A 248,163-nucleotide genomic window follows, 5' to 3' on the forward strand; every position below is an offset into this window, starting at 1 on the left:
TGGAATCATTAAATTCATACAACCATTAAAAATGATGAAGTAGATCTGTAAATGTGTGCATAGCATAAATATATACTCAAAATTTGCTTAAGTCTTCTCAAACTTTAGCATGCATCAGAACAACCTGCAGGGCTCTGCATAGTAATGGAGTGGGAGAAAATCTGAGTTCTGATGGAAAGTAGGAGAGAGGAAAAAAGAGGTAGGGAAAAAACAGCTAGAGAGAAATGGCCAAAGGGACTTTGGAAATGACTAAAATATTCAATTTTAAGTTAAGTTTTTAATTTTTTAAGTTAAAATTTAATTTTCAGTTTTGCTCTCCTGTGCTGCATTTGTCTCTAAACATTTTGATATTTGCTTTGGTCAACAGTATTTTGGGAAGCAGAGGGATCAGATGTGTCCAGTATGGGGTGATGTGGTGCGGGAAAGGTACAGCACTTGCAGGAGGTGGGAACCAGGGCAAGGCTCGAGAATTCAGCCAAAGCAGGACTTCAGAATCAGAAGTAACTAGGAGAAATGGAAGTCCAAGAGTCCCTGGGGAGAAGGAGGGATGAAACGGTGCTCAGAGTCATTTTTAATTAAATATTATGAAACGGTGTGCCCATAATGCTGGAGGACTTCGTGATACTATCAGCTGGGGAGTGATATTGAGCATAGACAACAAGGTCAGGTGTGACACTTTTATGTTTCAAATAATGGGGGCAGGGTCATGACTGTAGCAGAGGGTTGAGACAGAATATAATTAAGAGAATATGCTTACTCTTAGAATAGACTCCCCCCCCCCAAAAAAAAACTGTGGTAAGTTTAAGTTGTAAAATAGATTAAGTAGAAAATAACTCCCTCAATACCAGCAAGGATTTCCTACTCAGTAAATGTCTAATTCCATACAGTAAGGAACGTTAACCTTAGGTTGCAATCTGTACCTTAATGCCACATGGCATCAGTGTCTAAACAGAACAGCAGTAATGTAAGAAGTACCTATGGTAACAGTGTTCTTTCTTTGTGATAATAAATTAACACGGGCTCCAAAGTCAACAACCATTTAACATTTTGAAAAGTATTGCTTCGTGATGTATAAAATTTACTTTTCCACCAGCAATACAATGACTTAGCCTTGTGTGGAAGAAAGAGTGTAAGGAGTACCCCGCCAATGCCTCCTGCAGGGCTAGGTACTTGCACATGTGCTCCCATGGCCCCCCGTGCTTAATTCAGTCACAGCATTTATTATATATATATATATATTTTTTTTTTTTAATAAGGACCTTTTTTTTTTTAATTTTTAAAATTTATTTATTTATTTATGGCTGTGTTGGGTCTTCGTTTCTGTGCCAGGGCTTTCTCTAGTTGTGGCAAGTGGGGGCCACTCTTCATTGTGGTGCGCGGGCCTCACACCATCGCGGTCTCTCTTGTTGCGGAGCACAGGCTCCAGACGCGCAGGCTCAGTAGTTGTGGCTCACGGGCCTAGTTGCTCCGTGGCATGTGGGATCTTCCCAGACCAGGGCTCGAACCCGTGTCCCCTGCATTGGCAGGCAGATTTTCAACCACTGTGCCACCAGGGAAGCCCCATTTATTATATTTTAATGCCTGATTGTTTGTCTATTCTCTCCAGTGGACCATGAGTAGCTTAGTCACAGCTCAGGGACTGTGTCTCTCATTAGGCCCTAGCACGTTATACATGCTCCTTAAAGGAATTGTTTTTGTAATAAGTGCATCAAGGGTTACATGTGTCTTATAGCAGCCAAAGAAAACAACACTAGTTCACAAAGTCCTTCTCTATAAAATGACAGAATAAAACTGCACCCTTGACAAAATCTCCACATGTTGACGGCATCATTTTTCTCAGATACTTGATATGTTGAAGTGATTTAGAACTTCCTGGAGTTTTCCCCCAAATCCACCCACTGTTGATTCAAGCATTTGATTAAAGCATTTCTTTAACAGAGGACAGAATCTGAAATCCTAGAGATCAGAATCTCCATTAAGCATTGGAAAATTCCAAGCATATCAGAGATGATGGGATGATGAGATGGTGATTCTTTGGGGATCTGCAGTTTCCTCTTCAATAATAAGTCACCGTAAGTGAAAGGAGCCAGCACAAAAGGTCACATATTATGTGATCCCATTTATTTAAAATATCCAGAATAGATAAATCTGTAGAGACAGAAACAGTTTAGCGGTCGCCAGGGGCTGTGGCAAAAGGCGAATAACTGCTTATGGGTATGGGCCTCCTTTGGGGGTGATAAAATGGTTTGTAACTAGATAGAAGTGATTCTTGCACAGAATTGTGACTGCATTAAATGCCACTGAATTGCACACTTTAAAATAGTTAATTTTATATTATGTGAATTTCACTTCATTAAAAAAAATACGAGTCACTGATAACCTTGAGCTAGGTCAAGATTTATATCAAATTTCATTCTCTGAAGTCACAAAGAACATGGTGTTATCTAGCTGCAGAAACTTAATGAGGGTCTACTTAAGTATCTTATTTATACTGGGTCTATAGTTCCAAAAAATCTCTTTGCCAATGGTCTTTAAAAATGATGATTCTAATAACAATAGCAGCTAACATTTATTGTGTGCTTTCTATGTTCTAGGTACTCTTCTAACCTCTCTGAAGACGTTACCGCATCTAATTCTCACAGTAACCCTATGAGATGCGTACTGTGATTATCCCAATTTTACACTTACCTAAATTTGGCCACCAGAGCAGTAAGTGGCAAAGCTGGACTCAAAACTCTGACCTGTCCCATTCAAAGCCTATGCCTGTTGTTAATGTCTCTGGTTACGCAATTGATACAGCCCACAGTGGTACATGCAACTGATCTAAAGAGACCTTGTGTGATAATCAAGCTCTCTATATGTTTTTCTAATAGCAAAAATATACCTGTCTAGTTTTCAAGTGAATGAATGCAAAAATGGGGTCTAGTTGGTGAGCAACTCCCTTGAAAGTAGAGATGATGAACAGATTTGACCCAATTAAAGGGGACAACGCCAGAATGGGCCTTGTAAGTTCCCAGTCTCTTGGGAAATACCTTGAGAATTCTGCTGATGCCTTTTTCAATCAGACTTTCTAATGGCACAGATGCTCTGCACCCGGGTCCCTGTGCTCCTTCCCAGAAGTCTTCATCTCTAGAAAGGACAGGTGATACACTCTCCACACAGATGTCCTCGGCAAGATCAGCTGTGTGAACGCTGTAATGTTGAAGAAGTCCTGGCTTATTCAGTAATTCTGGCAAAAAAACACCTCATGAGAAAACATTGTGGGCAAAGTCTATAGATTTTTTTTTTTTTTTAAATCTTTATTTATTTATTTATTTATTTATTTAGGGCTGTGCTGGGTCTTCGGTTCGTGCGAGGGCTTTCTCTAGTTGCGGCAAGCGGGGGCCACTCTTTCATCGCGGTGCGGGGACCGCTCTTCATCGCGGTGCACGGGCCTTTCACTATCGCGGCCCCTCCCGTTGCGGGGCACAGGCTCCAGACGCGCAGGCTCAGCAGTTGTGGCTCACGGGCCCAGCCACTCCGCGGCATGTGGGATCTTCCCAGACCAGGGCTCGAACCCGTGTCCCCTGCATTAGCAGGCAGATTCTCAACCACTGCGCCACCAGGGAAGCCCTATAGATTCTTAAAATGTTGTGGCTGAGAAAAATCTTCCATTTTTGGATGCTTGGCTATTTATTAATTCTGTTAAATACTCTGATGTACCCTGAGGCATATATCCTCAACCTTCTAAATATGATGCAATCCTTGGACTTCAGTGTTCTGTAAATAATCTAGATCAACTGATGTCAGGTGATGTGACCCTATGGCATAAGTTCTGGGCTTCCATCCAGCAGCATTTGAATAGTATGTGCTTTCAAGGTGGCCTTTCCACATCCAGAATCCACGCTCCACAACTTTAAATCTGTGACTCACCGCATCCTCTAAAAGTAGTTAATATGCCTGAAAATGATCTGCAGATATTATGGAACATGCATTTCTTGTGTTGAGCTACTTCTGTTGGCAGAGTTTCTGCTTTATTTAAGGATAGTATTTAAAGGAACACAGTGTCTCACTAGTTGAGGCCCTTTGGAAATGTCAAATATTAATTGCTCAAGGGGCACTATTGGAGGATTTGGTGGTGAACATCATAAGCCTTAACATCTCAGTTAATACTCCCCTACATGTAGCATTGAGACAGAGAACAAGGGTTTGCAAGATGGAGTGCAGTGCACTTGTAGGAGGTGAATTCCATTTTTGAAATTCAAATCTCTAACTATGGACTAACAGTGGTGGTAAGAAAAGTGTCTTAGTCAACATCACAGTAGATATCACCCCTCAATGTGCTCCAGGCTTGCTACACAACTACCTACTTGGCATCTCTACTTGGATGTCTTAGGCAATCTCAAACTTAATATGTGCAAAACTGAACACTTCGTTTACTATCTTCCTCCCAGACTTTTCCAATCTTAGTAAATGGCTCCATTATTCACCCATGGTTCAGGCTGCAAAGCTAGAGGTGAGCTTGAATCTTCCCTTTCCCTCACAACCCACATCCAAATCCTTCAGATCCTCTTATTTCTATCTACAAAATATATCTCACACCCAAGAGCCCTCATCCTCTTACACTGGCTACTGTAATAACCTTCCAACGTGCTCCCCTGCTTCCACCCCTGCTCACCAATGTCCATTATTTAACCAGAGGCCAGAGTGATCTTTCTAAACAAGTCAGATCTTCTCACTATCCTACTCAAATTCTTCCAGTGATTTCTCATCACATTTACAATCCAGTCAAAGCTATTTATTATAGCCCAGCAGGCTCTGCAAACCTCTGTGACAGTGCTTCTTTCCTCCGGGGTCCATTCTAATCTAACTGGTTTTCTTGCCCTTCTTCAAGCTCACCAAGCTCATTTCCATCTCAGGGCCATTGCACTTGCTGTTCTTTCTGTGTAGAATATTCTTCCCCAGATGTTTCCATGGCTCATTCCCTTAGTCCTTTCAGGGCTTTGCTTAAATCTCACTTTTTCAGTGAGGCCTTCCCTGACCATGCTATCTAAAATAGCCCTTCTACATTTTCAATTCCTTTACCAAACTTTAATTTTATTTATAGCATGTATCACTTCTGACTTATTTAAATATATGTTGAATGCATGAATGAATGGTGTAGCACTCTTACCAAGAGTGCTAGGGAGTGAATTTTACCACCTAACATTGTCCAACTTTCTACAATATATAACGGCTAGGAATGTTTTCCTCTGAATATAGTGCGTACATTTCTCTCAGAACACACTTTCCTCTGGCAGTAAAAAGAATACCTTAATCCTTTCAAAACTATACCTTAATGCTTTTGAAACTGAGTCCAAACTAACCATACTAACATAAAATTTCAAGAACATAAAGGCACAAAAACACCAACCTAGATATCAGAAGGAATAAGAATTAATAGCACTGAGTCACAGATTCCCACTGCATGCAAACATCTTTCCCCTGCAGCAGTGGAATTGCAAGATGTTACACGAGACATACTTCAAAGGATGCCACAGGGTCACGGGTGGAGTAGGCAAAGAGTCAGGACTGAGTTACACCTTTGAAAGTGCTACAATGATATCAACTGCTAACCCACAGGCCCTGACTTCAGTGAGCCTAGGGATACTGGGTGCTTTGGACTTAACGTGTCTCACTCAGTTCATTTCTGGGTCTAGCAACGTAGTAATGAGTCACACTCCAGAGCCAGGGCTGGCAGCTGTTTTCGGGCTGCATGCTTCCGAGTAGAGCATTTACAGGGTGAGAAAATAGGCAGAGAAGAAAGAACTAAAGGATGGAGAGCAGGGAAAGGGAGGGGCAGAATGGGAAGGAAGAGTAGGAGAGGAAGAGAGACTTGGTGAGCTGGGGTGGAGACGGGGGAAGGGTGGGTGGGTGTGGGATTCCATCAGACTCCCCTCTACCCCCTGCTCCTCCCACTGCCACCCCATTCAGGCTTGAGTTCTGAGGAAGCATCTCACTATAAGGAAAGTGTGGTCTCCTTAGATTCCTTTGCTTGCTGCATTCAAATTCAAGTTCTGCCACTTTCTAACTCTACTGGATCTCGTGTAAGCTACTTTATTTACTTATTTATTTTTTAAATATCTGTGTAGTGGCTTTTATATTATTTTATTTTTTGGCCCTGCGGCATGCGGGGTCTTAGTTCCCCGAGCAGGGATCGAACCCATGCCCCCTGCAGTGGAAGCACAGAGTCCTAACCACTGGACCGCCAGGGAAGTCCCAAATGTAAGCTAATTTAGATATATGTCTCAGTTTCCCCTCCTGAAAAAAAAAAAAAAGACAATAATTCCTCCCTCAAGGATCGTTGTGACAATTAAATGAGGTGCTTTCTGGAAGGGGCTCAGCACTGTTTCTGGCACAATCAATTTAAGCTATTGTTATTATTACTACTCAGCAAGGGGTCACTATGAACAGCCTTTACAGATCTTTATTCTTGACTGCCAGGGACTGCGGTGCCTATTGTTTCTCTTTCGGAGACCTTCACCAGTTCAAAGCCTATGAAATGCAGCTGGTTAGGGTTCTGCACAGCTGGGAATCTAGAGACCCCAAGGTCTCTAGATGAAAGAGAGTTGAAAGGCTGGTGAAAGGCTGGCCTGTTACAAGTCAATGTGAAGAAACAGGGCAGCCAGCCAGAAGCAACAAGCACAGGATTGCTACAGTTGTCTTCCTTAAGAGTTCTGCCATCTCAGGTTGTGGAAGGACTGGAGAAGGAAGCTGGGGTTTTATAAGTAGGTGAGACAACAAAAAAACATCTTGCCTGTGTAGTTTCTTGTTGACTCTGGTGTTGAGTCTCTGGGGATGAAATCACCACAGGGAAGTATTTCCTGTATCTCCAACACAATTTTAGAATTTTATATTGTTACCTTTTTTCCTCTCAGCCTTTATCGAATACCACCTTCTACCCACAGGCCAAGCTAATACAGGGCCTAGATGGTCTGGCAAGGGAGTATTGATTTGATATAATTGTCAACATGGAGATTCCAGCTTTGTTTAAAGGAATAGAAATGATATTGGAGATCTTGTGGAGAAACCCTGTTGTGTTCTAGGGTCAGTGACAGGTGTCTGGACCTCCTGGGTCATGCCTCAGGCTGAGTGAAGCATACTGTGGGATCAGTCATGGGCCTCATCTCTCAGATTACCCCAGTCTGTTTCTGGTTCCTCCCAAGCTCCCAGATCTCATTTATACAGGCCCCAGGGGAGGGGGGGGTGGCACAGTTATTTCTTCCTACCTCATTTCTAGAGAGTGGGCCAACACTCCATTGTACAATAGTCCTGAGAGCCTCTAGGTTACGTGAATTAAAACTATGTCATATAGATGTCTATGCACGTAGATGCACGGAGACTAGAGAAAAAATCCTTCTTCTGTTAAAAAGGTGAGGTGCTGAGTGATCTTTTTCTTTTTCATTTTGCTCTTATTGCTACGCTATTATTTATGTAAAAACATTTAAAACTCAAGAAAAGGAAAAACAAACAAATTCTCTCATCCATAACATGTATTTCTTTTGATGGTATGTGGAGTGGGACTTTTTTCAGAGGCTTTATCTCTGCCAGCTTTAGTTATTTAACTAGCACTTCTTATTTTCCCTTCCAAGATTGGTGATACATGTCTTACTCAGTCAAGTTGGTGGAAGCCTTATGAAAACTTGGTAACATACCAAGGTGAACAAGAGTTATGTATTCACAGGTTGAGCTTCATAAATTCCTGTCTCCAAAAATCAAGCCCTGCTGATAAGGTGAGCTCCTGCTCGTTCAGAAAGGACATTCCAGAAAGAACCTAGGTTTGGGGAGCGGAGGATATGAGTCACTGACTTGAAAAACCTACATAGCTTGTTAACAAAGGTTTTTAAAGTCAGGGGAAAAAACTCCACATTGAGTTGAAGGAGATTTTTCAATTTCAGATTACACAGCACTTCCAAATGAAGGGGAAATGTCAGAGATTTATTGTTTTCACTATCATAAGAGAACATCCTCTAAAAAGATTGAGATTTGGAATAGTTCATAAAAATAATCTGAAGGACATCATAATAAACCTGGGAGGTTATTTCCTGTTTTTAGCTGGCTTGGCTTGAAGACCTCACCACCATAAAAATGAATGTCATGTCTAATTTTTATTTGGCTCTCCGAGTCCCTTTATGCAATAAATACATTCCTTTTCAACTCGCTCTTACCTAAACTATTCATAAGGCAGTTTATAGGTGCTGATCTTTCGTGTGGTTGATCTTACCATCCACAAATTATTTTTGGAGGCTATCATCTTCTGTTTCTATTTTACTCACGTGCAACCTGTATTTTTGCAAGAGCTAGGCGGGGTGGAGTGGGGGGCTGCCATTGAAACCTACCATTTAATTACCTCTCTTCCTTCTTTTGGTGAATGTCTGAGTCAGCTACAAAAGTAAGTTCATTCATTCATTCAACAAACATTGCTGAGTAACACTGTTTTCAAGGAGTGTACACTCAGAAAGGAAATAATTACATAAAAAAATTATACACAGTACACAGACAATTTAAGGCAGGATGTGGCACAACCAGCTAGAGGAATTTTGAGGAGGATCTTTTTCATCCAGGAAATGGAGGAAATGATTGTCAAGATGGGAAGGGCATACAGAGTAGGAAGAACCACATGAGCAAAGTCAGGGAGGTAGGAAAGCACAGAATACATTTGGAGTGGGCAATGAGCCATTACTGAAGTTTTTAGGCTGGGTAAGGTGCATGCTCAGAGGATGCATTTGGAACAGCAACAGTAAATATATACTGAGGGCTTCTACGTTTTTAAGCACTGGGACTACCCAGCAGTGGACAAACCAAACAAACAAAATCCCTGACCTCATGGAGCTTATATTCTAGTAGAAAATGATAATCAATAAACAAACAAAACAAATAAAATATGTAACATTTTAGGTAGTGATAAGTACTATGGAAAAAGCTAGAAGGGGAAAGGGATTGTGTGCACGCCTGATATGGTAAAGAGGGTGATCAGGGAAGGCCTCAGTCAAAGGTTTTAGCCTTCCAGCTAAGGCCTGAAGTGAGAGCTTGATCCCTGTGGGATAACTGCGACAAGAGTGGCAGCAGTGAAAACAAAGGCTCCCAGGTGGGAATACGTTTGGAATGTTAGGGGAACTGCAAGGGGCCCGTGTGCCTGGGGCTGGGTGAGTGAGGGTGAAGAGGAGGAAATGAGGCCAGAGGTGGGGCCTGATCATGGGGCCTCAGTCACCACTTTAAGGACTTTGACTTTGAGATGGGAAGGTCCATTGGAGGGTTTAAAGAGTCGAGTGTCATGATCTGACTTAAGATCTTATAGCCACTCTGGGTGACTGGAAGATTATTTGCTCGAGAGTCTAACTTCATTGGTTTAAGGAAGGGCCTGAGCATCTTGGTTTTAAAAGTGTCCCAGATTGAGAACCACTCCTCTAGAGCTTGCAATATGTTCTCTCATTCATTCTCTTAACTTGAGTCTCTCAACAACTCTGTGCAATGTGTACATGAGGAAACTGAGGCTCAGATAGGCTTACATGACTTTCAAGGACACATGGCCTGGAAGGGGTATAGCTAAGATTTAAACCCAAGCTGTTGACTCTTAGTCTAGCAGCGATCTTTCCATCACACACTGATATTGTCAATGGGACCTTTTTTTCCTATCAGTTTGCCACTAATATTTAGGAATTTCAGTGGATTTATCTTATATGCTAAAAACATGCAGGTATTACCTCTAGTAATTTTTGGTTAATACTATCTTTATGCAGCTATGATTCCATGGTCTGTCACCTTAACTACCCTCTTGCCATTAGATCATGTTACTCTCCTGCAAAAAAGTGAGATATACACTCAACTTCAGCTATGTTCTAGCCTTGTTATTTGGCCAAAATGTCAGATTCCCATTGGTGCAGCCACTATGGAAAACAGTATAAGGTTTCCTCAAAAACTTAAAAATAGAACTACCATACGATCCAGCAATCCCACTTCTGGGTATTTATTCAAAGGAAACAAAATCACTATCATGAAAAGATAGCTATACCCTCGTTTGTTGCAGCATTATTTACAATAGACAAGATGTGGAAACAACCTAAGTGTTAATTGACAGATGAATGAATAAAGATGTGATATACATATATAGGAATATTATTCATTAAAAAAAGGTAATTCTGTCATTTGTGACAACACGGGTGGACCTTGAGGGCATTATGCTAAGTGAAATAAGTCAGTCAGATAAAGACAAATACAGTATGATCTCACTTATAAGTGGAATCTGCAAAAACGCCAAACTCATAGATACAGAGAACAGATTGGTGGTTGCCAGAGAAGGGAAGAGGAGGGTAGACAAAATGGGTGAAGGTGGTCAAAAGGTACAAACTTCCAGTTATATGATAAGTCCTTGGGATGTAATATACAGCATGTGACTATAGTCAACAATGCTGTGCTGTATATTTGAAAGTTGCTAAGAAAATAGATTTTAAAAGTTCTCATCACAAGAAAAAAAATTATAACTCTGTGGTGATGGATGTTAACTAGACTTATCATGGTAATCATTTTGTACGATATATCAATAAATATATCAATCATTATGTTGTACACTTTTTTTTTTTTTTTTTGGCTGCATTGGGTCTTCATTGCGGTGCGCGGGCTTCTCATTACAGTGGCTTCTCCTCTTGTGGCACGCGGGCCCTAGAGCGTGCAGGCTTCAGTAGTTGCAGCACTGGGGCTCAGTAGTTGTGGCTTTCGGGCTCTAGAGTGCAGGCTCAGTAGTTGTGGTGCACGGGTTTAGTTGCTCTGTGCCATGTGGGGTCTTCCCGGACCATGGATCAAACCCGTGTCCCCTGCATTGGCAGGCAGATTCTTAACCACTGCACCACCAGGGAAGTCCCTGTATACCTTAAACTAATACTATGTTATAATAACATTCATGTCTACATGAAATTATCTTCTTTTTTAAAAAAAAAAATATATGCTTATTGTCTGTCGCCCAGACTAAATGGTAAATTCCATGAGAGCAGGAACTTTGTCTTGTTCACTGTTGTATCCTTACTACCTAGACTAGTGCCTGGCACAGAACAGGTGCTCAAAAAATATTTGTTAAATAAATGAACATGTAAAATAACATTCATGCTGTTTGTTTTGACTGGGTCCCCAAAGGACAGTAGATAGATGCCAAATACCTGTACATCTAAAGTCAGATGTTGGTCCACCATGTAAGATATGCCAAGAAATGGTGGCTCAGTATTATTCATCACTCATCTCCAGCCCATAGAGGGGGAGTGAGTGGGGGGACTGATGACTCATGAAGAGTACTGCTTTGAAGGTACTTGAAACCTACCCACACCTCCCACAGGGAAAAAAAGAGATGCTTCCCCTTACTTCAAGCTATGTGAGAGGAGCTTTCAGGGAAACACTTGGAGAACTTGATATATGTTGTCTGGAGTCTGGGGGAATACAGGGAACTGGGATCTGATACTTTCCTGAGAAAACCAAAGGCAATTAGAGACAGAGAGAGCATGCTGCAAATCAGCTGCACGTTCACCAACTGTGGATACGTGTGAGTCTTTCCCAGGAGAAAGTGTACTTATGTCAGCAACTTACTTTGTTATGCACCAAAAATAAGATGGATTCATGGGATGCTAGAGAGGTGGATGGATGGATGGATGGATGTGTGATAAATCAAGTGTAGCAAAATGTTCCCAGGGTTGGTGATAGAAGCTATTTTAAAAGGGAGTCCAGCAAGAAGGCTGCTTGGCTGAGCACCCAGGGGATCCAGCGGAGGGTTTGAAACCTCAGAAACCCAAGGGCTGAAAGCTAGGATCATTAGTGACTGTCCGGAACTGACCATGCATGGCATACATCTGAGACATCTGAGAAGCTCTGTTACCTTCCCCTTCACAACCCAAACCTGGAGGAATCTAAAAGCTTGACCAGCGAGTAGTTAAGGAGGAGGAGGTGGAGATGTAAAGATAGAAAACAAAATAAAAGTAGTCTGTGCCACTACCCCCACTGCAGGTTTCCAGCCTGAAGCAGGACTGAGCTTGGGGAAATGAAAAGCTTTAACCGGGAATGAAGTTTGTTTGACCTTCATGAGATTTCATCCAGGGCAGAAAAAGAAGCAGCCCTCAGAGAATTTGAAAAGACAGTGAAGTAAAAAAATAAAAGAATTTTGTGCTCACACATTACTGAATCCTGCTCATGTAATAAAACGCACAAGCCTAACAAAACCCAACCCTGGATGAAAGAATACTGATTTAATTAATATCATATCACATGTTCACTTATTCAACAAATATTTATTGAGCACCTGCTATGTGCCAGGCATTGATTTAGGTAGTGAGGATACAACAGTGAATAAGACAATCATTTGATATAAGTAGAGAAGATTTATTTGTTTATTTAATTTCTTTTAAAAAATTGAAGTACAGTTGATTTATAATATTGTATTAGTTTCAGGTATACAACATAGTAATTCAATACTTTATAGATTATATTCCATTTAAAGCTATTATGAAATTATGGCTACATTTCCCTGTGCTGTACAATATATCCTTGTTGCTTATTTATTTATTTATTTTTATTTGTGTATGTATATACGTATTTATTTATTTTTGGCTGCGTTGGGTCTTCATTGCTGCAAGCGGGCTTTCTCTAGTTGCGGCGAGCGGGGGCTACTCTTCTTTGGGGTCCATGGGCTTCTCATTGTGGTGTCTTCTCTTGTTGTGGAGCACGGGCTCTAGGCACGTGGGCTTCAGTACTTGTGGCATGTGGGCTCAGTAGTTGTGGCTCGTGGGCTCTAGAGCACAGGCTAAGTAGTTGTGGTGCACGGGCTTAGTTGCTCAGCGGCATGTGGGAACTTCCCAGACCAGGGCTCGAACCCATGTCCCCTGCATTGGCAGGTGGATTCTTAACCACTGTGCCACCAAGGAAGATCCTATTTATTTTATATGTATAGTTTGTGTCTCTTAATCCTATACCCCTATCTTGCCCCTCCCCCCTTCCCTCTCCCCACTGGTAAACACTACTTTGTTCTCATACCCATGAGTCTGTTTCTGTTTTGTTATACATTCATTTGCTTTATTTTTTAGATTCCACATATAAGTGATAACATAAGAGTATTTGTCTTCTTCCTCTGTCTGACTTACTTCACTAGGCATAATACTCTCTAAGTCCATCCGTGTTGTTGCAAATGGCAGAATTTCATTCTTTTTAATGGCTGAGTAATATTCCATTGTATATATGTACCACATCTTCTTTATCCATTCATCTGTTGATGGGTACTTGGGTTGCTTCCAAGTCTTGGCTATTGTAAATAACGCTGCTATGAACATTGGGGTGCGTGTGTCTTTTTGAATTAGTGTTTTTGTTTTTTTTGGATATATACCCAGCAGTGGCATTGTTGGATCATATGGTAGTTCTATCTTTAGTTTTTTGAGGAAAAGCCATACTGTTTTCATAGTGGCTGCACCGATTTGTATTCCCACTAACAGTTTACAGGGTTCCCTTTTCTCCACATCCTCGCCAGCATGTGTTATTTGTAGGCTTTTTGATGATAGTCATTCTGACAAGTGTGAAGTGATATCTCATTGTGGTTTTGATTTACATTTCTCTAATAATTAATGACGTTGATCATCTTTTCATGTGTCTGCTACCCATCTGTATATCTTCTTTGAAAAAAATGTCTATTCAGGTTCTCTGCCCATTTTAAAAATCAGGTTGTTTGTTTTTTTTATATATAGTTATATGAGCTGTTTATATATGTTGGATATTAACCCCTTATTGACTATATCATTTGCAAATATTTTCTCCCATTTAGTAGGCTGTCTTTTCATTTTGTTGATTGTTTCCTTTACTGTACAAAAGCTTGTAAGTTTAATTAGGTTGCAATTGTTTGTTTTTGCTTTTATTTCTTTTGCTTTAGGAGACAGATCAAAAAAAATATTGCTATGATTTATGTCAGAGTGTTCTGCTTATGTCCTCTTCTAGGAGTTTTATGGTTTCAGTTCTTATATTTAGGTCCATTTTGAGTTTATTTCTGTATATGGTATGAGGAAATGTTCTAATCTCATTCTTTAATATTTAGTTTTCCAGTTTCCCCAGCAAAACTTATTGAACAGATTGTCTTTTCTCCATTGTATATTCTTGCCTCCTTTGTCATAGATTAATTGACCATAACTGTATGGGTTTATTTCTGGGCTCTCTATTCTGTTCCATTGATCTATATGTGTGTGTTTGTGCCAGTACCATGCTGTTTTGCTTACTGTAGCTTTGTACTATAGTCTGAAGTCAGGAGCATGACATCTCCAGCTTTGTTCTTTTTTTTTTCTCGTTTTTCCCATGCTGTGTGGCTTGTGAGACCTTAGTTCACCAACCAGGGACTGAACCCGGGCCCTCGGCAGTGAAAGTGCAGAGTCCTAACCATGGGACTGCCAGGGAATTCCCTCCAGCTTTGTTATTTTTTTTTAATTTTTAAAAATTTTTTTCATCTTTATTGGAGTATAATTGCCTTACAGTGTTGTGTTAGTTTCTGCTGTACAACAAAGTGAATCAGCTATATGTATACATATATCCCCATATCTGCTCCCTCTTGAGCCTCCCTCCCACCCTCCCTATCCCATCCCTCTAGGTGGTCACAAATCATTGGGCTGATCTCCCTGTGCTATGCAGCAGCTTCCCACTAGCCATCCATTTTACATTTGGTAGTTTATATATGTCAATGCTACTCTCTCACTTCGTCCCAGCTTCCCCTTCCCCCTGTGTCCTCAAGTCCATTCTCTATGTCTGCATCTTTATTCCTGCCCTGCCACTAGGTTCATCAGTACCTTTTTTCTAGATTCCACATATATGCGTTAGCATATGGTATTTGTTTTTCTCTTTCTGACTTACTTCACTCTGTATGACAGACCCTAGGTCCATCTACCTCATTACAAATAACTCACTTTTGTTCCCTTTTATGGCTGAGTAATATTCCATTGTATATATGTGCCACATCTTCTTTATCCATTCATCTGTCGATGGACATTTAGGTTGCTTCCATGTCCTCCAGCTTTGTTCTTTATCCTCAAGATTGCTTTGGCAATTCAGGGCCTTTTGTGGTTCTGCATACATTTTAGGATTATTTGTTCTAGTTCTGTGAAAAAAGTCATGGGTATTTTGATAGGGATTGCATTAAATCTTTATATTGCTTTGGGTAGTATGGACAATTTAAAAATATTAATTCTTCCAATCCAAGAACATGGGATATCTTTCCACTTCTTTGTATAATTCTCAAATTCCTTCATTAATGATTTATAGTTTTCAGAGTATAGGTCTTTCATGTTCTTGGTTAAGTTTATTCCTAGGTACTTCATTCTTTCTGATGTGAATGTAAATGGGATTGTTTCCTTAACTTCTCTTCCTGATTGTTCAGTATTCGTGTATAGAAAAGCAACAGATTTCTGTATATTAATCTTGTATCCTGCACCTTTACTAAATTCATTTATTACTTCTAATAGTCTTTTGGTAGAGACTTTAGGGTTTTCTATATATAATATCATGTCAACTGTAAATAGTCACAGTTTTTCTTCTTTCCTTCCAATTTGGATGCCTTCTATTTCTTTTTCTTGTCTGATGTGGCTGATGTGGCTAGGAAAGTAGAGAAGTTTTAAAAGTCATTGAGTGTAATGGCAACCTTCTATATCTTGATAGAGATTTGGGTTACATAGGTACATGCATTTGTGAAAACTAGAGTTCAGTATTTATTTATAGTTTCTTTTCATGCAAAATTTACACATAATAACATGCACAAGTCTAAAATGCTTGCTGAGTTTTGACAAGTGCATGATCATCACAGCTCTGCCTCCCTGCACTGTCAGCAGATAACCTGCCTGCCATTTCAGTGAGAAAACAGAAGCCATTTGACAGGAATTCCCTCAACTTATAAATGTAGCTGTATCTATCCTTTCTTCCCTTCCTTTTGTCATTGTAAACAACATATCCCTACTCCCATCTGAGGTCAATTTCTTCCCCTGGCTTTTGCGTCCTATCCCTCCCAATCTTCTCAGAGGCCTTGCTCTACTGAATTATCCCTCTCCTCCAGAACTCTCATTTCAAGGAGAAAGCTTATTTAACTATTAATGCTGGATTCTCTCTGTTACCTCAGAGTCCTCACACATGCCATTTCCTTTCCTTGGAACAACTTTCCTACTTCTTCCCCCTCACTTATCATAACCCCTACTCACCCTTCAGGTGTTTGCTTAGATGCTATTTACTTAGATATGACTTCCCTGACCTTCCATCCCACACTATGGTAGAACCTATTGAGCTTCCTGTTTCATGACACTCAGCTCACCTGTATTTACTTGTTCTATGTATGTCTTGCCCACAAGAAAAACATGGTCTCTGCCCTCAGTGTCTTATTAACTGCTGTACTTCCAGTACTTAGCATAGCACCTGGCACATTAAATATTCGTTGCTGAATGAAAGAATTAATTAAAATTCAATCACATCATCTGTAAATGTAATGTTTTAAAATGTCTTCTTTTTCTTCATAGGTTTAAATTTTTATTCTAATAGCTATTGCAATCTTTCCCAGGATTGTGTTAAGTTAGAAGGGCATTGTGACATTTTTGTTCTTATAATTTCTTATAATTCTGTTCTTAAAATTTAAATGAATGTCTTGTACATAGAAGATTCTCAGCAAGAACTATTTCATAGTCATAAAAATCCTACAGTGTGGAAAGATCCTTAGAGATCCTATATTTCAATTTCCTCACAGGAATACCCTGGTGGTCCAGTGGTTAGGACTCCGCACTTCCACTGCTGGGGACACGGGTTCTATCCCTGGTCCGGGAACTAAGATCCCACATGCAAGCAGCACAGCCAAAAAAAAAAAAAAAGAAGGGCTTCCCTGGTGGCGCAGTGGTTGAGGGTCCGCCTGCCAATGCAGGGGACACGGGTTCGAGCCCTGGTCTGGGAGGAGCCCACATGCCGCGGAGCAACTAGGCCCGTGAGCCACAACTACTGAGCCTGCGCGTCTGGAGCCTGTGCTCCGCAACAAGAGAGGCCGCGATAGTGAGAGGCCCGCGCACCGTGATGAAGAGTGGCCCCCGCTCGCCACAACTAGAGAAAGCCCTCACACAGAAACGAAGACCCAACACAGCCAAAAATAAATAAATATAAATTTAAAAAATAAATAAATAAATAAAATTTAAAAAAAAAAAAAAAAAGAAAAAATTTCCTCAGGTCATTCTATAAGGAAGAAAATCAAAGTACTATGGTATTTTTATTACTGCATTATTATTATCTTTTTACTCAGATGGGGGTATCTTATGGCTAGAGACCATAGGGGGACATCCTGAAAATTCAGAGTTCTTTTTATCTTTCAGTTGTGAAGGAGTATGATAATCTGTTAGTTTATAATTTGTATTTGTTTGTTTATTTTTGGCTGCGTGGCATGCGGGATCTTATATGTATATACATACACACACATACACACACGCACACATACATGTAAAATTTGAGGAGGCAGCAGAGTTAATAAACCTAAATAAATGAGAGAGCTCTACATACAAATATAAATGTTTCTCCTTAGAAATGGTTTCTGCTGCCAGCCTTGATGTAAGTCTTATTAACCTACTATAGTTCCTTTCATCAGGTCAAAATATAGTATCAACTTAAGTACAGTTAGGAGCTCCACAGACCACCTCTTCTTGGAGTCCTAGTCAAATAAAACTAGACTACCAAGTCAGCCTAACTGAAAAGGCAATGCAAGTTTTTACTGATGTCTCTTGAAGCATAACAAAGCAAACTTCTTAAAATTCTTTCCCAGCTGTGAATCTCCACACCACTTTCCCACACAGGAGCCACCTCTACTCTCTTCCCTCACTTAAGTGTGATTTAGCTTATATAGCTTTTTATTTTTCTTCCTCACCCTGGAACTGACCAGCAAACAAGAACTTTTAGGGTTTGTGTTGGAGGGTGTGTTCGAGGAGATGCCCGGAGGCAATCCGCTATGCTTACCAAGTGTCCAATTTCATGGCAGTCTCTTTGCTCAAGGAACAGTCAATAGGCACACTGGAAAAAGCAACATACCAGAGTTGGGTATGTTACCTGTTGGGTGGTGGGATACAGACTCTGGGTAAAATGAGGGGTTCTGAGATAGGGCAGATCAGCCTGAAGGTGAGCCTAGAGGTGGACCTGGATCTTGACAGTGAATTACCAAATCAGTATTTGTGGAGCCTCCTGTCTCCATTTCTCAGTGGTGGCCGTTCTGGGGTGTTTTCCTTTACAGTCAAGACTCCCTTTAGCCGGATAACATAAGAAAGGATCATATGTACAGGCAGCTAAAAGCTCTTCCAGTATCACTAAGAGGTAGTTTGAGATAAGTAAGTGGCCTCTGATGTCCCTGAAGACTAAAAACCGGGTGTCCTGAGTCCCAAGTGGTCCCACGGTCCTCTAGTTTAGCAGTCCAGAGGGGCAGTTAAGTCCCGCGTAAAGTGCAGAGTGGTTCAGGGCACTTGCTCCTGAGAATCTCCACCTGGTCTTAGCATCCAGATCAGCCAGCTCGTGCTCGGTTACTGCCAGCTCAGGCCGCCTGCGGTCACTCCGCCCACTGCCCCTCTCAGTCTCCTCCCCCTTCTTTCCCTTTTGCGCACCGCCATTTCCGCCTACGGCTCTCTCCTATTTGGGCCCTCCTCGGCTTCCGTCCCAGATGATCCCTCCCCGAAGCTGCCGCCGCCTCCTCCTCCTGGAGCTAGAGCCACCTCCTCGGCCAGTGGCGTAGCCGGACTCTGTGTCGGGGCCAGCTAGATAGGGGCGGAGGTCCGGAGCCCGGTCTCGACCTGAGCGGGGGGCCATGGAGAAAGCGGCCCGAGGCGCTCTCGACACCGACTAACGCGGGCCTGTTGCGGCTGCAGGCGCCATGGACCGAGCCCCCGCAGACCAGGTACGCGGGCTTGGGCCGGGCCGGCCGGGCCGGGAGCTGGGGGTCGCTGCTTCCTCCCGGGCGGGCCCTGGTCTCCGAGCGTGGGCCCGGACGGCCGGAGCCTTCGGGTTTTTGCTGGCGCAGACCTCCTTCCCCCGGGAGCCTGGCGGCGCCCCACTCTCCTGCATTGTTCCAGCTGCTGTCTCGAGCTTGGGGGCTTTTCCAGCCCCGTTCCCCCCGGGCTGGGGACTCGCTTTTGCCCTTCCTCCCTGGCTTGGTGAAAGGGGCCAGAAGACTCCCAAGTTGTCCGTGCTCTCCCGAGAGAGGGTTTATAACTTCCAGAGAATACCACCTCCCCCCCCCCTTCCCTTCCCTTCGGTTCTGGAATGTGTTTTCAAGGTGGAAAGGCTTTTGAGGGCTTCTCACTTAGAAAAACTGTCAGAGAATGTGTGGTAACTACAGACGAAGGCGGGGGGCGGGTTATGGGCTTTTTAAGATCTACGTTTCCTTGAGCGAAGCATTGTTTTTGCAGTGGTTTTAGGGAGGTCTTCCCTTTCAGATATGAAATACTACGGTTTCCCTTTGCCCTTCTAGCTAACTATTTCGCAAAAATAAGTGTCTTTTAAAAGTCGATATTATATTTTAAAGGTGTAGGACCGAAGCGCGAATTCATTTCCGAGCCCGTTTTCATATTCACAAAGCAGTCCCATTAGTGTTTTCAGTTGCATCAAATTATTGATTATCCAAGCCAGTAGGTGCTGGGAGGCTGGGATGGTGATAGTGTTAAAAAAAATAATCTAAAAATAATAGTTTTCTTCCCCCACAGAAGTTTCGGTATTTTCCATCCTGAGACCTGTATGAAACGATTTAATTTGATGAAATCTAAGTTTACTCACTCTCCATTCCCCTCTTCAGTTGAAGGCCTTGCCCAGTGATGAACTAGGCAAATAGATGAAGGAAAAAGAGAGACTACGGATTTGCCTAATTACTTTACAAATGGATGATTAACACCTGAATAATGAGACAAGATTTCCCGAATTCCTGTATCTGTATATATGTAGCTAGTGAGAGCCAGTTCTGATTTTAAATCGTGCTCTTTTAGCAGGCAAAGAGCAGCCTCCTGGTTGTGTGTGTGTGTGTGTATGTGTGTATATATATATATATATATATATATATATATATATATATTTTTACAAAATCTTTATTTAAAAAAAGCTTTATGTGAATATGCCTCTGAAAACACAAATGAGTTTTATGAAACAATATGTGTATTTACCGAAGCAAATTGATTGGGGCCTCTTGGCAAATACATACAGGCTTTCCTGTGACCCAGGGTATTTTATATACACCCTATATCCAATTTAATGAAAAACAATTTTTCAAGGTATCTATCAAAAATGTATGAGATTTCAAAGCCTGACAAGTGAATAGGAAATTTTCTTGAATGATTTTTTTGTATGTGTGTCACTAATGAAAGGGTTACACATTTTGGTCGTTCTCTGTGATGACAGAACTGTAACTAGTAATGCTGCCATATGTATACTTATGGTTCCCTTCATCCCAGAGGAAATGTAATTAACTATTTAGATGGTAACCCTTAGCATAGTTACTTGTGTGTGATTATCTTAACAGCAAGTGCTATGAGCAAATTATTTAGAGAGCCTCTTCATCTTTCATCCTGTATCTTTCCAAAATCCACAACCAGTTAAAATCTTGTAGAAATTTAAGGTTCAGAAAAAAATCATAAATGTAGGTTTTCCGTTGAAGAATTTTTCTTTTTTTTTTTCCCCCCTCCAATACCTCTTGCCTCTTCCCTTAGCCTAACCTTAAATGAGAGAATAATTTGAATCAATCCCCCTTTCCCCCTACACATGCTCACAGGAAGCTGAGACCCCAGGAAGTGATGCCTAGTTCGTGCTGTAGGCAGTTAATTCAGGGGTCCATGGATGACCTGGAAGGAGTCTCCTTCGTTTTAATTAGCACTTTTCTGGGGCAAGACTCCATTATTTTCATCATATGCTCGTATTCATCATTGAAAAAAGGCACAGAACCATTAATTTCATGATAGATTAGGGGCTAGAACTGAGATTTGTCCACTTTGTGGAGTTCTTGATTGTTTTCACTATACCATTGAGTAATGCAATGGCTTTTCCAAGTTATTTGGAATGTACTTTTATATTTTTAATAACAAAGTGAATTTAATAGGTAAAAGTCATTAAAAACAGATGCCGTATGTGCTGAATTCCCATTTTTTCTCACTAAACATTTATTTTTTTCATTTTAAACCAGTGTTGGTTTATATTCAGAATTTCTGGGAATGTCTACAGCATTAAAACTTATAATATTGTAGTGGTTAGCAATTCATAGAAGTTTGATTTTTAAAAAAATAATACTAATACACACTTTCTGCATTTTGTCTTAATCTAAGCGAAATCCTTGGAGTATTGCACAAGTGTAACTTAAAAAAAAAACTCAGCATGTTTTGCCTGAAGGCATTCATGTTGCTGTTGTTGAATTACCTCTTTTTTAAAAAAAATACAAAATCTTTGTATAAAAGGATAAATTGTGTGTGCGTTGATCGAGATTATAAAAAGTAAGTTGCTGGGAATACATGCTAGCTGATAGTCTTAATTGTAGTAATGACTATTTTAAAGAATGTTATAACCAGAAGAGAGTCTCAGGAGTATTCTCTTTTAGCAAGACTATATTAAATCAAAACAAGTAGCTTAATTTTAATTGCCGGAGTTAGTTCTAAGAACTACTTGGTATTGTGCCTTTTTTTTTGTTGTTGTTGTTAAGGGAAAAAAAGCTGGTATAAAGGGATGTGAAGCATAAATCATGGAGTTCATTTTGTTTATAAAGTCTTAGTGTTTCTATTTTTAGTAAATTTAGGACAGTGTTTTGAGATTTTTTTTTTAATAAACAATAACCTTAGAAGTGACAGAACACTTGAGGTTTACTATCTCTTTTGTATTATCAAATAATTTAAACATTGGCTTGATATTTAGTACATTAACGTTAGATAAGTTCTTTTAAAATAATTTACAAAATTATTGATCACTGATGTCTTTAATTCTTAGAAAAGCAAATGTGTAATAAATGCATATGGCTTCATGCAAAGTGCTGTTTACCAATAAAGATATAAAATTATTCGGTTTATAATTCTTTTCTTTAAATTATTTATAAACTTCAAATAATATCAGCACTGCAAACTAAATATATTCTAAATAAGTTACTCTAAAATGTTTGTTATTCAGCAGTATTTACAGTTAGCTTTTATAGATCTAAGTAAATGATTGTCTTAACAGATTTTAAAAATAATACTTTTGTAATAATAAAGAAGGTAAATAATGCTCATTTAGTGAAAATACCATTTGGAAATTTTATAAGGCATTTTTCCCCTGAGCTTTTAAATCAAAGAGGAAATATAAAGTAGAATTTTAGATTTTTGAAAAAGTAATAAAATATTACATATGACAATGTATGGGATGTGGCTGAAGCTTACTCTGAGGCAAATGCATAGTCACGAATGTTTTCATTATTCAGCATTTTAAAAGGAAATTAAAAATTAAGCATCCAAGGCAAGAAGTTTGGGGGAAAACCCCTCAAAGAAAGAGAGAAAAAAAATGTAAAAGCAGGAATTAATTAATTAGATATTCCAAAAACTAGTATTAAATTTAGAAAGTTGGATGTTAGAAAAGTACCACCAGACTTTAACAGGATTAAATGTGGTCTATTTTAAGAAAAGGAGGAAAATGTATGGATAGGAAAGCAAATGGTCAGAGTCTAAGGTAAACGCTTTTATTTTTTTTTTTTCTTCAATATTTTCTGAAGTCTTGGCAGAACTCATATGTATATGTGATTTGTTTTGGCAAGTGGTTTACTTTCAGTATAAAACATTCCAACCAGAAAACAATAAAGCCAGCAGGTATCTCTGAAGCATTTTTTCCTTCAGAAGACATTTTATCTTTGGCCATGATATGTAAAACATCTTAATGTTTGATATATCATATTTACCTTAACATAGGAAGAATGTGGAGGGTTTCCATGGTCATATTTTTTCTCTAGGTGTGTAGTACATACTGACATTTCACTGTGGGAGCGTGCCTTATTATGTTCTACTTCAGTTTTGATTTCAAGTGAGTGTCTTTTTTCTGTTGCTTAATTTGGGAAAATTATTTGCACTCTTCTGAATGTTCTCTCTCAGAGGAGTTTAGTATGCATTTTCTGTTGACGTGTGCTTCGTAGTAATGTTTGCCCATTTTCCCTAAACCAGCCTCGTGTGGTGCTCTCTTCAAAACATGAACTCAATGCATGTTTGTTGAATTATATATGTAGGCTCTCAGTGATCTGAATGCATTTGTTTAATAAACTTTTAAATAAGGTTTTTATAGTTTTTGTTCTGATAAATTCTTGGGTTTTCTAGATTATTCACATCAAAGAAGTTTTATTGATGTTTGTTTTACTATATGCAGAATTTTAAATGAATGTGAAACAGCTTAAGTTTTGTTTTTTTTTTCAAATACAGGTTTCTGGGATTATGATTTTTCATTAATTTGGAAAATTCTGAAATAATTTCTGAAAGATAAAGATAATTTTATTGTGTGGTTTTTTTTTTAACAAAGAGTAGTACAGGAATAGATTTTGTTCTGTGTTTAGACTTCTTTCATATTTATATTTTATTTAAGGAGACAAAAATTTGCTATAAAATTTTTGATTTCTAAAAAGCAGATCATGGCAAAAGTAGAGAGACTAAACAGAAATTCAAACTGAGGCATATCATTGTATGAAGTAAATAGTCTAATTTTTTCATAACATTTTGTTGTCCACTATGTTAAGACATTTTTTCCTTTGATCTCTATGCTAATATAATTGAAATATTGCCAGAATTTGTTGCTTGCTTAACATATTGTCTCTATGGTCTTTATTATATGGAATTTAAAAAATAGTTTGGGATCTTTACATTACTTTTCAGGCCTGAGAACAACTGAGGCTGCATTTTGATGTATGACACTGAAGGCCCCAAAGTCACAATAAACAACTTATAAAACCATATGGAGTTGTAACTATAGGAGAAAGTTTGCCAGTCTGTTCCTACTAGTGACATCTTCTGTTTCTGCAGCTGTTGACTACAGCAGCTTCTCTTTTTTGCTAAAAACAAAGGCTCGTTTCAGTGTTTGTGAGTTTTATTGTTGAATGCCAATATCTAGAATTGCACTTAGAATAGAAACCAATACAGACTTTAATTTTTAAGGACATATACTGTGTATATATGCAGATATTAGTTATAAATTATGCATGACACTTTTTGAATAGTGGGTTGCCTAAATTCATAAAACATATAGAGTACAAATGAGACTAGGCATAAAAAATTTGTGTCACTGTCTCCCCTCCCCCCACACCACCTGGCTTGCGGGATCTTTGTTCCCTGACCAGGGATGGAACCTGTGCCCCCTGCAGTGGAAGTGGAGTCCTAACCATTGGACCGCCAGGGAATTCCCTGCACCTTTTGACTTGAGCAAGAATTTGAATTTGTTGTTACCAAAGTAATTTATGAGTTGGTATTACTTGGGGGGATCAGGAAAAGTTATTTTTAAATTATTTCTTTATATTAGTATTATTCCTTTTTTTCATATTGGGCTGAGAATTTAATATAACCGCATACCTCGCATTAAAAAAAAATCCTGGTGTCTTCTAGTCCAGATTTATAAAACTGTTCAGGTTCTCATACGTTCAAAGGTTGATATTTTTATACCTTATGTAAATCAGTTTTGAATCATGTTGACTATCACAGTGACAATCACTGACTTACACTGTTAACATTTGTTTTTGCCTCTTGTGTTGAAATTCAAGAAACCAACTCCAGTTCACAGATATTTGTGAGTTCAATGACGTTATCAGCTTCAGATTTGGTTAGTAGTACAGAAGTAGACTTCAAAGTTAAATCAGGTGGGGAGGAAGGATATTGAATTGATACTGCTATATAGTTCAGATTTCTTCCCCAGACACGTGTTGCTGAATATTTACAGTGGACTCTTTGGAGAACAGTTTTTCTGAAAAAGGCTCTATATTTAGCATATCAAGTCTTTTCTTTAGGTTTTCTTGGATTTGCTACTGATTACTTTTGTGAGAAACATGCATGAAATTTATTCTGAGAAATATGCCTTGATGGGAGTTTCTACTGAATGCCACCCTAGTGGGGAAAAAGTTCTGGTTAGGGCTGTTGCTTTCAGGTAGTTGATTTGAGTTGTTGAAAAATTGGATTGCATTCCACTTACTGGTTTCGCTAAGAAGTGTTTAATATCTTTTTAGATTGTAATGTTTGTGGTTTTTAACATTCTGCTTTTACAGAATGTGCCTATAGATTATTTCTTTGTATAATTAAATTTTAAAAATTTGTTGTTAAATATAACAAATATAGAAAGAAAACTGCATAAGACCAGTGTACAGCTAAATGAATTATTGGATGAATACCTTGTATCACCCAAGTTAGGATATAGAACTTTGCCAGGTACCCCAGAAACTGTCCAGGTGCCTCTTCCCAATCACAGCTCCCTCTTTCCTAAGAGTAATTCCTATCCTGATTTTCATGGCTCTTATTTACTTTTCTTTATAGTTTTGTCACCAACTTGTGCATCCTTAGTATGGTAGTTTATTATGTCTGTTAAACCTCTATAGATTTATAAGAAAAGATACAAAATAAACTAAAATGGAGTACATAGACTGGATTACTTTAGTTTACTCGGCTTGTCTACTGGGAAGCTGAAGTACTCATTTTTTCCCCAGTTTAACTGTGAAGCAAAAGTTTTTCTCCCTTATTTTTTTTTTTTCATTTATTGTAGACATTTTCCTTCCTTTTAATTTAAAAATACTAATCTAATTTCCTGAAATGGACAGAAATAGACTATTTTTTAGACTATTCAAACAAATATAAAGTAATTATCCTTCAGAACTCTGTTCAGTGACTTTTTTTTTCCCCTAACAAAATTAGTTAAAAACACATTGTTTTGTCTGAAGAGCTAGTTTTTTTTTTTTTACTACCAGCTTTATTTTTGGACTGTGAGGTACAACTTCCTTGTATTCTTGATTGTTTTAACAGCTTTGGTTACGTAAGAAATGACTTCATTGAAATCTAGTAACCTTTGATAACTTTTCTCCTATTTGATGGCTTTGTCTAAATAACGTAATCATATTTAATTATTTTAATTTGACCTTGCTATTCCTTTGAATGTCTTGTGAATACTAAGAAGAGACCTAATTACTGTTTGTAAAGACTGTCTCTTTTATCGTTAAGTTGTGAATTTGTATTATTTAAATTTTTGTTTGTTTGTTAGTAATGTGTTTCACTTTCTCTTTGAAGAATGTCAAGCTGTCAGCTGAAGTAGAACCATTTATTCCCCAGAAGAAGAATCCTGATACATTTATGATCCCTATGGCACTCCCAAATGATAACGGCAGTGTTTCTGGTGTGGAACCAACTCCAATTCCCAGCTACCTGATTACTTGTTATCCATTTGTTCAGGAAAACCAGTCCAATAGGTAATTTGTTTACTATTACTTTCTTTTGGTGGGGGAAGAAAGGGGTAGGGAAATATAGAAGTTGACAAAGGATACTTCTTAATTTTTTCTTTTGTAACTTTTAAACATCAGCCATTTCTCTGTCTTCTAAGAGGAGTAAATAAAACCAAATGATGTAGAAATTTAAAAATTGTTAACATGGGTTATTGTTATTTTCTCATTCTTTCTAAGAGAAAATGGAGTTCTTTGTATGTATCTCCTATAATAAGTAATTGAAATTTGTCTGAAATAAATTGACTCAAAGGGAGGAATGAATTATTCAGAAAGAGGTGAACAAAAATCCTTTTTTGAGGATAGGCATCTAATCATAATTGCCAAGATGGTCTGGCATAAGAAGAATATATCAAGGGGTAGCCCTTAACTTTGAAGCTTTTGTGTCTAGTTAGCATATATGTGTTTAGACTCTGATTGTAGTTTAAATTTAGCTTCTGTGCTGTAGTCACAGGGTGATTTAGCAAAATGCTTACAGTTCAGATAATGTGTGACCTAGTGTTTAGGGTGTACCTTGTGATAGTCATGATAGCCTTTCTAACCCTGCTTAGAATGTCTGAATGATTAGCATTTCGTTGGTGTAGTTCATTTTATTGCTGTATAAAAGTACTTTCAGCCTCTTTCAAGTTATATCACACACACAAAACATTGTACTTCTCCAGCACTCTGGGATAAATGGATGTGGCGACTAGACTCTAGCCTTTGCCCAGCCACCCCTGAGGGCTAAGGCAATCAATATTTCTACACGTCTATAACCATTGTGGCACACTAGTGTGCCCAGGCACATTCTTTGAGAAATTCTGGATGTATGAGATAACAGATCACTAAATTACTGTCTCAGATATTAAATATTCAAGTTAATAGTCTAAAACTCTTAATAGTTCTGGGCATTAGGCAAACAGTAGAAGCTAAAGGAGTCTTCTCAATTGAGTCAAGTTAACATTATATTAAAAATCTTGGACCTATATTGGATTATGTTTGAAGTGATTTGTAAACTAGATTAAAAATACTATTCTGTATTTGGCAAAGTGGCCAAGTGTACAGTATGATAAATTTAATTTTTCTTACCTTACCAAATAATCTTTGAGAATTCATGAGTAAGCCAGCCGTCAGATTATATTTTTAGAATTATGGCAGGGAATGTTTTTCTCTTTTGCTTTGTCATGGAATAGTGAGGAAAAGCTCTGTACTCCAGCCCCCTATGCCCCCTCATTTGTCAGCAGCAACTGTCTGCAAGGAGAACTGCTGAGACAGGAAGAACTGGTGCTTTATAGGAGGGGATTGCACTAGGAGAACTCTAATGCTGGAGATAAGATGGTAGTGAACAAGCTTGCCTTTTTCTTCTCTTCTTTCCCTTGGACCTGGTGCCTGCTTCCATTGCCAAGGAGGGGAGCCAGGGAAAGAGCCGGACTTGGCCAGGTGGTTGGGGGAGTATGGTAGAGGAGTAGGAGGCTGTGGACCTGAGCTAAAGAATGGGAGGTGGAAGAATCTTAACACCCGTTGTAAAGATCACCTTACACAATGATCACCTTACCCTGCTTTTTGCAGAAGACTGTCACAGTTGTTACCATTGGATGGGAACTTTGGACTGCCTTTAGTGGCAGATTCAGCAACTTAGGTGTTTTAACTTTTAGGCAGAAATACCTTGAGGAGGTTGAGGGGAGAGTTACAAATAAGAAAGGTCCGTACCAAAATTTTTAAATTTTGGAATGCAGTAAGCTATCAGGTTGAATTCCTTTATACTGTCAATTAAATTGTTATTACATGTACATAAAAATCTCTCATTATAGCAAGGAAATTTATAAAACTAATTTTATCTCTTTTTCAGAATTATTATGAGGCTACTGTTTTTTCTTTTATTAAAATACGTTGAGATTTTGCTTTAGCATTACTTTTAGACATACATGTCAATAGATTTGTTCTTTTTTGATTTGGTTTTACAGACAGTTTCCATTATATAACAATGATATACGATGGCAACAGCCTAATCCGAACCCTGCTGGACCATACCTTGCTTACCCCATTATATCTGCTCAGCCACCTGTTTCTACAGAGTATACATATTATCAGCTGATGCCAGCACCATGTGCCCAAGTTATGGGTTTCTATCATCCTTTTCCTGCACCTTACTCCAACACTTTTCAGGCTGCAAATACTGTCAATACTATAACCGCAGAATGCACTGAGCGTCCAAATCAGCTTGGACAGGTCTTCCCGTTATCTGGTCATCGAAACAGAAACAGTAATAGAGGACCAGTGGTACCAAAAGTAAGTGACTGAATTTGATTGGCTTTTGTGTTTGATATTTCTCTTGTTAGTAATAGTATAAGTAATTTGCTACTTGTATTGAGTAGCCTTTAATCCTGAATTTACCTTTTAAAAAACAGTCAACAGTGTAGCATTTGTAAAATAATTTTTTTCCATTACTTTTGTTCCTCATTCTTAAATGGTGATATGATTTACAGTCATCTTCCAGTTCCTTCGGAGAGTTTACATAAGCATAATGCACAGATATTTCCAAAGTATTTTAATTTAGTGATAAAAATTGCATAGTGACACCAATTTTAATAAGTGATTAGTTTGGATCCTTTGCTAGCAGTGTTGAGTGGCTAATGCACATCAAGACATTTCAATCTTCAGAAATAAGCAGGAGATATTATGGAAAAGAACATTTGTTTCTTCAACTTCATTGTTTCTATTCTGTCAGTTTTTAGTAGGAATAGCACTTTGTTATCCAAGGGATGCTTTATTATATGAATACAAGGTCTCCTAGGGCTAAAGAAAATTAAAGATAAATGTGTGAAACGACCTTTTGTCAGCACCAGCCTTTGACTAAATAAAAAAAAAAAAGACACAAAGGCCTTGAAATCACAGGAGGATTAAGGTTAATTCTAGGTGACTGTTTCTTAACTAAAAGGTTACTTTTCTATTGAGGCCATAATATCAAAGCAAATAAGAAGAAAAACCATGTTTCTTTTCAGCACTTTTGAGCTAATAGAAGGCAGAGGGATTAGATGCATTTTATGACTGTTATTGTCAAGGAGTTGATGCTTTCCTAAATTCCATTAGCCTAGCCTCTTCGGTGGAAAGTCTTTGCTATCTTCTGGCATACTTTTTACAGATTAAAATACAGACAAGCAGCAGAAGTTGCTTTGAAAAGCATTTTAGTCTTTGTTCATGGAAACATTCTGGATCAAGGGAAATCCTTTTGGGACTTCTGAGAATGAAAAGAAGACAATAGTATATAACTTTCAGAGTTTGAAGTAACATGATTTCTCAGAGTGCATTTCCAGCACTTGAATCTAAGAAGTTAAATTTGGAGCTCTATTGTATAAATTGCTATTAAGTGATGAATACCCATATTTTTAAAAATGAAGGAAAGGATCAACTTTTTAGTATTTTCTTTTTAAACTCTAAAGCAGAAATTTCTTTTGTAATTCATTGCTAAAATTTCACTTTTGGATAAGTTACCATCCTTTTTATTACCCTTTTAAATAAAAATTTGCAACCCCTAATTTGACATGATTATACTCTTATTGTTTATTAGGTATTGATTGAGAAAACTAAAAATTCAAATGACAATTAAAATGAATTTATATTTTATTATAGTAGTATTAATGGTTATTTGAAAATAGTATATAAATGTGTGTATAATACATTTTTTACCCTATTATCATTGGCTGCAGATAATTTCATGAAATCCTAACACAGTAACCCTGTTTCCTCATGGGTTGGGAGTCACTAATTTGTAGCCTACATTTAAGTATCTATTATAAAGGATGTGTATTTTATAATGTTTAGTACATTGAATAAGATCTTAATTTTTTTTTTTTTTTTACTTCAATCAGCAACAGCTTTTACAACAGCACATAAAAAGCAAAAGGCCACTGGTGAAAAATGTAGCTACTCAGAAAGAGACAAATGCAGCAGGTCCTGATAACCGATCAAAAATTGTGCTACTGGTAGACGCTTCACAGCAGACTGGTAAGGCAAGATTTCTTACATATATACATTATAGGTTTTTTAAAAAATTTATTTTTTTGAGGGAATTCCCTGGCCTTGCAGTGGTTAGGGTTGCACGCTTCCACTGCAGGGGCCACGGGTTTGATCCCTGGTTGGGGATCCCGCATGCTACATGGCAAGGCCAAAAAAAAAAAATTTATTTTATTGAAGTATAGTTGATTTACAATGTTGTGTTAATTTCTGCTGTACAGCAAAGTGATTCAGTTATATATACATATACATCCTTTTTTGTTTTCTTTTCCATTATGGTTTATCACAGGATACTGAATATAGTTTCCTGTGCTGTACAGTAGGACCTTGTTGTTTATCCATTGTATATATAATAGCTTGCATCTGCTAATCCCAAACTCCCAATCCATCCCTCCTGCATCCCTCTTTCCCCTTGGCAACCACAAGTCTGTTCTCTATGTCTGTATACATCACTGATTTTCATCTGTTGTCATGCATTGACTTTATAATTGTGGACTCTACCACTTTTTTTTTTTGTATTTCGGCCATGCTGCAAAGCAAGCAGGATGGTTCCCCCACCAGGGATTGAACCCGGGCCTCCACAGTGAAAGCTCCAAATCCTAACCAGTAGGCCACCGGGGAACTCCATGGACTCTACCACTTTTTAGGATTCTAGTGACACATTTCTACATGCTTTGAACCCTGGAACTGCTTTAAAAATTTATCCTAACGTCTTTGGTTTGCTCATTAAGTGTCCACAAAGACAGCCTTCTGAAGCACAAGAATTAGAAAGTGAGAAGATGAAGATATAATTTGAGTAGAAGATTATACCTTCTATCAGTATTCTTATTCTTTAGTTTGTTTTTAAGTTATCAGGATTAATTGGTATCAACTGTAGGTAGAATGAAAATTTTAAAGGAATTTGTAACAAATTTTTACTCTTGAACACAAGCTCGTATTTAAGAGTTTAGTAACATGGCTAGATATAAAATAATATGCAAAAGTTAATTGCATTTCAGTGTGCTGCCAACAAACAAAATTTAAGATATTATTTACAGTAGCAACAAAAATACAGTTTCTGGCATAAACCTGACAAAAGATAATAAGACATTGATGCAGAAAACTGTAACTTTATTTTAGGACATTTAAAAAAATAAATAGCATGCTCATTCAGGACAATTTGATGTTGCAAATGGCATTTTCCCCGAAGTTAGTCTATAGATTCAATGCAGTTCTATTCAAAATTCCTATGGTGGGCTTCCCTGCTGGTGCAGTGGTTAGGAATCCACCTGCCAATGCAGGGGACATGGGTTCGAGCCCTGGTCTGGGAAGTTCCCACATGCCGCGGAGCAGCTAAGCCCGTGTGCCACAACTACTGATCCTGCGCTCTAGAGCCCGCGAGCCGCAACTTCTGAGCCCTCGCGCCGCAACTACTGAAGCCCGCGTGCCTAGAGCCCATGCTCCGCAATGAGAGAAGCCACCGCTGTGAGAAGCCTGTGCGCTACAACGAAGAGTAGCCCCTGCTCACCACAACTAGAGAAAGCCTGCACACAGCAACAAAGACCCAACACAGCCAAAAATAAAATAAATAAATTTATTAAAAAAAAAAATTCCAATGGGGATGTTTTTGGAACTTGACAAACTAATTCTAAAATAAAGGAGCACTGGCCAAGACATCCCTGGAAAATAACTTTTCCTCTAGATATCAAGACCTATTAAGCCATTTTATTTTTTATAGGCTTATACAAAAATATAGTATATAAAATTCAGTATGTGAAAATCAAACAGAACAGAGAGCCCAGAAACAGACTCATACGTGTGGAAACACATATAAGGAAAATGACAAAGATAGCATCACAGACCCCTAACATATACATCATGCAAATCTATTCCAGATGGATTAAGGGCTTAAATGGGAAAACCACATGTAGTAGAAAATATAGGCAGATATCTTTATGATTGCACGGAGAGAACTATTCCTAAAATTAAGAATTTCTGTTTATCAAGCGTGAGTGAAAGAACAAGGCACAAATCTTGGAAAAGATTTTTACCATGCATGTAACTGACAAAGGATTAGTGTGAGGACATATAAAGAATTCATAGGAATCAATAAGAAAATGATCCCACCTTGTGCTCAGGGCCCCTGGAATGCAGTGCTGCCAAGGGGCTGAAACAGTTTGGCAGAACTATAGGAATATTTGGACCCAGTTGTCCTACTCAGGTGAATGTATCCAAATGGAATCTCCCCCTAGAAAGAAAAGGAACTGTTTGATTAAAGGTGTGTACACTGCAGCAGCAGCAAAAAAAAAAAAAACACTGAAAACTTCTCAATGTCCAGTAACGGGCAACAAGTCAAAAGAAGTCTCCAGGACATCCACTCAGTGGAATAATATGGGGCCTTCATATATTATAATTAATGAAGAACATATACATAATATTAAACAGTGCAACTCAAAAATTGTATTGATTCTGTATAAAAATTATATATGGAAAAAATTGTGTATATGGAAAAAGGAATATTTGTGATAGGTTAGGAGATTGTAAGAGGTTTTTTAATGTCTTGTAATTACAATTTGTGAAATACAAAAATGAGAAACAGGCAACTTAGTAGAAAAATAGGCAGAAGTCAAACAATCCAAAAGTAAATTTAACAAGTATTTTACAGAAAGGAAAACGTGAGTGGCTAAAACCATGAGAAAAGATTCTCACTCTCGTTATTAAGCAGAAAAATGCAAATTAAAACCCACAATGAGCCATCTTTTTATACCCAACTATTGGCAAAAATTATAGCCTAGAGAACAGTGTCAAGTATTTGGTGAATATGTGCATCAGTGGGGATATTTATATCCTGCTGTTAGAGTGTAAACTGTTCTAAGCACCTTTGAAAATGATTTGGCATTACCAAGCAAAGTTGAATATTATGTGTATCTCCTAAGGCCTAGCAGTAATTATCTCAGAGAAGCTTCACGTGCACACATACACATTTATATGTCTATATAAGAATGTTTACAGCAGTATTGTTGTTAATAGCAAAACCCCCAAACAACCCAGGTGTCCCATCAGTGGTACAAAGGATAAATGCATTTTGGTATATTCATACACAGACATTCTAGATTCCAGTGACCTTAATGAATTACAGCCACATGCATCAGAATCTCAAAACCAATCACTGTTTAAGGGAGGGGGTAGCAGCAGGGGGAAGCAAGTCACAGAAGAATATGGACAGTATGATTTCATTTTAATAAAGCTAAAACTGCAAAAGTACATGATATATGTTTTTGGAATACAAAAATCCTTGGTAAATCTAGTTTAAAAAGTGAAGGAATGGTAAACACCATTCAGAATAGTGGTGACCTCTGAGGGAGAAAGAGAATGCAGTGGTGGAGGAGGCATGCAGTGGACTTCAAAGGATTGGTGATGTTCTCTTTCTAAAATGGGTAATGGTGGTTTGTTTTAATTATTCTGTGATATTAATTATAGAAATATTTTAGTTATACAAATATTCTCTTTTCATACTAAATACATTTTATAAACCAACTTCTCAGGAACAGCTTACCTTTTGATGCTCTTTTCAAAAGTTTTCACCTGTTTTCTCTGTTTACAAAGTTAGGTATCTTTGTTTTCTTACAATTTTAATGGTAACAAGAATTGATCAACTTGTCCTCAAAAAGAGTTGTCACACTTTCCTTGCCTTACAGATTTCCCATCAGACATCGCTAACAAATCTCTCTCAGAGAGCTCTGCCACGATGGTCTGGAAGGCCAAAGGCAGGAGGAGAAGAGCATCCCACCCTACTGCTGAATCCTCTAGTGAGCAGGGGGCTAGTGAAGCTGACATTGACAGTGATAGTGGCTACTGCAGTCCCAAACACAGCAACAACCAACCTGCAGCTGGGGCTCTGAGAAATCCTGATTCTAGCACCATCAGTGTATGTGGCATTACTTTGATTTCCTCATCAGTCATCTGTGTCAGTATTATCTTTGTGTCCTCTGCTAAAGCTGAAGTATCTATTTTCATGAACAATTCCTATAATAATAGGATGGTTAAAAATGTATTTTGTATGTTTTATTATTAATATAAGAATACTCATTTATGGAGAAGTATTTTTTCTAAGATTATAATAAGCATGCTTCACACTAGATGGAATTATGAAATGTTTTGCAAGGTATATGGTGTTTACTCTTAAGCGGAAAATAATTGTCTTTTTTGTTTCTATTTTTAGCATGTGGAATCATCTATATGTGCAGGTACTTACTTTCTGCATAGTGTTTTTGCTATACTTTCTTCTTTGTCCATGTCACAGCTTTGTTTTTAAGCATGAAGCTTGCTGATGCTGCAAAAAAATTGGAAATCTTCCAAGGAAATTCAAGTTAATTTGAAAGTATACTTTTGTTGATGGAATTGAGAAAATTCCAGCTAGAGGTATTCTGTAAGATGACAACTTGTATTACTAAGAACTGGAATACCACTTAAAGTTTATGGAAAATTTTTCAGTATTACATTTATAGTGACTGAGTTTCAGTACGTGAAGTTAGGGGGCCCTTAAGGTTTTGACATCTTTATATTTTAAAATCTCATTTATTACAGGTGGTGTAAATTGGTCCAATGTAACTTGCCAGGCAACTCAGAAAAAACCTTGGATGGAAAAAAATCAGACATTTTCTAGAGGTGGAAGGCAGGCTGAACAAAGAAATAATTCACAGGTAATTTGGATTAGGTTGGAGAAATTTGAGTAGTGTGAGATATGGTATAGTGGTTTTGAAGGGCAGTGTCCTTAATTTTTGGCGATACATATTGTGTTGTTTAAAATAACATGATATCTGTAACTTTTAAATGGCTTAGCCAATAAAATTATTATTTAAATAATGAAACAAAATGGCAAGATGTTGAATGTAGGTGGGATGTATATTGTACCATTTTCTACTTTTCTATATTTAAGAAATATATTTGTATATTTTATAATTTTAAAAAAGAATACTCTCCAGTCCTGCTTCATCTTCTGTGACTGTTTCTTATCCATATAAAAAAATTTAAAGCATTTTAATACCTTAAATATTGATTCTTTGAACTTCAGGACTGCAGCCTTGTCCACGTGTCTTTAGTTGACTATAAACACCACAAGCCATGCTCGGTGCTTGTTGCGGTACCATAGTGATGGCTGCCTCTGCCATAATGGGGCCAGACGGGGCAGCTTCCTGGTCTTGGAGAGCAAGATCTAGCTGCGGTACAGCAGAGCAAGTTATATACTGCCACGAACTTCCAATAATTGTCTTCCTGCGTTGGTTGGTTGTGAAATCAGGGAGGTGTTGATTGGTCAGTGTTTTTCCTTTTTAATTTTTAGATATAGTTCCTGGATTCCTTAAATCTAGTTAAGGAATTAAAGTTACCATATGGATAGATCTGGATGAACTGAAGTAAGAGTAAGTTACTAATGGATTGAATAAACCAAATACTTGCCAGTGTGCCTTTGCTTCCCTGAAATGAAGTACTTCAGACGTACCCTAATGTTAATTAGGCTGTAGGGAAAACAAGTAGAATAATGCCCTCTTCCCTATGGTTATTGCAAAAATGAGTCATTGTTGTTTGTGGCAGGCTTGTGAGGCAGTCTAGCTTTATTTGATTAAAAACAAAAGAGCTAAAACAAGAACTGTTCGTATAGATTAGATAAACAAAATCTACGGAATGTTTGGTTAAGGACTGAAATTTTATGTTGAAATTGTAACTGCTAGACCTGCCAAGTTTGCAGTCTCATTACTGGTACTTTTGATATCAGTAGCCCACTAGAGAGGAAATAATACTGATACAGAAAAACATTTTATCTCTGCCTCAAAACTGATGTGGAATGGTGAAAAACACAAAACTTTCAATTTTAGAAACGCATAAACGTTTGTTTATTTTGTCTCCCTTCATTCCAAAGAACTGGAGCCAGATGTTGAACAATGTGTGTGTTTTCTTTTCTACTTCTGAGGCTTTGTTATACTTTTCTTAAGTGTGTAGCTTGATTTTTGATATGCAGAATCTTTTTTTTCTTTTAAGTCAAAATATTTTTCCCCTTTGCAATTTCTGATTGTTTTTAGGCTTAAAAAGTCTTTTAGAAATCTAGTAAATATTCACTTGTATTTTCTGCTTCTTTTTTACAGGGTAATGTTTTCAAAACTTTTTTATCTGAGGTTTTTTTTTTGATGCATGGTACAACATAATGAGGTCGATTTTCACAGTAGTTAACCAGTTGTCGTAACATTGTAATCCATTATTTTTTCTGATTTGTGCTGCCCTTTTAGTCATTTGCTAATTTCTTATGTCTTGGGTCCTGTTTCTGGGCTTTTTTGTTCCATTTATCAGATTTTTGCACCTGTACCATGCTGTTTTAACTACTGTACAATGCAGTGATATTTAATGTTTTTACCAGTGTTTTAACATTTGAAACAGCATATTTTTTCTATACTGTGATGTAGCCTTAATTGTAAATGAAGGACAGAATGTAAAAACTTAAGTTTTTAAAAATGGCTTTATTTTGTGAATAGGTTGAAAAATAAAATATATGAAAAAGGTTATACAATGAACAATCTCATTTTTACCCTGTCTCCACTTGTCTTCTTATCTTCCCTATATCTGTGTATTTTCCCAGAGTTTTTTTTTTTTTAACAACTCCTAATGTTGTATGGATATATCCTTGTTAATTTCTGAAGTCCTGTCATTGGACACTTGAATTATTTGTAAACTATTGCTGTTAATAGACGTGCTGCAGTACTAATTAGACATCTGTGTGTATAGCAGTAGACTAAATTCCTAGGTTAGGTATTGCTGAGTGAAAAGATAAAGTCATTTCTGTTATTCGGTAAATAACACCAGATTGTACCATTTTACATTCTCAACGATAATGTGGAGAGTGCTTATTTCCAAGTAGCCTCGGTAATCATGTGTTTTCAAGATTTTGGATTTGTGCCAGTGAGGGAGAAATAGTGTATTAAAGTAGTTGAGTATCTTTCCATATGTTTAAGGGCCGTTTGTACTTTTCTGTGAACTTGTCATATTCTTTGACCATTTTTTGTATCTTGATCTATTTCTCTGTTTTTGTACATTAAAAAATTTTTTTTAATTTAGAAATTTTTATTTTTATTTTTCTTGGGCCGTGTGCCTTGCGGGAGCCTCATTCCCCGACCAGGGGTTGAACACAAGCCCCCTGCAGTGGAAGTGCGGAGTCCTAACCACTGGGCCACCAGAGAATTCCCTGTTTTTGTACATTTTTAAATCAATTTGATCAAGCTCTTAGCAAATTTTTTTAATTTCTGGGAGCCGGTAGTCTGTAATATGAGTTGCAAATATTTTGCTAGATTTTCATTTTTATTTTTGACTTTGCTTATTATTATTGCCATATACAAGTTTGTTTTAAATAGCATTAAGAAGTTTATTTTTATAAAGGAATTTGCCTGTTTTCCTCCAATGTGTTTATGCTTTTGTGTTTTTTTACATTTAAATCTTTATTCCGTTTAGAGTTTGTCTTGGTGGATGTTGCGAGATATGGGTCCTATTTTGTATTTTTCAAGTGGCTACCTAAATCTCCCAGCACCATCTATTGACAAGTCCATTACTTCACCTATTTGAGATAACCACCTTTATCACATGTTAAATTTCCATATATATTGAAATTTGTTTCTAGATTTTCTGTTTTGTTCCATTGGTTTTTAAACTAATCTATCAACTTAAGGAGAATGGATTGCCTTATGATATGGCATCTTTCTAGAAAAAAAAAGTCTTCCTATTTTTTCTTTTTTCTTTAATTTTTTGGCCGTGCCATGCGGCCTGCAGGATCTTAGTTCCCTGACCAGGGATTGAACCCAGGCCCCTTGCATTGGAAGCGAGGAGTCTTAACCACTGGACCGCCAGGGAAGTCCCCTGCCTTCTTATTTTTGAGTTACCTTTTTGTGTTCTTCAGAAGTATTGTATAATTTTCTGAAAATAAATTTGTACATATCCCTCATTTGTCAATTCCTAGTATTTTTCTTTTTTGTTATGTAAGTGGAATATAAACACCTGAATCTTTAGATACTGATTTTGTGCTAGTCATTTAAGAATCTTAGTATGTAGTTGTAGCTATAGTTTCTGCTTTGTTCTGTATGCCCACTTTCTAGCAACAAAACTCTTTTTTTCTTAGAAGAATTTTTTTTAAAAAAGGGGGGGTTATTAGTTCATTCCAGGAGGTAATTGAAATACTTGCATATTTGGTCCTCATGAACTTTGTTGGGACCATTAGTTTGGGGGTTTTAACTTAATCCTGGAACTTTATGTCTCCAAGTACAAGAATCAAGTTGCATTTATTTTTTTAAAAAATTGTTTTTATGTTTGTAACAACATTAATGCATATATACTAAGTCTGGTTTACAACAGGGCTTACATTTTGATATAATTGTAATGCTGTTTGGAGGGCAGGTTTACATTTATTTGTTTGTGATAGTGACTGTACAAAGAAATGAAGAGTTGTACTTAAGAATTATTCTCTTGCTTCTGTTCATCCCAATATGGGGTTTTGATTATTAGTTTTCATTTCAGTGTTAATAATTTATGTGAATTCAGTTGTTTCTTTAGTACCTAGACATTGTAAATTGCACTTGTTTTAGCATCCTTGTGTGAGCTGCTTTTCATGAGCCAATTTAAAAAATATTTTATTATGAAAATTTTTAAACAGACCTTAACGTGGAAGTAATTTTATAGAGACCATTCATATAGCTACTAGCTTGATGCTATCAAAGATTTTACAGAAATTTGCTTCATCACATATGTATTCCTCTGTCTATCTCTCTATCCATGTTCATGAGTTTATTTTAAAATGAGGTAAATATTTAAAACCAAGGAACTGTTGGGTACCTGGCAAATTATCAAGTTTCCTAACAGATGCTTATAGGTTATAGGAAGTAGCCCCATTGTGCATATTCTAAGGAAGATTACATTTACTATATGACTATCCTCTGGCGTATAGTTCTGCCATACAGCCTACTTCCCAAGAGAGTATTAAAATTGTTTCTTTAAAAAAAAAAAAAATCTGTTTCTTATCAGCAAGTCTTTTTAGACCAGTTGCTTAGCATGGGAATTGCTAGGTGCTTCTAGGTCTTTGTGTGCATATTTTTGATTTAATAATCCAAAGCCTATACAACAGCACCTTCAGTCCAGGTCTGCTTCAAGTTCTGTACATTGTTAGAATTCTTGGGTAACTGGTAAAGAAGATCATACTTTTCACATCTTCTCAAGGTGTCCTGGTTCAGAGGCATTTCATCTAAGTTGCATTAGGTACTTAAGAGAGGGAACTTGATTGTCTTAAGATTCTTAAAGTGCTTAATGTGTTTTTTTCTTGCTTTTATGACAGTTGAACATTTTGCAAATGGGTCAATAGGATAATAATAATTTATGTGACTGACAGTTTTATTCTTTTAAATCTGTTTTCTTATAAACAAGATTTAAAATTTTTAATATTTCCTAGGAACTAAAAAACAATAAAACTACAGATATTAAAAGACCTACGATAGTTTTATAGAAAGGTAATACTCAGTTTCTCCCAATGGTAATAACATCTTGCAAAACTGTAGTGCAGTATCACAACCCTGATACTGACATCAATATAGTCGATTCAGAACAGATCCATTACTGCAAGGATCCCTCATGTTGCCCTTTTATAGCCAAACTCCCTTCCCTTCCCCACCAGCCTCTCCTTAACCCCTAGAATCCACTAATCTGTTCCCCCTTTTTATGGTTTTGTCATTTCAAGAATGTTGTATAAATGAACTCATACAGTCTTTTTAGGATTGGCTTTTTTCACTTGCATCGTTGTTTGGAGATTCATACAGATTATTGGGTATATCAGTAGTTTGTTCCTTTTCGTGACTGACTGCTGTTTTATAGGATGCATATACCACAGTGAGTTTACTCTCCCAATGAAGGACATCTGGGTTGTTTCCAGTTTTTGGAATTACAAATAAAGTTGATATAAGCGTTCATGCACAAGCGAAAAAAGTAACATGCACTAATTATCACATTTTTGTATTTTTATTATAATGACCTTATTTGTCAAAAGTTGTAACCTTTTGTAATAAGTTATGCACTTTATGAAAATTCATTGTGCTGTATACTTTGGGGTACATTTTTGTATGTTATACTTCAATAAAACATTTTACTTAAAAGTAATATATTCTCCCCTCTCTGGGGTTTATTTAGGTTGGATTCAGATGCCGAGGACATAGTACTTCCTCAGAAAGAAGACAGAATTTGCAAAAGAGACAAGATAATAAGCAGTTAAACCCCAGTCAGTGTCATAGAGGCGACCCAAATTCCGAGTCTTTATATTTTGAGGTATTTTTTCAAACTGTGTATTGTTATAGCAAATGTTGCCATTAAGAAATTAATTTTTCTTACATTATGATAAGTACTTTTTATGTCTTAACATGTGACTGCAAGTAGATTGTAAGTTACTTAGATGTATTTGTCTTGTCATTTTTGTCTTGGTTATATATAGTTAGTCTAACATTAACTTTATTAATGTTTATTTTTATAAGTTTTTGTCATGAGTATTCATTTTGAGGTAACATATGGAGGTAGAACTTAATTTTATGTGGACTTCACCTAGTTTGAAACTTTCTCCCTAACTTTCATTTTCTTCGTTGAATCTATTTGTTAAGTTTTTCAAATTTGAATAGTTCAATCTAGTTAATTTGTGCTGCTAGCCAGGGGAGTCTTGAAGAAGGAAGATAAAAGGCTATTTTACTTTTTCTAATAGGCAGACAGTTTATATTCTAATTGCAATGTTTCTATTATTTATTCATCTAACTGGTGCTCATTGGAGGGCTGTTGTATGTTTAAAGTTAGGTGCTCTGCATGATACATTAAGGTGAATAAGCACACTACCCGTAGGGAGGTTGCTGTGTCATAGAGGAACGTAGACATGTACACACCTGATACTTCTCGGGTGTGGTTGAAGTTGAAAGGAGAAATAAGTACCTCTGGGTTTGAGGCAGGATAGGGATAACATTTAGAATAGGTTTTAAAGAATGAGTAGAATTTGATTGTGTCAAGATGGTGAACAACATCCCAGGTAACTCATTTTTGTTATGACGTTTCTATAAAATGAGTTAATAGATGGAGTTTAAATATGCTTGAGGCCAGAGGCTTCAGATGAATAATATGTTAGATAAGCTTAGTAATTGACCTAAAGGACTTGAGGGTACAGCTCAAGTAGTGTATCAAGAACAGTACATGTGGCAGATTTTTTATTTGCACTTAATCATATGATTGGTTCCATACTTATATTTAGTTAAAAATAATAGATGTAAATTTCGGTGTAAAGGAGGATATTGGTTAAGAAATTACTTTGAATAGGGAATTTATTTTTATTTTTTAACTTTTAATTTTATTGACTGGTGTATGTAGTAATGGGACAGGGAATATATTAATGAAATTCATATTAAGCCATTTGTTTAAAATCTTTTCAAAATTATGTGAAATGTGATAAAATCCTTTTTGAATTTCTTTTTATTTACTTACCCACCTTAGGATAGAATTATTAATAAAAATGGAATAGTAGATGCAGAAATCCAAAGGATGGACACGTGTGGATGTATCCCCATCCTTGAATAATTAAATTAGCTATGTTTTAGCATGTGAGAAATGAGATTTCCTTTTTAAGACTGACTTTAAATAGTTTAATATTGAGTTAAAAAATTACTTCCCTATCATTTCATTACTCTTAAGCATTATAAATGTTGTTGTTAAGAGTTTATTGCTTTGAGCTCTGTTTTTACTTAAAATGTGGAACTATTTCAGGATGAAGATGGATTTCGAGAACTAAATGAGAATGGAAGTGCTAAAGATGAGAATATTCAACAGAAACTTTCTTCAAAAGTAGTAAGTGACTCTTTTAAAAAAGATAAGCAAAATATATGAACATCTTTGGAGCTATGGCAATGTTGAAAAGAAATATTACAGCTAAGTATAAAGACTTGTAGGGCAGCATGGTATAGAAGAAGCACTGTATTTAGTACTGATCTTCAGTATTTCTTTTCAGCATAGCCAGAACAGAGACACTGTCCTTTGAAATCCATAGTTCCATTACAGACAAGGAAATACCATTAATTAAATGACATCATAAAACATATAGTCCATGCTAAAATTTCCCCAGTTGTTGCAAAACTTTACCTTGGAGTTATTTTGTTTTCAGTCCAGGATCCAGACAATTATCACCTATTGCATTTTGCTGTTTTGTCTCTATTATTTTCCAGTCTCCCAGTCTAGAATGATCCCACCATCTCACTCTGTTCTTTATGTAATTGAATCTTTTGAAGAGTCTAGTCCAGTTATACTGTAGAACATCTCACATTCTAGATTGTCTTTCCTTACGATTAGACTTTTATGGAATCACTAACAAATGTTTTTCTCTGGTTATCACAGTTGGATGATTTACCTGAGAACTCACCAATCAATATAGTTCAGACACCAATTCCCATTACAACCTCAGTTCCTAAACGTGCAAAAAGTCAAAAGAAGAAAGCTTTAGCAGCAGCCCTTGCCACAGCTCAAGAATATTCAGAAATAAGTATGGAGCAGAAAAAACTACAGGTATGTATTCATTTTTATGAACAAATATGATAGTTTATTTGGTAGGTTTTGGGGGATGGATGGAAGAGTGACAAATATAATTATCTTAAATTGTCACATTTTCATACTAAAATGAAAAATAAATGTTTTCATGTTTACTTTGCAGGAAGCTTTATCAAAGGCAGCTGGGAAAAAGAATAAAACACCTGTACAACTAGATTTGGGGGACATGTTAGCAGCTCTGGAAAAACAACAACAAGCCATGAAAGCGCGGCAAATTACTAATACCAGACCTCTGTCATATACAGGTGATATCATTAATCCTAGCAATTTGCTATTTGGCTTTGGTAATGTATTTTGGAAATTGTTAATCTAAATTATATATACCTACAAAAGTCCAGAGTCTGATTACTCAGCAGCTTCTCTCCTGCCACCCTAGTAGCCCTCATCAAACTACAGTGTAGTAGCCTCCTAACTATTACCTACCTTTTATTCCCCCTAACCCCCAGTCTATCTTAAAAGGAGCACTCTTTTTCAAATATAAGTTCAAAATCCTCTAGTAGCTCGTCATCTCACTTGGAGCAAAGCCAGGGTCCTAAGTCATATCTTAGCTGATCCTGTTACCTTTTTGCCCTCATCAGCATTCTCCCCTGGCACTCACTGCTCTAGCCACGTTAGAACAGCCCCCTTGCTGTTCCACAGACACATCCAACATGCTCCAAGCTCAGTGTCCTTGTGCTTGCTCTTTCTTTTACCTGGAACTCTTTTCCCTCAGGCATCAGTATAGTTTGTTCCATCAGGTCCTCCAGGTCTCTGTTCAAATGTCGGTTGGTATATGTTATGAACCAACCAAATTTTTCTCTTCTTCAAAGGTATCAATAAGAATCACAAGTAATTTGGCTCTATAACTGTTAAATTATCCAATTTAAAACCAAATGGGAAACACAGGCATTTTAATCAAATTTTGTGTGTATGTGTGAGAGAGAGAGAGAGAAAGGGAGACAGGGAGGGACAGAGAGGGAGAGAAGTGGGGGGAGGGAGGGAGAGAGAAAATGAGCTGGCTTTCTGCTGAAACAGTAGTTTATATTTTAACAAACCTCGTCAGAGTTAGAGCTCAGCACCTTTGACATGCTCCCTCATTTCTTTTCATAGTCTTTGTTTTTAGAGGATGAGGAATAAGATAAAGGAAAGGGAAAGGCACCAACAAAAAGCACTGATGTTGAGAGGAAGAATGGAATTTTCTCTTTCCTCTGCTCCTATGTAAAGGGTCTACTGTTTTTAAACAAAAATATAAGTAACAGTTTATAATTTTAATCATGTGTGCAAAATGTTTAAACCTATAGCTAGTTACCATCCGGTATGAACGTTAGCTTTGATTAACTGTTAGTAAAAATAATATTGAGTGCATACTAAGCTTTAGAGTTGCATGCTGTTGAGATGAGGAAAGTGGCAGTAACATCTCACTAAGAGTAAAGGACTCTAGGGAGTGGAACTGAGAGTTAGCAGTGTTCCAGAGGCAGTGTGGTCTAGTGGCTGCATGCAGGGGCTTTGGAGTTGCGCTGCGTCTTGAATCCTGTTCTTCCATGTTTTTCCTTGGCGAGTTATTTAATCTTCCTGTGCTTCAGTTTCCTTACATTAAAATGGAGATAATACAGTACCTGCTTCTGGATTGTTTTGAGGATTGAATGAGATGATACATGTAAAATGCTTAGAAGAGCGTCTGGGTTATAATCACTCATTAAAGGTTAGCCAGTTATTTTGGGAAAGAGATTGTTAGCCTGTGATAACTTCAAGTGGCTTATTATTACAACTTTGATTTGTTTAGCACATTAATGTATACAGATGTAAGTATCTACGTGCAAAGTGTGGTGTCAAGAACTGTGGAATTACAGATATGATTAAGATATACCTGTGGTCAAGGAGTTTATAATCTAGTCTGAGAGAAAGACGTGCCCACATAACTAATAAAAAGCAGTGCCTTAGGAAAGATACCAGCAAAGTTTTATGAACTTATAGAAGAAAGAGTGATTTATGTCAACAGGGATGTATGTTACAAATGCCTTCATATATGATAGCATTTGGACTGGGCTTTAAAGGGGGAGTAAGATTCTTGACAGATAGAAGTGAGATTAACCTCTAATCTATCACCAATGTTTAAATTGGGAAGTGTTGATTACAAGGAAATCAGCTTTCTTGGGAAGTCCAAAAGAGGGACGGGACTATGGCAGAGATGTAAAAGGATTTTAAGGAATTAATAGGGTTTTTTAATTGATGGAATGTGGAAACAGGTCAAAGATGACTCCAAACTCTCTGACTTGGAGGACTGTGGTGGGGGTTAGGTATATGATGATACCAAACAGGTTAAGGATCACGGAAGAAGAATTTTCTCGGGAAGAACAGACTCTGGCCCTGTTGTATTTGAAATGCTAGTTAGGGAGATCCTGGTGGTTCCTATTTAACGCAGAGTTAGGTATGTGCAGTTCAGGTTAGAAGTCAGTGAATTTCAAATAGAGATGATTGTTGTAGCTGTGGAAATATATAAGATTGTCAGGGGAAAGAAAAATTAGGAGAAAAGATGTTCAGGGATAAAGCCTTGTAGAATGCTCAGAGTTAAAAGACAGAAGGAAGAAGAACCAGAAAAACAGGTTTGAGAAAGAGTGAGAAAAATAGAACATAATGTCACAAAAGGTGAGGATAGAATTTTGAGGAAGAGGATGTGGTCTTTGGTAACAAATGCTGAAAAAAACTAGAATAGAGCAAAGAATCAGAGTTAGATTGGGCAGTTGCCAGGGTTTATGTGATCTTGGCAATAGCAGTTTCAAGAGAGAGGGTAGGGCAGAGGCCAGATTTTAATGATTTGGGGGTAATGAGGAAGGGAGGGGGTGATGGTTTCTTAGAAGCCAGTCAACGGAGAGGTTTTGTTAGTTTGCCTGTGTTTTCTTCCTTCTATATGGAGGAGATTTTGAACTTCTTTTGGGGAGTTAGGGAAAAGAGTCAGGGGTCAAGTCAAGGAGCAACTTGAAAGATGCAAGGGGAAAGTAATAGAGCAAAATCCTTGAGGAATTAATCCTGAGATGGGATTATGAGAAGAGGTGGTTGGTAAGCCTTCGGTGGGAGTAAGGATGCCTGCTGCCTCCTCTCAGGTGGCTTAGAAGTTTATATTGGAAAGCATCTTCTCAAGGAAGTAGCAAGAAAGCTTTTCTGCTAGAGTGAGAGAATTGAGATTAGAGGCTAGGTCTGCTGAAGGATGGGTGGTATCCACGGGAGAATGAGGGTAACGATCAATCAGGCATAAAAGAATTGCTGAATAGTACTGAGAGTGCAGCTGAGAGGGGAATATCATTCTTTAATGACAGGCTGAAATGAGGAGAGGAGTGATAGACTACTTATCTTATGTAAGGGTCAGTTTTAGGTTCATTAGGAATAAGGAGAGGTGCAGAGTTTTGAAATTCCAGAGGTAGAATGGTTCTTTGGAGCTGTATCTGAGGGACACTGCACGGCCATATACTGCTCCTGCTATATGACGTCTGTTTTCCACAAGAAGAGGATGTTGTTGTTCTTAATAGGTTTATTATTAGAAATGTTGAAAATATGTGGAGTTGGCCATAGTAGTAAAACTAATGTTCTTGTTTGTTTTTAGTGGTCACTGCAGCTTCTTTTCACACTAAAGACTCTACTAACAGAAAACCCTTAACCAAAGGTCAGCCCTGTTTGACATCCTTTAATTCTTTGGACATTACTTCCTCTAAAGCAAAAAAAGGAAAAGAAAAGGAAATTGCAAAACTAAAACGGCCCACAGCACTTAAAAAGGTAAACCAAAACCTGGGGATATTTATTTTACGGTATAAAAAAGGGTTTAAATCGTTTTGCAAAAGTAGTTGTGGCGTTTTGGCCAACAGATTATTGTGAAAAGTTCTTAGACATGCCTCTTTATGATGACTAGTTAATTTAAGGTTGGGGATCTCAGCATCATGACTATCTTTCTGTGTTGACCAAGGCCCTGGGGAATCAGTTCTATCAGTTTAAAAAAAAACGTTAAACATTTAGGTATCCAAAAACTTTAGACCCTAGGTAGCAGAAGCCTGGGATTCTAGTGCTAACTTCAGTACTTATTGTGTAGTTTTAGCAAACCTTTCTTATCCTCATCTTCTTTATCTATAAGTTGGGTATAATATCTGCTCTGTTTAACTCAGTATTGTTATTAGGAGGAGCGAATGAGATGATCTATGACCAAATAAATCTAACGTAACTATGTGACCTGGTTTCCAAAGGTTTTATTTTATCCATTTTGGGGGAAACCCTAGTTTGTCTACTAGGATTTAAAGACTGAAGCAGATGTGGTTTGATAGCTGTAGTATTATATTGCCGTCCTTTATTTTGGATATAGTACTTCCTTCAACTACAGTGCCTAAAATTACATTTACCTTTTTGCCAGTCAGTTTCTACATAGCCAACCAAAATCCTTACGTCCATTTTTTAAGTGAACACTACTATTCCTATGTAATAGTGACCATTTTAATCATTCAGTACCTACTTAAAGAGTAATTAGTAATTAAAGACTGGTAATGACTTTTAGGTTATTTTGAAAGAAAGAGAGGAAAAGAAGGGCCGTTTAACTGTGGACCACAATCTTTTGGGATCTGAGGAACCAATAGAAATGCACTTAGATTTTATTGATGATTTGCCGCAGGAGATTGTTTCCCAAGAAGGTAAGATCACCTCTTTCCCCCTTCTTCTCATAAAATGGTCCGAAGTATTTTAATTAGTAGGTAACAACACATCACTAGTTATTCTCCTAAATATGCTCCATATTTTATCTAAATTTTTTGATTTTTGAGAGTGGTTTCTTTTGAAGATGCTTCTGTAGGGAGATATTTAAAGGGCAGGGAGGCAGGTGTTACATAGTAGGTCTATGGCATTTTTGAAGCTTAACTCCTGAATTTGTTGTAAACCCTCATAATTATGATCTTACCAATGCATCCTCTGTAACTGTCACAGTTCCTTTCATCTTGCCTTCTTTTATATCTAGAACACAATTGACTTTCTTTGCAGGACTACAGTTGACCCTTGAACAAGGCAGGTTTGAACTGCACAGGTCCACTTGTACACAGATATGTTTCAATAGTAAATACTGCAGTGCTACTCAGCCATGGTTGGTTGAATCCACAGATGGTGGAGGAACCGCAATACAGAGGGCGGACTATAAATTATATGAGGTTTAAATCCCCATGTTGTACGAGGGTCACCTGTATATTTTATTGAATTGCTTTTGTTGATTTTCTTCCTTGCTTTTGTGGAATAATTGCAAAGCTTGTTGTAGTGCAGAGGCCAGTTGGTCAGTAAGATTCAGTCCCATACAGTGGGTGCCAGCACATGATTCCAGCTGGGACCTCAGCAAAACTGCAGATGCCTTCTAAAATTTATACTACTGTGGAAGAAAGATTTTAAGAGGAACCTGACTAGGTCCCTATTTCTACTGGTATTTATTCTTCAACTTTTGGCAAAACATTTAAATCTGATTTACACATAGATTTAGTAGCGGTGTTCCCTTGTGTTTAGAAAAATAAGTTTACTTCTTCTAAGATTTGTTCCAATATGTTTGGTTAGCGTTCCCCTTTACTCTTAATTAAGTATCATTGCCTTTGTATTTAGGTGTATCTGTTTATGCATTCCTTCAACAAGTGTGTGTTGAACATCCATCATATGTACTTTAGTAAGTGGGGTTCGGATGGGAAGGTCAGGAAATGTCATAAAGATACATAGTGGACTGGCCCTGTTACAAAAAGCTTACAATCCAGTAGAGAGATAAGATATATGTGTAACTTTGCAAATTAATGGACTGGACAAATGCTAACTCCTTTCCTGAGTTTTAGAGCTGTTCAGAAAAGAAGCAGTGACTAAAGGTGGCAGTTGAGTCAAGAGGTGGCATCTGCAAACGTGGCTGCCTGAGCACAGGAGCAAAGACCAAATGAAAGAGAAGCTGGGGTGGTGCCAGGAGAATTGGGAGTGGTGTGGAGAGAATGAGTGAGGTAGAATTCATCGTTGCCAGCAGCAATGGGAATTTTTAGACAGTTAAAAAATTTATTTCTAAGAAATAGGTGGAAAAATAGAGAGGAAGGAGATGGGTAATATGATCTGGAAAGAGTGCAGAAGCGGATACGTCTTTTGTTCTTCAATTTAGATCCCCTGGGAATACATGTTTTAGATAACTTGGCCTTCTTGCAACTCTTCTGTGGAGACTTGTAGGCTATGCTTGATGTTTTTCAGAGTATATTTTAAGACATAATAGGAAAATTTGACTTTTGTAGTATGTGAGAAATGTTTGTGATACGAACAATGCCCAGCTTGGTAGCTTCTGGAGAATTTGGAAGTGATAACAAAAGATAACTGCCATTCTAAATTATGTTGATCAGTATAGAGCTTTTCAGCATTCAAAATTTCTAAATTATTTTCCCTCACCCCACGTCTCCACAGATGCTGGACTGAGCATGCCCAGTGATGCATCCCTCTCTCCAGCAAGTCAGAACTCTCCGTACTGTATGACACCTGTGTCACAAGGCTCTCCGGCTAGTTCTGGGATAGGCAGTCCAATGGCATCTTCGACAATAACCAAAATCCACAGCAAAAGATTTAGAGAGTAAGTTTTAGTCTCATTATTGAGGTTGAATAGTTTAAGTATCTTGACTGTAGTTCTGAATATAATATTGTCATTTTTTTCTTGGTGGGTTGAACAGACAGAATACCAAAGATCTTTAAGTTCTTTCAGATTTTGTTTAACAACGGGTTTTATTATATGGAAAGTATTTGCCTTCCGTCAGCTGTCAGTGTTCATGTAAAAGTGATTTGACAGTAAATACATTCTTTTTATATCAGCTAGTGTTTATACCCATGAAATTTGGCCTCTTACAGCTTATGTATTATATAAAATGTCATACTGTGACATTTTTCCTCTCCAAATGCTTTTGCTTTTTTGTTTATATTATGGGCCCTTCAAAAAAAACCTCTCTAACCAATTAATAACAAGTTTCTAAGATCCTACTACATGTAGTGAACCTGTTACATAAACCTATTTGTTTTTAAGCATATATTTCTAAGTTTGAAAATGCCCATCTGTGAATAACCTTGAACTGACAGTTATTGCTGTGAAGGATTTTAGAATGTAAACATTTGTGTAGATGAATTAATTTTACCTTTGAAATTAAGTTTACCTATGAAAGAATCCCAGGGTGAAAGTAAAATATGTGTGAATCCAAACCACATTGGTTTGTTCTGTTCCTTTACATTATTGTTTTTGAGCAAATACTTATCGCCTAGGTTTGGGAAGTTAATTAAATATCACAGATGTGTGACAAAGGAAATACTTGGAGAATAAAATCTTAAATATGTGTGAAATAAACAGCTTGGAAGGAAAAGCAGAGTGAAGAAAATTGCATTTTTGATGTTTTATTCTTCAATTGCATTCTTTAATTTTGTATACTGTATGATAACCTTTCCTCAGTCTGTCCAGTTGTATCTTCTGTTCTGAAGTAATGTCATACTTGCATTTATTTAAACACTTTTCACATAAACATTAAAAAAATTTCCAAAGCAGAACATTTTTTTTCACTAAAGAAAGGCAGGCCTAGATTTTCCCACCATATAATGTATCAGTAATTTAGAAGTGGTAATTTGCTGGCCCGGCATTCCTAGATCAGAAATTTTACCAATTATCCTTGTTAAGTACCTGCTTATGGTAGAGATAGATTATAGATGAAAGCTAGCAAAGTGGAATATATAAGGAGTTTACTTAAACTAGAATGACTTTCTTATCCTTGAAATTAAGTACTATAGTGGCCTCACACTACTTGCTTTCTGTGTTTTGCGTTATAGCCACATATGATCTCACAAAGAGCCTCATTCAGTTGCTTAGCCTGATACAAAGCCATGTGACTTTTACCTCAAGACCTCTTTGGTTTTGGCTTCAATTTAATTACTGAATTCATCCTCTGTAACCATAGATTTTCAGAGGTAGAGGGACCATTGAGGCTGTCATCCATAACTCTTTATTTTTATGGTTGAGGAAGACAGTGCCGGAGACTGTGATTTTTCCAAGCGTGGAGGATGAATGGTTGGCATTAGGGCATTCAGTTAGCTTTTATGAAATTAATTTGTTTCTTATTAGAAGCATCTTTAGTATTCATTGGAATGAAATAACTTTATACATTAGCTCCTTACCAAAAACATTATACCTGTTTATCTAATAGCAGGCTGGCTAACATTTGATGTATATCCTTAGGAATTTAATAACTGGGTGTTTGATTAGTACTTCCCCGAGGTTAATCTATCCGTTACATAAAAGCCGATCTGTTGTAATTCAGGAAAACTCTTCTGCTTTTCTAATTGAAGGATTTAGGAGATTTTTAAAGACTTGATTTTTTAATGAAAACCTGTTACTGGATGTATTTTTTTCCTAAAATAATTTTATAATTACCTACTTTTGGTTTCCTTTACAGATACTGTAATCAGGTTCTTTGTAAAGAGATTGATGAATGTGTGACTCTTCTTCTTCAAGAGCTTGTCAGCTTCCAGGAACGCATCTACCAAAAGGATCCTGTAAGAGCAAAAGCGAGGAGACGGCTGGTCATGGGTCTAAGAGAGGTTACGAAACATATGAAGTTAAACAAGATCAAATGTGTTATAATTTCTCCAAATTGTGAAAAAATCCAGTCCAAAGGTATGAACATTTTACTTTTGAAGTGTTTTGATATTTATGTGGTATAATTGTAGAATATGCAGTGAATTTTAAAGTGGAAGCCGTGTGTCTTCTTTAGCAGAGTTTAGGTATAAAACATAATATTGAACATGAGGAAAGAAAATGAAATGTTTCAGCACCTGAGGCAGAGTAATAAAATTGAGATCAGATTGTAAAGAAAATCCCCATTTATGAACACTAGTGAAGGATTTAGTTGGGGCCAACCAAGTGTCCCCTGTGTTGTGATCAGAGTGGGAACTACTAAGCGGGCATTTCTTTACCTCTGCAAATATATTCTACTTTATTTATTTTTTTTAACATCTTTATTGGAGTATAATTGCTTTACAATGATGTGTTACTTTCTGCTTTATAACAAAGTGAATCAGTTATACATATACGTATATCCCCATATCTCTTCCCTCTTGTGTCTCCCTCCCACCCCTCTAGGTGGTCACAAAGCACCGAGCTGATCTCCCTGTGCTATGTGGCTGCTTCCCACTAGCTATCTATTTTACATTTGGTAGTGTACATATGTCCATGCCACTCTCTCACTTCGTCCCAGCTTACCCTTCCCCATCCCTGTGTCCTCAAGTCCATTCTCTATGTCTGGGTCTTTATTCCTCTCTTGCGCCTATGTTCTTCATAACCATTTTTTGTTTTTTTCGTTTTTTTTACATTCTATATATATATGTGTTAGCATATGGTATTTGTTTTTCTCTTTCTGACTTACTTTACTCTGTGTGCCAGACTCTAGGTCCATCCACATCACTACAAATAACTCAATTTCGTTTCTTTTTATGGCTGAGTAATATTCTATTGTATATATGTGCCACATTGTCTTTATCCATTCATCTGTCAGCGGACACTTAGGTTGCTTACATGTCCTGGCTGTTGTAAATAGAGCTTCAATGAACACTGTGGTACATGACTCTTTTTGAGTTATGGTTTTCTCTGGGTATAAAATATGCTCAATAGTGGGATTGCTGGATCATATGGTAATTCTATTTTTACTTTTTTAAGGAATCTCCATACTGTTCTCCATAGTGGCTGTATCAATTTACATTCCCACCAACAGTGCAAGAGGGTTCCCTTTTCTCCACACCCTCTCCAGCATTTATTGTTTGTAGATTTTTTGATGATGGCCATACTGACTGGTATGAGGTGATACCTCATTGTAGTTTTGATTTGCATTTCTCTAATGATTAGTGATGTTGAGCATCCTTTCATGTTTGTTGGCAATCTGTATGTCTTTGGAGAAATGTCTATTTAGGTCTTTTGCCCATTTTTGGATTGGGTTGTTTGTTTTTTTGATATTGAGCTGCATGAGCTGCTTGTAAATTTTGGAGATTAATCCTTTGTCAGTTGCGTCATTTGCAAATATTATCTCCCATTCTGAGGGTTGTGTTTTCGTCTTGTTTGTGGTTTCCTTTGCTGTGCAAAAGCTTTTAAGTTTCAGTAGGTCCCATTTGTTTATTTTTGTTTTTATTTCCATTACTCTAGATGGTGGGTCAAAAAGGATCTTGCTGTGATTTATATCATAGAGTCTTCTGCCTATGTTTTCCTCCAAGAGTTTTATAGCGTCTGGCCTTAAATTTAGGTCTTTTATCCATTTTGAGTTTATTTTTGTGTATGGTGTTAGGGAGTGTTCTAATTTCATACTTTTACATGTAGCTAGCTGTCCAGTTTTCCCAGCACCACTTATTGAAGAGGCTGTCTTTTCTCCATTGTATATTCTTGCCTCCTTTATCAAAGATAAGGTGACCATATGTGCATGGGTTTATCACTGGGCTTTCTATCCTGTTCCACTGATCTATATTTCTGTTGTTGTGCCAGTACCATACTGTCTTGGTTACTGTAGCTTTGTAGTATAGTCTGACTTCCGGGAGCCTGATTCCTGCAGCTCCGTTTTCCTTTCTCAAGATTGCTTTGGCTATTCGGGGTCTTTTGTGTTTCCATACAAATTGTGAAATTTTTTGTTCTAGTTCTGTGAAAAATGCCATTGGTAGTTTGATAGGGATTGCACTGAATCCGTAGGTTGCTTTCGGTAGTATAGTCATTTTCACAATGTTGATTCTTCCAATCCAAGAACATGGTATATCTCTCCATCTGTTTATATCATCTTTAATTTCTTTCATCAGTATCTTATAGTTTTCTGCATACAGGTCTTTTGTCTCCTTAGGTAGGTTTATTCCTAGGTGTTTTATTCTTTTTGTTGCAATGGTAAATGGGAGTGTTTCCTCAATTTCTCTCTCAGATTTTTTATCATTAGTGTATAGGAATGCAAGAGATTTCTGTGCATTACTTTTGTATCCTGCTACTTTACCAAGTTCATTGATTAGCTGTAGTAGTTTTCTGGTAGCATCTTTAGGATTCTGTATGTATAGTATCATGTCATTTGTGAACAGTGACAGCTTTACTTCTTCTTTTCCGATGTGGATTCCTTTTATTTCTTTTTCTTCTCTGATTGCTGTGGCTAAAACTTCCAAAACTCTGTTGAATAATAATGGTGAGAGTGGGCAACCTTGTCTTGTTCCTGATCTTAGAAGAAATGGTTTCAGTTTTTCACCATTGAGAATGATGTTGGCTGTGGGTTTGTCATATATGGCCTTTATTATGTTGAGGTAAGTTCCCTCTGTGCCTACTTTCTGGAGAGTTTTTATCATAAATGGGTGTTGAATTTTGTTGAAAGCTTTTTCTGCATCTATTGAGATGATCATATGGTTTTTCTCCTTCAATTAATATGGTGTATCACATTAATCGATTTGCATATATTGAAGAATCCTTGCATTCCTGGGATAAACCCCACATGATCGTGGTGTATGATCCTTTTAATGTGCTGTTGGATTCTGTTTGCTAGTATTTTGTTGAGGATTTTTGCATCTGTGTTCATCGGTGATATTGGCCTGTAATTTTCTTTCTTTGTGACACCTTTGTCTGGTTTTGGTGTCAGATTGATGGTGGCCTCGTAGAATGAGTTTGGGAGTGTTCCTCCCTCTGCTATATTTTGGAAGAGTTCTAGAAGCATAGCTGTTAGCTCTTCTCTAAATGTTTGATAGAATTCACCTGTGAAGCCATCTGGTCCTGGGCTTTTGTTTGTTGGAAGATTTTTAATCACAGTTTCAATTTCAGTGCTTGTGATTGGTCTGTATATATTTTCTATTTCTTCCTGGTCAGTCTCAGAAGGTTGTGCTTTTCTAAGAATTTGTCCATTTCTTCCAGATTGTCCATTTTATTGGCATATAGTTGCTTGTAGTAATCTCTCATAATCCGTTGTATTTCTGCAGTGTCAGTTGTTACTTCTCCTTCTTCATTTCTAATTCTATTGATCTGAGTCTTTTCTCTTTTTTTTTTTGATGAATCTGGCTAATGGTTTATCAATTTTGTTTATCTTCCCAAAGAACCACCTCTTAGTTTTATTGATATTTTCTATTCTTTCCTTCATTTCTTTTTCATTTATTTCTGATCTGATCTTTATGATTTCTTTCCTTCTGCTAACTTTGGGAGTTTTCTGTTCTTCTTTCTCTAATTGCTTTCGGTGTAAGGTTAGGTTGTTTATTTGAGATGTTTCTTGTTTCTTGAGGTAAGATTGTATTGCTATAAACTTCCCTCTTAGAACTGCTTTTGCTGCATCCTGTAGGTTTTGGGTCGTCATGTTTTCATTGTCATTTGTTTCTAGGTGTTTTTTGATTTCCTCTTTGATTTCTTCAGTGATCTCTTGTTTATTAAGTAGTGTATTGTTTAACCTCCATGTGTTTGTATTTTTTTACAGATTTTTTCCTGTAGTTGATATCTAGTCTCATAGCGTTGTGGTTGGAAAAGATACTTGATATGATTTCAATTTTCTTAAATTTATCAGGGCTTGATTTGTGGCCCAAGATATGATCTATTCTGGAGAATGTTCCATGAGCACTTGAGAAGAAAGTGTATTCTCTTGTTTTTGGAGGGAATGTCGTATAAATATCAATTAAGTCTGTCTTGTTTAATGTATCATTTAAAGCTTGTGTTTCCTTATTTCATTTTGGATGGTCTGTCAGTTGGTGAAAGTGGGCTGTTAAAGTCCCCTACTGTGATTGTGTTACTGTCGATTTCCCCTTTTATGGCTGTTAGCATTTGCCTTATGTATTGAGGTGCCCCTGTGTTGGGTGCATAAATATCTACAATTGTTACATCTTCTTCTTGGATCGATCCCTTGATCATTATGTAGTGTCCTTCTTTGTCTCTTGTAATAGTCTTTATTTCGAAGTCTATTTTGTCTGATATGATATGTCTGTTTTGTCTGATATGAGAAAAAGAAAGCTACTCCAGCTTTCTTTCGATTTCCATTTGCATGGAATATCTTTTTTCCATCTCCTCACTTTCAGTCTGTATGTGTTCCTAGGTCTGAAGTGGGTCTCTTGTAGACAGCATGTATACGGGTCTTGGTTTTTGTATCCATTCAGCCAGTCTGTGTCTTTTGGTTGGAGCATTTGGTTGGAGCATTTAATCCATTTACATTTAAGTAAATGATTGGAGCATTTAATCCATTTACGTTTAAGGTAGTTATCGATATGTATGTTCCTATTACCATTTTCTTAATTGTTTTGGGTTTGTTATTGTAGGTGTTTTCCTTTCCTTGTGTTTCCTGCCTAGAGAAGTTCCTTTAGCATTTGTTGTAAAGCTGGTTTGGTGGTGCTTTACCAAAGCAAAGAATTTGGTGAATTCTCTTAGCTTTTGCTTGTCTGTAAAGGTTTTAATTTCTCTGTCATATCTGAATGAGATCTGTCCCCAGTGGCTAAGGTTGGTTCAGTGGGTTGTGTAGGCTTCCTGGTGGAGGGGACTGGTGCCTGTGTTCTGGTGGATGAGGCTGGATCTTGTCTTTCTGGTGGGCGGGACCAAGTCCGGTGGTGTGTTTTGGGGTGTCTGTGACCTTATTATGATTTTAGGCAGCCTCTCTGCTAATGGGTGGTGTTGTGTTCCTGTTTTGCTAGTTTTTTGGCATAGGGTGTCCAGCACTGTAGCTTGCTGGTCATTGACTGGAGCTGGGTCGTAGCGTTGAGATGGAGATCTCTGGGAGAGCTTTTGCCGTGTGATATTACATGGAGCCAGGAGGTCTGTGGTGGACCAATGTCCTGAACTTGGCTCTCCCACCTCAGAGGCACAGGCCTGACACCTGGCTGGAGCACCAAGACCCTGTCGACCACACAGCTCAGAAGAAAAGGGAGAAAAAAAAGAAAGAAAGAAAATAAAATAAAGTTATTAAAATAAGAAGTAAGTGTTAAAAATAAGAAAAATTAAAAAGTAATAAAAAGAAGAAAAGAGACAAGAGACCAACCAAACGAAAAAACAAATCCACCAATGATAACAAGCGTTAGAAACTATACTGAAAAAAAAAAAAAGGACAGACAAAACTCTAGGACAAATGGTAAAAGCAAAGCTATACAGACTAAATCACACGAAGAAGCATATACATACACACAAAAAGAGAAAAATGAAAAATATATATATATTGTTGTTCCCAAAGTCTACTACCAAAATTTTGGGATGATTCGTTGTCTATTCAGATATTCCAGAGATGCAGGGTACATCAAGTTGATTGTGGAGATTTAATCCTCTGCTCCTGAGGCTGTTGGGAGAAATTTCCCTTTCTCTTCTTTGTTCATACAGCTCCCGGGGTTCAGCTTTGGATTTGGCCCCACCTCTGTGTGTAGGTCACCTGAGGACGTCTGTTCCTGCCCAGACAGGACAGGGTTAAAGTAGCAGCTGATTCGGGGGCTCTGCCTCACTGAGGCCCGGCATAGGGAGGGGTACGGAATGCAGGGCGAGCCTGTGCTGGCAGAGGCCGGCGTGTCGTTGCAACAGCCTGAGGTGTGCCGTGTGTTCTCCTGGGGAAGTTGTCCCTGGATCGCAGGACCCTGGCAGTGGTGGGCTGCCCAAGCTCCCAGGAGGGGAGGTTTGGATAGTGACCAGTGCTTGCACACAGGCTTCTTGGTGGCTGCAGTAGCAGCCTTAGCGTCTCATGCCCGTCTCTGGGGTCTGTGCTGATAGCTGTGGCTCGCGCCCGTCTCTGGAGCTCCTTTAAGTGGTGCCCTTAATCCCCTCTCCTCACACACCCCGAAATAATGGTCTCTTGACTCTTAGGCAGTTTCACACTTTTTCCTGGACTCCCTCCCGGCTAGCTGTGGCGCACTAGCCCCCTTCAGGCCGTGTTCATGCAGCCAACCCCAGTCCTCTCCCTGGGATCTGATCTCTGAAGCCCGAGCCTCAGCTCCCAGCCCCCGCCCGCCCTGGCGGGTGAGCAGACAAGCCTCTCAGACTGGTGAGAGCTGGTTGGCACCGATCCTATGGGTGGGAATCTCTCTGCTTTGCCCTCCGCACCCCTGTTGCTGCGCTCTCCTCCGTGGCTGCGAAATTTCTCCCCCACCACCCCCCGTCTCCGCCAGTGAAGGGGCTTCCTAGTGTGTGGAAATTTCTCCTCCTTCACAGCTCCCTCCCAGTGGTGCAGGTCCCGTCCCTATTCTTTGTCTCTGTTTTTTCTTTTTTCTTTTGCGCTACCCAGGTTTGTGGGGAGTTTCTTGCCTTTTGGGAAGTCAGACGTCTTCTGCCAGCGTTCAGTGGGTGTTCTGTAGGAGTTGTTCCCCATATAGGTGTATTTCTGATGTATCTGTGGGGAGGAAGGTGATCTCCACTTCTCACTCCTCTGCCATCTTGAAGGTCTCCTCCGGTGCACCCTCCCCCCAGCTCTTCAGGCAGGCCTAGAGCAGGGGCACTGGCCCTGCAAAGGAGCAACTAAAAAACCCAGCCGTGGCGACCCGGCAGCTGGCTCCCGGAGGTGCTACCGCGTAGCCTGATGGCTCTTTTCTGGCCTATTCTACTTTAAAATTTTTGCATTATCCTCCTCTGATGGCTCTTTTCTCTTAAAAAAATTAGGAAAAAGATACAGTTCTCCTTCTTGGTCTTTGACTGTGGACAGGAGTCAAGTGTAGGCCAAAACATATGTCTCATTATAGACCCTAGGTTATGTAGGCCCACACAAACGTAGTACCGTGTTTTGATTCTGAAGCCAAGGTCATTACGAGTGGTCTTTTAAAGATCCAGTTAATAATTTCCACTGTCGATAAAAAGGATAGGTTCTGCTAACCAACTTCTTTTGAACGTGTTCCTTAATGATCGTGCTACTTTTGAATAAGCTGAATGCCTTCCCTGCTTCTCTAGATAAATGAGAGATAAATATCCTCTTTTATGAAGAGGATATGGGTTTATGTGATCATGGTCTGTGGCATTCTTAATAATAAATGGCCCTACTTTCTAATCATCCTAGAAAGTTTACAAATCAATTATTCTAAAAATAAAGAAATTATTTTGGTAAACATTTCTATCTTCTAATTGATGTATGGTTGACAGTTCCAAACCATAATTATTTTGAATGAGCCTGAGAACATTTGGGCTGTGTGACTTTATGATATCAATCAAAATTTTTTAAAAAAATGTTTCTATTTTAGGAAGAAATATTCACAATCTAATTTTGAAGGTCTACTTTCCATTGTCCACTTATAGCTAATTATTTGCCACTACACTTAAAACAATTTCAAAATCAATTTCCAGTACTGAACACTTGGGCACTGAATTGGTCGTTAGAGGGGTATATTTTAAATATATTAAACAACATAATTAATGCTCCTCAAAGAAACACTTTCAAATAATTTTCCTTTTACTATTGGGGCATTCTGATCTTGCCAGAGAGACAAAAATAATTACTTCCATTGTATGAAAGAGAGAAGTTGAAAGACTCTCTCAAACTATGTAGTAATTAATAACAGTACCTAAACATCTCCTATAAATCCCAAATTCCAGATCAGTTCTTACATAATGGTTATGATATATGCATTTTTACCGTAGTTCATTGAGTTTTTCCAATTGGGAAATCAAACTCTCCTGTCTCATTTAATATAAGCCAACATGATTGTAGAAACAATATGACAGCAGTGACTAATGTCAGAAATGAAAATGGGTTCTCTAGACAGTTATCCTACCCTATTTCAGAAAAAAAAAATGTAATTTGTAATTTTTGTATCCTAAAATTACTGTTCAGGATAGAACATGGTGATTGTATGATGCAGCGATATTTTATATTCCACTAAGAAAGAAAAATTCTATCAATGCAAAGATTCCATTGATTGTAAAATGCTACCCTAGTTCAGAGTTGTTATTAGTATGTGGAAAAAATTTTGCATCTTAAAATCAGTTAAATACAATATTAAAAAAAGAAAAAAGATACCGGTCTCTGCCCCTGTTTATGGTGGAGATGTGTCTCTGAGAAACCAGCAGTAACAGAGGCTTTTGTACTATGTTGTGCACCGTTATTTGTCCTTTTTCATGGAGGAGCCACTTCAGGTGACTGGAGTAGACAGAGGCATCAAGTAGCAGTAGCAGGCAGAGGGGAAAAATACCAGTAAAAACAGTAATGTATAATCGGTCTTATTCCTTGTGATAGGTTGCTTACTTGAGCTGAGAGATTAGATAAAGGAATCAGCCACTATTAACAATTTTAATTAATTTTAAAAAACAAAAAATGTTTATTATATTGAAATTTGACTCCTGCTGTGCCAGTCCCTGTGGAGAAACAAAAATAACTGGCATGAAAGGAATATAGTATTTAACTGGGAGAAAGAAAATACATACATAATATCCAAATATAGTACAAATTCAGATAGGAAAATGTGGTGAACAGCCTAAGTGCCACAAGCATTCATGGACTCCTTTGCTGCTGTGTTTTATGCTGTCGGGTACTAAAATAGCTCCATTTAGGAAATAACTAAAAACTTCTATACATGTTGATTTCTCAGGTGGCCTGGATGAGGCTCTCTACAATGTTATAGCCATGGCACGGGAACAAGAAATTCCTTTTGTGTTTGCCCTTGGAAGAAAAGCTCTAGGACGCTGTGTGAACAAGCTGGTTCCTGTTAGTGTGGTAGGAATCTTCAACTACTTTGGTGCTGAGGTAAGACTTAGAAGACGCAGTCCCTCACTGCCCACCCCCCCCATAGTACATCTTCTTTGGACACGTGCCATTGTTATGTTTGAGCATTTGGAGAAGTGATATGATGACTCTCCAGGAATGAGTGGAAAATTCTTTAGTATTACGTTTCCTTTTTTAGTGTTGAAAACATTTGCGTAAGTCAGTCCTATAACGTTGTGAAAAGATTTTAGCTCGTATTTCTGCTACAGTGATTTTTTTTTTTCTGGGTTCAGATATGTAGTACTTGACAATATGTGTAACTGCTGGGTAAAGGTATCCAATATTGTACAAAGTAAAACAAATTTCTTTAGTCTATATGTTGGGTATATTTTATGCTGCTAGGAGTCAAGAGAGAAAAGAATCCTTTATTTGGAGAGGATTTTCCTTTGAAAATGAATTCCTAAACCAGTTGAGAGAATAATTCTACACCCATGATATTTGTCTTCCTCTCATAGTCGGCTAATACAAACTTTGCCCATAGGAGCTGATATATGATAAAGTAAATGTTATTTATTTAGAGTAATGCTTATTAACTGATAACATTTTAAGATTGGTGGGGTTTTTTTGAGCGTGTGGGGTTCTTTTTAGAACATCATTTGACTTTATTGTGGTTTTTACATTGAAATGTTTTCAGTTATACTTGTTTTAAATTGTATGTATACAATCTGTGCATACAATAAGACTGTTTTTTATGAAGTTGATTCTAAAGTATTTTGTGACACAACTGATGGACCGTTTTCCCTCTTCTCAGCCATACTATTTGTGTATATTTAAGTGTCTATCTTTCCTGTGCAGTCACCATATTTGAATACCCCCATCCCCCTATCCATTCAGTTTCTCTCCCACTACCCATTAAATTATCTGTCTACACACCTACTCTCTACAATCATGTAATTAATATTTGTCCTGCCATTAACAGCCCATGCTTTTCTCAGTTATAGATATCACACTGGTTTGTCATAGTTAATGTGTTTCTTCATATAAGTGTGAATTCCTCAAGGGTAGGACCCTTGTCTTTTTTTTTTTTTTGAAATCTTTATTGGAGTATAATTAATTTACAATGGTGTGTTAGTTTCTGTTTTATAACAAAGGGAATCAGTTTTTATCTCCTCCCTCTTGCGTCTCCCTCCCACCCTCCCTATCCCACCCCTCTAGGTGGTCACAAAGCACTGAGCTGATATCCCTGTGCTATGCGGCTGCTTCCCTCTAGCTATCTATTTTACATTTGGTAGAATATATAAGTACATGCCACTCTCTCACTTCGTCCCAGCTTACCCTTCCCCCTCCCCATGTCCTCAAGTCCATTCTCTACGTCTGCGTCTTTATTCCTGTCCTGCCCCTAGGTTCTTCATAAAATTTTTTGTTTTTTAGATTCCATATATATGTGTTAGCATACTGTATTTATATTTCTCTTTCTGACTTACTTTACCCTGTATGACAGACTCTAGGTCCATCCACCTCACTACAAATAACTCAGTTTCATTTCTTTTTATGGCTGAGTAATATTCCATTGTATATATGTGCCACATCTTCTTTATCCATTCATCTATTGATGGACACTTAGGTTGCTTCCATGTCCTGGCTATTGTAAATAGAGCTGCAGTGAACATTGTGGTACATGACTCTTTTTGAATTATGGTTTTCTCAGGGTATATGCCCAGTAGTGGGATTGCTGGGTCGTATGGTAGTTCTGTTTTTAGTTTTTTAAGGAACCTCCATACTGTCTCCATAGTGGCTGTATCCATTTACATTCCCACCAACAGTGCAGGAGGGTTCCCTTTTCTCCACACCCTCTCCAGCATTTATTGTTTGTAGATTTTTTGGTGATGGCCATTCTGACTGGTGTGAGGTGATACCTCATTGTAGTTTAGATTTGCATTTCTCTAATGATTAGTGATGTTGAGCATCCTTTCATGTTTGTTGGCAATCTGTATGTCTTTGGAGAAATGTCTATTTAGGTCTTCCGTCCATTTTTGGATTGGGTTTTTTTTTGATATTGAGCTGCATGAGCTGCTTGTAAATTTTGGAGATTAATCCTTTGTCAGTTGCTTCATTTGCAAATATTATCTCCCATTCTGAGGGTTGTGTTTTCATCTTGTTTATGGTGTCCTTTGCTGTGCAAAAGCTTTTAAGTTTCAGTAGGTCCCATTTGTTTATTTTTGTTTTTACTTCCATTACTCTAGACGGTGGGTCAAAAAGGATCTTGCTGTGATTTATATCATAGAGTGTTCTGCCTATGTTTTCCTCCAAGAGTTTTATAGTGTCTGGCCTTAAATTTAGGTCTTTTATCCATTTTGAGTTTATTTTTGTGTATGGTGTTAGGGAGTGTTCTAATTTCATACTTTCACATATAGCTAGCTGTCCAGTTTTCCCAGCACCACTTATTGAAGAGGCTGTCTTTTCTCCATTGTATATTCTTGCCTTTTTTATCAAAGATAACGTGACCATATGTGCATGGGTTTATCACTGGGCTTTCTATCCTGTACCACTGATCTATATTTCTGTTTTTGTGCCAGTACCATACTGTCTTGGTTACTGTAGCTTTGTAGTATAGTCTGACGTCCGGGAGCCTGATTCCTGCAGCTCCGTTTTTCTTTCTCAAGATTGCTTTGGCTATTCGGGGTCTTTTGTGTTTCCATACAAATTGTGAAATTTTTTGTTCTAGTTCTGTGAAAAATGCCATTGGTAGTTTGATAGGGATTGCACTGAATCCGTAGGTTGCTTTCGGTAGTATAGTCATTTTCACAATGTTGATTCTTCCAATCCAAGAACATGGTATATCTCTCCATCTGTTTGTGTCATCTTTAATTTCTTTCATCAGTATCTTATAGTTTTCTGCATAGAGGTCTTTTGTCTCCTTAGGTAGGTTTATTCCTAGGTGTTTTATTCTTTTTGTTGCAATAGTAAATGGGAGTGTTTCCTTAATTTCTCTTTCAGATTTTTCATCATTAGTATATAGGAATGCAAGAGATTTCTGTGCATTAATTTTGTATCCTGCTGCTTTACCAAATTCATTGATTAGCTGTAGTAGTTTTCTGGTAGCATCTTTAGGATTCTCTATGTATAGTATCATGTCATCTGCAGACAGTGACAGTTTTACTTCTTCTTTTCCAATTTGGATACCTTTTATTTCTTTTTCTTCTCTGATTGTTGTGGCTAAAACTTCCAAAACTATGTTGAATAATAGTGGTGAGAGTGGACAACCTTGTCTTGTTCTTGATCTTAGTGGAAATGGTTTCAGTTTTTCACCATTGAGAGTGATGTTGGCTGTGGGTTTGTCACATGTGGCCTTTATTATGTTGAGGTGAGTTCCCTTTATGCTTACTCTCTGGAGGGTTTTTATCACAAATGGGTGTTGATTTTTGTCGAAAGCTTTCTCTGCATCTATTGAGATGATCATATGGTTTTTCTCCTTCAATTTGTTAATATCGTTTATCACATTGATTGATTTGCATATATTGAAGAATCCTTGCATTCCTGGGATAAACCCCACATGATCGTGGTGTATGGTCCTTTTAATGTGCTGTTGGATTCTGTTTGCTAGTGTTTTGTTGAGGATTTTTGTATCTGTGTTCATCGGTGATATTGGCCTGTAGTTTTCTTACTTTGTGACATCTTTGTCTGGTTTTGGTATCAGGTTGGTGGTGGCCTCGTATAATGAGTTTGGGAGTGTTCCTCCCTCTGCTATACTTTGGAAGAGTTTGAGAAGGATAGGTGTTAGCTTTCTGTAAATGTTTGATAGAATTCACCTGTGAAGCCATCTGGTCCTGGGCTTTTGTTTGTTGGAAGATTTTTAATCACAGTTTCAATTTCAGTGCTTGTGATTGATCTGTATATATTTTCTATTTCTTCCTGGTCAGTCTCAGAAGGTTGTGCTTTTCTAAGAATTTGTCCATTTCTTCCAGATTGTCCATTTTATTGGCATATGTTTGCTTGCAGTAATCTTTCAAGATCCTTTGTATTTCTGCAGTATCAGTTGTTACTTCTCTTTTTTCATTTCTAATTCTATTGATTTGTCTTCTCCCTTTTTTTCTTGATGAGTGTGGCTAATGGTTTATCAATTTTGTTTATCTTCTCAAAGAACCAGCTTTTAGTTTTATTGATCTTTGCTATTGTTTCCTTCTTTTTTTTTTTCATTTATTTCTGATCTGATCTTTATGATTTCTTTCCTTTTGCTATCTTTGGGGGTTTTTTTGTTCTTCTTTCTCTAATTGCTTTAGGTGTAAGGTTAAGTTGTTTATTTGAGATGTTTCTTGTTTCTTGAGGTAGAATTGTATTTCTGTAAACTTCCCTCTTAGAACTGCTTTTGCTGCATCCCATAGGTTTTGGGTTGTCCTGTTTTCATTGTCATTTGTTTCTAAGTATTTTTTGATTTCCTCTTTGATTTCCCTTGTCTTTATATCCCTGAAAACCTTTTACATTACTCGAGGATGAGCAGGTAATAAATGTTTGTTTAATTATTTGTATGGTAGATGTATATCTGCCTGTTAGTGTTAAACTACATGTGAGAATTTGGGTGGTAAGTAGCTCTGTGGTAAAGACACATAATAACAATGTACTCTTTTGTTCACTATTAGAGTTTATGGAATAGGAATGGGATCAGGGTCAGGAAAAGGGGACATGTTTGTTTTTAATTGTATTGATTTCTTACTGAACTATATTTATTAGGTTATGTATATGATATTATATTATAAAATGTTTGGCAGTTTTGTTTGTACATTGCTTTTCTTGCCTTCTCCATTTTGAGGTAGTAAGTTATTGTTTAAACCAAAACACATTCATAAAATGGACGTAAAGGAAGTACTGATATACTGCCAAGTGTGTCTACTCATAGTAATGTGGTAGTGCACCTACCCTATATTTACCATGTAATCATGCTAACCTTTGAATTAAGCTTTCTGTCCTTACCCTGATATTCAAGGCTTTTATTCCCTAATAGCTTCTCTCTTCAATTTTATTTTCTCTTCTTCTTGCATATTGTTTTATTCCCAACAGTTTCTGTGTTTTATTTATATTGTAAAACCAATGTTAATCCCAAAATTGCATATCCATAAGCCTATTTTCTTTTTGTTGGCTTCACTTAAGTGCATGGTTTATTAAACATTGCAAACAAATATTTATGAAGTCTCTTACATGTAACTCATGGGGGCTTTTTTTAACAGAATCCATCCTCCTTTTTAAAAATAAGTAAACCCTGAATATATTTTTGATACCACTAGCACCCACCCCTTTTCAAAAATCAATACAGTTAGCAGCAGTGTTTATTGTACCTGTATTGTACTTTAAACAGTTTAAACTGCAGCTGGGTAAAGCACACTACTTATGTTTTTCCTGCTTAAGTTTAGTTTTTAGAGATACATTATTCCATAGTAATATGACACGTTTGCCATGCATTCATGTTTTTATGGTTTATATTTAAATGACAGTGCCTTGTTAAGAAAAAAAAATTGTGCTATACTTTTTCTCCCTTGTCTGAAAACATAATTTTATATATATAATTAAACATATTCTTACAGGTGGCCAGGTCGTATTTACCATCTGAAATTTTTTACTTAATGTGTGGGTATGTTGCATTCTGATACTAAATCAAGACATTAAACAGGAGTAGAATGTTGAATTGTGTTGAATTGTGGTGTAAGAATCACTAAAAGTCATTCTTTGGTTGTCTTTCGGGTGACTGTGAAAACTTCAGTTTTCTTTAGACATCGTTAGACGTCATAGTTATTGAAGTACAGCTTTAATGCCTAAAGAATTTTGCCATTTATTAACACAAATGTGCTCTGTCATTTACAGTTTCACTGGGATTATTAATTCCATTCATGTTCATTCTGTTTTGCTGATGGAAGAACTTCTGGTTAACTCCACATTCTATTTCCAGGTTCTTTATTCTATTTTTATAATTAGCCTTTCATCATTTTCAAGGCCGCAGCTAGCCATACCATCACTTACTTCTTTTTGGTCTTCTTGTAAAGAGTTCTTTTAACAAGCAAACATGATAGGGAACTTTTCATTCCTGTGGAGACTGCCATCTGCTTCTGCATCCTTTGATATCACCCTGCATACACTCATTCCCTTATATTCGAACCCATATAAGATTCTTCACTGCTCCCCAAACAAGCCTTGAACTTTATTAAGTCTGTACCTTGGCTTATGGTTTTGCATGCTTGGCTAAGAATGTACTATCTCCACTCCTCAAAACTATACCAGATTTTCAAGGCCTACATCAGGTGTCATATTCCTTTATGAATTCTTCACTGATGCCCAGCAGTTAGATGTTTCCTCCCAAAGCTAAACCACTTTGTACCTCTCAAGGCATTTAAGGTATTGTCCGCTGAATCATCATTGTCTCCTGTCCTCTCCTTTCAGCCATATGGAAGGTTCCTTGAGAGCAGAGGGATGGTTCCAGTAGTCTTTGTACCCACTATAGTGCCACATGCTAAAGGGTGCAGTTGTTGAATTGATAAACTGTGTAAGAAGTTTAATATAGCATATTTAGTGGCTAGTACTGAATCAAGAAGTTGCCTCAGACTTGTGAGAATTAAATGAACAATATATGTAAGTTACAAGAGTATTTTATAAGGTTCTGTGGTTTGCATACCATTTGGATTTTGTGCTGATAGAAAGTGTATCCAATCCTGAAGCAGTAGAGGTATTTATTGCTAATGATAGTAATAAAGAGTATAACAAAAAATGGACTGCGCAAAATCTCTTTCTTTTTAGAGCCTGTTTAATAAGTTAGTAGAACTCACTGAAGAAGCCAGGAAAGCATATAAAGATATGGTTGCAGCAATGGAACAGGAGCAAGCCGAGGAAGCCTTGAAGAACGTGAAAAAGGTGCCACACCACATGGGGCATTCTCGGAATCCCTCTGCAGCAAGCGCCATTTCTTTCTGCAGTGTTATTTCTGAACCCATCTCTGAAGTAAATGAAAAGGAGTATGGTAAGTTATTACATACCATTTTAAATGACTGGAAGTTTGAAGTAATTTAATGATGAATGTCATTTTCAAAATGACTTTCCATGCTACCTTTTGTTTTTATCTTCTTGATTATTCAAATTTTGCTCACATTTTTGGTTTAAAAATTGCATTAAACATGTCCATTGAAAGTTAGGAGAATATTTGGGGCTGAGAGTTTCTGTGAGACCCTGAAATTAGTCACATTTCCAAAATCTTAAAAAGAAAAAAAAAAAAATCCCAAAGGGATTTAAAAAGCCAAATGTACCATTCTTCTGACCTATCACTAAGTAAATAAATAAATTCTAGGAAAAATAGTGCAGCCACCTCTTTCACCTTGGCTTCTTGTTTTTCTTTTCTCTTTTTAGTCTTATCTGAAAGTTTATCAAATAGCTTGTTGCCACCTAAAATGTAACACGTGAAAAACTGAGTCATCATTTTCTTCCTTCCTTCCCACACTTCTCTTTCCTGCTGTCCTTGTCTGTGATTGTAGTTAAATGTTTGGAATGCTTTTGACAAAGCTGTAGACCAGAGGCAACTAACAAGTTATTGTGCACCTTTCAGAAACTGTTGGTCAGGGAAAGGTGATTCTGGCTTAGAGGCAGAGACGTTTCTTTGGCTAAAGTGATACTAGTTGAAAGTAAAGAAGATAAAGGGCCAACTTTGTAAATGAAATCAGTTCTCTATATAGTGATATGCCAGATCTCGAAGGTAAACTGCAAGACAAATTCCTAAAGCTGTGGGTTTGGGGAAATGACTGTGATCTTCATTTGGGCACATAAAAAGAAAAGTTATAAAAAGAACCTCTCAAAGACTTAGAAGATGTTTTCAGAAAAGCACCAGATTTAAAGTGTTCAAAGATTGAAGCCTTGGCTTTTCCACGCTCTGCCTAGGGTATTTAGGCATAATTGATTAATTTCTGAGCCTCAGATTTGTCTTCAGTAAAGTGAGGAGGGTTTGTCTAGATCATGTATGAGGTTTCATTCAGAGCTAAAGTTTTGTGAGATAATGGCTGAATTCTAAGAAGGGATTTAGACAGAACCTTAAAGATTCTGGCCTATGATCTGATTTATGAGGATGCCAACAAAATAAGTGGAAATAATCATAAATAATTTGCTTTGAGAGTAAAGCACAAAGTTACTCTGTCAGTATCAGGTGTATTCGACAACAGACATAAAACCCGCTAATGTGGCCTGAGAAATTAGGATATTTAATTATTTCACAATGTTGTCAATGTCCCTAGTTCTTTCCTTTTTTCTGTTCTTCCGTTTTCAGCCTGTGGCTTCTTATTCTTGTGCTTATCATCTCATGTTCATAAATGGCTGCAGTGGCCCTGGGCATCACAGCAGTTCAGGCAGGAGGTTCAAGCAGTGTGCTCTTTTTATCAGTGAAGGAAACAATTTTCCGAAGACTTTGCCTTTTGTTTCATTTGGCCAGAGCCGACCATGTGACTGCTTTTAGCTGCAAGGGAGATGTGGGCAAGAGAATATTTGGCAGAGGGGAATGGGATAGTCATGATAGTCTAAGAACTATTTTAATTCCTCCCATGGGACTGTGTTCAAGTCCATCTCAAGTTTAGGGGTTCTGTTAGCCAGGAAGAAAATGGGGAATGACTGTTGGGTAGACAACAAATAGTGTCTCCCATGCCATTCTGGTGCAAGATCTCTCAAATGTTTTCTTGTGATTTCCACAGTTTAAAGAGAAAACAAAGCTGGGAAAGGGATGCTAAACATTGGTAGAATAGAAAGGTTCCTATGATAGTTCAGTCTTACTGTTCTTTGTGTACACCGTAATTGTTTTCTTTGCTTATGTTTTCTTTCCCCCAGAGCTGAGTCTCAATTTTGTCATACTTACGTGAAACAAATAGTTTCAAACATAAATCCCAACTAAGCAGTACGTTCTTTGAGATAGAAACCTGACACCTAACGGGCACTTGACATATAATAATAATAGCTCACTCACTGAATTCTTACTAGGCACTTCTAGGCACTTTTATTAAGACATTTAATCCTCTGAGCAGCCCTAGGAGATAAGAAATATTGTACTGCATTTTACAGATGAGAGAACTAAAATGAAGTGAGGTGAATCACTTGCCAGTGTCACACAGCTGCTAAGTTTGACTCTAGAATTCTTAGCCAGTGTAATGTGAATTCCTTGTGTGTTGAATGAATTTCCAGTAGGACCATACGGTAGGTTTTCAGTAACCACTTGTGAGGGGAGGACTACCTCTATCTGTCTTGAGTTTCCAGCTCGTTCCCTGCCACCACACCTTCTTCTGTAGGGTCTTGAACTCATCTCTGTGTTCCTCTACTATATACAGCTATCTAAAGATGGACAGCTTCCCTCTGTGTACTGACTGAAGGGAGAAATACACACACCTCATCCTCTTGACAAACCAACTAGTGTTGTGAAAGTTGAAAAGGTAGTTTCACAAAGAACCAACTAACAAAACAGGAAAGCACAGAGGGGTTAATAAGCAAAGAACAGCTTTATTGACTAAATTCTGCTAAAGGAAACAATTCAGAATCAGGGTAGGTTTGGATCAGTAGCATTTCCAGGTTTGTTGAGATCTTTGACCCTGCCTTTACGTTGCTTCCTAATCCCTTCTTCAGAAGTGGGCTTCTCGATGTGCTATTCTGGCTTTAGACTCCTGTATTCAGCCCAACCCCCTCCCATCCCCTGCCCGCTCCTCCAACCAAAGACGGCATTTTCATACTCGCTTTGTTTCTCCCCATCACAGTTATGTGTTTGTGTGCTCATTAGTTGTTGATCAAGCTTCACCTATTACTTTAAGGTGGGAGCCTGGACCCTGCCCGTGGATTTGTGGTCTCAGTGGCTCTTTGATCGTTGTGACAGGTCTCTTGATGGCTAATCACAGAGTCCCTTGTCTCTGCTTCCAAGGTCATATCTCCCTTTCCTTTCCAAAGGACCTGTCTGGCTTTCAGCTCACCTACCTGGTAGCTGAATGCCCAAGACAGAGCCTGGAGAGAGATCATCCCTGCTCAGTCTTCTGACCACCTTTCTTTTTCCTGTTCCTTTGACTCACTGTCAAGGGAGAGGTGGGACTTTTTCTAAGACCCCACATGAATTCTTATAGTACTTTTGAAAGAGGAAAAAAACTGTCAGAAGGAAATATGTGTACCTACATTTTGTAAATTGTATGGCTTTTGAAAGTTATTTTCTGCATAATTAAATATATGGGTGAAAATTTTCATTTACTGTAAAGGCTTATTTTCCCAGCACATACTGTATGCCAGCCACAGGAACACAGAGATGAGGGGGAATGAGGAGGGAGGAAGGAGTAGAACAGAAAACAAAAAACAAATGCTTTTGAACCAAATATGCAGAAAGTGCTGTGGGAGTTCAGGTTAGTGACGGTCTTAGGAAAGTCAGGAAAGACTTCACAAAGGAACTGACGTTTAAAGGTGGTTGTCAAGAATGAGTAGGAGTGTGGAGGGTAAAGGAGGAAAACACATCTCATACAGAACTAACAGCTTATGCAAAGCAAAGAATTGTAAACAGAAAGGGTATGACTTCTGTGAGCAGTGAGAATTCAAAGTGACCTTGAGCATGGAATGCATGGCTGGGAGTTAAAATGAATGGGACCAGAAGGATAGATTATGAAGGGCTTGGTTACTAAACTAAGGAGTTTGGATTACTAGGGTAATAAAAAGCCAGTTAGACAGTGATGTGATCAATTCACAAAACCAATTAGAAAGATATAGTAGATGTACAGCAAGGTAAAGGAGGCTTGAGCTAAGGCAGTAGTGACCAAATTTAATAATTTTGGGGCTCGAAGTGACATGGTATAGTTATGAGTTCAATGGAATGAAGGGATATGGTAAGGGAGAAAGATAGGATCAAGGATTACTATAAGGTTTCTTCTGCTTTGAGACTGAAAAGGATGTTATTAACTGAGAATGAGAATAAAGTAGGAGGACTAGATTTTTTGTCATGAGGTAGGAATGCAAGTGGAAAGACCTGTTCTACATTTGAAGTAGCTGCAGGAAAGGAAGGTTTTTTTCCCAAACCATGTGCCCTGACTCCAGGTGGCCAAAATATGGTCTGTAGCAATATATAATTGATAGGGGGCAATCAAGTTAACTATATTTGTATGAATAGGCTTGCTTTATCACTACAGCTTGATCATTATGCCTGTAAAATGCAAATAGCAGCTACAATGCAAATAGAAGGGGATTTTTATTTTTTAAGAAAAGGCAAAAATAAGTGGGACTACACCAAATCAAACAGCTTCTGTACAGCAAAGGAAACCATCAACAAAATGAAAAGGCAGCCTACTGAATGGGAGAAAATATATTTGCAAGTGATGTATCTGATGAGGGATTAATAACCAAAATATATAAAGAACTCATACAACTCAATAGCAAAAAAAAAATCCGATTTAAAATTGGGCAGAGGATCTGAATAGACATTTTTCCAAAGAAAGACACACAGATGACCAACAGGTACATGAAAAGATGCTCAACATCACCAGTCATCAGAGAAATGCCAATCAAATCCAAAATGAAATATCAGCTCACAACCTGTTAGTTGGCTATTATCAGAAAGACAAAAAATAACAGATGTTTGCAAGGATGTGGAGCAAAGGGAGCCCTTGTGCACTACTCATGGGAATGTAAGTTGGTGCAGCCACTAAGGAAAACAATATGGAGGTTCCTCAAAATATTAAGATGAGAACTACCGTATGATCGAGCAATTCCACTCCTGTGTATTTATCTGAAGAAAACAAAAACACTAGCTCAAAAAAGATGCATTCACCCCCCATGTTTATTGCAGCATTATTTACAATAACCAAGATATGGAAACAACTTAATGTCCATTGACGGATAAATGGGTAAAGAAGATCAGTGTATAAAGAAGATGTGGTGTGTGTTTGTATATATATATATATATATATACACACACACCGTGGAATATTATTCAGCTATTAAAAAGAATGAAATCTTGCCATTTGTGATAATAAGGATGAGCCTCGAGGACATTATGCTAAGTGAAATAAGTCAGACAAAGAAAGACAAACACCGTATCATCTCATTTATATGTGGAATCTTCAAAACAAAACAAAACAAAACATAAACAAAAAAAACCCAGAGAAAACTCCCGAAGCGCATAGATACAGAGAACAGATTGGTGGTTGCCAGAGGCAGGGGGGGCTGGGGGTGGGCGAAATTGGTGAAGGGGGTAAAAAGTTACCACCTTCCAGTTATAAAATAAATATGGCTTGGAGATCTAATGTACAGCATGGTGACTACAATTAATATTATTGTATCGTGTATTTGAAAGTTGCTAAGAGGGTAGATCTTAAAAAAAATTTGTAATTATTTATTAATGGGGATGGATGTTAACTAGACCTCTTGTAGTGATCATTTCTCAGTATATGCAAATACTGAATCATTATGTTGTACACCTGAAACTGTAATAATATAATGTTTTATGTCAATTATACCTCGGTGATAAAAAAATTAAATGGAAAAAAAAATAAAACGCACAAAAAAATAGGTGGGAGAGTTGTTCTTCTTCATCTCCTGATTCCTAGTACATTTTTTGCTCTAAACTGACTACCTGTTGTTAAAAATAATTTAGATGATCACCACTGTATTATATAATAACACTTTATTATTTTTTGGCTTCAAAGTCACTTGGTAAGCCAGGCAACATACATATGTTATAAAACACATTTTCACAAATATTAGAAGTGCATGCATGGCATCTTTGCTTATAAATGGAAACACAAGTTCCATTACAGGCCAAAAGACAGCTCTAACTTGCTAAAGGAGCACAATATAAGCCTGTTAAATCAGAACTATTTCTTTCTCTCTTTTTTTTTCTGATGGACATCTTGGCTCTGCCATCTGTGACTTGTGGATCCTTGAGCCCAGGACACTTCAGGGCCAAAAAAAGTTAGGCAATTCATTGATTTTTATGAATACATGGATTTTATATATTAGAGTCAGTGAGCTCCTGTTAGTATTAGATCTTTTGCATTCTGAAGCATTAATATACTTATTTTGGCCTCTTTGTTTCTTTATGTTAAATATGCTGGGTTTTTTTGAGAAGCAAAAAATTTGAGAACCGTTTTCCATTTATAACATTCCAGTCAGTTGGTGAGCCAGCAGATTTCTGTAGTTTGTTCTTCCCTCTTTTAAGAGTTGCATGATTCTGAAACAGTGTTCTGGTTTTTAAAAAATCTGTTTGATATTTGCAGAAACAAATTGGAGAAACATGGTGGAAACTTCGGATGCATTGGAAACATCAGAAAATGAGAGAGAAGTTTCCTGTAAGCACAGCACATCTGAAAAACCCAGTAAACTTCCATTTGACACAGCCCCTGTTGGTAAACAGCCATCATCAGTGGTTGCAGGCAGTACTACCTCAGCTACAAACCCCGGAAAATCAACGGTGAGTGATAGAGAGGAAGTGAAGCCAGATGACCTGGAATGGGCCTCACAGCAGAGTACGGAGACCGGCTCTTTGGATGGCAGTGGCCGGGATCTTTTGAATTCCTCCATCACCAGCACCACCAGCACTCTTGTACCTGGCATGCTGGAAGAAGAGGATGATGAAGATGAGGAGGAGGAGGAAGATTATACTCATGAACCCACATCTGTAGAAGTGCAGCTCAATAGTAGAATTGAGTCTTGGGTCTCTGAGACTCAGAGAACGATGGAAACTCTTCAACTTGGAAAAGCCCTTAATGGTTCTGAGGAAGACAATGCAGAGCAAAGTGGGGAAGAGGAAGCAGAGGCTGCTGAGGTGCTAGAGCCAGGGATGGATAGCGAGGCCTGGACTACTGACCATCAAGCAAGTCAGGAACAGCAGAAGCCCAGCAACTGCAGCTCGCTGAACAAGGAGCACTCTGATTCTAATTATACGCCCCCAAATCTATAACTCAGGAAATGTCAGCTATCTATCTCCAACTGTGTAAGGGTTGCAGCCATTATCTTTCATGCTTCATCTCAACATTTTGCACTGTCCAGTATTTAATATATGTATTTAATTCCTGACAAATATTTTTGTAGCTGTCTTTTACTTGTTTTGTTATGATCCATAGCTTAGCTTTTAATTAGCATCTAAGTGTCTTTCTAAGAACTGTACGGAAAATTCAGAATTGTTTCAGCTTATTTTGTTATGGAAAATAACGATTAAAAAAGAAGACCAGGTTTTAAAGAAAGTAAACTTAAAATGCCTATTTAGTCATTTTGAAAGTTAAAGGTTAAGGTTCTAAGGAAAGGAGCAGTTACCAGTGTTTGCTTCAGGACTACACGTCCTATACTCTTAAGTTGTCTGACCAAAAAGTTGTTTGGGCTTCTTTAAAAAAGAACTGGAGGTAGAGTTAGAAAACTAAAAAAATGGCTGAGGGTAACTAAGTTCACGAAGTGTTCTGTATTAAAAATGGATGCAACTTCTATTTAGTCCACAAATGCTTATTTCAGAAGTCACTGATCATGGTAATTGATTAAAGTTGGGACGGGCTAAGACAGAGCCTCCAATACTTAGGCTAGCAAAGGAGCCACCATGGTAGATTAGAGCTGGCCTTATTTGTGGAAAGTTAGATATGTTGTCTTTAATAGTGAGAAGTCACCCATGATAGGACATTCTGGGTTCTGTTTCACATTTGCTTCTTACTTACCTCAGGAATGCTCTTGTACATAGTTGTATTTGCATACAATTAGGCAAATTTTGACAGGTGAATAATTGTAACCGGTTGTATGACTGCAGCACTTAATTGTAAACTACCCAGAAGCAGAGTCTTACACTGGTGTGTTCTCCTGCATGCTTCTGATTTGGGATTCTCTGGACTTAAAATATGGATCTGATTGGGTAGTCATACTTGTCCTGAGTGAAAAACCGTTGCACCTTTTAAGAAAAATATTTTGTCCCTAACCTTGAGCACCTGCCAGCTAACACTGACCACAGTTACTGACGGGAGTCAGGGAAAGGAACTTTATGCAATTGTAACGTGTATCCTGATAATCAAGGTTTGGAAGAGGAAGTTTTGAAGAAAAGAGAAAGTTCTAATTGTGCTGAAACTGTTAGATGATTTTAGAGTGTGGAGATAGGCACAGGTATTAATTCTTTATCACTGTTATTTATCTCTACCCTTCTCCTGGAATGTTTGTACCTCCTTGGGCGAAGTTAAAGTTACTGAGCTAAATGTTTTGCTAGTCAGTCACCACCTGGTAGTGACCTCTGCAAGTTTATAATGGTGGGAGAATTACAAATTACCTATTTTTCTGTCTTCCCTCCAACCACCCACCACCTCCAGTTAACCAACACACGTGTCTGCGTACACACACACACATGCATGCCAGCTTTACACTTCCAACTCTGATAAGCAGGCACAGAACTGAAGAGGGAGGCATATTTTCCCTGCCCAGGTTTTATGGGGCAGAGCTTTGCCTCACAGAGGTGAGAGGGAAGAATTGGGCAGATTCTTTACTGAATGCATTGGGACTACTGTTCTAGTATTGATGTATTTATTGATCATCCCAACATTTAATTACTGGAGAGACCAGATTCTTGGTTGATGACTTAGTTATTTGTGAATTGTGAAAGCTTAGGAGCATTGCTGTGTAGGAAATGTCAGTCTATCAACTTTATTAGTGTGCTAAAAGGGGACGTTATTGTACTGTCCTGTCTAAACTGTTCTTCAGTATAGACTTTACTTAGGCAGAAAGTATCCAGTACTTAAAGGTATGTAGCATGTAAGGAATGAAGCCTCTGAAATAGTAATCATGGATTTATATGTGGCAGATCCTACTGTCTCTGTACATTTGGAAGTGTTAGTTGGTTTAAAGAAATGATAGAGGTTTTGAACTACTGACAATCTTAAAAGTATATTGAAAAATTTTGCATACTTTTTAATGGTGTAAAGTTCCTTTGCTTGGTGTCAGTGATTCAAATAACTCTTGATCTTAAGGTAATGAGTAGCTTTCAAAGGTTTCTTATATTTTATATCTCTACTGAATGAGAATTGTCATTTTAGATTTTTGACATTTGTATCAAAAGGGAAGTTGAAGAAATCTTCAGAACACCAATAACTTTGAATTTTCCTATAGACTTCAGAAGTGTTCAGTTGTGTGTTTGATAAACGCTCTTGCACGTGCAGTATCTTCTGCCAGCAAACCCAAGGGACCATGGCCTTTTTTACATGAGACAGGTCACCTCTAGAGGACAACCCAAAATTTATTAAAGGAAATGCTACTGTGTAGAACATATGCTTAAATAAGTATTGATAATGTCTTTATAATTCGTTTCCTTTTGATAAATTCTGGAATTTTGTGTATATTATATGCAGGCAGAGGTGTGAAAATTAGGAAAGTTTTTTGGATCTGGGGTGAGTAGCTCTTTGGAGATCTAGAGAGATCTAATGCTAAGAATAAAGGTTCATCATCACAGGAAATAAAAACCATAGTGATTTTTTTCTTCGTGTTTAGAGGTTGTTTTACTGGCAATAATATTAGATTTCTATTTCAATACATAAATATATGAATTAAAATACGAATTGCACTCCCAAAACTAGATTTCTGCTTCAGTAGGTTTGTTTGCTGTGAAGATTACTTCTCAAGAGACAGTGTTCATATTAGCTTAACTTTTGGTTTAAATATGTTTGTAAATGTTGTAATATATTTCTTTTGACTAAACGTGGGAAAAAATGTGTTATACATTGAAAAGATTTTAAAGGCTCTGACTGGACGTCATTTTTGCAGAGATGGTATTTTATATGCTTCCAGTATTTGGAAAAGAATTAGTCAAAAGGAATTCACATAGTTCAAATATTGAGAAATTAATATCCAAATAATGTAATCGTCTGATTTCTTAATAAGCTGGGGGAGGTGGGTGGGGTGGGAATTACAGTGTGCAAATGAGTAGTGAGCTCCACATTCATTTTTCAACTCTTTAACACAAAACTGTTCAATCCTAACACATTGTTACTTTAATATATATATAAAGAAGTATTAGTGTTTGTAAAGCTGCTGTTTGCTTAAAAAAAAAAAAACCTGTCATTTAAGTATTTTCTGTATGTTGTGTCAACAAAGTAGAACATTAACTTATCCATTTAAACACTTTATCTTTTTTTGATTTAAAAATTTTTGTGTGAAATAATTTATCTTCTTCCTCCCTTGTTCCTTCCAACCTTTACACACATCACAGAATCAGCCAAACTGTTTGCCTAATCTGAAATCTGAATTCTAATTAATGATAAAAATTTAAACTTTGTTGGCACATCACACCTTAAGAGGATTTGTATTATTTTGTAATTTAATTTCTAAATATACCACATGAATTTATAATTTACTGTCTTAATTGTAATGCTCTAATTAAAAACTAGCAAAGTTAGTGTGAATTATAACATGAAGGGATTTTCATCTTGATAGGTCTTTTGCTGTATGAAGGATGATTGCTATATCACATTATAGGGGTAATAACAGCTTTTTTGCACTATGTAAATACTAGTGGAAATTCTTCTGTAACTAATAAAATGATTATTGAAATGTAGTCTATCATTTCAGAATAGGTGCTTGAGGAATTCCTGACTTGCCCAACATGTAGGATAGAGAAAAAAGAGTCCAGCTTGTGGTATCCCTTAGTGCTCTCATGGGTTTGCCCAAAGAAGGTAAAATCTGCAGGAAGGAGTAACTAGTAAAAATCTCTATGGTTGGTGTGATCTGTGGCATGGGTCTAACCATCTCACCAGAGACCATCTTAGTGTTAGGAAAAGGCTCTTACCAATTCCTTCTCCTTTTTATGCTAGTTACTCTGTGCCAGACATTGTTCTAAGCCATTTCCCAATATTAACTCATTTAATCCTCAGCAGCCCTATGAGGAAATACTATTATAATTTCTCACTTTTTAGATGATGAAATAATCATGGAAATATTAAGTAACTTGCCCAAGCTTCCACAGCTGGTGAATGAGCAGAACTGGGATTCAAACTCAGTCCTGTGGTCAAGTCTGTGCTTTTATTCACTATGTCTTCTATGTTGTCAGCACAAAATGCTCAGTGTGTGCAAACTAAGCAGGGCTTCCCCTCATCACGTGTCTTCTGCAATGTGAGATCTGCCGGGACTGAACTGATTGCCTCAGAGACTGGATTTATTGAGCCTCACCTGATAACCCGTTGCCTGGAGTTGTCTCAGACCTTGTCACTGTATCACAATGAAGTGGAGGGAATCTGAAAACTCATCTGTGAGAAAATAATAGGTTCACTAATTTTCATATTGAAAAATTAAGTTTTGGTGATCACAAAGAGAAAGGAGGGTTGCCTCTCAGTTGTTATCAGGATAGTTCCCTTTTTTGGACCAAAATTTGTACTACTGCTGACAGAGTTCCTTTCCTAACAGTGATGAGGTTTTCTTAGAAGTGACCAGAAGAGGGTGTTAATGGCACCTGAAAACAGTCAAAGGCTACCATATAATATTAATAACTTTTTTTTTAAGTGAGGAGAGAGGGGAGAGAAGTATCCTGAACTATGGGCCTGACCATAAAAGGTGCTTAGTTCTGAGTCTAAGCTCAGAACTCAGGAGCCAAACACATAAGTATTTCATTTTAGAAAGAGAACACCATCAAAAGACATTTAGATCACACTTTTAGTTCAATCATTGGAAATTTCTAAATTAGCAATTCAGTATTTTAGCTTAATATGGGTTCTTCTGACACATGAAATATGACACCTGGCTTATTACATTATAGGTAATAATGGCAGCCTTGTGGATCACAGGGCCAAAGCATGTTTCACCGGAGCTCCCACAATGCAGAGTTTGGAAAAGGGGGAGATGTTTCCATTTTGGACCCAGTCTCAATCTCTTTTATTTCCCCTCACCCTGCTCCTCCCATCTTTCTGACACTTTGAGTAATTATTTGGCAACCCTCTGGCAAGGAAAGAGATTTATTCTTGCAGAAATGCGTTGGGTAACTGTGTGGCTATAACCTGGCTGCCCGTATTCAAGGTACAGAGGGTTAGAGCAAATAAGATAACTGAATTGCATGAAATTTGGAGCTCTTAGCTGAGCAACCAGAGAATGCAATTGTGAGTTAGCTGTGGTTTGGGGCCTGGAGTAGTACAGGTTTCTGTGGAGGGAATGAGTGCTTTGTCTTCTCAGAAGCATCAGGCTTGGTCATAGCCTTGAATTACTAGAGGGCACAGGTAATAACCACAGCCTTCCTGTGGTGGGACTCTGATTTAAGGCAGTGTTGGTTGCACCCTTATCTATTAGAGGAAGAGTGATGTGAGTAAAAGTGGTACCTACTTAGGTGTGCAGATTCCCCAGGTTATCTTTGCATCTTTGTTTACCTGAGTTGGAGCATTTTCATTGCTTTGCAAACCCTCTGCTTGAGAATAGGATAACGATTGAAATTTAAGCAGTTAATTTTGTGTGTTAGCTCTGGTTAAGGAGGAATAAGAGAAAAGTTTGAAAATTACTGGTTTCTCAATCATACGAGAAATATTAGAGGTGATTATCCCTGTCATTGTACTTTTTCCTTGCTTTCCCCTTCCTAAAACCCGTCTTGTAAGGCAAATGGTGATTTCTCATAAATGCTCTAATATTTGTAATTAGGAAGGTAAGAAAGATTTGTGTTCCTACTTTACAAATATTCAAACACAATGATGGCCAAGAAAAAGGATTCAACTATTTAATTTTTACTTGTTCCTTAATACTTAAGATGCACCATTTAAACTATTTCATAACCTTTTAGTTAAGGGGATCAGCAAACTGCATGCAGTCTGTGAGCCCAGTCAGCCAGCAGCCTGTTTGTTGTTTGTTTGTTTGTTTTGGTTGTACCGGGTCTTAGTTGCGGCAGTCGGGCTCCTTAGTTGTGGCATGCGAACTCTTAGTTGTGGCATGCATGTGGGATCTAGTTCCCTGACCAGGGATCGAACCTGGGCCCCCCCTGCCTTGGGGGCGTGGAGTCTTAACCACTGCGCCACCAGGGGAGTCCCGCCAGCAGCCTGTTTTTATAAATAAAGTTTTCTTGGAACATAGCCTCACCCATTCATTTACATATTGTCCATGACTGCTTTTGTGCTACGTTGACAGAGTTGAATAGTTGTGACAGAGACCATCTGGCCCGCAAAGCCTAAAATATTTGCTATCTGGTCCTTCACAGAAAGTTTGCCAGCCTCTCAAATCGATGATGATGTCCAACAGCACTTGATACTTGTGTGGTTTTCCCCCAGTTCTTCCCTTTATTTCTAGGGATGATACGTCTGTCATGGATGTACTAGAAGTCGTATAAAGTTCTACTTAGTGGTAGAAGGCATGTGGCTGCCTGGGAGGAGCATCGTCAGAAACAAGCCCTGCTGCTTTGTCACTACAGGGCTTTGGGAGGCCTGGGCTCATGTTTCCCATTCTCTACTCCCTCTGGAACATCAGTCAAGTCCCTTGATTCTCTGGTTCTCCTTTATCAACGAGGGATGTGCCGGTTGAGTCAGTTATCCTCCTTGGGGAAACAGCAAGTCCATTCCTTGGTCAAGGGTGGTCCCGAGTTGGACCAGGCTGGGCACTTTCCAAGGCCACCATAGCCAAAGGCTGCCAGTACCCTCAAAGCAGCTTGGTACCCAGAATGGGCCATGGTAATTAAGTCAATCACCCTAGTTTCCTCAAAAATTTGAACCGAAGGCCACAGGAAGTGAATGGAGTGGGTGGGCCAAGACAGTAGAGAGGCCACTGATGCCGAAAACTTGGCCTCTGTGCACCAGTGCCAAATCAAATCCCAGAGACGGAGTTTTGGGTGAAGTAGAAAAGAACAGCTTTGTTGCTTTGCCAGGCAAAGGGGGACACAGTGGACTTGTGCCCTGAAAAACTGTGTGTCCCAATCCAGGAGGATTTGGTGAGGAGTTTTATAGCAAGGGTTCAAGGGCAGGCTTGCTGATAAGGATCAGGGTGTGTGCAGGGTCTGCACTCCTGTAATCTGGTCTCAGGTGGCCTCCTGAGGAGCTTCTCAAGGTTATCAAACTGTCATCTTCTCTGGAAGGAAGAATGCTGACATCTTCCATTTTTGGGGGGTTTTAGTTCTGTAAAGAGCTCAAAGATACTGTTATGTGTATCCCTTGAGGTGGAACCAGGACCCTGCCCCAAGGCTGCACTATTGTTTCTTGGCGGCTCCTCCCTTGTCTCTGCATCCCCTCCCTTCCCTGATTGGCAACTGTTCGAATCTGCCCTGTGGAACTCAGGGAAGGTCATGGAGGCTGGAGTCTGTTCCCTACAAACAAGAAACGGGGGGACACAGAAAGGCTTTCTTGCCCAGGAGCCCCTCAGGGTTCTGCTCAGCTTCACCATGGGAGCAACAGAACAAGGATCTGCCTCCTGTGCTGACAGCTTTGCCTTTATAGCCCGTTCCTAGGCCTTTGATCACGACTGATTTTTCTTAATTATAGAGAGCTTGTCTGTTTTTAACAACCAACAGAGTCTTCCACAGGTGATCTTTACGGTTCCTTCAAACCCAAATGGTCTATGATTCTGTGAAGAGAGGCGTTCACCATAAATGCTTTGAGGATACTTTCCACCTTTGTGGTTACGTGTGGCAAGAACCAGCATCGTGTCAGGGTGGGTGGCTGGGGGCATAAAGAGTGGTACCAGGGCTGCAGCGGGGACCCAAGAGCACCTGGAGGGTGCTCTCTCCAGGCAGAGCTGTAGGTGTGGAAGCCTTTCAGCCACTCCAACCACCACCACCTCCGTTACACCCAGATAAGGTGTCCAGAACCAACTAGCCCAAATCCTTGAGATGGTCCTTGAGCCCTCTTCTTCCCACACGTCCAGCCCGTCAGGAAATTCTGTTAGTTTCATACCAAAATATAAGCATAATTCAACGGCTTTTCACTCCTTGCTGTCTTCACCGTCTCTCACATGGATTCTTGCAACCATCTCTCCCCCGGTCATACTGTTTTCACTCTTGTGCTCCTGTGGTCTATTCTCAACACAGCAGCCATAACAATGCTATTACAAACCTAAGAGATCATGTCACTCCTCTGTTCTAAGCCTTCCAATGGCTCCATCTCACCCGGAGAAGAAGACTTCTTCTTCCTTATCTACAGTGGTCCACATGCCTGTGCACTCACACAGAGACCTCCTCTGACCTCCTCTTCTGCCACACCTTTCCACCCACCCTTACTCGCTCTACTGGTCTCCTTGCTAGGTCTGGAACATGCCAAGCATACCGCTGCCTCAAGGCCTTTGCACTATCTGTTCCCTCTTCTGGAAAGTCTGTTCACCCTGCACCTTCTTTGGGTCTTTGCTCAAGTACACCTTTACAGTGAGGCCTCAGGGGAGTCAGGGGCTACCCTATCTGAAATGGAACACCCCTTCGTCATTTTATTCCCCAAACCTGCTCTTCCCCTCCCCCACCCATCTGTACTTACCAAGCTCTAACTTCCTCTAGATTTTATTCATCTTGTCTCTCCTCCCCTACTAAACTCTGTGCAGGCAATGACTTAGGACTGTTTTGTTTCTGCTTACCCTCAGTGCCTAGTACAATGCCTGGCACAAAATAGGCACTCAATAAATCTTTCGAATTAATGAATGAAACAAGGCTAAAGCAAGGAAATCAGCATTTGCAGTGCAGCCGTGCTCTGTGCAGCCACTCCTACTCTCTGACTTCCTGACAACCCCTACTTCCCCTTTTGTTCGTGGTCTGGGATTGGAAGAAAAACTAACCTAAATCTCAAAGGGAAAAGCCTTACCCTAGAATAGGGGGACTCCTAGAGTTACTCTGTATTTAATGGTCCTGTGTTGCTTATAACTCAAAACATATGGTAGGTTTAGTACCTAATGATTCCTGTATACGCGGAGGTGACAAATATGGGAGACATTTCTATGAGATTAAATGGGAAGGGGGCAAGAATGCACAAGCAACTTCCAGTGTATCTGTAACGTTTCATTTTTAAGCTGTGTCATCAGTACGTAGGAGTGTGGTATATTATTCTTTATATACTTTTTATATGCTCGAGATATTTAATTAGAATAACCAAAAGGAACAGGCCAACTAAAATGCAACCACTTTCTATTCTGTAACTGACTTCCCAAACTTTGTACTGAGTCTGCCTTCAGTACATTGACAAAGAAGATTAGTGGTAGAAATGGAACTAGAAGTCAGGATTAAATCCCTATCTTGATTGATTTAGCAAATAGTTACAATTTGTTAAGAGCCAATAGCTACAAATTTTATCTTCTTCCCCATGAACCAGAAACTGTCACTTCATCCATCACCTGGCCTAACCCTCCCCCAGGTAATGAGAAATATGGCTCGCACCTATGACTTTCCCATCTGCTCTCTAGCTGGAACAAGGTGCTTTAATCTTCATGGAAAGATTGAAGATTGTGTTGGCAACCCACTTATCTGGTTTCCTTAGCAACGAGAACACAGTATTTAAAGTGATGGCATCCGTTGCTCAGAATAGAAATTAAGTAAGCCTGATCCTGGTGCCCTGGGTCTGCTCAGGGCTGCTTTACCTCTTCAAAGACTCTTTCACACCTGTTCAGGTAGCAAAACTCTAAAGGGATAACTACCTAGAATATAATCATAGCAAACACTCTGGACCTGTATCCATAGCCAACTCACCCTTGCCAGTTATAGTGGCCCCTATCTACAATCCCTGGAAATATTGACCAAATTCTCTTTTTCAATTCAAGAATTGAAGAAAATTTTTCCATGTCCTTGCAACTTCTGCAGCAATTTAGGTAGGCTGCCACCAGTTTCCATGAAATCTGAGCAAGAATCAAGATGATGAAGCTGCCCAAACATTTAGGAAAAGCACAAAGGAAAAAAGAAAAGAAGTTTTAAAGGAAATTGCTATTAAAGGACTGTGGCCAAGCGTCTACTGTTTTGTCCAACAGAGTTGAACAGGTTTCCTTACTGTCAGACTTTTTAGAGCCTCTAATATCCTAATGCATTTTGACTCATGAGGGGAAAGATTTATTATATGTCAGGCAGCAGCTCCTCAACATGTTGGACCATGGAACATGTGATTATTTACTTGGCCACAGAGAGCTTTCTCTGTGCAAAAACTATGAACATCCTGGAGGCTGGTAATTAATGCTAACTTTGCAGCCAGTGGGGCATCAGTCCACAAACTGGATGCTGTGCTTGGTCTTGATGGTGGCAGTGGCAGCACTGACACCTTCGGGAACCACGTCGCCACGGTACAACAGGCAGCAAGCCAGCCATGTATTTACTATGGCAAGGGTCGCATTTCACCATCTGGTTGGCTGGCTCAGAGCAAGCATTGGTGATATCTGCTTCAGAGTTCATAGTTTTCAGATTTCCTGGGAAACTAGCTTTTCATGTAATGTGCATAAAAACATGTTGCTTAAGCTATGAAGGTCCAGGAAGATGGGACACACAAGGGACTCCTGGACTGCTGTAACTCAGAGGTTCTCAACCAGGGGCGATTATCTCCCCAGGGGACGTTTGGCAATGTCTGGAATATTTCTTTTTTTTTTTAAACTTTGGGTTTATTTATTTATTTATTTGTTTATTTATGGCTGTGTTGGGTCTTCGTTTCTGTGCAAGGGCTTTCTCTAGTTGCGGCAAGCGGGGGCCACTCTTCATCGCGGTGCGCAGGCCTCTCACTATCGCGGCCTCTCTTGTTGCGGAGCACAGGCTCCAGACGCGCAGGCTCAGTAGTTGTGGCTCACGGGCCTAGTTGCTCCGCAGCATGTGGGATCTTCCCAGACCAGGGCTCGAACCTGTGTCCCCTGCCTTGGCAGGCAGATTCTCAACCACTGCGCCACCAGGGAAGCCCTGGATTTTTTTTTTTTTTAATTAATTTATTTATTTTTGGCTCTGTTGGGTCTTCGTTTCTGTGCAAGGGTTTTCTCTAGTTGCGGCAAGCGGGGGCCACTCTTCATCGCGGTGCGCGGGCCTCTCACTATCGCGGCCTCTCTTGTTGCGGAGCACAGGCTCCAGACGCTCAGGCTCAGCAATTGTGGCTCACGGGCCCAGCTGCTCCGCGGCATGTGGGATCTTCCCAGACCAGGGCTCGAACCCGTGTCCCCTGCATTGGCAGGCAGATTCTCAACCACTGTGCCACCAGGGAAGCCCCCTGGAATATTTTTTATTATCACAACTGGAGAGAGTGCTACTGGCATCTAATGGGTTAAGACCAGAGAAGCTGCTAAGTATCTTACAGTGTACCGGACAGCGCCCCCCAAATGTCAACAATACAGAGGTTGATAAACTGGACGAACAATGTCAGGATGCTTGATTAGTCCTGAATGGGTTCAGGGCCCCCAGTAGACTCACACTGTGCAATCCATGCTCTTGACTTGTGTTTCTGGCACATGTTTAGACATTCCCTAATGTTCCAGAGTGAACTTAACCAGACACATCCAGATCCTCTGGATAAAACAGGCCCTTTTCTCCCACGTACCCTGGGGAAGAGGATGAGGAGAGTTCACCCAGAGCTTCTGATCCCATCCCAGTGCCCCCTCCCACGGCTCCTATTTATTTTCTCCCATCACATGGGGAGGCGTGTGAGGAGCGAAAGGGCAGGGAGGCACGTCTGGTAAGGGCTGCTGAGTGAATGCTCCAAGGAAAGCGTGAGTCAAGTGCTCACGGAAGGCCTAGGGAATGAGCTGGCCTGGCCCTGACCACACAATGGACTCGAGCACGAGCGGTGAGGACAACGCCACAAAGTGGAATCCAGTCGCCTGCCCTGGTGAGCAGTGTCCCTGAGGCAGAGGCCTTAAAGCCTCTGCTTGTCCCTCTAAACTCCTTCTCAGGGAACAGCTGCCCAGGCCACGCCCCTCAGGAGGATCCCTGGACAGGGGCTTGGAAATGCCTGAGCAGCCTCCATATTCCCGGAGAGGAGAATAGAGCGCAAAACCCCTGCCTGCAGAAGACTCACTCTCTTCTTTAAGTTGTATCTTGGTTTGCCCAGGAGTGAGGAGTTCCCCGGATGTGGGACTTAATTTTAAAACCGAGACCATCCTGGCTAATCTAGGGAGAGTTGGTCACCCTACTGTTCCTAGACATAGGGAGACGTATTCAGTCACGAAAAGAGGACCCTTTATTATATTGATATTTTAGTTGAATTAGTGGAGTATTGATGATTATGGGCCTGTGATTGAGTTAGGTGCCTAGGTGGAGTTGAGGGGAGCACAGTAGTCCTGACCCACACATGGTTGTACGCTGAGAGCGTGTAAACAGTTTGCTTGGAACTCAGAACATTTTCCCAAAGAAACCACATTACTTCCAAGCTAAACCCCAGACGCCCTAAAAGATAACTCAGAGTTGAAATGATAGGAACCTCACCCCCTTCCACCACCACCACGACTACAGGAAGCAAAGCGGTTGGAAATGCAGTGTTTCAGCTACGTGGGTTGAAACTGCTGCTGTGATTTCCCCTTGTTTCTAGGAGAAAGTGCCTATCACTCAGGATGATAGGTGCACAGTCACAATTTCCTGGCCCCTCCTCCTAACACATGCAAGTGAATACACACCTGCATGTACACATACACATGTATGTATGAGCTCTGTTTTTATTTTTTTAAGTGAAACCTAAATTAATGAGCTTTTATTATAGGAGAAGATTGTCAGTTGTGTGAATATCAGTACCCTACCCATTCCTTTAAAAATATTTTGAGCAATAATAGATTACAAAATTTTCAGTAAAGATAATGGCCACTAATTTTATTAGTTAATTAATTTAATTAATTTATTGAAGTAGAGTTGAATACTTAAAAATATTTACAATGTTTGTGTTAATTTCTGCTGTATATCAGGTATACACATATATACATTCTTTTTTGTATTCTTTTCCATTATGGTTTAATCACAAGATATTGAATATAGTTCCCTGTGCTATACATTAGGACCTTGTTGTTATCCATTCAAAATATAATAGTTTGCATCTACCAGCCCCAAATTCCTAGTCCATCCCTCTCCCTCCCCCACTCCCCTTTGGCAACCACAAGTCTGTTCTCTATGTCTGTGAATCTGTTTCTGTTTTGTAGACAGGTTCCTTTGTGCCATATTTTAGATTCCACATATAAGTGATATCATATGGTATTTGTCTTTCTCTTTCTGACTTATTTCACTTAGTATGATAATCTCTAGTTTCATCCATGTTGCTACAGATGGGATTATTTCATTCTTTTTTATGGCTGAGTAGTATTCCATCGTATATATGTACCACATCTTCTTTATTCATTCATCTGTCGGTGGACATTTAGGTTGTTTCCATGTCTTGGCTATCGTGAACAGTGCTACTATGAACATAGGGGTGCATGTGTCTTTTTTATTATAGTTTTGTCCGGATATATGCCCCCAGGAGTGGGATTGCTGGATCACGTATGTGGTCTGTTCCTTACCCAAACTCCCACCCCAGTGTGACAGTGTGAGAATCAAGATTTCCTGGTGTGATGTCAAGCCAGTGGCACTTTCCTCTGCTGGGGTGTTCACGTCTCAGGGAGGCCTATCTGTGGCCTCCAGATGCTGATGACTGGGATGGGGAAACCCAGCAGACTCCCTAGAGACTGTCAGAGAGAGAAACAGGGCTGGCAGCATGTGGGTGAGGGCATCGCGAGCAGAACCCAAGGCAGAGTTTCCAGGACATAGGATCTTTGGTATGGAGAGACCCAAAGAGATGATTCAGTTCAAGTCCCTCATATACAGATGAGGAAACTGAGGCCCAGGGAAGTGAAGGGACCTGCCCAAGGTCACAAACTTTTGGAGGCATATTAGAAGAACCCAGATTTCCAAATCCCCAGCCTCTTGCCACTCCACCCTTTGCCTCAGAAACTAGAAAATCCCCTGGGGTTGTCCCCCAACTCCCAATTCTACTTTTTTTTTTTTAATTTATTTATTTATATTTGGCTACCTTGGGTCTTCATTGCTGCACGTGGGCTTTCTCTACCTGCGGCGAGCGGGGGCTACTCTTCACTGTGATGCACGGGCTCTAGGCACGAGGGCTTCAGTAGCTGTGGCACGTGAGCTCAGTAGTTGTGGCTTGCGGGCTCTAGAGTGTAGGCTCAGTAGCTGTGGTGCACGGGGTTCGTTGCTCCGCGGCATGTGGGATCTTCCCGGACCAGGGATCAAACCCATGTCCCCTGCATTGGCAGGCGGATTCTTAACCACTGCGCCACCAGGGAAGCCCCCAATTCTACTTTTGAAAATAAATTCTCTAAGGAAAGCTTTGTTTTCTGGCCAAAATAGTTGTGCTTGCTGAGCTGGGGGTGATAGAACTCCTGAGGAAGAGGTTGCCAAACTTTGCTACCCCGTGACATTGCAGACCCTACAGCTTCCCTGCACCTGGAATCTTCTCTAGCCAAGCAGAAAATAGCAACAGGGCAGCACCACCAACCACCAACAGCTTCTACCTTCATCACTGTATTTACCTCCACCAGTTGCAGAGGGGCTGCCTTTCTCCTGGCCATTTTCTTACATCTGTATATGTTCTTAAGCCCCAAGAGCAGTGAGACCACTTCCTGTGGGTGTGCGATGTTGTTAGAAGGGGAAATATAAGCGCTTTGCCGAGAGATTTCATTCTGGTGTTTCATGCTGCTCTAGCCACAGATGTCTGCTGGACTATTCAAATCTCTTTTCTAACCTGGAAATGCCAATTATCTCCCTCAAGGCCATACTGCTTTTTGCAAGGGCCTCAGGTGTCCAGAGGGGGAGTGGACATGCTCTGGATATTCAACTATGATATTAGTAATGTGTGGGATATGCAGGGTGGTTCGCGCCTTAAAAAATGCTTTTGTGTAGGTGATCTCGTTTCACCCTGTGAGGAAGGTAGGGCAGCTATTCCTGTACCCATTTAATGGATGAAGAAACTGAAAATAAATCTGATTATTATTCAGATTTATCCAGTGGCAGAGATGAGGTTAGAACCAGGGTCTCCTGAATTCAGTATCTTTTCCACCAAAATTAGAGTAGTCTTTTAAAATATTTTAATTGTTTTTAACTAGAAAATACCTACACATCATTCAAAATTCAAAAGGTACAAAAAGGTGTACAGTGAAAAGTAAGTCTCCTCCCTGCTTATCAGCTCTTCCCACCCCCAAAATGCAACTTCCTAGAGACACAGCTTCCGGAGCTAAACTAGACACATACCGGCAATATATATGGCTACATGTTAATAAACACATATATTTGTGTGTATAAACATAAAGGAAGGAGGGGGCTTCCCTGGTGGCTCAGTGATTGGGAGTCTGCCTGCCAATGCAGGGGACACGGGTTCGGGCCCTGGTCTGGGGGGATCCCACGTGCCGCGGAGCAACTGGGCCTGTGCACCGCGGCTGCTGGGCCTGCGCGTTTGGAGCCTGTGCTCCGCAACGGGAGAGGCCGCGATGGTGAGAGGCCCGCGCACCGCGATGAGGAGTGGCCCCCGCTTGCCGCAGCTGGGGAGGGCCCTCGCACAGAAACGAGGACCCAGCACAGCCATAAATAAATAAATAAGTAAGTAAGTAAATAAATAAATAAATACATACATACATACATGAGGGACTGCTTTTATTCACTTAAACAAATGTATTTTCCACTTCTGCATGTGAAGCTGCCTTCCCTAAGGATCAGTATCGCTCCTGTGGTCGGGGGGAGTTAAGTACATGCCATCTGGAATCAGGCAGATCTAGGGCAGAGCTGGCACGGATCATGTTCATGTTCACATAAACTTTCTCATCTGACAAATGGACGTAATAACTCCTAACACAGGGACTTCCCTGGTGGTCCGATGGTTAAGACTCCACGCTCTCAATCCAGGGGGCCTGGGTTCGATCCCTGGTTGGGGAACTAGATCCCACGTGCTGCAACGAAGATCTCTCACATGGCAATGAAGATCCCGCATGCCACACCTAAGACCCGGCGCAGCCAAATAAATAAATGAATATTGAAACCAAAACAAACTAACTCCTAACACATAAGTGAGGCAGCATCTGTAATGTGTTCAGAACATAATACATGTGCTCAATAAATGTTTGCTGTTTCCTATGTGCCTACTGTGTGCCAGACCCTGTGCTGGTACAGGAGAAAGGAGATTAGTAAAATGAGGTGTTGGCCCTTAAAATGCTTATCATTTAAAATAGGGGAAGGAGAGCTAATAAACAAACAAATTATAGTACAGCAGAATGAACAGAAGCACTCAATCGATTAGAGGATAAGAGTACAAACTCTGGATTCAGACATTCTGGGGTTCACATCCCATCTTGGACAAGTTACCTTGCCCTGAGCTTTTTTGTCTACAAAACAGGAGTTGTGAGGATTAAGTGAAATAACGCACAGCACTTAAAACAGTGCCTGGCACGTGATAGACATTCAATAAAGAGTGGTTTTAATAGTTATAGTATCTAATTCCACATATGAATAAATGCCACAATAGGAATATGTACCAGGTGTCAAGGTAGCGGGGGAAGAAGGGGAGTATTACAATGGCACGAGAAGCATGACGGTAGCCCCTGCGTTGGGACTCCCTCCTGCCGGGCCCTGTTGCTGGCATTTCACCTGTGTCCTCTCACTTAATGCTCGCAGCCTCCCTGTGAGGATGGCATTACTCCCTTTTCACAGAAGGAAACCAAGCCTTCAAGAACTTCTGCCAAGGCAGAGGCAGAAATGGCAACTTCCTTTTCATCCTCTTGCCACCTGGCTCCCCAAAGAAGAGAGTCACTAAGACCAGGATGTCGGGGACCCAGGGTGCTTCCTGGGTGGATCTCTCCTTGCTCTGCAGTGTGTACCGAGTCCTGCTGTGGCTCCGGGCCTGGGCCAGGGCAGGAACGAGGTGGCCGCTCCAGCAACCTCTGGGGACCCGCAGCGTGCACCCGTGGCCACTCACAGCTGTGATAGACAACGAAGACATGCCGGACCCCAGACCCACGCGGTTCAGGAGGATTGGGGTTCTATCTGTACCTGCTCTCGCCTTACCGACATCTAAGTTCCGGGGGGGGAGACTGGAGGGAAGTGAGGGAGAGACAAGGAGCAGGGGAGGGAGTAACTGGGCACGTTATTGAAGGAGGGGGAGGATGGGCCCTTTTGGCCTGGCAGTCTCGGGGAGTCCTCCCGAGGGGCTCCTGGTGCCACTGCTGTGATGAGCGCCGGCCTCAAGCAGCACCGGCAGGGCTCACACAGAGGCGGCCCAGGCCAGTGTTGAGTTGGCAAAATGCCAGAGGGTAGCTTCCGCTGCTGTCGTCACTGCTGTTGGCGTTACCGTTTACAGCGTTTATATGGTACCTTCTAGTTTCCCCAGCACGTTCATACCCACCATTTCACTTTATTTCATAATTGATTACAAGGTTTATGTACAGTTGGGGTGTGTTGGTGTGGGGAGGCTGGGAATGGGTCTTCAATTTTCTACCTTCTGCAGTAGATTAAGTAGGTATTATTAGCCCCATTTTAGCAATAAGGACGCTCAGAATGTGAACACTTAAGTGTCTTGCCCGAGGTCACAGAGCTTATAGGTGGCCAAGCCAGGGGTTTGATCTGCAGGGTTCTCATGCTAACATGCTGCGATGCTACAAGTTGATCCCTTGTGAGACCCTGCACAGCTTCCGCCCTGTACCAAAGAGCCTCTCGGTTCTACGTTCTTTACCAGCTAGGACTAGCCTGTGTCCCACAGCCTGAAGGAATAAGGTTCTCATGGGCAGATCTGGAATTTTCTCCTTTCCGTGTTCTAGGGCCACTCCCCTCACCCAACCTTTGGCTCCTGTTGTGGACTGAATTGTGTTCCCCCCAAATTCACATATTACAGCCCTAACCCCCAATGTGACTATATTTAGAGATGGGCCTTTAAAGAGGCAATAAAGGTTTAACGAGGACCTAAGGGCGGGGCCCTAATCGGATAGGATAGGTGTTCTTATAAGAAGAGGAAGAGACACCAGCATGCTGTCTCTCCGTGCATGCACAAAAGAAAGGCCACATGAGGACACAGTGAGAAGGCAGCTATCTGAAAGCCAGGAAGAGAGGTCTCAGCAGAAACCAACCCTGCCAGCACCTTGATTTTGGGCTTCTAGTCTCCAGAACAGTAAGAAAATAAAAGTCTGGTGTTTAAGCCACCAGTCTGTGGTATTTTGTTATGGCGGCCTGAGCACACTAATATAGCTCCCATGACCAAATCTCTACCCTCCATCTTCACCGTAAGGCTTGGAGTCTATGTGATTTACGCAAGTGATCGCCTAGCATTTTCCCCATTACTGTGTAAACTCTTTTGTCTCTTTTTTCTCACCTTCTAAGCTCAAATCCTTCACCTTCAAGTTAGTTGGACTAATTTAGCTGCCCTCTGTTATTCTGTTTCTTACCAGCTTTTCTCTGGCCCGCTAGATATTATCCTTATAAGACACTAGGTCTCTTTTCTTCTTTGATTCTCTTACAGTTGCCCATGACTTATTCCGTGTTGGTGGAACCATATGTACAGATGTGGAAACATATGATTTGGAGTCTCGGCTCTACCATCTTCTAGCAGAGGGCCTTGATCAAGTCTCAGGATTGCTGGAGTAACTGGATTAGTGTACTCGAATGGGGTGCGCCAGTTGTGAAGTGCTAGTCAGTTGCACAGTGCTATTGTAGTTGGTGGTGTAGGCGAAGGTGGTTTAAGTGAGCTGCTTGGAAGAGCACCCTCACTGATTTGTGCATGGACATTAGGCCGTCACTGAGGAGCATTATGAAAAACATCCCTGTGAAACTCTTAAAGAACATTGCTGATGTTCACAAAAGGGCTGTGTTTATTTTCACAAAAACTTTCAAGAGAAATTTGTAGAGAAATAGCTTGTGATCCTGAGACACAGGTCTGTTTTCATCAGTGAACACCAGGAATCATGGAAATGATCATGTTTCCCTCTTTGTCTTGGCTGCTTGGGAGCCGGGAATTAAATTGACAGCCTATTTCTAGCAAGTTTACTTGCCCTTCTGTCAAACACTTTATATACTATCACCACTGCTGTCACCTTAATTTCCTTGTTTGTCATCTTCACTTGGTTCTTCAGTGTATTTATTTCACAAGTTAATGGATGAATACATTCTTGTTGTAAAGATAAAAAGAACTCAGAATTATACAGAGCACGACTTGAAAGTATTCATTTATTATTTATGGTGTAGTACTGTCTATATTTGTGTAAGCAGCCTCAAATTCATCTGGAACAATATTAGGAGTAATCAGGTTTTAAAAAACAAATGAAGAAAAAACTTTATTTGCAAGCTTACTACCATGCTAGGTACATTTGCATATACTTCCTCTTTTAATTCCAACAGCAACTCTGTAAGGTAGATATCATATGCCCACTTCATAGATGAGGCAGTTGAATGAGGTTAAGTTAGTTGTCCAAAGTCTTAGACAGTAAGTGGCAAGGCTAGGAATGAAACTCTGTCTGAGATTCACAGTTTGTGTGTCAGCTCGTTTGTTTGCTGTTGTTGTTGTTTTAACTATCTCACCTCTCTAGAGCAAAAAGTAAAATTACAAAATTTAGGTACAACTAGAGCGTGTGTATATGTGTGTGTGTGTGTGTGTGTGTGTGTGTGGCGGGGGGATGGCGGCGGGAGTGGCGTATGAACTGGTCTTCATTACACCCACTCCTCCCTCTGCTTCAAGCCACTGAAATTATTTAGGAATTCAGCCAAGAGCCTTTTTTCCTCCTTAGGTGCCAACAAAGACCTGGCCCACGATGGCTGATCTTGTGCCAACTCCAGGTGAAAACTCAGCAAAGGTCAGGTGTAAGAGCGGGTAGCCTTTAACCTTCCACCATTGACCTTCCCCTGCTGATCAGTGGGCGGCAGCTGTCAGGCCAGAATACAGGGGTGGCCTCTCTCTTTTGGGAAGAGGCAGTGGCAGCATCTGTATTGCCACTAGCTGGTCAGGGTCTGGTAGAAAGGAATCTGCTCATCTCCCATTCCTGTCCTCAGCACCCCAACAAGGGCAAATGCTTATTGCTCTGTAACATGTTTGCCTGGGCCCCTTCAGGGCCACTGGTTCCAGTAATTTGTACTGGCTTCCCTCCTCCTCATTGGCCCTGGCCAGAGGATGCAGCTATTGACATAAATACTGACCGCTGTCCCAGCTAGCAGGCAAGCACATTGCTATTTTCATCTAATTCCCAGCATCTTGGAGAAAGAGCTTGGCCATTCCTATCACCGGATCCCTGAGGAGGGAGGTGAGCCTGCGGGCTCCTTCTGTACCCTTCCTTCGACTTGGACTCAGAAGACAAAGGTGAACTTGAGTGCTGTTGGGGACACAGCTTCCATTTATGCTGCCTCCAGGCCCCGGGGGCTGCCTTCTCTCCAGCACTGAGGCCCTTTTGTCCTGCGGGGCACCCACGGCCTGACTGCCCACACTGTTAAAGCGCAGTTTCGGCTCCCTTTCCCCCTCCCCCGTGAGTCGCTGGGCCTGGAGAAGGGCTTTTGAGTTTCGAGAGCGCACACTGGCCCTTTTCTTCTCCGGGCGCCTGCAGCTTAGATGCTGAGCGCCTGGCAGCCTGGCGCTCAGCTGCTCTTTTTCAGGGAGGCCGTGCGAAAGCGCGCACAGGGCGCTCTTGCGGCCCCGGGTTTCCCGGGACTGGCGCGCAGCCCCCGGCCTCCGGCAGCGCGGGACAGGCCTGGGAGGAGCCCACCCGTGCCAGAGTTCATCCGGGAAGCTGGTCGTCCAGCTCTCGTTCCAGAACTTGTAAACAGGCATCCTCGTTGACCCAACTCATTCTGTATATGAGGATATTAAAATTTTTTTCACTCGAATCCTATTATTAGAAATTTCAAACATGCAGAAGAGTTGAAAGAATGGTAAAGTGGATACTCATATACCCATTATCTAGAGTCTGCAATTAGCATTTTTTGTATGGAAGGGTTTAGCTATAAGAGCTAGCACTGCCCTGTGGGGTGTGTGTGTGTGTGTGTGTGTGTGTGTGTGTGTGCAGAAACCCAAATACCCCCCCTCCCACCCCGTTTGTTAAATTATGGCACATTTGCACAGTGTACCGCATAGCAATTAAAATAACATGGTACATTTAGTGACGTGGAAAAATGTGGGTTTTCTGCTAACAGAAAAAAAAAGGTAGAAAACTGTATGCACAATATTATGTTATTTTTGTTTGAAAAAATGTTCATGACTAGGGAAAAAAAACCACCCTGAGGTTATATATTATAATATTAACAGGATTGAGTCTAAATTAGTATATCAGCGAATTTGATTTTCATCTCTGGCTTGTTTTTATTTCTTTCAATGAAGTACTTCTTTGTAAGGTGAAAACATGGATTTAAAACATGTATGGAAAAATGGATTTAAAACAAGAGGCCGACATGGCTCCCTGGGATTTTCCAGCGCCATTTACTGTGACAGGAGTCCTGGGCTGTTCCGTCTCCTATGCAAACATTGCTGCATCGCTGGTCCTGGCCATTTAGAGCTCCACCAGCCTGACACAGGTTCCCAAGTATGAGTACCAGGCTCTCCTTTCTTTCATTGTCCCCGCTCTCCTGCAGCAAACTGGATTTCTCCCTCTCATCACTGACTCATAGGCAGGGAGGTTCTTAGGCACTAAAGAGTGAGAGTCCTATCATGCTATTCACTTGGCCCCCTGGAAGTAAAAGTCCTGGGGGATGAAATTCCTCTTCTTCAAGAGAAGACCAGGGGGCCTTCCCTGGTGGTGCAGTGGTTAGGAATCCGCCTGCCAATGCAGGGGACACGGGTTCGAGCCCTGGTCTGGGAAGATCCCACATGCTGCAGAGCAACTAAGCCCATGCGCCACAACTACTGAGCCTGCGCGTCTGGAGCCCGTGCTCCGCAACAAGAGAGGCCGCGATAGTGAGAGGCCCGTGCACCGCGATGAAGAGTGGCCCCCGCTTGCCACAACTAGAGAAAGCCCTCACATAGAAACGAAGACCCAACACAACCAAAAATAAATAATAAATAAATAAAAAATAAAAAAAAAAAAACAAGAGAAGGCCAGGGCCTAACCCAGGGGCTGTATGCTGCCCGTGGGCCCCTGAGTTCTTTCTCTGCAAGAGGCCTGGTCCCAGTTAGACTCCCAGGAGAAGCTCTGCTTTAGTTTGGGTTCCTCAGGAAACTTTAGGACCAGCTGGGTAATATTTTCATCACCATACAAAAAAATGGCGGTTTCAGAGACAACAGGAATAAGGGCTCACTCTATACACATATTTTTAGCTCACAAAGTAAATTCATACACTCTCTTACAGTGGTTCCCAGAGCAGTATCAAAAGTCATTTGGAGATGGACATAGGGTTGCCAACTTTTATTTTGCCATGTAAAATCATTTAAAATCTACTATTTATGATTACAATTACTTCCTAACAGAAAAGACATTTTACCACATATACAAAATAAAAAGAATAATCTCGAAAAAACAAACAAACAAAACCCCCCAGCATTTAAATTTAACTTTATAAAATCCTTACTATATAAAGTATACCTCTCCGTCTATGTACTTTTGGTATTATTACTATTTCTCTATAAATTGGCAAAAACTTTTTTAAAGACAAGCACTGGTTTGGGAAACAACATTTGGGAACCATTTCTCCATCGTTTTTGATACGTACAATCACCCACTTGCAAGTGAGAAAACTGAGTTTCAGAGATCATCAGCTCATAAGTGGTTGCACTAGGATTCAAATTCAAGTCTGTCTGCTCCAGAACAAGTGATTTTCTCCTGTTCCAGATTGTGTCTGGGTAACCAGGCTGCTTTGTGGTTCTTCCAGGTAATAGTTGACAGAAAACAGGTCTGATTTGCTTTTCAAAGTCTTGGCTAGACTTGGGTCACCAGAGTAAACCCAGTGGATCAAATTTTGTCTTTGATCCAAAAATCACTGAGCTCATCAGATGGTATTAGCCTTTGAGAAGTTCCTCCCTAATTTCATTATTTGCTTTACCAGCAAAACTATCCTTACAGTTGGTTTCAAGGGCAGGAACACATATTAGAATTCTAATCTACCCGTATACATCTACTGACTGATGCCTGAAGTTCCTCCAGTTCGATCATCTCCATTGATGTGTTTGAAAAAGAATATCATTAAAAACTTGGGAATAAAGTAAAAAAAAAAAAGAAAAAGTGAACCATATATCCTTTCAATGTTATGGTGAAGCATTGTTTAACAGACTCAACCAAGAATTCTTTAATTATCCAGGGAATGTAGTTGTGTCTGACTTTGCTTTTTACTATTATTTAAGGGCTCAGACTCTGAAGTTACATGTTAACTTGTAGACTTTGTCTAGAATAGAGGCAAATAATTTTTGTCCAGTAGAAAAGATAACCCCAAAGGTTATGGTTTTATGGCCCTGTAGAACATTAACCAGTTTTGTCCCTAGCTTGGCAGACGTATTCCATAACACCTTTCCTGGTAGACTATATAAATCCCTGTTCCTCCAATTCCCATTTGAAACAGTTTTACCATACTGCTGGTTTCATCCCTCTTTGATGAGCTGAATAAAATCTATTTAAAGGCAGTTACCACCTATACCACTTAAAAATATTATCAATTATTTGCCTCGGTGTGAATGAAGAATCTGAGAACAGATTTTGAGAAGTTGAAAGATACAGTATTTGGGATGTGAGGAAAATGAGGGAGAGGGTGCATGGGGGGAGGGGAGATTAGCTAAATTTCTCAGGACAGTTGTATGAGAATACCTTCACATAGTTCCTTTTTTCACATAGTTCCTTTGTCCTTGAGCAGTGGCCGGTAAGCATGCCTTGCTAGAAATAGGATTTACAAAGAATAATGACTGGAGAAGAGGTTGAAAAGCTAGTTGGGGTTAGCCATGGTGAGAGGTTGGAGTTTTACCCTGTAAATCATAGGAGTTATTAAAGATTTTAATCCAGGAACTGATAGGATCATATTTTTGAATTAGAAAGAAAGATAATTTTGGTAAGAGTATATTAGATGGGCGGAGGGAGAATCTCAGTGAGAGATGACCAGGGTTTAGACTTGTATGTGAATATATATGAATGGAAAGCTGAGTATAAAATCAAATAGCAGCTCCAAGGTAGAACAGACAGATTTGGTGAGTGATGAGATGTAGGAAATGAAGAGAGGAAAGAATCTGAGATGACAGTTACATGGATGGGAGGAGGGTATGTTGATCAAAGTCTGTATTTTTGACCTGCTGAGTTTGAAGATTGCCAGAAATTTGAACTTAAGAGTTTGGACTAGAAAGAAAACAAAGTTTAGCAGTTCACTGGTTATGAATCGAAGCCATGGACATGCATATTGAGTGTTGAAGAAAAACATTTCATTGGGAAACCTCTCCACTACTTCACTGGCTAGGGAACAATTGCATAGTTCACCAGAGGGCATCCTCTTCAATTACAGTACGCTACTGCCATGAACAGAGCTGCCCAACGAACAGTGAATAGTCCATGGCTTTTCAGAGCCATGAAGAGTTCACTGTCCACCACCTTGGCAAAAAATATGCATTCCCCATAGCCATTTTACTTTGTGGAATTGGAGGCTTAGGAAGACAAAGCACATTTCTTTTTTTTTTTTTAACATCTTTATTGGAGTATAATTGCTTTACAATGGTGTGTTAGTTTCTGCTTTATAACAAAGTGAATCAGTTATATATATACATATGTTCCCATGTCTCTTCCCTCTTGCGTCTCCCTCCCTCCCACCCTCCCTATCCCACCCCTCTAGATGGTCACAAAGCACCGAGCTGATCTCCCTGTGCTATGCGGCTGCTTCCCACTAGCTATCTATTTTATATTTGGTAGTGTATATATGTCCATGCCACTGTCTCACTTTGTCCCAGCTTGCCCTTCCCCCTCCCCATATCCTCAAGTCCATTCTCTAGTAGGTCTGTGTCTTTATTCCCGTCTTACCCCTAGGTTCTTCATGCCCTTTTTTTTTTTTTTTCCTTAGATTCCATATATATGTGTTAGCATACGGTATTTGTTTTTCTCTTTCTGACTTACTTCACTCTGTATGACAGACTCTAACTCCATCCACCTCACTACAAATAACTCAATTTCATTTCTTTTTATGGCTGAGTAATATTCCACTGTATATATGTGCCACATCTTCTTTATCCATTCATCTGTTGATGGACACTTAGGTTGCTTCCATGTCCTGGCTATTGTAAATAGACCTGCAATGAACAATGTGGTACATGACTCTTTCTGAATTATGGTTTTCTCAGGGTATATGCCCAGTAGTGGGATTGCTGGGTCATATGGTAATTCTATTTTTAGTTTTTTAAGGAACCTCCATACTGTTCTCCATAGTGGCTGTATAAAGCACATTTCTTAAATGTATGTTGCAGGAATGGAAGATTAGACTAGGAACACTTCCTAGCAGTAATGCTGCAGTCCTGGCAAGCACAGGTGACTTGACCCAAACTTTACACCCCTCGTGCCTTCCTGTCTATTGACAAGCCTGATAAGAGCAGAGCTGAGTATGGGACAATTTGTCTGCCCTATTTTTGTCCCTCCCCAGCCCTGCTTTCTGCAGTGCTTTTTCTTGATCTCCATGCCCCACCTGTAGGATCAACATGATTCCAGGCTGCAAAAGTAGAGAGCAAAGTGTAGTTAATTCCCATGTACCCATCATCCAGCTTCAATAATTATCAGCATACAACCATCTTGTTTCATTTGTGCCCCATTCCCCCTACTTTTCTCCCCTGCTAGATTATTTTAAAGTAAATTTCAATGATCACGTCACTGCATCACTAAATACTTCCATATGTATCTCTAAAAGATAAGGATTTTTGAAGGGGACATAATTTAGGGAAAATTTTAAGATGTTCTAGATTAGAATGTATGGGCTCAGTATCCATTCAGCCTTGCTGTTGTTCAGCTCTGCTCCTCCCTTGGACCTTTGCTCTGATAATAATGGCTATCTCATAACGATGGCCTGCTATATGTCACACACACCCATTTAGCCCTTACAGTAATGCTACGTATATGACAGACATTATCTTTTTTATACAGATGAAGAGAAACTGGGGCTCAGAGAGGTGAAGTAACTTGCCAAAATGACATAGATGGTATGAAGGGAAGACTAGAGACCAAAGCATTTTTTGGTCAAAAGAAAAACTTGTTTACCTTGTTTAGGAGGTTCTGTAAGGGAGCCCAGGCTTTCGAAAGCTTAGCTCACAAAATAAAAAAGTTTCTGTTCAGTTTTAGCCCCAGTTTCTCTTTATGTATAAAAAAAATAATGTTGGTACTTCCCTGGTGGCACAGTGGTTAAGAATCCACCTGCCAATGCAGGGGACACGGGTTCGAGCCCTGGCCCAGGAAGATCCCACATGCCGCGGAGCAACGAAGCCCGTGCGCCACAACTACTGAGCCTGCACTGTAGAGCCCACGAGCCACAGCTACTGAGCCCACACGCCACAACTACTGAAGCCCACGCGCTCTAGGGCCCATGCTCCGCAACAAGAGAAGCCACCACAATGAGAAGCCTGTGCATGGCAATGAAGAGTAGCCCCCGCTCTCTGCAACTAGAGGAAGCCCACGTGCAGCAATGAAGACTCAAGGCAGCCAAAAATAAATAAATAGATAGATAGATAAATGTCTACTATGCAGCATTACTGTAAGGACTAAGTGGGTGTGTGACACAGAGTAGGCCATCATTATGAGATAGCCATTATTATTAGAACAGAGGCCAAAGGGAGGGGAAGAACTGAACCTTACCAAGGCTGAATAGGTATTTAAGGGGAAATTTAAATGGATATTTAAAGAGAAAAACACAAAGTTACCAAGGTTACCAGGTTTGCACTTAGTCCACTCATGGTGGAAGAACACCTTTTTTCTCTTGTGATTATCACATCTGCAGAAGCCATCACATATCTTCACTCATCAGTATTGCAAAAGCAGTTTGGATAGGGAGTGTGTAAGTTACAGGAAAAGCTCACGATATCATTTATTTTGGGGACAGAATTAGATGGGGCAAACTTTTTCTCCCATTTATTTATTTACTTATTTATTCAGGTTATTGTTGTTGTTTCTTTTTTAATCTCTGTGTGCAAAATGCTTCTTCCCCCCCTGATTCTTAGTACTAAGTGTCTGTATTTGTTTCTATTGTTGCCATAAAAAAATTACCACAGATTTAGCAGCTTAAATGACACAAATGTATTTTTTTAACTTCCCATAGGTAAGTGTATTTCTGGCCACCAAAGTCCACATCTGTCCCACGTGTCACCTCATCCCAAATTACCCCAGAATCTCAACTTATTACAGCATCAACTCAAAGTCCAAAATCTCATCAGCTCAAAAGGTTTAAATCTCATCATCAACTCAGGTATGGGTGAAGCTCTGGGAATGATCCATTCTGGGGCACAATTTCTTTCTACCTGTGGACCTGTGAAATTAAAGAAACAAGTTATCTGCTTTCAAAATATAATGGTGGGACAGGCATAGGATAACAGTTATAGGTATTTCAGTTCAAAAAGGGAAAAAGTGGAAAGCAAAAAAGAGTCATTTGTCTCAAGTATTTCTAAATCCAGCTGAGCAAATTCCATTAGGTTTCAAGGTCTGAGAATAATCCTTTGTGGCCTGTGGCTCTGTCCCCTGGACTCATGGCTCTGCCTTCTGTCATCTTTCCTTTTTCATGAAGGGTAGCATGGGTTTGCAGCTGGGAGTAGTTTTATCAGCCTGTTTCCCACCTATAGAATTTTTGGAGTTTGACAACCTTCTTTAATTTTGGACTTTCTCTGTCCATTTCAGTTCAAGCTGGCAGGGTTTCTGCTGGCATGACATTCTCAAGAACCTTGTGGGTCTCCCATGTATGTAATGGGGATTTAGTCCATTAGACAAGAGGCTCATTCACAAACCTTTCCTAGGTAATCCCATTTCTATTTTTGGCTTTTGTTTATATGGCTGAGAGAACAGACCTTAAACTCTCTAGTTTGATTGAGGGTATTTATAAGGCACATCCTTAATCCAAGGGCCTTTTGTGACTTTATTCTCTGACCTTTTGATCTTTCCAAGATGTCACACCTTCAGCTTTTTCTGTAGAGTGCACATTTCCAACAGTGAATCTTTTGATTTTAGCACCTTGCCATCCAGATACTCTGAGAGTTTTCAAAATGATAAAAATCCTGGCTCTTCTTTGTTTAACAGTTCTTCCCTCAATTTATCTCTTTCCTCTTACATTTTACTAAAACCAGCAAGAAGAAACGAGAACTCACTTTCAACACTTTGCTTGGAAATCTCCTCTGCTAAATGTCCAATTTTAGTTTTTACAAATCCTGCTTTCCACACAACTGCAAGACACAATTCCACTAAACTTTTCTTTTTAAAAAAATTTTATTTATTTATTTATTTTTGGCTGCACTGGGTCTTCGTTGCTGTGCGCGGGCTTTCTCTAGTTGCAGCGAGCGGGGGCTACTGTTCATTGTGGTGTGCAGGCTTCTCATTGTGGTGGCTTCTCTTGTTGCAGAGCACGGGCTCTAGGCACGTGGGCTTCAGTAGTTGTGGCAAACGGACTCAGTAGTTGTGGCTCACGGGCTTAGTTGCTCCGCGGCATGTGGGATCTTCCCGGACCAGGGCTTGAACCCATGTCCCCTGCATTGGCAGGCAGATTCTTAACCACTGGGCCACCAGGGAAGTCCACCACTAAACTTTCTGCCACTGTATAACAAGGATTCTCTTTCCTTCAGTTTCTAAGGGCTTGTTTTTCAGTTTCTTCTGAGACCTCATAGGCAGTACCTTTAATGTCCATATTTCTAATAGTAATCCACTCAAAAGAAATCTAGACTTTTAAAATCATTCTTCCAGCCATTGCTTGTTGCCCAGTCTGAAAGCCACTCCATTTTTTGTATTTGCTACAGTGGCATTCCACTCCTGGTATCAAAATCTGTATTAGTTTTCTATTGCTGCCACAACAAATTACCACCAACTTAGCTTAAACAACATAAATTTACTAACTTACTACTCTGCACATTAGAGATCTGCCATGGGTCTCACCAGGCTAAAATCAAAGTGTTGGGAATGACATATATACACTATTATGTATAAAATAGATAACTAATAAGAACCTGCTATATAAAAAATAAATAAATTAAATTAAATTTTTAAAAAAAGTGTTGGCACGGCTGCATTCCTCTCTGGAGGTTTTAGAAAAGCATCGAGGGTTTTGTTTATTTGTTTTTTGTTTTTGCTCATTTGGGTTGTTAGAATTCAGTTCTTTGCAGCTGTAAGTCTAATACCCCTGTTTCTTTGTTGGTTGTCAACTGAGGGCCCTTCCTAGCTTCCTTGACTCATGACCAGCCTTCTCCTTCTTAAAACCCAATAACGGCACGTTGAGTCCTTCTCATGTTTCAACTCTCTCCTCCTTTTTCTGTCTTAAATCTCCCAGCTCTTTCCACAGCTGGGAAGGGTTCTTTGCTTTGAAAGCCTCATGTGATTAGATTGGGCCCACCCAGATAATTCCCCCATCTCAAGATCTGTAATCTTAATCACATTCTGTGATATTGTGATTTATAGTAAGAAATATATATTTGGTCTAAAACCTATAAAATTTCCCAAGTGATGAGAGCATCAAAGTTGTCTTGTCAGATTGATGAAGTGAGTTTTGGAAAGCACGTACGAATGGGAGCTGGTTGCCAGGGGAGCCGACCATGTCATTAGAGGGCTGGAACTTTTAGTTCTAGCCCTCAGCCTCTGGGGAGGGGAAAAGGGCTGGTGATTGAATAGATTGCCAGTGGCCAACGATTTAATCAATCATGCCTATGTAATGAAGCCTCCATAAGAACCCAAAAGTATGGTGTTCTGAGAGCTTCCAGACTGATGAACACCTGGAGATTTAGAGAGCGTTGTACACTCAAAGTGAGCATGGAAGCTCCATGCCCTTTCCGCGCACCTTGCCCTATGCATCTCTTTGAGCTGGCTCTTCCTGAGCTATATCCTTTCATAATAAACCAGTTATCTAATAAATAAAATGTTTCTCTGAGTTATGTGAGCGGCTCTAGCAAATTAATCGGACCCAAGGAAGGGGTTGTTGAGACCTCCAATGTATAGCCTGTCGGTCAGAAGCACAAGTAACAACCTGGGCTTGGGATTGGCATCTGAAGTGGAGGGCAGTCTTGTGGAACTGAGCCCATAACATGTGGAATCGGATGTTATATCTGGATAGAAAGTGCCAGAACTGAGTTGAATTGTAGGACACCTAGTGGTGTAGGGGAAACACACCCCCCTGCACACATTGGAATCTGGTGATTAGACCACCTTTTACATTTGCAACGTTTCTTTTGCCATGTTTCTGATATTAGGACATGGATGTCTTTGGGAGTCTTTAGTCTGCCTATCATACTGTCAGCATCCATATCTGAACCCAGGTTAGTCTGACTATGTTTGGACTTTTTTCACCAGACTCCATAGTTATTTCCTAATTGCCCGGAGGCTCTGCTCATCTTGTACCCCTGTTCTTGCCACTGTGTTTGTATCAGATAATAATGCTTTGGGCCATAAGTAACAGGTACCAGATAACCAAGAGCTGCTTGAGCTGCTTAAACCAGTAAAGGTTTATTTTTCTCATATAACAATGTATCTAGGGATGATCGCTGGTCTTGTTGCAGTGATTCAAGGATTTCAAGACCATTGGCTTGATAACTTGGTTGGTCTTTCTTTCATGACTGCAGTATGACTACCACAGCTCCAGGTAGCACATCCACATTCAGGATAGGAAGACGAGGGAAAAGGGAGAGGAGGCTCCAGTTTTCTCTGCCCCTTTTGTCAGGAAAGGAGGTGTTTTCTCAGAAGCCCCCGTGAAACTTTCATTACATCTCATAAACCAGAACTGTGTCACACACCCTGACACCCTGCAGCTGCAAGGAAGCCTGAGAAAGTGGGTATTTAGCTTTTCCCGGTAGAGGTGGGCAAAGGAAAAGAGGATTGGAAACGAAGTTTGGATTAGCCAACTCATAATGCCAGAGTTTCAATTGGTCCAGGACCCTGTCTTTGCCTTCTTCTCTTGCCAATCCACAGTTAGAATTGGAATCCCGCTCCTGGGTCAGACACCTCCTGATGACTGCGCTCTGACCACCTGTCCAACACCCACACGCTCTTTGTAAGATATCCCTAAGCCCAATTAACCACTTAGAACGCCACCTGCAGCGATCTGGATGCACTTCCTGTCGCTGTCTGCTGCTGACCCTGGAAGCACCTGGCCACCTTTCAGAGGCCTAGAGGCGCCACCAGTCCCTTTGGCTATGTACAAGCAAGCTTCTGTTCTGACAGCACCTGTTTTTAAATGGGTCATTTTTTTTTTTTTTAAGTAGTGATTTTTAATTAATTTATTTATTTTTATGGCTGTGTTGGGTCTTCGTCTCTGTGCAAGTGCTTTCTCCAGTCGCGGCAAGCGGGGGCCACTCTTCATCGCGGTGCGCGGGCCTCTCACTATCGCGGCCTCTCTTGTTGCGGAGCACAGGCTCCAGACGCGCAGGCTCAGTAGTTGTGGCTCACGGGCCCAGCTGCTCCGCGGCATGTGGGATCTTCCCAGACCAGGGCTCAAACCCGTGTCCCCTGCATTGGCAGGCAGACTCTCAACCACTGCGCCACCAGGGAAGCCCTAAATGGGTCATTTTAAAGCTTTGTGTGTGTGTGTGTGTGTGTGTGTGTGTGCGCGCGCGCGCGTGCGCAACATGGTGCATGTGCATACAGAAAAAAGGGGAAATAGGCCACGTTGACCAAAGACGTTTTTATTCTATGCTAGCTTTAAATTCTATTTAGGTAGAAGGTCTTCTGAAAATATTACTATGGCAGAGATACTATTTTCTATCACAATATCCATTCTCCTCTCCTTCCCCAGTAACCAGACTATGATTTTATGTGCAGCAGCGATGCACCCAGACAAAAGACTTCTTCATTCTCAGATAAAGAAGACTTCATTTTCTCTTACAGCTAGTTGCAGCCATGTGACTAAGCTGTGGCTAATGTGATGTAAGTGGAACATTGTGTTGGGCTTCTAGGATGTTTCTTTAAAGAGAGTGGGCATGTCCTTCTTTGTCCTTTCATCCATTTTACTGCCTGGAGTGGAGATGAAATAGCTGGAGCTCTAGCTGCCATTTTGGACTATGAGGAAAAGAGATATACTTTAAGGATGGCCAAGAGCTGACACTATCCTTGGACTTCCCACCTCCAGGGAAATACATTTTTTGTTCAAGCCACTCTTCTTTAGGATTTTTGTGTTATTTTCAACTGAACCTGACCCTAAGTAACTCATCTATTTTTCATCTGCATGATGTCTAACTCTACATAGCACTTTCAGGTACATTATCTCATTTTCAACAGATGGGAAAATATCCATTTTCCTGTGCTGTTTCTAGCTGGCCCTGGTTCCATGAGAGCCAGTGAGGACCAACAGCAACCATCAGAGACCTATTTACCTACCAAAGTTGAAGACTGTGGGAAAACTGGAAACATTTGGTTCAGGAGGCAAAAAGAAGATGTTGCTTTCAGAGTTAATGACGACTCTGGGGAAAACTCTGCCTCCGTTTGTTGAAGCTAGGCTGTGACTCTCAGAGACTCAACTCTTGTTCACTACCTCACTACCCCATCTTTAAAAGGATATTGGTCTGGGGCTTCCCTCGTGGTGCAGTGGTTAAGAATCCACCTGCCAGTGCAGGGGACATGGGTTCGAGCCCTGGTCCAGGAAGATCCCACATGCCACGGAGCAACTAAGCCCGTGCACCACAACTACTGAGCCCTTATGCCGCAACTACTGAAGCCTGCGTGCCTAGAGCCCGTGCTCCACAACAAGAGAAGCCACCGCAATGAGAAGCCCATGCACTGCAACAAAGAGTAGCCCCCACTCGCTGCAACTAGAGAAAGCCCCTGTGCAGTAATGAAGACCCAAGGCAGCCAAAAATAAACTTTAAAAAAAAAGGGTATTTGGTCTCTGCCAAGAGCTTTATATGAATATTGTCTTGTGGAAAATTTTTTTCCTGAAATAGAGCTTCAGCAATGTTTTCACTCCTCACTGATGGGCTGTTGGACTCATCCTCAGTGAAAATTCTTCAGGAGTAGGTACTGCCCAGTGACTGTTCTTCAGGAGTAGGTCTGCTTTGTGATGGACATGGTATCGGTGGCTGGAGTAGGAGTCCTAGCCTCTGGTGCTACCTGCTCCACTTTGTTCCAAAGTAGCAATTGGTCCACCATCTCCCAGAGTTATTTTTGTCTTGTTCTATCTCCACCTCCCTATACTCTCTAGCACACCCTTCCTCCACCCCAAATCCCACACTGGGTTCTCTTCCAAAGCTGGGCAGGCATCTTTGCCCAGGTCCCCTTCTCCTCCACTCCTCTAAGAAATCCTAGCAGGACCTGGCTAATTCTATCATGGCCCAGCCTGAGCCAGCACTTCCTTGAAACTGCCTGTTCCACCCAAGTAGCCCAGCCAGGGCAGACTGTCCCTGAAACTGACACTTTGATTCACAACAGGCTCCCTTGGAGGGGGGCAGTGTGTCTCAAAGCAGAGGAGGCATACACAGTGGTCTAAGCAGATCCCTGCTTTCCAAGGGCAGTGATGAGAGGGGTTAATGTACTCTGATGGTTTAATGACAATAATGGTTTTTCTTATCTATTATTCATATTTTTACTCCTAGCAGTCCTGTGAGGTATTTCAGGCGAATTTTATAGATGTGATCTCCGAAGAGGAGAGGGGAGCAAAAACTGACATTTAGTGAGCACCAAGTGTGAGTAGTTAGGTTCTTGCACACACTGGCTGTTACCCTTCCCAGCAGGGAAGGGTACGTGCCTGAAGTGAGTCAGCGCTCAGTTCTACACGAGACCCACCACGGGGCTTGCACAAGCCAGTAAACCGGAGCGGCTTACTATACACTCGGAGCCTTGACTGTGTCTTCTGTAGTGTGGAGATGACAGGCCTGGGATCTAGACTTGAGCTCTCTGGTGTCCTGGGCGGCAGCGGAGTACAGTGGCTACCAGCACAGGCTCTGCAGCCAGGCGGAGCTGCTGGAGGGATCCTGGCCTCCTTGTTCAACAGCCAGGGAACCTTGCCCAAGTCACTGAACTTGCTCTGAGCCTATATTCCGCGTCGGTAAGGCGGTGATGACAATTGTGCCGGCCTCCGACATTTGTTATAATGATTGAACGTGAGTGCAGGTAAACTGTCTCTTGTTCCATCATTAGTAGCTCTTGTGAATATTATTTTCATCATTACTAGCTGAAGAGGGCGTTCTGACATCCTGGGAGAAAGGAAGCCATCAGCCTTGCCCACCCACCCACCTGGAATGGAGATCTTACTCAGTTAAGGAGCCTGCTCTGGGGCTGTTGGGGTAGTTTTTCAGCTTCCGTCTTTGGGCTGAGAGCTGCCCGGCCGGGCTGGCTGGACCTCTGAGGCTGTTCCTCACTCCCCAGTTACAGATCTGGTTTCTCTCACCCTCATAAAAGGCCCCGGCAGAGATGCCTACCAGAGCCAAGATCTCCAGGGTCCCTAGGGAAGGAGAAGCAGCCCACGGTGGCCATGGCTGCTTTCTTATCTTACCTGGTCCCACTTGGTTCCCCTCCCTCTCCTCCCCAGCCCTTCTAGGATTCATTCCTCCTGAGGGACGGGGGCTGGTCTGAGCCCCTGGAGTCTGGCCTGCACAGTGCCTGCCTGGGCGAGCGGGCTCCCTGGGCACCCCCTCCTCCAGGCATGAAGACCTCAGCCAGGATTCACATAAGCCAGGCGGGCTCCTGTTTATCCTTCCTTCTCCAGGCCCACACGAGTGTTAGGAAATGGTTTCTTTGAACAGTGTTGGCTTTCTCAGCTTCTCCTCCTTTGTGCTAATTTTTCTTTTTAGTTGCCTTGGATGGTGTAGACTCTACTCTGTAGGGGGTAAGAGTGCCAGCTTCAGGGGCAGGCAGCCCAAGTTCCAATGGCCTTTCTCTACACTGCCAGTCATGTGCTTGGTGAGGCAGGCACTGTGTGGGGCATGGTGCCAGGTGCCTTACAGGGATTAGGATGATCTCATGAGCCCTTATAACATCTCCATTAGGCGGCTGCTCCTAACAGGTGAGGGCATTCAGGCACAGAGAGGTAAAGTAACCTTCTCAAGGCAGCATAGCATGGGGTCTGTGACACCAAGGAAGGGACCCTTGTGAGAGAAGGAGAGAGGTGGGGAGGAAAGAAAATGAGGAAGGTTACTTCACAGTCCTGCCCAGAGCCTGTCTCCTCAGCCCCAGGGATGTGGAGTCCAACTGGCTTAGCCACTCTCTTCAGTTTTGCCAGGAGGAGGTGTGAGGGCAGAGAGGGGAGGTCAGTGAGCATTGATGGGAAGATTTATGAAGATGCAAAAAAAGGCCTTCCCAGGGAAAAACCATCCTAACAGTTTTGGCAGGCGGGATGTGAAAAGGTGCAGAATTTCTGTGAAGGAGCAGGAATCCAGCAAGGATGCCTTTTCAGCTGCTTACAAGTAACCATTTAATTCAGAACCTGTGTTTGGATCTCAAGGGAACTCAGGCCACCAAAGTCATAAATACACATGAGCCTAATGCAGCCTTGTGGGCACTAAGACAGTGAAGGTGGCATCCCTGATTCCCGTGGCTGCCGATTTGTTTTAATTTTTGGATTAATGTTCAGTTTCAGATGCAAGAGCCTTGGCCCACCAAGAAATGTAACCTTCAGCCGAGATTTTCTTGTCTCTTCTGATATGTGATTTCACATCCCCTCAGTGCTTCAGCAGTTTCCTCTTCTCCATTCCTAAAAGAACCTGCATTTCCCTTTCTCAGCTCCCTTCCTGGCTTCCTGTGTGCTAAGCCTCTTGCAGTTGTCATCATGTCTTCAGAATGCATTTGATAGGTACAGGAAGTTGCACCAGACGGGAGATGGAACCAGCAATCAATAAAAAAAGAACTATGTTTCTAAGAAAAATGCATCACGTCTTCCCACAGGAGTTGTGTACCATATGTCCTAATATCCGTGGAACAATGGGTCTAATTTTTAGCTCTTCTGCTTGGCTTTCCCGGCCATCTCAACAAAAAAGAAAATGGACCTTTTAACCTGCTGCCCAGCTTGCAGATGATTTACACTAAAGATTGCCTTTCCCTTTAACCCTTTCCTCAGATATCACAAAATAAAATCTCTCCTTTCTCTCCCTCCAGCTTTATTTCTCCTGGCTACTAGTTTAGTATATTTATGGTGCATGAGTCATCAAGCTGCCGCCTGATTGGATAAAAACCAAGCACCCCTGAGACCATCAGTCAATTACAGCTATTCTCAGCTTCATTCACTGATTTATTAGCTTGCACACACAGAGAGAAATTCATTCAGCAAAGTTCATTCATAAAAATTTCAACACTCTGCGTATCATCCTGCACATCTCAGCCTTCTGTTGCGGATAGGCTCCTGAAAGAAGCTCTGAGGGGAGTCGGGGAGTGAGGGAAGCTCGGAGCCAGGGTGGGCAGGCTGGGAGGGGACCTGAGGAACACGGAGGGATCACAAGTCCCTGAAATAATGCGGAGCAGCGCCTGTCACTAGCACTCCTGGCTTGTGGCCCAGAAGGGATGCATGACAAGATCTTCCTGGAGAGGGCAGCCATCAGAAGAAACGAACCCAGGCACAAGGGCCTTTGGCCCACATATACATTTTCTTTTCTCCTTTTATTAAAAATGAGCAATCACTGGAACAAGTAAAGGGTTAATGAGCCAGACATTGCCCCGCCCTGTGAGAACCGGAGGGAGCAGGTTTGAAAGTTCCTGTGTGCAGAAGGGGAGGCTGGGGGGTAGGGGGCGTTAAATATTTCTGCAAGGCTCCCGCACCGCCAGCGATGCGGCGGGACCGGCTGGCCGGGCGCGCGGCCCCGTTCCCTGCCTAAGAGTTGGCCGTGAGCGGTTGCCGCCGCCGCCGCGAGGCTGGGTCCAGGCTTTCCCAGCAAGGAATCCAAGGCGAGAACAGCGGGTGCCGCCGCTGGGCCGGGGAGGGACCGAAATCAGCTGGGAAGGCGTTTTGCCCTGGGCTGTTACCCTCGAGGACCCGGAGCCGAGGCGGGCGAGGGCGAGAACGGAGTTGGAGAGGTGGCTGCCGCCAAGTTGCACGGGGCGTTGAGGCGTTTGCTTTCCGCACTGTTTATGTAGCAGACGACGAGGCGATTTATGCAACAGTATCCTGCTTCAGCACTGCCAAGGCTATGCGAGAACGCGGTCCGGACAGCCTGGCAGGACTCGTGCTGTATGTAGGACTCTTCAGGCACCCCGGGATGCTGCACAGGGCCAAGTATAGCCGCTTTCGGAACGAGTCCATCACGTCCTTGGACGAAGGCAGCCCCGGAGGCTCGGCGGGGAACAAGGGCTCGCCGCAACCTCCCTACCCCGCCCTGGCACCTCACCTGCCGCCTGAAGATGCCACCTTGGCGTCCCAGGAGAGCCCCACCCCACTGTGCACCTTGATCCCTCGCATGGCCAGCGTAAAGCTGGCCAACCCAGCCACCTTGCTGAGTCTGAAAAACTTTTGCTTGGGTACCAAAGAGGTACCTCGACTCAAGCTCCAGGAAAGCCAAGACCCGGCTCCCAGCAGCCCTGCTTCCCCTGAAACCAGTCTGAATAGGGCCGTGCCAGCACCTCCGCCTCAGCGGGACGCCCTGGGGCACAGGGCGACCTCTTTAACTCCTGATGCCTGCCCCCTTCCCGGCCCTGGGGAGCCAACCCCCGGGAGCAGGCAGGACAAGCACTTTCTGCAGCACCTGTTGGGGATGGGCATGAACTACTATGTGAGGGTAAGTCCATTTTCCTCTCTGCACTCCTTCTACAAGGGGCACCTTCTCTGCTTTCTGAAAGGGGCTGCCCATCACCTGGCCGGGTTCTAGGTTTGGATAAGACATTGTGTAGCTGGAGGGAGGGGAGGAGGGAGGCTGAGCTTATAGGTTTCCCTACAGATATCTGGCCTGTATTGGAGTCACACAACTTTTGGCTCAGGGGCATGAACTGGTGCTAACTCATAGGTAGTTGCCAGGGGTAGGGGCAACTTCTCATAGAGACAGCTGAGATGTCCCCACTGGACTGATCATTCTGGCCAAGAAGACTCAAGAATTTCAAATCTAGTTAGTGATTGAGACCCCATAAATTTTACTGGCCATTGTGTTTCAGTAGAGATTTTTGTGCTAGAGGAATACATGGTGTGTAAGGGACTTGTATTATTTCTGAAAATCTAATTCAGCATTTAACAAACACTTCTCAGAACATGGCTGAGCTTCTAGCCTTATGCTAGGAGCTAGTCTTAGGTCTTCGGTGCACATTTTTTGTCCTTATTGCCTACGCTGTGCCCACTGGTCCTTGCCCATGAGCTATGTGCAAAATCAAGGTCTTTACTGGCCTTGCATCTGCCCTTTTCCATTCCAGATCTGGGTAAAAGGAGAATAGAAGATTTGACCTCTGCCCTTCTAGAGCTCACGTTTCAATCGGGGAGACCAACAAATGCATGTGAAATAATAAGAGGACAATATTTAGCAATAGATATCTGGTGTGAGAATGCTGAGGGAATTCAGAAAAAGGGAAAGGTTGTTGTGGTCTGGGATTCATTCATATGGGAAACCTTCAGGAGAAGGTGCACCTTGGAAGAGCTATCAGATTTTTATTGGCAGAAAGGGGGATACTCCTGGCAGGGCAAGAATATGAGCAAAGTCCAAATGGCAGGTATCACTGTGGTGGCTGCAGGGGAGCATGACACTGGGCTTAGCTGGAGAAGAGAGGGGATGCTGGAGGGTAGTGGGTGATAGAGAGTATGGCTGGCACATAGTTGATGCTCAAACAAATTTGAGTCGAATAAAGACAAATACAGATCTCGGGTAGCTTGGGGAGGAGGGAGCAGCTGACCAAAGCTCTTAATGCCGTATAGGGAGTTTGTAAACACTCTGATTCATAAACAGAAACCATCATAGGTTTGTAGGCCAACTATAACTTGATGAAAGTGGTTTCAAAAAGATCAGTCTGTGAATTTATTTTAGATGGACTGAAGCAGGGAAAAATTAGAGATTTGGAGGCCGATAAGAAAGATACTGTGGGAGTTTAGGCACCAGGGGATGGGAACGTGGATTAATGTGAAGATGAGAGAAAGGAGATGAATGTAAGAGCCTCTGTGAGAAGCCTCAACAGTCTTGGGTGACTGAGCAGATCACTTCAGATCATAATACACATAACAGAATGGTGAACATTTATTAAGCAGTGGGTAGATTTCTGAGTGTGTTATTGCTATTTATAGAGGTTGTGGATGATTATTGATAAAGGAGTTGTGAGGAACGAAAAATAACTTCAAATGTAAGCCTCTGAATGGGATTGGTGATGTCAGTGATAGAAACAGAATGAGTAGGGAAGGGGGTCATGCTAAGTTTGCTTTCGACATGTTATGTTTAAAGTGATGATATCTAAGTGGTACTAATTTGTGGGTAGCAGTCGTATAAGACCAGCACTCAGGTGAGAAGTCTGATCTGAAAGTAGACATTTGAGAGAGAGCCCAATAACTGTATCACACACAGGCAGTTAAGATCTCAAAGAAGGCCAAATAATGAACACTGGAAGGGTTACAGTGAGAGCAGGCTAGGGCAGCCTAGGTGAATTGATAACAAAAATCTCCAAGGAAGATAAATTTATGGGACACTGAGCTCTTGCCCTCCCTCACAGTGACACAGCTCAAAATGGAAATAGTTACATGTATCTACTAAAAGTTCGTGGGCAGTTCTCATTGGTCAAGCTTAGGCATCTGCCAGGCTCTAATGGAAAAATGTCACTCTCCAAACCCATACTTGGCACCTGCCTTCCCATCACCTAGACATCCTCTACCGTGTGCCTTGCCTTTCCTTCCCTCTTGTACTTCCTTCCACCTCCCCACACCCACACACCTGTACAATTTTAAATGTGAAAGAGTTGCTGTGTGACCTCCATTTTCCTTAGGGAGTGTCGCCACTGGCATTTTAGATGTTTAACGAGGATGCTGACTGCCTTTTCCTGGCAATGATGACTGACCCCAGGAAAAGTGCTGACCCCATGATCCACGTGAATCATACTATGTTGCCAATAGACAGTGACGTGACACCAGTTAACACCTCTTTTAGGAAGTCAAAATACATGGAAAAGCCTACTTTATTAATTTTTATAAAACCCTACTTTGAAAGATGGAAGGAACTCAGAAGTTATCAAGTTCAGTGCCTCTGTGAGGAAACTGAAGGCCAGAGAAGTGATTTTTTTTTAAGGCCACATAGGTGAGTCAAAAGGAGAGTTAGCACTAGAACCCAATTGGCCCGTGTGCCAGTCTTTGCTCTTTTCACCACAGGTTTTCATCCTGGTTGAGATCCTTCTCAGAATTCTTTTAGGTGTGATGTGAACCAATTTTAAAAGACGAAATGCCAACCTATTAATTTACAGTGAAAAATATTGTGCCAAGTAAACCAAAATTGTGATCCCATCTGTAGGAAAATGCACATAGAAAGATTTAAATCAAAGGTTTCTTGGTGATGATGGAAGCAGAGCAGAGAAGCGAGAGAGACATTCTTTTTTTAAAAAATTTATTTTATAAAGGTAACACTTGTTTATAACATTATATGTTTCATGTGTACAACATTATATTTCTACTTCTGTATACCCTACAGTGTGCTCACCACCAAAAGTTTAGTTTCCGTCCATCACCATACAGTTGACCCCTTTACCCATTTCGCCGCCTGCCCCCCCCCCCGTCTGATAACCTGTACTCTGTTCTCTGTATCTACATGTGTTGCTTTGTTTATTTTTGTTTGTTTGTTATATTCCACATATGAATGAAATCATATGGTATTTGCCTTCTCTGTCTGACTTATTTCACTTAGCATAATACTCTTAAAGTCCATCCACATTGTTGCAAATGGCAAGATTTCATTCTTTTTTATGGCTAATATTCCAGTGTGTGTGTGTGTGTGTGTGTGTGTATGTATATATATATATATATATGTGCCACATCTTCTTTATCCACTCATCCGTTGATGGGCAGTGAGGTTGCTTCCATACCTTGGCTAATATAAACAATGCTGTGATGAACATCGCGGTGCATATATCTTTTTGAGTTAGTGTTTTGAATTCTTTGGATAAATACCCAGGAGTGACGTTTCTAGATCGTATAGTAGTTCTATTTTAAAATTTTTTAGGAACTTCCATACCGTTCTCCACAGTGGCTGTACCAATTTACATTCCCACCAACATTGTTTGAGGGTTCCCTTTTCTCCACACCCTCTCCAGCATTTACTGTTGGTAGATTTTTTGATGATGGCCGTTCTGACAGGTGTGAGGTGATAGAGATATTCTTGATGGCTCTATAGGGGCAACTCTTTTAGGCAAAAGGCAGCCACATATTCTACTCTCTTATCCACATCATGTGACTGCTCCTCTCTTTGCCCAAATTTATTTTATTCATTCTCTCATCTATTGAAAAAATATGTACTGTGAACCAGTTATGTGACAGGAACTGTTCCAGGCCTTGGGCATACATCAGTGAATTAAGAGACCAGGTCTAAGCCCTCATGGAACTTACATTCCAGTGAGGGAAGTTGAGCCATGATTGAATAAACAAGTAAATATAATATGTCACATGTAATAAGTGCTAGGGAGCAATAAAGCAGGGGAAGTAAGAAAGGCAGTTATTGGGTAGAGATGGAGGATACTGTATTCTTCCTGGGTAAAAATGGCATAGTTAGAGCTACTTTTAAGTTTGTCTTGCATCTTTTATCTTCACATTAGGGACTTAATTTGCCATCTACTCTAAGTTAAGAGTTGACTTTGGATTAAATATCCTTTTAAAAAGGACTCTTCTTTTGGTCTTACGATGTAGAATCAATTTTACAGCTGAGAATACTTGATGAATCCTGAGCGCCTATTTTTGAGTAACTTTCTTTTAAGCTCAGAACTTGAACCCCCTGAAGGTCTCTCAAGGAAGGTGGGCTAGCAAACCATTCTTTGAGAGATACCAAGTTAGAAATGGACAGCCAGACTGGGTCTGGGCAAAGTAGTGAGGTGTGTGAAGTCTGTTAAATGTGGCCAAATGGTGACATTTGTTCCCACCATAAGATTAAGTTTCATTTCTTTATGAGGTCTTCCCAAGTCACTTCATCTAGCAACAAACATTCATGTGGAGGTCTCCCAGGTGCCCAACGTGGTCTGTGCATGGTGAGCGTGGAAAATATACAACATGACCAGTGCTCGCGTGTCTAAAATGAGAGGACTGGTCTGTATGGCCTTTAAGGTGCCCCCATCACCAGCATTTTTCTTCTTCTTCCAGTTTTATTGAGATATAATTGACATACAGCACTGTATAAGTTTAAGGTGTACAGTGTCATTATCTGACTTACATACATCATGAAATGATCACCACAGTAAGTTTAGTGACCATCCATCACCTCACATAGATACAAAATAAAAGAAAAAGAAAGAAATACTTTTTCCTTGTGATGAGAAGTCGTAGGATTTACTCTCTTAACCACTTTCATACATAATGTACCATCACCAGCATTTAAAGGCACTAAGGCTCCTTTCTCCACATGGGAGGTATTTAAATGTTAGTTTCCTTTCCCACATCCAGTCCATAGATTGCCTACAGATTAATTCAAAGACTAAATAAAGTAGAGGCAAAGAAACTAACCTGGATAGAACTGCCACAGGTAAGCACGGTAGTTCTCACAATAACCCTCTGAGGAAGGCTGTTTTCTCCAGGTGAGGGCACAAAGACCCCAAGAGTTTGTCGTCTACCCTACACTTTACACCTTACGTAAGTAGCAGGCTGAGAATTCAAATCCAGGTTTGTCTCACTCCAGTGCTTGTCTTCTTCCCACCCTCTCCCCTTACCTCTGAGCAAGTCAGGCAGTCCTGCAGGTTCGTAAATAGAGTAGCACAGATGAAGGACCACGCTGGGCAGGAGAGCTTTATTATAGGACCAACCCATAGAATTTGTCCACTTGCATTCATTTGCATGATTTCAGTCTCCTCACTTCAGCCTCACCCAGCCCAACCGTTTCCCCAGACGGTATTAGTGTCCTAGGGCTGTTGTAACAAGTATCACAAACTGAGTGACTTATAACCAGAGGCATTTATTCTCTCTCAGTTCTGGAGGCTAGAAGTCTGAAATCAAGCTATCGGGAGGACCGTGATCTCCCTGAAGGCTCTCAGAGAGGATCCTTCATTGCCTCTTCTAGCTTCTGGGGGCTGCTAGCAATCCTTGGCATTCCTTGGCTTATAGATGCATGGCTTCAGTCTCCGCCTTCATCTTCACATGGCTTTCTCTCCTGTGTGTCCAAGGACACCAGTCATTAGATTAGGGCTCACACTACTCCATTATGACTTCATCTTAACTTGATTATATCTGCAAAGGCTCAACTTTCAAATAAGCCCACATTCATAGGTTCTGGGGGTTAAGACTTCACCTTATCCTTTCGAGCAATGCAATTCAACCCTTAACAGTCCCCAAGAACATTTACTGCAATGTGTTTGTCCACAGAGACTTTCTTGGGTATTGGGCTCATCAGCTTTGTGTGCAAATATGATCTTTTTTACTTCCTTTGTAAATCTCACGGTATAGTCTCACCATCCTCAAGCTGTAGACTAGTATTGTCTACTGTCTATTGTCTACACTAGATGTGGTCGATGGTACTACAGTGTTCTGTCTGCCCCAAGTGTCTTTTCTGCAAGAGAACACTGGTCTAGGAATTATGAGATCTGGGTTAAAGTAATGGCTCTGACACTAGCCAGCTGTGTGACCTGGGGTGAGTCATTTCACCTCCTCATTTTCTCATATTTAAAACAAGAGTTTGAATAGAATGCTGCCTAAGATCCTGAGACCCCAGGTCTCCTTTCCCACTGGTCTGAAATCTCCTTCTATTAAGATCTCTTTTCTGAAGGAAATAACTTTTCACATCTTTGTCTTAATAGAGAAGAGATGGAATGTCCTTAGCACCCTCTTACTAACACTGAGCTGGCTTCACCAGTAAAGCAGAAACATTGCACTGGCATGGGTGCAGGTGGTCAAAATTTTAAGAGAGATGGTGAGATAGGAGTCACATGGAACAGCATCCAAGTGTGGGATTCCAGGGAGGAGCGGAGGACGGACAGGTCCAGGGGGAAGGCCAGGGTGAATGATGGTGGCCGGCACTCTGGGACCATGGCCTAGCTCACATGGTCTAGCTGGCCGGGTCCTGCTGGGGCTTGGTGTCCAATCTGAGGTCTGTAGGAGCAGCAGGAGTTAACCCTTCTCTGTTCTCTCTGGACAAAAGTGATAAGAGAAAAAGGCCCTGCCACACACATAGACAGTCTGGTAACTCTAACCTTGAAAGAGGAAGATTTCTAACCCTGGGAAACCCTTGAAGAGACTGTCCCATGGTTTATGCAAAACAAAGGCAGACCTTGGTGGTGTGGATCAGGTGCCCACAGCTAATGGAGGTGCTTTCTGCCTCTGCTAATTTCCCTTTTTTCAAAGTTATTGGTGGTTAAAAGAGACGTAATACGGGTGGGAGGAAATAATTCCAGCTAAAACTGACAATTTGGCATGGAGGGTATTATATTTCCTTCCTGTTTCTTTCTTGAAGTAGATGAAGAAGTAGATTCTTCTAGAACTTAGGAAAATCCTGGTAGATTTGACCTGTGGTTGCTATTCTCTTTAAACTCTCACACATCCCTTGATCTGACCAGTCCTTGACCACCCCTGACCACTAGAACATTAATTGGAATACAGAGTTTCAGAGATCACCAGGTCCAAAACCTTCATTTTGCAGTTGAGGACAGAGGCTCAGAGATGTGAAGTGACTTGCCCCAAGCCACACAGCAACTTAGTGGTGGAGCCCAGACAAGAGCTCCCAGTTCTGTCTACAACACTCTTTTTTTTTGTATTGAAGTATATTTGATTTATAATGTCGTGTTAGTTTCAGGTGTACAGCACAGTGATTCAGTTATACATACACATATATATGTGTGTGTGTGTGTATATATATATATACATATATATATATGTATAACTGATATATATATTCTTTTTCAAATTCTTTTCCCTTATAGGTTATTACAAAATATTGAGTATAGTTCTCTGTGCTATACAGTAAGTCCTTGTTGGTTATCTCTTTTATATATTGCAGTGTGTATGTCCAACACTCTATTTTCTGCCCCTATCTTGCTTCACCTTCCCTCACTCCCCAGAGTAAATGCGCTATGTCAAACATGTCTACTTGATTGAAATGTTGAGTGTATGTGTTTTTTTAAACACCAGAATAAAAACTTTTTTCTAATAGGAAAACTATTTTTATAAAGCAGTGAGAAGGAAAAAGAGAACAAGGAAGAGTGGCAAGGAGGCCAAAGTGCAGTGGCTTTGCCAGTTTTACCCTTTTGTTTATGGAGGTCCCTGTGGGTGGCAACGTGTCCACGTTGGACCAGGACTTGTACAACATGCATGGACTGGCCCCGTTTCATTCATCTTCTGAAACCCTTTGGGGTCATTTCCCTAATGTGGCTTTTCCTCTCACTTCCATTTTCATATTACTTTAAAGCCAATACCATGTCATCACATGGGTTGGATTGAACCAACCCTGTTTCCCAATGTGACAGTCCCATCACAAGGAGAGTGATCTAAATGACACACACAGCTCACAGGGCAAGGCCATTTCACAGTTTCTTCCCCAGAGCAGGAGTATGAGGTAGCTGGGGTCTCTTACCCTCTCCTAAGAGATACAAGCTTTGGATCTCAGGGAGGTCTGGTCAGATTTGCAATGAAGTATTAAGATCATGGTGACCAAAAGATGCAGGGCTCAATGCTGCATGCAAATAGCTGCTACATGAAAAGATTGCATCTGAAACAGGAGAGTTTTGTGAAGGGGTATTTGGAAAAGTCAAGAGGTCTCAAGGAGCTGGATTTTTGAAAACATTTGTTGGGAGCATCATATGAAAATTTATTGCTAGCATAGCAATGATGATAAAGAAGTATAAATTTGCAACCATTAGCTCGGGTGTACAAGGGATGTCATTAAAATATATATGTATTTAAAATCACATGAAATCCAACACCAAGCCCTCTCTTGTTTGTTTGACAATACTTTCAATTTTGATCACTATTTGTCCCCCAATCTCAGGATCACATAATGAATCAAGGGGCTTATTTTGCACCCCTAAATTGGGGAAAGGTCTCTGAGCTTCAGTTCGTTGTTTATCGATGGTCCCCTAAAGGCAGGAGCACCCCTGCATCTAGACCTCCCCTTGTCCACTAGGATCTTTACTCATTCTGGGAGCCCCTTCTGAGAATCCAGCCTCTCTAGCTCCCCCTCCAGCCGTTCCCCTCCAGAGGCCTTGTACTTCCCTGGAGCCTGGCCAGGATGCAGGTTAGGGGTCTGTAATGCTTAGAGGCCCACTAATATCAACCACCCATCGCCTTCCCATTTATGCCCCTGAAGAAGAGGGATGACAGATGGCGAAAGCAAGTTCATGGGAAATCCAGAAGCAACCAGCAACCAAAAGGGTGTGATTGTGGGAGGACACAGCACAAGGGCAGGGAGGAGAGGGCAGACATTTAAGGCTAAGGAAGGATGGAATGAAGTTGAAGGAGCTGCTCCCATTTGTCAGGGTTAGACACTGGCAGCCAAGGATTCTGAAGGAAAATGAGGCCGAAGGCAGTTCTTGGGAGGAATTGGAAATCTTGTTGCCCGTGGGAGGTTCATGGGATTGAGAGAGGGAGGGAGAGAGGGAAAAGAATGCAGAGTACAGGCAGTGCCTACCCAGAAAAGAATCTGGAACACAGAGGTCATAAACCAACAGTTTAGCGATATATATTTTGTTTGGCCAAATTAGAAAAAAAAAAATTTCTCTGGATTAGTGCCAACATTTAAAAACGAAGACATTCCACATAAAACTCTGGATTTCTGGCTTCTTAGAAGAGCTGGCAGCACCAGGCTGGCCACATTGTCAACAGATGACCAGAGCTGGGGCCTGAGCCACGGTCCCACCCCGTTTCACTCACTTACATCACCTGTCTGCCCCCCCGAAGGTGGCTGAGTTTGCATACCCACCTGTAACGTTATCTTTCACTTTCCAATTCAGAATACCTGGGAGAGAAGCTGAGAATGGCTTCCTCGTGGGCAAAATAGCAGGGCTTCTTTCTTTTATGCAGGGCATGGGACAGAGTACTGGGAATGGGTGAGACCCAGGAGACCGGGATCTGACTTTCTCAACTCAGAGATCCTCTTCCCATCCTAACAAAGCTGCAGAGTTTTCAAGAGTGGTGGAGCTCCAGGACTAGTACAGGCTGTCCCTATTTTGTGAAGATGTGTCAGGCAAAGTTGGTTTGTATATCAGTTCTTTGTTACAAAGAATTTTCCCAGAGAGAGAACGTTAAAGGTTGATAAAGTTTTCTCATCTGGCTAGGGAGAGGATTAGATGAAGGTGTATACGTACAAAGCTTAGCGCAGAGCTTGTCACGTGGTAAGTCCCAGGTGGAGGGAGGAGAATGAACTTTCAGAGGTCTAGGTGTGCCTCTGGGCAAAAGAAATCTGAAATAGACTAACTTTGATTTTGGCGTTTTACCATCTCCCTTTGGCATCTTTTCTCCCAGCCAGCAGTGCCACCACCCCCATGGAACTTTCATCCCTAAGCCTTTCCTATGGTGCTCACCAGGGCAGGCCTGCCCTCTTCTCTAAAGTTGCCTAGTATTCCTTTACTAGTCAGCATTCCTCTTCCCTCAGTGCAGCAGAGGGAAAAGCATTTGCTTTTGGAAAATATTTATAACTTCATCTCATCTTCATTGTAGTATTTCCCAAAGTTTGCCAGGAGCCAACTAGATCAGTCAAAAATACTTGCTAAAAGTGCAGCTTCTCTGCCCCCCTGTCCCCATTCTGAACTTGCTGGATCTGAATCTCTGAGGCTGGGGCCCTGAAACCTGCATGTTAAACAAGCTTCCTATGCACAGATTTTCTGATGCACAGAAAATTTGGGAACCTCTGCTGAGTCCAGTTAGTACGGTAGTTCTCAGCCAGGGATGATTTTGCCACTCAGGGGACATTTGGCAACACCTGGAGACATTTTTAGTGGTCATAACGGGGGAGAGGGAGGAGGCGCTACTGGTCTTTAGAGACTAGAGGCCAGGGATGGGGGCTAAACGCACTACAGTGCACGGGAGATCCCCCCCAACGCAGAATTCTCAGGCCCGACCTGTCAACAGCACTGAGGCTGAGAAACCCTGAGTCAGAGGGATGAAGCACGTAAACCTGGGCTGTGCATTAGGAGGTAATTGTGACTAAAAGAATCAACACCTGCTTCAGCATTGAACTTGTAAAAATCTAACCTAACGTAGTTCTGATTTCCTCAGGCTTTCTCCTTTACCCTCTCTTAAATCCACAGAGTCTCTAAAATTACAGTTCACTCTCTTACCTCCACCCAAGCAATACTCCTCTGGCTTCCATATCAGGATCTCAGATGGTGGGAATGAGAGTGGGAGCGGGGGGGGGGCCTACGTTGTTATGACTCAGCTGTACATCAGGTATGTCCACATTGGCAGCAGATTCGACCTTAACTCAGGTGTGCTCTGGGCTAAATGGCATTTATAGGCTAAGTTGGTATCCTAACCAGGGTATCCTACCATTACTTGTACCTTCATTTCTATAGGGAAATGCCTTCAGGGTTTTAACAGCTAACTTACAAGTAGATTTTAAGAACCGAGCCTGTCTTGGATTGGAAACTTCCTCTAGTTAGAGGGAAGGAAGTGCCAGAAAGCAAGCAACTTGAGCAAAAAGTCTGTATGCTGTAAGTGTAACCCCAGAAATTAGATTTTTCCCCTCAGTGTCATCAGAGAATAATTTATATGAATCATTCACTGGGATATGGTGAATGTATAATTCATTTTTTTTTTTACCTAGTGCCAACTCCAGGTCCTTGAAAGACATTGTCCCTCCCTGTCCTCTGTTCTCAGTGTGGCTCTTTTTTTTTTTTTAACATCTTTATTGGCGTATAATTGCTTTATAATGGTGTGTTGGTTTCTGCTTTATAACAAAGTGAATCAGCTATACATACACATACATCCTCATATCTCCTCCCTCTTGCATCTCCCTCCCACCCTCCTTATCCCACCCCACTAGGTGGACACAAAGCACCGAGCTGATCTCCCTGTGCTACAGCAGGGCTCTTTTAACCCTGGACTCAGGATTCAGACTGATTCATTGACTACAAAGTTCTGTTTCATAGTGAGTTAAGTGATCCAAGGTCACAGGGCTCATGAGCGGTCAAGCAAGGGCTACAATTCAGGTCTCCCGACTCCCAAGTCAGGGCTCTTTTCACTACCTTTTGTGAATAAGATGTAACCTTGCATGAGGAGGTTACAGTATGAAAGAAGAGCAAAGGTGTCCACACAAGTTCCTGTAATATAAGGCAGGGCATAATAGATGACACCAAAGTGACACGAGTAAAATGTGTGGGAGTGCAGGGAGGAAAGGGGACTCCTTTGAGGTGATCATAGAAGGTTTCATGAAGGACGAGGCATCGTAACTGAGTCTTGAGAAATGGGTGGAGTTTCCATAGGCAGAGATGGAGGAAGAGCGTTATAGGCAAAGAACATGACAGGGGTGAAGGCATGGAGGCAGGAAAGTGGAGGATGTGTTTGGAGGATAGAGAGTACTTGGATCCGGTTAGACAGTGCGTTAGGTATATGCTGGAGATCAGAGCATGGGCTGGTGCTATAACAAATTTGTATAGTATCTGAAAAGTTGGGTTTTCCAACAGGAAACCATTGAAAGTCTTTTGAATGGGGGAATGACAAACTCGGAGGTAGGTTTTAGAAAGATTATATGGGCTGCAGTGCTCAGAGAGGACCCAAAAGGAGGGAGGCTGAAAAAAGGAAGCCCAGGTGAGAAGCGGGCTGGGAACAAAGGCAGTGCCAATAGAAACAAGAAAAGATGTGAGACCCACTTGGTGAGGAAGGGCGGAGGCCGGAAGGGTTTGGGTGTCAGGGGTGAATTCCATTTCACATGTGCTGCTTTCAAGGTGACCTCAAAGCATCCAGGTGGAAATCTCCAGAAGAAAATAGAACGGTTAGGACTGAGGAGAAATTATTTTTGTTGCTGTTGGCATCAAGGCCCAGGGAATGGACAAGGCTACCAAAGGGAGAGTGTAGAGCAGGGGGTAGAAGAGGGTTTTGGGGATGTCACATTGAAGTATTCTGTGGAGGGGGAGGAAGAACAGGCCTTGGTGACAGAACTAGCAGCATGCAGAGCAGGATGGAGAGAGGACAGGGTCATCTAGGGAGAAGGAGGAGAGAGTTTCGGGGAGAGAGAGGTTGAATGAAGGAGTGTCAAGCCCATGGAGGATTCAAGGAAGATGAGAACTGAGAAAGAGCCATGGTCTGTCCTTTCATCTTCTTACTCCCCCTCTCCACTAAGGTATTCAGATTCAACTGTTGCAAACCAAGCACAGCGTTGGATGCCCCACCCTCCCACTCTCTCCCCTTGCCGTCTCAGTGAGTGGCATCTCCCACTTGTCCAAGTCAGAACTACTCACTCTGTCATACTCCACACAGCCTGCAATGATCAAGTCCGGTCAACTCCACCTTTAGGACGCTTCTCATGCACATCCATTTTTCTCCACCTCCACTGCAGTTTCTAAGGTGGAGACTACAGTAGGCAGCATTTTCAGACTCAATGATCAGCCTCTGACGGAACCGTTTTATGAGACACACTTTGCGAAACTCTACTGTTGTAGCTTTCAGTTGAAACTAGGAGATGAATAATCATAATATAAGGTGGGAAATGATATACACCTACAGAAAATAGTCAGATACATCAGTGTACTGAACTCTTAGAGGCAGAGACAACTTCTAGCTGGGTGGTCAGGGAAGGCTCCCAGGGGAGATGGCATTTGAGATGGTCCCTAAGGTTGGATAGAAGTCTAACCACAGGGACTATTTTTTATTTTCTGAATTTCTGAGGCAAGCTTAAACATCCTGATGTACCTCAGCATCAGTTTTTAAAAATTAATTAATTTATTTATTTATTATTTTTGGCTGTGTTGGGTCTTTGTTTCTGTGCAAGGGCTTTCTCTAGTTGTGGCGAGCGGGGGCCACTCTTCATCGCGGTGTGCGGGCCTCTCACTGTCGCGGCCTCTCTTGTTGCGGAGCACAGGCTCCAGACGCGCAGGCTCAGTAGTTGTGGCTCACGGACCCAGTTGCTTCGCGGCATGTGGGATCTTCCCAGACCAGGGCTCGAACCCGTGTCCCCTGCATTGGCAGGCAGACTCTCAACCACTGTGCCACCAGGGAAGCCCCACAGGGACTATTTTTAAAAAGGTTACTCCAGATGAGGGGATGTAGATAAGGAAATATAGGTTATATATAAGAAAGAGTACTGATTTCAGGTTGGCTAGAGTAGAGGCTGCTTGGGAAAAACCAGTAGATAGTAAACTGAGATTTGAGCCAGATTATTATTATTTGAGCAGGCCTTAAATATCAGGCTAAGGAGTTTAGAGGTTGAAGCAGAGGCATGAGGGAGGATTCATTTGTGCTAGAGAAGGGAGTGACTGGAGGTGGGGAAGCCCTTTCAAAGTTTATTACAGCAATAATCAAGGTGAGAAGTGTCTATATTAGGGTCTTGATAGAGGGAGTGAAATAAAGAAACACTGGTAGAGACATTGTGGAAGAAAAATTTGAAGAGGGCAGAGAAGGAGGGCAGATTCCAATCCAACCTGCCTGAGGTTTTGAGGTAAAAGGCTTGGGGTGGGATGGGAGGACATGCCGGTAAAAGACACGGAGGATGACAGGAGGAGAAGCAGAGTTGAGAGGGAAGATAACAGGTTCAGTTGCCGACACGTGAAGCTTGAAGTTGCTGAGAGTTATCTAGACGAGAGGGAGGTGTCCTGCAGGTGGGCAGAGTTGGGGAGAGCATCAAGCCTGGTGTGCGCTATGTGAGTCAAGCCAAGCAATTGGGCATCCTTATCTGACAATTGTCCCAGTCAGGCAGAGAGAGTTTAGGTGATTTTTGAGAGTGGTAAAGAATGGAGGGTTTCTTAATGTTATATAGTAGAAGGCCCCTTCTCTGATGAAATGTTTCATGTATACTTTTGACTCAAGTTAAAATTATATACAACCTAGTGGCAAGACAGGAATAAAGACACAGACCTACTAGAGAATGGACTTGAGGATATGGGGAGGGGGAAGGGTAAGATGTGACAAAGTGAGAGAGTGGCATGGACATATATACACTACCAAACGTAAAATAGATAGCTAGTGGGAAGCAGCCGCATAGCACAGGGAGATCAGCTTGGTGCTTTGTGACCACCTAGAGGGGTGGGATAGGGAGGATGGGAGGGAGGGAGACGCAAGAGGGAAGAGATACGGGAACATATGTATATGTATAACTGATTCACTTTGTTATAAAGCAGAAACGAGCACACCATTGTAAAGCAATTATACTCCAATAAAGATGTTAAAAAAATTATATAAATGTGCTTTTGTGTTGTAGAGTCAAGGCCTTTTCTCTCAGTTTTATACATACAACGATTAATATCCCTTTTCATTGTTCTTGCATAAATTCTACTCATAGAAGTTATATAGTTCCTCATCTACATTCCTCCTTTCAGTTTTTTTAAAGTGAGGTGAGTTCTCAGAGACATCTTCAGATCAGTCTGAGTGCAGAATCAGTTTTATTTAAAAAATCTTTTAGAGTTGTCTTATCCACATCTAATTTAACATTATTATTATCTTTTTAAAATTAATTAATTTATTTTTATTTTGGCTGTGTTGGGTCTTTGTTGCTGCGTGCGGGCTTTCTCTAGTTGTGGTGAGCAGGGGCTACCCTTTGTTGCAGTGCGCGGGCTTCTCATTGCGGTGGCTTCTCTTGTTGTGGAGCACGGGCTCTAGGCGCGCGGGCTTCAGTAGTTGTAGCACATGGGCTTAGTTGCTCCGCGGCATGTGGGATCTTCCCGGAACAGGGCTCAAACCCACGTCGCCTGCATTGGCAGGTGGATTCTTAACTACTGTGCCACCGGGGAAGCCCAACGTTATTTTTAAAAGCATCTTGTCTTCATAAAGTCTTTCTAAAGCTTTTGACTTAATTTTCAGATAAATTATAACCTTTAAAAATCATATTTTATCATTTTGTTTAATATCAACTTAGATGATGTGATTTCAATAGCAATTACAACTTCCATATGCAGGTATGGCACAAATACAACGGGGTTCTTGGTCAGTCCACAATTCAAATGGTGGCAGCAGAGGATGTGGACATTCCACCTGCTGGCTGCAGCAAGTTAGTTAAGTGGCAACCAGTTAGCAGAGTTTTATTGTAGTATTGTGTGTTAACAGTACAGCAACTTGGTTTGTTGATATGTCTCACATTGCATTTCCAATTTTTGTCATCACATAGAAACGCTTTGTTGCATGGTTGTAATCAGTGAGCATGTTGTCCATTCTACTTTTTTTCCTACTAAACTTGACAACAACATCTTGCCCTTGGAGAGCAAACAGCATTTAATGAATTCTGTTGTACTTAGTCTCCAAACGGTTTCTGTTCAGGGAAAAAGATGTACAGAGAGTGTCCGAAGGCAAACTAGGAAATAAAAACCACAGCTAGGAATACAGCAGATATCCTGACTACCCATGCAGAATCCCATTCAAGACCCTGTTTTTAAGAGATGGAACTGAATCAGCAACTGTAAGGGTATCTCTGGGGATGGAAGTTTAAATTTAGAAACTCATCTATGGCCCTAAGCCTTTCCCTTTATAAAGAAAACGAGAAAACACTTGGGGTTTGAGTTCCCCTCACTGTTATCAACATTTTTACCAGCTTGAGACTAAGAAGGCCCTCTTTTTTTTTCTCTTAATAACATTCTGCATCTTATAGGGTGCCCTTTGCATCTCCATGTAATTTTGTAAACATTAAACAAATAGAATAGGTTTGTTACAAGGGCAGATGTAATTTATTCTCAGTAGCTTTTGTTTGTCACTTGGAAAAAAATACGTTATCTTTCTCAGGTGCAACAACATTAAGTATTAGAAATATGCTCTACCAAAAACCAATTTGGCTTTACATAGCTATTTGTCATACTCAACAAAATGGATATATTTTAACTCTTCTTTGCCTGGTGCTCGTAGGGATGCAAAGGCTTCCTGGATTATGGTAAATGAGGTTGTTCTCTCATCTGTATTTTTTAAAAATGGAAAAGTCAGGACTATAATAAGGAAAAAAGAGCTATGAGGACTAACTTTTCTGAGTTCTTTTTGTTTAATCTAATCTTGTTCTTTATTGTATTTTGTGCAATGTCAAAGGTAAAGCATACTCATTTTGGGAAAAATTCAATGCAGAAGGTTAAAGGTGAACACCCCTTCTGTAGGGTATTTGCCACTCTTAAGTTTGTTTTGTATTCTCTCAGACTTTTCCCCTAAGCATTGCATATTTATGTATACACACAGACATACTGTGTCCACACATACTTGTTGACACAGATGAAGATTATACCGGGCACCCTGTTCTGCGTCATGCTTTTTTTTTGTCTCTGACTGGTAGATCGGGGCTCCCTCCTGTGTCAGTACGTGCTCATCCTCAGTGGCAATGTAGTGTCCCAGAGGAGGGGCCATGCTTCTGGTCACTCCTCTATTGAGAGACAATTCCTGGCCCTGAGAGGGAGACCTCTCCTTTCCTGCCCTGTTCGGCTTGCTGTCTTCTGTCCCTCAGCTGCTCTCCTCAGCTGCATAGCTACTTGCCCAAGCCCGGTTCCCCGGGAGGTGTTCCCTTGGGAGACCCAAGGGGATCCTGGTCCTCAGCATAAGGACATGCTCTTCCATTTATTCTGTAGCTGGGGATGCTGAGATCCATCAAGACAGACCATTTCCCCAAGGAAAGTGAGAGAGACTTAACTAAGATTAGCCACCTTGCAACAACTCACCCCGGTGTGTGGGAGCATGTCTGTCAATGTGAGCGTGTGTGTTGTTTTGGAAAGCAAAACCTGTGGTTTTTGTCTGATGTATTTCTATTAGAGAATAACATCAGAATTAAATAAATTCAGGTGTGCTTTTTTTTTTTTAATTTTTATTAATTTATTTATTTTTGCTTGTGCTGGGTCTTCGTTTCTGTGCGAGGGCTTTCTCTAGTTGCGGCAAGCGGGGGCCACTCTTCATCGCGGTGCGCGGGCCTCTCACCATCGCGGCCTCTCTTGTTGCGGAGCACAGGCTCCAGACGCGCAGGCTCAGTAGTTGTGGCTCACGGGCCCAGCTGCTCCGCGGCATGTGGGATCCTCCCAGACCAGGGCTCGAACCCGTGTCCCCTGCATTGGCAGGCAGACTCTCAACCACTGCGCCACCAGGGAAGCCCTCAGGTGTGCCTTTTTTGGCTGGCAATTGGTTCATTCTAGTATACAGACTAACTTATTTAGGGCTAGAAAGGATGGTCTCATTTTAGGCTCTTGGCTTCTCTTTCATCATTCAGCTCCAACTTAGCTTCTAGAAGTCAAAACTGGTCCTATGTGATTACCTTTGAACTGATGAGAGAAGGTGTGGACTTGGGGGCGATATCCCTGGGCAGGCAGGATCCTCTCCCTCCTGGCCACTGACCCGAGTGGCTTTGCTGGGGACTGCCGCGAGGCCTGGCACTTCAGCCAGGAACAGAACCTGTGGGGTGAGATGGAGGAGAACCCTGGACCAGAGGCTCAAGTATTTTTATGCTGGTTTTCTTTTGGTTTTCTGAAAGGGTGTTAAAGATGCTATTCAGGCTAAATGAAGAGATACTTGGAAAAAGTTTTTGATTTGAAAATAAAATGCCTTGGAAGTACTGAAAGTTTGAAATAAATGCTTAAAACTTTCAGAGTAGCTCTAACTGTACATCCACCCCTATCTCCAACTCCCCATGATGCACATCACAGATAGACAGTTCATGCAAGCTCACACATGCCTGGCTGCATAACGCTGGACTCTCCGGACCTGTCTGAGTTATTTCAAGTATCTCTTCTCAATCCCTTCACATACAGAGATGAGTTTAAAAAATATGTCAACCCATCTGGAGTAGCTCTAAGCTGTTCACTCAAAAACAAAGAAACCCTTCTTCAACACCAGATCTTAAATTCTTTATCTTTTCTGACAAACAGTAATAGGTTGCAAAGTTCTGTGAAAATAAAAGGCTAAGACTTCAAGTGCCGCATCACTGTGCCTGGTCCAGTGATAGGAATGCTTTGTGGAGGGAATATTCAGAATGTCCTGCACAGAGAGAGGGCAAAAAAGAGGGGAGAGGGCCATGCAGCAAACCCCAACGTGACACAAGTGAAAGAGATTCTGGCCTGGGGTGTGTGGTGAATTTGCAAATCTCCCTTCAGAAAATGTAAGAATCGGATTTGCTAACTAGGCTATCAGCTATGAAGAGAAGGAGGAAGAGGAGGAGGAGAGGAAAGGGAGAGGAGAAGGAAGCGGAAGGATGAGGTGGGACGTGAACATTGCTGTGGGAGGCCCCTGGGTCTGGGCAAGCAGTGAGTATTGATTCTGGAGGCCTCCAGGAAGAGTAATGTGCATACTCACGGGTGATATATTTATTTCTGATTTATACCCTGCTGACTTCCAGAAAGGTTTTGAGGTGGCTCACCTGCTAGTGAGCTAATGCTTCCTACGCACACTGAGCAACCCTGAAAAATGAGAGGGCAGAAACTCTGTGAGTCATCACCCAACTGTCTAAGTGAGCTAAGAGTGGGGCTGTTTTTCTGAATGAGGTGCCCACAGACGCTGTCAGCACCACTGGTAGGAATCCTGATAAGTCAAGGCTCATTTAGTTGGCATCACCAGGAAATCATTGAACTTTTCAGATAACTGAAGTTTCTCCCTTTAGAAGTCAGTCTTCTAGAACTTAAAATATTTTATATGGAGACCTCTGTCTAATAAAGATTATATGCTTTTTTCTCTTCAGAGATGCTTGATAGCTGATTGAAAAAAAATTCTTGAGAGGGAAATGCCAGACTTTTTTCTCTAGATCAAAGTTTTATTTTTTTATAACAGTTTCATTGAGAAGTAATTCACATACCGTAAAATTTACTCTTTAAGTGTACAATTCAATGGTTTTTCGTGTATTCTCAGAACTATGCAACCATAACCACTATCTGGTCTTAGAACATTTTTATCACTCCAGAAAGAATCCACGTACCCATTAGGAGTCACTCCCCATCACATCTTCCAGCCGCTGGTAGCCGCTGGTCTACTTTCTGTCTCTATGTAATTTGCCTGTTCTGGAAATTTCATATAAATGGCACCATATAACATGTGTCCCTTTGTGTCTGGCTTCTTTCACTTAGCATAATATCTTCAAGGTTCATCCATGTTGTAGCTTGTATCAGTACTTCATTCCTTTTTTATGCCTGAATATATTCCATTGTATGGATATACCACATTTTGTTGATCCATTCATTAGTTGACAGACATTTGGGCTGTTTCCACTTTTTGGTTTTTATGACTAATGCTGCGATGAGCATTCATGTATAAATTTTTGTGTAGACATGTGTTTTCAACGTTCTTGGGTCTATATCAGTGAGTGGACACAGATTGGAATGTAACCTCACTATTCTTCTGGTGGAAATGGAGTCTTCATTCTAATAATCGTGGTGCTATGCGGGGACCCAGGGCCTCAGAAGCTAATGAGTGTGGTGGGTTAGTTGTCCTGAACTCCAAGTCCCCAGATGGCTGAGCTTTTTAAGTTTATATGTCTATTTTTTACAATTTTTCAGATTTCTTTACTCAGTCACCTATCACTCTTCGCTTTTGATAGTGAGCCTGCCTCCAGGGGAACCCAAAACTTCAATGTGGGTTTCTGAGCTCCCAAGAGGGCCACCTTTTATGTCTGTATCTAAATCAAGAGTAAATGGGCTCTGAGAATGTAGGGACCATGGAGCAGATTCAAATCTAATTTCAAAACCTGCAGCTCTGTCCAGCCATTTCCCAGCTTGGAGGATAGCCACCCCAACCTATCCACAGATCTGTAATTATAAGATTTAAATGTTGTTTGTTGTAAGCCACTATGTTTTGGAGTGGCTTGTTAACAACATTAATGAGGCAATAGCTGACAAATATAGCTACTGTGAAGTCATTAAAAATCATATTTTTGAAGTTTTTTTTGATAATTTGAGACAAAGGTTATATTATAATGCTAAATTGAAATTATGGTATAATTATGAAATTATTATATAATTGAATTTATGAGATAATGCTAACTGGAAAACTCAGGATAGAAAGTTACTTTAAAAATGACATTAAAGTATATTTTTTATATATATATTGCCCAAAGGAATAGAATTAAAATATACCAACATGTCAATAATGACCATTTCTGGTTGGTATAATTATGCTCAATTTTAGCTTTTTTATTTTCTGCTGTGAAATAGGAGCTCAATTAATATTGGCTAAATAAAAAGTTGAATAAGTAAATTTCCACATATTCAAAAAAAAGAGTAAATAGGTTCTGAGTGAAGGACTGAGGTGCTTTCCTAAGAGAAAAACACAAGCATAAGCTTTAAAGTGTACGTAAAGCATACGTTTTAAAGTGTTAACTTTAAAAAGTTGCTTTGGGCATTTACTTCTGTATTCTCAGCCACGTTCAGGACATTTAAAGTTGTCAAGGATGAGACTTCCATTTAAGGTGTTACTGTAAAGGCTCTGCTTTTGGGTGATAGGGATTAAAATGTTACCTTTGCTCGTATGTAGGAAAATCTATGTAGGAACTCCTGAACTGATTCTAGTCCTGGACCTTTTCACAGAGCTCTCATTCGGTAGGAAGGGAGCCAGAGAGGAGCCCTGAGTCCTCAGCTGCCATCTGCAAAGCGCAGGTTAAAAGGCCTCTGTATCACTTTGGATTAGGTTATCACAAAGGCTCAAATAACTGGAGTTCAAACAAAACAGAGATTTACTTTTTTGCTCATATGAAAAAAATCCATAAGTAGGTAGACCAAGGCTACATAGTGGTTCTATAGTCATTAGTAACCCAGGCTCCTTCCATCTTTGTTTGTCCATCTTTTTTTTTTTTAATTAATTAATTAATTTATTTTTGGCTGCATTGGGTCTTCGTTGCTGCGCAACGGGCTTTCCCTAGTTGTGGCGAGCTGGGCCTACTCATCGTGGTGGCTTCTCTTGTTGTGGAGCACGGGCTCTAGGCGCGCGGGCTTCAGTACTTGTGGCTTGCGGGCTCTAGAACGCAGGCTCAGTAGCTGTGGCGCACGGGCTTAGTTGCTGTGCGGCATGTGGGATCTTCCTGGACCAGGGATCGAACCTGTGTGCCCTGCATTGGCAGGCGGATTCTTAACCACTGTGCCACCAGGGAAGTCCCTGTTTGTCCATCTTTAACACATGGCTTCCATCCTCAGACTCACTCATTGCAATATGGCCGTGGGAGCAGCACCCATCATGTCCGTTTTCCAGGAAGCAGGAAGAAGGAAGGGTAAGGACAAAACCGGTGCGCCCCCTGGCTGAGTTGGCCCCTTTTAAGTAGTTTTCTTGAAGTCCTACCCAATGACATTCTCTTACATCTCACTGGCCTCCTGGCTTCAAGGGAAGCTGGGAAATGGTAGTTTTTAAGCTAGATACATTGAGGGTTCTGTTAGTATGGAAGAAAGAAAGAAAGGAAAAAAAACGGGGGAGGAAGATATAAGCAGGCAACCCAGAGTCTGTGCCCTGGCCTCCTAGGAACTCATGGTTTAGGATGGACAAGACAAAGGCAGGTCATCACATAGTGCTACACACAGAGCTGGGCAGAAATTTACAGCTGCCCGTCCCTGGATCGCTTCAAAGTGTGTAGGTGTAGATTGTTGAGAAGGATGATTTTTGGTAATGGTTGAATTGTCTATCTCAGTTCTTCAGTGGGAGGACCAGAGGACTTTCTGGAGGATATGGGATTTCAGAAGGATGTTAAAGGAAACGATGGCATGAACAGAGATCCTTTTCAGGTGTTTTGGTAATGGCTGGTCTAGAGCCATCTGTGTGGTATTACCTACTCTTCTTGGTTTCTATTTATGTCCTCAGTGGGTGCTGTTTCATGAGGTGTCCAGGACAATGGTTGGAGGTTTGGAGTATAGTTAGCTGCTGGGGAAGGAAAGAAGCTTCGTGATTTCCATGAGAATCTCAAACCTGAACTAAACTCACATTATTAGCTATTATTGATTGACCTCTCCCTCCCTCTTACCTTCTGTTCCTTTTTTTTTTTAATTAATTATTTACTTATTTATTTATTTTTGGCTGTGTTGGGTCTTCGTTTCTGTGGGAGGGCTTCCTCTAGTTGCGGCAATTGGGGGCCACTCCTCATCGCGGTGCGTGGGCCTCTCACTATCGCGGCCTCTCTTGTTGCGGAGCATGGGCTCCAGACGCGCAGGCTCAGTAGTTGTGGCTCACGGGCCTAGTTTCTCCGCGGCACGTGGGATCTTCCCAGACCAGGGCTCGAACCTGTGTCCCCTGCATTAGCAGGCAGGTTCTCAATCACTGCACCACCAGGGAAGCTCTGTTCCCTTTTTTTTGATTAGTTACAATGAACTATATATTCTTGTAGAAAGTCATTACTTAATTTAATAACCGATGGTACTAATGAGCCACCTCATGCTAATGGACTTTAAAGGAAAGTATAGATCTTCCTGCTCTCTTTTCTTTCTCCTCAGCTAAAAATTCTGTTGTTTTTTTTTTAAGTACAAGCTATAAAATAAGCAAACTGAATCTGAGAGTCTATTTGAGTTGCTTTCTGAAGGTGTCACTTTAAGAAGTCTAAAGGCATTATTTGAGTTTGATTCACAAATTTACGTTAGAATTCATTGGGAACTTGATGTCTATGATCGTGAACAGATCAGGAAATGTCTGTACTTGTTTAGAGTTTTGTGACCTTGTTCAAGTCACTTAAATAAGGGGTTGGGGAAAAATAGTCTTTTCCAATGCAAAAGTTTTCTGAGTCTAGGGTTTTGTTTTATTTTGTTTTCTTTTTCAAACATTGACTCGATCCAATCACAATGCTCCTGTGATTTAATTCTGAAGCAACCCTGTGGTTGCTGAAGTGGTAGGATCTGGCTGCTGTCCACCATTAATGGCGTTTCCACTTAGGCGAATTTAGGCTTGGTCTTGACTATTTAAAAGGATATTTAAGAATCTCCAAATAATATCCAGACATTTGAAAAGGGCGAATGTTTCTTCCAACTTTGAAAGCTGTTTAATTTGGGTACTTGGGAGACTTTGACTCATTTAAAGAAGTTATTTGAATCAGACCTTACATATTTCCTGGGTAGTCTACACTTCTGCCTCCCGGGGAAGGCAGAATGAGCTCACCTTCTTCTGTTACTGTCAACCTTTCTGTCATATGAGCATGAGAATGCTCAAGTCTGTTCCATCCTTAAAGTAACCTCCTCCCTTAGCTTATCTTTACTCTTTTGTTAAAATATAAAGTTCTCAAAACAAAAATAACATCAAAAGCACTCTGCTCGTGGGTTTACTTCCTCACCTCTAGATCACCCTCTAAATGTCCTGCTCTCTGACTTCTACTCCTCTGCTTTACTGATAGTGGTCCACTAAAACCAACAGTTAAAACCGATAGTTGCCAAATTCCAGTGGACATTTTCCAGCCTCTAGCCTATTGGTCTTCTCAGCCGCCCTGAATTCAGTTAACAATCTCTTCCTCTGTAAAACTCTCTGTGCCCTCGATGTCCACTGTATCATACTCTTCTGGTTCTCCTTGTACATTTCTGACTTTCTTTTTTTATTTTTTTAAAAATTTATTTATTTATTTATTTATTTATTTATTTTTATATTTATAGCTGTGTTGGGTCTTCGTTTCTGTGCGAGGGCTCTCTCCAGTTGCGGCAAGTGGGGGCCACTCTTCATCGCGGTGCGTGGGCCTCTCACTATCGCGGCCTCTCTTGTTGCGGAGCACAGGCTCCAGACGCGCAGGCTCAGTAGTTTTGGCTCACGGGCCTAGCTGCTCCGCAGCATGTGGGATCCTCCCAGACCAGGGCTCGAACCCGTGTCCCCTGCATTGGCAGGCAGACTCTCAACCACTGCGCCACCAGGGAAGCCCCTGACTTTCGTTTTGTGTCTTTAGTGGACTTTCCTCTGCCTGTGCTTTAAATGCTGAGTGACATCAGATAAACCACTTAATTCTTTTAGCCATGAAAAGTAGAGAGGTTGAAATGGATAATCTCTAAGTTCCTTTCAAGCCCTAGTATCCTTTTAGTCATATTATCTGGAGTCAGAATTCACTGACTTGAGCTACAGAAAACTCTTGTGTTTCACGTACAAAGAAGTGTAATGAGAGAGTATTAACATTTGGGCTGCCGTTCTGCAAAGGCACATTGTTGGCTGCTTCTTTTTCAGAGAAATCATAAAAGCTGAAAACTAGTACGGCATCATTCAACAGTTTATCACCAAGTGGGAGACTGACAAATGTGATTTGTGGTTTCAGCATAACTGAACAACTGACCATTCATATAAGACTTCAGTGCCGTGACTGGGAAGGAAGGGGGCGTGAATGAGGTTCTTTGGCCACCATGGCCTCCAGACATGACCACACACTGGGCATCGTTACAGTCCTAGAGAGCTGGAAACCACTGTCACATGGATGCTTCTACTGTGGACATCATGTTTGACTAAACACGACAACTGATGACAAAAATGTTGGCCTTTTTCAGTTGGCCTTTTCCAGTAATACTTAATTAAATGGTACCCAGTTTTTCATAGTAGTTTAGTTAGATGTACTGCTATCCGAGATTTCAGATTATTTATCGAGGGTAAGATTCAATTTGACAGGCAGGGGCAGGAGCAAAAGTTTAGGGGTCTTTGAGTGTCTCCTGGGATGGGTGCAGACACTGCTCGGTGGAGAAAAGTGACAAGAAGAGAAAGTTTGATGGGGCTGCTAAAGTTTGTGTACCTTGTGGTAGTACTTGCAGATGCTCTCATTTGTGAGTGTGTAGTGTTCCTTCAATAAGTGTTTAATTTTACAAAAACTCTATGTCCTGAGTACTCAAGGCTGAGTCAGATTTGTGGGATTTGGGGGTGTGGGGTATACTTTAATTTTTTTGAAATGCTCAGAACTGAGAAATAAGGACATAAAAGCTCAAAGCTGTAGCTTTTTTTTTTTTTAAGACAATCAGATGTTTTTATTTATTTATTTATTTATGGCTGTGTTGGGTCTTCGTTTCTGTGCGAGGGCTTTCTCTAGTTGCGGGGAGCGGGGGCCACTCTTCATTGCAGTGCGCGGGCCTCACACCATCGCGGTCTCTCTTGTTGCGGAGCACAGGCTCCAGACGCGCAGGCTCAGTAGTTGTGCCTCACGGGCCTAGTTGCTCCGCGGCATGTGGGATCTTCCCAGACCAGGGCTCGAACCCGTGTCCCCTGCATTGGCAGGCAGATTCTCAACCACTGCGCCACCGGGGAAGCCCAAAGCTGTAGCATTTTAAGGGGATTTATAGGTTTATAGGAGAGACCATACACACGCCATCATTATTAGATTATATTAAGTTCTTAATTAGACAAGGATACAAATATATTGGTAAGTCATCCACTAAGCCATTCTGCGAAGGTGTTGCCTTGGCTATGGCAATAACCAAATTAAGGCCATAGCCAACAAGATGGTGGACATGTTGGACCATTGATACAGTAGACAGGGCCCTACACCATTTCTTGAGCACACACCCAGAGTACCCTGTCCGCCTCTGTGCCAGGGCCCATCCCTCTGCTGCCCTGTATGGGATGCACAGAGCTGCTGCCCCTTGGCACCTCTGAATGGGAGCCTTAGAATACCAGATGAGCACCCAATGGCAGGCCTGGGGATTACATTAGCTGTGTCTGCGCAGTGATGGTGCTGGCATTTTGCCTCACCTTTGGAGCAAAGGACATCCAGCAGCACTCTCCTGGGAAGCAGATTAACTTCGGTGAGTCACTGCTTTTCCACCTCATTTATGATTCATGACCTGGGCTATATTTTTAGCTTGTATTTATTTGGGTCTGTGAAGTGGGCTGGGTGGAAGTGTTGTTTGGAAACTTACGGAAGAATGAGGAGAAATTGGCATCACACTTAATCTTAGGTGGCCTGAAATTTGGTTATAATCATCAGACATTCTGTGACCATTTATTGAGAGCCTACTGTGTGCCATGCACTGTGCGGGACTCTAAGGATGCAAGGTAAATGGGACCCAGATGCTGGCCACCAAGAGCCCATCGAATTACGTGGGCAGACAGTGACCTAGGTAACTAATATACTGTAGCCCCTGCCTAGACCTCCAGCCATATCTCTGGACTTTAGTCATATTGAATATTGAGGGCTTTTGGAGCACCACTTATTCTTGCCCTTTACCTCTTGCACATGCTGTGCCCACTGTGCCTCTCACCCTCCCCCATCCTCTCCTTAGTTGCCCATCATGACTCACACCAGCGTCCCTTCTTCTGAAACATCTTCCCTGACTCCCTGAGGCTGGGTTGGAGCCCCTCCTACATACTCCCATAGCACCTTGCATCCCAGTGTTTATCACACTCCTATAAAGAGTGCTCTTGATTGAGGTCCCTTCACAGTAGCTGAGGCTTATTCATCAGCTCCCCAAACTAGGAGGCAGGTGGATGGAAGTGAAGAGGAGGGGGAGGAACAACAACATCGCAGGATAGTCACTGACTTTTTCTGAGCCCTTCCATCACTGTGCTCAGCACCCCACCTGCATTACCTTATTTGAGCCTCATAATAAACTTATGAAACAGATAAGTTATTATCCCTGTTTTGCAGATGAGGAAACTGAGTCCTTGAGATGTAAGTCATCTGCCCAAGGTGTCACAGCTAGTACACATGCAAAGCTGAGTTTCAGACCCCGCCTGCCTGACTCCCAGAGCCCATGCTCCTAGACGCTATGGTCTGTTCCTTCTCCCCCCTTCATGGTTGCCGTATGGGTCAGGATAGACTAGGTCATTCTGTGTTAATAAGCAATCCCAGCGTCTCAGCGGCATAGACGATAGTGTCCAGAAGCATGAGGACCTTCCAGGGAGTAAGAGAAAGATTGCCTTTTTAACCACAGGTCTCTAGTTAAATGACTGTTGGGATCAGTTATTCAATTGTTCTTCCTGTAAGCAGCACTGCTAAGGCTTCTTCTCTTCTGGACATATTAATGCTTTGACACAACTTAGGATTTCACTGGATCCATCAGGAGAGAGTAGTCAATTGCTATTTCAAGGGCAACGTAATGTGAATAGGGCTAATATTCCAAATCTCATTTTCATTATGGGGGCCAGTCCACCAGGTTAGAGGCCTTCTCCAAGAACAACAGAAAATAACATTCTTGATTTCCTAGGATTATACCTACACAGTGATAAAACTCTCTTAAAAGTTTCTTAGGAGACTGGGTCACAGAGCCAACACTTGCTCTTCTCCACAAAGGACTTAGCTTGAAGCTATTGGTTGCAGCTTTTGAATCTCAACAATATTAAAATTGAATGTAAGATGTAAGGCCCCCAAGGAGTTTCTGCAAAGAGCACAGTGAGAATATTTTTTCATGGAGAATTCACCTTTGTACGATGCAGTGTTTATTTCTCCAGAACACAAAGGGTGATCAACACCGTGGGGAACTTACTGTATTAGGTGATGGTTACAGCAATCAATCCTCAAGTTCCTATAAGTTATTACAGAATACAAAAACGTCTGCCACCTATAGAGGATGCCTGGCTTTCCCACTCTTTCTCTTCATGCTATAATGAAAAAATATATATATTAAAAAGAGAAAAATATTTATATATATATATATATATATATATATATATATATGTAAAATGACTATTTGGGTAGGTGAGTGGAGGAGAGATACAATGCAATATCTTCAATCCGGAAGTTTTCAGTTCCCTGAATTCATTTTCATTTTACATGTCTCCCTGGACTCTACCCATCATGGAACATAGGGCACTGCAAGCAGGTAAGCATCACGGGGAATATTCTCTTACCTGACCCAGGTACTGTGGGGAGATTGCACACCTGAGTCTCTTACATTGGTGTTCAACATCACTGTGCATTAGCTTGTGTTTTTTATAGATGTAGGGCTTGGAGACTCCCCTAAATGGTCACCTTCTCCAGGTCAGGGAGATGACATGGAATAGCATAGCTTTAAGCATCAAAAGATCTGGGTTCTCCGTGAACCAGTCCTGTGGCCCTTGAGCAGAGCACTGAACCCCTGAGGATCAGTTTCCCATCTGGCAAAGGGGTATCATACACCCATTCAGGTTCTGTCACAGTTTCACCGTGAGGATCAAATGAGATAACACTTGTGAGAACAGACAGTGTAAATCGCTGTTGCTACAAAAGCTCATGATCACGTACGATGACTTCTCTGGCTGTGCCCAGCTGCAGAAAGAGCCATTCGTGTCTCCCAAGACGTGGGTGTAAAGTTATTCCTAGGAGAGGTCAGAGCCCTCCAAATGCTCTCAGTGTGGATTTTGCCGCAGGGATGATCCTCAAGCTGATTGACTGTTCTGTGCTCAGGTCTGTAGGCAGAGATGAAACCTCTCTCAGTTCAAAAAAATGCCTGAGTGTAAGGGATTTTCAAAGCGAGTAGGACTGTTGGTATGACATGCTGCACGGCTGCCTCGTGTAACGCAGATGGTTGTCATACTTTCCTTGCCCACAGACAACCAGTACTCTTTTTCAGATGAATTGAAATTTTTTTTGGTTGCTTGTAGGCAGCTTATATCCTAGCATATTAGAGTGTCAACAAAATGCCAACCAGACCAAGATCTTTATTGCTTACCTGGGCTTCTGGCCCTCAAGACACTCTATTTGCAGGATCCTGCTTGCCCACTGTTAAAGAGAAACTTTTCTTCTGAATCAACTTAGAAATGCCCTTATTTAATTTTAAAATTCCCCAGGAGATTATATTTAAGATGTTATCAGTTCTGCTTGCCTTAGGGGAACTAGGAATGGACTTTTTTTTTTTTTTGGCTGTGTTGGGTCTTCATTGCTGCGCGCGGGCTTTTCTCTAGTTGCAGTGAGCGGGGGCTACACTTTGTTGCGGTGCATGGGCTTCTGATTGCGGTGGCTTCTCTTGTTGCAGAGTACGGGCTCTAGGCACACAGGCTTCAGTAGTTGTGGCACACAGGCTCAGTAGCTGTGGTTCGTGGGCTCTAGAGCACAGGCTCAGTAGTTGTGGCGCACAGGCTTAGTTGCTCTGCGGCATGTGGGATCTTCCTGGACCAGGGCTCGAACCCGCATCCCCTGCATTGGCAGGCGGGTTCTTAACCACTGAGCCACCAGGGAAGCCCCTAGGAATGGACTTTTAAAATATAGGTGCTCTCTCCATCTGCTGCAGGCGAAGGAGTCTACTTAGTGGGGAAAGAGCATAGAAGGTGAGGATCTGGGCCAGAGTGATAGGGTTTGCTCCCTTCACAGCCCTGCTTTGGCTTGGACAGGAAGCCTGGAGAGAGAGATCTTGCTTTTAGAGGGAGAAGCCAGAACACACAACTTACTTTAGAAGATTCCATCTTTGTAAACATTAAGGACTCGAAGGATTGAAATTCCCTGGTTGGGAAGACCCCAAGTGGGAATGAATGACCAAATCCAAATTTTCAGGCTTTTGAACCTGGAGCAGAAGGAGTTTTCATCAGGGTAGATGTTTGGATTTAAAAAACCTGTTCTTGGGACTTCCCTGGTGATGCAGTGGTTAAGAATCCACCTGCCAATGCAGGGGACACGGGTTCGATCCCTGGTCTGGGGAAGATCCCACATGCCGCGGAGCAACTGGGCCCGTGAGCCACAATTACTGAGCCTGTGCTCTAGAGCCCATGAGCCACAACTACTGAGCCCACGTGCCACGACTACTGAAGCTCGCATGCCTAGAGCCCGTGCTCCGCAACAAGAGAAGCCACCGCAATGAGAAGCCCGCGCACCACAATGAAGAGTAGCCCCCACTCGCCGCAACTAGAGAAAGCCCGCGCGCAGCAGCAAGGACCCAATGCAGCCAAAAATAAATAAATAAATTTATAAACAAACAAACAACAAAAAAAAAACCCACCTGTTCAATTTAATCAACCAAAATTTATTTTGAGGGACTACCGTGTACCAGACAGTACTCTAGGTGTTAGAGAGAGAGCAGTCCTGCTGTCCGCTACTAACCTTCTAGTGGGGGAGACAGACTATGAACAAACAAATACTGACTGCTGTCAGCAATAAGTGCTCTGAAGAAAAGCAAATACAAGAAGACAAAGAATGGTGGAGAGCAGGAAGGTGTCAGCAGCCCTGTGCTCTTGGAGGGGAAGCTTCAAAGGTGCTGTAAGATCACCTAAGAAAAGGCAGTGTTAATAGACTCTCAGACATAGAAAATAAACTTGTGGTTCCCAAAGGGGAAAGGGTAGGGGGAGGCATAAATTGGGAGTATGGGAGTAATAGATACACACCACTATATATAAAGTAGATAAACAATAAGGATTTACTGTATAGCATAGGGGACTATATTCAGTATGTTGCAATAACCTGTAATGGAAAGGAATCTGAAGCTGTACACCTGAAACTAACACAATATTGTAAATCAACTATAGTTCAATTTAAAAAAAAAAGAACGAGGAAGAAAAGGCAGTGTTTGCTAAGACCCCTTGTGCCTCTTCCCTTGAGGCCTGTCTCACTGATCTCCCCCCTGAACTCCCTCCCCATTGTTGCTCCCATTCCAGAGGCAGAATTCCCCTCCCCAGTGTCCATCTGCCCAGGTTTGCGTAGATTGGTGCTGCACTAAACGGGGAAGGACTTTCCACTCCCTTCTCACACGTGCAACTTCCGACTCACACCTGGCACAAGGAGGGCTTTGACCAGCTTCACTTCAGGATTATTTTAACTGGAAATATACCTCTTTAAGAAGGAACACATTACAGATGGACCAGTTAGGAGGCAGGTTATTTTGAGACTTCCTGAACATTATTTCTTGGCTACTTCATTCAAATAAATCGTTTATTGCCCTGTAAGAGGTGCTGGGGATAATGATGACTAAGACTCACTGCCTGCCCTTGAGAAGCCCACAGTCCAGCAGCGGGCAGGCATAGACATTTAAACAGATAAATTGCAGCACCACTGGGTGAGTACAACCTTGTGGTGTGACCAAGATGTTCTGGGAGCCCAGAGGAAGAGCAATGAACTCTGCCTCAAGAGTGCTGAAGATTTCAAACAACTATAATCATTTCTGAAGCCTCATTCATAGATTGATTATTCATCCATTCACATGTATTTCCTAAATAATTTATATCAGGATCCCACACTGCCTGAAGATATTATTTGTCAGCCTATTATTGTTGTTATTGTTGCTTGATAGTAGTTCTATTGATATATAATTACATTCCATAAAATTCACCCATATAAAGTGTACAATTCAATGGCTTTTAGTATATGCACAGAGTTGTGCAACCATCACCAATAGTAGAACATCTTTATCAACCACCAAAGCAACCCTGTAACCTGTAGCACTCATACCGCATCCCCCCAAACCTTCCAACCCTCCTTTCTAGTTCTATAGATTTGTTTATGCCAGACACTTCATATAAATGGAATCACACAATATGTGGTCTTTGGTGACTGTCTTCTTTCACTTAGAAAAATATTTTCAGGGTTCATCCATGTTGTACCATTTATCAGTAGTTCATTACTTTTTATTGCCAAACACTATTCCGTTGCATGATATACCACTTTTTATGGATCCATCCATCAGTTGATGGATATTCAGGTGTTTCTACTTTTTGGCCATTACGACTAATGCTGCTATGAACATTTGACTGCAGGTGTTTGTGTGGACATGTGTTTTCACTTTTCATGGGTGTATATCTAGGAGTGGAATTGTTGAGCCATATGGTAATTCTTAGTTTAACTTTTTGAGAAACTGCCAAGCTGTTTTCCCTCGTGGCTTCACCATTTTACATTCCCATTACCAACGTATGAGGGTTCCAGTTTCTCTACGCCTTTGCCAACACTTTCCATTTTCAGTTTGTTTGTTTTTTTAAATTATAGCCATTCCAAAGGGTGTGAAGTGGTATCTCACTGTGGTTTTGATGTGTAGTTCCTTAGTGATGAATGACACTGAGCAGTTTTTCATGTGCTTACTCGTCATTTGTATATCTTATTTGGAGAAATGTCTGTTCAGATCATTTGTCCATTTAAAAATTGGGTTATTTGTCTTTTTATTATTGAGCTGTGTTCTTTATGTATTCTAGATGCAAGTCCCTTATCAGATAAATCATTTGCAAACATTTTCTCCCGTTCTGTGCATGGTCTTTTCATTTTCTTGATAGTGTCCCTTGAAGCACAAAAGTAATTTTTATGAAATTCAATTTATCTATTTTTTTCTTTGTTTGCTTGTACTTTTGGTATCATATCCAAGGTCCTGATGATTTTTGCCTATTTTCTTTTAAGAGTTTTATCATTTTAACTCTTATATGTAGGTCTTAGATCCATTTTGTATATGGTATGGAATAGAGATCTAATTTCATTCTTTTGTATGTTATTTCATTCTGTTAATATCCAATTGCTCCAGCACCATTTGTTGAAAACATTGTTGTTCCCCCACTTACATTGTTTTGGTGCCCTTGTCAGAAGTCTACTGACAGTAAATGTGAGGGTTTATTTTTGGATTCTCAAGTCTATTTCACTGATCTATATGTCTTTCCTTATGCAATTAGTTGAGTTAGTTGATCAATTTGAGGAGTACTGCTACCTTAACATTAAGTCTTCCAATCTCTGAACTTGGAATGTGTTTCCAATTGTTTCGGTCTTCTTGAGTTTCTTTCAACAATATTTTATAGTTTCAAAGCATAAATTTGGTATTTATTTTGTTAAATTTATTCATAAATATTTTATTGCTTTAGATTCTATTATAAATAGATTTTTAAAAATTTAACTTTTGGATTGTTCATTGTGACCTGTTAGTTTTAAAATTTAGGAAAATTCATAAATAAAGTCTTACTTCTGACTTCTCTTGAAAAATCAGACCTGGTTTCCCAAATGACAAGAAGGAGGTAGAGTGAGTACTTTGGGTTTTGTCTTTCTTGTAGGCCGTATAGTTCCAGATTTGCCTGTATCTGGCTACTTTCTTCTACCTGGATCCACTCACTCATTAACGCCTTAATTATTAAGCATTGAGTTTTTGACCTTTATGATTATTCTTTTGGAAAATCTAAGTTAGATGAGATTCAGTTTGAAAAAAGGATTAATATGATCTAAATCCTTAATATAATTATTTTTATACACACATCCTATCTTTTCTTAAAAGTTATTCAAGCCATATTTTACTCATTCATCTCAGGAACATTGGTGAGCTAGGCTCAACACTGAGGATACAAACAGACACTATTCCTACCCTAAAAGAGATACACACACATTGACCAATAAAAGCCATATGGACAATTAATATTTTATGAAAGGTCTTCTGGACATCCATATAGTGTGTGGAGGAGGGTCCAGAGAAGGTAGTGGTCAAGCCTGAAGGTAAGAAAGGAGGAAAAGAGGAGAGGTTTCATGGAAGTGACTTTTGAATGATAATAGCTGGGAACCTTGTCCATTAAACTAAGAAAGTAGGATCTCTTCCTGAAGACTGATGTTTTCTCCAAAGTGCTAATTCTTGGACCAGCTGTAGTGGAACCCATGAATGCTTATTAAAATGCAATCTCCTGGACCGACTGAAGCAGAATCTGTCAGAACCCTAGGAATCTGTTTTTTTAAATCTGCCATTGAAGTTTCCCTGTTGATTCTGAAGTTCTCTAAAGTTTGAGAAGCTCTGCTTTAAGAAGGTGGGGTGTCTGTAAGGGTTTTAAGTGGGAATGAGGTGTGATAGGATGGAGTGATATCCTGCTAGACCTGCATTTCAGTAAGGTGCTGGCTGTACTGGGAAAGGCAGATTCAGAGGGTAGGACACTCATTCTTCAGGGGATTGTGTTCTAAATTCAACACCAGGGTGAAACTCAGGTAAAGAATGCACTGGGTAATCCCTGAAATCTCTAACACCTGTGTACCTGGACCATCAAGGCTCAGAGTCAATCACTCGTATTTCTGTTTGAATTTGCAGAAGTCCCCTTTTCCTGGGGCAGTTGAGGTCAAAGTCTAGTTTGAGGAGTAGGGTTGGGGGCTGAAGGGCTGAATGAAGGGACTGATCTCTTACGTTCTGCCAGCCAAATGGATATAGTAGTTGAATTAAGTGCATTGAATGGATGTGAGTCCACTCTATTGCAATTGAGAGACAGAGTGTGCCTAAACTAGGGCAGTAAAATTTGGGGCAGGGTGTGGAGCTGAGGGGAGAAGAGAGGGCAGATGTGAGAGATGATTGAATTGATGGAACTCGGCCCCTGGTTGGATGAGGGGTTTGAAAGAAAGGGAAGAGTTGCGTTTTCCAGTTTGTATAGAGATGTAGATGGTGATACCATTGGTTGAGATCAGAAATGAAAGTAGAGGAATAATTTGGACTTGTTGAATTTGAGATGCAAGTGGAATATTCCTGTGATTATACAGATCTGGAACATGGGAGAGAGCTTGGGTTGAAAATCTGTGTGCCATCAGCATCCAGGTCATAAGTGAAGGCAAAGGAGTATACATGGTAGAGATTGATTTTATTGGATTGGAGTAGAACTCAGGAACCAGAATTTTCTAAGCTTCCCTGGTGGTTTTAATATGCAGTCAGAGTTAAGAACCAATGGTATAGAGTGACGGGAGAAGGGACATTGTTTAAAGAAAAGACAGGGGGGGAAAAGGAAGCAGCAAGGGAGACAGAGAAGGAAGAGTCAGAGGATAAAGATGGGGAACCAGAGAATACTCTCAAGAAAACCAAGGAGAGACGCCCCAAGGAAAGAGAAGGAGGTGGCTAGAGGTCAGCAATGGCAGATGCTCTGGATAGGTGAATTGGAGACCAGAACAGGTCACAGTGGATGAGGAGATCATTGGTTTGCTCAGGGAGTTTCAGTAGAGTCTTGAGACCAGAAACTACTGTAGTGGGTTGATGCATGAATGGAAAGTAAAGAAGTGGAGACAATGTCTCAAGGTTATGAAGAGAATGTCCTCTCCCCATTCCCCCCCACTTTTTTTTTTTTTAAATGGGAAAGACTAGATGTTATTTAGAGGTGGCAGATAAATCCTGCGGTGTCTTCAGGCCACATTGGTGGCCTCTACCATTGTTGAACATTTATTGCATGAAGGTCAGACCCTTGTCATATTGTATTTGATATACTTTTCTTCAGTGTTCTGATTGTTTCAAAGTGTCATTCCTTCCCATCTTATTAAGTGCAGGGCCAATGCCTTTAACCTTCTCTTGAACAATATTCCTCCATTCTCCTAGCACAGGGACAGGCACGTTCTAAGGAAGGGAATATGCCATTGAAAAAAAGGGATTTAACCCTACTTAGTAATTTATAAATTGTGATCCCAAGAGGTTAAGTGGTAGGCCTTATTTAATTTTTAAACTCTAAAATAATACCATCTACTTATTTTCAAACATAAGCAATACAAAAATGTAAAGTAAAAAGTAAAAGGCTGCCTCTCTCCCATTCCCAGAGGTAACCACTGTTAACCGTGTCTTATGTATCCTGCAGACATTTTTTTCTGAGGATATAAGAATATATATCCTTTTTCTTTAGGTTTTTTGAAGTCATCATTCTGTAAGAGTCAGGTGAAAATTTCCCATAAGTTAGCTCTCATTCCTTTTCTCTGAAAACCGCAGTCATTTCTTCTCTGGAATGCAAAACCCAAGATACACAGGCCATGAATAGGCTGTTCATCTCTCCCTGGAAGCAAGTGGCTGAAGCTCAGACAGTACAAAAATATTATGACTGCCTTGGGGCACGAAGGGAGTGCGTGAGCCGGGGAGCTAGGTGAGCCGTCCGTCAGGTGCTGAATGGGAAGGTTGTCTGAGTGTCGCCACGTTCTCACCACTCCTGGATGCCTCTAATAAAGGTCTTCAGTGTCCTCTCCTCATCGCAGGGTCAGGAACTAGGGAGTGTCTTCTGCCTCATGTGCCACCTCCTGCAGGCCCTGGAAGAGTGTGGATTCATGCCTGCTCTTACCATGTGGTCCCCAGGCCCGTTACCTTCTTACACACCTGGGAAGACCAAAGGAAGAGTCAGTGGGAGCAGCTGATGACTCTTTTTCTTTTTGCTTTTCCTGTTCCACAAGGCTCACACAAAGGTTCCCAGAAACGGGCTGTGGCCTCCAGGATAAGCCCTGATTCAGTCTCACTGAATACATGAAACCGAGCCAGCCACTTCCCTTTAACAGGCCTTAATTTCGTCGTCTGTTTAATGGAATTAACAATGACTAACCTCATAGAAAGAAAAGATAAATCATCTCTTTCATGGTTGGCCTATCCTCATGGGGCTGGGTTTCTTAAGAACGGAGAGCACGTCTTATGCAGATCTACATTTAATAAATGAACGGGAGGTACTATCATCCCTAGTTTATCCTGAAATCAACAAACTAAACTCCTCCTCCCTCGGGCCTGGACCTTCAGCCACTTTCCGCTTGTGCAGTCATCAGGTACTGAATGAAGATGCAGACAGATTCTTTTCATGCACTGCCCTCTCCCTGCTTCCTCACAGCGATGGTTTCGGAGTGGAATGGACGGAGTCAGTCAAAGGGAAGACCAGCTGCATCTGGGCTTCAGGGTCGTTGTGGAAAAAATCAGGCATTGATTTTCTCCCTTCACGTTGCCCAGAGTGGCTTCTTCCTCACGTGCCCAGGGTCGACGGGGAACGTGCTCGTGGTCACGATCACCTCAGGCTATGACTCACGTTTATCACAGGGAGGTTGGCAGAAGGTGTGCCATTGCTGACAGACAAGCGTGTGAAGCAAAACAGGTTTCAAGGAAGGGGAGGGGATCGGAAGCAACGCCTGGGGCTGCCTTAGAAGGAAGGGGATGAGGTGGTTATCGCCATGAAGCGTGATTAAGAACAAAACCTTGGGGCTTCCCTGGTGGCGCAGTGATTGAGAATCTGCCTGCCAATGCAGGGGACACGGGTTCGAGCCCTGGTCTGGGAAGATCCCACATGCCGCGGAGCAACTAGGCCCGTGCTCCACAACTACTGAGCCTGCGCGTCTGGAGCCTGTGCTCCACAACAAGAGAGGCCGTGATAGTGAGAGGCCCACGCATTGCGATGAAGAGTGGCCCACGCTTGCCGCAACTAGAGAAAGCCCTCGCACAGAAACGAAGACCCAACACAGCCATAAATAAATAAAAAAAAAAAAAAAAAAAAGAACAAAACCTTGGAAGATTCCCCATCTCCCCGTCCTCCTCTCCCACTCTCTACTAAAAACCCCTCTCCTCATTGTTAACCAGAATCCCACCATTGGTGCTGCACTTCACTGGGCTGAGGACTGCACCATCTGACACCCTCCCGTGCGTGGCTGTTGAGCTTCATCAGCCTTGGGGCGTTTCTGTCCCAGCTGACATTTTTTTGCCTCTTTCTCCCCGCCCTGTTCAGATCCGCAGCCTACTCTCCTCCCCTGTGAGAGTCCCCACCATCGACTTTATCGCTCAGGGCTCTCCCCACGACCACACCCCCCACCCCTGGAACACCTGGGGAGTTGGGCCCATTCTCCCCACCTTCCCCTTGAGTCTCTTTCTGAGTCCTCAGTTCTGTACTCCTCACTCATCCCCCAGGATGGGGAGAACGGTCAGACCTTCACCTCCCCCTGCTCATTTTAAAGCTCCTGTTGGAGCTGAATAGTAGAAGCTTTCTCCACTCTTTCATCCAGTATTCGTTGGATGCAAAAATCTATAGAGTTCGCTGTGGCCCAGGCGCTGTCCCAGGTGTTGGAAATACCATGGTGATCATGGGCCTTACTGTTATGGTGCTTATGGCCAAGGGAATGAAGACAGGTAATAAACAAGCAAATTGACAAGTAAACCTGATAGTGGCATGAAATGACAAATGAGGGACTGTGATGAAGGGTGACAGGAGGGGGCCTCTGAGGCAGTGACATTTGAATTAAAACCTGAAGGACAAAAAGGAGTTAGTCCTGCAGAGCAGTGGGGGAAGAGCTAGGCAGAGCTGGCAATGGAACAGCAAGTGCAAAGGCCTTGTATCTGGCAAGTGTTGGGTGTATTTGAGGAATAGAAGGAAAGCCAATGTGGCAGCAAAGTGCACAGGGGCAGAGTGACACAGATGGAGTTGGAGGGGTAAACAGGGGTCAGAAAACACAGGGTTTAAGTGTTTATGGCAACAGGTTTGTTCTGATAATAAATGCCAGAGGTTTTAAGCAATGGCGGGACATGGCCTGATATTCATTTCTTAAAAATCACTCTGGCTGAGTGTGAAAACTGGAGGTGCTGCGTCACATTTTCAAAAACTGTACCTGGATAGGCTGTATCACCTGGTCTTAAATTGAAAATTTACAGCTGAAGGGAAAGATGACACCCACCTCTGCACCAACAAGGCTTCCTGGGGGGGTTGGAGGTATAGCCTAGACCTGTTCCCCAACCTGTGTGGGGAGTCCATTCTTTCCAGGTTGAGGGATGCAGGAAATAGGGGAGCAGGTGCTAAGTTCTGGAATGGGAGGAGACACGGAAAGGCAGGAAAAGCCAGAGCAGCCAGTGAGGATAGGAAAACTTTCTTTTCAATCCACTCTCGACATGGAGCTTGGACCCTTGCAATCTCCTTTCATGACAGTTTTGAGATGGGCTTAATACCGTGCTACATCTAGCTTTCCTTTCCTAATATGTCTAATGGTTTATTGAACAGAAATCTCTAGACATCGCTTACTTCCTTGAGGTACTCAAGCCTTGGGATGTTAAATGTGATTGGGACAGAATAAAATATTAAAAAAAAATTTTTGTCAATACTAGACCCCCCAGGAGGAATGTGACGAACAGGAATCTGGCAGAGAATGGCCAGGTAATTGTCCTGGCCAGCACGCTTTCCCCTGCACGAGGCTCTAGGCAACACTTGGTGCACTGACCTCCTCTTAGGATGTGAAATCTGTAGAATTCGCTGAGAAATACTGCAAGTATCTGGGGAGGCACCCCCAGCTCCTGCCATCTTTGCACAAGCAGAGGGAGGCTGCAAGGCTTCCAGAGAAAAGCTAAACAGGAAGCAGATCTTTTCCAAGGAGCCTACAGATCACTTTCAATCAGACCACTTGGCTCTCATAACATTTCCGAGCTCATTCTCAGAGAAACACTCTCCCTCATCAACTGAGGCTCTGCTAAGAAGATTACTCCCGCTGCCTCACCTGGCAAAGCTACACAGAAGACTACTAAGTCCCTACACGTAATGCCTCTGCACGATTCCAGAATCCAGTGTTCAACTATCAGCTTGTTATTTCCTGGATACCCCACCAGTGTCTTTCAGTCAGTGGGTCCTAAACCAACCCATCTTCCCCTCTCCTGGCTTTCCTGTTTCTGTTAATGGAATCACTGTTCCCTCTGCTACCCTGGCTGGAAACATCTGAGTCATTCTTGACTCATCCTTCTCTCTTATTCTCTAGATCAAATCAACTGCCAAATGATGTAGTATCTATTTCCGTGATGTCACTTGAATCTGTCCCCTCCTTCCTACTCCCACCGTCCCTCCTCAGTGTGAGCTGTCATTACTTCCCTCTCGAAAGGAGCATCGTCCCTTTTTCTTCGCCATGAGCCCACCTTCATACTGCTGCTGACGTAAAGCTTCTCAAAGACAGACGATCCCATCACTCTCTTTCCAGCAGCCTTATGGCTCCTGCTGCTGCCACATTAAATATAAACCATCTTTTAGCTTTATAAGTCTCCATGCCTTTTCCAATACTCCATGTTCAAGCTAAATGTACTCATTCCCGGTGTAGGACATGACTTTTTTTTCCCTTGAACCCTCTGAATAAATAAATGATCTTGCAAAAAAAAATAAGATCTTCCTATATTACTGTCCTGTATTATCTGCACTTATGTGCTTATTTTATCTCCCTAGAAGATGTGATATTCCTGTATTACCTTTAGTTTTGCTTCCTCTGATCTTTGAGCACATGAATGTATCAGGCACTGCTCTTAGAACACCTGTAGGAAATAATTTTACTCTCACGACAATTCTGATTGTATCCCCATGTTACCGTGACAAACCTGAGATGCAGAGAAGTTGAGTAACTTGCTGGGGTTCCATAACTAACAACTGGCAGAGCCAGGATACAGTTTCACATGGTCTGGCCCCAGAGCCCAAGCTCTTAACCTCTGAGCTCACATTTGTCAGGGATGACAGCTGTATTCCTGATATCATATTTTGGATTCAGCTGATGTTTTATAACTGAACCGCAGTTGAAGGCATGTATCCATTAATGGCCAGAAATATCAATGGCAGGCTGAGTGTGCGAATGTAATTTGATATCAGGAGCTGATTTAAGGTGTTTCCCAGGAAATCACTCTGAAGCTAAGAGCTATCTTTGTGCTATTTTTTCCTACTTGTTCTTTTTTTTCTTTTCTTATTCCAGTACATGGGCTGTATTGAGGTGCTGCAATCAATGAGGTCACTGGATTTTGGCATGAGAACCCAAGTTACAAGGTAAGAGAACAAAAATGGGACAGACTTTGAGGACTATAGTCTAAAGTCACAAGAGTTTCTCCCCACAGGAGTTTCATGCAAGGCTTCAAAGGCATCGTGGGTTTTTATTCATATGGCTGGAAGGTACACCAAAGCCCAGTGACCTTCGATGAGTAGCTTTGCCTCATCACGTGAAAGATTTCTCAGTTGTGTGGCGGGGCATCTGCATTTCATATGAGAACTGACAAGATGATGCAGTCAGAGAAATAGCTGGTTTCCCAGATACTAAATGTATTTAAAATAATGTCTAGAAATAGGACGTTACAGAATCTCAGACCTGTCGAAGAAGTAGCCAAAAATAAGAACAAGGAAAAACTTTCCACATCAGCAAGCCCAAGCTCTCCCCATTTATGGCATCCCTGACACAAGAAACTCTTACTCCTTGTCTGGGTCTCCCTCCTCCATGTAAGGTGAGCTGGATGAAAGAGTTGAACCCGGGGAGCCTTACCCAGGGTGGCACCCGGCAGCTTAGGGAAAGAACCAGAATCATTATTACACAGAGCACAAGTCAGAAGCAGAAACACAAGGCATGGTTCTTTAAGGCCAGGTTCAAAGCAAGGATGGAAAGGGGAATAATTGAGTGCTGAGACTGGTAACTGGGAAAATTGTGAGGTGAGGGGGATGAGGTGAGAGGACTGGATTTATAGGAGTGATTCAGGATGAAGACTTGGGCATCTGCGGTGTGTGGTGCCAGTATGTGTCTCAGGGGCAAGCTGCAGTGCCTGTCTGCACCCATGGTCGCAGGCCACCGTTTCCACAGGTGAATGTTCTCATTATGAAGAGAGGATAACTTTTCCTAATGCTCATCCTATGGAAGTCCGAGGCCTTGAAAAATTGTCCTCTTGACCAAAAGGTTTGGGGAAAAGAATCATACACTGTTTAGGAGAGTCACAGTTTACAATGATGTACAGTATTAAAGACCCTGAGAAGTCGTGTGCTATAGTTTAAAAAGCGCTAACTTCATCTTGAGATTTTCTAAATTTATTTGGCCCCAGAATTCTTTTTTTATGTAACATAAATGAACATTCCATGTATCTCTGGGGTTCCATGAAATGATCTTTAAGAAATGCTATTGTGGACTCTTGTTTACAATGCATTCAAATCTGTCTTTCCAAATTTCTCACCAATCCTTGGTATTCCCTCAGGAGTTAAACAGATGAAATCTAATTTTTTTTTTTTTTTTTTTTTTTTTTTTTCTGTATTCTTGGTGCCTATTTCAGTCCTTGGCACCCGGAAGGGGCTCAATGGATATTTATGGAATAAATGCCTGACTCCACCTGACTACTTTCCAGGATTTGGAAATGGCTACATCTTCCCTCCCTTTTAAGCCTTCTCTTTCACATTCTCAGGCCCTTCAACTATCCTTTAAGCGAGAGGGTTTCTAGATTACTTCCTACTCTCTTAGCCCTAATTTGGACACATTTCAGGTTTTGTTTCTGATGATGCTTAATCTGGAGAAAGCCCTTCCTCCAATCCTGAGCTGGTTACCGGTGGGAGGAAGAGGGTCGCTACCCCAGGTGCCTGGAGTGGGGATACAGGAGAAAGGAATGCCGCTGTCCATACTTGAGGATGACTGACGTTCTGTTCATTCCCTCATCCATTCATTTTGACTCATTCTCCTTCACTCGAATATTTATGGAGTGCTCATTAAGTGCCTGAAACTCTTCAAGAATAAAGGATGCAGATGCCTCTGACCTCAGAGAACTTAAATTCTACCTGGGGAAACAGACTATGGCAAGGAAGCAAATAAAGAGACAACATACTTTCAGGTAGTAATAAGTGCCATTACTATAGTAATAAAGCAGGGTAAGAGGATAGAGATGTAGTAGGTGGGCTTTTAAATTTTATTTTATTATCTAGTTATAAATATACTGTATATTTACTTAGAACATTTAGAAAATACAGATAAATATGAAAAAGAAAATCACTCATAATCTCACCTGGAAGTAATGTCTACTAACATTTTGTGCTTTGGAATAACCTTCTGATCTTTTCTTCCTTACATGTGCTTACAGTGATTTTTGTAGAAAAATCTGGAAAATATTTGCTACTGTTTCTCCCACGTTGACCATTTTCCTGTTGCTAAATATTCAGAAGAATTTTTAATTGTGGTAAAATGCGTATAACAGAAACTTTACCATTTTAACCATTTTTAAGTGTCCAGTTCAGCGGCATTAAGTGCGTTCATCTTGTTGTGCAAACACCACCACCATCCCTCTCCAGAACTTTTTCATCTTTTCGAATGGAAACTTTGTATATTAAATAATAACTTCTTATTCCCTTCTCCCCCAGCCCCTGGCAACCACCATTCCACTTTCTGTCTCTATGAATATGACTACTGTAGGTACCTCATATAAGTAGGGTTATATAGTGTTTGTGGTTTTTTGTGACTAATTTATTTCATTTAGCATAATGTCTTCAAGGTTTATCACTAGGTCAAACAATATAAATTTTTTTTTTTTAATTTTATTTATTTATTTATTTATGGCTGTGTTGGGTCTTCGTTTCTGTGCGAGGGCTTTCTCTGGTTGCGGCGAGCAGGGGCCACTCTTCATCGCGGTGCGTGGGCCTCTCACTATTGCGGCCTCTCTTGTTGCGGAGCACAGGCTCCAGACGCGCAGGCTCAGTAATTGTGGCTCACGGGCCCAGTCGCTCCGCGGCATGTGGGATCTTCCCAGACCAGGGCTCGAACCCGTGTCCCCTGCATTGGCAGGCAGACTCTCAACCACTGCGCCACCAGGGAAGCCCAATATAAATATTTTGAAGGCTTTAGATCTGTATTGCTAGATTGTTCTGCAGAAGAACCATATACTAGTTGATATCCTCCCTCCCAGCCATGTATCTATTTTTTGTTACTATCTGTTTTTATTTTTTATTTTATTTTTTTAATTTCTATTTTATATTGGAGTATAGTTGATTTACAATGTTGTGTTAGTTTCAGGTGTACAGCAAAGTGATTTAGTTATACATATACATGTATCTATTCTTTTTCAGATTCTTTTCCCATATAGGTTATTACAGAGTATTGAGTAGAGTTCCCTGTGCTATACGGTAGGTCCTTGTTGATTATTTATTTTATATATAGTAGTGTGTATATGTTAATCCTAACTTCCTAATCTCTATTTTAAAAACATCTTTATGAATTTGTCAGTCTGTATTTTCCTACTGTTTAGTAAATGGTAAAAGACTATTTCTTTCTCTGCCATGAAGATTCGGTTCATGACTAATGTACAGATCCAAGGGAAGGTGTCTGGCATAGTACCTGGATATTATTCCTTGTAGATGTGTCTGTATGAGATTCAGGCATGGCAAATTGTGCTCTGGGCAGACTTGTGGAAGCTTGAGGGTGGCTCACTGTCCATAAACCTCTAATTCCCACCCTACTTCGCAAATATTTACTCTTCTTCCCTCTCTTAATTTTTCCTTCTTTATCTCCTTCTCCTTTCTTTTCTCAACTTACGTATATTTTCACATTCAGCCACTATTCAAGTTGCTCTATTACCAATTGCCTTAGATGTTGTTAATATATAACTGTTGAATCAGGTTTCAAATAGTTTACAGTTTGAATTTCACATATTCACAAAGTTTCATTTAACTCATAATCCTACTTAACCCAAGAAAAAAAATTCAATGGACCAGTTAGAATTCTATAAGAAAGAACTTCATTTTGTGTGACCACAGGTATCTCCTGACATTTACCATCAAGCAGAAGATTAATCAGGTGTGACTGCTGATAAACTAGTGTAGCTAATTGCCACTACGCATACAAACAGGTGTATTCAGGCTGATGTCCTACCTGTTAATTGATCTTACCATCTCTCTACTAGTTAGTACATTGTTCCAGTTAATAGAGAGACAGCAACGTGAAGTTCCTGATAATAAAGGAGGAGCCATGGTTAAGATACAACAGTTGGGTCAGTGTTTGAAACAGAGGAGAAAGATGGAGTCACATTCTTCTCATTATGAGGAACCTGTCTGCCAATTGTTTGAGGGCTGAATCCATAGGACCTCTAGAACACAGAGAATACTCAGAGCAGAGAAAAAGAAAAGGACAAGGAGGCCATGTACTTTGTCGGCAGTTCCCTGGATTACACCCTTTCCAAAGCTCTCATCACACTTCTTTGACTCCAGATTTATCCACTAATTCTCACCCAGGCATTTATCCACTTGACTGATTTAGGACCACATCTTCATTTTTAGTAATCTAGTGTTCATGCGAAAGGGCAAAGGAGGAGGTTTTTCCTGATAGAAAAGAGAAACAAGATGATTAGGAAGACAAAGGCTCACGGTGATGGTTGCCTTCAGAATGTCTGGAAAACAATATCAAAAGGAAATAAGAGAAGGGGAAAATGAAAATCATACTAAGGATGACTTAGTCATTCCTCTCTCCTATAAAAATGTTCTCAACATGATTTTTATTTTTTAATTTTTTGGGGGGAGTGGGAACTCAAAACTTTTACTAAGATTATGTCTATTAAAAACTCTCATTCTACTAATGAGGAGATGAAATTTAGATTTAGTAACTTGCCCAAGGTCACACAGCTAATAGATGTGAAGATGGAACTTCAGGTTAAGGCTCCAGTATTAATAAATTTTGCTCTTTGCCACTATTTTAATATGTCATGATGGTTAAATGATACTTTTCCCTTTAATTTATTATTGTAGAGAACTGCATTAATAAGTTTTATAATATGGAACAATCATTGAATTCCTGCTGTAAACCCTTCTTAATTGTCATGTCATCATAGGTAGCAGTTACATACAACTTGTTAATATTTTATTTCAAATTTTTGCATCCTTATTTTAAGTGAGTTTTCTTTTTTGAACTATACTTACGAAATTTTGGTTTCAGGAATAGGTTAGCCTCATAAGAATGATTTCAGAACCTTTCCATATTTTCTGTGCTCTGCCACAATTTAAACAATGTTGGAATTATCTGCTACTAAAAAAGTCTTTGGAACTAGCACAAACAACTCTCTGAGCTTGTTAGATTTTTACCTCCATTGTCAAATCTTCTTTTTTATTAGTCTTTTCAAATTTTTTTATCCTTTGCTAAGATAATTTTGGGGTCATTTTACCCCAAAATTTGGGCATTTTATCTTGATTTTTCAAATTTGTCACATAATGTTGGCCATAGTATTCTCATCTAATTTTCACATAGCCTCTATATATGTGATTATGCTCTCTTCAACATTTCTGATTTGTTTGTGTGATCTTTTAAAATCAGATTTGCCAGAGGTTTGTTTATTTTATTGCGCTTTTGAAAGAACCAGGTTTAGTTTTTATTATTCAAATCTACTTGGTCTTTGGTTTTCTAATTCATTTATTTCCTCTTTATCTTCAGTATATCTTTCCTCCTTTTTAAGTTTATTTTATGCTGTTCTTTCTTTAATTTCTTAAGATTATTCTTTCATAATTTCTTTATTTTTATTTTTGTCTTCCAGTTTTATTGATATAATTGATATACAGCACTGTATAAGTTTAAGGTGTACAGCATAATGATCTGACTTACATATATCATGAAATGATCACAATAAATTTACTGGACATTCATCATCTCATATAGATACAAAATTAAAGAAATATAAAAAAATGTTCTTCTTATGATGAGAACTCAGGATTTGCTCTCCTAACAACTTCCATATATAACACTCAGCAGTGTTAATTATATTTATCATGTTGTACATCACATCCCTAGTACTTACTTATCTTATAACTGGAAGTTTGTACCTTTGACTCCCTTCCTCTAATTCCCCCTCCCTCCACCTTCAGCCTCTCGTATCCACAAATCTGACCTTTTTAATGAGTTTGTTTGTTTTTGCAGTGTAATTGACCTACAACATTATGTTAATTTATGGTATACAACATAGTGATGCGATATTTCTATACATTTCAAATTGATCACCATGATAAATCTAATTACCATTCATCATGATTTTTAAAACAAAGATAAAGAAAACAAAAACCTCATTTGATCTGAAACACACACACACACACACACACACACACACACACACACAAGAAATCATGTCACTAAAACCTAAAGCCCACTCCCTCCCTTGCATAAGCATCCACATCATGCAAAGAAGAAAAAAATCTTCCCTTTCCCACTAAGGATGCCTCTTTGTGTCTTGGTGGGAAACTGCTTCTGATACTGAAGGAGGAATAAATTATACGTCAGGGTAAATGCAGTAAGTGGAGCTGGTGGGACAGGGCTTGGTTTTCAACCCTGAAGAACAGAACTTCATGGGAAACATGGAGGGAACATTTAGTTCATCACCACAGGACATAATTTACCCCAAGGGCAGGGCACACTGCTGGTGGGAGGAACCTCCAGATCATTGTCATACTACACTGTCCTCTTCCTGTATTTATTGCCTTACATTTGTAACTCATACATGGTAATAAAATCAGCCAGGCTAAGTGCAAAGCACCCAGCACAGGATCTGTCCATGCCAGGCTCCAGGACAGCTGAGAAGCAGCAATTCTTGGTGAGTTATTAGCCTCATTCCTGTGATGGCCACCCCTTTGGGGGTGGGGGTCTGTGAAGGAAATGGGGAGTGGTTAGAGAACGAGTGGTGAGTGCTTCCTTTTGGGGTCCTGGCTTCAGATTCATTTTCTCTAGCTGATCGTAAGGGATCTGCCCAATTCCATTCTATGGGGGAAGAAAACCCTGAGTAGTGTTTTTTGGAACTGCTGCTGTAGACAGTAAGCAGGCTGTTTGGGTGATTGGTAGTAGGTAAAGCAGCAAGGAAGCAGAGATCATAATTCAGAGGATGTTGTAATTGGAGTAGTTTCCTGTTTGGAATGTTATTGCTCCTGAGCACTGATTCTGCAAATTTAATTCACTGTCTTGAAATTTTGATTCTTTGGCTTCAACAGGACATTAAAGGCAGCTCTTCAGAGGCAAATGAATACTTCTGTGTGTGTGTGTGTCTGTGTGTGTGTGTGTGTGTGTGTGTGTGTCTGTGTGTGTCTGTGTGTGTTAGCAACTATTAGATGCAAAGCAGATCCAAGATGCAGCTGAACGTTTACCTAAAGTCCCATGGATGAGCTTTATAAGAAATGTGAACATCAGGAGGGAAAGTATTAAGTATACTGTAGAGGTCAAATATCTGCATGCTAGGTGGCTAAATTAAGATATCAATTTGTTTGAAAATAAGCTGGCATTTATGTAACTTTCCTGAGGAATGTATGAATGAAATTGATTGCAGCTATGCATGGATAAGTGTGTGTATCAGTGTAAAACTTGGAGTAACTGTCCGGCATCTGGCGTGTGGGTTCTGTGTTGACCTGTGAGGAGACCATGCAGTGAAGTGTGGGATTGCAGCTCACATGGCACGCAAAGTAAAGACACCAGAGCGGGGATAAAGGGCCGAGTTTATTAACTTGCCAGGCAAGGGACCACCCCCCAGAGAAGACATTTACTGAGAAGAGTGGCAAGGAGAAAAAAAAAAAATCAAGAATGTTACAGTTCTAGTTCATAGTGGTCATGCTAAAATTTGAAAACGAGCACTTGCTGAGGGAGAATGTTCGTGGTTGGATAAAACAAGTTTCATTGTTCATTGGTCAGGAAGGAATGTAAAGGCCCCAAGAAGGGTCTGGGGTCCCAGGGTCAAGGCTTATGACCTTTATCAGCTGGTGAGAACAGTTACAACACATAACAGTCAAATCCTCCTCGGCAGGCACCAGTGTGAGTGGACGTACTTCTTCCCACACACGTGGAGACGTCAGGGAGCCCTCGTGGAGGTTTTGTGTGGCGTGTGTCTGAATGTGTGCACAGTGACCACCTCTGCTAGCTTCAAGCTGCGCTGCTCCCGGTTCCTCACAACGTCGTTAGGACTGAGATCTCGCTTCTCAGGTATCTGAGATGAAATAGCCAATTAAATTCCTTTTAGAAGTCTTCAAAGATACAGTAATTTAAAAAAATTCCCAAGCTGGGACTTCCCTGGTGGTGCAGTGGTTAAGAATCTGCCTGCCAATGCAGGGGACATGGGTTCGAGCCCTGGTCCGGGAAGATCCCACATGCCGCGGAGCAGCTAAGCCCGTGTGCCACAACTACTGAGCCTGTGCACCTAGAGCCCGTGCTCCACAACAAGAGAAGCCACCGCAATGAGAAGCCTGCGCACCACAACGAAGAGTATCCCCTGCTCACCACAACTAGAGAAAGCCCACGTGCAGCAATGAAGACCCAATGCAGCCAAAAATAAATAAATAAATTTATTAAAAAAAAAAAAGTTCCCAAGCAGTTGGGAAGGATTCTGATAGCATGACAGAGTCAAACCCACAGAGAGAGGGTGTGAAAGTCAAGGGCACCTTTTCCTTAGAGTCATTAGCACAGTGTCTGTCACATGCAGGTGCAATTACTATTTGAATGAGCACAGGTGAGGCCAAGAAGTACAGTTACTAAGGCAACCCACAGAATGGAAAAAACATTTTTTAAGTCATATATCTGATAAGGAATTAATATTCAAAATATGTAAAAAACTCCTGCAACTCAACAACAGGAAACCAAACAACCCTATTAAAAACTGGGCAAAGGACTTGAATAGACATTTCTCCAAAGAAGACACACAAATGGACAATAAGCACATGAAAAGATGCTTAACACCACTAATCATTAGGGAAATGCAAATAAAAACCACCACGAAATAGTACTTCACACTCATTAGAATGGCTATTATTAAAAAAAAACCCAAAACAACAAAAAACCAGAAAATAAATGTTGGCAAGGTTGTGGAGAAATTGGAACTCTTGTGCATTGCTGGTGGAGATGTAAAATGGTGCAGTTGCTGTGGAAACAATATGGCAATTCCTAAAAAATTAAAAATAGTATTACCATATGATCGAACAATTCCACTTCTGTGTATGTATCTAAAAGAATTGAAAGCATGTGTTCAGACAGATATTTGTACACACATGTTCGTAGTGGCATTATTCACAAACTCAAAAGGTGGAAGCAACCCAAGTATCCACTGATGGATGAATGGATAAACAAAACGTGGTGTATACATACAATGGAATATTAACCTTAAAAAAGAAAGAAACCCTGCCAGTTGTGACAACACAGATGAACCTGGAGGGCATTATGCTAAGTGAAATAAGCCAGACAGAGAAAGATAAATACTACATGATATCACTTATACGTGGAATCTTTTTTGAAAAAGTCCAGCTCATAGCAACAGAGAGTAGAAGGGTGGTTGCCAAGGGCTGGAGGGCAGGTAGGGAAATGGAGAGATATTGGTTAAAGGGAACAAACTTTCAGTTATAAAATGATTAAGGTCTGATGATCTAATGTATAACATAGTGACTATAGTTGATAATACTGTATTGAAATTTGCTAAGAGAGTAGATTTTAAGTATTCTCACCAAAAAAAAAAAAAAAAAAGGCAAATGTGTGAGCTGATGCATGTGCTAATTAACTTGATTTTGGGAATTCTTTCACAATGGACACATCTATCAAACTATCATGTTGTACACTTTAAATATATTATGACTTTATTTGTCAATTATACCTCAGTAAAGCTGAAAAAAAGGAAATTCTGATTCATGCTACAACATGGATTAACCTTGTCTTAGTGCATTTGGGCTGCTATAACGAAATACCATAGATTGGGTAGCTTATAAACAACAGATATTTATTTCTTACTGCTCTGGAGTTGGGATATCTGAGATCAAGGTGCCATCATGGTCAGGTGAGGGCCGTTTTCTGGATCACAGACTTATTGTATCCTCACATTGCAGAAGGGGCTAGGGAGCTCTGTGGTACCTCTTTTATAAGAGCACTAATCTCCTTCATGAGGGACCCACCCTCATGACCTAATTACCTCCCCAAAGTCCCACTTACTAGTACCATCACCTTTGGGGGGTTAGAATTTCAACACACAAATTTTGGGGAGACACAAACATTCAGCACACTGCAGGCCTTGAGGACATTGTGCTAAGTAAATAAGTCAGTCACAAAAAGACCAATACTGTATGATTTCATTTATATGAAGTGCCTAGAGTAGTCAGATCCAGAGATAGAAAGCAGAATGGTGGTTGCCAGGGGTTATAAGGGGAGGCAGTTAGTGCTTAATGGGTACAGAGTTTCAGTTTGGGAAGGTGAAAAAGTTCTGGAGATGGATGGTGGTGCTGATTGCACAACAATGTGAATGTATCAATACTTAATGCCACTGAACACTACACTTAAAAATGGTTAAAATGGTAAATTTTACGTATGTATGTTTTACCACAATTTTTAAAAAGTGTCAGTTACTAGATGAGTTATATTTTTGAAGTATTCAATGTTGTCTGTTTATTTTGCTGAAAAGGTGCAAAGCCAGTAAGAGAAGGACAACTGAAGCATCAGGGCCTATTGTCTAGCAGGTTCCACAGCTGAGAGTATTAGGGAAGGAGTGCATAGTGGCCTCTTCTAACTTCTTGACCGGGAAGCCCAACCAAAAACCATGCTGGCCGAGAGGGCTGCTGTAGGACAAGAGGCGAGAGTAGTTAACAACAGCTGACATTTGTTTCGCTTGCCCAGGGCTTTTACATTCATATTCTCTTATGAACCACACAATCACCCTGAGAGGAAGGCACTGTAATTCCCCATTTTGAGCATGGGGAAGCTGAGGCTCAGAGAAGGTAAGTGACCATCCCAAGACCACACAGCTCTTCTGCTGGGCTCAAACCCAGGTACTCTTAAACCAAATCCTGTCCCTACAGCACTTAATGTTTCCTAGTGACATTGCTTTGGTTTGAAACTAAGTAACTGCTCTTATAGCTGTGAATAGACTAAGATGCTGGGAGACAATTCAGGCAGTAAAGGCAAGCCTGAGTCATCTTTATCCACATTTTTTTTTTGGCTCCGCTTCTCGGCTTGCGGGATCTTAGTTCCCTGACCAGGGATTGAACCCAGGCCCCCTGCAGTGGAAGCACAGAGTCCTAACCACTGGACAGCCAGAGAATTCCCCTGAGTGCTCTAACTGAGAGAACAGCACGGCTATGATCATTACCATCGCTGATGTCAGGTCTCTGTGGAACATCTAATTCTTAACACTTTTTCACTATTCCTTTCTGATTATAAAAATTAGATGGGGCTTATTGTGGGAATTGGGAAATAGGGTAAAAGAAAAGAAAAAACAGACAAATCACTGGAGGTAATCAAGAGTAACAGTTTGGTATAAGGTTTTTCCAGTCATATGTTTGGAAACTAAAGTGAGATTATATGGTGCTTATTAATTTGTGATGTGTTTTTATCATTTATTATGCACATTTTCTAGGTCATTAAGTATGACCAGTACTTGCTTTGACCTGAGCTTTAAGGTGGCAGAAATAATTTTAAGTGCATCTACTTGCCATAGGTATATTTATTAAGAGTCTTTTGGCTTTAAGTAGCAGAAGATGACTCTGCCTCGCTTAAGCCAAAAGGGGGATTCTTGAAAGGATATTGGGGCAGCTCATGGAAGCTGAGGAACAGTGAACAATCAAACCAATAGAAGGATAGGGTCAGGGCTGCCGAGGCCTCAGCAGCAGGAGTGCAGAGACTCCCCGTCTCTGGTTTTCTCAGTTCCAAATATCAAATTCCTAGGTAGGATGGTGATTGGGGCCTAATCCTGAGCCACTCATCTTTGGCCAGGACAGAGTTGCATTGTGGCAATATGGTAGTTCTGTAACACTCATATATTGAGAAGGGCATTTGCTGGGAGGAGGAAAGAACAACTTGTAAAAACAGCACTAGTAAATGCAGTAAAAAATGGATTCCTACCTCAAAGGGAAAAGAACACAATAGATCGATTTCTTCGAACACCTTAAAAAAAAAAAGATTGGGAATATATAAATCATCCCCCAAATGCTTCACTAAAATCTAAGGGTTGCAAAATTGTTAGTCAGATGTTTGATGTTATTATAGTTAGTGCATTAATTTTTGAACATAATTCAATTGAGCTGTATGTTTAAGTGGTGTTTGGATATTTCAAGAAACTTTGAAACTACACGTATAGGTATTGTATATGTTTATGCCTTTTTTATAGGATGTAGGGCATTGTTTTAGTGTTTTTGAGATATTTATAGAGGTTTATAAAATGGTCATTAGTTTTATTCTACAACAGGCTGTTTACAGCGTCTATATTTTATTTGCCGAGAAATCCTTGGTCAGGAATGAAACTCCCAATTACAGTATTTTTTCCATGGCAAATGTGATCCACTTTATGAAATGGTTTCTAAAAATATGTTGCAGCTGAAATCAGGGCCTGCTAATTTATCCATATGAATCTATAGAAACTTACAGATGTGCTGATATTATTGTATGAACACACACACACATACACTCTCTCTCTCTAACAGGCAATATACACACATTCACTGACCTAAGTGAGAAGAGTTAGCTATCTGTCCATGTCTAAGTATGGATTATAGTGGATGGCCTCAAGAGTTTGAGGAGAAACAAATTAATTCAGAGCTTAAAATGCATGAATGTTAAAGCGTATGCATTTGGGGGTGACCCCAGTATTTTTAGCTTCAATTACTAAATGAAATAGCTTTTTCCCAGTGATTTTTTCCCCCAGGCCTTCTCTACCATGCACAGTCAGTTGAGAACACTTTCTGGTATCTCCCTTTTGTGGCCCTCTTCGGTTTCCTTTAGAAGTCAGTACTGAATGTTTGTAACACCCCAAGCATTTTCAACTAGACTCTGTGTAAATGTCTCCAGGACCAAGAAACGGGGTTTCTAATTTTGATTTTAATGGACATAGTGGTCAGCTCCTGCTATGAATCATTTAACAGTGCAATAGAATAGGCCTTTTGAACCATTGCTCCTGGAAACACCAATGCTGTGGTTGCATAGGCGCTTCCTGAAAAAGTCTAGAGTGGGCCCCAGAGTGTGTCTGGCCTAGAAGGCCTTGGGTCCCTATGGTCCTTTTTCAGTGGGGCAGTCAATCGCAAGGACTTCATCGTCCATCATCTTTGGGCCTTAAGGTTCTCCCTGGAAGCCTATTCCATGGGCCTGGTAGGTTGCAGAGCCACAGTGACTGGGGCATAGTTGGATCAATAAATATTTATTGGTTAACAGAGAGGTTTCAGGGCTTTTCAGACCTAGATCACAGATCTTTAGATGACTCTGGAGGTCTCGAAGGCTCCATGGTCACTGCTGGTAGTCAGAGAAAAGCAGAAAAGACCTAGACATTCTACAAACATGGAATCTGGCATCCTGAACTAGACCAAATTCCAGAATGAGGAGCTCTTAGACAATTGGGTCAGGTCCCTGGCTCCACGGTAGAGCATCTGGCACATGGACCCCATTCGTATACATTGTTGAACAAAGGAATGAAAATAAATTCACTGAAGATACTCAGTTTGATTCAGAGAGCCTTGGGGTCCAAGGAGTTGATTCAGATGAAGAGAAGGATTTCTTGATCCCGGGGAACTGGCTGTACTTCAACCTCTTTCTAGTTCAGGGATTCAAACATGGTTTTCAACTTTTAGCAAGCAGTCTACAGAGCAGTTTATTATTAATTAATAGCTGCGGTCAGCATCATAAAAGTTAACATTTATAAAAGATATTACTAGTAATCCTATTTTGCGCATGAGGATACTGAGACGTAGAGAAATTATGGAATTCCCCTAGCAAGTTAATAAGTGGTGAAACCAGTAATCAGGTCTGCCTGACTCTTGTGTACTATGCCTCAGTCAAAATGAGAGAATTCTAAGGAACAAAACTCAGGGAAATGCTGAAAGCCAGAAGTGACAGAATAAGGAAACATCCAAACCTCAGGTTAGAATTTGTCCTAGGTTCAAGATACCACATCCCTTGTTTGTGAGTTCTCTCTGGAAGGGCCTTCATAAAGATGCTCAAAAGTATGTAGGTGAGGATGCTTTTAGTATCCTTTTCTGATCTCTACTAAGGAAAGAAAATTGTGTCAGACAGTGGTTCTCAAACTTCAGCACACGAGAGAATCAATCACCTGCAGGGCTTGTTAAAACACAGAGTGTTGGGCCCCACTCCCAGAGTTTTGAATTCAAGAATTTGCGTGTCTGACAAGGTTCTTGGTGTCGCTTATGCCGCTGGTCTGGGGACCACACTTTGAGAACCACAGGTGTAAGGGAACCCTATCAGTGGTTTCAAAATGAGTTCTCTAGTTGGACCACGGATCATATGGAAATCCCTTGTTTTTGAAAAGGTGGATCCCCAGAAAATCCCAAAAAGCATCTGGAGGTTACTTTTGCTTTTAAGAAAGGAAAAGGGCAAAGCCTAGGGAATACCAGAGCAGCGAGTTTTAATTCTGATATATGTATGTATGTATATATATACACATATCTCCAGAAAAATCAATGTTACAGTTCCTTTTAGGAAGAGTGAACTAAATGGGAAGCACTCAAAATTCATTAAAAACTAATCTCAGCCTGAAAGACTTTTCTTTGATGAAAAGAGAGCTTTGTGGCCAAAGGAAATACAGGACAGTTGGCATGTCTCTCCACCTGCCAGGCAGATTTGTTCCATTTCCTGTCAGGATTCTCCTTAGGAAAACTGTGAAATGCCTACTGGAATAAATGCAGGCTCTGACCCCTTTTCTTAAACATGAGTTGGAGCCTGTGAGAGCTGCACCTGCTCTAGGAAAATGTGCATTTTCATGTATGTTTGATTAATAAAAGGGTGAATCTTTTTGATCTGGATCATCTGAGCCACTTACGAGGATTTTCTTTCACTGTCAGCTGTGACAACGCAGATTCTTAAAAAGGAAAGACATCCTCTAGTTAAGTGTTTATGCCAAAGTAAAGTAGCATAATTCTGGCAGCAGCTCATTAGCAGGACTTAGGCTGGCTCTAGAAACAGACTCTGAGATGGAGAGTCAAATGCAAAAGGTTTGCTGGGAAGTGTCTCAAGACCAACACTTGAGGGAGTGAGGGATACAGGACTAGACCTGGTGGGGCGGGCGAGGAGGCTTGAATACTGATGCTGTCTCAACAAAAGCTTCAGCAGATCTCGTGGGTAAAGAGACCGGGCCTTCAAACCCCGTATTGACTTGTCATTGGTGCCTGCTGCCTCTGGGGAGGGACATAATCTGTGGGCTAGGTAACTGCCTTAAGGAGAGGACAAGTTCTGGGGAAGGAACTCAGCTGTGAGCCATTAGCAGTGAACACTTCAGCAACAGGGGCAATGAGTACCTTTGTTCTGAAGGGGGATCTGGGTTATACAGGGGGACAAGGATCGTACTTTGTTTCAGTGCCATAGAGCTGTCTAAACATTTACATATTGAGCATTCAGTATATCCAAGGCAGGTGCCATGGGGTATCTAAAGAAAATCAGATAAGCATTCTGCCTTTATAGAAATGTGAACTATCCATTATTACTACTTGCATAATAGACATAATTGGACCTCTTCTACAACATATTATTTATAACATTCCAGTTATAACCATAGAGTACGCTGCTGGGTACTAGGTATTGTAAAAAGCAGGTTAGACCCAGTTCTCAAAGCAGACAGACATTTTAAGGATAAAGCAATAATAATGGTAACATTTACTGAAGCATTGTTCAAAGCACTATTATTATTCCCACTTTATAAATTTAAGAAACTGAGACATAGAAAGCTTTAAAAACTTGCTCAACGTGACAGAGCTTATAGGAGACTGCTAGATTTTGAATTCTGGCTGTCTGATTGCAGAGCCCACTGCAATGAGCTTTTCTTCATTGAGCCTTTCTTCATCCTATTATCATAGAAGAGTTATAGATAAATTAAAGTGCTCCACTTTTTTCCCTTTTAACAATTATTTATAGTAATTTTACACTTTTGTTTATTTCTGTATTCCGGCAAGCACTTTGTACTGTACCATGCACATGATATCATGTCACTGAATGAAGCTTAGTTGATATAAAAAAAAAAGAAGAATGTCAGTTCCCCTCTCCCTTCACTGAATGCTGGTAGGAGAAACAAAGAATGGAAGATGATAATTAACAGTATGTAGAAGAAGTTCCATAATCCTTATATTTATACAGTAGAAGACTCATCTCTTATAAAACCCAGCTTCCTGTACCAAGATACTTAGCAAGACCAAGTCCAAAATATGTATAAATAATCTTTGTCTGTGAAGATTAAAAGGTTATGTTCTAATGGTTTTTCTGCCATGTACAAGCTAATAGCTGACTGTGACCCCAAGGCCTCTTACATTCCTTTCTGGTTTGCTCCAGAAGAAGGGTCAGCAAAACACCTGCTACCTGATTTTGATTTTGCCACCTTTTGAGCCAAGAATGGTTTTTGACTTTTTTTTTTATTTTTCTCTAAAGTATTTGTTTATTTATTTATTTATTTATGGCTCTGTTGTGTCTTCATTTCTGTGCGAGGGCTTTCTCTAGTTGCGGCAAGTGGGGGCCACTCTTCATCGCGGTGCACGGGCCTCTCACTATCGCGGCCTCTCTTGTTGCGGAGCACAGGCTCCAGACGTGCAGGCTCAGTAGTTGTGGCTCACGGGCCTAGTTGCTCCGCGGCATGTGGGATCTTCCCACACCAGGGCTCGAACCCGTGTCCCCTGCATCGGCAGGCCGATTCTCAACCACTGTGCCACCAGGGAAGCCCGGTTTTTGACTTTTTCAAACGGTTGGGGGGAAAATATCAAAGAAGAATATTTTGTGACATGTGGAAATTACATGGACTTCACATTTGTGTCCATAAGTGTTTCTGGCACACAGGCATGCCCATTCGTTCATGTATCGTCTGGGGCTGCTGCTCAAGCTACAACTGCAGAGTTGAGTTGTTGCGACAGTCTGTATGGCTCTAAAAGCCTAGCGTTTTCGCTCTCTGGTCCTGTATAAAAAGGCCTGCTGACTACTGCTATGCAGAGATGCTCAACCTGACTTAGCTCTGTTGGAAGCACTTGAGGGACCTTTCAAAACTCCCAGTAGCCCCACCCTCACCCATTAGATCAGAATGTCTGGAGATGAGACCCAGTCATCAGGGTTTGTTAAAGCTCCCCTGTGTTTCCCCAGTGTGCAGCCAAGGTTGAGAACCACTGCCTAGAGCATGAATACATTTCGAGGGGCAGATGGACTAGGCTTCTCAGCATCCAGGCCACCAGATGGGAGAGAATGCAGGTCACTTATCACCACCCATGTGTGCAGGGGGTCATGTGAGCAAAGATGTTCAGGACCTCCAGACGCCCTCTGGTGAAAGCCCTTCCCGTGAGGAGGAGAGAGCCAGGATAAAGGGGACAGAGCGGACAGGAGAGGATTATACCAAATATCTTTCCCAGCCTATTGACTAAGTTGTATACAAATTTCTCGCCGAATGGAACATCATCAAATGTGCAGGTAGTGTAGCCTTCCCTACCGTAGCTGCTAGGAGCAGGTGACCTAATTCCTTAGCATCCACTGATACGACCATCTGGTTGAAGCTGTAGAGCACAGAACCAGCCATACTGTGCAATGAGTTCAAGTAGAAGTTCTAATCTGCTGTGTGGTCCTTGAACTGATCTGCTTCAGAATCACCTGGGAGGCTGTTAAACTGCAGACCTATAGAATCAAAAATCTCAAGAACAGTCCCAGGAATCTGCATTTTTAACCAGCATCCCAGTTAATTCTTAAGAACTTTGAAGTTTGATCGCCACGTACCTAAATGGTTATCTCAGTGAATTCTTAGCAGATGTGCGTGCCAAAGTTGTCCGACCAGTGGATTCAACTGGCTAAGCCAGTTACTAATTCCTTCCAGAGGCACACACACACATTTTTTAAAAATGGACTTACCAGATAAAATCTATAGTATCTACACCAAATGGCCCATAAAACAAGGAGTTATTTTTTTTTTGAAACAGTGGTGGAAGTCATACACTCATTCTACCCATTACTGTCTTGCTCAACATTATAGATACCTCTGGCAAACGGTTTTAAGTATCTTAAATGGCACCAAATCTTCCTTTTTTGAAGATAGGCCTAATTTTTGGAGGTAGATAAACATCATTTGGAGTGAAATGCGACAAATAAAGTGGGTGATTATGTTGGATCTGTTTTGGTTTTTAAAAAAATGAATTTTGATTCTTAAGTGACCACACTGTATGATCAGTACACTCTTTAACCCCCAAAGACATGCCTTCATAATATTTTAGTATATTTTGTCTAAAACAGAGTTGTTTTAGTTTATTCCAAAGTAAAGGAGAACAGTCTTTTGGATTTACCAATTCCAGTGTGTTTTGTGTGAAATCAACCCCATTTCTCTGTTGTCATTTCATATTTGAAGGTGTATAAGCCATCAGTATGGGGGTGTGTTTGCATTTTGAAATATGTGATTCTATTACAGGAAATCATTGTGGGGATAGGAGAAAATCAGCACTTCATTTCCGTTTACTGGGGAGATACTTGCAGGGGAGGTGCCATCCTGGGGACGGGATGGTCTTTCACTTCATTCAAGTGCAGTTGATGGGTCAACCATTGCATCAGAGCCAAAGGGCAGAATCACAGAGTAGACAGAACAACCTGTGTTCTATGGTGGCTTGTGTTGGGTAGAATTGCAAATGTACTTTATAATCAGATTTTAAATAGAATCCAGGTTGAACGGAGTGGTGAGATAAGTCCATGTGAGAGTAAATGCTGTGGGCAGTCCTGAAAGGTTCGATTTGACCATCTGGGACCTGAAGTGCCTATTTCTAAAATGAAAGGATATATTTTACGGGCTGTGTCGACCCTCCCAGAGTGCATGGGTGATGCCCCTTGATGATAGTACAAAGGGAGTTTGAAGTTTTCCATTTTCCGCTGGTCTAGGGGCATTGACTGCACTCATTGTGTGCTTATCGCCACGGAGGCAGGCTCATGTTCTAAAGTGTCCTGTCTGGGGCTTGCACATATTCTTGGATGTCTTTAATTTCACCAAGCTGAACAAAATTGAACACATAGATCACTGAGGCTTGATGTTCCGAAGGCAAAGATTTCAAAAAAGCAGGTACTAGTTTCCCTAGAACAATTGGAACACCATAATACCACACTGATGTGGAGTCTGAATTACTTACGAGTCCTCTCATTCATCAATAGGAAAGCAGTTTGAGACATTCAGGTGACAACTTGTCCCTGCGACATTGTTAACTGATTTCTTTAAGGTTTCACGTTGGAGACGAAAAGTAAGGCAAAATCCCTGTGCCTTTGTTCTGCCTACATATTTTTTGAGTTTTATTTTGGAAAAGCTCTTGCTGGGATTAAAATGTATTCTCATTTCTGTTTGCTTGGACAAAACAGAACCACTCCTTGTGTGTGTGTGTGTGTGTGTGTGTGTGTGTGTGTGTGTGTGTTGGGAGATGGGGATAGTTGCTTTTAACTGCTCTGCTGGGCCATTTGCCTGGTTTCATGTGACACAGTTTCTGGCTTTCCTACTTACTGAAGAACTGTATTTTGACATTCATTGGAAACATTCTGTCCCACAGGCCCCCATCCTCCCTTAAATGCTCCCCTTTGTCTTGGATTAGGATATTGCCTTCCAAATTTTAAAAAACAAAGATTGGGCAACATTGCTTCCAGAGGAGCTTAACTGTTTAAGAGTTAAAGACACAGAAAAATTATAACTTCTTAAGTACTGTAGTGGCCAGGGGTTGATGAAAGGTGCCTTTGTTTGGGTGATTAGTTTGGACTCTGTTAAAACAGACAAAAATATCTTTTTTTGGTCTTATGGCGTAGGCAGGGTTTTATATGCTTAAAAGCAAATCTTCAACTGCATTCTCATTCTCTTACATCAACCCGCTTCTCCCCTTCCCTCCCATGTGGCAAAACAATAAACAAAGTGACCACTGTTGGTGCCGTGGGTCTCTCTCTCTCTCTCTCTCTCTTTCTGGTACAGGCTCCCAGGATGCAAATCTTTAGCCGTTTAAACTCTGAAAAGTCTTGCTTCTCTAAGAGAGGACGATTGCTGAACGTTTGCTCGCTGGAGAATGTCCCATGGTCGTCAGCTTCCAAGACGCTCTGCAAAAATGCAGGCTGCTTGGGCAGCTGGGATGGTGGGGGGCACTCCCGTCCTGTGAGGAATCCCTGCTTCAGGATCTCTGTTTTCTTTCTTCTCAGTATTTGTAAAGTCAGTGCTTTAGGTCGGAGAGTGTGTCTGGAACTCCAGGAAAGCATTGAAAGTACTATTTGTTCTTGAAAATGTTACAGTTAATCTCTTGGTCAGAGTCTGAGGGGAAGAAAAGATCTTTGTGAAGAAAGGCAACAAAACGCAAGCACGTATGTGTCTTCCCTGACTAGGGTTTCAGATTTGCTAACACAGATAACAGCAAAGAAAGGAGAGTTTTGAGAGGTTATTTTAAAGCAGTGGTTCTTAACCTGGGATGTGTGGATTCCCAAGAGGCCCACAGATGGTTTTCCAGGGATGGTGCTGAGGGGCCGGGGGGGTAGGGGTGGGACGGGCCCTCTAAAATTGAATAGAAACATTTGTACAAATAGTCCTTTTATTGGAGAGAGACCTATGATTCTCCTTAGAGTCTCAAGTAAAAAAAAGTAGTAACTACTTTATTTTTGGTAGCTCTTTTTCTCTATTATGGCAAAAGACACATAAAATAAAATTTACCATCTTAATTACCACTTTAAAGTATTGGGTTGGCCAAAAAGTTCGTTTGGGTTTTTTGGTAATATCTTACAAAAACCTGAACGAACTTTTTGGCCAGCCCACTATATAGTTCAGGAGCATTAAATACGTTCACATTGCTGTGCAACCATCACCACTGTCCATCCTCATAATTCTTTTCATGTTGTGAAACTGAAACTCTGTACCTATTAAACAGTAACTCCCCTTTCTCCCCCAGAACCTGGCAACCATCATTCTACTTTCTATGATCTTTGTCCTACTCTAAGTACCTTATGTAAGTGGAATCATGCAGTATCTGTCTTTTTGTGACTGGTTTATTTCACTTTGCATAATGTCCTCAAGATTCATTATGTTGTAGCACATTGCAGAATTTCCTTCCTTTTTAAGGCTGAATAATATTCCCTTGTATGTATATACCACATTTTGCTTATCCATTCACCCATTGAGGACACTTGGGTTCGTTCCATGCTTTGGCCATTGTGAATATTTTATTTATTTATTTATTTATCTTATTTTTTTTGGCTGCGTCGGATCTTAGTTGCAGCACACAGGATCTTTTGTTGAGACATGCGGGACCTTTTCATTATGGCACGTGATCTCTTTGTTGTGGCGCTCAGGTTTCTCTCTAGTTGCGGTGCTTGGGCTTCCCTCTAGCTGTGATGTGCGGGTTTTCTCTCCCTAGCTGTGGTGTGCGGGCTCCAGGGTGCGTGAGCTCAGTAGTTGCGGCGCACGGGGTCCAGAGCGCGTGGGCTCTGTAGTTTGCTGCACGTGGGCTCTCTCATTGAGGCATGTGAGCTCAATAGTTGCGGTGCTCGGACTTAGCTGCCCTGCAGCATGTGGGATCTTGACCAGGGATCGAACCTGTGTCTCCTGCATTGGTAGGCGGATTCTTTACCACTGGACCACCAGGGAAGTCCCTAGCTATTGTGAATAATGCTGCTGTGAACGTGGGTGTACAGTATAACTACTTTTTAAAAGCAAGTTCATAAGCACAAGTTTCCCCTTTTTTCTTTTGAGTTGTATATTAAGAGACTTTCAGAATCTGTGAAGCTTCTGGTGCCTCAACTTACTTTTAAGTTCTGAGTGAGTGTGCCTTGCACACATGTATGTTCTTCCCCTGAGGGCATGTGGCTGGGCTCTGGAAGCTCTTCTCGTCCCTAAGGAGATAACAGCTGATGTATAGAAAGCAAAGGGCTGGGGCATCCTCATGGGCCTTCTCCAGAGCTGACCCCTACCACTTTGCCTTATTCCCTTGGCAGGTTACTCCAGCCACAATGCAGAAGGATTGGCCAAAAAGGAGCCCCTTTCTGTGTTGGGGATGTGAGCAGGGGAAGGACCAATAGGTTTCTCCTCCTAGTCCCCAAAGTCTGGGACTCCCTCCTTTTCATGTACTTGGCAATATGGTCCCTCCCTGGGTGAGTGTGGATTTTGAAGTCAGACTTGGATTTGCATTCTGTCTCTCCCACTATCCACTGCATTATTTGGAGGCAGTTATTAAAATTGTTTGAACTTTAGTTTCTTCATTTGTAAAATGGGGATAAACTACCTACCTTGAAATGACATTATTAAGACTAAATGAGAAGACGTACATAAGGTGATTAGTGCTGAGCCTGACCATATAAATAGGAGCAGCTTCTTCATTAAAACCCAGGCTCTCTGCTACAAATCTAAAGGTAGGGATTTCTCATGTGAAAGCATTGCTAAATCTTGTCAAGGGTTTTTTTGTTTGTGAAACTTTGGGGAGTGGAAACCGGCAAGTCTACCAAATAAACTGAAAAGATAAATCTGGACTTAGTGGCTATAAAGATGGAGGCGTTAAAGGCTAAGCTGGGATGGGAGCAGAGAGAGAAATAAAGATCTGTTATTACCTATAACGTGAGCATTGTCCCATCTCTGCAATTGTTGGCAAAAGAGAGGCAGGCTGTGTCACTCCATCGGGACATCCTTGACGTGCCCTCACATCTCTGCAGTACATGAGCAAAACTCCGCCTGAGGAACTAACTTTGCATTCTTTTGAATATTTTAAAAGATTTTTTATGCAATCAACTGCACAATGAAGGAAAACATAACACTGTTTACATCTAAACATCAATAGAATCAAAAACAGGAAACAGTAAATCACACACAGAAGACACCTAAACCAAGTCACTGTTTATATGCTCTATGTCACTATTTATACAGAATTAATTTTATATAGCTGCTACCAGTGTGTATATGCCATTCCAAGTTCTACTTTTCCCCACTAATTTGTATAGATTCCCCCCATATTTCTATAGTTCTCATACTTAACATTTCAAGTGGCAATATTTATATTGATTTGTTTTATATCTATATCACAAGCTTTGGGGTTGGTTTTTTACTCTAAAATAAATGTTTCTTTTACATAACTACTCAATGCTATTTCAATACAAACTCCTCCTCCCTTGTCAAAAGCTCTGATAAATATTATGATATTTGCCATCTTTTATGAACTTTGTCTCTAGAAGGATTGTATTAATACTAATCAAGGCCACCAGCAATGGATAAATATACCTGAAGTGGAATTATTCCCATTTCCCCCAATACTGGCTTTGTAATTTTCTTTTTTGTGAATGTAATAAGAGTGGATCAAGCATCTTACAGTTGCTTTAATTTTTAATTCTAAAAGTATAACGAATGTCAACATTTTCTTGTTTCTTAAAACTGAACTATTTCTAACTCCGTTTGTATGAATTACCTGATCCAGGAATCGGCAAACGACAGCCCTTGGGCTAAATATGGCCAGTTGCCTGCTTTTAGAAATAAAGTTACTGGAACACAGCTGTGCTCATCTGTTTACATGTTGTCTACTGCTGCTGTTGAGCTACAGTGGCAGAGTTCAGTAGTTGCAACAGAGCAAAGTCTAAAATATTTACTATCTGGCTCTTTATAGAAAAAGTTTTCAGACTCTAATCCCATCTCTTAGCCCTTACTCACTCTTGTTCTACCACACTTTATGCTCCTGCAATATCAACGTCAAAGTACTGCAGTTCCCCACGTGTTGTGATAATTTATGTTTTAGTGTCTTTACGCATGCTCTTCCCTCTGTCTGGAATTTCCCAACTCCCCTCTGCCAGGAAGGGTCAGCCTTCCAAACCCTCCTGAAGGGGTGCTCATCCTATAAAGCATTCCCTTTAATTCGAATTCATAACTTTACTTTTTTGTTAGAAGATATTGACAGTTGGAATGAGAATCAAGAAAACAATGCCTGGAAAAGCAGTTCATAAAGCTATAGGTGCTATATAAAAGTAACAACTTTTAATAATAACTATTATTATACTTGGCAGCATCCGTGCCCGCCTTTGTTTCTACTTTTATTTCAAACCATTTACAGGGAGCTTTTTAGACCAGAGCACCCCTGTTGGCTCTCATGGAGTAAAGGGTCTAAGAACACCTTTCCCATAATCTCTCTTTGTTAAATACCAACAACGTATTTGGGCGCCTGGACTAGTTATTTTGGCAACACCAGAGGCCAACTCGGATCAATTAGATGTGTCATCAATTATTGACTAATCATTAAGATGACTCAAAACATCCATCAACCAACCAAGCCAAAAAGACCAACTCTCTGAGTTGTCCTGTTTGACTCCACAGAACAAGTTTGGAATCCTAGAGAAGCAATAAACATAAAATTCTGAGAAGATATGCCAAGGCAAAAAAGCCTTTCTGTCCATTGGTTGCGGGGAGTTATGTTGAGAACATAGCTCTACACTACTATATATATAGATCTGCCTATCTATATTTATTTATATATCTTTATATCTATCTATACCATATATATATTTTTTTAATGGGTCTGCATTCCTCTCTCTGCATCTCCCTTCCTTTGGGAATCAAAAACATCTCATAGAAAATATTTTCATGAAATCTAATATATATAAAAACTGTATATTGGCTGTGTGTGTGTGTGTTTGTGTGTGTGTGTTTGTGTGTGTGTGTGAATACAGTGTACTAATTTAAACGATGATGTCCAGTGGATCCGGGAAGGAGTTTAGAGATTTCCATTTGCTTTGTGAAAAGTTTGATATGTGTGTTGAAAGCCATGAAGCGAAGGTTCAGATTACGCCACATGAAAGCTTGGGTGGTTCTGAATGCTGAGTCCCAGAGACAAAAGCTCTTAGTTATAACTGCATTTCTGGAGAGGAGGGCGCCAGTTCGTTCGCCACTTCCATTAAGGAGCAACTACTTCTTTTAGCGGTGCTGTTCTCTCAGGAAGTGCAATATATAGTAAGGGCAGAAAAATAAGCAAAGGAGGAAATTTGTTATTGATTTTCTTTTCTGCTGTGAAATTACATGAAAGCTCAATGGCTTGGAGCAGTAACTTAGTCAATAAGGCTCCATTTGAGACCACCTTGAAGTTCAATTCTCTCTCAATCCTTTTAAACTTCCTCTAGTGTTGGATTCTTTTGTATTTAATTATCTTCGGTGCTGAGATACTATGAAGCTTTTTTATTCATCACACCACAGAGGATTTTGCTAAAGGTAAAACTGAAATATTCCCAGACAGTAAGGTTCCATCAGTCCTTTTTGGTTAGAAATCAATAGCACTGAAAACCAATCCTTAAAAGCCAAGGAAAAAAGACGAAGAAGGTGAATAGTAGGACTCCTTACTGTAAAGCAATTTTTCAATATTAGGGTGTTGCTGGATTTTCTTGGGTTTGAGCTGCAGAGAGACTAAGCTCAGTGTTTTCTCCAGTGGGAGTGGGGAAGGTCATTTATGTCAGACTCACCATTATGTGAGTGTACATTTTGGTCATAATACTTGCTAATGTTTATTGAACACTTACTGTGTGCTGAGTCTTTATATGGTTTCTGTTCCGTAGGGAAGCAATAAGTCGCCTGTGTGGAGCTGTCCCTGGGGCAAATGGAGCCATTAAAAAGCGAAAGGTAAATATTGGTGTGGTTTTTTTGTTTTAGTTTCCCTAACTATGGGAAAGATAGTATCAAGATAGTTGTTAGTTCATTCCACCACATGACCCAAGGTCCAGAATGGCCTTGATTATTTGGCATGCTATCTGAGATGCACTCAAAGTTGTTCGTTCTTGTCCCTCAAATTTTTCTGACTTGCCAGACACTGTCTGAAATGGTGATGCCTGAGGGTCAGAGTGGAGAAAGCACCTGGCTCTTTTCAAGTCAGAAAATCTGGTTGCAGAGCTAGGTATTTACTTACCTTTGAGCATGGTATCTCATCTCTCCAAAACTCCATTCTTGTTCCTGTAAAGTTAAGCTGTTGAACCAGATGACCAATTTTGGTACCTTCCAATTTCAATATTTTATAATGTATGTATTCTGCATTTTAACATTTTAGGACTCCATGGCCTATTTTCAGTTGGAAACAAGAGTGCTGGTAGAGGAAAGGGTAATAAATGGGTAGAAGGAGCTTTTCATGTTGAGAGAAATCATGAGATTTGATGTTAGACTTGGATTTAAATCCTGTCTCTGCCACCTACTAACTGTGTGATCTTGATCAAGTCATTTCACCTTTTGAATCCTTGGTTTCCTCATTTGTAAAGTAGGGAAAATAGCCCTTAGTTTATAGAATTATGTAAGAATTAAATGAAGTGATGTGTAAGTGTCTTGCTTACATTAGGCTTTCAACACTAATGGTAGTTAGTAATATCCCTAGAATACTTAGTTGCTTTGAAAAGTCCAAAGGGGAGGTGCAATGGCTCTTAAGATAACTATATAAATGATAGAATTGTAGACTGTTTAAGAGGGGAGGAATTTTTAGAGATCTCCCAGTTGAACCCTCTCACTTTGCCAGCTGCTAAACTGTGGCTCAGAGAAGAGACTTGCCTTGAGTCACTAGGAAGATCAAGGTCAGCGCCAGCTGTAGAAGCCAGGTCTTCAGAGTCCTGACTTACTGCTCTATTTCCATACCACCCTGCCTAATTTTTTATCATTACTCATTATTTTGCGTAGGGCTGAACCCACTGTCACCCAGAGTGACTCAGATGAGCCACATGATCTGGGAAACTCTGATGAATGACTCTTGAATTCTACTAGAACTCCCATTACTAGTTTCTCTGACGGAACCAATGGTCTGTCTGTAGCCTCTAGCCTCCTCCTGCCTCTCATAACCTCTGTGAATAGGCGGTTCCGACTGGAAGATCCCAACAAACAGGCTTATTCACTTAAGACTTTCTCATTTCAGGAGTAGTGGGAGTCCACACTCCTAAACAAAATAAAACAAAAGCAAACCAGGCTATCATCTTTCCAGAAAGTACACATGTAAAGAAGTAAAAAAAAAGAAAGAAAATTTTGAGCTAATTTCCTTTGATAGCTAGCATTTTTATTGAGTACTTAATACATGCCAGGGACTCTTCCACGTACTTTATATTTTTTATATTCTTTTTCCTCCCAATTTGAAAAATTGTGGTAAAATACACATAACATAAAATCTACCATAGTAACCATTTCTAAGGGTATAGTTCAGGGATATTATGTACATTCATATTGTTGTTCAATCATCACCCCCATCTACCCCCATAACTCTTTTTTTTTTAGGAAATAAAGTCATTTATTTGAAGAACAGAATATACTTAGAATTGTTTGCTTCTATAAAGCCCATTTCCCCCAAGCCTTAACTTTGAAATTTCATATTAAGCAATGAAGTTATTTTACACAATCTAGTTAAACAATTTATTAGGAATAGTCCCATAACTTTTTTTATCTTGTAAAACAGAAAGTTTATACTCATTAAAAAACAACTTCCCATTCCCCCCCTCTCCAGCCCCTGGCAACCACCATTCTACTTTCTGTCTCTATGATTTTGACTACTCTAAGTATCTCATATAAGTGGAATCATACAGTATTTGTCTTATTGTGACTGGCTTATTTCACATTACTTCACATAATGTCCTCAAGGTTCATCCATGCTGTAGCACATGTCAAAATTTCCTTCCTTACTAAGACTGAAGAAATATTTCATTGTATGTATATATCACATTTTGCTTTCCATTTATCTGTTGATGGACACTTGGGTTACTTCCATGTTTTAACTATTGTAAATAATGCTGCTATGAACATGGATGTACAAATATCTCTTTAAGTCCTTGCTTTCAGTTCTTTTGGGTATATAACAAAAAGTAGAAATTGCTGGATCATATGGTAATTCTATTTTTAAGTTTTTGGGGAGCTGCTATACTGTTTTCCATAGCTGTTGTACCATTGTACATTCCTACAAATAGTGTATAAGGGTTTCACTTTCTCCACATCCTTGCTAAGACTTGTTATTTTCCCTTCCTTCCTTCCTTCCTTCCTTCCTTTCTTCCTTCCTCCCTCCCTCCCTCCCTCCCTTCCTTCCTTCTGACTAGTTATAGGTCTACACAGATTTTCTATTTCTTCATGATTTAGTCTTGGTAGCTTTTATGTTTCTAGGAATTTGTCCATTTCATCTAGGTAATCCAGTGTGTTGACATACAATTGTTCATAGTATTCTCTTATAATCCTTTTACTTCTGTTGAATTGGTAGTAATGACCCCACTCTCATTTCTCATCTTACTAATTTGAGTCTTCTCTCTTTTTACCTTAGTTTATCTAGCTAAAGGTTTGTCAATTTTGTTGATCTTTTTGAGGAACCAACTTTTGGTTTCATTTTTAACATTTAAAAAAACATAAATATTCATTCTGTAACAAAATCCATAACTTATAGAGTGTTGTTTTGTTATTTTTAAAGCCTCCAGCTAAGTTCCTATCAACACTTCTTGGCAAAAGTAATCTTCAGTTTTCGGGAATGAATATAAAACTGACCATCTCAACATGCAGCCTCACATTGATGAATCTTGACAACCAACAGGTAAGATCATGAATGTCATTTATAGTTTAACATATCATCTATTTTTCTAGAACAGTCTGGGCATAATGAAGAGAATAAAGTTTCAGACAGTGTGCCTAAAACTTAATAAGACATGAGGGAAAAAAAATCTGCCAAGGATTTATGTGTAGCAATAATTAGGACAACAGTATTACTAACCCATCACTGGGGCATTTAACTGCCTACATACTTGCCCCTACCTATCGGCTTTGTAATAAGAACTAAGATGCAAAGAACATATTAAGTACCATTTGGAATATATTTGAGTCAGTCATTTATTACTCTCCGCTACCCCTCTCCAAAGGGAAAGCAATTCCATCATCAGAACTAACAGACTGTGTGTTGGACTGGGGATGCAAATGAAGGACAGAGGGGAAGGGTGATGTTAGGGTCAGTGTTCTAGCTAACCGAAATTTAAGCAGAAAACATTTTCTTCCAACCCTTAAGATTGAAAAGCCTTCTCAAATGTTATTGTGTAAACAACTTTTTCACCTTTGATGATTTATGATGCTATGGTGTGCCTGAGTTCTCACTGTAAACATTATTTCTCAAAGAACAGCATTGCTGAAGCAAATATAAAAGATATACAGGCATTGGGCTAAATATGTACTTTAACCTAGGGCACTCTTTTTTGACTTACTTTTTATTTTTTAAACTAAATTCCTTATATCAGGTTATTTATGTATGTTAGAGTCTAATTTTTCTTTGTCTAATATGTAGTCATTTGAGGTTCTTAGTATATAAGTTTTTACTGTGTGGAGTGCTGTTGATCAGGGACTCACGCAAGGTTTAACGTGTACTTGTCAGTGATAAAACACTAAGAGGCTTTGGGGTCACATGTAGGTTGAAAGCCTGGCTTTGCCACTAACAAACAAGTTACCCTACCACTCAATTTTCATCATCAGTGAAATGAGAATTATAGTCTTAAACATAGAGTTTCTGAGAAGATGGACTTAGCACCAGTATGTGTCTTATAGGGTTATTTAGATTAAGTAAGATCATGTAAATCACTGGATGTAAATCACTCAGCACAGTGCCCGTTGCATGGTGCATTTTTCCTTGAGGCCTTTTCATATACTCAGTACTTAGCAGGGAAAGCATATTGTAATATGTAAAATTATAAAATTGTCAGTAACATATAAGTACAGTTATAAACATTTTGATTTCCATTTTTTGCGAAAAAATTCACTTGCAGTTTTTTTTTTTAATTTTTCTTGGAGTATAGTTATTTACAATGTTGTGTTAGTTTCTGCTGTATAGCAAAGTGAATCAGTTATGCATATACATATATCCACTCTTTTTTAGATTCTATTCCCGTATAGATAATTACAGAGTATTGAGAAGAGTGCTATATAATTTATTTATTTATTCATTCATTTATTTATTTTTGGCTGCGTTGGGTCTTCATTGCTGCACGCAGGCCTTCTCTAGTTGCGGCGAGCGGGGCTACTCTTCCTTGCGGTGTGTGGGCTTCTCATTGTGGTGGCTTCTCTTGTTGTGGAGCACGGGCTCTAGCAATGCAGGCTCAGTAGTTGTGGCTCACGGGCTTAGTTGCTCCGCGGCATGTGGGATCTTTCCTGACCAGGGCTCAAACCCGTGTCCCCTGCATTGGCAGGTGGATTCTTAACCACTGTGCCACCAGGGAAGACCCCCTGTTCTATATAGTAGGTCCTTGTTGATTATCTATTTTATATATAGTAGTGTGTATATGTCAATCCCAAACTTCCAATTTATCGCGCCCCCACCCTGCTTCCCCCCACCCCTCGTAACCATGTTTGTTTTCTACATCTGTGACTCTGTTTCACTTGTGGTTTTGAGGTTTGCTTTATTTTCTAAATTCAAAAGCAGAATAAAATACATTGCTTACACAGTAGTATAAAACACCATAGAGGAAAATGTTTAATATGAAACAATTTTAAATAGATTCCTGTCTGGTTGAATCAAGATTGGTTATCCAAGAGAGGTGATACCATTGATATCTGACAGCAGAACATATGGGGCTGTACGTGGAAGATGAAGCCTATCTGGGTGGAAGGTGAAACATTCATTGTCCTTCGGATGCTTTGCCCTCAAGATATTTGTGGATGTAAAATTTATTTTTAGTTTTCACCCATGTGGATGGTACCAGGGATGCTCAATTCTTTTAGTTATAGGATTTCATTGAGTATAGGAACCCTTGAATTATCTGAGTTTTATAGGGGAGGAAGAGTAGGCAAAGCAAGAGCCATCACGATGACAGCTGTGCAGAATCAAATGAGCATTTTTAAAAATGGCTCTTTCCATGGGTGACTGAAGTGAATGGGGAATTTAGGAAGAAGAGGGTTGTGGTGTGTGTGGTGGAGGGCATAAGTTATTCTCAAAATCTCTTTCCCCTCCACTACCCTTTTCCAAGCCACTGCAATTAGAGCTGGTATTGCCACACGTCCATAATCTTTCAGGCGAATAAAAGGATGGACAGTGGGCATGGGTGGCTTCCACGACCAGTAGTTACAGCAAAGAGCTGCTTTGGGGAGTGGTTCACATCTTTTCTGCACTGGTGGCATGGAATGGGCTGTGTTCAGCCCACCGCTGGAGTGGGGACCAAAGTTAGGATCTCACTGATATTAGACCCAGGGGCTGATTTTTAAAAATAACTTTGAACTATTCTGCAGACCTGGGGAGAATGGTCACGGGGGATGGGGTTTGGGGTGTAAAAAAGATGTGCTGCTCTGGATGCTTAAACTCAAGAAGCTTTATGTGTTCCTTCAAAAGGAAAGCTGAAGTGTCCAAGGGATAAAGGTAGCAGAGAAGTGACCATGTGGATGTAGCATGAGAAAATGATTTATCAATTAAATTTTCCTTAAAGAAAACTGGCCTCTAAAGTTCTAAGATAAATACAAATATCCCCCCCCCCACCCTTAACTTCAAAGATATACTTTGGATGGAAAACATAAACAGCTTCAAGTTTATAGATACATTCATAGATGACAGAGCATTTATGGGTCAGATGGTTCACATTTATCTTCAGTCACTGAGAACATCGAGAATGTAACCATTCACTCCCAGAAAATGTCTCACAGAACCTCAGAGGCAGAAAATAAGATATTAAACACGCAAACATGCAATGCTTGCAATTTTTAAAACTTACCATATTTGGGGATGGGAAAATATATTTTGCAAAAGCAAGTTATAGGGGTTTTTATATAGTCCTTGTTTTAAAAATTCAAGCAACAGACTTCCTTGACATACTTTAATAAGGCGTTAAGCAAAAATGTCAGTCTGAGCAGCTCCTACTCCCACTATTTCTCTACTCGTTTCTACACTCCTATCATCGACTCTAACAGCTACTGAAATTGAGAAGGGTAATAAAGAGATAAGGTAAAACGGGCAGAAAATGGAGACATCCTTTAGTCTCCAAGAGGAGAGGCAATTCAAACACCTACAGAGGCCAGGCAAGTAATGCAAACTGTCCAGGTTCATGAACACACAATGGTGCGAGCACAGTGATAAATGATGAGTGCTACTTGGTCTCCACGTTGGGAGACAACACTGGGGAACACGGCAAACAGAATACTTTCCCTGTGTAAAGGCCAATCAGATGCTTCTGATGGGACTATAGGTCAAGGGCTGCCAGGTCTTCCACTTTTGAGGAAAAAAAAAAACAAGATGGAAATCTGGGAGTTTTGCTGCTCTCTCTGGATTATAAGATGTTGGTCTTTAATTAAGAAATTAAAATTATAAGCATGAGCCAAACAAAATAGATGCGTTCTTGAGATGAGCCAATGTGGGACATCTGATCTAAGCAAACATTTAACTATGGATAGACCTAGAAAGCTCTCCACAAATCACACTACACACTCATAAGTTTAAGTTCGCTCTCCCCATTCCACATCCCCACCCTCTCCCCCCGTCAAAGAATCAGGATTAGAACGTCCCCAGAACTCCTTTCTTTAGTTTATCTGTTTATATAGATTTGTGTATATCTTCATTTAATCCTCACAATTTATAAGGTTCATCCAATTATCCTTATTTTCAGTTCAGGATCCTGAGGCAGAGAGATTAATCTACTCAGTTACAGAGCTATAAGCAGTGGAGCCCAGATTTGAATCAGGTAGGCTGGTTCCAGTCTGTGATTAACTGTAACATTTTAAAATGTTACCCTTTTCTACCTTTAGTAAATATTAACAAGTATTAATTTCAGTGGTCTCTCAGGTTACTGCCTAGTTTTAAGACCAACAAACCAACCATCAGAGGAGTGAGTTAGAGAGTCCAGGTCTTTCTCCCCAAAATGAGCCTTCAAACCCAACAGGGAGTGGTTTTCTTTCCCCCTCCTCTTGCTCCCTACTTGATCCCTAAGAGAAAGAGAATTACACTTCCTGGTTTGTAGATCTGTTCTTTTCTGAACCTATTTCCTGTCATCTTTATCTGGAGGTAAATGCAACTAGTCAGTTCATGTGTACTGGCACCCTTTTAATTCTTTGTCCAGAGTCCTGTTAATTCACATCACACAAGCAGTTATGTATCCAGACTCATAACTGCATCTACAAGCTGTTTGAAAATGCAATGAAAGAAGTGAGCTGTGGGAGAGGAAGTAGGATTAAGATGTTTTAAGTGCCACTACTTAACCTTCTATCTAGTCTTCGCCCATCTATCACTCCTCTCCCCTGCCAAGCTCATGTCTGAATTATGATCATCCTTACTTGTCAGTCCCGTATTTTACAGAAAAGAACCCCCCTCCCTAAAAGACAGGATGACTGTAACATAAATAAGGCTCCAACTTGTCCTGTTGTATTGGATGTGTCCTTTACTGCCATAATGGAGCAAAAACACCTGGTACCTTTTTACTGATCCTAAGACCTGTTGGTATATTCAGTTTTACTGGGCACAGCCTTCTGACTAATTATTATTCACACAGAACATCAGCATCTTAATAACCACGGTAACATCCTTATTGATTTGGCAGTTTTTCCCAGGTTGGCAAATTCTCTTATAGGAATCTACTAAGTTTAATTTCCACCAATTAATTTGTAATCCGGTATTTGAAGCTGGAGCACGTTCCCTTATTTATAGTCATTAAGTTTAAATCATAAGGTGATTGCAATCATACAATAAAACCAGTATAACACAATAAAAAGTAGTCTTAGAGAAAGTATGTATGCAATACCATTAGCCAAACAAACAAAATACACAGAACAAGAAATTTTTATTATCCCCAATGCTGGTGCATAACCAATAACAAGCTTAACTAGAGGAGGAGACAGAGGGAAACTTCAGATACCAAGGTGGATTTCTGGGCAGGTTTAAAACCTTTAAGGGTTGTTCATGAAGTCTTTTTTTAGGTGTAGGGCTTTCCTTTTACTGGACAATTTTCACTTAACAGTTCTTACATTATGAAGTTCAACCAGAGTCTTTTGCCTGTAAAAAATGAAAAACAGAGCAAGTAAAACAGAATATTTCTCTAGTATATACGGATGTTAGAAATAGTTTGTTTTCTTTGTACTTTCACATACACATTAATGTCAAAATTTGAAACTTAATTATTAAGGACATCTTAATTTTTGACTCTTAAAAATGTTCAAGACAATGAATTTTCTTGAATTAAAGATTACAGTAGCTTTAAAAATGATCAAGATACACGTACAAACAAAATCTCAGATGCTCTTGGAAACACATTTTAAGATATAGCACACATGATACGTATTTCTTTTGGGGTTTGATTATCCTTTCGGGATGCTGAAGAATACTTGATTTATTTTACACCAAAAATTTAGCTTTTGATAACCACAGCTTGGATAGATCACAAAATGGAACCTGACAGTTTTCTCAATATGCTTTCAGTCCAAATAACTCAAAAACATCTCAGGTCCTAAGCTGGATAAATTAGTTACTTTTTCTCATATAATTAATATCAGTGGGCTCTTGTACTGGCAGTCTGTCTTGGTCATGACTTACTCTTGCAAAGCCACCCCTTACAGTAACATACGAAAGGTATTTTCCTCAATGCAAGGAAATTAATCTGGATCAATAACAAAGTCAAAGCCATAAATGTTTCAGGACATTCTTGAAAACAGGTTTCAACAGTATTCAGATCCTTTTTCTTTAACAATTTTCTTCCTTTTTCATAACTGTGCAGTCACTACTTTATTCTACAAAAAAAAAAAAAAAAATTTTTTTTTTTGAAGACCAAGTTTTTCATTGGCACGGAACTATTTGGAATGAACCCAAGAGACAGTGGAATGCCAGGTCTCTCCTCAAGTAGTTTCCTCCTCTTCCCAGCGTTTAACTACTCTCTATCAATAATCTCATCGCAGCCGAGCTCTTCGGTCAGACGATTGACAACCATGAGTGAAAAAAGCTCTTCGATAAAAGCCAACTGATCAAACGGGGTCTTCTCGTAATGCATCTGAAACCCGCCATCCAGAGCTGCTTCTCTTGCTCTGGAGGTTCTCAAAAACATCTTGTTGGCTTCTTCAAGGGCCGCGGATACTCTGTAGCCTGCACCACTCAGCTGCTCCTCTTCCGGATAGTCGTAGTCGTCCTCCCAGTCATCGAATTCCTCGCCCTCGTCCTCGCTCTCGAAATCAGGGCCCGCGATCTGGCCTGGCTGCTCCCCAGGGCCGGGCCGGCTGGCGAGGCCTCGCTGCCCCAGCGGCTCCGCCATTGGCTGGGCGGCCTCCTCCTCCATCGGGCCTTCCTCCTCCAGCTGTGGCTGGGCCCCGGCGCGGGAGGGGTGCAGGGATGGCTCCCGGCTCCCGCCGCCTACCTCCATCTGCGGAAGGTCACTCTCGCCAGGCATCACATCCATCTGCAGGTCATTGCTTTCCTCATAGAGCTCGGACAGCTCGTTCATTTCAGACATTGTGCAAGCGGCTCAACCTCCCCGCAAGGCGTTTTCGGCAGGATCGGAGCTACGCGACCGTGCGGTTGTGCGCTTGCGCAAGCACCGTGCGCTTGCGTGACCTTGTGCGTATGCGCGACCCCCCAGACACCGCCTACCCCTCGGAGCGCTGTTTGGGGGCCGGCAGCTCGCAGTTCCACCCCAGGAATGTTCCCGGGGCCCGCTGGTTGGCTCTTCGTGCTTTCGAACTTCAGACCTAGATGCTGTACGTGCAAGAGCGTTGCTTGACCTCTGCCTTACCTAACCGTTCTGCTGCTTATGATGCGATAAGCTTGAAAATACATGGCTTCTGTAAGACCCCTTACTCCTCCTCCCTCATCGCCCCCCTCCTTTCTCTCCCTCTTTCGGCTCCTACTCTTTCCCCCATCCCCAGGCAATCGCGTCTGTTCCACGGTTTTAACTGTCTTTATCTGTGCGCTTATGACCGCTAAATCCGCACCTCCAAACCACACGATGTTCTCAACCACAGATCAACATATTTAGAATTTATCCATTCATCTCTACTATTTTTCTCATTTTAAAAAAAGTTAAATTCACAAATAAGCATATTATCGGTGTTCTTTAAAAAACCAGACAAGAAATACATAGTCCCATTTCATTTCGCAGGAGATAAATGTACACTGTTACCGGTTTGGTGTGTATTCTTTAAACCCTTTTTCTTTGCGTTTACATGAATCTTTATGTCCTCGTGAAAAAAAATCTTATTTTTTTTACATGTCTTACATAATTGTCTTCAACTGACAAAATAAGCAAACAAAACCCCTCAGCAATGTCTTGAAGATTTACCTGTTAGTATACATAGACATATATTTTTTCATAGTATTCTATTTGTATAGCTATACTGTAGTTGACCTAACTATGCACAAATAACTTTCTATTTTTTGATATTACAAACTATGGGTAATTGAACATCCACATGTGCCAACATTTCTCTAGAATAAAAACCTAGAAGTGCAAAGGTGGAATTATGGGGTATGCATACTTTAGTTTTTAATAAATGTCAAATTGCTCTCAAAGTTGCTGTACAAATTTAAGCTCTAGCCAGCGGTGTCTGAGAATATCCACCCCGTTACCAGACATGATTTTGTTGAACTTTAACAATTTTATCAATTTAATGGCGTCTTGTTTTATTTTTTATAGCGTTAATTTATTGGAGATTATCTTTCACTATGTTTATCGAACATTTCTATCAATATTACCTCTGAAAATTAAAGGGTCTTATTTTGGGTTTATTTCTTTTTCTTATTGATATAGGAATTTCTTATAAACTCTGTATATGAATACTTTGTTTCACATGTTACAAATATATTCTCCCTGTTGTTTCTTGTTTTGGGGGTCTTATACAAAAGTTTAAAAATGGGTTTTCATGCAACCAAATCTAAGGGTTTCTTTCCTGTCTTTTTCTTTCTATTTAGATGGATTTACCTACCTCAGAGATCATAAACATAATCTTTTATCTGTCTTCTAATGTTTGTGTAGATCCTTTATGGATCAAACATTTATTTATAAATAGCATGAGGACAGGATTTATTTATATATCTTTTCATATATGTAGCTAATTCAGCCACCTCTGCTAATTTAATCACTTGTCCTTTTGTCTGCTATTTGGTGCCACACCTATCATAGACTAAAAGACCACAAAAGTGTCAATCTGTTTTTAGACTTCGTAGTCTAATGAATTTCTATAGTTTTATAATATGTCTTAATAATAAGGAAGATCTTGTCTCTTTGTTCTTTAAAAAAATTGCCTTAGCTCTTCTTGCACATTTATTCTTCCAATGTGAATTTTAGAAGTAGTTTGAAAAGTTCCCTGAATGGCATTGGTGGAATTTTTATTGGAATTGCATGGAATTTATAGATTAATTTGGGGGAGAATTGCCTTCTTTACGGTATTGTGTTCTCATCCAGAAAGGTGATATATGTCTTTCTACTTGTTCAGGTCTTATTTGTACCCTTCAATGAAGTTTTCCAAAAAGTCTTGTGTGATTCTTATTAGTTTTATACTTAGGTTCTCTTGTAAAATGTACCTTCCCCCTCTCCCCCATAAAGTGTCAAATTGGCTATTGCTGATACATGGGAATGACATTGAAATCTGTATATTGATTTTGTTTTTAGTAATCATTTTAAACTGAAACATAAATATAGAAAACATAAATATAGAGTAGTGCACAAATCATAAGTGTATAGCTTGATTATCACAAAATGAACATGTTTGTATAACCACTACCCAGATCAAGGAACACCATTTGCAAGATCCTAGAAAACCACTTGCTTTCTCTTCCTTTGCACCAAAAGTCACCACTATCCTGACTGCAAACAGAATAAAATACTTTTGCCTGCTTTTGAACTTGATATAAATTCAACTGTGCAGTATACAATCTTTGTGACAGGCTTCTTTTTGCCCAAGAAATATATTGTTGCTATGTAGTAACCCCTTGTTTGAATACCACAATGATCATTATTGGGATTGTTTCCAATTTGGGGCTATTGTGAATAGGGCAGTGATTATCCTTATTGAGAAGATCTTTTGGTGTACGTATTTACACAGTTCTTTCGGATATACATCTAAGAGTAGGATTTCTTGGTCATCATATATAAGCAGCTTCAGTAGATTCTGTTAAGCAAATCTGAAGACAGGATTAGCCAGTCGGTGCATCGTTGTTTTAATGAACCCTCAAAACAGTATGACAAATACATCTCTGCAAGTTGGTCATTACACTGTGGTTTCTAAATAAGCAAGCCTAGACTCTCAAGTAAAAGAGACAATCTTCTTGGCTTAATTAACGCAGCTCACTTAGATAGTCTTACTTCATATTGAAAGTCTTAATGTTAGTGCCTTAGTAAGAATACTTTTGGTGGCAGATGACTGAAACTCAATTCAAACTAATTTATATAAAATTAAATAAATAAAATAGAAAAAATACATAAAAACATAAAGGGGGGGGAATGTATTGGTTGAACTGATGAAACACACATTACCCCCTGACTTTTCACTGTTTTTAACTCTCAGCTCTGACTTTTCTCCAGAGGGAAAGCTTCATTTTCCAGCAGGCTTTTCCCACATGGCAGCAAAAGATGGCTCCTAGAAGCCTTGGGCTTATACTAAGGTCTTAAATGGCAGGGAAAGATGCATTCTATTATTCATCTCAGTTCCTCCCCAAAGATGTTGATTGACTTTGCTGTATCCAGCGGGATGGTGTTTTCTGATTGGCTAGGCCTGGATCATGTATCCAGATGCAAGGAGAGGGGTAGTGAGATGGGCGTATCAAACCCACCTGAACCTCATGGTCTAATTGGGATTATTATAGAACGTGGGTGGAGTGGTTTCCCAAGGCATGCCGAGCAGGCAAAACCAAAATAAGCAAATGTATGTACGTTACTGTTAGATGGTATGTAATTAGGTATAATTAGCTTATAGCATCATACATGTTTAATTTGTTTATGTTTTCCAGATTATTGCAAATCATCATATGCAGTCTATTTCATTTGCTTCTGGAGGGGATCCGGTAAGTATGAATTCATAAAAGTTCTTTTTATAAGAGTTAAAATAACTTCCATGTAAAGCATATTAGCCACTACCTGTCATTTCCAAATGTCTTATTACAGTTTGTGATATAGTTACCTGCCACATGTAGCAGGTAATCAAAAATTTGGTTTTGACAGAATATTTCCTGTCACTGATTTTTTTTTAAGTATTTGGATTAGTAGATGAATTTATAATACTCCATTGTGTTATTATGAGAAGCTTCTTGTAGATAATATCCAGTTCATAAAGAACAAGCATGTCGTACGTGTTTTGCCGGTCCTCCCTCAGAATTCTTTTCAACGCAGAGTTCCGGGCAGATCCCACTAATCAACTGGATTTGGTATACGAGGGGAAGCCTATTTGCCATTCTGGCCGTCAACCAAGGCAACTAAATCTAATCCGAAACGAGCAACTAGGTTTGCAGAAACTCATGGAGGGAACGCTGAGCTGGGGAGAGAAAACTTGCAGTTCCTCCCTACCAAGAGGCCATGTGATGCTCATTTCCCATGAACTGTGCAGGACTGAGTCAGTGCTCTCCCTCCAAGCCTTCTTTGCAGAGTGGAGGGTCACTCCCTGACCTCCAACTGTATCAACTGTGGACCAGAGCAAAAGGAGAGGGTCATTGAAGCTAGGAAGCCTGTGACTGACCAAGAAACAAATCTGTTTAAACTGAGGGAGCGGGAGGAGGATTTTGCTCCTCTGTGACGTCGTGACATTTTTCTTGTACCTTGAAATATAGAGTTGACCCTTGACCAATGCAGGGATTAGGGGCCCCAATCTTCCACCAAGTCAGAAATCTTCGTGTGACTTACTGTGGGCCCTCCATAGCCCCAGGTCCTCTATATCCGCCCTCCATCCGGCCTTGTAATCTGGCTGCAACAGCGACTCCAGGGATGTGTTTGGTAGCAGAGAGGGTTGACTACCAGTCTGAAAAGGCCCACATTGTCTGTTACTTCTCTTCCTAACCCATTATGACTCAACCATCCACGAAGGAACTCGAATACTTTCCTTAAGCAATTTAAAGTAATGAGTTCTATAAGAGTAGCGTGAAAAATAATTGTTGCTGTTTGCCCTACATTTTCCTTTTCAAGTTTCAATGGTTGCTGTCATTTTAGAATTGGTATGAAAATCTTTATTTTACCCTAGGCATGCCCTGCATGGTGTCTACCGTAGTTCTCCAGAATCCTAATTCTTTTTAGACTGTCTTTATGTGCCTTCAGTCCTTTATTTCTTTTGACCAACCAAAGCACTGCCCCTACAAAGACAAACAGTAAAGAACTGTAGCCACTGTGGGAAAGTTTGTACCTACTGAACTGAGTGGCACCCTTGTGCTCTCTGCAGCTGGAGAGAAAGCCTGCTGGTTTTAAATAGAAAACTGGAGCGACCAGAAGCCTTGGCATTAGAGGTCCCCCGAGTGAAGTTCTACCCTCAGGTCAGGGAGGCAGAATGGTGGAGTGCCAGGCTCTGGAGTCAAGTAGACTTGACTTATTTAGACTCGAAGCTTCAGGGTCCTCATCTGTAAAATGGGGAATGATCACCCTTGCCTCAAGTGCTGTGAGAATTAAGTGGAATGGTGCATGTAAACTGCTAGCACAGTGCCTGGCACAGGGTGATAACTGTCACCACTGTTGCTAACACATGTCTGTATTTCCTTAGGACACTCACTGATATAATTTACAGCTTCACAGATAACGGTCCAAGGGGTAGGCAGCCAGAAGTCTCCGTGGCCCAATGTAGTACCCATTCTTTCTACCATTGTCCCTCCAAAGTTTCAAAAATACTGGGTGTTCCTCTCACCTCTCCACCTTGCTCACGCTCACTTTTACTCTCGTCTCATAAGCAGTTTACTTGTCTTCCTTCTTTCAGCCCTGAAGGCAGTTCTTGGTAATGCTTCTGTGTCTGTATATGCTTTCTTCATCTCGAGAATGCATTATGAGTATGTCAAAATTAAATATATTTCTTATATTTCCCCCCACTATTTGTGCTTTACTTTTAACATCCTTTAAATTCTCCCAGATATTTACAGTTATAGAATTTTAGGACTGTGAGAATGTTGGAGACTCTTCTGAAGATGAGGAAACTGAGGTCTGGAGAGGGCCCACGACCTCGTTCCCGTCAACTAATATAGCAGACAACATTGCTAGCATCATACCACCTCTTCAACTTTAAAATGAGCAGCCGAGCCCCTGGCAATTGTGGCTTTGCTTCTAAATTATATAATGTAAAGCTCATAGATATGACCTTACTTATTTATAAGATATTTCAAATCTTTTGTCTTTTTGCATAAGAGAGATTTACTTAGGTGTGTGTTATTTTTTAAAATAACTGAAGACAAGTTATGCTGGCCCTGAGATCCGTTTCCTGGATGATTCATTGTGGGTTATTAAGTGATTGTCCTTGAGGGTATTACAAACATGGGCTTTTATTTCCTGCCAGTTGACTGCATCTTTCCTCTAGAGAGTCATACTTCTAATCTGCAAATGGCATTGTGTGTATTTTTTTTCCTGAGAACTGAGATAACAAAAAGCATCTTTAATTATTAAAATCTTATCATTCATCGGCATACTGTTTTCAATAAAAGTCAGAATTACCAAGTAGCTTTTTGTTTATTTGTTTTTCCAAAGCCAGCAACATATCTCTTTTTTTTTAACGTAAGTTTAAATGGTGCTATTATATCTTTCTTTTAAAGTTTTTTTATTTTTATACAATTTTTAAAGGTAAAGTCCATTTACAGTTACTACAAAATATTGGCTCTATTCCCCATGTTTTACCATACATCCTTGAGCCTACCCAGTAGTTTGTACCTCCCACTCCCCTACCCCTGTATTGCCCACCTGCCCTCCCCTCCACTGGTAACCACTAGTTTGCAACACATCTCTTTTTTTTGAACTCCTTAGGTTTTTCATGGGTTCTCTTTTTCAAAAATGATCTCTCCTTTCTATATATTGATCAAATAAGTGCCTTGTATTTTTGCTCTCTTATTCCGTACATTGCACTGCACACAAGCAAGCTAACAACCATAAAACCCATGTCTCTTTAATCAACTTATTTTCTGATGTATGTGGTATCTGTTTGGACAACAGGGAAATCATGGTGCCACATCCTAGTCTGTGACACCTTTGTGACTGCGTAACCCCTGGTGTTTCAGCTTTCAACACAGGAGAGTTGCGGTCCCTCACCATTTTTTATGAATGTTTGTCCTAACATATTCCCTACCTGCATTCTCTTTTGTTCTTAGTGACATGGTCTGCCTCTAAATTTTTAATCTTCAAATTCTCTCCCCAAGGGGCAGAGAATGTGGACTCCACACTTGCTAAATATATAGTGTATATTTGTTTATGTTCCCTCCTAGGATGGCTTTCCTTTGCTCTTTAAACAGAAACCTTAGTATCGGTCCTTGCCTGAGTATCATATCCTAAATGTTCTCTTATCGTTCAACAGTAACAATCCACTCATTTTAAATGCAATCATTTTCCCTTTTTTATAGGATACTACAGACTATGTTGCCTACGTAGCTAAAGATCCAGTTAATCAACGAGGTATGGAAAGCAACTTCTAGATTTTCTTAAGAGCTGGTATATACCAACTTTAAAAAGTAACAAGCAATTATTTTCAATATGCAAAGGGATGAGAATCACTAGAATGCTATACTGGGGTCTAGAAATATTAAGTAACTCTGAGTGTGAAATAAACAGCCCTGCTAGCAGAGCAAAGTAGAAAAAATACATAGGTGGGATTTAAATCCCACCAGTCATTTGAGTCATTTACATCCCATAAACCAAAAGGCTTATCATCTATTTGTATAAGCGAAAGAGAAGCTGTTTTGGTTATAGTAGACGGGGCTGGCTGCCACATCCCCAGTGGACAAATGAGTTACCCTTAAGACTGAAACCAGTGACATCATTGGCCTGCAGTGGCCTTGGCAAGTGTGTGTGTGTGTGTGTGTGTGTGTGTGTGTGTGTGTGTGTGTGTGTGTGTTTATATGCATTGAGCCTGTGCACTTGCTGTTCAGGAGCCTGGCATGTCACTCTGTCTGGCTTTTTCTCATCTTTTGGATCTCAGTTTAAATGTCTCTTCTTCAGAGAGACCTTCTTTGACTGATATACTACCATCTCCAGTAGTATATGCCACCCTGCTGTGTCATAATACTTTATTTCTCTTCTGTTGACAGTTATCCCACATTTTTGTTATTTTATTTACTCACTTGTTTATGTGTTTAGTGTCTTTCCTTTCTACTGAAAGCTCCTGAAGGGCAGGAACCTGTTTATCTTATTCACCGTTGTTTCCCAAGCACTCATCACAATGCCTTGCACATAGGTGATGTTCCATAACTATTTTTGTTGAATGACTGAGTGAATGGAAGAGTGAGTCGATTAGTTGTCTTATCCCAGGATTTAGCAAGGTTACCTAAGAAACTCACCTTCCAGCCACACCTTGGATCAGGGGCCTGAAGTTAGGCCATTGAGCCTCTATAGACAGACATGCTGAGTGTTGCTTCTCATTCCTAACTCTGGGACATTCAGACTCCTCTTAGGGACGAGTGTTAGGTTGCTTCTCCTTCTTAATTAGAGCCTATGAATTGAGCAGCATCCCCTGTCACCCCAGGGGTGGAGTTTGCCCCCAAACATTCATTAAGTACACATGGAGTGGAATTTGGAAATTCAAAGAGCTATAAAGACACAGAGGCAGAAATGCGCATGGCAGACTGGGGACAGATGAATGAAACACTAGAATGCAGATTGTGTTTGGAGGAGAAAAAAGTCAAAAGGGCATCTAGAGGGCAGATAGGAGAGAGCTAATAAGTAGGAACTTATTCCTATGGGCAAAAGGGTGGAGAAGGCTGTTTATAAAACAGAGATTTAGGAAGGTTGATTTGGCAGCAGGATGCAGTAGATGGATTCAGGGAGGGAGGGAGGTCCATTTGGAAGCTATTGTGATTGTCAGAAATGAAATTATGAGGACCAGCTGCTGGCACAGGACCTGGCACAGAGTAGATGCTCAGTAAATGCAGGCCAAGAGAACATGGCTCGATGAGATGGAAAGAAGGAGCAGGTGACAAATACTGTGCAATACTCCATTAAAATAGACTCTAAACTACATAATAAAGAATGGATATTGCTCAATGAGTAGATAGGAGAGACAAGAACTAGTGAAGGGGAAACGGGGGAGTGGGAACAGAACACAACAAAGGATACCAGAAGAGCAACCTCTTTTAATCAAGCCTGAGCTTCCCTAAAGAATAAAAGTACGCTATTTTTGGGAAGGTCTCTGAACAACAAAGCCCTTTCTCTCAACCTGAAAAGGGCAGGGTGAAAGGAAGAACAAATAGATCAGGAAATCCAGATGTTCAGTAACTTTTCCATCAGTCACTGAATATCTCAGGCATGTCATTGCCCTTCAGTAAACAGCAGGAGGCGTTCAAAGATCATGCTCGTTGCTGAGGCTAATGGCGAGCGGGATCCACATGCTGGCAAATCTCCCTGCTTGCTTAAGTGAAATAAGAGAGGCAGAGAAAATACGATGCACTCGTTCACTTTGAAATCTCCTGTTCTGGTGTCCAGGTAGTTCATCAGAGCTGAGTTGCTAGAAGGGGCTCCACAGGGATCCCAGCCTGGGGATTCTGCAAAGGCATTTATGAGAACTCTTGACTGAGCTCATGGATGGGATTTGAGAGTTGAGAATAGATTCAGAAATGGTTCAAATAGAGGTTTCAGTGTTTTCTTTCTTTAGTCCCCAGCCCCGTGTATAGGAAGTAAGAAAGGTGCTGGAGTCAGACAGTCTGGGTGGGAATCATAATTCTCCCCCCATCTCACCATAGGCCTCTGCCAAGCTGTTTCACATCCTGAACCTCAGTTTCTTTAAGTGGGAGAAATAACATCTACTTCCTGGTGTTATTGGGAGGAGTAACTGAGGTAATACAGGGAAAGCATCATTTCCTTTACAGTCTCTTCTCATCTTTCTTCTTTAGGGAAACAGGTCTGTTAAGTAGCTAGATGACTTAGAAATATACGGTGATTTTCTTGGGCAAAAAAGTTAGTATCTCCTCATCACTTACTGCTCCTTTTCCTGTCCCCTCACCCCTTCTCTTGTTTATCTTGGTTGGCAAGCCCTCTACGAGAAGCCACTCTGTTCACAACATACCCACTGCTTGCACATCCCTCTAGTGTTAAATCCTTTCCCCTCACCTGGGCCTCTGGACTTTAACTTCTGTACAAAGGTACCAACACAGCTCTTGAGTCCACAAATAATTATCAATTACATACTAATATACAACGGGCTGAGGTAATTGTTGTGGGAGAAAAATAATTCCTGGCCACCATGGGCTCATCATCACGGGGGAGAGAAACAGAGCCTGTAGGGTGTGCAGGAGAAGGAGGGGAGCATAGGGAATAGTACCTGGAGCCTGGCAGGTGCCCACGTAGGCTTTGTGCAATAAGTGAGCAAAGGCGCAGGTGGAAGAGCTGTGCAGTGAGAGCTTGGGGCTGTGGGTTTGGATGGTGGGTAAAGGTGGGATTGCAGAGAAAGCAAAGAGTAGAAATAGGGGAGCCATGGCTGAAAAGGTAGGGAGATTGTGGAGGCTTTGAATGCCAGCCAAGAGGTCACTGGGAGCTGTTGAAGATTTTGAGCTTTATAAAAAATTATTCTGGCTTCTGCCATTCTACTGAAATTATAAAATGATAATTTTTCTGGCCTTTGTATCTGTAAAGGTGATATTGGAGGGCAGGAAAGCAGTCTGGAATCGTAGAGTCCAATTTGGAGGACATCTCATTGGTCCTGGGCAGGGGTGGTGATGCTTTAAACTGCACTGGGGGAAGAAGGGACGGTCTGGACAAAATTGTGAACTAATAGTACTTGGGAGCTATTTAGATACGAGCATTGATAAAGAAATAGAAATCAGATGATCCTGAGGATTTAATGAGATGTTGTATGCAATGCAAATATCTCAATGCCTGGCTCATTACAAGTATGCAATAAATGATAGCCATTATTATTATTGTCCTGAGCGATTTGAAGTGGTGTGCACTAAAGAAACAGGGATTTTTACAAATAGGAAAAGCAATCCAATAGAGAAATAAGGACAAAAAAGTTATTTACTGTGTGCTCACCACATGCCAGGCATTATCAAGAGTATTTAGTCTGCATGGTCTCATTTCAACCTCACAACAATCCTATGAGGCAGGTATTAATGTTACTCGTTTTTTGTAGAAGCAAACTCTGGAATTGAGAAAAGATGGTTTTACTAAGCTCACCCAGCCAGTAAGTACCTGGACCGACTCCAGGTCTGGAGCACACATTTACAAAAGAAGATTACAAGGCACCAAGAAACATTAAAAAAAAAAAAAACTTTAACCTTACTAGTAATCAAAGAAACACAAATTATAATTAGATATCATATTTTGTCTTTGATAAAAGGTAAAATGTGATTTAGAGTAGTAGTAACTCGTAAACATTGCAGATCCAAATGTTTCAGAGAGCAAACTGACAATTTGCATCAAACTTTAAAAAGTGTAAACACTTTTGAACCAGCAACTTCACTTCTAAGGAAATAAGCCACACACAAAGATTAAGCAATAAAGATCACTGTCATATGTTATTGATATAATAGGAAAAAGAAAATTAATTCAATATTCATAAATAGCAAATTATTTAAATGAATCCATAGACTGTACTACCATGCAGCAATTAATGTTATTGAGTACAAAAAGCAGATTATGAAACAATGTGTATGGTATGATTCCAGGTAATTTTTTGGAAAAAAGATAGAAAAGACAAGATATGGCACATATATACAATGGAATATTACTCAGCCATAAAAAGAAACGAAATTGAGTTATTTGTAGTGAGGTGGGTGGACCTAGAGTCTGTCATACAGAGTGAAGTAAGTCAGAAAGAGAAAAACAAATACCATATGCTAATACATATGTATAGAATCTAAAAAAAAAAATGGTTCTGATGAACCTAGGGGCAAGACAGGAATAAAGACACAGACGTAGAGAAACGGACTTGAGGACAGAGGTGGGGGAAGGGGAAGGGGAAGCTAGGATGAAGTGAGAGGGTGGCATGGTCATACACACACTACCAAATGTAAAATAGATAGCTAGTGGGAAGCAGCTGCTTAGCACAGGGAGATCAGCTCGGTGCTTTGTGACCACCTAGAGGGGTGGGATAGGGAGGGTGGGAGGGAGACGCAAGAGGGAGGAGATATGGGGATATATGTATACGTATAGCTGATTCACTTTATTATACAGCAGAAACTAACACACCATTGTAAAGCAATTATACTCCAATAAAGATGTAAAAAAAAAAAAAGATTGGAAAGACACATGCCAAAATGTTAATAGTATGTAGTTATTCCTGGATAGTGAGACTTATGTAATTTTTATTTCTTAGAGTCTTTCTATTTTCTAAAACTCCTATAATGAATATTTATTACATTTGTAAAAAGAAAAGAATGTTCTAAATCCTTGAATAAATACAAAAAACAGTGAAATCAGAAAGACAATGTTATAAACTTACCTGGTGAGTTTGGTTCATCCAGGGGAAAATGTTCAGTAGAAAGGAGAAGCCCAGAGGTTTGTGGGGCCTGAGGAGAGACAGGCCTTCAGTTGCAGGTTTGGAAAAGCTGCAGCTTCTTAGCCCTAAGGGTGAGCTAGATGACTGAAGTAAGAACCCAGAAAGAAGAAGGCTGAGGGGTCTCAGGGAGTGGGCGGAGACCAAGAGATGAGTATCCGCTAAGATGGAAGAAGAGCAGTTTCTCTGGGAGAAGAACCTGGGAATGTCTCAGACTGAAGAAGAGTTAAGGGCAATGGAGGTAGAAAATGCCCTTCAGTCCAGCAGTTGACAGGCCACTGGTCACCATGGGAAGCACAGTGTCAGTGCATGGGTCACGGCAGGAGCCAGACCTCAGGGATGAGGAGAGCCTGGCTGACAGGCAGGGGAGCCAGACTTCATGCTGATAACCCTGAATGCTCCCACTGTCTCCCATCTGCTTGATTCACTTTTAGCATTAGTGCATTCAAGTCAGGGAAGCTGCCACTTGTTCCATCTTGGCTAGGACTCTTTAGTGAACTCCTTATTCTATCAAAGGCCTTTTCTGTAGAAGAGGTAAGTTCCAGTAAGAGTGTTTTGAGTTTACCTAGTGACTAATACAGCCTGCCCCTGTAATTGCTGTAAATGAGGAAATCTCTTCACTTCTTACTCCAAATGTGTACGGTCCAGAAAGACTTAAATATTTTCTCTGAATCTAGTCTGTGAAGAGGTCCCAGTTTACCTGAACTACCTGGATATAGGAAGGCCGTGGTCCTGAGTCTCTGAAGAAAGCAAAAAAAAAACCAAAACCAAAAGAAAGAAAAAAAAAAAAAAAAACCAAACCAAAAGAAAACAAAAGAACACTGTAAAACCAATTTAAATTAACCCAATTATGTATGTTTATGGTTATAGAATACATGCGTTACCGTCCTGGTGACATTCTGAAACTATGGACTGGACTGCAGGCTAGCTTCTTCAGGCCGGTTTCTTCCTAAGAGGTGGTAGGCTCCGTGCTTCAGTCCCACAGCACCATCTGGTGGTTGATCTGAGAAGCTGCACTCTTGAATTTCTAGTTTTCCAATGAAAACCAAAAGCAAAAACAAGCAAACGAGCAACAAAAACAATAAAACTGGTCCATTTAAATATAAAACAATAAAGAAAGGCCTGTTATTCTCGAAGAATGGTTCTCAGCCTCTTGTCCATGACTATCCAATTAGGAAACCAAATGAAAACGACAGAAGAGTAAGAATCCAAGACTCTTTTAAACCTTACTTAATATAGTACAGTACCTGATACTCAAGAATAGAATTGTATGGGCTTCCCTGGTGGCGCAGTGGTTGAGAATCTGCCTGCTAATGCAGGAGACACGGGTTCGAGCCCTGGTCTGGGAAGATCCCACATGCCGCGGAGCAGCTAGGCCCGTGAGCCACAATTACTGAGCCTGCGCCTGTGCCCCACAACAAGACAGGCTGTGATAGTGAGAGGCCCGCACACCGCGATGAAGAGAGGCCCCCGCTTGCCACAACTAGAGAAAGCCCTCGCACAGAAACGAAGACCCAACACAGCCATAAATAAATAAATAAATAAATAAATAAAATTAAAAAAAAAAAAAAAAAAGAATAGAATTGTAGGTCTATCTGGCTACCAGGCGGGATGAAAAGAACCCAGGTGTGTTTCTGATTCCAGACATGGAGATCAAGGCTCAGGCCTCCATGCAAAATTATCACATCACTGGAAAGTCAAATCCTTTTTTGGGGAATTTGGGCTTTTCATATGCTTGTCTTTCTTCCTTCCCATTAGCTAAAGATTGGGAAATTCCTGGCTAAGCCGGTGCTTGTCTGAATTTGTGGAGATGGGTCTAGCAATGGGAAAGGGGCATATTTTTATGTGATTCAAACCCGTTCCTATTCTGGCTCATGACCAACCTAGAAAAGAACAAAAAGCATTTTCCCAGAGCAGCATGTGAGTGGCAATGAGAGCGCCGTCAAAATGTGTGTGTTCCCTGAAGTTGGTGAGGCTGCACAGGACCCCTGCACAGGGTCAGACTTTCTGCCCAGTTGTTTCTTTCATGGAGGTAGGCGCCACTGTGTTTTCTTTTTCTTTCTGTTTAATCCAAAAAAAGTAATATGACAGTAATAAGGTTATCCAGAGCAAAGCAGAAGGTGTGTTGGTAGCATCAGCCCAGGGACAGGACAAAAACCTCAAGTATCAGAATCAGAAAAGTTGAGAGAAATAAAACATTTTAGAAGTACGTGAGAAGTGGTAGAGGACAGTTAGTGGGTTGGTTGATTCATTCATTCCTGTGCCCATGTGCCTTGCCCTGTTCCTCAGAAGGTTTAAGCTACTGCGACTGAGGGAGGATAGGATTTCTATAAAGCAAGAAGGGATTCAGAGATCATGCAGGGCCCTGTCTTGGCAGGTGAGGACCTTGCTATGGAGTACCTTATTCACACAGATTGTGGCATAATTAGAACTTGAACTGGGATCTGAATCTTTTCGCAGAGTTTTTTCAGCCATCTTTGTTCTCACATCCCTCTCGTGGGAGGTACGCTTTGGTCTTCCTCCCTCCCTCCCTTCCTCCCTTCCTCCCTCCCTCCCTCCCTCCCTTCTTTCCTTTTCCTGCCTCTCTCGTTATCTTTTCCATCTTTATCTCAAGACATCTCCTTGCAAGAGGGTTCCCTTTTCTCCACACCCTAGCCAGGACATGGAAGCAACCTAAATGTCCATGAACAGATGAATGGATAAAGAAGACGTGGCACATATATACAATGGAATATTACTCAACCATAAAAAGAAATGAAATCGAGTTATTTGTAGTGAGGTGGATGGACGTAGAGTCTGTCCTACAGAGTGAAGTAAGTCAGGTGGAGAAAAACAAATACCATATGCTAACACATATATATGGAATCTAAAAATAATGGTCATGAAGAACCTAGGGGCAAGACGGGAATAAAGACACAGACCTACTAGAGAATGGACTTAAGGATATGGGGAGGGGGAAATGTAAGCTGTGACAAAGTGAGAGAGTGGCATGGACATATATATGCTACCAAACGTAAAATAGATAGCTAGTGGGAAGCAGCCGCATAGCACAGGGAGATCAGCTCGGTGCTTTGTGACCACCTAGAGGGGTGGGATAGGGAGGGAGGGAGGGAGGGAGATGCAAGAGGGAAGAGATATGGGAACATATGTATATGTATAACTGACTTACTTTGTTATAAAGCAGAAACTAACACACCATTGTAAAGCAATTATACTCCAATAAAGATGTTAAAAAAAAAAAAGACATCTCCTTGATCCCAAGAGAAAATAAAATTACAAAAATTGTTTCCATTTTGATATGATTCCTGGTCTTGACTTCATTTTTCATTGGGCCAGGAATTTATGAGATGAAAAGAAAAGAATTCAAGTGAATTACCTTTTCTTCTCAGAACGTAACACAACTTTTTTGGCTGCACCAGAGGACACATCTCCAAGGGTGCTTTGTAGGTTTCAGGATATGAGGCCTGACCAAGAAAGAGGAGACCATTTTCACTAATGTCCCAAGCAATCATTTGTACCACTCAGTGGTTGTGAGATGCTGCCCCACGATGGTAAAATTGAAGACAATTTCTCACAGTAGAATTATGGGTGTGATTAGAGAAATCAGAATTTATTCATTCATCACATATTTTTAGAACACATTCTATGTGTTAGTCACTGTGTGAAGCTAGTGTAGAGAAAAAGAAGGGGCAATATACAATGGCAGTCTAAAGACAGACCAAACATTTTCCTTTGGTAAAAAGGATATTAACTTATAGATATTCTTAATTGGGTTTTCAAAACTGTAATTGGCTCCTAAGTCTATTTCAAGATCCAAATTGCTTCTTTAAAGGGACAGCCTTATAAGAAATGATAATTAACCCTTATGGAGATTTGACACCTTAGCATGGTTTGATTTACTGATGCCACCCCCTGCACACACACACACACACACACACACACACACACACACACACACACACACATATCCATCCCTTCCCAAAGTTCAGAGACATCAATTCTTTAAGTAAATGTTCAGCTAATTCTGAAATGAGAATTATCTGAGATCCCTTGAGATGAGTATCAGCATAAAGCTAGGAAACACCATTGTAAGTTCTACCTTAACCTACTGTTATAGGCTCTGCAAATTCAGTTAGATGTGAATGAATTTTCTTTTACTTTAAATAAATACAAAATCCTTTTCAAGACGATGCAAAGCCTAAAATCACGCCTCCAAGTCAACACAGTTAAATCATTCCATCACGATAGGTGTCCTCCTCTCCTCAGGTATCCCTTTTAGTAAAATGTTCCAGGGTTGGTTCCACAGTTCCACCGTTTCACAGCTTCCCTGGTATCTAAGCTATTTTGCTATGTACTCACTTAAGCCTTTCCTATTCTCAGAGAATAGCTGACAGTTTTTACAACATTCTTGTATATATTGAACCATTATCAAGCTTTTCCTCATCCCTCAATTCTTCAGGCTATATAAACCAATATATGTTTTAAAAATTTCTCATGAGACTTTATTGCCTATATCTTTAAGTCAGCCTTATGACTCTTTCTAAGCCATCCTGAGGAAACTTCAAATTCAATTCAGTTTTTATATTGTAAGGCCCTTACAATATGATGGGGAGATTAATTTATAGTCCCTAAACACAAGCTCTGGTTTTTACATAGAAGCAGCAGCAGCAGATTTGCCAGTTCGTTTGTGATGTTCCGTCAGCTGCCCCCTCCACAATTTATTTCTTTAATTTGCTAGTGATAACTAGCCCTTTCCAGTAACTCTTTTTCAAAGAAAGTGTCTAATAAAATTTTTAATATCTTCTAGTAATGTCAGCTTCATGAAGTCTTGGTTTGGATGCTTATTGGAGATAGTTCTTTAATAGGATTTCAAAGACAGGGATTACCATACCATCACCGCTTTCTAGTAGCAATGACAGGGAAAAGGGATGGCTAGAGGAGGGGGTATTCTAAAGCCCCTCTCTTCACCAGTAGCTCATCCCCCATTTTGTGGGGGGAGGTTTAGAAAGTTACCCTTTCTCAGTCATCTGTAGTGTATGCTGCCCTAAGCATCTTCTGTATTGCATTCTAGCGCTAACACTGAACATGGGTCACATTATTAGTCAGGATCAGTCTGCCTTTATTAAAATGTGGGCCCCAAAGACCTGCCTCCAGGCCAAAATTTATAAGTGTTTTGAGATACTTAGTTGTCAAATATGAATGTTTCTTCTCTTTGATGCATATGAAATGTGAAGTATGCCATTTCAGAGCTGAAGAGAGCTTGTAAACCTACTTTTACTCAATTACCAGTTCATGTTCTGGAAGTATTTTGAATTTATCTAATCTTCTCTTACTGAAAATTTATTGTAATTTTTTTGTATGTCCTCTTGCAGCCTGCCACATATTGGAATGCAGCAATGGAATGGCCCAAGACGTCATAAGTACCATAGGGCAGGCTTTTGAACTCCGGTTTAAACAGTATTTGAAAAATCCTTCTTTGAATACTTCTTCTGAAAGGTCAGCCAGGAGTTCTATAATTATTTGACTTACCATATTTTGTTTCGTTTTTAAATTAATATGGCATTTTAGATTGAGTAATGAACTCAGTAATTTTTTTTTACAAATAGGTACAGTTTCAGTACAAACTAATAGTGACATTTCTATTTTTCTTCCATTCATATTTGTTCAGATATTTCCTCTTGCTTTGTAATAGAATTAGAGGAAACACTAAAAGTGAGAAGGGGTCGACCCTGTTTCTCTGATGGTATACAGAGCTATGAATTAATTAGCTAATGTCATAAAATGAGCCTGAGCAAATTTCTTAGGTTTGTTTCAACCCCAGATCCCTTGCAGATCAGTTAAAAAAATTAAGAAAGAAGAGCAAAATAATAAGAATCAAATGTCTGTGGCAGGAATTCCCATTAGTTTGTTCATTTGCAGTGCAAATAGATCAGCTCCAGCCAGGCTGTGTCAGGGGTAGAACATGACGTGACCCAGGGATCTGGTTGTTCTTTCTAGTCCCCAATGAAAGCTGAACCCTTTCAGGCCTGTCAGAATCCACCATGTGTGGAATGCAGTGAGGCCCCTGACTTGCAGAATTCACGCCCAAGAAATAAAATATTTGGACACTTTTAGATGCATTTCTGGAACCCCCCTAATTTGTCATTTTGTGTATCAACAGACACCGGGTTTGGAGATCTCCCTCTATGAGGTGGTCTAGGGTAGCAAAGGAGAGGGGCTACCAGCAGGCCTTGTTGTTGAATTTTTCCTAGGGTAGCACTTACCTCTTAGTGCTGTTGTTTTGTTGACATGTAATGAACCCAACAAAACTGTGTGGGTTGTCAGTGGAATCAGCTCAATTCAAAGGGACTTGATTTATTCTTTCTCATAAGAAACTTTTACTAATTCCAATTTGGAAGAAAAATATGTTTGTTTTTTTTTTTGCCCTGTTTCAATTTTAAAAACAATGCATGTTTACACAGATCTCCCCACTTGCCACATATGGTTCTAATATTTCTTTATGAATCTCATATACTCCAGATTTGTGCAGACAAGATAGCTGGCCATAGCCTTGTCTCTTTTTCATCTTGGTTTAGTAAACTGGGCCAGGCCCTCTGCCCAATATTTAAATTTCCTTTGAGCAAAACATTTCCGAAATGGTACAATGCAAGAGTGCTGGAAAAAATCCAGGAAAACTTTGTGTTTTTATCCGATTGACAGAAACAACTAACACTCAGGGAGTTCATATATATATGTGTATGTATATATTTTATCACTGAGAGGAGACACAAAAGCGTCACCCTTGGCACTTTTTGTTGGCTTACCGCACTTTAATTGTCTACAGAAACCTAACAGTTCAGCCATCTGGTTGCTTCCATCCAGACGTTTTCAGGACGATTTGCATGGTTCTGATCACTCTACATCCCCTACAGTGTTTGAATTCCCACCCAGCCTCTTGGGGATTCTGTTTTCCCTTACAGTGAGGAAGTGCACGTTGGTGACCACGCTGAGGAGAGAGAAGATCATGAGTATTACAATGAGATCCCGGGCAAGCAGCCGCCTGCAGGTGGTGTTTCAGACGTACGGGTCAAAGTTCAAGCCACAGAACAAACAGCTTACTGCCCCATACGGTGTGAAAAGTTGTGCTATTTGGTAAGTAATGTTTTACTGCTATTAGGACTAACAATGCAGTCCTGTCCTTAACCACCGAGAGCTTAATTTGAGGATTACCAAATGCTAGTTTAGAGAAGGTATCATCTTCCTCGGTACAGAGCCAGAGAGTGAATCATTGTCGGAACCTGTACTCAATAATTTTTACTCCCAATCCCCCAACCTCATCCTCAGCAAGTGACCTCACATCTTACTTCATTGGGAAGACAAGGACGGTCCAACATGTTATCCTCAACTTCACCCTTCCGCATCTCCAAGTCTTCCTATGTTCTCCTTGGTTCTCTTCCTTAGCTACTGTCTCCATGGCTAATCTTTCCCCTGAGCTCCTGATCCCATCCCCTCCTACCAACTTGGTGCCCTTGTTCTGTCCATCAACCTCTGTCTCAGTCTTTATTCTCTGTCTACTGGTTCTTTCGCTTCTGTCTGCAAATAAACTCGGACTCCTCCAACTCATCTAATAATGTCCTACCTCTCTCTCACCTTCCTTTCACCCGCAAACTTCTAGAAAACACTGTTTGTATTTCTGCATTAACATCCACACTACACTTCCAAGATCTGAACTCTGCTTGACAACTTGATAGACATTTCTTTTACAGTGGTCACCCATTTTTTTTTTTGGTCACCAATGGTTTAATTGTTAAATCTATTTCCTTCTTCAGTATTCTGAATCTGTCTATAGCCTGTGATATCTGTTGGCTGCCTCTTTTTTTTAGACCTCTTCTGTTAGCTTCTAAACACTTTCATCGTGTCATTCCCATTCTGCATCTCTAGTTGCTGCTTTTCTTTCTTTTTTCATGTTTTCTAACATTTTATTGAGTACATTCAAGCTTACAAAAAAGTTGAAAGAATTACACATGAACACTCGTATACTCACCACCTAGGTTCTACAATTATAATTCTCCTCTATTTGCCCTGTCTTCGTATGTTGCTAGCTGTCACCCATCAATCCATCTGATTTCTGATGCGTTTCAAAGTAAGTTGCATCTTTCCTTTTTATGTCTTGTTCTCTTGCATGCCCTCCCCTGCAAACCCAAGCCTTACCACCATGGAATCCCTTTCCAGCGCTCTGCCCTTGGCCCTGGTTTCTCCTCTGACATGCCACCTGTGCACACACTCCAGCAGCTTCTCTGTCTTCAGCCATTACCTACCTCTCCAGCTGTGATGCCACAAGCATTTCATTGCTTGTTTATACCAGGATTAGACTCAGCATTTTACCTTGACTCCAAGCTACATTCCTCTCCTGACGTACCCATGTTTATTAATGGCACTCCTATTCTTTCACTGATCTACAGTCTTTTGTTTTCTCACACTTATCAACTCAGTCTTCAAGCCTTAGGATCCTACCATGAAAGTATCTTAAATCTACCCAACCTTTATCATTCCTGTTGCTTCTTTCTAAGTTCTGGTCCTCACTTGCCCAGATGATTCTGAAAGCCCCTTCCTTGTCTCCAGTTTCATTCCTTTAAACCCTCTTGCATGGTACTGCTGGATTAATCTTTCTAAAGCAAAGAACTTGCCCTTCTCAAAGGCATCAGTGGATCCCATACCCTTACTGAAGAGAGCTGTGTGTATATGGGATAATTGAAGCCTTTGATAGCATGAGATTTTTCAAGGATGAAAAGTGGGTCTGGCACAAACTTTAGTAGAGTGGGGCTCCAATCTGCCAGTTCACGGTTAGATAGTGGTTTGCTAAATGACCAGTGTTTATACAAGTGTCCTGGAAATCACACTTTCTGGCTGAGCTTGGATTGAATCCTGGAATGTGACCTCCCAAGCAGAGGTCTATAACCCTCAGGATATAGACCTTACATTTATGACCTCCCCCACCCTAATCAGACCCACCTCTGCAGTTCCAAGACAGGGCACTGGGAAAGGAGGCTATACTCCCCTTCCAGAATCTCAGTTTCTTGTTCTCACCTGTCAGACACTTCCTGTGTCAGAAAATGGACTTGCCTGCTAAATTCTGCTGCGAGCATTATTAGTGTTTTGTCTGTTTTTTGAAAGTTTATGAACATTTACTATGTGTGTAAATATTTCACAATTTGTTGTTCATACAGCCGGGAAACTCCAAGTGCAGCAGTGTGTATGAGAACTGTCTAGAACAAAGCAGGGCAATAGGTAGGTACAATTGCCCTTCCCCATCTGCCACTCTCCTTATTCGTTCTACGTTATATGGTCGTGTGTGGCCCTTGCTCTTAAATAGTTCATGGGAAAGTCAGGTGTATATAACCAAACGTGTAATGCTTCAGTTGCAAGCTTCCCACATTCTGAGAAGCGCAGAATGCCACATGTGTGTCAGTTGAAAAGCTGTGGTTCTCCCCTGCTCCTGTGTACTCTTCCACACTACAATTCTGCTTTATGGAATCTTTCACTGCTTTGATATCATGAAAGCTCTCTTGCTGGAAAGGTGATTTCTCTACTCAAAACTCAAGGCAGTTCCATTTCAAAGAATATCAGACAATAAGCTAATATGAAAATTGATGCTTGTCAAATCCATTAGGATTAAGAGAAAACGTTTATTTCTGCTTGGCAAAGGGAACAAAAAGAAATCTAAAATGTGAGAGTCCCAATTAGAGGTTCATACACCCCATACTTGCCAGGGCATTAAATGTCTTATTACTGCATGTGATAATTGACATCAGGCACAACTTTTCCACAACACAAATGTAGGGCATAGACTATCAGGTTGGAAATATATTTTCATAAAAACATTCTACTACTAGTTAGTCCTTTTATTCTTATAAATTGTTGAAAGTATTTATTTCTTTGGGAAGGACAGTTTTGCAGCTTTAGAGGGAGAGATAACTGGACATTGTAAATAATGCAGTGGAAGATAGAGTTGGATAACCACACTTAGGAACTCAAATTAAATTAGCAGCAACTTGCCAACTAGAAGGTAGTTTCTCACTTCCAAGGATATCTCCATATTTCTTATGGAATTTTGCCAGTGTAATCCATGAATTTTATTATTTCTTATACAGTGGGGGTACATGAGGGTCTTGGTACAGCTGTGATTACCACTTTCCTCCACCCTGCAAAAATAATCAGAGTAGTGAGCAGAGGCAGTATTTTAAACTCTTTAAAAACATGGTTCTTTTTGAAGGAAATTAAAATTCGATGCCACTGTTTAAAGGTATTTAAAATTCCAGATGAATTCTTAATAATATGACTAAAACAAATTAGTGTCAAGTGTAAATGTCTTTTTAAAACTGTGTCCTCTAGGAGCTGCAGTTCCTTCCTTCATTCCTCTTTTCCTTTACCCTGGAAATTCCTAACCTAGGATTTAATAGTCAGGAACATACCACATGTGCTTTGTAGTCTTGTATCCATTTTCTGCCTGTGCTGAAGCTCACTTTGAGCTGTCTCCACATCCTGTTTTTTCTCATTCTATGTTCTTCATTTACCCAACAATGCACTCAGTGATCATCAGGACGTCCTGTGGGTCAGGCCCTGAGCTGGGTGCTAGGGATGGAGACACAATTGGCATTCATGTCTTTTGCAGTTTAGCCAGAGGGCATACCTTAAACCAGTGCTTACAAATGTGATGAGCGTTTCAAAGCCCAGGATGTTACAGGAACAAATAACAGGGAAACCTAACTTAATCTGGGAAGCTAGAGAGGGTCTCCCGAAGGAGGTAACAACCAAACTAAGACCTGAGGGATGAGTGGGAATTATCCAGGCACAGAGAGGGAAGTGGGAGGGGAAGGGAGAGAAAGGAGAGTATAAATGAGTACTGGTATTCTTAAGTGTGCCAGGACCAGTTCCCAGATCACTGCATGGAGAAAGTACACGGGGGGAGAGAGTACATGGCGGGGAGAGAGAGGAGTTTTGGATCTAGGAGAGAGTCCTGTGGAACTCCAAAATGTTTCGCCCTGCCCCAATACCTTTTTTCCCAGCTCATCCCTCCTCCCCATTAAGCAGTCGTCATGGCACGCCCTCCTGGCCTCAGCCACCTAGCTTCTGAAGGGAACTCACTGAACAAGAATCCTCGACATTTCTAGAATGATGTTGAATGTTCGAAATCGCGACACTACCATCAGAGGAAAGGGGCAAGGTTTCCGTTCTTTTTTTTTCCTCAGAAGCTTTCACCTTGGTTTTTATTTTACATTTTTAAAGTATCCTTCCCCCCAAAGCAACACTATTTCAACTTTATTCAAGATTTTTCTTTTTGTAAGTATAACCTTGTCATAGAATCCAATTTGTTCTTTCTGTTTATCTTGGTTTTATTTCTCCTTTAAACCAACAAACAATGTAACCCCTTATTCTTTCATGCTTTACACATGCCCTAAGCCACTATCAGATCTGAACTCAAGAACAGACTTTTGTAATAAACACTTATTTGGAGTCTGGAATCTATTTTTCCGTAGAATTAATTTTAGCCATGTTGGCTATCTCCTAGACAAGTGACCATATTCTACTATTTTGGTTTCCTATACTGGAGCTCAAGTGTATATTTTGTAATGACAAATACAACAATAGGATATTCTATTGTAAGCATCTGTTCTTTAGTTATACTCTAATTGTGGAAGAGTCTGGGACCAATACTGAGCTTCAGCACACTGTCTTCCTTTTTGGTGGCAATAAGGTAACAATTCATGGCTGGGAACCTTTCAGAATCTTGGGGAGGTGAGAGATGGTGTTTATAGTTTGGAAAAAACCCTCCAGCTGGATATCCTCTTCCCCTGAAAATCACTGAGCTACAGCATTGTTTTCTTAGAAAAGCAGGTTCTAACTTCCAGTGGGAACCAGAGTGCTAGGAAGCCATTTCCCCAGACCTCAGCCACTCAGCACGTAGAGGGATCGAAGGACTCAACCCCTGCTCCAGGGGCTGTGACAAGTATAAGTCCCTCCTGCTGTGGCAAGAAGGGCTTTCCTAACTCAGTGTCTTTTCATCCACAGACACCCAGAAGTCAGGGGTTCCTATCTTGGGGCCTGCCTATGACTACTTGGGTATGTGTTTAAAAGTGATCTGAGGGGGCTTCCCTGGTGGCGCAGTGGTTGAGAATCTGCCTGCCAATGCAGGGGGCACGGGTTCGAGCCCTGGTCTGGGAAGATCCCACGTGCCGCGGAGCAACTAAGCCCGTGAGCCACAACTACTGAGCCTGCGCGTCTGGAGCCTGTGCTCTGCAACAAGAGAGGCCGTGATAGTGAGAGGCCCGCGCACCGTGATGAAGAGTGGCCCCTGCTCACCGCAACTGGAGAAAGCCCTCGCACAGAAACGAAGACCCAACACAGCCAAAAATAAATAAATAAATAAATAAATTTATAAAAAAAAAAGTGATCTGAGGGCTTCCCTGATGGCCCAGTGGTTAAGAATCCACCTCCCAATGCAGGGGACATGGGCTTGATCCCTGGTTGGGGAACTAAGATCCCACATGCCATGGGGCAACTAAGCCTGCGCGCTGCAACTACTGAGCCCACGTGCCACAACTACTGAGCCCGCACACCACAACTAGAGAAAAGCCTGCATGCCGCAACTAGAGAAGCCCGTGTGCTGCAACTAGAGAAGCCCACGTGCCACAAGATCCTGCATGCTGCAACAAAGATCCTGCATGCTGCAACTAAGACCTGATGAAGCCGAATAAATAAATAAGATCAGAAATTTATGACCAGTCCCCAAATTAATAGCAGTTGCCAAAATAGCAAATAGACAGTTTTTATGGCTTTTCCCAGAGATTCACACGTAAGCATTTGAGAGACACCTATACAAATATTTTCAACAAGTTTTGGCTTTTTAATTCAAAGACATTTATTTATTCAAATATTGACTTAAAATTTGAATTCTGGTGTATAATAAGTACTGCAATAGGCTTCCTGTTGAAGGAGTTAATTATATTTATTGCCAGATGTGTAAAAGATCCCTGTCCTTAATAATAAATTCCCTTGTGGAAAAAAAATAATTAGCAAAATAGCATACTGTTTCCCCAACCTTGAAGTTAAAATGAAAATGTTGATATTTTTAATCCAAAAGATGTTAAATTCCCACAGACCCTAAGGGCTAGCACTTAAGAACTTTGGTACCTCCAGTATATACACTGTGTATGTATTTATTTTCTGTCACAAATCCTCTCTTAAGCAGGTTGGGTAGTTTCTCAGAGTAATACTTCGCACAAAGAACTTTTGGAATGCATGATGGCTGGCATGTGTAGTTAAGCTCTGAATAACCACACACTTTATCCTAGAAAGATTTTAAATTTCGGCATGGGGTGAGTTTGTTTGTTTGTTTTTTTAAATTTAAGACAACTTTGCTGACTTAGATATAATGGTGCATTTGAGAAAAAGGAATGGTAGTTTTTTAAGAGAGACTGTAAAGACATTGATGCTTTTGTGTAACCCTGTGGGATGGTGAACTTGATGTGGTCAGCTCATGTGAGTGCTCTGTGAGGGGCAGATGAGTCAGCGCCCTGTGCTAAGGGTTGACTTGGGGTCTTGAGAGCGTGGTGGGGTCACATTTGCTAAGAAAGGAAAACTGGGTAGACATTCAGTCATCTGTTCATTCAGCTGACATTTTTCTTTTGAGCACCTGCTTCATACCAGGCATGGAAGATGAAGAAGATACTCAGATAAATGGGTTCTAGTCTCTCCTCAGGACTCACGGAATTTTCGGCCTCAAGGGAAAGACAGAGGAATAAACAGAGACCTACAGTTGATTATGGAGTGGCACCTTACCCAGCCTGGGGTGGGGGGCAGGGGAGGAGGGAGGACTCAGTGGAAAGCTTCCTGAAGGAGGGGGATTCAGAGCAGAATCTTAAAGGACAAATAGGAGTTAGGTCAAGAAATGGATGGGAAGGATATTACAGCAAGAGATAAGTGTCATGTGCAGAGGCCCAGTAGACACACAACTGAGCAGTGAGAAGAACGCCTGCTGCAAGGCAGACACTATGCTCAGTGAGGGGCTTACCCACATTCTTTCATTTAATCCTCACAATGTATTTTAAGCTCATCATCCCCATTTTACAGGTATGAAAACTGACAGAGAGGTTAAGTAACTTGCCCCTGGCCACACAAATAGTAAGAGATACCACAGGGATCTGTGGAACCCAGGTCCATGTTAATTTAGAAGCAGACTTCTTACAAATACTGTTCATCATATTCCACTTTCCGTAAATTTTTATGAGCAGGCACTCCTAAATAAATATTAATTCAATCATGCATCAGTTCTCTACACTGGGCTAATATATTATGCATGTATTATAAAACACACACAGAAATAGAAAATTTCAGTTAGAGTTAATGATAGACGTTTTTAAAAATTGTCTCGCTAATTATAGTGGCTGAATACTATCATTAGGTAATGTCTCAAGGTCTGATATACATTTAGGGCATTATTGATAAAGAAAATAGACATAAATCCCATTTCAATCTTGATAATTTCAACTGTTAGGAGGCCAAAGTTCTGATCTAATTATTCGTGTTCATAAGCTCATAGTGTAGCTAAGAAGGAGCTTGTACTCAGTAAAAGAATGATCTTCAATCCTTGATTTTTTTTTGCAATGATCTTTTAGCCACTTGTCCATTTGTGAAAGTAAGTTTAGTTTAAACCGGATAACATATTTCATAAATCCACTTAACCAAGTCAGTGGAAACTGTCCTATGTTGCCAAAAGCAACAAAGGAACGAGGGGCCCTATTGCCCCTTCCTCTGTCAAATCCCACTCTTCCGTCAGAATATTCCATGTACCGATTATGACATGGGACAGCGTGATAGGAGGGAGTGGACCGAGAGGGGCGAAGGAGGGGCAGGTAGGAGGACCGTAGTCTTGACTGGGCTCCCCCTATTCGGTGTATTCTGAGGTTTCCATACTTGTGTTACAAGAATCACAGCACTATTCACTGTGATGTGAAATCCAGTGTGAAGTTGGTCCTTTGAAGGGGTTTAATTGACTGGAAGGACTGATGTTTTACGGTGAGACGATGAAATAACAATGTCACTGCTTTAGGTGCAGCCTCACGGGGATCTTGTATATGTATGGCCAAAACTATAAATGTACTTGTGTAAACAGAAAAACTAAAACATTCTGTCCTGGCATTCTCAGGACAGGACCAGTTGAATGCTCCAAAGTACTTCATGCCATCAGGTAGTGAAACAGGTTGCTGTTATCCATTCATGCGGTAACTATTTGTTGATGTGATAATGTGTGCCAGGCATATGCTAGAGGCAGGGGCTGCAGCTGTCAACAAGACAGGATCTGTGTCTTCGTAGAACATGCAGTCGAGATGCAGTACAGATATTAAGAAACATAATAACATAACAGAATTAGGTACTCTTGTGATATGGGCTTCAGAGGGAAGCAGAGAGACATAGTCTAGTCTGAGAAAGTCAGGGAAGGCTCTCTTGAGAAAGATGTTTAAAACTGACCTCACCTAAGGATGAGGGTGATGGAGAAGGGGAGGGAAGGGCATGTCGATCAGAGAAGATGGCCTTACGGTGGGGATTCTAATGCAAGAAGTCCGACGTGAGCAGGGGCAGAGACTGGGGAGGACAGGGTTGCAGTGGAAGCTGGGTGCCCGGGAGCAGGGCCTGGGGCTTGTTGAAGAGGTTGAGTTGTATCCCAAGAGCAGTGGGAAGCAGTGAAAGTGTTTTTAAACCTCTGAGAAGTAGGATCGGATTTTCAGTTGTAAAAAGATCATTTTGGCCACATGTATGGAATAGAATGGAGGGGAGAAGGCAGAGTAAGGGGACAGAGGACGTAACCTGAGGGGTGAGTTCTTTCCATTAGATGACAGAATGAACATCAACAGCTGGTGCAGGGCTGTGCTTGGCGAAACAAAACTTTGGCAATAGAGGGAAGACAGACTTCCCACTCTTAAATCATTTAAAATTAAGTAATGAGTTTTTTGAAAAGCAGTTTCAACAACTAGTAGATATTCAAGTTCCACATGGCATGTGTGGTTTTCTTGGTTCCTGGGATGCAGCTCTGAGCGGTGTCGTGTACGGGTTTGTGCTGTTTGCTGGCCGGTCAGCTCCCTTCCTCCCCTGGCTGTTCCTCTTTCACATCTTCCTGGTTTGTCTGCTGTCTGCTGTTGAAGCGAGGGGTCAGCTGAGGGACGGGCAGGGAGGGGCAGGGAGGCCAAAAGAGGGTGCTTTCCCTCAAAGACTGGTGCTTATTTTGTTTTTACAGGTCAAATCTCAAAGTCAGTATTCAATCCTTGCATGGGACGGGCATGGCTTTTCCCTTCCTGTCAATTCTGGACTCAAACGTGATTTTATTTCTTGTTTACAAAGCAAAAACACCATACATTGATCTTTACTCACTACAGGTAATGCACACGAGAGAGGGATGCAGTCCCAACGAGACACGTCATTGATGAAGCCCGCGTGCCGTGTGGATCTCTTCGACGACCCCTGCTACATCAACACGCAGACCCTTCAAAGCACGCTGGGCTCTGCCGGAAATCAAAGTCCAGCTCACCCACTGGGGAGCCCCTGGTACCGTGAAAGTAAGTGGCTGCTCATTGCCTGTGTTAGTTTCCTGTGCTGCTGTAACAAGTTACCACAAACGGGGTGTCTTAAAACAAGAGAAATGCATTCTCCCACAGTTATGGAGGCCAGAAGTCCTAAATCAAGATGGCAGCAGGGTTGGCTCCTTCTGGCGGCTCTGGAGGAGAACTGGTTTCGTGTTACTCTCCTAGCTTCTGGTGGCTGCCAGCAATTCTTGGTGTTCCTTAGCTTGTAGACACGTCACTCCAGTCTCTGCCCCTGTCTTCACATGGCCTTACCCCTGTGTCTCAAATCTCCCTCTCCTTTCTCTTATAGGACAACACCTTTCTCTTATAGGTAGGCCCACAATCCAGGAAGATCTCATCTCGTGATCCTTTACTTAATTACATTTGCGAAGACCCTTTTTCCAAATTATGTCACATTTGCAGGTACCAGGGATCAGGACTTGATCATATCTTTTGGGGGCCGCTGTTCAACTCACTATACTGTCTCTCATTTTAAAGAACGCTATTTCCTTGGCCTCATTTTTCAGAGAGTTAAAAGTATTCTTTCTTACCTCAATCCCTCACCACAGTTAATATAGGTTAGAACTTTGTGGCGATGTTATGGATTTCAAGGTTTTGGAACTTTGATTTTGAATAATCTTTTCAAACACTTTAAATTGACTCCCAACTTTTGCTTTCTGATGTGTGCTTTTGCTCAAGGAAGGGCTGTCAAAGCCAGGAGATAATTTTGAATTTGTTTGTTTGCATGGGGAACAATGGCCACTGTTTCAACTCTGTTTAGTGATCGTGTTAATTTTATTCATTTCGAAACCCCTTAGTAAGTCATCTATGTAGCACTAAAATAAGGTGACTTCTTTCTTCAACTAGGTACTGTGAGTAAAATACAATAAGACAAACATCATTTTCCTGCCAGATTGCTTCCAGGCGTAAGTCCATAAACAGGAACATAAATAAATAAAAGTGAAACAAGCCAAAAGCCTACAATCAACTAAAAAATAAATTAAAAAATGCTTTTCATAAAGTACTGAAGCTTGTTGGGTTCAGAGGTTGGTGTCAAATTTGGCTCACTCCAAAGATAGAGAATCAGTCGCTGAGAAAGTCCTTTCACTAGCCCAGGAGGTCACTCTAGACTGCCAAGGGTGACTTTCCAGCTAGTGTGGCTGCAGTGACAATAAAGTTTGGAAGGGGATTTTGCTGAGGCTGAGCTTCACTTGACCACCTTAACTCTCTAGACTGAGACGAAGGTTTTCATTACCAGCCAGGTGGCAAGTAGGCCATCTTCTTGCAAGCTTTCCAAGATCACTCTTGGCAACCAAACAACCCAGTTGGGTTCTCTAGAAGCAGACTGTGAGTTGGAGCTGGGCATGCAGGGTCTTCACTGGGATCCGTACCAGGAAGGGAGGGGAAGAAAGCAGGCTTGGGCAGAGGGAGAGGTGGGGCAGCCATACCGGCCTGACGGAGCCTCAGCCAACCCTACGGAGCGCATGTGGGGGCCCGTCAGAGTTGCCCCACGTTGGGCCCAAGGGCAGGGCCTTTTAGCCCCACTTATCTCAGTCTTTGGATGTGGGCCATGAAGGAGGGCAAGCCATTGGGCAAGCAGCTCTCTGCAGCTGAGGCAGACCCTGAAGGGGTGGTCAGCTGAAGGCCAGCCCCACTAAAACACCTGGGGTACTTGGTCCTTCCTTGAAGTGGGATCTGGGTAGTGCATCTCCATGTCCACCACAGAGAGCATCTTGTGCCATGGATGATGGGATATGCAATGAATTCGGATTTCTGCAGTGAATTTAACTCTTTAATGTAGAGTAGCCTGTGTGGATAAGGTAATATATGTTAGAGGGACAGTGTTTTGAAAAAAAGTTTCTGAACCCCAGGGGTTTTTTTTGTTTGTCTGTTTTTTGTTTTTTAGGATAAATAATTGTATTTATTCAAATATAGTTTTCTTTTTTAAATTTTTATTGGGGTATAGTTGATTTACAGTGTTGTGTTAGTTTCAGGTGTACAGCAAAGTGAATCTGTTATACATACACATATATCCACTCTTTTTAGATTCTTTTCCCGTATAGGCCATTGCAGAGAATTGAGTAGAGTTCCCTGTGCTATACAGTAGATCTTTATTAGTTATCTGTTTTATATATAGTGGTGTGTATGTGTCAATCCCAATCTTCCAATTTATCCCCCCCACCCCACCCACCTCGGACCTCAGGTTTTGGAAATAACTTTATAAGAGCATACACTCAATAGCTTCCATTTCATGGACTTTTCAAAGCAACAATATTTTATTAGAAAATACTTTTAGTGGGTGGCCCAAATTATGTAATCTAGGACATTCCTTGACTTACAACTCCAGTTCCTTTATAAGCAAATCTTCAATGTTAAAAATCGTTATGGAACTTCCCTGGTGGTGCAGTGGTTGAGAATCTGCCTGCCAATGCAGGGGACACGGGTTTGTGCCCTGGTCTGGGAAGATCCCACGTGCTGCGGAGCAACTAAGCCCGTGCACCACAACTATTGAGCCTGCGAGCCACAGCTACTGAAGCCCACACGCCTAGAGCCCATGCATGCTCCGCAGCAAGAGAAGCCACTGCAATGAGAAGGCTGCGCACCGCAATGAAGAGTGGCCCCTGGTCACCACAACTAGAGAAAGCCCGCGCACAGCAACAGAGACCCAGTGCAGCCAAAAATAAATAAATAAAATAAATAAATTTTTAAAAAATCGTTATAACTCAAGCAAAGAAACTTTGCCTCTTGTCATAGACAATTCAATAATATGAAAGGCAAAACTAATCCATAATAACATTCCTGTCATTAGTTGAAAGTAAATAAGGCTTGTTCTGTCTAAAACTGTAATGTCAAAATGTGTCTTCATTGATTCTAGCCTCTTTCTTTTTTCATCCTTTTTCCCTCTCCCTGCCTTGGTGGCAATATGTTTAATAATTTAGGCCTCTGGTTCTCTCTCACTCTTTATTTCCATTTTGGATTTAATGTACCATAGCCCTCCTGGACTTCTTGGTACCCCTTTGAGGTTAATTTCAGTGTATCATTGCTCCCTCCAAAAAAAATTAACTGCAACTCCAAAAGTATAAATAATGTTGATTTAAGAAAATCCAGTAAGATGGAGTAGGGCTAACTTTATACATAACGTTCTGCAGAATGTCTTAAATACACTTCTTAACGTTTCCCCCCTAATGTTTCCTCCTGTTTCTTTCCTTCCTCCTGCAAAAATCCTCTTCATCTTCTTTAGGCATACTTAGCCTCCCTTACCCAGATTAGTTACTAATTAGTTCAGTAAAACAAAACAAAAACAAATCCAGAGATATGAACCTAATATATCTCAAGTATGCCTTCAGGGCTCCTCAATTCATCCTGTCACACTGCCAACATAGGAAAAGCTCTAAAACAATCTTTAGTCTGATCAAACATAGCAGAAGGAAACCATTAGTACTGAAACTAATTTTTGTATTGATTTATTATCAGTTTCAGTCTTAGCTTCCATAACAAAGAAACCCCCCTAAATCCCATAGTATAAAAAGGACTGAAGTTTATTTATTTTACCTGATAGCCCAAAGATGGATGGTATAGGACTGGTGGGACAGCTTTGCCATTGTGACACTTGGCTTCCATCTCTGGTCTAAGAGCTTCAATTTGGTCTAAGGTCTTCTATCTTTAGTCTAAGAGCTTGAGCTCTCACCATCACATCTGTATTCAGCCAGTGGGAAGTAAGAAAGGCACGCGGAGTGCACACACGTTCCTTTAAAGGACATGACCCAGAAGTGGCAGACATCATTTGTTCTTACCTGCCATTGGCAGAACTTAGACATGGGGCCATACCTAGCTTCACGTTACTCTAGCTGGGTGGCCATGTGCCCAGCTAAAAATTAGGAATTCCATAATATAATGAAAGGGAGAATAGATATTGGCACACAATTAACTGTCCCTGCCACTGCATACCTTTCTGCCACTCAAATATGCATGAGCTCTTCTTTTCACTTAGAACATATTTGCCTTCTCCCAAAGGGAGACCTTGCAAATACCCCAAACGGTTACAGCATCCAGCCTAAAGTCTGTGACATCCGGGTGATATGAAGTCCTCTCAATCAAGATTGGATGGGAATCCTTACTATTTGCCAAGTTGTCTGCCCTCTTCCACACCCAAAATTAGTGGTCAAGAGGAATAAGATAGCCTCAATAAAAACCCACATTCACAAAAGGGAAGCAGGCAAAACACACAGTGGTCATTGGTCCATAGTGATTACCAAATCCTGCCAGGCAGTAATTGTGAAGACTCCCTGAGCTGGAAGTGGAGAAAGTGATTTGCTTGGCGTCTGGTTCAGTGTTATGGGAGGAATCTCCTTGTCCATTGTTATCTGGGTTGTTCCTGCTATTATCCTTCGTGTGTCCATCTAAAGTAGATGTTGGAGAAAGTGCCTTTCTTGGGGCTTCACCACTTGTACAGTTTATTTCCTGTTGATGTGGGTTTGAGAGATTGGAGTTTGCTTTAGAGGCCAAAAAGCCGTAGACAAGAAGGGATTGTCATTTCTTTGGCAATGTATCTTCCTTAAAAACTTAGTAGGAGGGCTCCCCTGGTGGTGCAGTGGTTGAGAATCTGCCTGCCAATGCAGGGGACATGGGTTCGAGCCCTGGTCTGGGAAGATCCCACATGCCGCGGAGCAACTGGGCCCGTGAGCCACAACTACTGAGCCTGTGCGTCTGGAGCCTGTGCTCCGCAACGAGAGAGGCCACGACAGTGAGAGGCCTGCGCACCGCAATGAAGAGTGGCCCCCGCTCGCCGCAACTAGAGAAAGCCCTCGCACAGAAATGAAGACCCAACACAGCCAAAAATAAAAATAAATAAATAAATTTATTTAAAAAAAAAAACAAAAAAAACTTAGTAGGATTTCACTCTGTCCATTTAGAGTCAGTTCTACATGAAATTTCCCATAATATTCCTTCACTGTCCTTTTATTGCATGAAGGATGCCTTCTCTCTTTCCTGTTATTTGTAATTTCTGTGTTTTATTTTCCCTTGATCACTGTTCTTTGAGATTTATTAATTTAATTGCTCTTTCCAAAAGACCCAGGTTTTGTTTTAATTTTTTTCTATTTTTTTTGTTTTCTGTTTCATTGACTTCCATTTTTTATCTTTATTATGTCTTCCTTCTACTCTCTTTGGATTAAATTTCCTCCTCTTTATCTAGCTTGTACTACATTTTCTTCTATTGCCTTTATAGTTTTATTTCCAAATAAAATATTTATTTCAGTTGAACTTTATATTTTCTATGAGGTAGGGGGTCTAACTAATTTTCCAACCAACATGGACTAAACAATGTCCTCTTTCTCTAGTGCCACTCTCCATTTTACTGGATTCCTTCTACATGTGTGAATCTGTTTCTGGGCCTTTATTCTGATTTTTATATCGGCCCACTTGCTTGTTGTATACCAGTATATTAATTAGTATATACAAATTACTGTGGCTTTGTAATATATCTTAATAGACATGTAATTTTTCCTTTGTATTACAGATTAATTTTTTTTCTTAGTACCACCTCGATCTTTCACTTATGCTTAACATTTTATGGTAACATCTTATTTTACCAACTTTTTAGACACTTTATAGAGGTGAATGTGTTCTTCCCCTCAGTAACGTGATAAATTTCTATTTTATAGTTTTCACACACCCAGTAATCCATACTGATAAATAATATACAGTTGATTCTCATAATTTGTGGGTTCCATATTTGAGAATTTGCTTGCTTGCTAAGATTTATTTGTAATCCCAGAATCAGTACTCATGGCACGTTTGTGGTCATTTGTGGATATGTGCAAAGCAACAAAAATTTTGTGTCACCCAATGTGCACATTCCCAGCTGAGGTCAAACAAGGCGACACTCTGCTTTCTTGTTTCAGCTCATACTGTAAACAAGTGAACTTTTGTGGTCTACTTAGTGCCACATTGCCCACATTTTTGTGCTATCTCTTGATGACCTTGCTGTTTAAAATGACCCCCAAGTATAGTGCTGAAGTGCTGTCTAGTGTTCCTAAGTGCAAGAAGGCTGTGATGTGCCTTACAGAGAAACTATGTGTATTAGATAAGCTGAGTTCAGGCATGAGTTACAGTGCTGTTGGCCATGAGTTTAGTGTTATTAAATCAACAATATATACTAAATAAGGTGTCTTTAAACCAAAACACACATAAAACAAGGTTATGTAATGATTGATTGATTGATGAAAATATTGTGACCTGAAGCTTGGTAGAACCTAACCCTGCATTTGTCCTAGGGGCAGTGGTTCAGTTTTCACTAATTCAGTGTTCTGGCAGTTTTATAAAATATAACTGCTTGCATAAAGAGACTGCTTATGGTCCTCCAGAATCAGAGATGGAGTCTTATAACACGTGGGGAGAAAAGGGTAGGCTTTTCTTCCCACAACAGAAAACCGAGGATTGTCCCCCAACCCTGACACTTTTCTCACAAAAGTATATCCCTCTTCTGATTTTACCTTTAGTTTGGTGGCTATCTTGACTCTTGTATACATTTTTTATTCTATAAACAGTGTTTTTAATTCAAAAGTAATACAAATACTCATAGAAGAAATCGAAATAATAAATAATGCTATTTTAAAATATGTACCTTCCCAAGGCTTAACACCATATACAGTTCCCTAAGATATTAAGAGTTCCGTCTGATTACTTCCAAAATGTTAATGCATGGTTAAATATTTAGCTATCTACTTATGTACCTCTGTCTGTCTACAGATAGATCTAATGATCAATCTATCTATCTAATCATTCTTCTTTAAAAATAAATGGAGTATCCCCTTCTGTACTTGTTCTTTTTCACTCTTCTATTTTAGAGATTTGTCCAAAGTAGCACATAATATTTTGTAGTTTTCTTTTTTTCCAGTTTTATTGAGATAAAATTTGACATATAACATTGTTTTAGTTTAAGGTATGCAACATACTGACTTGATATATATATAGATTGTAAAACGATTACCACGCTAAGTTTAGTTAATATCCATCACCTCACATAGTTCCAGGTTTTTTTTCTTTGTGATGAGAACTTTTAAGATCTACTCTCTTAGCAACTTTCAAATATGCAATACAGAATTGTTAACTATAGTTGCCGTGTTGTACATTACATCCCTAGAACTTATTTATCTTATAACTAGAAGATTGTACCTTTTTAGCATTTCCCCCATCCCTCACTCTCTGTCTCTGGCAATCACCCATCTGTTTTCTGTTTCTATGAGTTCTGTTTTTTTGGATTCAACATATAAATGAGATCACACAGTGTCTATCTTTCTCTGTCTGACTTACTTCATTTAGCATAATGCCTTCAAGGTCTATCCTTGTTGTAGTTGGCAGGACTTCCTTCTTTTTTATGGCTTAATCATATTCCACTGTGTATTTATATCATCTGTTCATCTGCCAATAGATACTTAGATTGTTTCCATGTCTTGGCTATCAGAAATAATGCTGCAGTGCAGTGCACATGGGGATGTGGATATCTTTTCGAGATAGTGATTTCATTTCCTTCAGATATATACCCAGAAGTGGAATTGCTGGATCATATGGCAGTTTTTTAAAAAAATGTTTGAAGAGCCTTCATACTGTTTTCCATATGGCTGCACCAATTTACATTCTCACCAATAGTGCACAAGCGTTCTCTTTTCTCACCAACACTTAACCTCTTGTCTTTTTGATGATAGCCATTCTAACAGGTGTGAGGTGATACTTCATGTGGTTTGATTTGCATTTTCTTGATGATTAGTGATTTTGAGCATCTTTTCATATACCTGTTGGCCATTTGTGTGTCTTCTTTGGAAAGATGTCTATTCAGTTCCTCTGCCCATTTTTTAATTGGATTTTTTTTTTTTTTGCTGTTGAGTTATATGTGTTCTTTATATATTTTGGATATTAACCCCTTATCAGATAAATGATTTGCAAATATTTTTTCCCATTCTGTAGGTTGCCTTTTCCTTTTGTTGATGGTTTCCTTTGCTGTGCAAACTTTTGGTTTGATGTAGTCCCAACTTGCTTGTTTTTGCTTTCATTGCCTTTGCTTTTGGTGTCAAATCCAAAAAACCATTGCCAAGACTGATGTCAAGGAGCTTACCCCTTGTTTTCTTCTAGGACTTTTATGATTTCAGGTCTTATGTTCAAGTCTTTAGTCCATTTTGAGTTGATTTTTGCGTATGGTGCAAGATAGGCATCCAGTTTCATTCTTTTACATGTGGCTGTCCAGTTTTCCCAGCACCATTTATTGAAGAGACTATCCTGTCCCCATTGTCTGTTCTTGGCTCCTTTGTTGTAAATTAATTGACCCTATATGTATGGATTTATTTCTTGGTTCTCTATTTTGTTATGTTGATCTATGTGTCTGTTTTTATGCCAATACCATACTGCTTTGATTACTATAGCTTTGTAATATAGTTTGAAATCAGGACACACCATGCCTTCAGCTTTATCCATCTTTCTCAAGATTGCTTTGGCTATTTGAGATTTTTTGTGGTTCCATACAAATTTTAGGATTGTTTGTTCTTTTTCTGCGAAAAATGCCATTGAAATTTTGATAGGGATTGTATTGACTCTATAGATTGCTTTGGGTAGTATGGACATTTAAAAAATGTTAATTATTCTAATCCATGAACACAGAATTTCTTTCCATTTGTTTGTGTCTTCTTAGTTTCTTTCATCAATGTCTTATAGTTTTCAGTGTATAGATCTTTCACTTCCTAGGTTAAGTTTATTCTTAAGTATATTTTTCTTTTTGAAGTTATCATAAATGGGATTGTTTTCCTAATTTCTCTGATAGTTTATTAGGGTATAGAAATGCAAGTAATTTTTGTGTATTAATTTTGTATCCTGCAACTTTACTGACTTTGTTTATTAGTTCTAACAGTTTCTCTTTTTTTTGGTGGAGTTTTAAGGTTTTCTATATATAATGTCACCTGCAAATAGGACAGTTTTACTTCTTCCTTTCTGATTTGGATGTCTTTTATTTATTTTTCTTGCCTAATTGCTCTGGCTAGGACTTCCAATACTATGTGGAATAAAAGTGGTGAGAATGGGCATCCTTGTCTTGTCCCTGATCTTTTATACCTGGAATAAATCCCACTTGATGCTTTTAATGTATTGTTGAATTTGGTTTGTTAATATTTTGTTGAGGATTCTTCCATCTATGTTCACATGTGATACTGGCCTGGAATTTTCTGTTCTTGTGGTATCCTTGTTTGGTTTTGGTAGTAGTGTAATGCTGGGCTTGTAAAATGTGTTTGGAAATGTTCCCTCCCATTTTTTGGATGGGATTGAGAAGAATTGATATTAATTACTCTTTAAATGTTTGGTAGAATTCCCTAATGAAGCCATCTGGTCGTGGACCTTTTTTTTTGTTGTTGGAAGGTTTTTGATTAGTTGCTCAATCTTCTTACTAGTAATTCATCTGTTGAGATTTTCTATTTCTTCATGATTCAGTCTTAGTAGGTTGTATGTTTTTAGGAATCTAAATATATCCATTTTTTTAAGTTATCCAATTTGTTGGCATAAAATTGTTCAGAGTAGTCTCTTATGATCCTTTGTATTTGTGTGGTATCATTGGTAATGTCTCCTTTTTCTTTTCTGATTTTATTTATTTGAGTCCTCTCTCTTTGTTCTTGGTCAGTCTAGCTAACGGTTTGCTTATTTTGTTTATCTTTTAAAAAACCAGCTTAGTTTCTTTTGTATTGTATTTTTACTCCCTATTTCATTTATTCCTGCTCTGATCTTTGTTTTTTTCTTTGCTTCTATTAAATTTGGGCTTAGTTTGTTTTTCATTTTATAGTTCCTTGAGGTGTAAAGTTAGGTTGTTTATTTGCAATCTTTCATTTTTCTTATGGAGGTGTTAATTGCTAAAAACTTGACTCTTAGAACTGTCTTTGCTGCATCCCATAAGTTTTGGTGCATAGTTTTCATTTGTCTCAAAATATTTGAATTTTCAATTAAATTATTTGCCTCAAGTTATATTCTGACTTCTCTTTTGATTTCTTCTTTGACCCATTGGTTGTTCAGTAGCATGTTTTTTAATCTCCATGTATTTGTGAATTTTCCAATTTTCTTCTTGTAATTGATTTCTAGTTTCATATCACTTTGGTTGGAAAAGATGCTTGATATGATTTCCATATCCTTAAATTTATTAAGACTTGTTTTGTGGCCTAACATATGATCTATCCTGGAGAGTGTCCCATGTGTGCTTGAGAAGAATGTGTATTCTTTTGCTTTTGGATAGAATGTTCTATAAATGTCTGTTAAGTCAATCTGCTCTAATGTGTAATTTAAGTCCAGTGTTCCTTATGATTTTCTGTGTGAATGATCTATCTATTTTTGAAAGTGAGGTATTAAAGTCCCATACTCTAATTGTATTGCTGTTGATTTCTCCCTTCAGGTCTGTTAATATTTGCTTTGTATATTTAGATCCTCCTATGTTGGATGCATAAACCTTTGTTATTTTCAATTGTTTTATAGTATTCTATTGTATGAGTGAATCATAATTTGTATAACCAGTTGCTTATTGATGGACATCTAATTTTTCCCTGTCATTTGCTAGTATAATGATCAATACTGTCAAAAAAAAATCCATTTACATGTGCTTTAAAAAAAATTGAATGCATCAGTATGCTGTCTTCATAGTTCACGTTGGTTTCTTTAAATGTCTTGCTCTTTCTTTCTCATTGGAATTACTTGCAATTGTTTAATTCAGATTTTAGATGTTAGATTTTTTTCTCTTCCTTAAACCATATTCCCCCGTTTCAAAGGTTTTACTCACCAGATACATATGGGTGTGGATATTCATATATATCTTATGTTTTCCCGAATTCCTGGTTGTGACAGTATGTCTTTAGTTGCTAATGGGAACTCCAAGATGACATGACTATTTTCTTCCATGATTCCTGTCACTTTTTTCTTTTTTGATCTCAATTCAATCCAGAGTGATTTAAGCAACCTTCCTTGTTGCTTCCTTAACTGTCAGTACTTCTGAGAAAATATAATTATATCAAGTTAATAATTCATTAAATAGTATATGGAAATTATATATAAATAACTATATTTAAATTATGATTATATTTTTCAAAGTCAACTTTATGTAGGAAAAGGAGTCAATACTAGACAATGCACCACAATGTTAAAGAGTGGTTGTATTTGGTGACAGGATGAAAAGTGATTTTCTTTGTTTTTCTGTGTTTACCAGATTTAAAAAAAAATGTGTAACTTTTAAACTTAAAGCAAAAGTTTAAAAAATATGTTAGATATTCTGCTTTCAGAAAAATTATATTTTCAGCAAATGTTTGGATGATTGAAAATCTCCCAGCTTTTAGAAAAGTTATATTTTCAGCAAATGTTTGGATGATTGAAATTGTGCTAATTTGGGAAACTATGTTAGGAAAATAATGTCCATATCCTCAGGCTGGCCCATGATCTATTGCCTCTTTTCAAGATGATATAATGTCTGTTTTTCTTTTGTTTTGTCCTTGTCCAAGAGTGCTCCACAATCTCAGAATAAACCAAAAGCCATCATGCACTAAGATGTGTGCACCTACACCCACATGCATGCATCTCCCTCACACTCACACAAACACTTTCTCTCTCACGTACACAAACACACACACAACTACTCATCAGAAGTTCTCTATTATGCCTGAAAGCAGGCAGCACTAAGGCCAACTACAAATATTATTCATCAAATCTGGACACATTTCTTCAGGCTTTTTCTGGTAACCGTAGATAGAACCTGATTGTTTGTAGAGGAGAATATGTTTATCCATTAGATACAGACTGAAGATATTTTCAAAAAGTTATATTCATGAATGCTGCATCGAAATTGTGATATGCAGAGAGAAGTTCTTAAATAGTGACAAAACTATAACATATTAATAGGAGACTGGATTATGTCTACAGGGCACTTGTCTTGTGTAAGTTATAAAACTTAAAGTCAAGAGGATTTCTCATTTGTGAGACCCTTGTGTAAGGACATGTAAACATTCCTTTGCATTTATAAAGAGAAAGCTGGTTTCTATGCAAAAGATCCTTTGAATTTAAAAAGACAAAGTCTGATTTCTATGGTTATTTTCCTAGTAAATTTGCCATATTAAACATACAACTTTTGGGAATTCCCTGGTGGTCCAGTGGTTAGGACTCTGTGTTTCCACTGCAGGGGGCACAGGTTCAGCCCCTCACTGGGGAACTAAGATCACGCATGCTGTGCAGCACAGCCAAAATAAATAAATAAATAAGCAAACATACAAGTTTTATCTGGATTCAGACCTAAGAATTTTGTGTTATTACTTCTGGAGATGCTGTATATCATCCTGATAGCCTTGCTGTCTCTTTAGGGACCTTTGTGGGTTATACAGAAGTAGAGTGGCTAGACCAGTTTTGAAAATTAAAAGATTTTCTCATCCAAGCCAAGTTTTAGAGTGTGGTGATTAAGAACCTGGGCTCTGATGATAGATCTCATTCAAATCCCAGATCTACAGCATATTAGCAGTGTGACTTTGGGTAAGTCATTTAACCTTTTTAAAGATCCATTTCCTTCCCATCTAATTTTGAGAGCCAAACAGGATAATACATGTAAAGCATTGAGCAGTGCCTATCATACTCAATAAATGTGAGCTACATAATAATTGTTATTACTGTGAGTACCAATAATACTATAAAGGGCTACCTGGATGTACCTTCTCATCCCCAGTGCTCTCAACTCTGGATAACATTTATTCTGTAGAGCCATGGGGACTTGCCTCAGGCCATGCCTCCCTGATGATTAGCTTCTTCTACTTGATCAATTCTGCTTTGTCCAGGCAGGGGAATTACACAAACAACAAAGTGGTCGTTTACTAGGAATGCTGTAAGCTTCAGCACAGCTTTAAAGTTGATGGACAGAAGCATCTCTGAAGCACATTAGTAATTTGGTTTAAAAGAAAAAGCTAAATATTAAAAAGTGGGCATAGCCCAAAGTTACTGTAGGCATTTTCAAAGCATTTGAGAATGTTTTAGAAGTTATCTATAGTCCAGGTACAGCATAAACCTCTTTCTCTTTAACATACAGCCCATGGGACATAAAGAGACCCTCTCTGCACTTATGAAAGCAGTTCTTATGGGTCAGTTCCATTTCTCATTTGAAAGGAAAACTCCTGCACCTGGGCAAGCCTTTCCTGGTAACAGAAGCCAAAGGCAATGTTTGGATCTACCCTTAAATTAGAGACTGTTGGAAGTTCTAGAAACAAAAACCCCATTTGTTCCAGAAATAGCACTATTTAAAGAGTGCCTGGCACACAGTAGGTCCTCAAATTATATTTGGTGAGTGAATGAATGAATGAACGAAAGGATGGATGAGGAGGTAACTTGGTGGTGTCTCTCTTTGTATTTTGACTTCAGAGGCACCAGAAACTGTTCAGCCAGGTGCCACAGCCCAGCCTGCCAGCTCACATTCTTTGCCACACATTAAGCAGCAGCTGCGGAATGAAGACTGCTACCACGGCAAGCTGAGCAGGAAAGCAGCAGAGAGCCTCTTGGTAAAGGATGGGGACTTTTTGGTTCGAGAGAGTGCAACATCTCCTGGCCAATATGTGCTGAGTGGGCTACAGGGAGGCCAGGCAAAACATCTTCTCCTGGTGGATCCCGAAGGCAAGGTATTATTGACCCCCATTAGAGTTTCACAGGATCTTGTGATTCAGGTTACTCTGAATGATAGGTCTAAAGCCTGATACTGAAGAGTGTTTAAGGTTAAGGGTTTACTTTTTCTTGAACCCTCCAGCTAGAGCAGGAAGTGGTAAATAGAGGCTAATGGAGGGGTTTGAGTGGGAGCCACCCTAGAGGATCACTTAGAGGACAGCCTCTTTCTGCCCTTCTCAGTGCAATTCAGTGACTTAAATGAATACCTCCTACATGGAAGTACAGGGATTCGTAGTTAACTATTGATCAGTATCACATACAGAGTCCTTGCTCTCAGGGTGCTTATAATTTCATAAGACAGATGCTTAAATAATTAAGGATGAATAACATAAGAATGGTTCAACCAAAGCATTATGGTGTTTCTCAGGATAGAAGGGGGTGCTCCAGTTGAGGCAAACTGAAAAGGCTTCTTGCAGGGTCTGACATGTAAGACAAACCTTGAAAGAGGGCAAAAATTTTAAAGGGAGACATTTGGAGCATAGGGAAGGAATCACATGAGCAAACAGAGCAGTAGAATGGTATTAAATCAAATAAAAGAGGTATGGCTAGAGCAGAGGATACCTGTAGACAGAAATGATCCTGGACAAAAAACAATTATCAAAATAGTAATAGTAAGTTCTTCTCTATAAATAATTACTTTAAATGTAAATGGATTAAACTTCCCAAACAAAGGACACAGAATAACTGGATGGAGAGCTAAATGGACAAGATCCAACTATATGTATGTTATTTATAGGAGGCTCACTTTAGATTTAAGGACACACATAGGCTGAAAGTGAAAGGATGGAAAAAGATATTACATGCAAATAATAACCAAAAGAGAGCAGAGGTGGTCATTCTTTTATGACGCAAAATATTTATAAGAATATATATGATAGAATGTATCAAAAAAGTAACATGGCAAAAAGGTTGCTTGCAAATTTGGATTGGGTGACAGTGTTTACCATTTTCCTAACTGGGAATGACAGTTGCTTTAAAAAGGTAATGGGGGGGACCTTAAAGATGGCAGAGGAGTAAGACGTGGACATCACCTTCCTTCCCACAAATACATCAAAAATACGTCTACATGTGGAACAACTCCTACAGAACACCTACTGAATGCTGGCAGAAGACCTCAGACTTCCCAAAAGCAAGAAACTCCCCATGTACCTGGGTAGGGCAAAAGAAAAAAGAAAAATCAGAGACAAAAGAATAGGGACGGGACCTGCACCTCTGGGAGGGAGCTGTGAAGGAGGAAAAGTTTCCACACACTAGGAAGCCCCTTCACTGGAGGAGACGGGGGGTGGGTCGGGGGGAAGCTTCGGAGCCATGGAGGAGAGCACAGCAACAGGGGTGTAGAGGGCAAAGTGGAGAGATTCCTGCACAGAGGATCCGTGCTGACCAGCACTCACCAGCCTGAGAGGCTTGTCTGCTCACCCACTGGGGCAGGCGGGGGCTGGGAGCTGAGGCTCGGGCTTTGGAGGTCAGATCCCAGGGAGAGGACTGGGGTTGGCTGAGTGAACACAACCTGAAGGGGGCTAGTGTGCCACAGCTAGCCAGGAGGGAGTCCAGGAAAAAGTCTGGAACGCCTAAGAGGCAAGAGACCATTGTTTTGGGGTTCGCGACGAGAGGGGATTCAGAGCACCGCCTAAACGAGCTCTGGAGATGGGCAGGAGACACGGCTATCAGCAGGGACACCAGAGACGGGCATGGAACGCTAAGGCTGCTGCTGCGGCCACCAAGAAGCCTGTGTGCAAGCACAGGTCACTATCCACACCTCCCCTCCTGGGAGCCTCTGCAGCCCGCCACTACCAGGGTCCCATGATCCAGGGACAACTTCCCCAGGAGAACACATGGTGTGCCTCAGGCTTTTGCAACGTCATGCTGGCCTCTGCCGCCGCAGGCTCGCCCCGCATTCCGTACCCCTCCCTCCGCCCGGCCTGAGTGAGCCAGAGGCCCCTAATTAGCCACTCCTTTAACTGCCTTCTGTCTGGGTGAAGAGCAGAAACCAGAGGGCGACCTACATGAAGAGGTCGGGCCAAATACACAGCTGAGCCCAGGAGCTGTGCGAACAAAGAAGAGAAAGGGAAATCTCTCCCAGCAGCCTCAGGAGCAGCGGATTAAATCTCCACAATCAGCTTCATGTACCCTGCATCTGTGGAATACCTGAATAGACAATGAATCATCCCAAAATTGAGGCGGTGGACTTTGGGAGCAACTGTAGACTTGGGGTTTGCTTTCTGCACCTAATTTGTTTCTGGTTTTATGTTTATCTTAGTTTGGTATTTAGAGCGTATTATCATTGGTAGATTTGTTTATTGATTTAGTGGTTCTCTTCCTTTTTTTAAAAATATATATATATATTTTTTTTTTTTTTTCCTTATTCTCTTTTTGTGAGTGTGAATGTTTATTCTTCTTTGTGTGATTTTGTCCGTATAGGTTTGCTTTTACCATTTCTCCTAGGATTCTGTCTGTCCATTTTTTTTTTTTTAGTGTAGTTTTTAGCACTTGTTATCATTGGTGGATTTGTTTATTAGCTTGGTTGCTCTCTTCTTTCTTTTTTTAAAATTTATTTTTATTTTTTTAATTACTTTTTAGTTTTTTTATTTTAATAATATTTATTTTTTATTTTAAAAATTTTATTTATTTATTTTTTTTCTTTCTTTTTTCTCTTTTCTTCTCAGCCTTGTGGCTGACAGGGTCTTGGTGCTCTGGCCAGGTATCAAGCCTGAGCCTCTGAGGTGGGGGAGCCAAGTTCAGGACATTGGTCCACCAGAGACCTCCTGGCCCCACGTAATATCAATCGGCGAGAGCTCTCCCAGAGCTCTCCGTCTCAAAGCTGAGACCCAGCTCCACTGAATGACCAGCAAGCTCCAGTGCTGGACACCACATGCCAAACAACTAGCAAGACAGGAACACAACTCCACCCATTAGCAGAGAGACTGCCTAAAATCATACTACATTCACAGACACCCCAAAACACACCACCGGACGCGGTCCTGCCCACCAGAAAGACAAGATCCAGCCTCATCCACCAGAACACAGGCACCAGTTTCCTCCACCAGAAAGCCTACACAACCCACTGAACCAGCCTTACCTACTGGGGGCAGACACCAAAAACGGGAACTACGACCCTGCAGTCTGCAAAAAGGAGACCCCAAACACAGTAACTTAAGCAAAATGAGAAGACAGAGAAATGCACAGCAGATGAAGGAGCAAGGTAAAAACCCACCAGACCAAACAAATGAAGAGGAAATAGGCAACCTACCTGAAAAAGAATTCAGAGTAATGATAGTAAAAGTAAAGATGATCCAAAATCTTGGAAATAGAATGGAGAAACTATAAGAAAGGTTAAACAAGGACTTAGAAGAACTAAAGAGCAAACAAACAATGATGAACAACACAATAAATGAAATTAACGATTCTCTAGAAGGAATCAATAGCAGAATAACTGAGGCAGATGAACAGATAAATGACCTGGAAGACAAAATAGTGCAAATAACTACCGCAGAGCAGAATAAAGAAAAAAGAATGAAACGAATTGAGAACAGTCTCAGAGACCTCTGGGACAACATTAAATGCACCAACATTTGAATTATAGGGGTCCTAGAAGAAGAGAAAAAGAAAGGGACTAAGAAAATATTTGAAGAGATTATAGTTGAAAACTTCCCTAATATGGGAAAGGAAATAGTCAATCAAGTCCAGGAAGCACAGAGAGTCCCATACAGGATAAATCCAAGGAGAAACACGCCAAGACACATATTAATCAAACTATCAAAAATTAAATACAAAGAAAAAATATTAAAAGCAGCAAGGGAAAAACAACAAATAACATACAAGGGAATCCCCATAAGGTTAACAGCTGATCTTTCAGCAGAAACTCTGCAAGCCAGAAGGGAGTGGCAGGACATGTTTAAAGTGATGAAAGGGAAAAACCTACAACCAAGATTACTCTACCCAGCAAGGATCTCATTCAGATTCAATGGAGAAATTAAAACCTTTACAGACAAGCAAAAGCTAAGGGAGTTCAGCACCACCAAACCAGCTTTACAACAGATGCTAAAGGAACTTCTCTAGGCAGGAAACACAAGAGAAGGAAAAGACCTACAATAACGAACCCAAAACAATTAAGAAAATGGTGATAGGAACATACATATTGATAATTACCTTAAATGTAAATGAATTAAATGCTCCAACCAGAAGACATAGACTGGCTGAATGGATACAAAGACAATACCTCTATATTTGCTGTCTACAAGAGACCCACTTCAGACCTAGGGACACATACAGACTGAAAGTGAGGGTATGGAAAAAGATATTCCATGCAAATGGAAATCATAAGAAAGCTGGAGTAGCATTTCTCCTATCAAACAAAATAGACTTTAAAATAAAGACTATTACAAGAGACAAAGAAGGACACTACATAATGATCAAGGGATCAATCCAAGATAAAGATATAACAATTGTAAATATTTATGCACCCAACATAGGAGCACCTCAATACATAAGGCAAATGCTAACAGCCATAAAAGGGGAAATTGACAGTAACACAGTCATAGTAGGGGACTCTAACACCCCACTTTCATCAATGGGCAGTTCACCCAAAATGAAAATAAATAAGGAAACACAAGTTTTAAATGATATATTAAACAAGATGGACTTAATTGATATTTATAGGTCATTCCATCCAAAAACAACAGAATACGCTTTCTTCTCAAGTGCTCATGGAACATTCTCCAGGATAGATCATATCTTGGATCACAAATCAAGCCTTGGTAAATTTAAGAAAATTGAAACCGTATCAGGTATCTTCTACGACCACAACGCTATGAGACTAGATATCAATTACAGGAAAAAAATCTGTAAAAAATGCAAACACATGGAGGCTAAACAATACGCTACTAAATAACCAAGAGATCACTGAAGAAATCAAAGAGGAAATCAAAAAATACCTAGAAACAAATGACAGTGAAAACGCAATGACCCAAAACCTATGGGATGCAGCAAAAGCAGTTCTAAGAGGGAATTTTATAGCAATACAACCTACCTCAAGGAAAAAGAAACATCTCAAGTAAACAACCTAATCTTACACCTAAAGTAATTAGAGAAAGAAGAACAAAAAAAACCCCAAAGTTAGCAGAAGGAAAGAAATCATACAGATCAGATCAGAAATAAATGAAAAGGAAATGAAGGAAATGATAGCAAAGATCAGTAAAACTAAAAGCTGGTTCTTTGAGAAGATAAGCAAAATGGATAAACCATTAGCCAGACTCATCAAGAAAAAAAGGAAGAACACTCAAATCAATAGAATTAGAAATGAAAAAGGAGAAGTAACAACTGACACTGGAGAAATACAAAGCATCATGAGAGATTACTACAAGCAACTCTATGCCAATAAAATGGACAACCTGGAAGAAATGGACAAATTCTTAGAAAAGCACAACTTTCTGAGACTGAACCAGGAAGAAATAGAAAATATAAACAGACCAATCAGAAGCACTGAAATTGAGACTGTGATTAAAAACCTTCCAACAAACAAAAGCCCAGGACCAGATGGCTTCACAGGTGAATTCTATCAAACATTTAGAGAAGAGCTAACACCTATCCTTCTCAAACTCTTCCAAAATATAGCAGAGGGAGGAACACCTCCAAACTCATTCTACGAGGCCACCATCACCCTGATACCAAAACCAGACAAAGATGTCACAGAAGAAGAAAACTACAGACCAATATCACTGATGAACATAGATGTAAAAATCCTCAACAAAATACTAGCAAACAGAATCCAACAGCACATTAAAAGGATCATACACCATGATCAAGTGGGGTTTATCCCAGGAATGCAAGGACTCTTCAATATGCACATATCAGTCAATGTGATAAACCATATTAACAAATTGAAGGATAAAAACCATATGATCATCTCAATAGATGCAGCAAAAGCTTTTGACAAAATTCAACCCCCATTTATGATACAAACCTTCCAGAGAGTAGGCATAGGGGGAACTTATCTCAACATAATAAAGGCATACATGACAAACCGACAGCCAACATCATTCTCAATGGTGAAAAACTGAAACCATTTCCTCTAAGATCAGGAACAAGACAAGGTTGCCCACTCTCACCACTATTATTCAACAGAGTTTTGGAAGTTTTAGCCACAGCAATCAGAGAAGAAAAAGAAATAAAAGGAATCCAAATCAGAAAAAGAAGAAGTAAAACTGTCACTGTTTGCAGATGACATGATACTATACATAGAGAATCCTAAAGATGCTACCAGAAAACCACTAGACCTAATCAATGAATTAGGTAGAGTAGCAGGATACAAAATTAATGCACAGAAATCTCTTGCATCCCTATACACTAATGATGAAAAATTTGGAAGAGAAATTAAGGAAACACTCCCATTTACCATTGCAACAAAAAGAATAAAATACCTAGGAATAAACCTACCTAGGGAGACAAAAGACCTGTATGCAGAAAATATAAGACACTGATGAAAGAAATTAAAGATGATAGAAACAGATGGAGAGGTATACCATGTTCTTGGATTGGAAGAATCAACATCGTGAAAATGACTATACTAGTGAAAGCAATCTACGGATTCACAGAAATCTCTGTCAAACTACCAATGGCATTTTTCACAGAACTAGAACAAAAAATTTCACAATTTGTATGGAAACACAAAAGACCCCGAATAGCCAAAGCAATCTTGAGAACGAAAAATGGAGCCTGAGGAATCAGGTTCCTTGACTTCAGACTATACTACAAAGTTACAGTAATCAAGACAGTATGGTACTGGCACAAAAACAGAAATATAGATCAATGGAAGAGGATAGAAAGCCCAGAGGTAAACCCACGCACATATGGTCACCTTATCTTTGATAAAGGAGGCAAGAATATACAATGGAGAAAAGACAGTCTCTTCAATAAGTGGTGCTGGGAAAACTGGACAGCTACATGTAAAAGAATGAAATTAGAACACTCCCTAACACCATACACAAAAATAAACTCAAAATGGATTAAAGACCTAAATGTAAGGCCAGACACTATAAAACTCTTAGAGGAACACATAGGCAGAACACTCTGTGACATAAATCACAGCAAGATCGTCTCTGACTCACCTCCTAGAGAAATGGAAATAAAAACAAAAATAAACAAATGGGACCTAATGAAACTTAAAAGCTTTTGCACAGCAAAGGAAACCATAAACAAGACGGAAAGACAACCCTCAGAATGGGAGAAAATATTTGCAAATGAAGCAATTGACAAAGGATAATCTCCAAAATATACAAGCAGCTCATGCAGCTCAATATCAAAAAAAACAAGCAACCCAATCCAAAAATGGGCAGAAGACCTAAATAGACATTCTCCAAGGAAGATATACAGATTGCCAACAAACACATGTAAGGATGTTCAACATCACTAATCATTAGAGAAATGCAAATCAAAACTACAATGAGGTATCACCTCACACTGGTCAGAATGGCCATCATCAAAAAATCTACAAACAATAAATGCTGGAGATGGTGTGGAGAAAAGGGAACCCTCTTGCACTATTGGTGGGAATGTAAATGGATACAGCCACTATGGAGAACAGTATGGAGGCCTTAAAAACCTAAAAATAGAACTACCATACGACCCAGCAATTCTACTACTGGGCATATACCCTGAGAAAACCATAGTTCAAAAAGAGTCATGTACCACAGTATTCATTGGAGCTCTATTTACAGTAGCCAGGACATGGAAGCAATCTAAGTGTCCATCGACAGATGAATGGATGAGAGAAAGAAGATGTGACAGATATATACAATGGAATATTACTGAGCCATAAAAAGAAACGAAATTGAGTTATTTGTAGTGAGGTAGATGGACCTAGAGACTGTCATACAGAGTGAAGTAAGTCAGAAAGAGAAAAACAAATACCATATGATAGCACATATATATGGAATCTAAAAAAAAAAAAAATGTTTCCGAAGAACCTTGGACAGGAATAAAGATGCAGACGTAGAGAACGGACTTGAGGACATGGGGAGGGGGAAGGGTAAGCTGGGATGAAGTGAGAGAGTGGCATGGACATATATACACTACCAAATGTAAAATAGCTATTGGGAAGCAGGTGCATAGCACGGGGAGATCAGCTCGGTGCTTTGTGTCCACCTAGAGGGGTAGGATAGGGAGGGTGGCAGGGAGATGCAAGAGGAGGGAATATTGGGATATATGTGTATATATAGCTGATTCACTTTGTTATAAAGCAGAAACTAACACACCATTGTAAAGCAATTATACTCCAATAAAAGGTAACTGGGGGGACTTTCCTGGTGGTCCAGTGGTTAAGACTTTGCCTTCCAATGCAGGCGGGTGTGGGTTCGATCCCTGGTCAGAGAGCTAAGATTCCACATGCCTCGGGGCCAAAAAAAAAAAAAAAAAAAAAACCAGAAATATAAAACAGAAGCAATATTGTAACAAATTCAATAAAGACTTTAAAAATGGTCCGCATCAAACAAAAAAATCTTAAAAAAAATAAATTAAAAAAAAAGGTAATTGGGAATGAGAAAATTGTTTACTAAGGGATCCAGAATTGAAAAGTACCTTTACTTTTCTTTATTCAGCAGTTACCTCATTCAAGGATATGTCTGTTTTTACCCTATGATTGTTTATGCCTTTCAGGAGAACCATTATCATTTAACCTAAATACATTTGTATTTCCTTTTCAAGGTGAGGACCAAGGATCATGTATTTGATAATGTTGGCCACCTTATCAGATACCACATGGATAATAGTTTGCCAATCATCTCTTCTGGAAGCGAAGTAAGCCTTAAACAACCAGTGAGAAAAGATAATAATCCAGTACTTTTGCATTCCAACAAATGACAGTATGGAAGTGCCATCACACTGATACTTCAGGAAAGTCCATTTTGTATTAGGACACAAAGATAATTCACACTTGGTTTCTAGATAAATTAGAGCACAAACTGTGAAGTGTATCTTTCTGAGACCATCATGGACTAGGTCCTTTATAAAACAAAGAACTAACAAAAATTGATCTTCAGAAAGTGAAAATCAGAAAAGGGGAAGAGGATGGGTCCCTTTGAAAAGAAAGTATACATATGCACGGATGTCACTTTTTAAGGCCATATTGCATTGATAACAAGCTAAAAAAAGCACAATTAAAATTTCACGTGCTGAAGACAACTTGAATGAACTGCTGGGGCAGTGGTATGTGCCTTTCAACTTGATAATTTGGGGACATTTTCATATTGGGGAGATTAGTTCTAAATGTCTTCATATTCTATAACTATAGAACCATTTGCCAAAAAAGTTTTTCCTTGTTATAAAAATAAGAAGCCATTTGCTTAATAGTTATTGACTTTATTACATTTTCTGTTTGGTAACACTTTCACCTCAGTGTTAAAATAAATTTGACATTGAATTTGGACTCTGTCTATACCAGTGGAATCAAATCAAGGGCCGCTGAAAGCAATGGTCAGTTTCATTGGCCTGTCCCATTTGCTGTTTAAAGGGTTGGAGCCCAGATTCTTTGGCCTAGTATTTCTCAGTCTTTGCTATTTGGACTGTTTGTATGCAACATATGACAAACTAAAGAAGCCAAATCTATGTCATTTCTGATTTCATTGTATTTCTCCCTCCTTCCCTCTCCCCCTCATCCTTCGTCCCCAAAAAAGAGCTCATGAGTGCATGGATTTAAAAGATGGCAAACAAACCAGTGTTCATGTTCAATCTCCAAATTGGTTCCATTCTTATTTAAAGCACCGAATTTATTTTAAAGTATGGGGAAATATCCCCTTGATTGGTGGTGACTCATAGGCCCTCATCTACATGTATCCTTAGCACCTTTTCTAGATATGACCAGACAAAATGTACCAGGGAGAAAACACTGAATGAAACAATTGGAAAGGTTTGACACATGCAGGCACACTTGGTAAACCAATGATGTAATGAAGCGTTGTGTAGGGAAAAGCGCTGGACTGGGTCTCAGTGTGACCTTGAGCAACTTGCTGAACCTGTCTGGACTCCAGTTTCCTTGTCTATAAAATGAGGGAGCTGGGCTAGGTGAATTCATAGGTCCATTTCAGCCCTAACATAATTTATAAAAGGCAAATTTTTCATTTATTAGGGGTCAGTGTTGATAACCAGTCTGTATAATTAAGCTGGAAACTGCAGCTTTTTCCTTTAGTCTGTGTCTGTACTCATTGAGATCATCATTCAGATAGCAGAGATCTGGAGCCTTTCAGTCAAAAACATTGAAACTTTGGAAAAACATAAGTGATGGTAGTAGAAGTAGATTTGGTTATTTTGAGTGGCAGAAAACAGCTTCAGTCTCAGTCCTCTACCTGCATTTGCATACAGAGATATGGCCATTATTTTAGAGTTTTTTTTGTTTTGTTTTTGTTTTTTTATCTTGAGTTATCTGGACAATTGCCTTAATTCCACTTCACTTTGGATGTGTAGATACAACTTAATCTTTGTAATTGTGAAATGTTTGCTAAGTTTTAAGTAAAATATGAGAAACTTCTTTCGCATAGAAATCATCAGAAACCAAGCACACTGAACTCTTAATATTTTTATGTGAAGGTTTATGCTTTTATTTTACTTTTACTGCCATTGGCTTCTTAGATAGGTTTGTTTCCTTTTATACAACTAGGAAGCAATGTATTTTTCCTCAATTTTGCGTACACCGTAGTTCTTGATTATTTGTCCTCGTAAAGGGGATGAGCATGGGTATAAATCAGCGAAGTTTATGGGTGATCTAATTATCTTAACAGAGGCAGAGCAGGGCTGTGGTCTCATTCTGGTTGAGCAGAGTGATAACTGGGTGGCCAGAAGAAGTTCTTGATAGAAGCTGATGCAAAGAGTATAGCTGACACATAGATGGTCAGTGTTGACTGTAACGGTGTGGTAGTTGGACGAGCAAACGCCACACTTGCAACAACGGGCACAGTTAAAGGGAAACAGCAAAAGAAGTGTTTGCCTGCATGCTCTTTTAATGTCACATCCTTATCTTCATCTGTCTTAAGGTGGAAATCCATTTGCATATAAATACCTGTAAACAACTTTAAAAAAATAATAAATGATTATTGCTTTGTGACGACTGACAGTATATGTCTGATGTTTGGGATTTGGAAAATGTGTCGTTTGTAGGATGCATCAGGGTCCTGACAGGAAACAGATGGCTCACTTAAATTGGGTGACTAGAGGAGAGTTTGATAAAGGGACTATTGACAAAGGTGTGGGCGAAGTATGGGGAAGCCACAAGGGAGGATGCAGTGCTCTTCAGCCAGTGAAGGAGTAGGGGAGGGAGCAGTAACAGAATCTGGAGAGAGAGCTGTGTGAAAGGGCTGCCTTTTAGGAGCTGTGGCCTACAGAGGAGGCACTTAACCAGCCCTGGGGACTCCACTGGGAGGAGGCTAAGGGGCATTATACTCAGACGACAAAGGATAGCCTTTCAGCAAATGATGCTGGAGCAACGGTACATCTGTAGGCAAAAGAACGAACCTCACACTTTATGTAAACATTAGCTCAAATGGATTATGGACTTAAATGCGAAATGTAAAACTGTGATAACTTTTAGGAAAGAAAAACATAGAGGAAAGTCTTCAGGATATAAGGCAAGGCAAAGAGTCCTTAGACACGACCTGTTAAGGAAAAACTGGTATGTTGTACTTCATCAAAAGTACACATTTTTGGGAATTCGTGGTGGTCCAGTGGTTAGGAATTTGCACTCTCACTGCTGAAGGCCTGGGTTCAATCCCTGGTCAGGGAACAAGCCAAAAAAAAAAAAAGAGAGAGAGAGAGAGAAAAAAATACAGATTTTTGCTCTGTGAAAGCTCTAATAAGAGGATGAAGGACAAGCTCTGGACTGGGAGGAAATATTTGCAAACCACATGTCTAGAATAAATAAAAAGCTCTTAAAACTCAACAGAAAAACTCTAATTAGAAAATGGGCAAAAAACATGCATAGACATTTCACTGAAGGTATACAGATGGCAAAAAGCAGGTGAAAATATATTCAACATCATTAGGCAGTAGGGAAATGCAAATTGAAATCACAGTGAGATATTACTGCACACATAACAGAACGCGTAAATGAAAAATAACGACAACACTAAATGTTGGCTAGGATGAGAAGAAAGTAGATCACAGATATATTCCTGGGGAGAATGTAAAATAGTGCAGCCAGTCCAGAAAGCAGTTTGGTAGTTTATTAAAAAAGTAAACATGCAACTTACATTCAACCCAACAATTGTATTCTTGTGCATTGATCACAGAGAAATAAAAACTTAACGTTCACACAAAAACTTGTACAGGAGTGTTTATAGTAGCACTGTTTGTAATGACCTAAAACTGGAAAAGTCTCCAATGTTCCTTCGGTGTGTGAATGTTATACAAACTGTGGTACATCCGTACCATGGAATACTACTCAGCAGTAAAAAAGAATGAGATGATGAGATGCTGATACAACCACTTAGATGATCTTCAGAGAATTATGCAGAGCAAAAACAAGCTAATCCCAAAAGTTTTATGTACCATAAAACTACATTTATGTAACATTCTTGAAATGTTGTTTCTATAAAATTATTGAAATGGAGAACAGATTAAGGAAGGAGTCAGTAGGAGAGAGGGAAGTGAGTACAGTTGTAAAAGAACAACATTAGGGATCCTTGTGTGATTGAATTGCTTTGAATCTTGACTGTGTCAATGTGGATATCTTGGTTGTGTTATTGTACTACAGTTTTGTGAGGTGTTACCATTGGTGGAAGCTGGATAAAGCTTACAGGAGATGTCCCTGTATTATTTCTTGCAATCACATGTGAATCTACAATTTTCTCAAAATTAAAAGTTTAATTTAAAAAAAAGTTGGGGGGTAAAAGTTAGATATGGCAAGAGATTTTAAGAAGGTTGCCACTTTAACCCTTGGCAGATTCACTGAATATACTAAATCCACAGAACATGGTGGTTGGTTCATCTTCATAGTCCTAGATCCCATCATTCTAGGACTGGGAGGGGTCATTTGACTGAGCTGCATGAGACCACCTCCATTACCTACTCAAATGTAAATGTTTGATGTCATCTCCAAAGACACATTGATAAGATCAAAGGATGGCAAACATAGACGGTCAGCTCCGTCCAGACCCCCTCAGATCCGTTGAGCCATTTCTGTGTGTTTTGCTCCTAACTGCTTGTACAGGTGACTGTTGATTCTAAGGACAACCTCAGGCTAGGGGAGCTGCTTTGGGTTACCAAGAGCCAGAAGTGCCCATGGACTTCCTCTTCCCCTTCCCTGGTGCAGGAGCAGGAAGGCTCAGCCAATTGCCCCATTCTGATTACTCTCCAGAGCTCCCTGTAGGGTCAGGTTGGGGCCAGCACTTCTCCTGAAAACATATCCCTGACTGGCTTCTTCCCCTGGCCCTGTCCAGCTTCCTCACTCCCTAATAGCTTTCTCAGGGAAGCCCTTCCTTAGTAAATCACTTGCACTCAAATTTTCATCCCAAAGTTCACTTCTGGGAACCTGACCAAAGATAGAAGAATATCAAATAACTTTAAACGTGTATCCCATTACTGGACAATAATATCTACGTGTTCAAATACATTAACATTTTAAATAAATCCTATAATTTCTTATAAATGGTATCATGTTGTATTTTGTTAATATCCATTGAACATGTTATGTAAGCACATAAAGTACACACCAATTTTATAATCTTGTCTTGGTACTTCTTTCTTTCCTTTTTAATCTACTGTTTCAAGAAGCAGAAGCGGAGTGTGGCATCTGGGAGGGTCTGCATTCCACGTTCAAATATAATTTTTGCACCTTTGGATCTTTATCAAATGGTCATCATCACTTTTCTAATAGCTTTTACTGGTTTTCTGATTAAAAACCTTGATGCTGTGGAAACTCCTAAGCATTAAATCCAGGCAATTGGCTCTCACACTTTTGGCCGAAGAGCATTGAAGAGGCAAAAGGCTATTGTCCCACATACCTTTCATCCCCCAACCCCTTCTTTTTCTTGTCGTGAAAAATATGACGCAGTGACAATAAAGAACTAGAGAGGAACAACAGGAAGTGTTTACTCACTTTTAGGGGAGGAATATTATACTGTTCCTATGATTTTATATTCCAAAATACTGCCCTATACATTTTTCAGAAAATGAGTAATTTTATCACTTGCCTTGATAATATATTATTAGTTATTTAAATAGAATAAATTAATAGCCAACACATTTCAATAAAGCATAAGCAAATTTCAGAGGAATTATAAATTGACTTTAGTAATAGATTACTAGTGACAAAAATTGAACCTCAACTTGGATATTAAAGTCAAGTTATAGGAAAAGTGTAAATTAATATATTAAAGCAGTTAACACTACGTGCAGTTAGGTTAACCAAACTCACAACAAACTTAATTGATATCAGTGGTGCCAAGCAAAGCTAGTTTATAATTAAGAAGCAGGAATAACAACTCTTAAAAACCATGACTTCCTGGGAATGGTGCTATTAACATCCCTCTCCCAAAAGTGGGAATTTCAATTATCTTCAAGTGTGCATGAGCAGGAACTTTACAATGTTGCACGTAGAAATGATGAATAATCCTTCTTGGTAAACTTAAATAATGTGCTAATTTTAATTTACAAATTCTAAACATTAGTAGCCCCTAACATCTTACTTGGTAGATTCCTATTAGGTAAACCTTAGCTGTATGTAAAAATAAAAACCTATAAAATTGCAAGTTATTTTCCCATGATAACTGGAGAAACGACTTGTGTGTTTGTGTCATGTAATGACCCATCAGGAATATCCTTAAGGTCCATCAGTGGGACATGGATCATGTTTGGAGAATCACTGGTCTAGACTTTTCAAATATAATCTGTCACAAATGCATCTTAGTCATAAACATTTGGTTGCGAAGAACAGGAACCCACCTGTATTAATTTCCTAGGGCTGCCTCAACAAAGTACCACAAACTAGCTTAAAACAGCAGAATTTTATTCTCTCACAGTTCTGGAGGCTAGAAGTCTGAAAATAACGAGTTGATAGGACCATGCTTCCTCAGAATACTCTAGGGAAGGATCCCTTGCCAGTTTCTGGTGGCCCTGGATGTTCCTTGGCTTGTAGCAATGTAACTCCAGTTTGTTCCTCTGTCTCCACGTGGCTGTCTTCTCCTTGCGTGTCTTTCTGTGTCCTTTCCTCTTCTTTTAAGGACACCAGTCATTAGATTTAGGGCCAATCCTCATCCAATATGACCTCATATTAACTAATTACATTTGCAAAGACTCTATTTCCAAATAAAGTCACATTCTGAGTTCTGGGTGGACATGAAATTTGCGGGAACGCTATTCAACCCCTACAAGCTTACTCAAGTAAAAAGATGTTTTAAAGTTCAGATTATCACAGAACCAAGGAAAAGATGAACTGTCAGGCTTCATAAAGCACAGGAACCAGGCAGATCCATGGCTCTGAGTGGCAGAAGTTCATGATAGTCAGTCTATGTTCCACCATATACATGACACAGCTATGGAAGGAGCATATTTCCCATAAAATACAGAAAATGTAATAAAAATCTGCTTCTGTAGGGTTACCACTTGACCCAGTTTCATGGAGTCATTTCTGTTATCTGGGAAGAGAATATGATTGGCTCAGCTTGGGTCTGGTGCTCACCTTTGACCCAATCAGGTATGGCCAGGTCTTGGAGTGGTGGGGAGGTGATGGTGGTGAGGTCATAGTGGCTGAGGGCAGGTGTAGATTCTGTGAGAAGTAGCTTAATCAGGAAAGGCATTTTGACCCACATGTCAATATTAAACAAGCCCCTAGAACAGTGCTTGGTACAAAATAGATGCTCAAAAAATACTATTGAATATGCAACAAATAATGGTTTGATATTCCTCAAATAACACTGTTAAATAATAGTGTTTCTACATTTTTAAAGCTCTTTCACACAATCTTATTTCATCCTTTTTACAGTCCTGCAAAGCAGTTATTATCACTCCTATTTTCAAATAAGACTTTCCTCCACAGAAGGATTAAATAAATTGTGGACAAAAACTAGTAGGTAGGAGAGCTGGAACTTGAACTCAGATCTTCTTTAAGTTCAGTGCTTTTTTGAGGATAGCACTCCTTATTACAGGATGGCATTGCTTTGACCTGATAGCTCTGACACCAAAGAGAAGGTAGGAAAAGGAAGAAATGAGGGCTTAGCTGCACCTTTATAAATGATCTGAATGGGAGGGACCACATCTCAACAACAGGCATTTCCCCTTGAAATGTAAATGAGTCTGGTAGAGATAGCCCCTCCCAGCTCACAGATGTGTCAAATATGCAGGATAAACATTGACCCAACATTCTACAGATAATCTTTCCAGCATTCAACATCTTTGGCAGTTTTTCTCTCTTTTTCTGCATTTGTCTTTATTACCTCAGGATTCCTCTGTGTGCTTGTGTTTCTCTGGATGTAAGTTCATTCCTTGTGCGTTACCATACCTTACCTCTGTAGCATGCCTTTCCCATCCCTCCAGGCGTCAAGCTCTTCTATTGGCTATCTTGTCCCAGCCTACTTCTCCAATCTTACCTCTAAATACAAGAATCCTTTACTTTTGCTCATCTGCCCTTCATATTGCAATCACTCTTGCTAATCAACCTGCCTGTTGACTCTTCCTCTCCTTCCAGGAACTTTCCCTGAGAGATCCTTCCTAACGTGTTCACTTTTCCCCAGAATTATTACTATCTACTCATATTGCATGTAGTAAACTACTTTTTTGTGTGTTATCATTTCTCTTTTTATGTAAGCATCTTGCACCTCAGAGTGTGGGTGCCTCGGTGGCAGGGGTCCTGCCTCTCACTTTATATATCAAGCACCTAGACCAGGAATTAAACACGATAGGCAGTCAAGAAAATTTCATTGATTATAATATGTCCACAACTCCACTCAAATCCATTTTTAAAAAAGGTAAGGGGCTCTGATTTATTCTATTTTTTTGTGACTTAGGTGCTTAAGTCTCACTTATATTTTATATATAGTGATGAGCTCTGGATTTAGAGATAAAGGAGCTGGGTTCAAAATTCTGTCTCTGTCTCACATTAACTGTGTAACCTTGGACACTTCATCATCATCATCATTATTATTATTATTATTATTATTTTTCATCAGTTTCTTACACTGTAAAATGGGATCCTAATACCTGTACTAGCTCCTCACAGGGTTGTTGTGAGGAAAAGTGAGCTAGTGTCTGTGAAAAAACTTACCAACGTCTAAAGCACTATGTAAAGGATTATAAACACTGTCTCCTCATGTGCTTTCCTGCCTTAACATCCTTTTTTTTTTCTTTCATCTCTCTAATAAACAGTCGTTTGTGGGCAGGGATCATTTAGCATTCTTGCTGTAGCATTTCATCTTAACCCTTAGCACAGGACACTACACGCAGCTTGCTGATGGGCTGCAGTGAGATGTGGAAAGCCCATAAGCCTAGTACTCACTAACAGACACCTTGGCTCAGATTTCAACAACTGCCATTTACCTGAATGCCTTTTATTTGCTTTTCC

At 40.5% G+C, this 248,163-nt stretch overlaps 2 protein-coding genes and 1 long non-coding RNA gene across 8 annotated transcripts; 2 read left to right on the forward strand and 1 right to left on the reverse strand.

Moving 5' to 3' along the window:
* Positions 1-18,613: 18,613 nt before the first annotated feature.
* Positions 18,614-77,703, forward strand: SECISBP2L (SECIS binding protein 2 like). Of its 4 annotated transcripts, none has more exons than XM_036842177.1 (18): positions 18,614-18,913; positions 26,253-26,431; positions 28,405-28,729; positions 30,310-30,445; positions 34,132-34,361; positions 34,656-34,680; positions 35,021-35,136; positions 40,640-40,774; positions 42,242-42,322; positions 42,866-43,033; positions 43,179-43,320; positions 46,653-46,822; positions 47,589-47,721; positions 49,487-49,649; positions 51,505-51,725; positions 60,566-60,720; positions 67,459-67,678; positions 73,920-77,703. In XM_036842177.1, exons 1-18 carry the CDS (start codon positions 18,890-18,892, stop codon positions 74,600-74,602), a joined length of 3,306 nt encoding a protein of 1,101 aa, XP_036698072.1. In that variant the 5' UTR covers positions 18,614-18,889; the 3' UTR covers positions 74,603-77,703. The 4 variants fall into 4 exon arrangements, with proteins under 4 accessions (XP_036698072.1, XP_036698070.1, XP_036698073.1 ...); XM_036842175.1 differs by having other exon boundaries at positions 18,696-18,913; positions 34,132-34,400; XM_036842178.1 differs by lacking the exon at positions 40,640-40,774 and having other exon boundaries at positions 18,696-18,913; positions 34,132-34,400.
* Positions 77,704-111,698: 33,995 nt separating this feature from the next.
* SHC4 (SHC adaptor protein 4) lies at positions 111,699-241,716 on the forward strand. 3 transcript variants are annotated; one of them, XM_036843631.1, is made up of 13 exons: positions 111,699-112,283; positions 152,883-152,953; positions 178,365-178,428; positions 181,220-181,339; positions 191,687-191,740; positions 195,248-195,299; positions 205,704-205,827; positions 207,291-207,462; positions 209,538-209,598; positions 216,741-216,914; positions 221,225-221,232; positions 230,333-230,584; positions 239,325-241,716. In XM_036843631.1, the coding sequence occupies exons 1-13, from the start codon at positions 111,699-111,701 to the stop codon at positions 239,478-239,480; spliced, it is 1,893 nt and encodes a 630-aa protein (XP_036699526.1). In that variant the 3' UTR covers positions 239,481-241,716. The 3 variants fall into 3 exon arrangements, with proteins under 3 accessions (XP_036699526.1, XP_036699525.1, XP_036699527.1); XM_036843630.1 differs by lacking the exon at positions 221,225-221,232 and having other exon boundaries at positions 216,741-216,920; positions 230,331-230,584; XM_036843632.1 differs by lacking the exons at positions 111,699-112,283; positions 152,883-152,953; positions 178,365-178,428; ... (1 more) ...; positions 195,248-195,299; positions 221,225-221,232 and adding an exon at positions 186,748-188,439 and having other exon boundaries at positions 216,741-216,920; positions 230,331-230,584.
* LOC118890589 lies at positions 186,521-188,237 on the reverse strand. Its single transcript, XR_005018767.1, has 2 exons — positions 188,100-188,237; positions 186,521-186,751 (listed from the first exon to the last, which is right to left on the reverse strand). It is a non-coding gene; the product is annotated as an uncharacterized LOC118890589 (long non-coding RNA).
* Positions 241,717-248,163: the final 6,447 nt, after the last annotated feature.

This window comes from Balaenoptera musculus, chromosome 2, assembly GCF_009873245.2.
Source record: "Balaenoptera musculus isolate JJ_BM4_2016_0621 chromosome 2, mBalMus1.pri.v3, whole genome shotgun sequence".
Lineage (NCBI taxonomy): Eukaryota > Metazoa > Chordata > Mammalia > Artiodactyla > Balaenopteridae > Balaenoptera > Balaenoptera musculus.

Excerpts from the sequence above, each read along its gene's own strand:
- SECISBP2L (XM_036842175.1), top strand. The coding sequence starts at position 18,890 with ATGGACCGAGCCCCCGCAGACCAG. Across the intron at positions 40,775-42,241 it reads CCGAGTCTTTATATTTTGAG|GATGAAGATGGATTTCGAGA; the intron begins GTATTTTTTCAA and ends GAACTATTTCAG. Across the intron at positions 46,823-47,588 it reads GGCCCACAGCACTTAAAAAG|GTTATTTTGAAAGAAAGAGA; the intron begins GTAAACCAAAAC and ends AATGACTTTTAG.
- SHC4 (XM_036843630.1), top strand. The coding sequence starts at position 111,699 with ATGCGAGAACGCGGTCCGGACAGCCTGGCAGGACTCGTGCTGTATGTA. Across the intron at positions 181,340-191,686 it reads TGAATCTTGACAACCAACAG|ATTATTGCAAATCATCATAT; the intron begins GTAAGATCATGA and ends TATGTTTTCCAG. Across the intron at positions 207,463-209,537 it reads GTGAAAAGTTGTGCTATTTG|CCGGGAAACTCCAAGTGCAG; the intron begins GTAAGTAATGTT and ends TTGTTCATACAG.